Source organism: Amblyomma americanum, chromosome 5, assembly GCF_052857255.1.
Source record: "Amblyomma americanum isolate KBUSLIRL-KWMA chromosome 5, ASM5285725v1, whole genome shotgun sequence".
Lineage (NCBI taxonomy): Eukaryota > Metazoa > Arthropoda > Arachnida > Ixodida > Ixodidae > Amblyomma > Amblyomma americanum.
Genome location: NC_135501.1, coordinates 3,937,878 through 4,188,204, shown reverse-complemented (window position 1 = coordinate 4,188,204; position 250,327 = coordinate 3,937,878). Strand labels below are relative to the sequence as shown.

Genomic DNA, 250,327 nt, shown 5'->3' with positions numbered 1-250,327 from the left:
GTGTGTATTTATTCGTGGTTAAAACAGCGCGGGAAAAATACACAAAAATGAAGGAACACGCAGAACACGTATTCACACACAAAACAATTAAGCGCCGACTCGCACTTTTTTTCCCGGCGCTGCTGTAACCATAAACCAGCGTGTCTCCGTCGTCTATCGCTTTATGAGCCGTCGGCACTGTCAATTTCTCCTTGGAACAAGGCTAGCAGCGTTGAGGGACGCAACCGCACAAAGCCGAAAGAGAATAGCGCCAAGCCAAGCCTTTTCAGAGAAAGCTGTCGCGGGCTTCCAAAACAACCGCTTTCGTCAAGACGGCATCCTGAATGAACTAAGCGCACAGCAATGAAGACCAGCGCCGACTACAGGCCTCTGGAACTTTGTGCCTCCCGCGGACCACAACGATTGAATAAAAATGCGAATTTCCAACTCTACTCGACCGGTCTGCCGACATGGGTGATGCGTGAAGCAGACGACGCCGCTGCGCCCAACGCTGCTATTGGCTGCGCCATCGGCCAACAAATCCCAGTAGGCCTTGCAAAACCACGTGACTTCCTGCACGTTTTTTGTCATGCGGCTTGGATAGCGAGGGCCTCTCCTATGGTTTCCTTCCTCCGTGTGGAGCAGGAACCGATAGGGACACCAGCCCTCTAGCGCAGGAACCTAGCGCCTTATGGCCCTTAGGCATTTTAGGCGTTTCAGAAATCCTTAGGTTGCGATATTTACGTGTCAAGAAGTACCTGGTCATCTCGCTTTCCTTTCACGCGAGTTAGGGCCCATTCACACTTGCGAGTCGCAGAGGTCGCGCGACCAGCAGTCGCCTGCGACTACAGCGCAGTTCAACAACACCGGTGTTCACACTTGAAAAGCGACTACGGGAGTCGCCTTCCCGTTCCGTTCTCGTTCCAAACGAGAACCATCGGGAATGACGTCGTTCGCGCTCTTTCTCTGTCTTCTGCTTGTTGGCGCCAGACCCTCGATCGCTCGTGCTTGTCTGTTGTGCTGTTCCTGTACTTTTATAATATGTATTGCGATGACATGAGCGAAGAGGAAGACGTCGTCGCCGTTCTGATGTGCTGTGCGGCCGCGCGAGCTCTTGCAGCGCGCGCGCGTACTGCACAGAAAAAGCGGCAACGGCGTCGCTGGTGGGTCCGGCCCTGTCTCCGATCGCGGGAAGTGGCCGGACACGCAAGCCACCTGCTACCGCAGCTGCGGGCGCACGATGAGGAGTATTACAGAGAGTAAGTTTTCATTTCTCTCTTCGTGGCACAAGGCAGAACTTTGCAACCTTTTTTTTCTTCAATCCTTCTTTTTTCTCCTTTGCACTTTGCAGCTTTCTCCGGATGCCGCCTCGGACATTCGACACACTCCTGGATCTGGTGCGAAGTTCTATAACTGTGCAGGACACCAGGTTCAGGAGTGCGATTCCGGTGGCTGACCGTTTGGCCATGACAATCAGGTAACTCGCGTTGCTAGAAAAATGGTAAACTCTATTTGCATGTACTGCATGTATACAGTATTTTAGTTCTGACCATGTCATAACAGAATGCTTGCTGAATTGATCTGTTTCATGAGCTCATGCTGCATAGTAGTGAGCATTGTTTTCATTATAAATAATCAAGGATGAATAGTTCATCTGTGGTGTGTAAATCAATTTCATAGTTAAGCGAATATCTATGCTGTTCAACCTTTTTATGTCATTGCTTCGGCAGGTTCCTGGCCACGGGTCAAACCCTAAGGGAGCTATCCTTTAACTTCTTATTAGGAAGGTCTACTGCATGCTCCCTTGTGGCAACGGTCTGCCAGGCACTGTGGGATGTGCTGAAGCCACTCTATCTGAGGCATCCACAGGCAGCAGATGAGTGGATAAAGGTAAGCTTCGTTATCATAATTATGCTATTGCTGCTGTGCTCTGCAGGCACAGGAACAATGAGTAAGTGACCAATGCAATTCAGTTTGATATATGGATGTATAGCCGTTAAAATTTATTCTGCAGGTTGCGGCAGACTTTGAGGAGAGGTGGCAGATGCCACACTGTGTTGGTGCTATCGACGGAAAGCACGTCCTTATAGAATGCCCAGCAAATTCTGGAAGCGCCAATCACAATTATAAAGGCTCATTCAGCAAGTCACTGCTTGCTGTCTGTGATGCGCATTACAGGTAAGGCCCTCTATTATACAACAATCTTGGCACGTTCAATTCATCTTAGACACATACAGAGCAAAAAGGCGAGATGAAGAAGGAACAGACACACAAGCACCAACTACCAAATGATTGTGTTTAATGCGTGAGCGTATAAATACACAGACCGACAGATGCATGGAAATTGGGAGGAAGCGGAAGCAGCAGTGTCAGCAGCAAAAACACTAGGCTCATCATCATGAATTAAGAAATGCCAACTCGTGGCGAGACAATCATATTGAAAGTTCAGTTCAGCGACACCTTCTTAATAATAACACCCACCACAGGCTTGCATGATTGCTGACTATCAGACAGCGGTGAACAAAACACATGATCAATCTCGATGCCATGCATAGGGCACCATTTCGTTTAAGCACTTTGGGTTTCAATCCATGCATAAAATTATTGAGTACTACACATTCTCAGCAACTGCATCATGGTGTGACCTTTAAAACATAACTTACAGGTCCAATTCAAAACAGCAGTTGTCAGAAACACACATATTCATTGCTAGTCTATATATCTGCACTGAATTTCAAACTATTTTTCATGCAGGTTCTTCTACATTGAAATGGGGCATTTTGGCAGTGACTCTGATGGGGGAATTTTTGCCTCCTCAACGCTTCAGAAAAAGATCGCTGGAGGCGAGTGGGGCTTTCCCACTGCAAGGCCTGTAGGCAGCGAGGGGCCACTGCCATACTTCTTCGTCGGGGACGAGGCCTTCCCACTGAAAGAATATATGATGAGGCCTTATCCAAGACGAGGTAGAGGTCTACATATGAAGTTTCACTTCACTTAAGACAAAAAGAGCTAAATCACTGGCATGATCAGGCAGTGAAGTGTGCATCTGTCATAATCCAAATTCTCCATATTTTTGCTCTCCAAATGTTGCATGCCTGATTTCATCAATGTTTGTCATATGTTACCATTTCAAGAAGGCTGTAATGTAGGCCAGTTTAAAGCATGCTGACAGTTTTGTGTTGGATGTCACGAATTCATCAGCTCAGGCTTTGCAATATCACCTTTCCATCTAACTAGGAGGTTTGTGGTTCATTTCTGTAAACCAGTGACTGCGCTGTTAACAAGAACACCAAAATCACATTCCAAAAATGTGGCTCCAGGTGTGCCATAGAGGGGTACCGGAAAATAACAAAACATGTGCAGTGTAACTTTTCTATAAACAGTAGCACGAACCTCAGTATTCTTCACACTTGAAACTTTTCAGCTTCACTGAAGGCCTCAAGGTCATGCTTTCCGTGCAACAAAGTAGACCGTTTGGTCTTGCAGTGCAGTGCTTATGACCTAGAAGTGTATGAAAATGTTCTCTGTACTTTATCTCTCCTGTTCTTGTCTTCAGCCCTGCATGAAGCTGCGCTGCAGGAAAAATATGAGCGCCGAATTTTCAACTATCGGCTTAGCCGGGCACGACGCATTATAGAGAATGCGTTTGGCATCCTGGCGCAGAGGTGGAGGATTCTGCGGCGACCCTTTAAGGCGAAAGTTATTAACATCAATAGATATGTTGGTGCGTGCATAGTGCTGCACAACTATCTACTTAAAGAGTCCGCAGAATCCTCTTCAATGTACTGCCCGCCAGGCTCTGCCGACACTGAAGACTGGGAGGGGCGCCTCTCTCCTGGAAGCTGGAGGGACGATGACTCCAGCTTGGCCTTCAAGGCACAAAGACTCACAGGCTGCAACGCAACACGGTACGAGGTTTGTTATACTATAGCGAGTTGTACCGAGCCTTGCACTATACGCGTTATACGCATCACCAAAACAGGAGCACACTTGTCAGTGTGCTACTGTAGGCGTCTGGCATTGGCGATCATACTTGTTCAACTTACTAAACCTCATGTAATTTGTTTCGATTTTTTATATGCAGAAAATCTGAGAGGAAAAAAAATAGCCCAGCAAACTAGAGGGTTCTATATAACCCACTTTTAGAAACCCAAGTTTAATGGTACACATCAGAGGCTCGCAATATTTTGGCACTGTGTGACATGCAGCACTGGACTTGGTTTATGGAGATTATGAAATATAACTTCAGTGAAATTTCTTCCTAGCCATGCCAAGCAAGTGCGTGACAAGCTGACGCACCACTTCGTCACGGCTGGTGCAGTGCCATGGCAGCATGCAATGGTCACTGGTGATCACAACTGAAGGTGGGTTGAATAATGGTGACTTTTATTTTATACAATGAATACTTGCAAGATGATCTTTTGCTTAATAAAAAAATATGTACTGTCTGTAACAAAGGTTTACAGTCCTCTGCACCGTTGCTTTGAATGGCACAGCAGACTGAAAGCTTTTGCAACAGACTGTACATTTACATGAACAGGGAAGATATGAGCTTCTTTCACAAGAATGCATGCAGTGAGATTACCTATAAGTGAAGCACAAGTAACATGAGAAGTGACTGGTTGAAGCTGAAGATTGCACATGTATTTATGCAAGTAAAAAGCCATTTGTAATTTTTATCAATTGCATATTTTTAAAATATCACATAAAAATATCACAATAAAAAATGAACAGGAGCATGAACAGGAACAGTGAAATGTGTTATTCTTCCCCGTTCACTGTAATGCCTTGACAAAGGCACTGTGAGTAATAAATAAATACTAGGCACTTCAGTATTGCTATGTGGGCCATTTAATCGCAGCAATCATTTGTACTTTTCAGGGTAGTCACATAGCCACAATCGCTCAGTGGTTATGGTGCCAGACTGTTGACTCAAAAGATGCATGTTTGATCCCTGTATCCACTATGACATCTCTCATAATCTGAGTTTCTTTGGGACGTCAAACCCCTGACACCTCGACTGTGATACCTCAACAATTCTACAGCCAACCTTACGCAAAGCATGACTGCTTTGAGCGTTTATGAGGTTTCATTCCCGAAAGCAACTCGGGCTTTGATGGAACGGGAACCAGAAATATCAGACTTCAGTCATATCATGTAAGACATCGCTAAAAACATGAACTTCTGCAGTTGAATACAATAAAATCTGAATTAGGATTTGCTGATTTCAGTATTATAAATTAGAGTACAATGAAACACATAAAAAAGGAACCTAGAAAATGACTTTGTAGATATTGCACGTTCATTTGTAGAAAACTATTTGTACTATCTCGATGGAAAGAAACGCAAACAACCTGGTGCCAACACGCTCCCCTCTTTCAATTTCTTTTCACCGCGCTTTTTCTTCGGTGATAGCAAAAAGACCCTAGACTCGTCCATGATACATTCTAGGACGACTCTAACATCTTTTTCGTACCGCCCAGGTAAAAGCACAATGAAAATAAATTCCAACAGCAGGGCTTGTTGGCGCCGGGTTGTTCGCGTTTCTTTCCATCAAGGTAGTACCATGAAAAATAAAAGCACACCACCAACTATTTACACTTCAGTTCTAGCCTGCCGCATCACGTCGTATGTCATCATCTCGATGTTGTGCATGAAGTCTTCGGCTACCTGACGTGGCAGGCGTCGCAGGCGGGAGTCTAACAACATGCAGAATAGTGCAATGTCGTCTTTTTGTTGCCTTTCTCGCTGCTCCCGTATTGTTGACAAATGGCTCACACATGCCTGCAAGATGTTTTCGTCACCTGCGTTCCTGTAGACCAAGCATTTTAGAGTAGTGGAAACTTAACTAGTGAGTCAGTTCACGAAACATCACTGAAGGAAATCTTGAGCAAAAGAGACTGGACAAGAGAGAGCAACAGACTAAGCACAGTCTCACAATGAACCTTGCTGCAAATTCCTTAAACTTGAGGAACAAAAACATGTACACTCTCAGTAATAAACAGGTTATAAACTCACCCAGGGTTTTCTGCTGTTTGTTTCTGTGACATCCGTGGCCTACAATGCAACACACAGTTTTCTGCATTATACGAAAGAACTTGTCTTGCTACGCCTGTTTAACTAACTATCTGTTCCGCCAGAAACTGCACACATACCGTTTTGCAGGCGGCAGCTGGGCAGCCTCTGGCTCATACACATCAGGACTGCATCTGCAATACGAGTATCATTAGGGCACTTTTTCTACACATGTAATTTATACCAACACACAACCGACTGCGAAGTAGGTGGCTTACAAGAATGTGAAAATCTATCAGAGCATTTCAATTTTTCCTTACTCTTGTGCCCAGGTTTCCCCCTCCACATCACAGCCAGACGCCTGAGGCAGTGCTTCCGGAAGCCCTTCGACTGCCTGCGTGAAGCTGCAATACCAAAGATCAAGGATGAATATGTAGCAGCATGACAACAGTTTATGCAAAGGCACCATAGATTTTTTTCCCTAAAACGTAGCTGCATTCCTTATTGTTGAGGTTTATGCTTCATAAGTAACTGCAACAGGATTTGCTTATTTCAAACACTGTTCCCTAAAACCCTCTATTCTTGTTTTCACTAATGGCAGGAGCTTATACAAGACCAATTTCAAAGTTCAGCTCCTACTGAACTTTTGTGTCTAAGCTAGCCAGTGTTTCCTTCAACCGCTCAATCATCGGTCCTTTTATCATGTCTATTTCCATGCTGTCTTGGCAGGCCCACACCATGCGGCATACATCTGGAGTTATGCCTAAAAAGACTCCTGTTGGTCACTAACCTTTCACCAGCCTCGTCAGCAGATAATTTGAAGCTGAAAAGAAAATAACGGAATTATTTCACACCAGGATAACCACAATGGACTTTCTGCATGACCAAGTGCAGTTGCTTGTGAAATTTGTTTGCAGAAAACTATATGTTCTTTTAGTTGCCTATTGTTTCTCACCTTATATCATCCTCTGTACTGCAAAGGAGACTGGAAAAAAAAATTATGTAGTTCAGCTTTTTATGGTCCACTCTCAGGAGAACAAATATAGCTGCTTGATAACATGCACAGATTTGAGGACAACTGGTCATCGCACCGAGGCAGAGATTACAATAGGGTGAATTGACATTAATGATTCCCATAGCAGAAAAAAATTCCTAGAAATTCAACTCACAGTGCAGGCTGTGGTGAGGGCTCCATCAGTGCCATCATTGATTCAAAGTGTGGCCATTTTATGGTGGGAATATCTGCTACCCCAGCTCCACTCTTTTGTTTATTTTTTATTTCTTGTTTTTTTCTCATATAAATATCCTTTAAGTTCTTGAACTTCTGCTCCGCCTGGGTGCCTGGAAGATAAAAACATCATGAATATATCTGCAAATAAAATAACCATCATTCAGGAAAGGCTGTGCGTTCAGCTTGTTTTGTCTGACTGTGCTCAAAGTGTTCCTACTTCGAAGTAGTGACCTTTTTGCTTCTCTCTAGAACACTGCGCTGCATGGCATGTGTATGCTCAGAGTGTGTACATTTTGTGTTGGCGCCGAAGTAACGCAATTGGGTGCGCACAAACGTGTGTAGTAATAACTTGCACTTGAGCAAGCGTTAAAGACAGGGCACGGGGAGAGAGAGAAAAAAAGGGGGGGGCGGGCGAGAGTAAACAGTCCTCGTGGTAGCCAACGCACGTGTCTCGCGAGTCGCGAGCGTGAAAACACACGTGTCTCGCGAACGTGAAAACACACGTCTCGTCTTCCCGCATTTCAAGCGAAAGAGGGACAAATGCCAAGCGATCGAAGGAAAAACAGTTCGCAGTATGTTTTCGTCGTATGTAAACATGAGCACGCGCTCTTGAGGAAAAACAAGCTGCCCTCATCATGCATGCTACAACAACACTAACTCAGCACATCTAAAAAACGTGGCATACTTACGGGTTAGGCCGAATAACTGTCCTATTTCTTCCCATGCGAAGTCCTTTTTGCTTCTGTTTTTGAAGTCTCGGCTGTGTTTATCGTACAGGAATCTGTGCTCTCGCACAGCGTTGATGAGCAGCTCTGCGGAGTACTCCATGTTGTTGTCTGACGCAAATTTCGATCTTGCCGCCAGGAATGAACAACCGGATGTAGGCGGCGCTTTCGTCAACTTCCGAAGCGCCGCTGATTGGTTCAGCCGTTTGCGAGTCGCAGTCGCAAGGCTGAAAAATCGAGCAGGGAGCGACTGGCTTGCGACCGTCGCTTTTCGACCAATGCGACCGTTTGCGACTGTCTCTTTTCGACCAAAACAGTCGCGCGACCTCTGCGACTCGCAAGTGTGAATGGGCCCCTAAGGGCCCATTCACACTTGCGAGTCGCAGAGGTAAGGGCCCATTCACACTTGCGAGTCGCAGAGGTCGCGCGACTGTTTTGGTCGAAAAGAGACAGTCGCAAACGGTCGCATTGGTCGAAAAGCGACGGTCGCAAGCCAGTCGCTCCCTGCTAGATTTTTCAGCCTTGCGACTGCGACTCGCAAACGGCTGAACCAATCAGCGGCGCTTCGGAAGTTGACGAAAGCGCCGCCTACATCCGGTTGTTCATTCCTGGCGGCAAGATCGAAATTTGCGTCAGACAACAACATGGAGTACTCCGCAGAGCTGCTCATCAACGCTGTGCGAGAGCACAGATTCCTGTACGATAAACACAGCCGAGACTTCAAAAACAGAAGCAAAAAGGACTTCGCATGGGAAGAAATAGGACAGTTATTCGGCCTAACCCGTAAGTATGCCACGTTTTTTAGATGTGCTGAGTTAGTGTTGTTGTAGCATGCATGATGAGGGCAGCTTGTTTTTCCTCAAGAGCGCGTGCTCATGTTTACATACGACGAAAACATACTGCGAACTGTTTTTCCTTCGATCGCTTGGCATTTGTCCCTCTTTCGCTTGAAATGCGGGAAGACGAGACGTGTGTTTTCACGTTCGCGAGACACGTGTGTTTTCACGCTCGCGACTCGCGAGACACGTGCGTTGGCTACCACGAGGACTGTTTACTCTCGCCCGCCCCCCCTTTTTTTCTCTCTCTCCCCGTGCCCTGTCTTTAACGCTTGCTCAAGTGCAAGTTATTACTACACACGTTTGTGCGCACCCAATTGCGTTACTTCGGCGCCAACACAAAATGTACACACTCTGAGCATACACATGCCATGCAGCGCAGTGTTCTAGAGAGAAGCAAAAAGGTCACTACTTCGAAGTAGGAACACTTTGAGCACAGTCAGACAAAACAAGCTGAACGCACAGCCTTTCCTGAATGATGGTTATTTTATTTGCAGATATATTCATGATGTTTTTATCTTCCAGGCACCCAGGCGGAGCAGAAGTTCAAGAACTTAAAGGATATTTATATGAGAAAAAAACAAGAAATAAAAAATAAACAAAAGAGTGGAGCTGGGGTAGCAGATATTCCCACCATAAAATGGCCACACTTTGAATCAATGATGGCACTGATGGAGCCCTCACCACAGCCTGCACTGTGAGTTGAATTTCTAGGAATTTTTTTCTGCTATGGGAATCATTAATGTCAATTCACCCTATTGTAATCTCTGCCTCGGTGCGATGACCAGTTGTCCTCAAATCTGTGCATGTTATCAAGCAGCTATATTTGTTCTCCTGAGAGTGGACCATAAAAAGCTGAACTACATAATTTTTTTTTCCAGTCTCCTTTGCAGTACAGAGGATGATATAAGGTGAGAAACAATAGGCAACTAAAAGAACATATAGTTTTCTGCAAACAAATTTCACAAGCAACTGCACTTGGTCATGCAGAAAGTCCATTGTGGTTATCCTGGTGTGAAATAATTCCGTTATTTTCTTTTCAGCTTCAAATTATCTGCTGACGAGGCTGGTGAAAGGTTAGTGACCAACAGGAGTCTTTTTAGGCATAACTCCAGATGTATGCCGCATGGTGTGGGCCTGCCAAGACAGCATGGAAATAGACATGATAAAAGGACCGATGATTGAGCGGTTGAAGGAAACACTGGCTAGCTTAGACACAAAAGTTCAGTAGGAGCTGAACTTTGAAATTGGTCTTGTATAAGCTCCTGCCATTAGTGAAAACAAGAATAGAGGGTTTTAGGGAACAGTGTTTGAAATAAGCAAATCCTGTTGCAGTTACTTATGAAGCATAAACCTCAACAATAAGGAATGCAGCTACGTTTTAGGGAAAAAAATCTATGGTGCCTTTGCATAAACTGTTGTCATGCTGCTACATATTCATCCTTGATCTTTGGTATTGCAGCTTCACGCAGGCAGTCGAAGGGCTTCCGGAAGCACTGCCTCAGGCGTCTGGCTGTGATGTGGAGGGGGAAACCTGGGCACAAGAGTAAGGAAAAATTGAAATGCTCTGATAGATTTTCACATTCTTGTAAGCCACCTACTTCGCAGTCGGTTGTGTGTTGGTATAAATTACATGTGTAGAAAAAGTGCCCTAATGATACTCGTATTGCAGATGCAGTCCTGATGTGTATGAGCCAGAGGCTGCCCAGCTGCCGCCTGCAAAACGGTATGTGTGCAGTTTCTGGCGGAACAGATAGTTAGTTAAACAGGCGTAGCAAGACAAGTTCTTTCGTATAATGCAGAAAACTGTGTGTTGCATTGTAGGCCACGGATGTCACAGAAACAAACAGCAGAAAACCCTGGGTGAGTTTATAACCTGTTTATTACTGAGAGTGTACATGTTTTTGTTCCTCAAGTTTAAGGAATTTGCAGCAAGGTTCATTGTGAGACTGTGCTTAGTCTGTTGCTCTCTCTTGTCCAGTCTCTTTTGCTCAAGATTTCCTTCAGTGATGTTTCGTGAACTGACTCACTAGTTAAGTTTCCACTACTCTAAAATGCTTGGTCTACAGGAACGCAGGTGACGAAAACATCTTGCAGGCATGTGTGAGCCATTTGTCAACAATACGGGAGCAGCGAGAAAGGCAACAAAAAGACGACATTGCACTATTCTGCATGTTGTTAGACTCCCGCCTGCGACGCCTGCCACGTCAGGTAGCCGAAGACTTCATGCACAACATCGAGATGATGACATACGACGTGATGCGGCAGGCTAGAACTGAAGTGTAAATAGTTGGTGGTGTGCTTTTATTTTTCATGGTACTACCTTGATGGAAAGAAACGCGAACAACCCGGCGCCAACAAGCCCTGCTGTTGGAATTTATTTTCATTGTGCTTTTACCTGGGCGGTACGAAAAAGATGTTAGAGTCGTCCTAGAATGTATCATGGACGAGTCTAGGGTCTTTTTGCTATCACCGAAGAAAAAGCGCGGTGAAAAGAAATTGAAAGAGGGGAGCGTGTTGGCACCAGGTTGTTTGCGTTTCTTTCCATCGAGGTAGTACAAATAGTTTTCTACAAATGAACGTGCAATATCTACAAAGTCATTTTCTAGGTTCCTTTTTTATGTGTTTCATTGTACTCTAATTTATAATACTGAAATCAGCAAATCCTAATTCAGATTTTATTGTATTCAACTGCAGAAGTTCATGTTTTTAGCGATGTCTTACATGATATGACTGAAGTCTGATATTTCTGGTTCCCGTTCCATCAAAGCCCGAGTTGCTTTCGGGAATGAAACCTCATAAACGCTCAAAGCAGTCATGCTTTGCGTAAGGTTGGCTGTAGAATTGTTGAGGTATCACAGTCGAGGTGTCAGGGGTTTGACGTCCCAAAGAAACTCAGATTATGAGAGATGTCATAGTGGATACAGGGATCAAACATGCATCTTTTGAGTCAACAGTCTGGCACCATAACCACTGAGCGATTGTGGCTATGTGACTACCCTGAAAAGTACAAATGATTGCTGCGATTAAATGGCCCACATAGCAATACTGAAGTGCCTAGTATTTATTTATTACTCACAGTGCCTTTGTCAAGGCATTACAGTGAACGGGGAAGAATAACACATTTCACTGTTCCTGTTCATGCTCCTGTTCATTTTTTATTGTGATATTTTTATGTGATATTTTAAAAATATGCAATTGATAAAAATTACAAATGGCTTTTTACTTGCATAAATACATGTGCAATCTTCAGCTTCAACCAGTCACTTCTCATGTTACTTGTGCTTCACTTATAGGTAATCTCACTGCATGCATTCTTGTGAAAGAAGCTCATATCTTCCCTGTTCATGTAAATGTACAGTCTGTTGCAAAAGCTTTCAGTCTGCTGTGCCATTCAAAGCAACGGTGCAGAGGACTGTAAACCTTTGTTACAGACAGTACATATTTTTTTATTAAGCAAAAGATCATCTTGCAAGTATTCATTGTATAAAATAAAAGTCACCATTATTCAACCCACCTTCAGTTGTGATCACCAGTGACCATTGCATGCTGCCATGGCACTGCACCAGCCGTGACGAAGTGGTGCGTCAGCTTGTCACGCACTTGCTTGGCATGGCTAGGAAGAAATTTCACTGAAGTTATATTTCATAATCTCCATAAACCAAGTCCAGTGCTGCATGTCACACAGTGCCAAAATATTGCGAGCCTCTGATGTGTACCATTAAACTTGGGTTTCTAAAAGTGGGTTATATAGAACCCTCTAGTTTGCTGGGCTATTTTTTTTCCTCTCAGATTTTCTGCATATAAAAAATCGAAACAAATTACATGAGGTTTAGTAAGTTGAACAAGTATGATCGCCAATGCCAGACGCCTACAGTAGCACACTGACAAGTGTGCTCCTGTTTTGGTGATGCGTATAACGCGTATAGTGCAAGGCTCGGTACAACTCGCTATAGTATAACAAACCTCGTACCGTGTTGCGTTGCAGCCTGTGAGTCTTTGTGCCTTGAAGGCCAAGCTGGAGTCATCGTCCCTCCAGCTTCCAGGAGAGAGGCGCCCCTCCCAGTCTTCAGTGTCGGCAGAGCCTGGCGGGCAGTACATTGAAGAGGATTCTGCGGACTCTTTAAGTAGATAGTTGTGCAGCACTATGCACGCACCAACATATCTATTGATGTTAATAACTTTCGCCTTAAAGGGTCGCCGCAGAATCCTCCACCTCTGCGCCAGGATGCCAAACGCATTCTCTATAATGCGTCGTGCCCGGCTAAGCCGATAGTTGAAAATTCGGCGCTCATATTTTTCCTGCAGCGCAGCTTCATGCAGGGCTGAAGACAAGAACAGGAGAGATAAAGTACAGAGAACATTTTCATACACTTCTAGGTCATAAGCACTGCACTGCAAGACCAAACGGTCTACTTTGTTGCACGGAAAGCATGACCTTGAGGCCTTCAGTGAAGCTGAAAAGTTTCAAGTGTGAAGAATACTGAGGTTCGTGCTACTGTTTATAGAAAAGTTACACTGCACATGTTTTGTTATTTTCCGGTACCCCTCTATGGCACACCTGGAGCCACATTTTTGGAATGTGATTTTGGTGTTCTTGTTAACAGCGCAGTCACTGGTTTACAGAAATGAACCACAAACCTCCTAGTTAGATGGAAAGGTGATATTGCAAAGCCTGAGCTGATGAATTCGTGACATCCAACGCAAAACTGTCAGCATGCTTTAAACTGGCCTACATTACAGCCTTCTTGAAATGGTAACATATGACAAACATTGATGAAATCAGGCATGCAACATTTGGAGAGCAAAAATATGGAGAATTTGGATTATGACAGATGCACACTTCACTGCCTGATCATGCCAGTGATTTAGCTCTTTTTGTCTTAAGTGAAGTGAAACTTCATATGTAGACCTCTACCTCGTCTTGGATAAGGCCTCATCATATATTCTTTCAGTGGGAAGGCCTCGTCCCCGACGAAGAAGTATGGCAGTGGCCCCTCGCTGCCTACAGGCCTTGCAGTGGGAAAGCCCCACTCGCCTCCAGCGATCTTTTTCTGAAGCGTTGAGGAGGCAAAAATTCCCCCATCAGAGTCACTGCCAAAATGCCCCATTTCAATGTAGAAGAACCTGCATGAAAAATAGTTTGAAATTCAGTGCAGATATATAGACTAGCAATGAATATGTGTGTTTCTGACAACTGCTGTTTTGAATTGGACCTGTAAGTTATGTTTTAAAGGTCACACCATGATGCAGTTGCTGAGAATGTGTAGTACTCAATAATTTTATGCATGGATTGAAACCCAAAGTGCTTAAACGAAATGGTGCCCTATGCATGGCATCGAGATTGATCATGTGTTTTGTTCACCGCTGTCTGATAGTCAGCAATCATGCAAGCCTGTGGTGGGTGTTATTATTAAGAAGGTGTCGCTGAACTGAACTTTCAATATGATTGTCTCGCCACGAGTTGGCATTTCTTAATTCATGATGATGAGCCTAGTGTTTTTGCTGCTGACACTGCTGCTTCCGCTTCCTCCCAATTTCCATGCATCTGTCGGTCTGTGTATTTATACGCTCACGCATTAAACACAATCATTTGGTAGTTGGTGCTTGTGTGTCTGTTCCTTCTTCATCTCGCCTTTTTGCTCTGTATGTGTCTAAGATGAATTGAACGTGCCAAGATTGTTGTATAATAGAGGGCCTTACCTGTAATGCGCATCACAGACAGCAAGCAGTGACTTGCTGAATGAGCCTTTATAATTGTGATTGGCGCTTCCAGAATTTGCTGGGCATTCTATAAGGACGTGCTTTCCGTCGATAGCACCAACACAGTGTGGCATCTGCCACCTCTCCTCAAAGTCTGCCGCAACCTGCAGAATAAATTTTAACGGCTATACATCCATATATCAAACTGAATTGCATTGGTCACTTACTCATTGTTCCTGTGCCTGCAGAGCACAGCAGCAATAGCATAATTATGATAACGAAGCTTACCTTTATCCACTCATCTGCTGCCTGTGGATGCCTCAGATAGAGTGGCTTCAGCACATCCCACAGTGCCTGGCAGACCGTTGCCACAAGGGAGCATGCAGTAGACCTTCCTAATAAGAAGTTAAAGGATAGCTCCCTTAGGGTTTGACCCGTGGCCAGGAACCTGCCGAAGCAATGACATAAAAAGGTTGAACAGCATAGATATTCGCTTAACTATGAAATTGATTTACACACCACAGATGAACTATTCATCCTTGATTATTTATAATGAAAACAATGCTCACTACTATGCAGCATGAGCTCATGAAACAGATCAATTCAGCAAGCATTCTGTTATGACATGGTCAGAACTAAAATACTGTATACATGCAGTACATGCAAATAGAGTTTACCATTTTTCTAGCAACGCGAGTTACCTGATTGTCATGGCCAAACGGTCAGCCACCGGAATCGCACTCCTGAACCTGGTGTCCTGCACAGTTATAGAACTTCGCACCAGATCCAGGAGTGTGTCGAATGTCCGAGGCGGCATCCGGAGAAAGCTGCAAAGTGCAAAGGAGAAAAAAGAAGGATTGAAGAAAAAAAAGGTTGCAAAGTTCTGCCTTGTGCCACGAAGAGAGAAATGAAAACTTACTCTCTGTAATACTCCTCATCGTGCGCCCGCAGCTGCGGTAGCAGGTGGCTTGCGTGTCCGGCCGCTTCCCGCGATCGGAGACAGGGCCGGACCCACCAGCGACGCCGTTGCCGCTTTTTCTGTGCAGTACGCGCGCGCGCTGCAAGAGCTCGCGCGGCCGCACAGCACATCAGAACGGCGACGACGTCTTCCTCTTCGCTCATGTCATCGCAATACATATTATAAAAGTACAGGAACAGCACAACAGACAAGCACGAGCGATCGAGGGTCTGGCGCCAACAAGCAGAAGACAGAGAAAGAGCGCGAACGACGTCATTCCCGATGGTTCTCGTTTGGAACGAGAACGGAACGGGAAGGCGACTCCCGTAGTCGCTTTTCAAGTGTGAACACCGGTGTTGTTGAACTGCGCTGTAGTCGCAGGCGACTGCTGGTCGCGCGACCTCTGCGACTCGCAAGTGTGAATGGGCCCTAAGAGCAACTGCGTGTTTCCCTCGATGATGCCTTCTGCGTCTTCGAAATTTCTTGCACAGACGGGGACGATGACGCTGGACCGGGGTGGGATGGTTAGTTCTTCATCGAGAACACTGAGGGCCTTTGACTGCTCTGGGGTCGTTTTCGGAGGTAAAGCTTCGTCCGTCGAAAGCGTGATGGACTTGGACTTGAGGTCGATGACTGCGCGGTGCTGTGTTAAGAAGTCCATCCCCAGAATGACGTCACGGGAACATTTCTGAAGTACGACGAATACTGTCGGATATGTGTGTCCGTTGACAGTCAGTCTCGCAGTGCACCTTCCTGATGGCGTGATGAGGTGTCCGCCTGCTGTGCGTATCTGCGGGCCATCCCAAGTCGTCGTCACTTTCTTGATCCGGTCGGCGAAGGAACCACTCAGCACGGAATAGTCAACTCCCGTGTCGATTAGAGCAGTAACGTTTCGGCCGTCGACAGTCACCTCTAGATCGGAAGTCCTTGCTCTTGCGTTGCACGTAACTTTCGGCGTCGGGTCACGGCTTGGTCGGTGATTGCGACTGCGGCTGCAGGGGCTTGTCGATGTCGGTGGCCTGGGGGTCTCTAAGTTGCGTCGTGTCATCGTCGGTGCGGCGTCGCCGTGAGTTCTCGTCGTTGGAGGGTCTTCGTTTTTTTGCCGGGAAGCAACCTCACCTCCTAAGGTTGCTGTTTTCAGTTTGCCCTACGGGGGCTGGGGGACCTTCCTCGCACAGCCGCTGCGTAGCTGTGGCAGGGCGACGTGAAGCGCGAGGCTCGCGGCGAGGGTGAACGGGAAAATCGGCTCGACACGTATTCGTCGCGGCGCAGGTAGTCGTCGATTTCTTGCGGATGTTGGCCGAAGCGTGGTCGTGGTGCGTCAACGGCGAATCCGCGAAGACCGATGCGTCGGAACGGGCAGTGACGCAGGACGTGACCGGCTTCACCGCAGTGGAAGCACAGCGGACGGTTGTCACGGGTTCTCCAGGCGTCGCATTTTCTTGGGCCCGAACGTTGTTTGTAGGTCGGGTGGGCGGGGCCCGGAGGGCGGCGGTCCAGCACTGCTGGCTCACGTCGAATAGGGCTTGGGGTGGCACGTCGAGGCGCGGGCTTGCGTACTGCAGCGACGTAACTCATGGCTGGAGCTTGAGGTTCAGTCGTGGCAGAAGGGGAGCCAAGCGCATGCCGCACTTCTTCACGGACGACTTCCGTCAGGCTCGCTACTTGAGGTTGTGAAGATGATGGCAGCAGCCGGCGTAGTTCTTCGCGGGCGATTTCACGGATGATCTCCCGCAAGTCGCTGGTTGTAGTCGTCGTGTCCGGAAAGCTGGAGCAGACCTGCGGTGGTCGGTTGTACTGCCTTGTGCGGGCGTCCAGGGTCTTCTCAATCGTTGACGCTTCTTCGGCGACAGTCTTGGGCGGATTTCGTACGAGGCCAGCGAAAAGAGACTCCGAAAAGAGACAGACGACTTGGCGTCGCAAGAGGCATATCGCTCATTTGCGGCATGGAAAAGCCGAAGTACTGGTCACGAACTTCAGCGAAGAATACCGACACCTCAACAGAGGCACTACAATTGCGTTCTTGGACGAAGCAACTGATTTACTGGACGCCTTCATCATCTCCGACGAACCTGCAAATGACAGCCTAAAGCAAGACCATGCTCCCACGTTCGCCATCAACCCAGCATTACCCCGGGACCGACAAGAGAAAATCACCCTTCTTCTTCAAAGTTACAGCGAATGTTTCGCCTCGTCATCAAAGGTGCGACAAACGACGATAGCCAAACATCGAATTATAACCGACGAACACACCAGACGTCTCCGCCAAAGCCCTTACCGTGTGTCGCCGCGAGAACGACAGGCCATCCGGGACCAAGTGGAGGAAATGCTTCGCGACGACGTCATCCAACCTTCGAAGAGCCCATGGGCGGCACCGGTCGTTCTAGTGAGAAAGAAAGACGGTGCTCTTCGATTCTGCGTCGATTATCGGCGACTGAACAAGATTACGAAAAAAGACGTCTACCCCCTCCCGAGGATCGACGACACTCTGGACAGGCTCTGCCACGCCAAGTATTTCTCGTCGATGGATCTCAAGAGTGGATATTGGCAGATTGAAGTCGACGAAAGAGACCGGGAAAAGACTGCCTTCATCACACCGGACGGACTGTACGAGTTCAAAGTCATGCCATTTGGACTTTGCTCCGCACCCGCAACTTTCCAAAGGGTAATGGACACAGTGTTGGCAGGCCTCAAGTGGCAAACCTGTCTCGTCTATCTAGACGACGTTGTAGTCTTCGCAGCGAGCTTCGAGGAACACCTCCGGAGGCTGAAGGCAGTACTTGACGCAATCAAGTTATCCGGACTTACCCTGAAACCTGAAAAGTGCCGGTTTGCCTACCACGAACTATTGTTTCTCGGCCACATCATCAGCAAAGACGGCGTGCGCCCCGACCCGCAGAAGACAGCCGCCATTGCCAATTTCCCGCAGCCTCATGACAAGAAGGCGGTCCGCAGATTTCTGGGATTGTGTGCTTATTACAGACGCTTTGTGAGGAATTTTTCGCGCGTCGCGGAACCTCTGACCAAGCTCTCCAAGGCAGACGTACCATTCACATGGAATTCGGCACAAGCGGAAGCCTTCAACGAACTTCAGCGTCTCCTGCAGTCTCCACCGGTGCTAGGGCACTTTGACGAAAACGCCGAGACAGAAATCCATACCGACGCAAGCAGCTTTGGTCTAGGCGCCGTGCTCGTCCAGAAAAACGAAGGAGTCGAAAAAGTAATAGCATATGCAAGTCGTTCATTGTCGAAAGCAGAAGCGAACTATTCGACCACTGAAAAGGAGTGCCTTGCGATCGTCTGGGCTACATCGAAGTTCCGTCCCTACTTGTATGGACGCCCGTTCAAGGTTGTGAGCGACCACCATGCATTGTGCTGGCTGGCTAACTTGAAGGACCCCTCTGGCCGTCTCGCTCGATGGAGCTTGCGCCTCCAAGAATTCGACGTCACGGTGGTCTACAAGTCTGGGCGAAAGCACTCCGACGCTGACTGCCTGTCACGAGCCCCTGTCGACACGCCGCCAAAAGACGATGACGACGACGCTTTCCTTGGACTGCTAAGTTCCAGCGACTTCGCACGACAGCAGCAATCTGATCCTGACCTACAGCGCCTGCACGAGTATCTTGAGGGGAAGTCTCCTTCACCTCCTGCCCTCTTCAGGCGTGGACTATCGTCCTACTGTCTGCAACAGGGAATCGTCGTGAAGAAGAATTTCTCACCGAACAAGGCCGCCTACCTTCTCGTCGTCCCGAAGAGCCTTCGGGAGGAAATTTTGCAGGCTTCGCATGACGAACCAATGGCTGGCCACCTCGGGTTTACTCGCACCCTCCGCCGAATCCACGAGAGATATTACTGGCCTCGTATATCCTCCGACGTCGCGCACTACGTTAAGAGTTGTGAATGCCAACGCCGGAAAACGCCACCGAAAAGACCAGCAGGGTTCCTGCAGCCGATTCGACCGCCATCAAGACCTTTCCAGGAGGTCGGTATGGACCTACTTGGCCGCTTCCCAACATCAACGACGGGCAACAAGTGGATTATTGTGGCGACCGATTATCTCACCAGGTACGCCGAAGCAAAGGCCCTCCCGAACGGCACAGCAGCAGAAGTCGCCAAATTCTTCGTCGAATCCATTCTTTTACGACACGGCGCCCCCGAAATACTGATAACAGACAGGGGGACAGCGTTCACGGCGGAGCTAACCCAGGCCATTCTGCAGCACAGCCATACAAGTCACCGGAGAACAACTGCGTACCATCCGCAGACAAACGGGCTTACAGAACGCCTCAACAAGACCATCGCCGATATGCTTTCTATGTACGTAGACGCAGAACACAAGACATGGGACGTCATTCTTCCCTATGTGGTGTTCGCCTACAACACCGCTGTGCAAGAGACCACCCAAATGACACCATTTAGTCTCGTCCACGGGAGGGAGGCCACGACCACACTCGACGCCATGCTGCCCGACGTTACCGACGAAAGTAACCTCGACGTCGCCGCCTACCTGCAGCGCGCAGAACAAGCTCGACGACTTGCCCGTGAGAGAATACAAGACCAGCAGTGCACCGACGCTACAATCTTCGAAGACGCGCAATGCAATACCAGCCAGGCGATAGAGTTTGTGTTTGGACGCCGATTCGCCGCCGCGGACTGAGTGAAAAACTTCTGCGCCGCTATTTCGGCCCGAACAGGATTCTTCGCAGACTGGGTAATCTGGACTATGAAGTCCTCCCTGACGGAGTTACAGCATCCCAGAGACGCCGCACACGCTCAGAAGTTGTCCACGTCGCCCGTCTGAAGCCTTACTATTCGCGCTAATGACTCTTTGTGTTTACATTATGAGTATTTATTTTGTATGCTCTGCATCTTTATGTCCGTTATCCCTGTTTTTAAGCATCGGGTCGATGCTTCTTTAAGGGGGGAATAATGCCGCGAAGCTTGCTTTTCGTCTCATCTTATCGCAGCAGGCACGCCGCATTATCAATTTTCTGGGATGCGAGACGCGACCAGAGTTATCTCGATTTTTCCTAGCCTCGCGCAAGTGTGCCTACTATGTAATGCAGGCTTTATATTCAGGCTTTTGTAATGCAGTCATTTAAGGAGCACACGAAGGCACTCTCTCCCCAACAGTATAGGTCGACACATAAAACTGCAATAAAAGTGACAAAAGAAACGTACTAGGGAACAGCAATTTATTCTGTGGGCCAGTGCCCTCCAGTACCATGAACTCTCATAATGAAGCAGTTCACCCACAGGAATTTTTAGGCTGTTTTCATCCACAGTTGGACAGCAGCTTTCACGTATTGCACTTGCAACACATTGAATGCTGAATATTAAAGTTGCTTCTTTGCAGCAGACGAACCACTACTGATGCCATGCTGCAGGTCTTTGGTGCGCTCATGTAAGAGAGAGCCAAACAAACACGCACAATTAGTTTAGCTGTAAGAGAGGTTCCTTTCCTTGCAAAACCACAGTGCAAAGATGAATGCACTGGTTATGTATGTGCCCTTTCTATCTCTATCCTTCAAAGCTGGCCTGTATTGCTAACTGCATTTTAATGACAGAGTCACTATTTTCACCTGACTCAGCTTAAAGGGACACCGAGAACAACTCTATTGTTAGCAAAATCCAATATGTGGGCATTTCAAAGAGTTGTTTGTCCAGCAGCAAAAGACTAATTTATTGCAGAGAGATTTGGATTCTGAGTTCATAACGATTTTTCCACCTCTCTGACTCAAACTCTGGACTCTCTGGTGATGTCACCTCCAAAAAGTGGCGTGAACCATGACGTAAATGCGGACTCTGTGGTTGTTGACTGCAAGCGGGGCTAGCAGCAGCCGAAGTAAAAGCAACCGCCGGCCAGACGTTGAAGGCATCTTTTGTCTCTTCGTTGACACCAGCAGCTGGTATGGATCCCGTTCCCAATAACGTTTTCGCAATAAACTCTGTTAGCTTCGTCCTGCATTTCCCCAAACTTAGCCCCAGAGAGTGCACAGGACTTAGAAAACTGGACTGCCTGGATACCAAGAGTATTGGGCACTGACGAGTTGGCAGCAAACGAGCTATTGCCTCGACCTGCAGAGTGCGGTCGTATGTTACTGCCGAGTCTCTTTCTCGACAGTGTCGCTCGAACCTTGGAACCCTCGTGTTCAGTAGATAGATGGATGTCGTTGCATGTGCCGTCCCTAGTGCCGCTAACCATGCGCTCCGTGGAAAGAATCTGAAGGGAGACTTCTTGTGAGCACTGCGCAGGTGCGTTAAGTGGCGGCTGTGATGTGTCTGCACTGTTGATTGACAGGAATACAGTAAAACCTCACTTGCAGGAAGAAACATTATTCAAACCACCTCATTTTGAGAAATGTAACTGCTGAATTGAGGGAAAAAAACATTTATTGACAATTTCACTTTATAAAAATGCCAATTGGCATTTCTTGGCACAAGTGCTGAACAGATCCTATTCCATAGCTCGCTGAATTCAGTCTGCGTTCGCGCTTTCTTTAGCGCGGAAGGAAATTCGTAATGCGTACAGTCCGTCGATGGCAGTGACGAAAGTAACCAAAATCTCTGCCTTGCAATTTTCGGATGCTTCACCCCTTCGCTCCCCAGTACTGTGGGAAAGCCACTGCGGCAGCTAATTGTCGCAGTGCTGCTTTTTAAGCTGCATGTCCCAGACCCGGCGAATTCATATACAAGTTCATCGCTGTAGTTGATAGAAGCATCGCCTCGTTTCCCTTATGCACCGCAAAGAAACCTCAGCGTTTCTCCTCTTCATATTGGGACCCTGCAGAAATACCCATTGCGAACGCTAGCACGCAGTTTTTATTTTTTGTGCTTGATGGCGGCGGTGGTGCTCCGCCTCGTCGCATTGAGACACCGCAAAGAAGCCACCACAGTGTGTGACTGCCGCAAAAACGTCATGTGCCCTCTCATTCGGCCCACTTGTATGTTTGCACATGTGCGCTTGGTCAATAAACGTATTATACGAGCACAATTTGTCAAAATATTTAAGGGCACAGGGTAAGCCCTATACTTCCCATGCATTTTAGGCCATGTTGAGGTACATGTTTCTAACTAATAACAGTAGCCTAATAATACATATATCATTGTTTGCCAAATTTTGTGCTCTTTTTACTGAACTAGAATATTTGAAATGTGTTGAAAGTTCGATTTTTAATAAAATTTTTTCCGGTAGTACTCAAATCGGGCCTTTCTTTGCGCATTTCAAAATTCATAACAGAATAACTGCTCAGTGAAATTGCTTAATTCTAGTTCAGTAGTTGGCAACACTTATGTAGATGATTGCAAAAAAAAATCGGCCGTCTTGAAAGGCATTGGAAATAATGGTACCTTTGTAAGAAAAAACACTGTTTTGAGATAATAGAGCGTAAAGAGAAAAAAGATGTGAAAAACCATTTTTTATTCGCAGAAACGCCTCCATAGTAATTGGTTTAATAGCCCCCTGCTTCGTAGTCACTGTCGCCGTCATTTTTTAACTTTTCGGCTTGTCGTTTTGACTGTCGGGCCTTTTTTGTAAGCTGTCGTGTTGCTCGGTCCGCAAAGTACATGCGCTTATGGTCAGCTTCCCTCAGCCACTTGATGGTGTTGCTCCCTGGGTTCAATCCACACGCCTTCAAAACGTTGGCCCGTGCGATGCTACCATCATTAAATGAAAGAACAGCATCCAGTGTTGCCATCCGTAGGGTCCGAAGCCTAACAAACACATTCTTTGGCGCGCGTTCCCAAACAACATGGTTGAACGACTCATTTGCATTTTGAGTTCGCCCATGCAGGCACTTCTCTAGGAGCTCAGCCTTCGATAGCTCCCTATAAATGGGTTTGATAGCCTCCAAGACAGATGCAGGCAAACTCTCCTTGTGGAAAAATGGCTTGCCCTCTGACTGACTTCTGTTGAAGGCACACCACGTATCAGGTCCCTTTGGGCAAAGTCCATGGCATGGGTCATCGTCTGTGGCCGATAAGTGGAAGAAGGTTGCCCAAACGGCCTTTCGCATTTCATCCAGGTTTCCTACATTTCTTCTGATGTGTACGTCTGGAGCTTGTCTATTACTGCATCAGTCAGTCGGCCTCGGCCCGAGAGGCTCTTTCCATCAGAGAGTTTTCCTGCTTTGTTTCCTTTTTTTAGCCTTCGTAACCTTGTGCCCATCCTTTTTTGCACGTGCCCTATGCACTCAACCTTGGATATTTCAACGGAATCACCATATGGCATTTGTGCCTTCACAGCCATAAAAGCCTTGCTGTCACCATCCCCAAGGTATTTGACGTATCGAACGCCGTGAAGCTCCTCACTCCTGCCGAAAATTTTCAGTGCTCCTGCGACTTCCATCACCGCTGGTGCCTTGGTAGTTGCTTTGGCACACCTCTCTATGAAGGGGGTCACTGTTTGTACCCTTGATGCTGCACTTTGGACAACGTTTAGACAGAACCTCCACATCCAGCACTTTCCCAGAGTCTACACTGGTCGCAGAGACTATGCCGTTATTGGAAGTATGGCCTCGCTTCTGCCAGCTTCCATCAAGAGCAACTGCGATGTCTTTATCCCCCTCATTCAGCTGCACAGCTTCGTCAGCTGCCCTTTTCATCGACTCCTGAGCAGCAGCTTCGATGTGACCTAGAAGCTCTTGATTGTATTTCGCAAACTTTGTCGGCGGCTTAGGAAGGTTTAGCATAGCACAGAGTATATTTCCTGCAGCCATTCCCTTACCAATGGACCTCAAGGCATACACTAACCTGAGGTTGGCTTCATAGAGGCCAGAAGTAGTTTTCTTCGACGTCTCAAATCGTTGTGCGGCACTACACACTTCACAGTTCAAACTGTAAACGCTTGCTACACCTACCCGTTTTGTCACAATTTCGATGAGCTCAACACTTCCACCGCACTCTCTGCACACACAAATCTGTGTAATTGCGGCACAAATGCCGTCCATGTCCATTAAGGCATATTGGCTGCTGCTCTGTAGCACATCCTCTTCCTGGAAGCAGAGAAAATCTTGAAAGCTTCGATGTCGAGGAGCTGGCGCGTTCGGCGTTCGGGATCTCTTTCGGTCGTGGACATCCTTTTGCTTTTTCACGATGAGCGTAGCGGTTGCCGTGAAATTCACGCCTGACGAAGGCCTTCTTTGCCCTGGGCATCTCAACTTATCAGCAGCAACCAACACCGGCACAATTTACAATACTGATCGAAAGGGATAGCACTTGGACGCAACCTGAAGGTAAGTTCGAACAGTACATTTTCAAAGCGAGAGGCCTAGACAAGGTAGTGTCCAGCGTCATTGTATGACCACTACCAATGCTAATGACATGTTGAGCCAAAAGCTGGAACAAAGAAGGAGCCAAAGGAAGAGGAAAGGCCAGCAGGGTCTCCATGGCTGCTGCATTTCCTGCGGCATTAAATAAAGGTTTAACAAAACAAAAGCAAGCAGTGTCCTGTGCATCCTGTCGTTTGTTGCTAGGAAAGAAAAACATGCACTAGATAGAGGTAATTTATCATTGTTGGTAACAACACAACATTCCTAGCTATAAAACTTGAATAGCCTGCTCTGTACCTAAGTTTGAACATTAAGTTTGAACATTCCATGTTCATACGAAAACAAAGGGCCACAATTTTGCTGGATGTCCAAGGGACAGGGCGGACATGGGTGGATGAACTGCGACGTGTCGCTGGCATTGCGTCGAAGGAATCGGTGTAAGGGAGGCAAGTGGTAGTAGGAACAGAGAGGACCACAGGAAGACACCGGTGCACTCCTGTCAACAGCCCCAGGAACTTGGCAGCAGCAGGAAAAGCCATAGCCAGGACCCGTCGACGACATCCTGAAACGCCGTAGGCTTAAAGGGGCTCCGAATAAAGTTTTGGCATGCCTACGATGTTAAAGGGCGCTGGTCACAAATATCCTCCGGCTAGAATTTTTTTAATGCGTTTTGTGGAAGCTGAGTTATCTGTAGACAAAATTTGAATTTACGCATCTTTGCACCTTTCTCTCGTCACTTTTTTGCGTGCTGAAATGTTGGCACGCCTCTGTCGGTCCCACCCACTCGGTGGGAGAGGGGGCGGAGACTCTGGCCGCGGCCATGGGAGGTGCGTGACGTCATGGCAAACCAATAAAAGACCTTTGCTGCTGACGTAACGAGCTTGGGTTTCGGGCGAACACGCGGCACCGCAAATTTTAAATATATTGTAAATGACTGGTCCGCTTTAGAAGTACTGTACGCGGCATGAACACTCTGTGGCCTGTACTCTACATAATGCAAGGCGCTATTATAAGCAAGCTCAAATACGCTTTTCAGGAACCTTTTAATGCAGCCAATCCAAGGGAGCCTCTCGGCAGCACGATCCCTCTGCCCATCGGTCCACAGGCATAGGCTGCAGAGAGTCTTTCATTTTTATTCTTTTTCATTCCTCACCATAATTTATGTCCATCGGCTGCCACCTCCACGATTGAATGGGGCGCAGTAGGCTTGCATCGGTGGTTCAAGGGAGGTCCACGACAGCACGGACCTAGTGTCCGATGGCTGCCACCTCCATGATTGGATCACCCGACCTCCGCTGCGCTGTCTCCCTTCACAGCTCGGCGACACCACGGGTTCCCGAGAATCCGCAGGGACATTCCCGCAGGGGGATGATGGTGAACAGTGCTTCACCACGGACCCGAGCACCCGCGCTTCGCCATGCGTGGCATCGCCGTGTCCGGGGAAAAGGGGTTCCTGGTGGTTGAGCCAATGCCGAGTGTTTGGACCTGTAAGGCCCCTCGGCGAAGGCAATACACCACTTTGGCCCCAGCTTCCTGTAGACGGCACCTCCGGCCTGACCCGACTAATGGGAAATCTGTACGCCTTTTCCTATCCTCTCCTCTATCTTTTACTTTCCTACCCCTTTCGCACAACTATCCTTCCTCCTACTCACTTCGTATTTCCTGGCAGCGAGGGTTAAACCTTGTGTGACCAACCACCGTGAGTTGCGCCATATTTGATTATAGTTAAGGTGTACAGGTGGCGTGGGCAGGCCTTCCTTGCAAATTCCTGTCTCGTCGCTTAGTTAGGCTCCATGGTGCGTGACTGGCACCATGACCGAAAGACTTAATTTTTTATGGCTCCCCCACTTTAAAAACAAGATCGCTTTCTCAAAAGAGGGCAGAACAAGGAAGACGACTTCTTTCAAAAAAGAAGAGTAACTTTTCCAAAATATCACGTGATCAACAGTGAAGAAGAACATAAGCAGGCAAGAATAATATTCCCCTTCCTTGTGTCAATCTGCTTGACAGAAACATTAGGCATTGGCTATAAGCTCTAAAAAATGGCCAGCGGCGATTTATTGCTTGAACTGTCCGACAATGTCCAACACTTTAAGTTCTCCAACCTAACGTCCATAGCGGAAATCCCTGTCTCCGTGACTTCTCATCACTCACTTAACACTGCCCGAGGCGTAATATCCGAAAATGATTATGTTCACATCACCGAAAAAGAAATGCTCGAAGGGCCCACCGACCAAGACGTCATAGATGTCCACCGAATCAAAATCCAGGACAATAAGGAAATAGACACCAAACACTTGATCCTTACGTTCAACACCAGCACATTGCCCAACACAATTGACGTGGGATATTTGAAAGTTAATGTAAGACCATACATACCCAACCCTCGCAGATGTTTCAATTGTCAAACGTTCGGCCATGGCTCACAGAGTTGCCACGGTCGCAAAACTTGCGCAAAATGTGCTTCGAATGATCACCAGTCTGATGGATGTGACGCAGCCCCGCACTGTGCAAACTGTGAAGGAGACCATGCTGCATACTCCAGGGCGTGTCCGTCCTGGAAGAAAGAAAAAGAGATAATCACCATAAAAACAAAGGAAAACATTTCATTTAAAGAAGTGAGAAGGCATTTTGCGCTTACAAACACATTCTTTTTCACAGCAAAACAAAACTTCGCTAATGTGGTGCGCAGGGGCGTAGCACCACACAGCAATCCGGCACCTGCCAAGGCCGCTTTCACAGAGCCTATGGCAGGGCCATCGAGCCCCAGGCAGGGTCAGCGAAAGCTGCCCTGTCATTGCCAAAGCAGGGAGAGCCGGTCCATTGGTCGGCATACCGCAGGACTTCCCCTGTCAGGAGAGGCCTGAAACTAACACAACCGCAGCTACGTGGTCCTCCAGCAGTTCTGGCAAGGTGATGGATATAACTCCCAGTCTGCCTGCTTTGCAGCGGCGGAACAGCTCTCTTGAGCGAAAAAAAGACAGGCCCCTCATAACGGGCCCATATCTATGTAAATCCCCTTTCATTTCCTCTCAAAAACACAAACATTAATTCAGTGGAATTGTAGGGGAATGCAGAATTACAGTGACATAACACATATTTTAGGGTGAAAGTTACCCATAGTTTTATGTTTTCAGGAGACCAATCTTGGTCCACAACATGTGCATGTCCTGAAACATTATCAAACTTTTAGACGCGATCGAGAGCAGGCAAATCGACTCTTGGGAGGCGTCGCGATTGTCGTTCAAAGCGGCGTCCCTGCTCAAGAGATCAAGCTCATTACAAAACTTGAAGCGGTTGCAGTCAGCATCATCACCTATAAAACACTAACAATCTGTTCAGTATACATTCCTCCACAATTTGCATTAATAGCCCATGATCTACAAGAACTGATAGATGAACTTCCAGAGCCATATCTGGTAGTTGGGGATTTTAACGGCTACTCCCCTTTTTGGGGAAGCGAGCGCTGAGACTCTAGGGGGCAAACCATGCAAGATTTTATTCTCAGAAACAATATGTCTTTTAAACACGGAAAAGGCCACATACTGCTCTCCAACTTCAGGCACTGTGAGCTGGTTAGTTTGTCTTTTAGTTCTCTATCTGTTTTTAACGATTTTAAATGGGACGTTACTGACAACCCATATGGCAGCTATCACCTTCCTGTATTAATAGTTTGACATCAGCACTAGAAATCATCCCAACTAAACCGCGACATTGGAAGCTGCATTTAGCAGACTGAGAAATTCGAGCACAGGCCAATTTAGAAAATATAGCTTTAGAAAACCTCAGCATCAACGAAATGTTCCCGAATTGCATAATTACTCCCGTACACTTAGCTGTTCCTCAGTCTTCAGGAGTGGTGCGGCAAAAACACAATGTGGTGGACAAAGGAATGCAAGGAAGCAAAAAACAACAAAATAGAGCTTGGGGCAAATTTCGCAGATACCCTACACATAGAACCTCAAGCTCAGTACGTCAGTCACAGTGCTGAGAAAGCCTCATGGCAGAGTTACATTTCATCTGTAAGCTGTCGAATAACAAAAAAAAAATAAGATTAACATTTGTCCTTGAACCCCGCGAACTTGATGCCCATCAATGCGGTTATAAAAGGGATGCTACACAACAGACCATTTAGTTCGCCTCGAAAACAATAAGAGAAGCTTTTATACACAAACAGCACTGTCTTGCCGTTTTCTTTGATATGGAGGAAGCGTATGATACAACCTGGAAGTTTGGTATCGTCCGCGACCTTGGCGACCTAGGTATCCGCGGTAGGATGTTAAACTGACTTCCTTTCCGACCGCTCATTTCAAGTACGCCTGGGATCAACTCTGTCCAGGAGCTTCGTTCAAGAGAATGGGGTTCCTCAGGGATGTATTTTAAGCACGACATTGTTTAGCATAAAAATGAATGCCATAAGTAAAATAATCCCAAAGTCCATCCTGTATTCAGTGTACGTTGATGATCTTCAAATAGCTTGCACATCCTCAAACGTAGCAACATGCGAGAGACAAATACAGTTGACAATGAATAAACTAGTGACATGGGCAGATCACTACGGTTTCCAGTTTTCCACACAGAAAACAGTAGCCATCCTTTTCTCGCTTAAACGAAGCATACAAGCTGACCCTTTTATACACCTGAACGGAACACGGATACCTGTCAAAAAAGAGCACAAATTTCTGGGTACAACTTTTGACAAAAAACTCAATTTCCTGCCTCATATAAACGCACTTAAAAAGAAAGCCTCCGGATCCCTAAATATACTCAAAGTACTGTCACGTAAACGTTGGGGTGCTGACAGGACGTCTTTTACAAATTTATCGCTGCATGGTACGCTCCACCTTAGACTACGGATATATAGCTTATGGGTCAGCGAGGCCTTCATACCTGAAACGACTAGATCCAATACATAATTTAGGTTTGCGTCTTTACTCTGGTGCTTACAGAACGTCAAACATAACTAGTCTTCATGTAGAAATCAACAAACCATCGCTTACAGATAGACGCACCATGCTCACATGCTCATACATTTTAAACATCCGTTCACTGCCCAAACACCTAAGTTGCCCAATAGCCGCAAAGTGCCCATCTAGAACACTGTTTCACAACAAACCACTCGCTATCAGGCCACTCATTCTGCGTATTGAAGAGATGTGCCAAAACCTCGGCGTACTAGATACATTACCTAACATTGCTCGGAGACGAGATCCACTGCCTGCATGGTACAATTTTCCTGCAATCTGCGATCTCACTCTTACACAGTTTCATAAGAAACAAACTCCGCAACAACATATAGTACAAGAATTCCTTGCACTGGAAGAAAAGTACAGTAGTTTTATACAGATGGTTCAAAAATGGACGTTTACTTAGGAAGCGCAGTGGTCTGAGGGAAGTCGGAGAAAACAGTACGACTTCCACAGTGCTCATCCATCTTAACTGCGGAATGTTACACAGTCTGTGTGGCCATAGAAAAAATAGAAAACGAAAACCTTACCAACAGTATTATTTACACAGACTTCCTCAGTATACTTACAGCTTTTCACTCCAGAAATGCAGTCACTCCAATTCTTGGTGACATCATGCACAAGATAGCAACAGCCGCAGCTCGAGGACAAAACAAAGTTCTGCTGGGTTCCCAGTCATGTCGGAATAAGTGGCAACGAGAGGGCAATTACTGCACTGCTAAAGCTCGTGGGAAGGAAATAAAAGAAGTAAATATACCTTTTAAGCATTGCATAAACTTGGCACAGCGTGAATTAAGAGAAAAATGGCAGTCGGAATGGAACGGCGAAGTGAATAATAAACTACACTTGGTGAAGCCAGTTTTAGGTGAATTTAAATCATGTGCACCAGGAACGTTTTAAGGAAGTTATTTTATGCCATCTCTGGATAGGTCACACGCACCTTACTCATAACTTCCTGCTAACAAAGCAAGGGAAACCTATTTGCGAATGCGGAGATGATCTTACGGTCAATCGCATTTTATTTTCATGTGTGCAACTGGAAACACTGAAAAAAAAAGTATTGAACTCAATTTTATAATGAATGCATTCCTGTTCATCCAGCACTGCTCTTAGATGATAATGCCATTGTTAACATACATTCTGTTTTTAGCGTTTTAAAAGAAGCAGCGGTGCTTGAAAAACAATCTTGAACCACTGGTTTGCTCTAATACATGATGCACCTCAGCCGCTTTCTCATTCCTGAGAAGGCTGAGGCTTTTTATTTCAGATTCAGACCATTTTATTTCCTTTCATTTGAAAGTGGAAGACGAGGCAAAAGGCATGGAGCCTGACAAGGCCTCGACTCCCCCATCTTTAGTTCGGAGCAGTCAAAACTTCAATACATTTGCAGGGATTTCTCCTGATGAAACGGTGTACACATAGGCATAAAATAAAAAGTACATATGAACACAAAATGCTGGAAACTGTGTGCTCGCAGAGGTGCGCTGCCTTTTGGGCCAATAATCTGGCTGCTTTTCCAGATTTTTGTTTGTAGCAGTGCGCTTTGCTGCAGATGGCTGCTTATCCGGAAATTGCTTTAGCGCCTGTCTTATCTCATGGACTTTCTTTATCACGAACTCTTCTTAAGCTGCATCGCCTGATTCCTTGTTCGCTAAGTCTGGTAAAGCAGCTCCAAGCAAAGTACGGATGTTTTCAATAGCACGACTTTGCGGCTCAGGGATTGCATCAGCCTGGATGCTGTCGAGAAGTGCCTGGGGCTCATCTAGAGCGAATGAATCATTTTCTGTTGAAGTCGAAGGAAGAGCTGCGCCTTTTTCAGTCGATCCCTGAGCGCTTGAATTGTTTTTTTCACGCTCCCATTGAGCAACTGCATGCATATGCTTACACAAACTCAAGTGCTGCTTGTAATCCAAGAATACACATTGCAAGGTGTGGATACATATGTTGCATTGTTTGCAACTGTAGCTGCACCCTTATCATGGTATGCTGCCCTTTACTACAGTGTGCTTAAACTCTTGCAAAGATTGCGACTGCACCAGCCACCATCCATCAGGTGATTCACTCGCGCCAGATTGAGCGAGCTTGACACCTGCGCAGTGCTTCTTATAGCAGTCTGCTGTCCGGTGGCTTGCCATGGGCCTCACATGTGAAATGAGCTGCTTGATGAGCCGATCGTTTGTAAATTCCAGTAAAGTATGCAGCAATTTGTCCAGGCGCTGGCATTGCTTTCTTCACAAATAAACAGCCTTTAGCTCATTGTGCATAAACTCTATGTGATTGTTTGTCGTGAGGCCAGTACCTTGCCTATAGCAATGCGCCCACTGCTCATGACGCTTCGCATAAGACTTTTTGAAATACTCCACAAAGTCTTTGCACTCCCCCACAGACTTAGCCGCCAGAAATTTTTGAAGAAGAGCCTGAAATTCTGGTACGCTTGGGCAAGCCATCAAAGTGCACAGAGTGTCTGACCAGTTTATTTTCATCGCCACTAACTTTGCTAAGTTTGGAGGTCCAACTTCATCTTATGTGCCAGGTGCAGAGCAAGCGTCTCCGAGGGATCCCCATTACCTTTTGCCAAGCATTGCAATATGCTGCTGCATCGTCAGACATGAAGGCCTCACAGCAAAGTGCCTGACCAATACTATCTTTTATTGCCTGAAAAAACCGAACCATAGTTTCCTCCGATGTGCTTTGAGAGAGGAGATAAGCACAAGGTATGCCTGACCAGTCAGCCGCAATTACGAGCACTGTCATGAGCAGAAGCCCATAAGAATTCGTACCATGCGTCGTGTCAACACATACAGCCTTGGTGCCATAGTGCAGAAGCATTTCCCTTTGAGTGCTATCATAAGGGCTATGTTAAACTCCTTGATGTCTTTTCGTGAGAGCAACTCGTTATCAGCATACAACAGAGCTGAATCTGTGCTTTCCTTTAGATCATGGATCCACATCTGCATACTGACAGTCATCGGGATCTCTTTGCTCCTCATTTCCAATTTGGTACTTGTACTTTATGTTATATATATCTTTCGTAGTCAAAGTATGGAGCCTGTCCAATGCAACTTCAGCAAATGAGTGTGCATCTGCAAGAATCCTTCTAATGGGGACTCCTATACCGAGCTTTTGTGCTATGGCAGCCACTTCAGCGGCGGACAAGCGCAGGTGTGTCACACTCTTCTCATGGCCATAGTGCTCGGCCTGGTACTCAACGGTTACCTTTTCACCATCCTGAGTGACAACCATACCAGCAAAACAATGTTTGTTGCATTTCACACTGCCCACTGCCTTTGGCTGCCGTTTACCTTGTCCATGCACAGCTACTCCGGTACGGTGGCACTCTAGGTACCTCTTTGTCGCTCCAGAGGACAAACGCGTCACCCCTCTCTTTGCGATGAAGTGCGCTTGCTCCTTCCTTTCAGTGTTTTCCTTGAAATTCTGCAAAAAGAAAATATATATATATATTTATGCAGAGACCACACAATGAGTGCATTTGATCTGCTATGTTCACAACCATTTACATGACATTCTTCAAGCCTTAAGGCAGCCAGCTGTAGGCTTTGACCAAAAAGCGGAAGTTAATCACTCTCTACACGACACAGCTACTAAACGACTGCTCAGACTACTTTGAAGACAGCACATCGCCACGATGGCTCGATAGTTACGGCGCTTGGCTGCTGACCCGAAGGACGCGGGTTCAATCCCAGCCGCGGCTGTCGCATTTTCTAGAGGCCAGTCTACTGTGTCTGACGTCAGTGCACGTCAAAGGACCCCAGAGTGTCCCTGATAGTCCGAGTCACTTTGAGATGGTAAACCTCCATGAACGTAAAACCCAAAACACTACCAACACTTACACTTCACTACTGTCGCCAGCCTAAGCTTTAAAAACGGTTCAGTGCACTTTTTAAAGCAGGCGTCATGCATTTTACGAATCCAGCAACCTGTAAATAGCCTACGAAAGATCAACACTAATCCTGAAAGGGCACATTATTACGGTATACCACCTACCGCTGTGTAAAAATCTTGAAGATTACCATGCCCAGTCTTCAATGTGTTTAGACTGCATGCATTTATTTCAATTTCACTTGTCTTTCATTTCATGCACCAGAAAGACCACTTCCGATATAAGGTGAACAGTGGTGCTAGTTGATGCATGATATACTGGTGACAACAGCATCTAGAGGATGGAGGATAAGGGACACAGCACGCGCTCTGCACAACACAGCACAAGGGCTTCAGACAAACCTTCCCTGTACACAAGCTAACATATTCCTTCATGCGTGCATACACAAACAAAACCTAAGAACATGTGATTCTTTCTCACCTGCAATGGAAGAGAACTGAACCGTGCTGCGTCTCGCCATAAAGCCATGCTCCTGCTCGTGGTGCTGCAACAGTTCACGACGGTGGAGAAAAGCATTACAACAGAGGTCACATGCGAAAGTTTTCTCACGAGCTGATGAGCTCGCAGCTTCGGGGTGCTTATTTCGCACATGGCTACTTTGGGATTTCAGAAAAGCAAATTCAGCTTTGCGCACAGAGCACAGATACTTATCTCGCGCTGGTGACTCAGCAGGTGGTGAATTTGGTCCTTCCATTCCAATGAGGCCACGAGGCGGCAGGCACAATGCTCACAGCACTGAAAAGAAAACTTTAAACAAAGGACGCGCAACTGCACTGACAACAAAACGTAAAACAAAGGGGCGCAACTGCACTGAAAACAAAGCGTAAAACAAAAGACGCGCTACAGCGCGCGCGCTACTGCGCGAACTCGCGAGTGGACAAGAGCACTGAAAACAAGACAACAAAGTACGCGCAACTGCGCAAACTGGCGAGTATAGAACGAGAGAATGTGACCCAAACGCAATTGGCGTAACAACTATCAAAGAATCCCGGTGCACCTCAAGCGCAATTAACGGCGATGCCCTAGCCCATTGTCCTAACCTAGGCGAGGTAAGTAACCTGACCGCGTAACGGCAGTCGGCGTGTCTCTGCGGTCCGACAGATTCAAATCTGTGGCTTCTGTGCCTGCGAAATGAAAATAGTCACGTGATTTGACACAACTAATAACAATGTACCAACAAATTCAATTCACATAGAAACAGAACATAAAAAATGTGTTTATAAAATTCATCAGCTTTGTACTGCAATCATATCCAAAATTTTTATTTAAATGAGAAACAAAAACAAACAAATGTTGCTAGGGACAGAGAATTCTAGGGAGGAACCAGAGCTAGAGACTGGGCCTCTTCGATTTTCTACGCTCGGGCGTTGGCTCGGGCCAACGTACATCAGAGCTTTGATATCAGCCGTGATGATTTCTTGATTGCTTTATAATTATTGAGTGAATAGTCGGACAATGCGAAGAGCCTGTGCTTGTACATATTTAACCAACTGTGTGTAGCAGCCATAAATTTTGCTACCTAGACGTTTCAGTGTCATGCAAATCATCACGGCTGATATTAAAGCTCTGATGTACACCTTCCACATGTGCGTAGTGTTCAGCATGCACATGACTTCTTGGTGTGTGTGTTTAATTACTGACTCGATCTGTTATGTTCAGAGCAAAGATGCGTGTTTTGCAGAGTTTAACAAGTCTTTGATAGGCGACTGACAGCGATATTTCTTCTTGTAAGGTTTATTAGTAGTCCGAGCTACTGCGCCGTTTCTGGGCACATTTCATGCAGTCCTTGTTCCTTACTTTTGTCTCTTGATATATGACTTGTATCCTTGTCTAAAGCGAAGCAATTGTTGGCACTCTTTGACATGAGTGTTGCAGTCATGAGCCTTTCTAGTCCTACGTGCCACATCAAGACACAATTAAAAACTGAAAAATGACTACCGCTACTCCCCTAGCTTCAACATTCCCCTGATTTTATACTTGGGGAAACCCCTGGTAGTGTTTGATTTCAAATATGTTTTGCACGACATGCACTGTCGTTTTCAAAAGCAACCAAGCAACTGGATTGGTTCTTTCGGCATGTAATGGAGCACATTGCACCCCTTAAACTTTAAATCTTTAAGGAAAACATTCCTCACTATCTGAGGCCATTTGCTGTGTAGTGGTGCCATAAGGATTCCGCTATATGGCTAGGAGGCAAACCCAATTTACTAGTTCTTATTTCGGCAATGCCTGTGCTACAGCGCATGTAAATTCCCTGTCGCACTTGTCGTGTGCAGAAAAAAAAATGACTCACTCTTGGACGCTCCGGACGAGTCCTGGCCCCAGCAGGTAGGGTGGGTTGATGCTGTGAGTTTTTTCAAAAATTTCAGCGAGCTCCCTGAGGACAAAAAAAATTATGATCCATTTGACACATATATATGACATCACTTAATATGTGTACAAACACATTATTTCATGCATAAAGCTTGACATATCTACTCAGCGACGCAAGACACATGTATAGCTAGCTTATAACCATGGCCGGCATGCATAATGCCCGATAGTTGCCCAGCAGCAAAGCTGTTGACATGAGCACAAAGTCCGGGTTCATGCCTCTCAGCAGCTGTATGCAATTGACAAAAAGACAGTCAATTTATCTGCCCAAATGTTGCTGTGTAATCTATAACACCCTAAAATTACAACAGGAATTACATTATTTAGACCAAAGATGTCCAAAATTGGTACAGTTAATTATTCTGTCACAAAATCTACCTGCACCAAAAAAGTAAAAAATGCTGCAACATTCTTAATTCACAGGTTTGTGGAATGACTAAACTGCTTCAGGGGCAAAAGTCACGTATGTAGAATCAGGAAAACAAAGTTTTCCATTCAGTAGAAGTTAATTATCTCTACTGAGATCATGTTCTACGTATACTTACTCTTCAAACTCGCATGTTCTCCGGTCCGCCCCTGACTGGCTATTATGCTGTCGCACCGTTTTATATTTTCTCTCTAGATTTCTCCACTTGTTCTCAATTTGCGAATGGGTCAAATGGCAACCGAATTTGGAATTCACTAAATCTGCCAAATTTTCCCAGAGTTGTCTTTTAGTTTTTAGGCGTTTAGAAGGGTCTGATTTGAAATTTTTATATTCTTGAATCAGGAAAAGAACTTTGGCCCGAGGCCACAACTCCTCGGGCTCGATGGTATGTGGGACGGGGGCTGCCGGCGCATTCAGCCAAACCTGCACGTTGTCTGCAACCAAAGGAGAGCATATATATGTTGCGCATTAAGTACTGATCAAATATTGCATATACATACAAGCGAGAAAGGTACACGTACGTACGTACCTGCTGTCGCATAAAGGCGCTGGTTTCCGTGGACAATGGGTGCACCGGTGTCGTCGACTGCCTCAAAAATTTCTCTCTCCACACCTTCCAAGATGATTCTCAGCGGCGCGGCCATCTCCTCCGAAATGAACGTATGAAGTGAAAGCGTTGGAAGGGAGGTGACGTATAAATAAGGGCCGAAGAAGATGCAAAAGATAGCATGCAGAACGAATGACTCCTGCTAGACATACGTAAACCGCCAAAGAAACAGAATAAGATACTACCCGTAAGCTTACACGCGCACGCATGCATGTCGGCACCAAAGTGATGCCGCACGGGTGCCGAGCAGAGCTGGATGCCGAAGTGCTGTCCGAAACAGAACGATATCGCTCAACCTCTGCAAGAGACGAACCAAATTTAAGATATGTTGATACCAGAAGAGAGATATCGATATCGTAGACGCCAGAAACTAAGAATTAGATACCACTTAAGCCAGCAGCAAAAAGCGCTACAACGCATGCACGCCGGCACATATGCTTGCATGCACATCAGAGGAGCGCGCCGACACGCGCGTACATGTGCTGCAATAAAACAAGACCGGAAACCAACCGCGTGGAGTTCACGAGATAACAGGTGCATATCGTATATGAGACGCCCGTGTCTCATATATACGATGCATCCGTTATGAGACGCCCGTGTCTCATATATACGATGCATCCGTTAATTATCTCGTGAACCGCGTCTCACGCGTGTGTACGGGACGCTCGGAGCGCGCATGCCGATACGATCGAGCCGAAACCCAGAGGTGCGAACGAAACAGGCGTCGTTAGCGGTCGCTGAGCCTGCAAGAGAAAAAAAAGCAAATATATACAATACAGCTGTACCCGCCGCGCAAACGAAAAGATATAAGCGCGCTAACGAGTTTGAGAGAGATAACGGCGCGCCCGTTTGAGACGCCACGCAGAACTGCCGAAATTTGCGATATGATATCCGAAGCGCGGCCATCGTCGTTCGAAAAACAAATCTGGAGCGTCCGCTGAACCTGCAAGACACGCAACAAAGATAAATACGGCTGATTAAAGAATAGATATATCGTAGACGCCGCAAGAAGAGAAGGTTACCAGCTGCAAGCCAGCGCACAAGAGCACTCATGCATGCATGCAGTTTAGAGAGATGCCGACGTGAACATAGTAAAATAAAATACGACCGGAAACCAACCTATCTTCTCAAGTAATCAAGAGAGGAAACAACGCTTCGCGCGAGACGCCGCGCGGAGATGCCGAAATAGGAAGCGTCAGTTGAAACGAGTAAACAGGATACGGCTCGGAGATTCCACTCGAAATAAGATACGGTTAGGAAAACAGCGCAGATACGAACGCGAACGCCGTTTCTGCGCCCTAGCTATTAACCACCCAAGCTGTCGCGAATGTCCCCCCTCCATTTTGTCGTCTGCTAGCCGCCAGAGCGGAGAGATGTGGAACTAGCAGACGACGCTGCCTGGCGAGTGTGGCGAGTCTGGCTGCCAGCTGGCAGCCCGAAACCGCCAAGCCAGAGAAAATCGAACGCGTTCTGGGTAGCCACCGGAAGTGGGCGGAGCAGCCCGAGAAAATCGAGCGCCTGGCGGCGCGCTCTGGTAGCCCGCGGGCTGCCTGCGGGCTGCCAGAGGCAACGTTGGCCAGAGGTGGGTCGAGCGGAGCGCTCTCCCAATGGGAGAGGGTGGCATGGCGCGCGATGCCTGCCAACTTTGGCCGCGAGGGGCACTGCTCGTCGTAAAGGTGCCGTCGCTACCGGACATGCCGCAGTGCCGCAGACTGCTACATCTAGAGACGGTGAACGGTGTCGTCAACGAGCCAGCCAGATAGACTACGTCTCACGCCCGATGTCATGCCAGCAGTATTCGACAGCTATCCGAAATACCTTCTGCCTAAGAAGACATCGAAAAGAAAAGTGAGGAACCTGTGTGACCAACCTGTCACTAAACGGCAAATGCGCAGTGCCGGTGGAGGACCGCCAAGCACGCTCGACGATGTTTCCGACGGGTCGGCAGCAACAGAGCAGCCCAGTGATGCCCGCAGCAGCAGATGGGTTGTATTGCTATTGAAGATCAGCATCCGTTGGACTCAATTTGTATTCCTGCAACCTGGACCAAAATATCTGAAGCACCTGCTGGCTCTGTAGCCTACGCACGTTATGGAGCGGAAAAAAACAACTTTGCCGCTTTGTATATAGAAAGAATGGTAACATTTGGAAGCTTGATGCCAGAACACAGCCTTGTGGTCGCTACAGTGTATTTTCTCGGAAAAGAACAAAGCAAGCGCGTGCTTACAACAAGGTCTGTTTTTTTATGTTTTACTGTATTCCAGATTTGTAAGTAAGAATCAATGGTACAATTACCATTTTCTTTTGTTCCATTACAAAGGGAAGCTCAAGCTCATACACACCTGCATAAGTTGTATGAAGCAAGCTGTGATTTGCAAATAAAACACATCAGTAGTGAGACGCTATTCCAACTGCTTGTGTTGATCGTCGCATGCGATTTTTGAAGACGGACCCCGTGGTGGGAAAGAGCGAGAGTGCCCTGTTTTTCTTTTACCTATATGCGACGCCATTCCGGGTTTGATGTTCTGCTCGCCATTGAGAATTAATGGGGGCCACGACTCGGTCTTTCCACCTGGACAGAGCTAGCCGAGCGCTCACTCCGCATGAAGGTGTATACGATATCCTTCGCCCGCGATCGCGATGCGTGGATCGCAACTACTTGTGTTCCCCCCTTTGCCTAGGCCCGCACGTCATTCCAGTCAGCGAATCATCATTGTTTTTAGCAGAAGAATTAGATCGCCATTTAAAATTTCGTTCCCATATTTCTGGCATTAAATGGAAGACAGCATATGGCTTAAGAATTCTCATCGGAACTCGCCCTTACTTTAATCAGTGTACTTTTAACCTTGTATAACTCATTCATACATTCCCATCTCCCTTATTGTATAACATGCTGGGGTGACACCTACAATACTCATTTGACATCGTTACAAGTAGTTCAAAATCAAGCAGTCCGAATACTAACACACAGTCCCTTCGATTTTAATGCTCAATCTTTACTCAATTCACTGCGAATTCTCTCCGTACTTCAACCTATCCAACTTAACCTTGGTATCTTCATATACAAAGTAATTAATGAACATATTTCATTTCAATCCATCCCAAGGCCAGAGCTCACCAGCACCACGAGATTTGCGATTAACAGGAACCTAATTCTGCCTCAAGTACGCACCAATTATGGGAAGCAAAAAGTTTATTTTTCATCATTCTCCTTATGGAAGACCTACCGGTGGAATTAAAAAACATTAAACCTGTTTGTAAATTTAAAAATGAACTAAAAGCCCCGCCGCGGTGGCTCAGTGGTTAGGGCGCTCGACTACTGATCCGGAGTTCTCCGGTTCGAACCCGACCGCGGCGGCTGCGTTTTTATGGAGGAAAAACGCTAAGGCGCTCGTGTGCTGTGCGATGTCAGTGCACGTTAAAGATCCCCAGGAGGTCGAAATTATTCCGGAGCCCTCCACTACGGCACCTCTTCTTCCTTTCATCTTTCACTCCCTCCTTTATCCCTTCCCTTACGGCGCGGTTCAGGTGTCCAACGAATATATGAGACAGATATTGCGCCATTTCCTTTCCCCCAAAAAACAATTATTATTATTATTAACTAAAAGCGTTAATAGTTCACAATAGCTGTTAGACAAGCTACCCCATTTTAGAATTATAAGGTGTTACATCAGATGTATGTACACCACATGCTTTTAATATGTGCACTATTTTTCCTATCGCCAATTTGTTGTTCAGTTTTTCGCTTTTTTAGTAATATTGTAATTTATAAGTAGTACTGAATAACTCTATAACTATAAGCACTGTATAACTTCTATTTTCATTATTCTGCTTGGTTGTTCTATATGCCTACTCACCCCTGTATATAATATGTATGTCGCCGCGGAAATATATAACGGCAAGATTGTTTCATCAGCTTCTTATTACTGCTGCTATGTTTGCATTTATTTTAGTATTTTGATAAACAATATAGGAGGTCCCAGTACTGTCGCTGACTACGGGACCTCCTTCTGTATACATTCATCCAGGCTGTATTTCCTTCTTGTATAAATAAACATGATTCTGATTCTGACTGGCCCCTAGTCGAATAAAATATTGATCGGAAGTTTCCATGTAGCAATAATGAGTCCGGACCATACTCGATCGTTCAATCACAACAACGTAATGCGGCCAAAGCATCACCTTTCGTTGCTTATTTCAAGTTGGGTACCTCGCTGAACATTATAGGCAGTCAATATGACTTCTGCTTAAGTCCTTCCGCGGCTCACAACAAAGAATAAACGAATAAAAACTAGCAAACTGGACCTGGTGGTACGTGTCAAATTTTCATTTCATTTATTTACCTTAAAGGCCCCTTTCGGGGTATTACATAAGGGGTATTACATAAACGCTTCGGCGAGCGCTGTTTCAGTCCAGGACTTTCTCCTGGTAATGCCGGGCCGGTAAGATTATCTGCAGCCATTAGTGTTTTTATGCCAAAAGTGCTCTCAAAGCGTTCAGAGACAGGGTTTCGTAGTGAAAAGCGCAGCGCACCAACGCCAGACTTGCCGCACCTACGCTGCCTCGGCAGCGAACGCGGCGTGGTGGCACCTTAGCGACTGGCAGCGCCACCACGCGGTGGCTGCATGAAGGCATTACCGCAGCGACCACGCGAGCGCGCACCCTCGGCACACTAGCAAGCATATTCTAGGCACTATAGTCTAGGGAACTCAGATATTCCAAGAAGAGGGGGGAACCAAAACCCGAAGTAGACAGAAAATGGGATACCTTCATAAAGTGTAGAAGGGACGCATCCTATTTGATTAATGAGAAAATTAGAAGAAAGGGCGCCCAATGGATGTCAAAAGTAAATAAAAAGGATAAGAAAGCAGCCCAAAAATTCTGGAAACATCTAAATGCGATGAGTAATAAGACTAGGCTAGAACAAAGGTTTATTGTAACAGATGAGGGTATTCGACTAGAAGGGGACGAAGCAATAAAACACATAGGAACAAGGATGACGGAAAAATTTACAGCAAAGCACGTGGTACATAATTTATCGAAGGAGGATAGACCGGTTACAGCAATAGCTTCACTTGAGCATGGAGAGTGGGAAAGGGCAGAGAAGAAGGTTCCTAGTGGCACATCAACATGACCAGATGGTATCCCGATTATGTTGATAAAGAAGTTAGAACCAAAATCCAAGCAAACATTAATACAGGTAGTGAACAAAATGATAGTGGATGAGAAAGTCCCCGATGAATGACGATTAAGTAGAATGAACATGATATTTAAGGGAAAGGGGGACAAAGCAGACGTAACTATCTTCCCATAACAGTGACATCTGTGGTTTACAGGGTGGTGATACAGATTATAAAGGATAGACTGCAGGCTTGGGTGGAGAACGAGGGGGTGTTAGGGGAAATACAGAATGGGTTCCGGAAACAAAGGAGGTTGGAGGACAATCTATTTTCATTGACACAGTGTATAGAAATTGCGGAAAAGGAACACAGGCCCTTATGGCTAGCATTTCTGGATATTAGGGGAGCCTATGACAACGTTACTCAGGAGCATTTGTGGGACATACTGGGCACATTGGATGTGGAAAATGGAGTAATTAATCTTTTAAAAGATATATATTGCCGCGAATATTTGCAGTGTTTGTTCGTTTTTCAAATCTGCCGCGACACCACTTTATCGCTTTGTTTGCGACGCAAGACGCGACTAGATTTATCTCGATTGATCGCAGCCAGGCAAAGCTGATTCTACGTTGTTCCGGAATGTTCTAGTAACTTTGCGCCCTTTATCTCGAATGTTCGCGATCAGCTTTAAATTGAGCACGGCCGACAGCGGCGGGCATTCTGTTCGACGACCGCCGAGCACGCTTGTCGCTTCGCCGCCGCCGAGTGATTCAGTCCATTTTGGGTGCAAGTCAGCCCAATAAACAGTTCTTTTAGAAGACCCTTTCGTCCGTCTTCATCGCTGCTTCGACTGGATGGATGGATACGGCTGAACCCTTTACATCGGGCGGTGGCTCAAGCCACCTAGCCATGTCTTGTGAAATTTTACTCCTGTCTTGCTTTTAGCCACCAATCAGATAACCTTCGCTTGGTTACTTCTAACCTCTTAAAATCCACTTTCCCTTCACTATCCCTAAACCCCAATGCCTTGGGTAAGTCAGCCCCGCTGCCTTCCACTGTAGGGTGAAGCCCTTTACAGAAAAGTATCAAGTGTTCAGCCGTTTCCTCCTCCTCTCCGCACGCAATGCACAAAGTGTCTATCTCCTGGTACCTGACTCTATACGTCTTAGTCCGCAAAACTCCAGTCCTGGCCTCAAACAACAAAGAACTTCCCCTACAATTATCATAGATATTTTCTTTGACAATTTTCTGTTTAAAGGTCCGGTATGTTTCTAGTGCCGATTTCGTCAGCATCCCTGTTTTCCACAAAGCTCTCTCTGTTCCTTTAACCTTTTTCTTAACCGATAATTGCTGATTTGCCCCCTTACTGCTGTCCAGATATTTGCTTGTCAATTTTCTAGTTCGCTTTCTCCATTTCGTGTCAACATTCTTTATATACAGGTATCTGAAAACTTTCCTAGCCCACTGCCGTCACCACTACGTGACATCTGGTGGAGGTGCGGGGTAGCCTTCCATGTTCCGGACGCCCCCTTCAAGTCGTGAAGCCAGCCCTGAGCGCTTCGCACCCGAGGACGAGCCAGCAGCTCAGCGAGCCAGCCGACGGCTCCAGGGAGAGGAGCCTGAGTTCGGGAAACTGCCGGACCGCACCAGACAGCGAAAAGACGCGGCTACGAGCATCGCAACCTCACCGAAGATGTCGACACCGATCATACTGCAGCAGCCGCGGGTGCCGCCAACTTTCAATGGATCCCTAGGCGAAGACCCTGAAGAATGGTTGGACCAATTTGAGCGCGTGGCGTCATTCAACAAGTGGGATGATGCGGCAAAGATTGGACACGTTTTTTTCTCATTGGATGGCTCCGCACGCACGTGGTACGAAAACTACGAGTCGTCCCTTACGACATGGGAGCTATTCAAGAGAGAACTATTGAAGGTATTCACCAGTGTCGTGAGGAAAGAAAGAGCCGAACGACTCCTCGAGTCCAGGATCCAGCTTCCGAATGAGCCCGTCCGCAGTTACGTCGAGGAGATGAAGCGCCTATTTCGCCACGCCGATCCCGGGATGACCGAGGAAAAGAAAGTTCAGTTTTTAATGCGCGGCGTAAAAGAACAACTCTTTGCAAGCCTCGTCCGCCAGCCGCCAAAAACAGTCGAGGAGTTTATGCAAGAAGCCTGCACGATTGAGAATACCCTCGACGTTCGAGCTCGGCAGTACAATCGCCCTTCCTCTGCCTGTGCAATCCGTTCGGACACGCCGGCCACCACCAGCGACAGCTTGCGGGAAGTTATCCGCGAAATCGTCCGAGAGGAGCTACGCCGATTACTGCCATCTTCCCCACAGCCACAAGCAGCGACTCTGATGGATGTGGTACGGGAAGAAGTGCAACAGGCACTTGGCACCCCGACGGCCACAGAACCCCAGGCCATGACCTACGCCGCTGCAGTAAGTACTGCTCAGCCTCAGCGACAACCCCCACGTCCTCCCCGAGATGAGCCAATCGTTCCACAACGCCGCCTCCCAGCCCCCGCCCGCCCAGCCTATGACCGACGCTCAAGCCCCAGGAAATGCGACGCCTGGAGGACTTCCGACAACCGGCCGTTGTGCTTCCATTGCGGTGAGGCCGGCCATATTCTTCGTCACTGCCCGTACCGACGTATCGGTCTTCGAGGATTTGCCGTTAACGCCCCACGACCACGCTTCGGACAACGTCCGCACGAAATCGACGAGTACCTGTGTCGAGAAGAGTACACGCCGAACCGCTTTTCGCGCTCACCATCGCCGTCAACCTCGCGCTTTGCGTCGCCACGCCGCAGCTACGCAGCCGCGGTACGAGGAAGGTCGCCCAGCCCCCGTAGGGGAAACTAAAGGCAGCAACCTGTGGAGGTGAGGTTGCTCACGAGCTAAACGCCGAAGATCCTCCACCGACCACGCCCCATGAAGACGCTGCACCCGCGACGCCGCATGAAGAACCGACACTCGCTGCACCGACGCCGCACACAATGAGAACCTCGACCACGACGCAAGCTACCTTGAAATCGACGCCGCCACCCAGAGGAGCTTCGACCACACGCCCAACCCGTGACTCGCATACGCGACGAAGCCGTGACCCGACGCCGAGAGCGACATGCAATGCAAGAGCCAGGACCTCCGACCTAGAAGTGACTATCGACGGCCGGAAAGTTACCGCTCTAGTCGACACAGGAGCCGATTACTCGGTGATGAATGGAACATTCGCTGCGCAGCTCAGAAAAGTCACAACGGCTTGGGACGGCCCACAAATTCGCACCGCTGGGGGCCACCTCATTACGCCATCAGGACGATGCACAGCGCGAGTGACTGTCAAAGGACATACCTATCCTGCGACCTTTGTTGTGCTACCGCAATGCTCCCGCGAAGTGATCTTGGGTATGGATTTCCTTAATGAGCATCAGGCGATCATTGACCTGCGATCCAAGCTGATCACGCTTTCGACGGACGAAGCCATCGCTTCGATGAAAACTCGGGAAAATCACGTTGCCCTAAGTGTCCTGGAGGAAGAAGTGAGCGTCCCACCCCGTTCAAGCGTTATCGTGACCGTAGGCGCCACGAAAGCCATAAACACTGAAGCCATCATCGAGGGGAACATGCAGTTGCTACTAGACCGAGGAATCAGCATCGCAAGAGGCATCGCACATTTCCGCAATGGCCAGGCCGAAGTACTGCTGACTAACTTCAGCGAAGAATACCGGCATATTAACAGAGGAACGACGATTGCTTTCTACGACGAAATATCTGACGTACGAGATTCCTTCGCCCTCTCCGACCCCTCCGCAGAAGATCCGCCTGACCAAGAGAACTCGCCCACTTTCGACATCAACCCAGCCCTGCACCGGAACAGACAAGACCAGATCCGCAATCTGCTTCAAAACTACAGTGAGTGCTTTTCGACATCGCCGAAGGTGCGACAGACGCCAATTGCCAAGCATCGCATTATAACGGATCAACACGTCCGACCTCTCCGTCAAAGCCCCTACCGTGTGTCTCCGCGAGAACGACAAGCCATCCGGGACCAAGTCGAAGAAATGCTTCGCGACGACGTCATCCAGCCTTCAAAGAGCCCATGGGCGGCACCGGTTGTTCTAGTGAGAAAGAAAGACGGCGCACTTCGATTCTGCGTGGATTACCGCCGCTTGAACAACATAACAAAGAAGGACGTCTACCCCCTCCCCCGCATCGACGACACACTGGAGCGCCTCTGCAACACCAAATATTTCTCATCGATGGACCTCAAGAGCGGCTACTGGCAAATTGAGGTCGACGAAAGAGATCGCGAGAAGACAGCATTCATAACTCCGGATGGGCTGTTTGAGTTCAAGGTGATGCCATTTGGTCTCTGTTCCGCACCAGCGACGTTTCAGCGAGTAATGGATACAGTGCTAGCAGGCCTGAAGTGGCAGATTTGTCTGGTATATTTAGATGACGTCGTTGTCTTCGCCTCGAACTTTGAAGAGCACCTCAAAAGACTTCGAACAGTACTAGACGCAATCAAGTCGTCTGGCCTAACCTTGAAAGCAGAGAAATGCCACTTTGCCTACGAAGAGCTGCTGTTTCTAGGCCACATCGTTAGCAAGGAAGGAGCACGCCCAGACCCGCAGAAAACAGCTGCTATTGAACAGTTTCAACCGCCAGCCGATAAGAAAGCAGTGCGCAGATTTCTCGGACTATGCGCATATTACCGACGATTTGTGAAAAACTTTTCGCGCATCGCCGAGCCCCTGTCCCAACTGACGAAGGCAGACGTGCCGTTTAAATGGGAAGCGCCGCAAGCAGAAGCCTTCAAGGAACTTCAGCGTCGTTTACAGTCCCCACCGATCCTTGCGCATTTTGATGAAAACGCCGATACTGAAGTTCATACCGACGCAAGCAGCGTGGGACTAGGCGCCGTTCTCGTTCAAAAAAGTGACGGGCTGGAGAAGGTCATCGCATACGCTAGCCGTTCCCTTTCCAAGGCCGAGGCTAACTATTCGACCACTGAGAAGGAGTGCCTTGCCATCATCTGGGCTACGTCGAAATTCCGCCCCTACCTCTACGGACGGCCGTTCAAGGTGGTCAGCGACCACCACGCGCTTTGCTGGCTTGCCAATTTGAAGGATCCCTCTGGCCGACTCGCTCGATGGAGTCTGCGTCTCCAGGAGTTTGACGTCACCGTCGTTTACAAGTCCGGACGCAAGCACACTGACGCCGATTGCCTCTCACGAGCCCCTGTAGATGCACCGCCGCTGGACGACGATGAGGACACCTTCCTGGGACCCATCAGCGCAAGCTCTTTTGCTCAGCAGCAACGCTCGGACCCCAACCTAAAAGGCCTCATCGAGTACCTGGAAGGCAAGGTTTCTTCACCCCCCGCTTCATTCAAGCGAGGACTGTCTTCTTTCTGTGTGCAGAATGAGGTCCTTGTGAAGAAGAACTTTACAGCGAACAAAACAGCCTACCTCCTTGTTGTACCCACTTGTCTCCGCGAAGAAGTTCTACAGGCTTCACACGACGAGCCGACAGCTGGACATCTCGGGTTTACTCGCACCCTCCGCCGCATTCAAGACAAGTATTACTGGCCCCGACTGTCTGCCGATGTCGCACACTATGTGAAAACATGCCGAGATTGTCAGCGACGAAAGACTCCTCCCACACGACCAGCAGGATTTCTGAACCCCATTGAACCTCCCGCAAGACCCTTTCAGCAGATTGGCATGGACTTACTTGGCCCTTTTCCAACGTCAACATCTGGAAATAAGTGGATCATCATAGCGACCGACTACCTGACCCGCTACGCCGAGGCGAAAGCCCTACCGAACGGAACAGCAGCAGAAGTGGCCAAATATTTCGTGGAGTGCATTCTTCTTCGACACGGTGCCGCCGATGTGCTCATCACGGACAGAGGAACAGCATTTACGGCGGAACTGACGCAAGCCATCCTGCGCTACAGCCAAACCAGCCACCGGAGGACAACTGCATACCATCCGCAGACCAACGGACTGACCGAGCGCCTGAACAAAACCATCGCCGATATGCTCGCTATGTATGTCGATGCCGAACACAAAACCTGGGATGTCATCCTGCCTTACGTCGTCTTCGCCTACAACACCGCAGTGCAGGAGACCACCCAGATGACGCCTTTTAGGCTCGTCCATGGCAGGGATGCCACGACCACGCTAGACGCCATGCTGCCCAACGTTACAGAAGAAGAGAACGTCGACGTTGCCACCTACCTTCAACGCGCAGAAGAAGCTCGAAGGCTTGCCCGATTACGGATCAAAGATCAGCAGCGGTCCGACGCCAGACGCTACAACCTACGAAGACGCAACGCGGAATACAAGCCAGGAGACCAAGTCTGGGTGTGGACGCCCATTCGCCGCCGTGGATTGAGTGAAAAGCTTTTGCGCCGCTATTTCGGCCCGTACAAGGTTCTTCGTCGGCTGGGTGAACTGGATTATGAAGTCATCCCAGACGCAATGACTGCATCCCAGCGACGCCGCGTACGACCAGAAGTTGTCCATGTAGTCCGTCTGAAGCCGTATTATGCGCGCTAAAGGCCGCTGCATTTCCATGCTCTATTTTCGCAAGATCCGTTTTTTTTCCTTACTAGTCGCATTATTTGTTTTAATGCATCGGGTCGATGCTTCTTTGAGAGGGGAGTAATGCCGCGAATATTTGCAGTGTTTGTTCGTTTTTCAAATCTGCCGCGACACAACTTTATCGCTTTGTTTGCGACGCAAGACGCGACTAGATTTATCTCGATTGATCGCAGCCAGGCAAAGCTGATTCTACGTTGTTCCGGAATGTTCTAGTAACTTTGCGCCCTTTATCTCGAATGTTCGCGATAAGCTTTAAATTGAGCACGGCCGACAGCGGCGGGCATTCTGTTCGACGACCGCCGAGCACGCTTGTCGCTTCGCCGCCGCCGAGTGATTCAGTCCATTTTGGGTGCAAGTCAGCCCAATAAACAGTTCTTTTAGAAGACCCTTTCGTCCGTCTTCATCGCTGCTTCGACTGCCGTCACCACTACGTGACAATATATATATAAATATATATATATATATATATATATATATATATATATATATATATATATATATATATATATATATATATATATATATATAGAGAGAGGTAACAGAGTGCTCATAAAATGGGAAAAAAATGTATCAGGGCTTGTAGAGATACAGCGGGGGCTTAGGCAAGGATGTCCTCTGTCCCCTTTGTTGTTCATGTTGTATCTGCAAGGGTTGGAGACCAAGCTAGAGGGGAGCGGACTATGCTTCAATCTATGTTTTTTCAAGCAAGAGGAATGGATTAAACAGACATTACCGGGACTAATATACGCGGACGATATAGTGATAGTGGCTGACAACAAGGAAGACCTGCAGAAGTTGTTAGACATATGCAGTACAGAGGGAGATAGATTAGGCTTCAATTACAGTAAGGAAAAATCTGCAGTCATGATATTTAATGAAGAGCGCGGCGAGCATAGAATACAGGAGTTCGTGCTAAAAGTAGTGAATGAGTACAAGTATCTTGGGGCGTGGATAAATAACAGTGCTGAGTATCTGACAGAGCATGAAAAATATGTAATGAATAGCTAGTAGGAATGCAGCTGTCATGAAAAATAGGGCACTATGGAATTACAATAGGTATGAGGTGGTAAGAGGGATCTGGAAAGGGGTGATGGTCCCTAGCCTGACCTTCGGTAATGTGGTCCTGTGTATGAGGCCAGATGTTCAAGCAAGGCTAGAAATTAAACAACGGGGAGTAGGGAGGTTAGCTTTGGGAGCACATGGCAATACACCAAATCAGGGGGTACAGGGTGATATGGGATGGGCGTCTTTCGAGAGCAGAGAGGCTAGCAGCAAGATAGCATTTGAGGAACGATTGAGAAAGATGGAGGAAAAACAGTGGGCTAGGAAAGTTTTCAGATGCCTGTATATAAAGAATGTTGACACGAAATGGAGAAAGCGAACTAGAAAATTGACAAGCAAATATCTGGACAGCAGTAAGGGGGCAAATCAGCAATTATCGGTTAAGAAAAAGGTTAAAGAAACAGAGAGAGCTCTGTGGAAAACAGGGATGCTGACGAAATCGGCACTGGAAACATACCGGACCTTTAAACAGGAAATTGTCAAAGAAAATATCTATGATAATTGTAGGGGAAGCTCTTTGTTACTTGAGGCCAGGACGAGAGTTTTGCGGACTAAGACGTATAGAGTCAGGCACCATGAGATAGACACTTTGTGCATTGCGTGCGGAGAGGAGGAGGAAACGGCTGAACACTTGATACTTTTCTGTAAAGGGCTTCACCCTACAGTGGAAAGCAGCGGGGCTGACTTACCCAAGGCATTGGGGTTTAGGGATAGTGAAGGGAAAGTGGATTTTATGAGGTTAGAAGTAACCAAGCGAAGGTTATACGATTGGTGGCTAAAAGCAAGACAGGAGTTAAATTTGACAAGACATGGCTAGGTGGCTTGAGCCACCGCCCGATTTAAAGGGTTCAGCCGTATCCATCCATCCAGTTAGGCGAGCAGAGCAGCCGATGCCGCCGCCGCAGCTCCTCGTGTCTCGAGTGAAAGCGCGTCTTTCTGGTGTGCTTCCGCTTCGCTAATCTGTGTCTGCATCGTGCCCACGATATTGTTTATTGTGTTAATCGAAGTGCATTTCCATCTTTCCAGGAAATCAAGTGCAAGGTTCAACATCCTGTGGACAAAACAAGGAACCTTCATTTCATTTCTGATTTTCCTCACATCGTAAAATGTATAAGGAATGCATTTACTTCTGAGGGAGTCGACGTTATCGAAGAAGCGCGGAAGTTTGACAAAGACGCGCTTACATTGAAATTTAAGTCATGCCACATTTAATTTTATCCTATTTGCAGCCGAATGCATTTGACAAAATGCGTGTCTACCTTGCCTTCCAGCTGCTCAATGATGAAGTTTTGAAAGGACTTTTTTTTTTTTACAAGGATAAGCTAGACAAAGCTTTCCGTACAACTGAGCCAACAGAATGATTTGTGAAGCTCATGGAACGCTTGATATTTGTCATGACATCAAGGGTGACCTTCAAACGGCTTTGCCCAGAGGCAGCAAGTGCGAAATTTCTAGAAGAATTTCTAACCTTCTTGAATGAATGGGAACGGTATGCCGCTCAGCACGGCGGTGGATTTCTCAGTGCAGCTCGGGACTGCCCTCGTACTTCGTGTGACGCTGAAAAGCACAGTCACTTCTGAATTATGTGACGTCATCACTAAAATACAAATATCTCCTGACAGCCTATTTGAGCGAAGACAAATTGGAGAATTTATTTGGAATTGTAAGACAATCATTCGGCTGCAATGACCACCCCTCCACAGAGCAGTTTTTGCTTATAGTAAATAACCCTGCCTTCTACAATTTGCAAAGCCACCAAGGAACGGAAATTCACCAGCTGAGGTTGTGAGTTCTCTTCTGCACCCCTGTGATGCAAGGAAAGAAAATGCGGCACAGATAGCAAGCCTAATTGATGACCTATTTCGACGAGGGGAACCTCGCACATATGCTTCAGCAGTGCTGCAAGAGCAGGACAACATGTTTGACCATAAAGGCTGCGTAGAAAAGAAATGCGACAGCCGACTCATTTTTTATGTCGCTGGCTACGTTGTCAGGAAATCACTGAAAAGATTCCCATGCCCCGCATGTGCATCTGCCTTATTTTGCCCCTACAGGCTGATAAAAATGAGAATGCCTCACTGACGAGGCAGGCTGACCATGGAGGTTTGGCGTACGCTTCAAAGCGCATTGAAGTGCTAATAACTAGAAAATGCATTCACTGCCTTTTTCAGCCGAAACGAGCTGCATGCTGGGAGAATGATGTCGTTTTTACATTTTCTACAAGGGCATATATATGAACTCCAAGAAGTCGGCTGCGACGAGCACTCCCTCGCTCTTACAAGGGATGTTATTAAGTTTTATGTATTGACGAGGTCGCATTTTTTTACTACGGCAATGAGCAAAGGCGTCCAATCGCGAGAAGCAAAAACTGCTCAAACTGAGGCGATGCAGTGAAACTGCATCAGTGAAATGTTCCTGTAAATAAACATTTATTTTTTATTTATTTATTCAAATACCTCACGGGCTCCGACTGGAGTATTATGTGAGGGGGGTTACATAACTGGGGTGGGAAAAAGAAGCAAGTAGAACATGGTTATTTTAACATCGTTATACAAAGAACAAGCAACCAACAGAAAATAGAACTAAATTGAAAAACTAAATTGAAAAACGCACTACAGAACACACTTCAGAAGAAAATGCTACTTATTTTTTCTTTGAAAATAACATGATCTGAGATGTGAACAATGTTATCAGGAAGACTATTCCAATAAATGATTGCACGGGGCAGGGCTGATGAGTTGAATGCAGTGGTCCTTCCCGAAAGGCGCTTAAAACTGAGGTGATTATGCAATCGGTGAGATATGCGGGCCGGTTTTGTAAGGGGTAGTGTGAAGGAATGATGGCTGTAAACAATTTTATGGAAGAGGCAGATAAGTGCTATTGTTCTGCGAGATTCTAAGGATGGAAGGGATAACGAAGCCTTAATGTTAGTTATACTGGAATGTCGGCAATAGTTGCGAGAAATGAAGCGAGCGGCACGATTTTGTACGCGCTCTAGGGAATTAATTAGGTACTGTTGGTGAGGTGACCAAATGGAAGATGCGTATTCAATTTGAGGGCGGACGAATGTCTGATATGCGAGCTGGCGTGTGGAAGAAGGCGCACCTCTGAGGTTACGCTTTAAATAACCTAATGTACGGCTAGCTTTGGCAGCAATTTTTTCTATGTGGGTTTTCCATGAGAGATTAGATAAAAAGTGAACGCCAAGGTACTTGTACGATGACGCAAGAGTGACTGGACTTGTTAAGCGAGTAAGTGAAAAGGTAATTAGACCGTTTACGGCTAAATGTCATTAACTGGCATTTATCAGTGTTAAGGAACATTAGCCATGATGAGCACCAGTTATTAATGCGATGTAGATCTTCTTGAAGGGCGATGTGGTCATTAAAGGAGCGGATTTTGCGATAAATAACGCAATCGTCTGCAAACATTCTGAGTGTTGAGGTAATGCCTAATGGGAGGTCATTGATGTAAATCAGAAAAAGTAACGGGCCTATTACACTACCTTGCGGTACGCCTGATGTTACATCAATTAAATGGGATGAATGGTTATCAATAGAAGTGAATTGTTTTCGAAATGATAAAAAGTTTCTTATCCAAGAAATTGTTAATGAATCGAGGCGCAATGATGAGAGTTTCGCTATTAAACGACAGTGTGGAACGCGGTCAAAGGCTTTAGCATAGTCTAGGAATATACAGTCGATTTGAAGATTTTCGTCCATACCGTGAAAAAGCTCATTAGTAAATTCGAGTAGTTGTGTCTCACATGATAACCCTTTTCTGAACCCATGTTGTTTTGAAAAGAAGAAACCGTTGCCTTCTAAATGTAATGCCGTGTTAGATGCAATGATGTGTTCGAGAAGTTTGCAAGATATACATGTCAGAGATATTGGGCGATAGTTAGCAACGTCAGTTTCCGTTAATGTGTTCTGTTCCCTTATTTATGTGATTACATTAATGTATTCGGGACTGTAACGACCATCCGCGAATGGTGCCTTCCACACGTGAGGCCGTAATTTCGCTCAATCTCTTGGATGACGAGCCTTTCTTGTTTCTGCGCATGTCGTGTTGTGCTCGATCATTCCCCTTCGTCACTCTCTTGTTGCACAGTTTTTCCTCGTTCCTTTTCCCGCGAAAATGGGTCAACCAAAGCATAAACAAGCAAAAATATAACCGCTCGCGGCTTCAACAGTATGTGCCCACCTGAAGCAGTAGCTTCGAAAGTGGTTTGCTCAGAATATCGCTGCTGACCGACGCCGCATGCACCTCAGAACATATGGACACTCGTATTATAGTGCTTTGGCCAGACAAATATCGCAGCCGTTACAGCGAAATGCGTTACCCGGCATTGCTGCCGAGCGCGCGCACAACACGATGGATGGATGGATGGATGGATGGATACGGCTGAACCCTTTACATCGGGCGGTGGCTCAAGCCACCTAGCCATGTCTTGTGAAATTTTACTCCTGTCTTGCTTTTAGCCACCAATCAGATAACCTTCGCTTGGTTACTTCTAACCTCTTAAAATCCACTTTCCCTTCATTATCCCTAAACCCCAATGCCTTGGGTAAGTCAGCCCCGCTGCCTTCCACTGTAGGGTGAAGCCCTTTACAGAAAAGTATCAAGTGTTCAGCTGTTTCCTCCTCCTCTCCACACGCAATGCACAAAGTGTCTATCTCCTGGTACCTGACTCTATACGTCTTAGTCCGCAAAACTCCAGTCCTGGCCTCAAACAACAAAGAACTTCCCCTACAATTATCATAGATATTTTCTTTGACAATTTCTTGTTTAAAGGTCCGGTATGTTTCTAGTGCCGATTTCGTCAGCATCCCTGTTTTCCACAAAGCTCTCTCTGTTCCTTTAACCTTTTTCTTAACCGATAATTGCTGAATTGCCCCCTTACTGCTGTCCAGATATTTGCTTGTCAATTTTCTAGTTCGCTTTCTCCATTTCGTGTCAACATTCTCTATATACAGGTATCTGAAAACTTTCCTAGCCCACCGCTTTTCCTCCATCCTTCTCAATCGTTCCTCAAATGCTATCTTACTGCTAGCCTCTCTGCTCTCGAAAGACGCCCATCCCATATCACCCTGTACCCCCTGAATTGGTGTATTGCCATGTGCTCCCAAAGCTAACCTCCCTACTCCCCGTTGCCTAATTTCCAGCCTTGCTTGAACATCTGGCCTCATACACAGGACCGCATTCCCGAAGGTCAGGCTAGGGACCATCACCCCTTTCCAGATCCCTCTTACCACCTCATACCTATTGTAATTCCACAGTGCCCTATTTTTCATGACAGCTGCATTCCTACTAGCTTTATTCATTACATATTTTTCATGCTCTGTCAGATACTCAACACTGTTATTTATCCACACCCCAAGATACTTGTACTCATTCACTACTTTTAGCACGAACTCCTGTATTCTATGCTCGCCGCCCTCTTCATTAAATGTCATGACTGCAGATTTTTCCTTACTATACTTGAAGCCTAATCTATCTCCCTCTGTACTGCATATGTCTAACAACTTCTGCAGGTCTTCCTTCTTGTCAGCCATTATCACTATATCGTCCGCATATATTAGTCCCGGTAATGTCTGTTTAATCAATTCCCCTTGCTTGAAAAAAGATAGGTTGAAACCTAGTCCGCTCCCCTCTAGCTTGGCCTCCAAACCTTGCAGGTACAACATGAACAACAAAGGGGACAGAAGACATCCTTGTCTAAGCCCCCGCTGTATCTCTACAGGCCCTGATACATTTTTTTCCCATTTTATGAGCACTCTGTTCTCTCTATATATATCTTTTAAAAGAATAATTACTCCATTTTCCACGTCCAATGTGCCCAATATGTCCCACAAATGCTCCTGAGTAACGTTGTCATAGGCTCCCCTAATATTCAGAAATGCTAGCAATAAGGGCCTATGTTCCTTTTCCGCAATTTCTATACACTGTGTCAATGAAAATAGATTGTCCTCCAACCTCCTTTGTTTCCGGAACCCATTCTGTAGTTCCCCTACCCCCCCCCCCCACCCCCCCTCGTTCTCCACCCAAGCCTGCAGTCTATCCTTTATAATTTCCATCACCACCCTGCAAACCACAGATGTCACTGTTATGGGGCGATAGTTACTTACGTCTGCTTTGTCCCCCTTTCCCTTATATATCATGTTCATTCTACTTAATCGCCATTCATCGGGAACTTTCTCATCCACTATCATTTTGTTCACTACCTGTATTAATGTTTGCTTGGATTTTGGTCCTAACTTCTTTATCAACATAATCGGGATACCATCTGGTCCTGTTGATGTGCCACTAGGAACCTTTTTCTCTGCCCTTTCCCACTCTCCTTGCTCAAGTGAAGCTATTGCTGTAACCGGTCTAACCTCCTTCGATAAATTATGTACCACGTGCTTTGGATGGATGGATGGATGGATGGATACGGCTGAACCCTTTACATCGGGCGGTGGCTCAAGCCACCTAGCCATGTCTTGTGAAATTTTACTCCTGTCTTGCTTTTAGCCACCAATCAGATAACCTTCGCTTGGTTACTTCTAACCTCTTAAAATCCACTTTCCCTTCACTATCACTAAACCCCAATGCCTTGGGTAAGTCAGCCCCGCTGCCTTCCACTGTAGGGTGAAGCCCTTTACAGAAAAGTATCAAGTGTTCAGCCGTTTCCTCCTCCTCTCCGCACGCAATGCACAAAGTGTCTATCTCCTGGTACCTGACTCTATACGTCTTAGTCCGCAAAACTCCAGTCCTGGCCTCAAACAACAAGGAACTTCCCCTACAATTATCATACATATTTTATTTGGCAATTTCCTGTTTAAAGGTCCGGTATGTTTCCAGTGCCGATTTAGTCAGCATCCCTGTTTTCCACAAAGCTCTCTCTGTTCCTTTAACCTTTTTCTTAACCGATAAATGCTGATTTGCCCCCTTACTGCTGTCTAGATATTTGCTTGTCAATTTTCTAGTTCCCTTTCTAAATTTCGTGTCAACATTCTTTATATACAGGTATCTGAGAACTTTCCTAGCCCACCGCTTTTCCTCCATCCTTCTCAATCGTTCCTCAAATGCTATCTTACTGCTAGCCTCTCTGCTCTCGAAAGACGCCCATCCCATATCCCCCTGTACCCCCTGATTTGGTGTATTGCCATGTGCTCCCAAAGCTAACCTCCCTACTCCCCGTTGTCTAATTTCCAGCCTTGCTTGAACATCTGGCCTCATACACAGGACCGCCTTCCCGAAGGTCAGGCTAGGGACCATCACTCCCTTCCAGATCCCTCTTACCACCTCATACCTATTGTAATTCCACAGTGCCCTATTTTTCATGACAGCTGCATTCCTACTAGCTTTATTCATTACATATTTTTCATGCTCTGTCAGATACTCAACACTGTTATTTATCCACACCCCAAGATATTTGTACTCATTCACTACTTTTAGCACGAACTCCTGTATTCTATGCTCGCCGCCCTCTTCATTAAATATCATGACTGCAGATTTTTCCTTACTATACTTGAAGCCTAATCTATCTCCCTCTGTACTGCATATGTCTAACAACTTCTACATCGTCCGCGTATATTAGTCCCGGTAATGTCTGTTTAATCAATTCCCCTTGCTTGAAAAAAGATAGGTTGAAGCCTAGTCCGCTCCCCTCTAGCTTGGCTTCCAAACCTTGCAGGTACAACATGAACAACAAAGGGGCCAGAGGTCATCCTTGTCTAAGCCCCCGCTGTATCTCTACAGGCCCTGATACATTTTTTTCCCATTTTATGAGCACTCTGTTACCTCTATATATATCTTTTAAAAGATTAATTACTCCATTTTCCACATCCAATGTGTCCAATATGTCCCACAAATGCTCCTGAGTAACGTTGTCATAGGCTCCCCTAATATCCAGAAATGCTAGCTGCAGCACCATATGTGAGCCGTCATTTGCAAATCATTTCCTCTCCGCTGGCGCGTCCACGACACTAGTCAAATCACTCCATGAGTCAAACTTTCTAGCCTCTATCGCTTAGCACCGGTGCATTTGATCGAGGATGGAATTTGTATCCAATGCACTCCGGTGCACACCGGTGCAGGTAATCGAGGGTATTTTCAACGGGTAGCGCGGCATGGGCATGGCATAGCTGCAGTGTCCAACACCGTGAAAGTAGCCGAAACGGTCTAAAATCGAAACTGTAGTTTCTACCCCGAGGAGGCTGGCCGCGCTTCTGTGCTCGCTGGAAGGAATCGTTTTCCTAGCTATCTTATGATACGCGCTGCGGAGTTGGGCAGCGCGCGAGTTTCCCGCCGTGTCCCGCACGCTTTGGGGCCTCGGCGCGGGTGGACGCCGAGCGACGGTGCCACTTTCTGCCTGGCCGACTACGACGCAGTCGGCTTCGACCTGGACAACACGCTGGCCCGGTACCGGCTGCCGGCGCTGTTCGAGCTCGTCCACGGCAGCGTCCGCGAGCACTTGGACAAGGGCGCGAGCCGACGCGCCGACGGCAGCTCTTGGCCCAGCGCGCGGGGCTTCTCGCACAAGGGCCTGCTGCTCGACAAGAAGCGGGGCCTGCTGGTCAAGTTTGACGCCCGCGGAAGAGTGGGCCGCGCCTACAGGGGCTTCGCGCGGCTCTCCGCTGCGGAGGTGAGCGTGACTGGACTGTGGCTGACAACTGTCATTTCTCGAACGCCCCTAGCGCCAGCTCTCTTTTGTTTCAGCAGACGTCTGTTGCTGTGGCTAGAAAGGGAGGGTTTGTTTTGAAGGACACAAGAAAGCTCTTGTAAACTTATGCATCTCTCCAGGGCTCTTTGTGATTAAGTCGATCACAGGCAGCGCACACATTCAAAACATTGCTGTTACAATAGATATGTGCCAAAGGGAATGAAAAAGACGCGGTAATGCCTGTTTTGTTTTCTGCAATGCCCGGCCTTGTTGTGTCGTCACCATATTAGCTGCAAGAATGAATACACATAACCTGACGAGGTTTCCATTATTTTAAAAATAGTGCATGCTGTCTGTGGCTGCAGCGCACAGTCTCGGTCCGTGGCATCATTGGTGGCATCAGAAACATGGTGAGTGCACTGTGTTGACAACAAAAGACAATTTGGTGGCGCTTGCCAACGGTGGTGGCGCTGGAGAGCTGGAGCTTATCAGTACTACAATGGGAATCTTGTCGAAGAAAGAAACAGCTAGTGCAGGTCCTCTTCCAGGCTAAAATGAAGCAGTCCTCTGATCGCTGGCTGGCTGAAGTTCGCGATGCAACTAAGGGGAGGCCAAGAAAATTCTGGAACCATATAAGCTGGCTGGGGAAAGCGAATCACAGAAAGCAGCAACAGATTCACGATGCCGAGGGAACATATTTAGAGAGAGATGACGCTGTGAACTACATTGTGCCAGTTATAGCTGAGTGATTTAGAAAAGATGATAGGGTAATTGCCCCAAATGAGGGAGCAACACAGGATAGCACAATAGAAAACACCTTAGAACTGACCATTTTTAACTACAAAAGGGCGGAAGTAAATGTTCCAAAATGCACGCCTGCAGGGATAGACGAAATTCTAATATCAAGTTAATTAATGAACTTGGCTCAAGAGGCAAGGAAACGCTGATAAAAACATTGGAGGCAGTCATAACAAATAAGCAAATTCCGCACAGCTGGAAACAGAATAAAATGAATTCGATTTATGAAGGGAAAGGCGATAAGATAAGACGAACATAAAATCCTTCCGACCGATCACGATAACATCAGTTATATACACACTGGTGATGCAGGCGGTGAAATTAAAAATGTAGTCATGGGTAGAAAGTAATAGAAAACTCGAACTTCAGAACGGGTTCAGAAGTGGTAGCTGCTTAGATGATAGCCTGTTCGTGCTTACCCAGTGCATAGAAATAGCTAAGGCAGAAAACAGACCTCTGTATTTAGCCTTCCTGGACATAAGCGGTGCAACTGACAACTTGAACAGGGAACTCCTGTGGAACTTATTAAAAGATGAAGGTATCGGTCATGAGGTAATTGATTTTCTACAGGAAAGATGTTGAGAAAATAAAGTTGAAATAACATGGGAAGGAATTAAGAGTACGACAACTGTCGAGGTACACAAAGGATTAAGGCAAGGTTGTCCTCTATCATCACTGCTGTTCATACTTTATACGATAAGTATGGAAAGAAGGCTACAAGGCAGCAATCTTGGTTGTAATCTATCGTACAGATTAGGCGGAAAGGTTGTTGAGCAACGACTACCGGGTTTAATTTAAGCGGACGATATTGTACTGTTAGCAGATAGCCAGGAAGATTTGGAAACTCTGGTTAATCGCAGTGGAGATGAAGGAGACAGTCAAGGTGTCAGTTTTAGCGCAGCTAAGTTCGGTGTAATGATTTTCAACGATCAACTGATCAGGAGCTTACAATACAAGGCCATGAAATACCCCAAGTGGCCGAATACAAATATCTTGGTGTATGGGTAAACAAAGGGCAGATGTACACGAAAAGCACGGGCAGTCTCTCATAGCCAAAGAGCGAAGAGATGCCGGGATAACAAAACATAGGGCATTGTGGGGGTACAACAGGTATGAAGATGTTGACGAAGAAGAAGGAGCGCCGACCAAAGAAAACAAAAACAGACGTTTCGGCTCCTGTACGGGAGCCTTGTTCACATTGAAATGAAGCAAGCAGCTCAGTGGCATTACATATGCTTGAAAAGAGGGCGCAGGGAGCGTGCCTAGATTGGGTTAAGATTTCCATCGTTGCGGTTGAGGGTGTGACTAGTAGTTTGGATGATTAATGATTCCAAGTGTAGGCGAGGGTATAGCTTCTTTTCCGTTGAAAGCACGTGTGCCCGACCCCAGTCGATATCATGGCCTGTAGATACTTCATGCTCGGCGATAGCATTTGAATCCACTTTTTTGTTATGTACATCGTTACTATGTTCTTTTAGCCGCCTCTCGAAATTTCCGGTTTCGCCAATGTATGCGTAGTCACAGTCGGAACAAGGAACCTTGTACACTACGCCTGGATATTTTTCTTTGGGAAGGGGGTCTTTGACATTTACCAACGCATGGCGCAGTTTTCTTGTCGGAACGTGGACGATATGAACACCAAAGGTGCGCATGATGCGTGCTAAAGCCTCGCTTAGTCCGGGAGCATAGGGCACGGCAGCACGTTTCAAGGGTGACAGAGGAGTATCGCTTGCTGGGCGACATAACTGTTTTTCCACAGATTGCACAAATGAGGTCGGGTAGTGGTTGCTTGAAAGTTCTTGTCGTACAGTTTGAAAATCAATGGTCTGGTCTTCAAGGGAGCTGCAGATGCGTTGCGATCGTTTGAACAAGGACATAGCGACTGATTTCTTCTGTGTAGCAGGGTGAACCGAATTAAAGTTAAGGTATCTTCCGGTGTGGGTCGTTTTTCTATAAACGCTGAAACTGAGCTTATTGCTGTCCCGCCTTATCAATACATTCAGAAAGGGCAACGCACCATTCGCTTCTTCTTCGGTAGTGAAGTCTATTGCTCGTTCTATAGAATTCAAATGGTGCGAGAAGGCGGCTAAGTCAGAATTACGAATCAGGCAAAAACAGTCGTCAACATATCTCAGGAAAATTCTAGTAGGTGATGCAAACGTTTCAAGGGCACGGCGCTCGACGTATTCCATACAGAGGTTAGCGACGGTCACTGATATAGAGGCACCCATTGGTGTGCCCTGAAGTTGACGGTAAAAGCGTCCTTGGAAGACGAAATAAGTATTATCCAGGCAGAACTGCAGGAGTCTACGGAGATCCAGAACTTCAGTGGGGTTTCGTTTAGGTAGAGACTTGTCAGCTTCGAGAGCAGCAGAGCAGACTTGTACGGCCAGGTCGACAGGAACGCATGTGAAAAGCGACTTGACGTCAAACGAGACCACGAGCTCGTTATCGTCCGGTGCTATGTCGCTTACCTTCTTGATGAAATCAGTTGAGTTGCGAACGTGCGTTGAGCCAAGGCCGACAAGAGGGGAGAGGATACGATGGAGGTAGCTGGATAGACTGTGAAGAGGGGACCGACTGTAGTCTACGATGGGGCGCATGGGCATACTAGGTTTGTGCACCTTCGGTAGACCGTAGAGAGCAGGGGCTGAGCCGTTGGTGCACAGCAGAGTCGCGCTGAACTTTCGAGGTTGGGTCCTTGTCAAGACGGGAGTAGGTGCTTTCATCTTCCAGGAGGATTTCCATTCTGCTTATGTAGTCAGTTCGGTTCAAGAGAACTGTGCTGTTTCCTTTATCAGTGGGGAGTATAACGAGATCTTTGTTGTCTCGCAGGCTCTTCACGGCTTTTTGCGGTTCTGTGGTAAGCGGGGACAGGTGTTGTCCTGAGCGATACTTGGAGAGGACGCTGACTGCGCGAGTCCTTGCTTCATCGCGGCGCGACGCTTCCACCTGATTCACCGCGTTTTCCACAGCACACACAAGTTTTTTGGGGTCAAGAGTAGGTCCAGTGTTGAAATTGAGGCCAAGGTTTAAAACAGAAATTTCAGCGCTGCTAGGTTTGTACGAGAAGTTTTTGACAACGGTTGTGGGCGTAGCTTTTTCAGTTTTTGGGCGTTGCGGAAGAAGGCGATGCAATTTGTTTTTGTGTGCAAGTTCAGCACACCGGGACTGTACAGCTGCCTTGTGATTGGCGTGCAGTTGAATGCTGGCAAATTCTTCAGGGTAGAGTGATTCCAAGCGACTTCGAGTGAAGAATGCCTCGTTGTCTAGAACTCTTAGCTTATCTTTGCATTCCAGTATCCTGGCCTGAAGGAGTGATCGTTCGGCTTTGGCGACAACGCTCAGACCAAAGCGTGTGCAGACTGGACGGATCAAACGGAGGGACCGTGGAATAACAGAAAAGGACTTGCATGTCAGGTTGAACTTAATATGGCCTTTGAACAAAGAGATGCGGGTGATCAGGGACACGTACTGGCGGATGCTTGTGACGATGGGTTGGCTGTACGCCCGGCGAAGATTGATGAAGTCGAGAGTTCGACGAAAACTCGTCTGGTCGGGGACAAGCATGTATGTACCAACTCGCTCAACTCTCCGTTTTATTGAAGTTTATTTCTTGTACATTGAGCCCTGTTACATGTGTTAATTCCGTTCCACTTGACAACCCGGCCGCTTTGGCTTCACTAATCGCTCTGTGTGCTTTCAAGGCACGGCTAGCCTCATGGCATGCAAGACGTGCGCTGTGCCCAGTTGAGATTCAGGTGTTGTGCGGCGGGATGCTTCCTTCAAAAGGCCACAGCCGCAGGATGTGCCGGATAATATCTTCGGAGTGGTGGCGACAGCATCGCTTTTACAAGGACTGCCTTTGGGTAGCATGCGGCCAGGATGTGCTTCACGCCCGACGTTGCCGTGAGTGGTGTGAAGTGGCAAACAGGCACACGGATTTCCTTTGGTACTCGTCCCGCCCTTGGTTGCCTAGGAAGAAGAAGCCCACAAATCCTGAAGGGAAGCTACTGGTGTTGGGTGAGCAGCGAGTGCCAGAGAGGTTCCAGGGAGTGCTGAAGTTCGGGCCGAAGTTTTGCATCCAGCCGACGCTTGACAAACAGGAAAAATTGGCTCTTGCAAGGTCCATCTCGCGTCATGTTCGTCAAGAGGAGCGGCCTAGGTGCGTCATTGAATGTGTTGATGCCTTGAAAAGAACTCAGGATGGGCGGGAAAAAAGTTGTAACTTCGCGCCCTTGGTTAATTTCCTGCTATCTGAAAAGTTGAGGCTGACCGTCTCTGATAAAGAGGGGCATTTTGTCATTCTCCCGGAGAAACTGTTTACTGAAAAAGCCCGAGTAGCCATCGCAAAGAACTTTAAACCATTGCCTGCCAATGTTAAACAGCAAAAGCGAGAAGCCTTGAGGTTACTGGGCGAAATGAATCTACAATGGCTCCACTCGTCTGTTAAGAATGCTCAAGAAGACTGTCTGGACATATTTTTTTCAGCAAAAACGCATAAGCCCGATGTTCCTTTCCGCTGTATTGTTACAGAGCGTGCAACATGGCAATATGAGGTTTCAAGTTTCTTACAGAAAAACCTTGGTTCACTAACAATTGATGATCCGTTTCTTGTGTCTAATTGCCTGGCTGTTGTCGACTATTTGAAGTGTCATAATCCGGGTTCGTGCAGTATGTTCAGCATAGATGTTCAGGACTTATTTTATTCACTTCCGCACAATAGTCTGCTACGATATGTTCGCAAGTGTATAGAAGATGAGAATGATGAAAGCGATTTCATTTCAAAATGCGGGATCTCTCTGGGGGCCTTTTTGGAGCTTTTATCGTTTTATCTTAAGTCCACCTTTGTTGAATGGGAGGGGAGGTTGTACACTCAAAAACAGGGGGTGTGCATTGGTTCAAAAGTGGCTCCTGTACTAAGTAACATCTTTCTCAGTTATGTAGATAAAGCTGTTTAGAGTAATTTGGGTGCCAATACAAAACGCATCTTCAGATATGTGGATGATTATCTTGTTTTTGTGGAACACGACGACTTCAATAGGCAGGTCGATAAGGTGTTGAAGATTTTTGACGAAAGCAGACACGGCCTAACTTTCACCTGTGAAAAACCTCAAGGGAATGAGTTACAATTTTTAGATATAAGATTGGCAACGAAGCCAGATCACGTGTGCTGGTCCTTCCTACAGAGATCTGAAAAGCCTTTGCTCAGTTTTCGTTCGGCGCATTCGAAGGTGGTTAAATGTGGCATTGCAGTTTCTTGCCTAGGTGCTGCCATTGCCAAGTCATGCGTGCATGGTATCAGCACAAGTTTTAATCAGCAGGTTCAGAGGCTAAGAATTGCGGGCTTTCCAGATGATGTCTTAGTACTTGCTTGTAGTAAGATAATTAAAAAGGTCAAAAGGGGAGAATCTCAGGATCATTCACAAAAAGATAAAAAGAAAATTGCTGTTCTTCCGTACATTCATCAAACTTCACACCGTTTGAAGCAAGTGGGCAGCAGGTATGGAGTTGATGTTTTATTTTCTGCACCTAACAAGCTCGGCAAATTGTGTGCCATTGTAGATAGAAAGGCCAGGGAAGAGGAAAAGAAACGAAGAAAAACAAAAAGAAGGTGCTAGATAAAGCATGGCCTGAGGTTTGTCCCTTGTGCTGAAGGGGTTGTGTATGAAGTGCCGTTCACGTGCGGGAAGACCTACATAGGTCAAACAGGAAGGTGCTTAAATACCCGCCTACGAGAACACAACACTTCTCTGAAAGGGGCTCCGTCCTCAAATCTGGCTTTACATTATAGGAACTGTCCCCGGAATAACCAGCCTGATTCTTCTGAAAAATCATGTACACCCATCTTTAATAAAACTAGAATCCTGTACAAACACAAAGATAAACTAACAAGAGAAATCAGTGAAGCGTTTCATATTCATAAAAACATTGACTCATGCGTGAGCACCCCCTCTGTAACAGTTCATGACTGTGAACTAATGTATCTGGATTTAAGTGATTGATTTATCACTGTGGCTTTTGGTGTTGCGCACGCGCCCGTGGTTGTCAAATGAGTATATTTTGCGTGTTTTTTCTAATAAACTTTCAGTTGTTAGTCAGCGCCGGTCCTGTCTTCTTCTTTCTTTGTCCCTCGTCTACGCACTGTTATTCCCAGCAGTATGTACCAACTCGCTCAACTCTCCGTTTTATTGAAGAAGAAGGAGCGCCGACCAAAGAAAACAAAAAACAAAAACAGACATTTCGGCTCCCGTACGGGAGCCTTGTTCACATTGAAATGAAGCAAGCAGCTCAGTGGCATTACATATGCTTGAAAAGAGGGCGCAGGGAGCGTGCGTAGATTGGGTTAAGATTTCCATCGTTGCGGTTGAAGGTGTGACTAGTAGTTTGGATGATTAATGATTCCAAGTGCAGGCGAGGGTATAGCTTCTTTTCCGTTGAAAGCACGTGTGCCCAACCCCAGTCGATGTCATGGCCTGTAGATACTGCGTGCTCGGCGATAGCATTTGAATCCACTTTTTTTGTTACGTACATCGTTACTATGTTCTTTTAGTCGCCTCTCGAAATTTCCGGTTTCGCCAATGTATGCGTAGTCACAGTCGGAACAAGGAACCTTGTACACTACGCCTGGATATTTTTCTTTGGGAAGGGGGTCTTTGACATATACCAACGCATGGCGCAGTTTTCTTGTCGGAACGTGGACGATATGAACACCAAAGGTGCGCATGATGCGTGCTAAAGCCTCGCTTAGTCCGGGAGCATAGGGCACGGCAGCACGTTTCAAGGGTGACAGAGGAGTATCGCTTGCTGGGCGACATAACTGTTTTTCCACAGATTGCACAAATGAGGTCGGGTAGTGGTTGCTTGAAAGTTCTTGTCGTACAGTTTGAAAATCAATGGTCTGGTCTTCAAGGGAGCTGCAGATGCGTTGCGATCGTTTGAACAAGGACATAGCGACTGATTTCTTCTGTGTAGCAGGGTGAACCGAATTAAAGTTAAGGTATCTTCCGGTGTGGGTCGGTTTTCTATAAACGCTGAAACTGAGCTTATTGCTGTCCCGCCTTATCAATACATCCAGAAAGGGCAACGCACCATTAGCTTCTTCTTCGGTAGTGAAGTCTATTGCTCGTTCTATAGAATTCAAATGGTGCGAGAAGGCGGCTAAGTCAGAATTACGAATCAGGCAAAAGCAGTCGTCAACATATCTCAGGAAAATTCTAGGAGGTGATGCAAACGTTTCAAGGGCACGGTGCTCGACGGATTCCATACAGAGGTTAGCGACGGTCACTGATATAGAGGCACCCATTGGTGTGCCCTGAAGTTGACGGTAAAAGCGTCCTTGGAAGACGAAATAAGTATTATCCAGGCAGAACTGCAGGAGTCTACGGAGATCCAGAACTTCAATGGGGGTTCGTTTAGGTAGAGACTTGTCAGCTTCGAGAGCAGCAGAGCAGACTTGTACGGCCAGGTCGACAGGAACGCATGTGAAAAGCGACTTGACGTCAAACGAGACCATGAGCTCGTCATCGTCCGGTGCTATGTCGCTTACCTTCTTGATGAAATCAGTCGAGTTGCGAACATGCGTTGAGCCAAGGCCGACAAGAGGGGAGAGGATACGATGGAGGTAGCTGTATAGACTGTGAAGAGGGGACCGACTGTAGTCTACGATGGGGCGCATGGGCATAATAGGTTCACATTTCAATGTGAACAAAGCTCCCGTACTCAAGTGGAATCCCGTTCGGCGAGAGAAGCTACCTCCTTTGCCAAAAAACGACTTCAAAGTCATCCTTAGACCGAAGAATGGACTCAACATCAGCGAACTGAGCACGCATCAGATGGCCCGGGCTATAACCAAAGCATGCGGAAAAACGAAGAAAAAACATTTTGAGGAACGGATAGGGCGCAGTTACTCTCTCACTTCTCGGTCGTTTGGCACTTCAACCGCATCATGAGGGAAGGAAGGAGGAAATGAGAGGCGGAATATAGAAAGAGGTGCCGTAGCGGAGGGCGCCGGAATACTTTCGACCACCTGGGGATCCCTGTTGAATCTGAACATGCCGCACGTGGGTTCTCCCAAACGCACTTCCATGCGGTGAAAAGGGAGAATGTGCTGCAGTCACTGAAGTCTCCCGTCTGTTTTTGTTTTTTGTTCTCTTTGGTCGGTGCTCCTTCTTCTTCGTCAACATGTTTGTCCCCGACCAGACGAGTTTTCGTCGAACTCTCGACTTCAACAGGTATGAAGTACTGAGAGATATTTGGAAAGGAATAATGGTGCCGGGGCTTACACTTGGGAATACGGTTCTGTGCTTAAGGGCAGAAGTTCAGTCGAGATTAAAAGTAAATCAGAGAGCTGTTGGAACATTAGCACTAGGAGCCCACGGGAAAACCACAAACGAGGCAGTAGAGGGGGATATGGGCTGAGCATCGTTCAAAGCACGGGAAGCTCAGAGTAAAATACTATACGAAGAACGCCTGGGGAAATTGGACGATTACAGGTGGGCAGCTATGGTGTTTAAATACTTGTATAGAAAGAGCGTTGACTCACAGTGGCGGAAAAGAGTTGGAAACTAGTCAGTAAGTATGCCAGGCACGAGGACGGAGAAAAACAGAGCATTAAACGGCAGGTTAAAAACGCGGAAGGTAAAAATTGGATAAATTCAATGGAAAAGATGCATAGTGTAGAACTATATCGATACTGGAAACAGCAGATCAGGAAGGAAGCGTTTTATTGTAACTCAAAAGGCAGTGCCCTACTTTTTGAAGCTAGGTCAGGATGGCTTAGAACGTGCAGCTATAAAATTTAACGAAGAAGAAGACACATGTGCTGTGTGTGGTAAATCTGTAAAAACGATAGAGCACCTCATACTAAAATGTGATGGTATCCATCCCGATGTCAATGCACTCACAGTCACTCTTTCTGAGGCCTTAGGGTTTAGAGATAACAATAGTCATGTTAATAAATCTGCGATGGGAATTTACAAAAAGTGATTGGAGGATTGGTGGCTCAAAGGCGGAGAGGTGACATAAGGTTGAAAGTGTAGGAAGACGTATTTGGGGAAAATGACGAATTTTAATAACTTGCAACATGGTTAAGCAGAAATAGAGGAAAAAGAACAGCTGAGCATGGTGGCTCCTACCTTCCAGCCATCCATCCATCCATTCCTTTTTCTGGAGTACTGTGCTCCCCTCCCCTTCCCACCTTGGACATTGTGTGATGATGTCATGTATGATATTGGAAAAATTGATTCAAGAACTACAGTTGCCTACTAGTTGGACGAAGACCTCAGCCTTAAACTGCCGCCAGCAAAGGAAAGGGATGACAACACAGAGTTTTAGGTGCTGTTCACCATCAAGGGATCCAGCTGGCAATGGAAGTTTTCCCAAATGTCTTCTGTCCCAAATCTTTGTGGAATCAAATGAATGGGCGCTTTATATGTGCAGGTTTTTCATTGGTGCCCAGTCTTTGGTGACGCTTCAGACCGTCCGTAAATCATATGTCTTGACCGTTCAAAATAAGCCTCAGCAGAAGCAGAAGCATGTCTCACTAGAACTTCAGGTTATGCATGCATCCTAATCATGAAAGGAAGAGATGCTTTATGCAATCCTGGCTGCCTAAAAGTCAACTTGTGCTTCATCAAAATATGCGAAACAGTTACTGCATCATTTCCTTTCCTCAAAAAGCAAAACCAGAAAAAGAAGACACCGTTACCCAGAAATACACAGAAAGAAACGTGCAGTTTTCCGATTGAGTACTCACAACCTTTTGCTGTCAGTTTTTATGGTAGTAGTTTTGAAGAAGAGAGAAATATGATCGCTTCTTCAGCCAACTGATATTGCAACTTTGATGCGGACATTATTCACATGAGAAAAACTCCTATCATAGGTAACGCCTAAAAACAAATGATTTCCAACCTTTTCAATCTCTGAAGTTTGATGTGACAACATGGGATACAGATGTATCAGCAGCGCAAACACAAAACAGAAAGAAGATAGGACAGCAATGAAGCTATATCCGCTCTTCGCTCTGTCCTATCTTCTTCAGGAGAATGTTGAGTTGGGCAAGTTGGATGTAGTTCATTTTGGCGGAAAATTCAGCACGGAGGGAGGAAAGACACTTGTTCCCCTTCCAGTGTCTTTCGTCCCTCCGCACTGAATTTTCCGCCTATCTTCTTCTTCCTGTTTTGTGTTCACGCTGCTGATACATATTGCCACACTGTTAGCCATTTACTGCTGCCGCCATGCGGTGCGAGAGCACCCTTCTTTGTTGTCTTCGTTGTTTTCACCGGCTCGTGCGTTGGTTCGCTGAGTGTGTCTGCTTTGCTGGTCCTGGTGTGGCTTTCTGCCCTTTCTGCCGGCTTTCGGTGACATTTTGGTGCAGGTTCTGGGTAATTTCCCAATGCACGAAGATTTCCCCGGAGCCTCCGACGACGCCCAGCTACACCCCGTGCACACGACACCTGTCCACAAGGCAAGCCTCCGCTTGCAAGTCTTAGATCCTGAGTTCCGACCCTGACAGCACCAACCCGCGTAATGACGTCCACTGCAGCAAGCCAGACCACCCAGAACGCCGTCAGTTCACCACCGCTGCTTCTCCATGCGCGTCGCACTCCCGCATCGTTTCATGGCGACAAGTTCGAAGACGTTGAAGACTGGTTGGCCAGCTACAACCGGGCTGCTGAGTTTAATCTGTGGTACAAGGACCACAAGCTACAGGATGTTTATTTTGCCCTTGACGACTCCGCCAAGACGTGGTTTGAAAACCTTGAGTCCACTGTCCCCACCTGGCGAGACGTCTGGTGACAGTTGCTCGACACCTTCGGCAGCAACGAACGGAAGGAGAGAGCTGAAGTTTCCCTGCAGTCCCGAGTGCAGCGGCCAAATGAGAGCATTGCCATGTTCGTAGAAGACATGATACGGCTCTTCAACCGCGCAGATCCTACCATCTCTGAAACGAAGAAGGTATGTCATCTTATGCGTGGAGTCAGAGCAGCTTTCGTAGGACTTGTGCGTGACCCTCCTAGCATAGTGGTTGACTTTGCTCGGGAGGCGACGAGCAATGAGCGCGCCTTGCAGCAGAGGTTCGCGCATTACATCCGTCCGGCGGATATAACTCCTATGGACGCCAACATGCCGCTGCCCGGCACAGAGAGTGAGGCCCTCCGTGAGCTTGTCAGGAGCATTGTGCGCAAAGAGCTACAGAAGCTTCGCCCTGTCGAACAACACCCAGGTGTTGGAGCCATCTCGGATGTCATTCGTGACGAAGTCCGTCAAGCTGTGCAGCCAATGGCCTGTCCCTAGCCGCCGCCTGAATCGTATGTCATGATGTACAGTGAAATGTTACGCAGCTCTGCGCCAGCACCACCGGCGTTTTACTTACTGCCCTGCTCCTCCTGCACCGCAACAACGGTTTTCGACTTCGCCTGCCCTCTCCCACGCACGACCACCCCTCAGCAAGGCACACGCGTTGCGCACATTGAACAACCGGCCTTTGTGCTTCCTCTGCGGTGAAGCCGGCCACATACTGCGCCACTGCCCGTATCGTTGCATGGGCCTGCGAGAGTTTTCACTGGATGTTCCCCGGCCACACTATGGTGAACGAAAATTAGCGAGGCCGCCACCCACTGCGTGTTGTCAACGTCCCGGTATACCCCTCCAGGAGGACCTAGCCGAACAGTTAAGGCTGACGTGAACCCTCTTTAAACCCTGATCAGCATCGGCACTTGCAAACTATCCCTGACTCTTTTCATGAGTGCTTTGCGACCACCTCTAAGGTCAAGCAGATGTCCATGATGAAACATCGCATCATAGTTGATGATAGCGAGCGGCCTATCCGTCAACACCCCTATCGAGTGTCGGCGAAAGAATGTGAGGCGATACGACTGCGGGTGGACGAAATGCTCCGGGATGATGTCATACAACCGCCTACAATCCCCTGGGCTTCGCCTTGTGCTGGTCGCTAAGAAGGACGGGACACTCAGATTTTGTGTCGACTATCGAAGACTTAACAAAATTACCAAAAGGACGTTTACCTGTTAACACGAATTGATGACTCTATTGACCGGCTGCGTCATGCCCGTTACTTTTCTTCCCTTGACCTCCACAGTGGGTACTGGCAGATTGAGGTGGATGAACGAGACCGCAAGAAGACAGCGTTCGTTACTCCTGACGGGTTGTATGAGTTCAAGGTGCTCCCCTTCGGCTTGTGTTCCCTCTCCTGCCACCTTTCACAGATTGATGGAGGTCCTCGTTGGCCTCAAATGACAGTCCTTCCTCGTCTACCTTGATGATGTCATTTTTTCTGCCACCTACGACGAGCATCTCAAGCGCTTGAGTGCAGTACTCGGAGCCATACGATCGGCCGGCCTCTCGCTCAAACCAGGAAAATGCCACTTTGCGTTCCAACGGCTGAAGTTTCTGGGCCATTGCGTGAGCACTGAAGGTGTTATCCGTGACCCCGACAAGACGGCTGCCGTCTCTGCGTTTCCGACCTCCAATGACAAGCGTGCTGTGCGCCGTTTTTTGGGTCTCTGCGCCTATTGCTGACGTTTTGTGCGAGACTTCTCCTGACTAGCCGAGCCTCTAACTCGATTGACAAAGGATGAGCAACCTTTCATCTGGGCCCAAGAATAGCAGAAGGCCTTCGACGACCTCAGGAACCGCCTCCAAGCTATGACCATTCTTGGCCACTTCGACGTAGAGGCGGACACGGAACTACACACCGATGCCAGCAACGTTGGTCTGGGTGCCGTCCTCGTTCAATGGCAAGATGGTGTTGAGCGCGTGATTGCATATGCAAGCCGCACTCTGCCGCGACCTGAAGCGAATTATTCAACCACGGAAAAGGAGTGCCTTGCTGTCGTTTGGGCGGTAACGAAATTTCGCCCATACTTGTATGGTCGCCCATTTCGAGTCGTCAGCGATCTTCAATCGCTTTGTTGGCTCGCGAATCTTAAGGACCCATCAGGAGGCTAGCGCGTTGGAGCCTCCAGTTGCAAGAATTCGATGTTACCATCGTGTACAAGTCGGGCAACAAACACAGCGACGCAGACTGCCTGTCCCGTGCTCCTCTGCCGTACGCCATTGCTGACACAGAAGACGATCCCGCTTTTCTTGGCGCTTTAACCACGCCTCCGTTCTTGCTCAACAACAACGAGATGACGCCGAGCTACGACCCCTTATAGAGCACCTTGAAGGCCGCACTTCGTCACCGCCCCGCTTCCTCACACGCGGGCTATCGTCGTTCTGCTTGTGGGGTGACATCCTCTACAAGAGAAACTACGGTCCCATGGACACTCCGTACCTGCTCGGGGTTCCAACGGTGCTTCGAGACGAAGTTCTGCACGCATCAATAACACTTCTGTTGGGTCTAGTTGGTGCATGGTGATACAGATGAACGATGTGCGCAAAACATTCGACGAACCACATACCCGGGAGATAAAATAGTTAGTGTTGCGCCAGTCCTTGTGTATCTCCAGTGTATGTGGTTCGTCGAATGTTTTGCGTACATTGTTCTTCTGTGCGCATGTCACAACGAGCTTTCTTCCAGTCACCTCGGCTTTTCTCACACGTTGGCGTGGATACGGCAGAAGTATTACTGGCCCCAGCTTGCTACAGTTGTCCAGCACTATGTTAAATCTTGCCGCGAGTGCCAACATCGGAAGACACCACCTGTGAAGCCGGCCGGCCTATCTTGTCTTCTGTGTGCGTTTTATTCATGCTGCGAAACTTGTCTCCATTATGAACTGCAACCAACTAGCCCAAACCACCGTGTTACCTATTGAAGCACATTGACCCGGCTCGAATTCCTTTCCACCAGGTCAGCATGGACTTGCTGGGACCATTTCTGACATCATCTTCAGGCAACAGGTACATTATAGCTGCCACCGACTACCTCACCCGGTATTGTGCGGCACTGCTGCCGAAATTGCAAACTTTTTCATCCTTAACATTGTCCTCCGTCACTGTGCCCCTGTGGTAGTTTTAACGGATAGAGGCACGGCTTTTACATCAGCCCTTACTCAGGAAGTTATGCTTCTCAGTGGCACCAGTCACCGTCGAACCACTGCCTACCATCCTCAAACAAATGGACTGACTGAGCCGCTCAATAAGACTATTGCCGACATTCTTTCCATGTACGTCGACATCGTCCATAAGAACTGGGACCAGATCTTGCCTTACATCAAGTTTGCCTATAACATTTCTTTTCAAGAGACAACATGCTTCACACCGTTCCGTTTGGTGCACTGTCGCAAAGCCAGTACTATGCTGGATGCAATGTTACTGCCAGATTTATTTATTTATTTTATTTATTTACACAGTACTGCTAGCCTCTAGGTGAGGCTGTAAGCAGGAGCGGGAGAAGAAAAAAAAAAGAAACATAAGTGACATGCGCAAAACGAATCAAGGCACAACACGCTGCCTTCAACAAATGAGATGCACTCACAAGCAAAAATAGATGAAGGAAAGTTGCGTGCAGAAACCCCCCAAAAAAATCTCAAGAACATTCCGTAATCATCAATTACTATCTGACCGCATTCTGACAGCATTCATAAATGCTTCAGTAGTAGGGCATTCTACAATGCTGGCCGGAAGCCGGTTCCACTCACGGACAGTTTTCGGAAAAAAAGAGTTAGCGAAGGTTTGAGTGTGGCAGGAGTAATCTTTAAGTTTTTTGTTATGATGCGATCAGGTGGTTCGTCGGTGTACAGGCTCTATGTAATCGTGTTTTCTCATACCTAGTTTATCATGAAACAGCAAGTGCATGTATTTTAATCGATGATACTGATGTTGTACGTCCCTCCGTTGCTGGCGCTGAAGAGTTCATTCGGCACGCAGAAGCTGCCCGCCAGCTAGCTAGACAGCGAACCCGTACCCAGCAGGAAAGCGATGTTCAACGTTACAACCTTCATTACCGGACGGTGCTTTACCACCCTGGCGATCAAGTTTTTGTTTGGACTCCAATCCGTCGGCGGGGTCGCTCCGAGAAACTTCTAAGCCGCTACTTCGACCCCTACGAGGTACTGTGAAAACTTAGTGACATTAACTACGAAGTGCTCCCGCAAGAGTCTGTTAGCTCCTCCAGGCGGCATCCGAAATCGTCCACGTTGCCAGGATGAAGCTCTACCACGCCCGCTAGGACTTATTCTGCCAAGTCCGGTGCCACGGACTTTACTCTGGCTTCCCGTGATTCCGCGGCATCGGGGTGATGCCGTTTCCAAAAGGAGGGGTAATGCCACACTGTTAGCCATTTACTGGCAACGCCATGCGGTGCGAGAGCACCCGCTGGTCTTCGTTGTCTTCACCGGCTCGTGCGTTGGTTCGTTGAGTGTGTCTGCTTTGCTGGTCCTGGTGGTGTGCCTTTCTGCCGGCTTTCGGTGACATGGATTGAACCAACTAGCCCTGCAGATGGTGTTATGGGATGCAGGCTTGTTTTTGTACAAAATAACATAAAGTTCATCTGTTTTTTTTGTATTTACCTAATTCTTGTTCATTCAGGCACACTCATGCGCTAAGTTCCTGTAGCCAGGAATTGGAAATAATTACGAGTTGCGATTTTCAGCATGAAAGAACACACTTGCATCATAGGCATGTAATAAATCATTAGTTTAAGGAATGTTAACCATCATCGTCATTGTCATCAGCCTGACTAAGCCCACTGCAGGGAAAAGGCCCATGTCTCTTCAATTAACCCTGTCCTTTGCCAGCTGCGGCCACGCTATCCCCGCCAACTTCTTAATATCATTCTCCCACCTAACTTTCTGCTGCCCCCTGCTACGCCTCCCTTCTCTTGGAATCCGATCTGTTGCCCTTGAAGGGGCTCTGAAACGCTTTCCGAGGAGAGCACAACTCGCTAAATCGCTGCATTGTGTTTTTATGAACACCTGTGCCAAATAATACACTTCTACACATAGCAGAGAACCCACAATTACATGCAAAATTGGGCGAGCCCTTTCTGGCTACTTTTTCATGATCACACCCTCCTCGTCACTCACACCTGTGTGTACCAGCTCAGAGGTGGCTATTAGTTAGATTCTTTCAGGCGTCAAGTGGCTGCCATAGCCGCGACCAGTAAGCTGCGTAGCTCTGCCACCGGGGGTGGAGCCGGCCGAGGAGCACCAACCTTCCAGCATGCAAAAAGAGAGGAGAGGGAAAGGCACGAAGACGCTGAAATTTGAATTTTGACTGCAGATAACAGCTTCTACGAAGCGCATTAAAAAAGCTCTTGCTGGACATAATTCGTAAAGCGTTGTAGTTAAGGTTCGTTCTTCGGGCTCCACCGTCCGAGACAGTACAACAGGCGAGATCAGGCAACACTTGACTGAGGGAAAGTAATCTGAAGCTTTATACAAGAATTTACATATTTACAACAGAATAAACAGCGAGCATAATCACATGGAACTGGCTAAGGGAAAATCCTCCCCCTTTGGCATCGTTGAAGATGCAAGGGATCTAAATCTAGCTCGGAACAATTTTCTAGGCTCTGGGGCCCGGTTTTAAAGAACTAGAAGCCTGGCACAGATTTTGCATCATACAATCACTACAAAGCTAACACATGGTTGGTTTGAAAGCTGCATGGGACGCCTTCTAGTTTCGGCAATGTTCAAAACCCTCTCCCTAAAATACTCAGTACAAAAAGAACATCAAAATTGCTAACAGGAAATGGCATTCAGGGAATAGACCTTTAAAGTTATTGGCCCGCTATGTTGCATGCCACGCACCCCATACTTCCACAGTATTACTCACTCTCTCCCTTACAAAGTAAAAAGAGAGACATGAAAATACAAATTTTTAACAAGTGTCTACAGTATGCGCAACTGCCACAGGACTGGAAATAAACTGAAATCATTCCCGATCGAAGACAGGTAGTAACTCACTTCTTGCGTCATACATGCCCATTTCACTACTTTGTACATGCGCTAAATTCTTGAGCACATCATATTCAAACACGTTTCAGTTTTTGTCGAAGAAAATCAGATTATTATTGGTGCGTAACGCGGTTTCTGCAAAGGACTATCAACTGTAACAGAACTGCTAGGAACAGTTCATGCCCCATGACCTTGCATCGGCCTTAGATAGTCAAGGTCAAAGGGACATCATTTTCCTTGACTTTGAAAAAGCCTTTGATCGCGTATCCCACAAAAACCTACTTCTTAACTCTTTCCTTACCACGGGGAAATCGGCTGTTTTTTGTATGGTTAATTTAGGACTTTTTTGTGCAACAGCTACTAAGTTTACAGTGTCATGCAATACATAAAAGTGAAGGTAAATGAACGCGCTTTCAAATAGCATTTATTTTTAAAAAATGCAAAAAAAATTACTTCCATGAAAAAAACTTATTGAACAAAAAAAAAATTCCCGAAAAAGTTTTGAGTACAGAGTAATATCTCTGGCAAAAATTTCTTTAGAGAAATTCTAAAATATACAAATTGTGGGTATTTTAATAGGCTACATTTCTTTAAAAAATTATACCCATAAACTAAGTACTCTTTGAGTTAGAAAAATTTGCATGACGCATAGTGAAATATTCAAGTTCTTGATTGGTCCAACTTATAATTTTTTTTTCAAGAAAAAGATTAACTTATAGCACAATATTATATACCAAAACGCGTGTGCTAAATGCACATTACAAAAGCACATTTCGAAAGAAAAACAGTGATATCAAAATGCGCAATAAAAATTAGCAATCACAAATAATTAATGAAATTCACCACAGACATTTCTAATGAGTAACATAAATTTTCAGTGCAAAAAATTCTACAAAGCTTATGACAGACAGAAAATAGTTAACACTCCATAGGAGAATATCACAGCAAAATTGAAAGTCATAGCTCGATAACTTTTGGAGCCATAAATGTTTCATTCAACCAGATTGGTGTGCCAGTCGCCGAAACAGTTTCTCGTGGTGAAGTACAAATGCACATTGCATGTGCGACAGAACACATTCGTCTTGTGTTCATCTTTCTTTTCCTCGTAACACTTCCTACAGTTCTGGCGGACGTCCTTTCTTTCAGGCTTGTGCTGTACACCTGTGCGTGGTGCAGCTGGCGAGGGAGGGACAGGAACTGGTGCAGTGTCCTCTAGTTCTAGGAGCTGTCCAATCAGCTCTGTCCTGAAGGCCAGCTGGTCAAATCGAGAAGGCCTAGAAAGCTCGGATGCTTGGGGATGCTGCGTGCGATATGCTTGAAAAATAATATAGCTGTTCACAGCTGCGATGTCGATGCAATGGAAGAATAACGTTTTCCACCATCGGACGCATTTCCTCAAAACATTGTACGTGGAAATCAGCTGGTCCGATTTGTCGACTCCAAGCATTCCGGCGTTATATTCGTCAATGAGCTGTGGCTTTTTTATGGCGATTTGATGCCACTTCCCGTCCTTCTTTTCTCTTCGTTTGGCAAGCACGTGTGAGTTAGCTGTGTGTGCAGTGCTAACCATATGCACAACACGCCGATCTTTTCATTGAAGATACAAGACTCCCTTGTCTCTCAGCCAGCAGATGTCTCCTCTTTTAGCTTTCTTCTCCCAAGTGACGCCTTTCAATTCTGTGGGGAATCCCTTGCTATCTTTTCGTGTTGTGCAGCAGGCTAGTGTCTTGCGTTCCAAGAGGTGCACAAGAAGAGAGGTCGAAGTATAGAAATTGTCCATATAGATAATGTACCCACGATCAAGGTACTTGTCGCAAAGCTTCATTACCACATCAAAGGCTAGCCCATTGGCACTAGGTTTCTCATGCTTCCCTGTATACACTATAAACTGGATGGTGTAGCCGGTTTGCGGTTCCGCAAGAACCCATAATTTGTAGCCCCATTTCACAACCTTATCTCTAATGTACTGCCGAATTCCAGAGCGTGCTTTGGATTTCACCATCTTTTCGTCCACTGAAATTTCGCGATACGGCTGGAACAATGACGCAGAGCAGTCGTTGATGTGCTGAAGAAGCCAGGACACCTTGTCGAGTTTTTGTGCGCCAGCGCCGTTAGTTTCCGGGTCAGAAATATGCAGCATGGCCAGGAGCGTGGTGAAACGTCGCCTTGACATAATGTTTGGAGGGAGAAGCCCGGAAAACACTTTTGATGTACTCCAATACAAATGTAGCCGCGGCAGTTCCAGTATTCCCATATACAATAGTAAGGCGATGAACTTCATCATTTCTGCTGGGGTTACTTCTTTCCACGAACCGTCCTTCTCGCTGTAGGTAGGTTTCTCGAGGATGTGCATCCATGCATAATTGTTGGCATTTCTACAAATAGCAAGAATGACATCCGCCATAAAGAAAAGGCGAAAAAAATCGAGCGCTCGCGATAGCCGCTTCGGACCGCTACGGAGCGCCATCCCGAGGTCAATGCCCGGATCTCTCTGGGGTCGAAACTCTATGCTTCTTTGACCTGGTGGAAGCACGTCTTGCCCAAATGAAGTGGACACTCTATAAACAAAGAAAATAATAGTTTGGACTCTAGATATCCATAAACAAAGGGGACGGCAAATCCGAAACCATTACCTGCGGGTAGCAGCTGATGTTCCCGGCTGATCAGCTGCGTTTTCCTCATCTGAGCTGAACTCTGACGACGCAACATCGATGTCTGAGTCATCTGTGCTCAATGAGTCCAAAAGATCACTTGCCGGATCGTCGGGATCGAGCAAAATTGCGATCTTTCGAGCGCGCGCGAGTCCGGATGTCGACGCCATCGCTCCGCTCAAGTGCGCGTCAACCTCGGAGCCCGCGCGTCCTTTAAAAATCGCCGCCATGTGATAAAAATGTGAACCGTGCAGAAACGGAAACTCTACTTTGTATACAACCACCTAGATGGCGCCACAAATCCAGGGGAGCAGTGGTTTTTTCAAATTGCGCGCTCAAAAATTTCGATCACTGGTGATCGACGCCTAGTGCCGTGGAAAGGAAAGAGTTAAGTTAAAGCCCATCCTTAAGAATGACAAGTTACTTACATGCATTGAAGCATATCTTTCTTATAGATACCAGGCCGTCAGCATCGACGATGTGCTATTCAATTTTTCACCAGTTGAGTCGGGCGTCTCACAGGGCTCAGTTTTGGGGTAGCTCCTGTTTTTTGGTCTTCATTAATGATATCACTGCTGACATACCAGTAAAAATAAAGCTTTTATGCAGATGACTGCATAATCTACCACACAATGCCCGCTTCTTATGACCAAGTAACCTTAAACTCATCACTTGGTAAATTACATACTTGGTGTTCCACATGGCAAATGACTATTAACAACAAAAAAACTGTTGCAATGGCTGTAACTCAAAAAAAGAACCCCTAACCTTTGAATACCAAATCGAAAACCATTATCTAGCAACAGAATCTGAACAGATAAGTAGTCTGGGAGAGGGCTATGTCAGCACTGCCTCTGTCGCCCTTTTCTAAAAAGAGCTGACTTATCTACGCATGCGTGAACGTTAGCCACGGCTATACACAATGTTTATAAGAGTGAATTCTTTCACAATAAAATCTGTTGTAAGTTCAGCGCCTGTTCTTCTCGTCTCATCTGTGTCCACGTCTTTCTAGCGCTGCTTTTTCTGGAAAAGGATTATCTAGCAGCAGTGTCAAGTTTTAATTACCTGGGAATGATAATCACATCTGACCTTAGTTGGAACCAGCACATAGACTATATTAAAAATAAAGCAATGCAACGACTGGGGCATCTAAGAAGAACCCTCAGAAAGTCCCCGCCTGAAATAAAACTTCTAGCACACAAAACATACATTACATCGATTTTGGAATGCGCAGCCACCGTATGGGACCCCTTAACAACAACAAACATAGCGAAACTATAAAACGTTCAGCGCAAATTCGCGAGGCTTATTTACAACTGCTGTAGTCGGCGAATGTCCCCCACCTGTCTATTGCAGACTGCTAACTTAGGAACACTGGAATCACTCCGGTACCATGAAAGATTAAATTTTTATTACTTACTGTACAACTACAAAACACGAATAGACAAAAACCAATACATTCAACCTGCAAATACAGGTATGACCCAATCATTCCACACAGCAAAAAGGTTAAGGATTTCACGTGTAAAACCAACATGCTCAAGAACTCCTTTTTTCCCAGGACGACAGGTAACTGGAATGCACTGGATGCCCAAACTGTTGAATGCTCCACTCTTGATGCATTCATAGACGCACTCCTGAGTAAAAGACAAATGTATTGTAATCTGCTCTGAGGCTGTTCTTGTACTGCGTATTCACCTTTTACACCCTTGACACATTTTTCCCGGTCACAATCGAACTCTGCATAAAGAACCGTGCGAATTTTGAAGCTGACGACCATCTGTTACCTTGAAGTGTGCTCTCTTGTCGTATGTATATATTCTGTATGGTCCTGGCCACCCACTCCGGCCCAAGAGCTTGCATAAGGTCGGCAGTACCTGTAAAATAAATAAAAACACTCGCGTGTCACAGGCTTCCTGAAAACTCGTGACCCTGGCGGCTCCCAGCATTAGGGCAGTTATCGATCTCAACCAAGCCACTACCTCTGCAAGTAACAAACGGGAGTGTTGAACCCTGTTCCTAACTATACTCATCATCGTGACGACTGTTGGCACGAGTCCCCCGAAATCCGGAATGTGGCGCCACTTTCAAATCAAAGGTTTATTTGCACTTCATACAAAGAAATGCAGGGCACAGGGACAAAAAAGCTTGTCAGAAGACAGCTTGACAGGGCCCCTGCGCCCTTACAAATTGCTGGCGTACAGTGCAACAAAAAGCATCACTAAGGACTGAAATAACATGACATAATTACCACAATCAAAACGAAATTAGGTACACAAAAGAAATACTACAAAGATTTAGTTGTTTTGACCTTGAGGAGTGATCAGTTGCAGACACATTTATTCAAAATTCAACAGATACGTCTTAAGTTCGGCCGGTTTCATGCTGTATACATTTACATTTTTTGAGATTAACTCATTTAGAAGCCTGCTTATACGATTTTCAATGCTGTTCCACCCCTGACTCGTCTTAGAAAACGGAACCAACCATGATTCCTGGTTCCGAAGGGAATATTGCACGTCAGGAGGCCGTTTCAGATTAAGCAGTGATAGATATGCCTTATTATTGAATTTCAGGCATGTCTTATATCGCGTTATCAGTCGGTAGCTGTACAAGTTAGTGAACGGTAAAACGTTGTACACTTGAAAAAGAGGCATTGATGGTGCGTCCCAAGAAACTCCCGCAACTTGCCGGAGAGCTTTTTTCTGTAATATGTGGATTCTATTAATATTTACCTTTGATGTTGTACTCCAAACTAAAGAGCAGTAGTCTATTTGGGATGAAAAAAGGCAATTATATACCTGAAGTTTAAGCCTTGCAGGTAAGACATGACGGCAGTTACACAGTACTCCAACTACTTTCGCCAAATTAGCAAGGACATAGTTCACATGCGAGTTCCATACCAAATGTTCATTAAATATGACACCGAGCACCTTAGTCTCTGGTACAAGTGCAATCTTGTCTGACCCAATATAGAGGTCAAATCTGCAACTTATGCGTTTTTGGGCCACAGTAAAAAGGATTGCCTTAGTCTTTTTAGTGTTAATATGCAGTGAGTTTGCTTGGCTCCAATGGTGTAATGCCTCAAGGGTGGCATTGGCTGCATCATGAAGATTGTCAAGGCTGTCAGACTTTATAAATATGCTCGTGTCGTCTGCATAGATAATGAAGGAAGCATGGTCTGTGATGTTTACAATATCATTTATATATAAATTGAATAACAAAGGTCCTAAGACACTACCTTGTGGAACACCGGCTTTCAGGAATTTCGGAGTAGAATAGTCCTCATTTATTACGACGGATTGTTGCCTGTTTGTGAGATAAGATTTCAGGAGATTTATTGATACTCCCCGAAAACCATAGTGTTCTAGTTCTGCTAAAAGTGTTTCGTGATCCAAAGAGTCAAAGGCTTTTGAGAAGTCTACAAAAATACCAATAATTAGCTCCTTTGCTTCTAAAGATTTTATTATGATTTCCTTTTGTGTTAATAAAGCAAGTTCGGTCGACATTCCTTTTCGAAAACCAAACTGGCATGGGGATATTAAACTGTGTTTTTCGCAAAAGGAATTCATTCTAGTACAAATAATTTTTCTAGTCCTTTGGAAAAGGCAGGGAGGACCGAAATTGGCCTATAATTTGAAAAGTTGTTCTTATCACCTGATTTGTATATCACTATGACCTTTGCACGCTTCATGTCTTCTGGAAATATGCCGGATGTCATGGACAGGTTAAAAATGTGGGCAAGAACCAACAAAATGTGTTCTAAAGCGAACTTCACTGGTTTTATTTTGAGACCGTCAATGTCTCTATGTGCGGTGCCATTCCTTTTATCCAGCTGCGTATCGGGAAGCCAGGCCGCTTCCCAAGCGCTGTCGGCATACAACGTCCTCGGACGTCAGAGCCACCCCAGCGCCTGCTAGTCGCGTCCGCGTCGACTGTATGGTACACCTAATTGCTCCCAGTGAAGCGCGAGCATCTGAACCTGTCCCTTCTGGCGGTGGTGGCCCTTAAAAAAAGAACTTTGCCAACCTTCCAACCTAGACGGTCTTTGCTAGGACAAGGGGGTGATCTGCGCCAGCAAGCCACGCTACCCTGCCGTGTCTCCGCACGCAGCCGCCTCGTTGCCACAAAACGGGGACCTTGGGGAGTTCCGGGAAAACGTTCCCCCTTCCTTCCCCCTTACTCTGTCGTGGCCTTGGCTGGTCAACGTCCGCCTGCCACACTTTATGCACTCCTTGCCACCACACCGACAAAGGGTTAACAAGGAAATCTCCACTTAAATCGCCGGGACAGCAACAAAAGGACGGATGGTCCTAACAAAGCCACCATTTCCTTACAGGTGTCCTTTAACATCCCAGGCATACCATAACTTTTATTAGAGCCCCTTCCAGCAGAGCCCCTTTAAGAACTATCGGTTATCTTGCCTTCGCATTACATGCCCTGCCCAAGCCAATTTCTGACTCTTGAATTCAACTAGAACGTCATTAACCCGATTGTTCCCTCACCCACACTGCCCGCTTCCTGAACTTAATAAGCTGAACCCTTTTCATTAGCTTCTACGTTTCTATCCCATAGGTGAGTACCGTTAAGGTACGGCTGTTGTACACTTTTCTCTTAGGGGGTATTGGTAAACTGGCATTCATGATCTGAGAGAACCTGCCATATGCGCTCCATCCCACTCTTACCCTTCTAGTTATTTCCCTCTCATGTTCCGGGTCACCTGTCACTACATGCCCTAAATAGACGTATTCCTTTACTACTTCGAGCACCTCGCTGCCAATTGTGAACTGCTGTTCCCTTGCTAGACTGTTGAACATTACTTTGGTTTTTACATGTTAATTTTTAGACCCACCGTTCTGCTCTGCCTATCTAACTCATTGATCATGATTTGCAGTTCACCTTCTTAGTGACTCAGCAAGGCAATGTCATAAGCGAATCGCAGATTATTTAGGTGTTCTCCATTAACTCTTATCCCCAACTGTTCCCAGTTCAGGCCTCAGAATACCTCCTGTAAACAGGCGGTGAATAGCATTGGCGAGGTCGTATCTCCTTGCCTGACGCCCCATCTTTATTGGAATTTTATTGCCAATTTTATGAAGGACTATGATAGCTGTGAAAGTTGCTATATATATCTTCCAGTATTTTGACATAAGGCTCTTCTACACCTTGGTTCCGCAGTGCCTTTCTGACTGCTGAGGTTTCCACTGAGTCAAATGCTTTCTTGTAATCAATGAAGTCTCTATATGGGGTTGGGTATATTCTGCGCATTTCTCTATCACCCGACTGATACGTCTTCTCTATCACCATAGTTTGATGTGCTTCAGCCACTCGTTTGTAAATCCGCTTCTCTACTCGATTGATTTTTTTTGTAACTGTTTTAATTGTGTTCTCATTTGATGTTACTGATTGTATTCGTTGTCCTAATTGCCATTATTGTATGTTTATATATATGTTTTACTATATTTGTTCTTTTTTTTCGACCTCTTTGACTTCTTGTTTTGTCCTACGTATGTCGCCCCCCCCCCCCCCCCCCCTTATGTAATACCCTGTGTCCTTAAGGGATCAATAAATGATGATGATGATGATGATGATAGTGTGAATATGATCTATTGTGGAATATCCTTTACGAAAGCCTGCTTGATCATTTTGTTGATTAAAGTCGAAGGTTGCCCTGACTCTATTAGTGATTGCCTTAGCAAATACCTTGTAGGCAACGGAGAGTAAGCTGATTGGTCTGCAATTTTTCAAGTCCTTAGCATCTCCTTTCTTATGAATTAAGATAATGTTTTCGTTCTTCTAATCTTCTGGTACGGTCGAGGTCATAAGGCATTGCGTATACAGGGTGGCTAGTTTTTCTAGCACAATCTCTCCTTTGTCTTTCGACAGATATGCTGTTACCTGATCCTAACCAGCTGCTTTTTCCCCTTTGCATTACTCCTAAGGTTTCCTTTATATTCTCTTTCGTTACTGGCGGGATGACACATGGCTGTGCGCTACTGTCTCTGTCATTAATGTTCTTATTACATTGGCTACTGTAGAGGTTTGTGCAGAACTCTTCGGCTACGTTGACTATCTTATCAATATTAATAATGCCAGTGCCCTCCTTGTCTCTTAACGCATACATCTGGCTTTTACCTGTGCCTAGTTTCCTCTTCACTGCTTTTAGGCTACCTCTGTTCTTTAGAGCACGCTCGATTTTCTCCATATTAAACTTCCTTATGTCGGCTATTTTGCGCTTATTTATTAACTTCGATAGCTCTGCTAGTTCTATTCTGTCGGTAGGGTTAGACATCCTCATGCTTTGGCATTTCTTAACCAGATTTGATCAAAAACAGTGCAGGAACAAGAAAGAAGACGGGACAAGCGCTGTCCCATCCTTTTCTTTCTTGTCTTTGTTCCTGCGCTGTTTTTGTTCAAGTATGTACCAACCCGCTCAACTCGCCGTTTTATTGTTTTTCTTAATCAGATCTTTTGTCTCCTGAGATAGCTTGCCGGTATCCTGTCGAACTGTCGTGCCATGTACTTCTACTGCACACTCCGTAATGATAGTTGTCAGATTATCGTTGCACACTCCGTAATGATCGTTGTCAGATTGTCGTTCATTGTATGAACGTTAAAATCGTTTTCTTCAGTTAAAGCTGAATATGTGTTCTGGAGCGATATCCTGAATTCCTCTATTTTCCCTCTACTGCTAACTTGTTAATGAACTTCTTCACTAGCTTCTTCCGTTTCTTCTTCAAGTCTAGACCTTACCATTCTGTGGTTGCTACAACGCACCTTTCCAAGGACGTCCACATCCTGAATGATGCCGGGTTGAGCGAATAGTATGAAGTCGATTTCATTTTTAGTCTCACCATTGGGCTCTTCCAGATCCACTTCCTGTTCTCTCATTTGTGGAAGAAGGTATTCATGATCGATAAATTATTTCTCTCTTCGAACTCTATTAATAACTCTGCCCTGCTATTCCTAGAACCTATCCCATAGTCGCCTACCGCCTGGTCGCCAGCTTGCTTCTTGCCGACCTTCGTATTGAAGTCGCCTATCAGTTCAGTGTACTGTGATTTTACTTTGTTCATTGCCAATTCCACGTCTTTGTAGAAACTTTCAACGGTCTGGTCATCATGGCTGGAGGTAGGCGCATAGGCTTGCACCACCTTCAGCTTGTACCTCCTACTGAGCCTAATTGCGATAGCTGCCACTTTCTCGTTAATACTATAGAACTCCTCTACGCTAACTTCAGCAAAACTTGTTGTTGGGCTAGTTGGTAGGCCATGATATCTCAGAAGAACCAGTGCGAAAAGACAACAGACAAGAAACAAGGAGGCCGACACGGACAGAAGCGCTAATCAGCGCTTAGCGCTTCTGTCTGTGCCGATCTCCTTGTTTTTTGTCCGTTGTCATTTTGCGCTGGTTCTTTTGAGATCCTCTACGTTGCCAGCTATAGCCTGGTTAATGAGGAATCGCACGCCTGGTTCTCGTCTATAGCACAGTATGTGCCTGTCCTTTAGTACTGTATACGCCTCACCTGTCCTCCTAACTTTACTAAGCAGAATTGACATCTGAGCTAGTTGGTTTTTCATTTTCAAAAATTATATAAAGCGCACTTGGTACAACAGACAAGGGAGACCAAACAACAGAAGCGCTTACTTGCAACTGGGCGTTTATTCGAGAAACACACAAAAGGAAGAACAATTACAAACAAAACAAAAGCCATCGCGCAGGCGTAACAGGAAAAGTTCTCATGCAGGTGCGTCAAGATAAGAAAACTCTCTCATGCAAAACCACCATAGGGTCGGCAACACATGTGTGCTGATTCTTACGGATGTGATAGGCCTCTGAAATCTCTCTGGTTAGCTGATTACGGTGTCGGAACAAGATTTTAGTTTGATCAAGCAAAGGCTTGCAGCCGCTGCATTTTGAACAGTGCTTAGCGAGATTAGATGAAGGTGACTTATTCAATGACAAAAAATGCTCTTGCAAGCGCACATTAAGGCAGCGGCCCGTTTGACCGATATAGGTCCGGCCACAAGAAAAGGGAATGTGATACACCACTCCTTTTGAACATCTGACATAGCGGTTCTTGTGATTCACAGTGCAGCACCGCTTTCGTTTATCACATACACCGCTGCTAGAGCGCGCAGCAACCTTCGCACAAACACTACTAACTTTCTGAGGGGCAGAGAAGAGAACATTAACACCATATCTGTTACCCACGTTTTTTAGTTGATGAGAAAACCGATGAACATAAGGTATGACTGCAATATTTTTCTTTTTCTCCTCAGAACCCTTCAAAAGTGACCTATTGAACTCTTTTACTTATTTGAGCACCTTGCTAGAAGCTAGAAACAGCACGTCCTCTGGAAATCCAGCCAATCTTAGTCTGTTCACTTGCTCGCAGAAACTTTCCTTCATTTCGTGAGGGCACGACTTGAGCAAAGACGATCCTAGGCAGGAGACAGCAATGCCGCACTTCACAATTTTTGAGTGATTTGATTGATAATTTAAGAGTGGTTTATCAGACCTCGGAGAATACCTCCAGCACACATGATCCTGCACGAAATGAAGTTTTGTGTCAAGGAACTGCAGGCAATCGTTTGTAGGAGTTTCAAAGGTGAACTGTAATCCACGCCCATATTCTTTAAAAATCTTAATAATGTCCACCGCCCTCCTTGTAAATTCATGTCGGTCAACAAACACCAGATAATCATCGACATACCTGAAAATCTTTTTTGCAAGGCCACTCTGATTCTTTTCAATATAAGAGTCAACTCGAGACAGGAAGATATCACTGAGCACGGGCGCTACTTTGGATCCGATACAAACACCTGTCTTTTGAATAAACAAATGCCCATTTTAGTCAACAAAAGTAGAAGCCAGATAAAATGACAGAACGTCTAAAAACGAAGGAACGGAAATACCACAGGCATTGACAAAGCATTGTTCATCATTATCCTCGGTAATGCAATCACTAACAAATTTCATCACTGAAGTTTTGCCTACATCCAAACCTTCATAAGGTGGAAAAGATTTCAACTGCAAGAGGCATTTCGAGGCAAGTTCCTGAGGAGGACCGTTCCAGGTGCATAGTGGAATGTGTAGATGCGATGAAAAGATGTGGGGGTGGGAAAAAGAGCAACCGTTGCCTGAAGCCTATGGTAGATTTTTTGACATCCAGTGAGCAGCGGGTAGCTGTGTCCGACAAAGAGGGGTACTTCGTTGTGTTACCTGAACACTTGTTTAAGAAAAAGGCTTATTCGGCAATGGAAGCACATTTTAGACCTGTTAAAGTCAGAGCTACAAAGGTCAAGGAAAATGCTCTGAAACTCTTGTCGCGTTTAAACCTAGAGAACTTGCGCTCTAGCGTTAAAAAGGCTGAAGGCCTAAGGCTCGAAGTCTTCTTTTCAGCCAAAACGCATAAGGACGACATACCCTTCCGTGCTATTGTCACTGAGCGGTCGACTTGGCAACATGTCGTTTCATGCTTCCTGCAAAAGCACCTAAAAGGTCTTACCTTAGCGGACCCATATCAGACGCCAAATTCTTTGGCTGTTGTCGACTACCTTAAGGATCAAAATCCTAAAGGAGCGTCTGCATTTAGTATTGATGTTAAGGACCTCTTCTACTCGCTGCCACATGACACACTGATGAAATTTGTTAGTGATTGCATTACCGAGGATAATGATGAACAATGCTTTGTCAATGCCTGTGGTATTTCCGTTCCTTCGTTTTTAGAAGTGCTGTCATTTTATCTGGCTTCTACTTTTGTTGACTGGAATGGGCATTTGTTTATTCAAAAGACAGGTGTTTGTATCGGATCCAAAGTAGCGCCCGTCCTCAGTGATATCTTCCTGTCTCGAGTTGACTCTTATATTGAAAAGAATCAGAGTGGCCTTGCAAAAAAGATTTTCAGGTATGTCGATGATTATCTGGTGTTTGTTGACCGACATGAATTTACAAGGAGGGCGGTGGACATTATTAAGATTTTTAAAGAATATGGGCGTGGATTACAGTTCACCTTTGAAACTCCTACAAACGATTGCCTGCAGTTCCTTGACACAAAACTTCATTTCGTGCAGGATCATGTGTGCTGGAGGTATTCTCCGAGGTCTGATAAACCACTCTTAAATTATCAATCAAATCACTCAAAAATTGTGAAGTGTGGCATTGCTATCTCCTGCCTAGGATCGTCTTTGCTCAAGTCGTGCCCTCATGAATTGAAGGAAAGTTTCTGCGAGCAAGTGAACAGACTAAGATTGGCTGGATTTCCAGAGGACGTGCTGTTTCTAGCTTCTAGCAAGGTGCTGAAAAAAGTAAAAGAGTTCAATAGGTCACTTCTGAAGGGTTCTGAGGAGAAAAATAAAAATATTGCAGTCATACCTTATGTTTATCGGTTTTCTCATCAACTACAAAACGTGGTTAACAGATATGGTGTTAGTGTTCTCTTCTCTGACCCTCAGAAAGTTAGTAGTGTTTGTGCGAAGGTTGCTGCGCGCTCTAGCAGCGGTGTATGTGATAAACGAAAGCGGTGCTGCACTGTGAATCACAAGAACCGCTATGTCAGATGTTCAAAAGGAGTGGTGTATCGCATTCCCTTTTCTTGTGGCCGGACCTATATCGGTCAAACGGGCCGCTGCCTTAATGTGCGCTTGCAAGAGCATTTTTTGTCATTGAATAAGTCGCCTTCATCTAATCTCGCTAAGCACTGTTCAAAATGCAGCGGCTGCAAGCCTTTGCTTGACCAAACTAAAATCTTGTTCCAACACCCTAATCAGCTAACCAGAGAGATTTCAGAGGCCTATCACATCCGTAAGAATCAGCACATGTGTGTTGCCGACCCTATGGTGGTTTTGCATGAAAGAGAGTTTTGTTATCTTGACGCACCTGTATGCGCACTTTTCCTGTCACGCCTGCGCGATGGGTTTTGTTTTGTTTGTGATTGTTCTTCCTTTTGTGTGTTTCTCGAATAAACGCTCAGTTGCGAGTAAGCGCTTGTGTTGTTTGGTCTCCCTTGTCTGTTGTCCTAAGTGCGCTTTATATAATTTTTGAAAATAACTTTACTAAGTCCTATGACATTCCACTGGATGCTACTCTGTTCTAAAAAATCTGAGAGAGTGCGTAGTTGAGCGAGTCGGTCAACCATGACCAACAAAGGGTACTGCGCACATGCGAGAAAGGTACACAACATGGACATCTGCACTTGTTGTGCACCCTTCTCGTATATGCGCAGTACCCTTGGTTGGCCACCAGAAAGTTCAATGACTATCTTGTTTTCTTTTTTGTTTATTTATTTATGCATATACCTAGGTCACCCATGTTGCTTATTGCAGAGGGATAGAGTGTCATCTGTAAAAAAGAAAAGTCAAGGGTGAACAAGAACTAACACAAAAACAGTGACGCTCACAGAAGACAGACAAGGCTGAGGAGAACATGGTAGGTGGAACATTCCATTCATTTATAATGAAGCAAGTTCTTTCGAGTAATCATCTCTAAGGGAAGCCAGTGTGAGCATTAAATACACTATGGAAAACGTCAAGAATTTTCTTCTCTGCTTTTAGTGTTTGTTGTGCTGGAGCCAAAGTTAAAACTGTCAGTGACGAAATGTATCTGAATGTGCTCTAGTTTGTTTATCAGGTTGTGCGTATGTGGATCCCAGATTGCACTTGCATATTCTAATATGGGGCATATATAATGCTTCTTTGAGCATCGGGGGAGCACTTTGATGGATTCGCTTAAAGGGAATCAGTACAGCACTAACTTTTGTTAGTCAATTAGTCTACATACTTGTTCCATGTACAGTTGAATGAGAAATATACGCCTAAATACTTAAAATGCTAACACGATCAAGGAATTTTACATTATTATGGGATGGAAAAGGCTATCATTATGCCACATAATTCAAATCACTTTGCAAAATGCTAATGTTACTAGAATTATGCATTCATCTGTAAATAGTGCACAATCAACAGCATAGAGGCACATATGTGACGAGATCTGTTCGGTAAGGTCATTGAAAACATTTTTTAATTAGCTACCCTAAGAGCGACCCTTGTGACACACCTGACGTTACATCAACAGATGAGGAGGATGTGCTGTTGACTGTAACTCATCGCGTTCTATTTTACAAGTAATCTTGTATCCAGTGGAGAACAGAGGCAGGTAAACCAGGAACGGGCAATTTCTGCAATAAGAAAACATGTGAAACGATGTTGGATATCTTCTCAAAGTCTAAAAATACAGAATCAACTTAAGTCTTCTATCATAAGGATGTTTTTTGGAAAGTCACATAATTGGATGATCTGTAACAGTTTGGTATTGAAAAAAAAATTGACTGTTTTCCAGGGGCTTCATTATCGTGCTGTCCCAAGGATTTGCGTCATGCACTTGTTAGAGATAGTTGATAAATTATTGTTCGCTGGATCACTTTGCATGAATACTACGCTCACGGCCTTGCATTCTGACAGCAGTTCATTATCTTGTAATTATTTGGCAAATAGAACGACAAGGAAGGAGGGTGTCTTCAGAATGTGATGAGATACTGCGTCTGGCCCTGTAGCAAAAAGATGGATCGAGATGCTCCAATACTTGGCAGTGGCGACGCTGGGCTAGCATCATCACTGAACATTCTTCTGTATCTCTGCAGAATCGTCCAGTGCATTGTAGCCCCACGCTCCTGGGAAGAAGCAAGCCAACCAAGCGGCAACAGTGCATCGTAGCCCCAAGCTCCTGGAAAGAAGCAAGCCGTCCAAGCGGCAAGTGCGTGTGCGTCCGTGCCCTGTGCCTGGGATCTGCGCATCAACACGTCGTATGCCGATAGCGGCTATAAAAGAACCGCCACCAACGGGGAGCTGTCACTTGGCAGTGGCGACGCTGGGCTAGCATCATTACTGAACATTCTTCTGTATCTCTGCAGAATCGTCCGGTGCATCGTAGCCCCACGCTCCTGGGAAGAAGCAAGCCAACCAAGCGGCAACAGTGCATCGTAGCCCCAAGCTCCTGGAAAGAAGCAAGCCGACCAAGCGGCAAGTGCGTGTGCGTCCGTCCCCTGCGCCTGGGATCTGCGCATCAACACGTCGTGGGCCGATAGCGGCTATAGAAGAACCGCCACCAATGGGGAGCTGTCACTTGGCAGTGGCGACGCTGGGCTAGCATCATCACTGAACATTCTTCTGTATCTCTGCAGGTTAGTGCCAACGGCACAAAAGCCGTGTTTCTAATTTTGTGTACGCCATTGTCGCAACTGCCAAATTGCGCTATATTGACTGTTGCTTTGTAAGATGTCAAAGGAGCTGGCGAAGATGAAAGATGAAATGCGCGTTGAACTTCAGAAACTAAAAGATGAACTTAAACAGGAATTAAAGACAACAAAGGAGTCGGTCGAGAGAAGTTTGCACAATGAAATCCGTGAGCTAAAGAGCGAACAAACACAGATGACTAAAGACCTGAGCTTTGCCAGTGAGACAATTGAGGAACTGCAGGCGAAACTGGAGAATGAAGCTGCGAAAAGTAATAAGTTAACAGAAGAGAATGACATGCTTTGGCTGAAACTTGCAACCCTCGAACAAAAAGTCCAAGAAAATGAGACACGCCTCGTTAGTCAAGAGCAATACTCACGTAATGCGAACATCGAGATACAGGGTGTCGTGCAAGAAAAAGATGAAGATGTAGCGAAGCTCGTTACGAAAATTGGAGAAGCTATCAGCGAACCCATTTCACTTGCTGATATCGAGAGCTGCCACCGAGTACCGACCCGCGATTCCAATAAGACAAACATCATTTTTCAGTTCAAATCTCGCACAAAACGTAATGCAGTACTGAGACAAGGAAAAAAAAACAAGGTTCACAAACAAGGACGTAGGGCTCGAAAAAAGCGCGCCAATATATGTTAACGAGCATCTTTGCCCAACTCTGAAACAGCTACTTGCCATGACTATCAAGCGCAAACGTGAAAATGAGTGGAAGTCGGCGTGGTGCTGGAATGGAAAGATCTTTGCTAAAAAGGCGGACGACACAGATCCAATTCAGATAAAGAATGAACATGACTTCGCCAAGATCTGCTGAATCAATTTTCAGCACTACCTCGGCTTAACCAAATGGAATATCAGTAGTTCGCTTTTCCACAGTCCATTCACTTCAGAAAACCTTTGCAGAATTCTCTCCTTCACATAAATGCCCGATCAGCTGTTAACAAGAATGAGGATATCATGAATTTTTTGAGAGAGTGAAAGTTCAGCACTATATTATGTTGACGGAAACCTGGTACAAAGAAACTTCTGCGATGCTCCACCTTGATGAATACACCACTCACTTTCTTAATCGTCCTAATCGGATAGGAGGTGGTGTTGCCATTTACACTAGGTCAGTTTTTGATTACGAAATTGTACCAGAGTTTACAAAGAGTGCTGAAGACATTGAAATCTTAACGCTCAAACAAAAACATGAAATGCTGTCAGTCATGTACAGGCCTCCAAGTGGAAATGTTCCAAATTTCTTATCTTTTTTTGAGTCACTACTTGAGTACATTTGTACTAATAACCTCAGGTGTGTTTGTGGAGAGGATTTCAATATTAATATTAGTGAGAATAATGCTACTACAAATAATTTTGTCACTATGATTAACTCATCTGGTTTTATAAATTTAATTAAAACACCTACTCACGTTACGCCTTCTACCTCGTCGATTCTTGACTTATTACAAATATGGATTCAGTAATTAATAATACCGGAACAATTACTTCTGATATAAGCGATCATTGTCCGGTCTTTATGCTTTACCATTTAGACACGCAACAAAAATCTGTTCCTCCAAAGTTGATCTCTTTGCAGAGCATAAACACTCAAGCATTGGAATCATTTAAACATGCTATTAGTTTATATGATTGGTCACCAATATTCAGAATAACAAATGCACACAATGCGTGTTCACAGTTCATGGCAATATTTGTACAACTATATGAGGAGCACTTTCCTCTTAAAACCATTAAACCTTCGAGAAAAGCCAGGAAACCATGGATAACACGTGCCCATCTGGCTACGATAAAAAAGAAAAACTATCTTTACCATGTTTTTCTTTGCACACGCCTGTCTACTGCACTACAAGAATTTAAGGTGAAAAGAAACAGGTTAAATGCCGAACTAAGGCGAGCAAAGAAAACTTACTATCAAGATGTTTAGCAGGATGCGTTGTTGGGCAAGTTGGTTCATTGCAATAGGAAACATTGGTTGCGCTTTCTAGACAATCACATGTAAGAAGACAGGACAGGCGCAAACTAACAACACAGGACAGGCGCAAACTAACAACTGAGGTTTATTCCAGAAAAAACACTTATATATCATACAATACCAGCGCAGGCGCATCAGGGTATCAGCAGCGTAACAAAAGAACAACCCAAAATCAGAAAAAAACCAAAGGCGTGGCTCACCTAAACATACTATCAAGAAAACGTGCCTCCCTATTGTAAAGTATGACTGATGTGTCACTGATGTTTTTTTGTCCCTTCTTTTTTATATAATATGATACCACTTGGAAAATTATCAATACCGTCCTCAGCTGCGGAAACACCTGCCGTTCGCCCGAAAAAATAAGCCACCAAAATAAGGAAATAACCGGCAAAGCCTTAGCAGAGCACTTTAACGAATACTTTGTTAACATAGTATCACAGGACAGCACCACTCTGATTCTGCGCTCACAAATAAGTAGCACTAGGGAAAGCCTATTTTTGGAGCCAAGATGCGAACAGAAACTTATATGACCATTATGAACTTAATAGCACTGCGTTAGACGTTAACAATATCCAAGTGGAGCCAGTAAAGTATGTTTTAGAATTTATTGTCTCGGTACTTGTCCACATCTATAATCTTGTGCTCGAAACCGGTGTGTATCCAGAAGACATGAAGCAGTCTAGAGTGACAGTAATATATAAAAGTGGTGACAGGAACTTAGCATCAAACTATAGGCCGGTATCGATTATACCCATATTCTCCAAAGGACTAGAAAAGCTTATCTCCTGTCGCATCACGCGGTTTTTAGACAAACACAACATTTTGGCTGAAGCCCAGTTTGGATTCAGGAAAAACAAATCATCCGAAACAGCATTATTGACAATAAAAGAGACAATTGTGAAAAACATTGAAAATAATATTTGATTATTGATTGTTATTTGATTATTGACTCTTTATTGATTTCATGAAGGCTTTTGATTCCATAGATCACAAGATATTATTATCCAAACTATCGTCGTATGGTATACGCGGGAAGCCGTTAGAACTGATAACATCATATTTAACTGGAAGAAGCCAATGTGTATGCATAGGCGCTACATGGTCATCTTTTCTGCCTATTACATGCGGTGTCCCACAAGGCAGTGTTTTGGGGCCTCTTCTTTTTAATGCTTACATACCGTATTTACACGATTGTAAGTCGACTCGAATGTAAGTTGACACCCCCAAATCGCATGTCCGAAAAAAAAAAAAGTTGACGCGAATGTAAGTCGACACCCCCAATCTCATGTCCGAAAAAAAACACCGGTGGAGCACTTCAAAAACGAAAATTCATTGCATAGATGGGCTATTCATCCTCACTTGAGTCATCTTCAGTGGTACTGCTGTCGTCGTCGTCGTCGTTGCTGCGATCCCACAGCACATCGTCCTCCATGGAAAGCCCGCACTTCCTAAATGATCGCACCATGACATCGCGTGGAACGGCTGCCCAAGCGGAAATCACCCACCCGCACACAGCCGCCAGGGAGGCTCTCTTCACGCGCCCCGTTGGCGTAAGTTCCCGCCCTTCTGCCGCCAGCTAATCGTTGTACTCACGCCGGAGCAAGTCATTGAATGGCTTGTTAATGCCAACGTCTAGCGGCTGCAGCTGCCCCGTCAGACCGCCGGGAATCACCAGCATATCTGTATCTTCTTTTCGGAGCTCTGCCTTCGCTTTCGCGGTAAGGTGGCCGCGAAATGAGTCCAGCACGAGGAGGTTTTGATTGCGATTTTTGAGGGATGCCCCTGGTCTCAAAAGCCACACCCGACGGTACCAATCAATAACTAAGTCGTCCGTCATAAAGCCTTTATCGTTCACTCGCACAATCACATCTTCGGGAACATTTCCTTTGGCATAGTTTTTCTTTTGAAGACGATGTACGGTCGGAGCTTTGTGCCATCTGCCAAGCATGATAGCATAACAGTGAAGCGAAGTTTCTCGTTTCCTGTCGTGAGAAGCTTAACCTCGCGAGCTCCCCTCATGCTCACTGTTGTGTTGCTCGTCATGTCAAAGTAGACGGGAGTCTGGTCCGTATTGCCGATTTGGCCGAGCAGGTATCGCCGCAAGTCGCGGAGTTTGAGGTAGTGCCTATAGAAGGCGAGAACTTTCTCCTTGTAAGCAGCAGGCAGCTTCTGGCATACACTAGTACGCCGACGAAAAGAGAAGCCAGCCCTCTTCATAAATTTCGAAGCCCAAGCCCTGCTGGCTTTGAAGTCTGTTCGGAGTATTCCAGCTTCCGCAGCAAAGACCCGGCCTTGTTGCGTGATCATTTTGCATGTCACTGGAAGGGACCGATCACGTATTTCGGTGACATACGCTGCAAGCTTGACCTCCAGCTCCAGAAACCGTCCCGACTTCGGCCCGCGGAAACCTCTTCGCTTGGAGTCGCAGTCGAAAATTTTGTCTCGCTGCTTCCGCCACTCCCACACCAACCGTTCATAAACGTCGAACTTGTGGCCCACCGCGCAGTTGTCGGTTTCTTCGGCGTAAATGATGGCCTCCCTCTTGAACGCTGCAGTGAATGAGCGCCGAATGCTTTTCGAACCTGGAGAGCTCATGGCGAAGCACGCGGCCGGCAGTCGAGTCAAAAGCACCAACTCCAAGCACTACCAAACAAAGAGTGATCGGTGTTGGGGCGTCAGCTCTTCCAGCAAACATCGGCATTCCCCAGAAGCGCCGCTGTTACGTATTGCGCAACCAACTGAAATAGCGGCTCTTCCATCAACTAGCGACACTCCTGGGCGCTGGCGCAGACTCCGTGATTGGAACAGCGGGACAGCGGCCCTTCCCGCGAGTGAAATGAAATGAAATTGGTTTTGGGGGAAAGGAAGTGGCGCAGTATTTGTCTAAATATCGAGGGAAACCCAGTTGTAAGGGAAGAGATAAAGGAGGGAGTGAAAGAAGAAAGGAAGAACGAGGTGCCATAGTGAAGGGCTTCCGAATAAATTCGACCACCTGGGGATCTTTAACCTGCTGTACTGACATCGCACAGCACACGGGCAAAGCTTCCATCGAAACACTGCCGCCGTGGCCGGGTTCTAACCCGGGTATCCTGTTCAGTAGCACTGAACCATCGCTGTGGGTAACGGTGTGCGCAGTAAAAATAAAGAATGAAAAATCCTGGCCAAAAAGCCCGCGGAATACCTGAATGCTACGCTTGGAGCCACTGCCGGCGACCTAGTCTTCTCTGAGGCATCGCCACTTAAAAGGAAAGCTGCCCTGTTCGCTCTCGTCTCCTTCATCAATGAGGCGGGCCTTCGCAGGCTAGTGTCACCTTAAGTGCTATGTGCTGCGTGCTGTGAACACAAACCTTCCGTGCACTGTGCCCCAGTGTGCTGAATTTCACCAACACGCGCTACATTGTGTGTGCCCGCAAAACCCTTTCCAGAGACACTTTGGCATCTCCACTCCCCCTCCTCCTGCACTCAGAAACATACTGTGATCAATGAGTGCATGGGCGTCTTCTGACTCACTCCAGTGCGCGCTTCGCAATGTGTGCCCGCCCACTGTTTCTCGTGCCTGTGTGTCGCGCTTTTCGTGCCGCATTCTGCCGTGCACTTGCCGCCCTTTCTGCCTCCGGACCCGTCCTCTATTCTATCTCTTCAACTCCCCTCCCCCAACCCTGTGCAGCGCAGCGAACGTGTTCACCAAGAAACAGTTGCACGCCCTGCACGCAAATTTTTCACCAACAACCAGAACCACTTATGCAAACAAAAACTTCTAACATCGCAGTAGCGTCCCTGATAGATTGTTTTTCTTGCTTTTATTGGCAGTTCAAGGTTTCGTTGCGATTGTAAGTCGACCCCCCACTTCGGAATTTTAAATTTCAAAAAAAGGGTCAACTTACAATAGTGTAAATACGGTAAATAATATTGTTACAATTGCTCAAACAGCGAAATTTGTCATTTATGCGGATGACTGCAGCATTCTAATCTCTAGTCACGTTGAAGATGAATTGATTAACAATACCAATGAAATACTCGAACAACTCCATATTTGGTCACAGTCGAATAAACTAAAAGTTAATGCAAAAAAAAACTAAAGCACTTATTTTCAGGGCAAGCAACAAGCCACTTAAATTTAATCATATTGTTAAATATGCTGGACAACAAATTGATATTTTACATGAACATAAGATCCTAGGAGTTATTTTTTCATCTCATCTTAGCTGGGATTCGCAAGTCCATAGCCTCTGTAGAAAACTCTGCAACAACTGGAGCACTCTCTCGTTGCCGAACACTTCTCTCTACGAAAATAAAGCTGCAAATATATTACGATCTATATTCATCTCATTTAAATTACTGTAGCCTTATTTGGCTTACCACAACAAAAACAAACATACTTGCACTACAAAAAAAAGCCATTCGCTATATTGCCAATGTTTCGTTCCTACACTCGACCCAAATGCTTTTTCTCTCATAGAAAGTTGTCAGAGCTAATAACATATATGATTTCCATATTTTGCGTTCTTTCTTCTTCTCAAATACTGAGCAGAAGAATTTTTTGGTACAAACTGCAAGCCTTACACCCAAAAAGAACAGTTATACCTACTCGTAGTACTGAATTATGGCATATTCCACATTTCCGCACAATCTACAAATTTCAGTCATTGCAGCACAACCTCCCACAAATACTAAATCAGCATCAATATACCAAGATAATTTCATTTAAACAGCTTCAAGAATCCTTTTCCAAACTATAAGTAGTCGCGTTTCTGATATATGTTTGCTTCAATGACCTATTATTTCTTGTACCTGTATGCTATCTTGATTTCAGTTATGATTGTACAAATCTACAGTTTTATTCAAATATGTATGTATGATGTATTCTTGGGTTATTTCTGATAATATTTAGAAACTAAGCTTTTTTGTGTTTTGAATACTACTCAAAGTTAATATTGTATAGTATCTGCTATTCTAGATCTTTCCATTGTTGCTCTTAACTATTGTTAACTATGTCAGCACTGTCTTGTAGAGGTTGTCTGGGCCATGTCAAGCTGTTGTTTCACAGCTTTTAGCCCAGATATCCTTCCAAACTTCTGGTAAAATAAAATGAAATGAATTGAATTGAACATCAGGCATGAGACACTGCAGGAAGGTTTCCTTTGTAGCATTCTACAAATACGGATTTGAAGTATGTGTTAAAAAGCATCGCATTACCAGCATCATCATGTACTATTAGAAATAGCGGAACTACAAAATGAATTTTTGCTATTGGACTTGGTCCATACTTGTTTTTGTTTCGTACATGGTTTTTCTTTCAGCTGAACAAAAAATTATTCTTGGCTTTCTTTTCAGTTTTTCTAAGCAGGAGCAGAGTTGCTTGAGCTGTCACTCAAACGATCAGACCTCCCATCCCTGTCGCGCTGATGAAGTCGACACTTGTTATTGATAAGAGCCTGTATGTGTTCAATAAGCGGTGGCTTGTTTTCCTGTGTTTTGTGGCGACCATATTGAACGGGACATGTTAGTGGATGAGAGAAGTGAGTTCAGACCTCAAAAGGTTCCATAGGCTATTAATTTCCATGAATTGAAATCAAACTCGGGTAGAAGCGCAAACTGAGCCTGTGCTGTTCTGTCAATCCGTCAAAGTTGCCTTGATCATACAAGAAAACTTCACGTGGAAGTACTGATAACAACCTCATGGTCACAGAGACCGGGAATTGTTGGGACTGACTTAATTATTATCTCGGGGTTCCTTCCTGCAGAGAACAAGAGTAAGAGGTGATGAATACCACAGTTGTTCAGCAGCACTTCAAATGTACCGGCAGTTAGATACAGATGTTGTATACTTTTTTCTTGAGGGATAACGCTAAACTTCCATTCATGATGGAAGAGAACCTTCCAAATGTGCTCCTCGCCATTCTCATTCTGCTCACTGATCTAGATGTGCAGTCACTACCTGCCCTAAGCAAACGTATTCCCTAACCACTTCCAGCACCTCGCTACCAACTGTAGACTGCTGTTCCCTTGCAAGGCTGTTGAACATTACTTTGGGTTTCTGCACAATAATGTTTAGACCCATCGTTCTGCTTCGCCTGCCTAAGTCATTGATCATGCTTTGCAGTTCGTCTGAGTGACATTGCAAGGCAATGTCATCAGCAAATCGCAAATTATTAAGGTATTCTCGATTAACTCTTATTCCCAACTGTTCCCAATCTAGGCCTCTGAATCCTCCTGTAAACAGGCGGTGAATAGCATTGGTGGGATCGCGTCTCCCTGCCTGACGCCCTTCCTTATTGAAATTTTATCGGTGGCTTTACTGAGGACTGTGGTGGCTGTGCACCCGCTATAGATATCTGCCAGTATTTTTACACTAGGTTCATTTCACCCTTATTGTGTAATGCCTGTACGACTGCTGAAGTTTCGACTGACTCTAATGCTTTCTAGTAATCTATGAAGCCGATATATAAAAAAGAGAGGTTGGTTATATTCTCGCATTATCTCAGAAAGGCGTTATCTCAGAAAGTGACCTTATCCATTTAACAGAAGCCGAAATACTTCGATGGCTTACCGACCAAAATGTAATTGACGTTCACAGAATCAAAATCTACAAGGACAACATAGAAATTGACACCAAACACATGGTACTCACATTCAACACCAGCACCTTGGCTGAAACTATCGAAGTTGGATGCCTCAACGTCAACGTTAGACACTACATACCCAATCCCCGCCGATGTTTCAATTTTGAGAAGTTTGGTCACGGCTCACAGAGTTGCCGCGGCCGCAAAACTTGTGCAAAATGCGCTTTGAAGGACCACCATTCTGAGAAATGTGAGGCAGCCCTATGTTGCGCAAACTGTAAAGGAGACCACGCTGCGTACTTCAGGGCGTGTCCATCCTGGAAAAAGGAAATAATCACCATAAAGACCAAAGAAAACATTTCATTTAAAGAAGCGAGGAGGCAATTTGCACTCACCAAGACATTCTCCTTCGCAGCAAAACAAAACTTCGCTAATGTGGTGCGCATGGGCGCAGTACCACCCAGCACTCTGGCACCTGCCAAGGCCGCTTTCACAGAGCCTATGGAAGGGCCATCCACGCTCCAGGCAGGGTCATCGGAAGCTGCCCTGCCATTGCGAAAGCAGGGAGTGCCGGTCCATGGGTCGGCATCCTACAGGACATCCCCCCATCGGGGAAGGCCTGAAACTAACACAACTGCGGCTTCTCCACGGTCATCCAGCACTGGCGAGGTGATGGACGGAACTCCCAGTCAGCCCACTTTGCTGTGGCGGAACAGCTCTGTTGAGCGAAAAAAAGACAGAGCCCTCATAACGGGCCCAGAACATAAGTCTCCTTTCTTTCCATTCCCATCCAAAAATGCAAACATGACTTTTTGGTTCAATGGAACTGTAGAGGACTGCTAAGTAATTACAGTTACATAACATATGTTCTAGGGTCAATGTTGCCTCTAGCTTAGTGTCTACAGGAGACCAATCTTGGTCCACAGCATGTGAATATCTTAAAACATTATAAAAATTTTCGACGTGATCGTGAGTATGCAAGTAGACTCTTGGGAGACGTCACAATTGTCATTCAAAGTGGCATCCCTGTTCAAGAAATCAAGCAACAGAAAAATTGAGGCAGTTAGCTACAAAACAATAACAGTATTCAATTGATTTCAATTATTTTGTTTTTCTTTATCAAAGGAGGGAGCAGCCAGAAAAAGCTACCGTTCTCGGTTGCTTGACGGGGTGGCTGCCTCTACAGGTGATGGCAGCAGCTGTACATACATCGAGATGCAGTTCAAAGAAACATATACATACAATTCATGTTCAAACATATATATAAGTTGCCTTATACACATTGGTTAATAAAAATTAAATGGAGATTTGGTATACATGTATAAGCAGACAAATTGATATTTGTGAAAGCAACAGTTGATTATATTTAGCAAAAGGAAAAGAAGTGGAAAGTGGCAGTCATAAACCCCAGAGGAAAAAAAATTACCATGAAGCCAGAAGAGCAGTTGAACATAACCACATTCAAACAAAAATATTTCTAAAACCTTTCTTCGACATACTGGTAATGTCAATTTTGTCCAGTTCAAAATTATTTAGCACTGATGGAATGGTATGTGTCAAGGACTGCAGAGAGTAGTTGTTACGAGGTATAGGAACATGCCAGTACTCGGGATGGCAGGTATTGTAAAGGACGTGCTTAGCATAAGTTTGGATAGATCAGCAAAGAAAGGGTTGTTTGCTTTCATGGCAGCATGGTATGAGTCAGCTAAGGGATATTTGTAAAAATGATCTATTTTGATTACATTAAGACGGTGAAACAACTCAGCAGAGGGAAAGTCAAAAGGTACATTTGCAATTATTCTCAAGGCCCTTTTCTGCAGAATGAGCAGTCTGTTTGTATTCGTTTTGGTTGTAGTCCACCAAAGCAACTGTCCATAGCTTAACTTGGACAAAATTAGGGAATTATAAATCAGCAGCTTTACTTGTTCTGGCACTGTAAATCTGTTTTTGTTAAGTAGGCCAATGATCTTACATAATTTTTTATACATTTCATCTACATGTAAGTCCCAACTTAAGTTACTGGAGAAATGAACCCAAGTGTTTTTATGCGCTCAACAATATCAATGGAGATGGAACCAAGATCTATTTTGGACAAATCGACCGTTTTATTCTTTGGGCAGAATAGTACCGCTTTTGTTTTTGCAGTGTTTAAAAGTAAACTATTTTTATCCATCCAGTCCAAAATGCCAGTAAGGATTTTGCTAGCGGTTTTTTCAACGTCTTCAGTGTTTTTGTCTGTGATAAGAAGTGGGGTACCATCTGCATAACATATGAGGGAGACCAGGGGATCGCAGATAATATTTTGGAGATCATTTATATATATATAGACAAAACAACAGGGGTCCCAAAATGCTTCCCTGCAGTACTCCTGTACTGATATGTTTAAACTCCGAGGAATATTCACCGAACGCAACATACTGCTTGCGATGTCTTAAATGAGATTTGAATAGATAGTGTGCAATGCCCCGTACACCATTACAAAAAAGTTTAACATAGTGTGACATAGGGTTTCAAATGCTTTTGATAGATCTATGTAAATTCCTAATGTTAACAGATTCTATGAAAAATTTTTTAGAATTAATTAGTTTTGTATTAATAGCACTGATTCAGTTGAACAATTTTTTCAGGAACTGTGGTGGAAACTATTTAATAATGAATATTTCGACAAAAAACTGGTCATTCTACTGTGTAAGTTTTTCAAACGGCTTAGAAAAGGCTGGGAGGTTTGAGATGGGCTTGTAGTTTTTAACACATTTTTATCGCCACCTTTGTATATTAGTTTCACTTTAGCAACTTTCAGCCTTTCGGGAAATATTCTCATTGATGAAGCCAAGTTAGATATATATATATCAAAGGTGATGCTATCAGGTCAGCTACATACTTTATTGGTTTAACCTGTAGGTTTTCGGCGTCGCAAGCGCTATTGTTGTTCAAGTTCAAAAGGGTGGACTGTATTTCGCGTTCGCCACCTGGGGGTAAAAAAAAGAGAATTTTCTTTCGTCAATACTTGCGGCTCATTCGAATTATCGGCTCATTCGAATGATCGGTTTCCCGAACAGCTGGGAATTGATTTATGTAAAAGACATTGAAGAGGTTTGCCAGCCGAGCTCCGGAAAACATTTCGCCTGCGTGAGAAATTCTTTTTATTTCGCTTTTTTCACGGCCGCGACTGAGTACGGAGTTAAAGGGGCCCCGAAACACAATTTTAGTGCATTGTTTTGCCTGTTGGTTGCATAGAATGAGTTATAGTGATGCTATTAGCATCGGTCGTACCGCGTATACTGTAGTTTTTAATATTTTAATTAGCTCGCAAAAACAAATTCGTGGCACTGACGGTGTCACCATACAGTGGCGGTTTTTAGCAGCCGATATGACATCACTTTGCGCTAGCTTGATGATTGGGCAAAGAGTAAATATACTGCGAATTGGGTTAATAACTAGAGATACATTTTGTAAAGTTTTTTTTTATATATTACATTAACAAAACCAACTTGTTTGCCCTAGATAAAAAGTACTGTAAAGCAAGTAAAACAAAAATACACCACCAGAGGCTCTGGCTAATTTTTGCATCAAAGGACTTTTTCGCCTCTCTGTAAACATCCTACGACCTAGCACTCAACACTTATGGCTACTCTCTATGTATCTGAGAGCGGCTTTGCGGAATAGATCCGATTGAGCCATTGCACTCTATAAGCGTTCGTTTCAGTCCCAAGGAGGATGCATTCGTTTCACATTTAACAGGCAGTGCGCATCGTCAGCTTGTGGAGGATCCCTGAGCGGCGGCGCCACCGGATGGCGCCACGTTCCCATCAACAGTGCGCGCTCCTTGCTCGCCATGACCAACCAGCGCGCTAGGAGCGACGGGAGATGGTTGGCGGTAAGCAGTAGCGGTACGCGCTATGCTAAATGTGTCTGATATCTTGCGCAGGCTGTCACACCTTCACAGTATCTCGCGCTCGAGTTTGGATCCATAAGTAAGGGAACGTCACTGATCAGTGTGCCTTTCTGCGCCGTCGATGTGACGATGAAGCATTACCAGATTGGCTGGGCGTTCACATGGTTGTAACCATGCAAACGGCGCTGCCAGCCTTGGCATAAACTATTTACAGAGAACAGGCAACCATGGAGTGCAAACTTCCGCCACGTGCTAAGATAGGCTGTTTTGATTGGTCGCCCTGGGTGTCGTCATTGGGAGAGTGAAATGAGAACGGGAAAGTGCGCGAAAATCGAATTGAGGGCAGCATTTTGTTTGCTTGTATTTTTAAATTTCTTCATTGGATAACTCCTGTTCCTATGCATCGATTCTCGTAATTATTTTTGAGTCAGCATCTGTGTGACATAAAGAATCCATCTGTAGCGTAACCGTCATCCGTTCAAGCGGTGTTTCGCAGCCCCTTTAAGGTTTTACCATATTATATCTGATCGGTTTATATTACTACAAAATAGATCATGGTCTAATGCTGCTCTCGTCTTCCTTAGTATGGTAAGAAGTTTGTTCCGCTAACATATAAATTGTGCAAAACATCCTGGTCCTTAGTTGCTATGAATGTTTGATACAGGCGATTTTTTAGGGCAATCTTTTCTAACATTTCCTTGCTCACCCAGGGTTTACGACTCCTTCATGTCTTCTGCGCAGTTTTGGTAGGAAAATGTGTTATAATTTGCTGAAATTATGTCTAGGAATTTTTCGTATGCCTCGTTGGGGTTATGTGTATCTGGACTGAACTGAACTGATCTTTATTTACCAGAAAGGCTGGTGGGTCACCCGGGCTAAAAGCCGTAATCAAACAGCTTGACGAGGCTCAGGCAACCCTTACAAGGCAGCATAGACGAGACCACTAAATAATAATAACACTAATAAAAATGATGAAAAAAGGTTTACATGAAATATTCAGCTTTACAAAAATTAAGAAACACTTTCAGGTAATTCGATAGAAATATGTGTACACAAAGAGTGCATTTTTTGTTACATATTGACACAAGTCGCATGAATAATGAAACGGCATCTTCGTGAGCAATTGGAGGGAAGCTGTAAAAGAATAACTAAGAATCACTGTAGCGAAAAAAAAAACAAAAAAAAAACCGCATTACAAATTGGAAAAAAGCTGTAGCAGTTGAACAGGGGTCAAACATTTTGATGTGTTGATATTTGTTTAATACGGACGGAAGATTGTGACGTAAAGACTGGAGCCTGTAATCAGTGCGGAAAATGGGTACGAGCCGTGTGTCTTTACTGCGTGTGTTTAGGATTTTAGTGTGATGCTGCAATGGACCAGAAATTGCTAAAAGTGACCGAAAGCTGACAGGTGAAAAGTAATGTGAGCGTAATAGTCTGTATTCATACATGCAGGTTACATGAAGAATTTTGTACTGCTGGAAAAAATGTAGGGTGGAAGATAGATAATCTAGACAAAATATATGACGAATAGCCTTTTTTTGTAGCACGATAATTTTGCTTAGGTTCTGTTTAGTTGTTAGCCACACCAAGCTGCAGTAATTAATTTGTGAGGCAAAGCGTAACATATTTGAAGTTTTATTTTTACCGGAAGAATGGCGCGTGTACGTGATATTGCCCCAGTTGCAGAGGAAAGCTTCTTACATAATTTCTCAATGTGTAAATCCCATGTTAAATATGAGGAGAATGTAGCGCCAAGAATCCTGTGCTGCTCAACCACTTCAATATCCTGTCCATCAAATTTAATTGGTTGATCTAAAACGAATACTTTATTACGAGCCTGGAAAAGCATGACCTTGGTTTTTTTAGGATTGATTTTAAGCTGATTTGATTGTGACCAGTGACCAATTTTTTCAAGCAGATGATTATATCTGATCACTAAATCATTTGCATCTGTACCTAAAAGGATAATATTGCAATCATCAGCGTATATAACGAAATTAACTGCCGTGTCGACACAAACTATGTTGTTAATGAATAGATTAAATAAAAGAGGACCTAACACGCTCCCTTGCGGGACGCCATTTAAGATCTGTGATGGGGATGACATTCGATTGTTAATACAAGCGCATTGTGATCTGTTTTCCAAATATGACTTGAATAGCTGAAGAGGTTTACCATGAATGCCATTTATTAAGAGTTTTTCAGTTAAAATATCATGATGAAGAGAGTCAAAAGCCTTGCTAAAGTCTATAAACAACCCAAGGGTAATTTGTCGATTTTCAACATTTTGGATAATGTGTTCTTTTAGCGTAAGGAGTGCTGACTCTGTTGACCTTCCCTTTCTGAAACCATACTGCGCATCCGAAATAACGCCTATTCTATTGAAAAAGTTATTTAATCTCGTGTATAAAATTTTCTCAAAGCCCTTTGAGAACACGGGAAGAACAGATATAGGTCGATAGTTTGTGGGTTTTTTCGTATCACCGCCTTTATACAACACCGACACTTTAGCTCGTTTCATGGCACTGGGAAATTCTCCAACGTCAATGATATACATTAAAGATATAACTAAGTAGTGGAGCAATGATCTGAATGACTTCTTTTATTGGCTTGATTTGCAAATTGTCTATGTCCAATGATCTACTGTTTTTTAGTGACATGAATGTTGTATATACTTCTATCTCATCTGTGGGAGTAATAAATAGGCTATCAACAGAATTCGAAGCCGACTTATTATGCCGTGAAAGCGAGGGATTGCTTGGCTTAGCTATATTAACAAAATGTTTGTTAAAAAAATCCGCCAGTTCTACACCGGAAAGTACTCGTTCATTATGTTTAATGCAATCAGGTAAAGCGTCTTTCCTTTTATCCCGGCCTAGTCGATTATTTACAACTTTCCAGGCAGCTTCTATGTGTTTTTTAGTCACATTGGAAAATAATTTTCCCAGATAATTTTTCTTAGAGCTCCATAGTTCGGAATTTAGCTTATTTCGGAAAGCCTTAAATTCTTAATGCTGCTTTGGTTGTAGTGCTAAGAAAAATATGAAAAAGTGTTTTTCGTTTTAATCATCTTAGTGTGAGCAAGGGTTGTCCAGGGTTTCCGGACTTTTTTTGATGGTTGCATTGTTTTCATGGGAAAATGTTTTTTATAAAGTTGCAAAAATACTTGCATAAATTTCTGATATGCGTCATTAACATTGCATGCATCCTGAACAAACAACCAGTCACATGCCTCGATGTCATGCCTGAAGGCAGATATTGCCACATCTGAAATACACTGCACTGTAACAATTTTATCTGCACAAGTATTAGCGTGGTCAAGAGGATAATAAAACATGAATACAGGGCAGTGGTCACTGATATCACATGCGATTGAACCGGCATCAGAGATTACAGTTTCAGCGTTAGTTATCAGGAGATCTAAAGCAGATGATGTTGACAGTGTGACACGGGTGGGTGTTGTGATTATATTAATGAAACCTGATGAAGAGAGCCTTGAGATGAAGTCGCGTGTGATCGATGTATGTTGAAATCGCCTTCGCATAATAAACGAAAGTTATTTGTGCGAACATAATCTAAAAACATTTAAAAAAAGTCAAGGAAAGACGGCAAGTTTCTGCTTGGAGGTCGGTATACAACCGAAGCTATTTAGTTTCTATATTTCAGTGTCAAAATTTCAGAATCGTCACTTGATATAGAAAAATTAGAAAGTAACTCGCAATCATGACCAGTTTCGACATACTGAGCGACGCCACCTCCTCGGCGGCCCGCACGATTTACAAAAAATTTCCTATATCCTTGTGGGAGTTATCACAATATCAAGTCTCGGTTAGCATTATTAGGCCTGGTTTAAAAGAAAGTTGGCCATAAAAACACTCCAGATCTTCTATTTTGCCTACCGCAGAACGAACATTAAGATGCAAAACAGAATGCACTGCGGGTGACTGAAGGAAAATATTCTGGGCTACACTACATCGAAATTATGATAGTTCATGACTATTGGCGGAAAACAAGTGCGGATAACAGTACCGTTCATTGTATTTTCTGAAGGTCTTGCTCACGAGTTATCTCTACCGAGCATGAATCGTCACTTTGCTTAGCGAAGACTCTGCCGTTGTAGACCCAGACCGACTTCCACTTATACAGATATTTTCGTTTTACAGCCATGCCGAGCAATTTCTTCAAAGCAGGGCAGAGGTGCTCGTTTACGTAGGATGGTACTGAGCTGTCAATTCCAATGTTTTGGTTTGTGAGTCGCAACTTTTTTGCCTTTCTCAGCACTGTGTCACGCTTTGCTCTGGACCTGAACCGAACAGGAATGTTAAATTTCTCAGAGTCCCGAGTGGGAACACGATGACAAGACTCAATCTCGCCTTCGGCAATTGGCTCATGTATGGCTTTCCCGATTTCTGACACAATTTTCTCAACATCTTCACCTTTTTCCTTAACAACGCCCTGTATCTCGATGTTTGTATTCCTTGAGTATAGCTCCAGTTGGACTACTCGCTTTTCAAGCTCTGCATTTTCAGTAGCCAAGGTCACACATTTAGCCTCCATCGTTGCCTTTTCATCTGTCAATTTTGCATTTTTTGCAATCTCTGCATTCAGTTTTTTTTGCAGTTCTTCAATAGTTTCATGTGCGGGATCAAGGCTCTTAGTGAGTTCCATTTGTTCGCCTTTAAGGTCTCGGACCTCAAGGGATTCACGCGTAACCTTGATTTCTTGCCTAAGTTCCTCTTTAAGTTTCGATAAATCATTTCTAATCTCTTCTCCAACCTTGGCCACATCTTTAGCCATGAAGAACAAAAAAATTCACTAGGCTGTTTTATCAAAAATGCAAACAAGTGCACAGAAACAAGAACACCTCAGCAGAAAGAAAAATTGGCGGATCAATTTGCAGAACAATTGGCAGCGAACAATCGGCAAACAATTGGCAGTGGCGACGACCAAAAGTGATCAAAATGTAGAAAACAATTTTCTAACTAACCTGTAGCGAAAAGCAGAAGCGGTTTTCAGATGATGTGCACAGTAGGTCGTCGCCGGTGCCAAATGAAATGCGCTGGCACTCGTTGGGTTCTTTTATAGCCGTTGTCCTTCGATGCTGACGCCCCCACAGCAGAAACGGGCTTGCAGATGACCATGTTTTCCGACGATGTCTGCTCGTATCGCAGGGCAGGGCACTTGTCTTGCTTGCCTTGATGCGGCAGAGCAGAGCAGGAATCTGTAGCGAAAAGCAGAAGCGGTTTTCAGATGATGTGCACAGTAGGTCGTCGCCGCTGCCAAGTGAAATGCGCTGGCACTCGTTGGTGCCATGAACCATAAACTTGGTCCATAAGCTTGGTCCCATGAAACGTTCTCAATAGTCTCCCTAAACTGATATAAGCTTCTCTAGGATGTCTCGGAAAACGTGTTTTTCTTTTGTTTTTTTTATTCTGCTTACAAGCATCTAGGCCGGCAAGTGGTCACTTATATTCGGTGGCTATAGTGTCTGCCTTAATAAGCAATAGTGGTGGCTTGTTATAAAGAGGTCTAGAAGTGTCGCAGATGTTTCAGTTATCCTTGTGGCATGTACACTTACATGTTATATTGAACCCGTTAACCCGCTTAGATTAACAAATGAATACAGCTGAGATTCTTTTGCCCCGGTTCTGAGCAGGTTGACATTGAAATCACCCCGTACAACAAGTTTTATATCGTTTTCAATCGCAAAAAGCAACATGTGTTCACGAAATACACATAAGGCATTTAAACAGGTGGTCTATGCAATCCTACAAACATGTGCATGCCATGGCGGATTGCTTTAGTTTCATAATCATCCATTACAGCAGTAAGTTCACGCTCAGCATAGCACTCGTATGTCCGACACACAACAACTGACATGCCACCACTACGTTTGTTCTCACGTGTAAGAACAAAAAAATTAGAATAAGATGGCTTCATGAACGTTTCAGAATTTTGGTCATACCAAGTCTCTATAAGTATAAGCACAGAAAAATTGAAATTGAGGGTGTGGAAAAAGAGATGCAACTCATCCACTTTTGACCTAGCAGACTGAAAGTTCAAGTTTAGAAAGGAAAGGCACGTTTTTTGCGCACCTGCGATCTGGGCAAAAGCTTCGGGTATCACAACCATTTCGCATTCTTACACAGTTTCTTTCATGGGATCAACTCAGGCTTCAAGTTCAATTAGCTGGCCGAACGATTTTACTACGATGGCAGTATCTCCAGTATTTTCAAGGTGAAAAACGTAGCGCAAAGAAACGAGGACACAGAAAGACAGACAACACACGGCGTTGTCTGTCTTTCTGTGTCCTCGTTTCTTTGTGCTACGTTTTTCACCTTGAAGTTATGAACCAACAAGCCCAAGCATATACCCATCTCCAGTATCTTTCCAAAGAAGGATTTTGCCATTTGAATGCCACACAAAGCGGTAGCAGTTTGCTATCACCCAGTCTTTTACACATTGATACAGGTCACGGTTGTGCTTGGTCATGTTCTCGAGAATGGACGTGTGGGTGTTCTCTTCCTTTAGTTGCTTTCGCTTAGCCAGCCACATGTCTCTATCTGCCTGGCGGTGATAGTGAACAATTATTCCCGCTATCTGTTCTTGTCTTGCTGGAAGTTGGTGTATAGCTGATATGTCATTCTGCATGAGGGCCGGCACATCTAAAACTGGGGCAAGTTCGTTTACCTTCTGTAGAAGGTTTTCTCCAGATGTCACTGGAATTCCGTGAAATTCCAGTTTAAGGCGTCTGCTGCGCCATTCAAGGTTATGCAGATCTTCCTGCAATTGCTTCTGTGTTTCAATAACTTGCGCCTTGTCAATCTTATCCACCCTCTTCTTGAGGGATTTCTTGTTCATCTAGCCATTTCATGACATCGTGTGTGTGCTAGCTAGCTCCATGTGTGCTAGCATGTGTGCTAGCTAGCTCCAGGTGAAAATCTTCAACTGGAAATTCAATTGGCAGTAACTGGTTTCAACTGGGAGTAACTGGTCCCAGTTGGATACCAACTGGTACCAGTTGGAAGCCAACTGGTTCCACTTGGAAACCCAGATGGAGCTCAACTGGTCCCAGTTGGGGACCAAGTGGGAGGCAATTGGTCAAGTTTTCCACCAACTGGGAAACATCAATTCCCAGTTGAGAGCCAAACAGTAGGAACTGGGGACCATCTGGGAAGTAAGTGGTTCCATTTGTGGGTCAAGTGGAAGGCAAAAATTCCCAATTGAGGGCCAACTGGGCAGAACTGGTCGTGGGTAAAAACCAAATGGGAAGTTTTATTACTGCTTGGAGGTACGTCGAAAACGAAATAAATGCTGCTGCGGCTCAGCACATTGCACAGTCATTAGGCGCAGAGGTGAACATAATGCGAAATTAGATGGAAGCTGGCTTATCGGCGAACATCATTCTGATTGCATTGTGTGCACTGCATGTGAAAACGCCCTTAGGCGCTCGCTCCAGACTACGCCCAACACAATAAATAAGAATGAATAAGGATGAATAAATCAGGATGAAATAAGGATGAATATGAAGAAATAATGAAGAAATAAGAATGAAGAAATAATAATGAAGAAATAATAATGAAGAAATAATAATGAAGAAATAAGGATGAATAAATCATCCAGACTACGCCCAACACAATAAATAAGAATGACGGCACGTTGCACCCTATCTACGCGAAATGCCTCAGAACGATAGTAACCACTACAAAAAGCCCGGGACGTCCAGCTGGTTGCTCATTGTGAACAAGGGAGCCGTAGTGCTCCCGAAACGTCATTTTTTTGTTTTGTTGACCTTGGTCAGTGACCAGTGAACCTCATCAAGCTCTCCTAGCGAATAACACCACTTCCCTCAAAACTGTTATAGCATGTGTCGACATGCATATGCTGCGAACATATCGTGTGCACGCATTACTGCTTAATTTTTTTGCTTTTATGAAGCCCATTCTCTTTCTGTCTCAACCCGTTGTGACACAGGCATTTTGGGCATGGTAACATTGTATTTATTTATTTCTTTATAATTTCCAAACCATCCCAAAACGAACTTCCAAGACCGTGACTACCGCGATATGCCGTGACTTCAGGCATCAGCGGACCAGGTGTGAGTGTCATTCTCTACGCCGCCATCGCGTTGACGTTCGTAACGTATTTTGTCAATAATAACACAAACTATGCATGGCGATTACAGCTATGAGAAAAGTAATTTGTTACAATTTAAAAATGATGAACTTATTTTTTATGCTAGTGAAAACAGAGTAGTAAGTAAAAAAAGTTGCCGATGCAAAACAAGCATCAGTTTTGCACACGTCGTTCGTGCTAGGGCAGCCATTGCGCAATGATCGCGCGGATGGTGTGTGCAATTTCTCATCGTGTTCCGCGGGAACGTTGTGTTTGAAGAACCTCGACATAGAATTAATTTTTCGCATACTATTGTTGGCGAGATTGTTCAACAGTTCTTTCCTTGATAGGGCTGAAGGAAGACAGTTTGCTGCTTTAACTATTCGGCAAAGTGGACCCGTCAATACCAATTAGGACTACAAGTCGTTTTCACCGGCTGGAATCCTGCCCTTTCCAGGTGCGTACTCAGTTCGCTCATTTAAGTGTATTTTATGCAATTTTTGCATTCGTAATGAAAAAATTCTAACGCATTTAGCGGCACATTATATGCTTATGCTCTCTCGTTTGGCTGTTGTGCCAAACTCGCTGTTCATTGAAACAAGGGCTGGTGATGTATGCAACTGATCTCTACTATACGAGAAGTGGGCATGCATTCGGATCATGTGCCGAAGTGCGTGTGGAAGCAAACTCCGCTCAGCACGATTGCGTCTTAATGCTGCAAAGAGCACCCCCGGACGCCTCATAGACTTGCGTGGGTAAAGAGCGTAAATTTTATTTGTACTTGCTGTGTGCGATTCTCTTGTTTGTCCCCTATAAAAATATAAAAATGAACTATTATGTTTTGTTTTGCAGCAACCCTGACCTATTGGGCTTGGCAGAAGAGTATTAATGCCACCGCAACTGTCTTAAAGCATGACGAACGGGCTCAGCGAGAAGATTCATGATTCAGTGAAGGTGCAAAAGGCAATAAACATTGACACACTCAAAACTCATCTTCAGTGTTTTCGGCTAGTGGTCTGGGCGTCCGCTTTGGCTACAGGAGGTGGTTGGTTCGAAACCCACCGCCGGACACCCACCAGTAAAAATGCGTACAAGCCACCCCCGGCCCGGCGCCCGGCTTCGTCAGGGGTGTGTGCTTGGAGGAGGCTCCGCACACCCCGCTGTGCCCCTTTGGGGGCAAACCAAGTTTCGAACAACTCAGCCTGCAAAGGTGGTTCATGTTTCACTCCCAAAAAAAGAGTTCGGCTCAAGGCTCGTACGCTCTAACCAGCGTCAAGTTCAACACTAAGGTCCTTCGTCAGAAGCGATTCAGAGTATCACTGTGGTCATGAGCTAGTCCGGCTTTTCGACTGTCTGACTTCATGAGAAAAAAAAAAAGATGACCATGTACACTCGCTTACTCAAATGTATTTGAGCTAACTAGAGTGCTTGGACGTCCCGACGCTCCCGTCAAGATGTCTGTGACTGGGCCGCATTAGGCCCCCACCGCATCTGGGATGTCAATGGGTCCCAGACCCATCTGGGATTGCAACTGGTTCCAGATGCAACTGGTCCCAGATGCAACTGGTCCCAGTTGCAACTGGAAATCTGTTCCTTAAATCAGATGGACAGGGACTAGTTGGAAACCAGTTAGAAATCTTCAATGACGTGTCCTCGCGATAGCTAGCGCTTTTACAATTTTTCACACCGCCATCTTTTTTAGTTTACACAGCCCTTTCACTAGCATCGCAACACGTCCCTTCATGGTAACTATTTGCACATAAGCTGCAACTAATGGCAATATCTCCCTGCATGGAAGGCTTTTTGCGTGCAAAACACACAGAAGGCATCACAAGTCAAACACCGCAAATGCTGGGCAGCAGCGGCAGCAAGTGAAAGTCTTAGGAACGATATGAACCAACCTGTGAAAAGTAATCTGTGGTGATCTTTCGTGCTCTGTATGCTGCCGCTGCTGCCAGTGCCAGGATCGACGAATGTGGCAGCTTATATAGGGGGCAAACGATCCAGCTAGATGTTGTTGCACGTGTTCGTTCCGAGTGCTGGTGGCTCCGCTGCTTCCCAAGTTGATGGTTCCGAGGGGCGAGCGACAATCGGCGGTGCTGCTACGGCAGATCAGGTCGCGCTTATCAAACAACCTGCGAAAAGTAATCCTCATGGAATCGCACCACTAGCGGACAATGACACAGAGAGGAGACACACACACACTTGCGCTGAACTATCAACTTTATTTTGAACATGCCTAATCCGTGCCTTATATTTAACAGAAGGGCATGTACACGCAAGCGCATCTACTGCACAGATATGAAGGGGATGATCTCTAGTAGCCATGTTTTGATAATGCATTCATGGAGTGCTCGATCCCGATAAGAAGAAAACCAGCACGAAAAAATGCAAAGTGGTCAAGGCTGGGTCACGAAATGCCAACACAGCAAACACGGTAACAAGGAAAAAACAAGGCATAAACATAAGTGAGAAAAAACTAGGCATTAAAAAGCAGACGAAAAATCAGTATAAAATCAAGTAAAAAAAGGCATATATGAGGCAGCAATTAACAAGCAAAAGTTCACAAAAAGGTAAAAACGTATAAAAAGAATGCAGGCTAAATAAAATGAACACAGCCAAAAATTAAGTGGGGCTATAAATAAAAGCACGTAAAAACAAGGGGCTTAAATGCGGCAATGATAACAATCAAGAAATTCAGTGAGGCGCTAAATGCAGGTACAAGGATGACGTAAGTGAGGCAATAATCAACAGGTCAAAAAAGAGGTGATGAGAGCTGTGATGGGTGACGAAATGGTTAAGGTGGCTTCGAAAACAATACAATCATATTGACCCAGACATGTATATGATCTCTTTTTCTAGGAGGGCTACTGAAGGCACGCTAACGCAGCCTGCTTTCAGGTTGTCAATGATGGCTGCTTCAATTATTTCCCGAGTTAATTGGTTTTTGTTTTTTGCCAAGAGTCTGGTGTTCGCAAAGATTGGAGGGCGGCTTTTGCAGGGTGAGCAGTCACGACAGCGGATGGCCAAGTTGCTTGATTTTTTATCTCTCATGTTCCAGTTGTGCTCCTGCAGTCTTTTGTTCAAGCAGCGACCTGTCTGTCCAACGTATTCTTTGCCACAGGACACAGGAATAGAGTAGACAACTCCCGTGGCGCATGAGATATACGGGCCTTTATGCCTTATTGTGCATTCTTTCCTTTGTTCGGCTGGTTTGTTTATGCGTCTACACAGGCTGGAAAGGCGGTGAGGAGCAGAAAAAAATAACCTCCACTCCTGCTTTTTTCCCAATTCTTTTTAAATTGTGGGAAACCTGGTGAATGTACGGATTGACTGCCAGTTTTTTGTTCCGATCTCTTTCGTTGGACGTAGTGGGCTTGTTGCTTTGCATTGCACTGAGCAGTTTTTCTGCTATTGAGGAGAGATGCATTGTCGGGTGCCCGGAATGAAGCATTCTCTGGGCTTGATTCTGAAAACATATAAAACTTATCTCTAGAGAGTGCTCACAAGACTTGGTTAAGGTGTTATTGAAGGCGGCTTGAACAATGTTTCTCTTTATTAGCTTCAAATGTGCGGAGTCGTGTAAGGTAAGACAGGCTTGTTGGCCCTTGGCTCAAAAGACCAGCAAACGTGTTTTGGTGAAAACTGCAACCTGAGCACGAGAAAGCGAATGGAGCCATTCTTCGGGATCTCATGGGTTAAAATCAGGGGTGATAAACATTGAATGAAATACGCCAACACACAGTCAACCTGCTGCAGGAAGTCATCTTCGTGGCTGTCTAATAAAACAAGATAATCATCCACGCACCTAAACATTTTAAGAACCGGAAAATTTTTCAGCTTTGCGCTGAGTGCTCTGTCCTGCTTGGCAAGGTACAAGTCGCTCAAGATGGGGGTGATACATGAACTGATACAGATGCCCTGTTTTTGGATGAAAAGCGAGCTGTTGCACTCAGTGTGAGTGGATTTTAGATAAGTGGATAATAGCTCCAAAAAGCCGCTAACTGAGATGCTGCTGGCATGATGTTCGACAACTACCAACTAGCCCAGCAACATACCGTGAAAAGTAATCCGCGGTGATTTTTTGTGCTCTGTATGCTGCCGCTGCTGCCAGTGCCAGGATCGACGATTGTGCCGGCTTATATAGGGGGCAAATGGTTCAGCTAGATGTCGTTGCAGGTGTTCGTTTCAAGCGCTGGTGGCTCTGCTGCTTCCCAAGTGGATTACGAGTATCGATGCATATGAACGGGAGTTATTCAATGAAGAAATTTCAAAATACAGGCAAAAAAAATGCATCCCTCAACTCAATTTTCGCGCAACTTCCCATTCCCATTTCCCTCGCCCAATGACGACACTTAGTGCGATCAATCAAAACAGCCTATCTGAGCACGTGGCGGAAGTTTGCACTTCATGGTTGCCTGTTCTCTGTAACTTGTTCATGCCAAGGCTGGCAGCGCCGTTTGCATGGTTACAACCATGTGAACGCCCAGCCAATCTGGTAATGCTTCATCGTCACATCGACGGTGCAGAAAGGTACACTGATCAGTGACATTCCCTTATGGACCCGAACTCGAGCACGAGATATTGCGAAGGTGTGACAGCGTGCGCAAGATATCAGACACATTTAGTATAGCGCGTACCGCTACTGCTTACCGCCAACCATCTCCCGTCGCTCCTAGCGCGCTGGTTGGTCATGGCGAGCAAGGAGCGCGCACTGTTGACGGGAACGTGGCGCCATCCGGCGGCGCCGCCGCTCAGGGATCCTCCACAAGCTGACGATTTGCACTGCCTGCTAAATGTGAAACGATTGCATCCTCCTTGGGACCGAAACAAACGCTTATAGAGTGCAATGGCTCAATTGGATCGATTCCGCAAAGCCGCTCTCAGATACATAGAGAGTAGCCATAAGTGTTGAGTGCTAGGTCGTAGGATGTTTACAGAGAGGCGCAGTCATTTGATGCAAAAAGTAGCCAGAGCCTCTGCTGGTGTATTTTTGTTTTACTTGCTTTACAGTACTTTTTATCTAGGGCAAACAAGTTGTTTTTTTTAATGTAATATAAAACAAAAACTTGACAAAACATATCTCTAGTTATTAAAACAATTTGCAGTATATTTACTCTTTGTCCAATCATCAAGCTCCCACTAAGTGATGTCATATCTGCTGCTAAAAACGGGCACTGTATGATGACACCGTCAGCGCCACGAATTTGTTTTTGCGAGCTAATTAAAATATTAAAAACTACAGTATACGTGATACGACCGATGCTAATAGCATCACTACAACTCATTCTATGCAACCAACAGGCAAAACAATGCACTGAAAATGTGTTTTGGGGCCCTTTAAGGCCCCTCGGCGGAGGCAACACACCTCCTTGGCTCCAGCTTCCCGTAGACGGCACCTCCGGCCTGATCCCACCAAGGGGAAATCGGCAGTCACCTTTTCCTATCCTCCCCTTCATCTTTGACTTTCCTATCTTCTTTCTCACAATTCTCCTGTCTCCTATTCATTTCTTAGATTTCCCTTTTTTTCCAAGTGTCAATGGTTAACCTTGTGTGACCAACTATCCTTAGTTGCGCCATATTTGGTTTTAGCTGAGGTGTACAGCTGCCGTGGGCAGTAATTGCGAGTTCCTATCCCGCCCCTTGTTTGGATCAGGGGTGGGTGGCTGGCACCGTGGCCGAACATTACACATATTTTATGGCTTCCCCTCTCCAACAAAACGATCGCCTTCAAAAACGAGTGCGGACCAACATTAAGTGCAGAATTCCTTCAAAAACCGAAAAAAGTTTTCCCTAGGTACCATGTCGTACATAGTGAAGATCGAGATCAACCAGCTAGAAAAATATTTCTGTTCATTGTTTCAAAATGTCTGACTGATTCCCTGGGCCTTTGCTACAAGGTGACGAAGTAAGCCAGTGGCGACCTGCTCCTCCAAATCCGAGACAAAGTACAATAATCCAAACTCCCAACCATAGTGTCCTTTGAAGACATTCCTGTACCTAGAACTGCGCATCGATAACTAAACACAGTAAAAGGAGTAACATCCGAACACGATTTCCTGAATATTTCTGAAGAAGAAATGTTGGAGAGTCTGAAAGACCAGTATGTCACCGATGTCCTTCGGATCAAAATTTGAAAAGACGGCAAGGAAATTCCGACCAAACACATAGTCCTGACCTTTGCCTCCAGTCAACTCCCCGAATCCTTAGAAGTAGGGTACCTTAAAATAACTGTGAGACCATATATCCCAAATCCCAGACAGTGCTTCAAGGGTCAAAGATCCGGCCGTGGCTCTCAGAGCTGTACGACCACCAAACATGTGCCAAATGTTCATGAAATAATCATGAATCCGTGGACGGTAGCGCTGCACCACTGTGAGCGAACTGTGAAGGGGACCACCCCGCATACTCGAGGTCATGTGCGACCTGGAAGAGAAAGAGATAATAACGATAAAGACAAAGGAAAGCATAACATATCAAGAGACATGAAAACGACTCTCCTCAACTTTCCAGTTCGTTCACAGCAAAAACCAATTTCACTGATGTGGTGCGCAGGGGCGGCACACCACACTAGGCTTCGGCCACCGCCCAGGCAAAGCCTGAGGCATCCCATCCCCACTCCCGGCAGACGCATCAAAGGCTGCCCTGCCACCTCTGAAAAAGGGCCCGCCGGCACCTCAGTCGGCCGCCTGCAAGGCTTTTTCCATTCGGGAGAGGCCTCTAAATCATACACCCGCGGGTTCACCGCGGACGTCCAGAGCCTCTGTGAGGCAATGGACACAGCACAGAACTCGCCCCCCACTGCCCACTGCAGCGGCGGCACAGCTCCCTTGAGCTAAAAAGAAAAGAGGTGACCCCAATAACAGCACCCTCAAAGCCGGTAGCTTAAGTCTTATACTTCACTCCCTGAAATCATCCAATATGGCATTTCTTATACAGTGGAACTGCCAAGGACTAATAAATTACTACAGTGACATAAAATAAAAGAACTTTTAAACACACTGTCCCTGGTGACTTTATGCTTACAGGAGACCTACTTAGGTCCCAAACAAAAATACATTCTAAACAAGTATAATGTTTTTCGGTGTGAACGTGAGTAAGCGAGTAAACTGTCTGGAGGTGTTGCTATTGTCATTCAGATTGGTGTTTCAACCCAGGAAATCAAACTTAATACCAAATATGAAGCTGTTGCAGTCACTGTCATTCATTTTTAGACAATCACAATATGCAACATATATCTTGAGCCACACCTAAGAATAACACTTAATGATTTAGAAACGCTTTTAGAACAGCTACCAGAGCCATACCTGCTAGTCAGTGATTTTAATGCCCACTCCGGTTTTTGGGGAAGTGCACACACTGATGCAAGAAATCGTATTCTAGAAGACTTTATTTTAAGCAATAATGTTTGCCTCCTAAACACCGGCAAAGATACATACTGCTCTCCGAGCACGACAAAAATGAGTTCCATAGATTTGTCTTTTAGTTCACCCTCTATTTCTAGCGATTTTAAATGGGATGTCATCGACAACCCATACGGCAGCGATCACCTCCCTGTATTAATCAGCCTAACATCCCCACCGCAAGTCAGCCCAACGAAACCACGACGTTGGAAGTTACATTTAGCCGACGGCACTTTTTAGAGAAAGGGTCTGCCTAGATAAAAAAGTTTCAGATAATCTTAGCAAAAACAAACTAAATGAATCTATCACAAACTGTATTTTAACCGCTGCACACCTAGCAATTTCGTAGCTGTCTGTTGAAGTAAAAAGAAATCACAAAATTTGGTACACACAATGTCAAGAATGCCGAGACGCAAAAAGGAGGCAAAACAAAGCCTGGGGAATTTTCCATAGATACCCAACGCAGAAGAATTTCATCAACTTCAAAAAGTCCAGGACAAAAGCTTGATATTTTCGCCGTAATGCTGATAAAACTTCATGGCAAAGTTACGTGTCGTCAATAAACAGCTCAGCCACATCAAAACAAATGTGGCAGATGGTTAAAGCGATAAATGGCAGCTACTCTTTTTCTGCCAGCACCTATTAGTATGCAGACATTTTGGGTGAATATTTTTCTGCAGTCTGCAGTTCATCTCACTACACAGATTAATTTATAAAATACAAAAACATGGCTGAAAAACAAAGACTGCCGACAAATGGCAGTACAAATGAATCCTATAATAATTGCAGTTCATGAAACTAATAAAGTACAGTCTGCCAGTAAGCGAACTGTACCTGGCCCTGACAGAATTATCAAATGTCAGCCCATTCATTTATTTATTTCAAAATACTGCAGGCCAGTACTCTGGCCCTAGCAGGAGTGGCAAGCATGAATAGATTGTACAAGCAAGATGAAAATGAAGTCACCCGCAAAACTGACAAACAGAGGCAATGGAATGGCATAAAATTCAGTATCACAAGTGGAGGTAAAGGAAAAAAAAAAAGCTGACAGTGATCTATCCATCAAGGTAGTAAAAACGTCACCAATACAGCATCAAAGAAAACTAAACACGAAAATCAGTGGATCGTACCATCAGCCAAATAGGTATTGCTGCAGTGCCTGGTCAAAGAAGCATACTCAAGTTTAGTCCTAATATACGTGTTGTAAGCCAGAAGTTTAAGATTGGACCGAGCATCTTTGTTTACGCCTGAGAAAACAAAATTTTGCAAAACCTGATGAAATGTTTGAAATATATATTATTTGAAAATATATATAGATTATTTGTAACAGTTACACCAAGATATTTGTGGTTAGAAACTTCGGAAATAGGACAGTTGTTCAAGCGATACTGAAATGAACTAACATGCTTTTTACGAGTGAGTCTAAGAATTGTTTTCTGCGTGGTCAGCTCCATACCCCAATCCGGACACCATTGTTCTATGGAAAGAATAGATTGCTCCAATAGCTCGTGGTCACTAATTGAGGTTATACTTTTATATACAATACAGTCATCTGCAAACAGTCGAATAGAAAGAGTCAGGAAGAACTTAGGTTAAATCATTAATGTACAATAAAAAAAAAGCAGAGGGTCTAATACACTGCCCTACGGCACCCCAGAGGTTACAGTGAGGACATCAGAAATATTTCCATTAATTTCCATGAAATGATCTGTTCTTTACGTAAGACGTTATCTATTTAATTATATAACTAGGCAGACCAATGCATTCTAACTTATAGAGTAATTTTCCATGCACAACTTCATCGAATGCTTTGCAGAAATCAAGTAATAGTACATCTACGTGGCTGGAGCCATCGAGAGTCATTGCAAATTCCAGTACAGTTGTCACTAATTGTGTAACAGTAGACATCCCTTTCCTGAACCCGTGCTGATGTGGTGATAAGATGTTGTTTTCAGTTAGGTACGACCAAATGCAGACCACTAGAATATGCTCTAATGCTTGCGGCAAGTGCACGCAATCGAAACTGGTCTGTAGTTAGACATTGGGAATTTTTCTCCTTTTTTGTGTAATGGTATAACACGAGCTCTCTTCCAGTCAGCTGGGACTTTGCCGGTATCTGCAGAAGCTTGAAACTTTTGCTAGAAAAGGTGCAACATTTGCTGCGGAATGTTTTAAATATGCATTCTGAAAACCATCTGGACCTGGACTCTTCTTTTCATCTTTTTTTTTTAGTCTACTTATAGTATTGTTGTTACCCTGCTGACATGTTTCCCAATATCTTCTTTGCATGTGTTATTGTATGTAGCTATATCCTCCCTACAATCATGCCTCATGGGCGCTGTAGGTACTTGCAATAAATAAATAAAATTTTGTTTAACGAGGTTAAGACCCCTTCAACCGATATGACAGGCACATCCTTTAAAGTGTCATGTGGATTTAAGAGATTATGTTCACTGTGCGATGAGAAAACATGAAAGTACTCATTGAAAACCTGCGCAATTTCCTTACCCTCCGTAACTGATCTACCATTTATTCGAAGTTCACATCGTCTTTGCCTTGAGCGAGATAGCACCAAAATTTTGACGGATCACTCTTTAAAAACTGGGGAAGTATTGAGTAATGCTTTCTTGCAATCTTTATTTTCTCACCTAAGTTGCGCTTTAAATCATTAATGGTCTGTGTTTGCCTTTTGAACTTTTTTCGCATCCTTTTTAGTTTACGGCTGACGTGTATCATTTCTCTGTTAATTCAAGGGTTTTGTCGTTCTTTTGTCACTTGTCGTGTGGGTACGAAATGGCCGACTTTGCCAAGGAGGCAACAAGCATGGAGCGTTCTCTGCAAGAACGGGGCGCGCACTACGGCCGTCAGGCTAGTGTAGCAGCCGCTCACCACTGCATGCCCACGTCGTTACCCACTGAGGAGCTTCGAGAGCTTGTGAGGAGCCTGGTGCGCGAAGAACTCGAGAAACTTCGCTTCGAAGCTCCACAGGCAAGCGTCGCTGCCATACTGGACGTGGTCGGAGATGAAGTCCAGCGAGCTGTTCAGTCGCCACCAGTTCCGCAGCCAGCGCCCTATGTGATGACATACAGTCAAGCACTACAAAGTCGTCCTGGGCCAGTGAGACAAGCCTTTTCTCCCGGCACTTCTGTGCCATCACTGCCGTACCCAACTGCAGCTGTACCCGTCGTACCGCAGGAGCCCCTGTCCACCATGAGCAAAGCGCGCGTTTGCCATACGCCATACAATAGGCCGCTCTGCTACCACTGTGGGGAGCCTGGCCACATCCTCCGCCACTGCCTCTACCGCAGAATGGGCTTAAGGGGGTTTCCACCTGACGCACCTCGACCACGCTACGGAGAACGGCCGCGGGACATCGAGCAGTATCTGTCCGATAACGTGCAGCCAACGACCTCGCGGTGACGCCAGTCCCGGTCGTCATCCCCAAGGCGGTTTTCTTCGCCAAGCTGCCCGTCTTTTCCTAGCCAGTTCAGAGGTGCGTCCCCACATCGGGAAAACTGAAGACGGCGTCCCCTAGGGGTAGGGCCGCCGCTATTGGATCAAGTCAAGAGCCTCCACCCGACGATTCGCAGCTGCGATCCGACCGACGACGACCTCAACACAATGACAAGCTGTGACCGACTGGTGTCTGCCGAAATGCCAGTAATCGCTGATAATTGCGATGTGACCGCACTTGTGGATACCGGCGCTGACTTTTCTGTGATGAGCAGTCGGCTAGCTACGACCCTCAGAAAGGTTCTGACCCTTTGGTCTGGACCCCAGATCCGCACCGCCGGCGGCCATGTGGTTACGCCAATTGGCGTCTGCACGTCACGAATCCAGATCCGCAGTGCTACTTTCCCTGGTTGCTTTGCTGTGCTACCAGAGTGCTCCAAAGACCTGATACTTGGTTTGGATTTCCTTCGGGAGTACGGTGCTGTCATCAACCTTCAGGAGCTGGTCGTGTCATTTTCCACTCAACCCCTTGTTGACGGCAATCCCGAGCCACGCAAGACAAAGTTACGCGTCTTTGATGACCACGTATTAATCCTTTCAAGAGCTAGCATGTCTGTTACCGTAGATTGCGACAACATCACTGGTACTCGTGGCATCGCTGAAACCAACATATATCGCTGCTCCTTGGTCGGCAAGTCTGTGTTGCTCGCGGAATTGTCGAGCTGCACAATTGCCGAACAGAGCTCTTGGTAATCAATTTTGGCAGTGAACCTCAGTGTTTGCCTGGCAGAACAGTCATTGCGTATTTCGAAGAACTCGGCGAATTCGCGGGACAGCACGCTTTGTCCGAAGCCTCGGCATCAGTGGAGGCACCGACCACTTTCATAAAAGCTGACGTGAACCCGAACCTCCCGTCTAATCAGAAACGCTGCCTCGAAAGCGTTATCCAGTCTTTCTGTGACTGCTTCGCCTCGACCTCTAAGGTTAGGCAGACGCCGCTCACAAAGCACCGAATTATAGTCGACGCCAACCAGCAGCCGTTATGTCAGCCGCCTTACCGGATCTCTTCAAAGGAGCGTGATGCCATTCGCCGCCAAGTTCAAGAAATGCTCCAGGACGACGTGATACAGCCATCGACGAGCCCGTGGGCGTCGCCTGTTGTTCTAGTAGCAAAGAAAGATGGAATCCTACGGTTCTGCGTTGATTACCTACGTTTAAACAAAGTCACAAAAAAAGATGTTTATCCTCTGCCGCGCATTGATGGCTCCCTGGATCGGATGCGCCACGCCAAGTACTTCTCATCGCTAGATTTACGCAGCGGCTATTGGCAAATCGAGGTGGACGAATGCGACCGGGAAAAGACCGCCTTTATTACACCAGACGGTTTGTACGAATTCCGGGTGCTCCCTTTCGGCCTGTGCTCGGCTACTGCAACCTTCCAGCGGATGATGGATACCGTTCTTGCCGATCTGAAATGGCAGCCCTGTCTCGTGTACTTTGATGACGTTGTCATCTTCTCTGATACGTTTGAAGAGCACCTGAGACGCCTGCGCGCTGTGTTCGAAGCAATTCGGTCGGCCGGTCTTTCCCTGAAGCCCGAAAAGTGTCACTTCGCTTTCGAAGAGTTGAAGTTTTTGGCCCATATCGTGAGTGCTAAAAGGGGTTAGCCCCGACCCCGATAAGACGGCCGCCGTGGCTGCTTTTCCTGTGCCCACCGATAAGCGAAGCGTGCGCCGCTTTCTGGGTCTCTGCGCCTATTATCGGCGTTTTGTGCAGAAATTCTCCCAGATCGCTGAGCCCCTCACCCGCCTCACGAAAGATTCCGAACCGTTCTCCTGGGGCCTGGAACAACAGAGGGCCTTTGAAGACCTCCGAACTCGTCTCCAAAGTACGCCCATCCTTGGACACTTCGATGAGTCAGCCGCCACTGAACTGCACACAGACGCCAGCAACATCGGCCTCGGTGCAGTCCTTGTGCAGTGGCAGAAGGGTCTCGAACGTCTAATCGCATACGCGAGCTGCACCTTGTCACGATCTGAGGCAAACTATTCCACCACCGAAAAAGAATGCCTGGCCATTGTGTGGGCAGTGACCAAATTTCGCCCATACTTATATGGCCGCCCTTTCAAGGTCGTCAGTGACCACCACTCGCTGTGTTGGCTGGCGAACCTCAAAGATCCCTCGGGACTGCTTGCACGCTGGAGCCTTCGCCTTCAAGAGTTCGATGTTACCATCGTTTATAAGTCCGGTAGGAAGCACAGTGATGCCGACTGCCTGTCCCGTGCTCCTATCGAGGACAACCGAGCTGATCCCGACGACGATTCTATTTTTCTCGGCGCCATCTCCACAGCCATCTTTGCAGATATTGTTTTCACAGTGTCTTCAAGTTTGGTCGCTCGTAAACCAAAGCTACTCAACGTTTTTTTGGTTTCGTCTAGCACCTTTTTCACCTCATCTAGATCATTTCGTATAGGTTGTTGGCCTTGTAGCAAAGACTTAACATTTTTGCCACTGCGGGACCACAATTCGCTTCAACATCACCACATAATGCAAGCATGCATGCATCAAGAAACTCGTACATAAATGTCCTAAGCATGTGTGGGCACGGCACAAGGATAAGAAACCTGTCATCGCTCCTGAACTAAAAATGAACTAACCTGCAACAGAACAGCAGGACACATCTTGAGTGCTCGGCTCCCCACGCTTTCGCCATGCCCACTGGGGAATCTGGTGTGAAGCGTCGGTTTTATAGCTGTCAAGGTTGATGATGTCACTGTTCCAGCGTAGAATGGCGAATCAGGGATGTAGGCGTAGTCATCAGGATAGATGCACTCTGTTGTTTCCACATCATCGATACGGTTGTCGACACTTCTGGGTGAAGTTTATGCAGTGGCAGAAAACAGCAGCAGGGTGTGCAACAGAAAGCAGGACACATCTTGAGTGCTTGGCTCCCCACGCTTTCGCTGTGCCCACGGCGTGCCAATCTCTGAACCGGTTTAGAGGCACTTTTAAGATTATTCACAACAGTGCAGGAAACACGGACAAAAGGACTCGCTTGGGGTTCCTATCTCAAGGTCATTCATTGGTCTAATCACAATCAGTTCCCATCTCTGCTCTTTGTTCGTGCCGGACTTGAGTGTTGTTTAAGCTACTTGGCATCCGTACCCATCAACAATCTTGGGTCTTGACTGTCAGTGTCACATGCTCAGCTAAGCCGAGCCGATCATGCAGTGCCCACAACCGCCAGACCAGGGGTCATCAAACAGGGTTCCTTCAATGCATTCATTACAGCAGAGTTGAAGTGCTTACTGCTGAGGGTTTTTGTTGAAGGTGGCCTCAACAGCTGCTGCCGTAAAAGTGCACCTCTGTCAAATGTGCTGTAACGAATGCTAGTAGTGGGCAGGCCTTACATTAAACACACAGTCTACGTGGCAAGAAGGCACTCAAAGAGCCTCACTCAAGCTGGTGCTCCTTGTGCAGGTCCCACTCGCGAGTGAAGTGTCCCTCAGCGTCCATGTGGTGCTGCATCCGCTCCTGGTCAATGTTGGCTCGGTCACTCTTCCACTGCTCGTACTCGCGCCGCTGCCAGTCGGTCATAGCCAGCTTGTGTGGCAGTGCATGGCCGCCACTCTCCTGGAAGACACACGCACTGCATGACACGCACTGCACAAGCATGGCAACCATGACTAAACACCTCTGGACAGACCAGGTCATACATTGACCAGGTCATCCATCCATCCAGTCATCCATTGACCTCACACTGCAGCGTCGTTAATGCGGTTGCACCCGGTACTTTCCGATACAACCATTCTTTTTAGACATAAGGACCAATTGGCCAGAGCAATAATGAAAGCCTATCACATGCATAATTTTGGAGATGCTTCAGTCGGCCTTCAATACCGAATCGTATCAGTAAGAATGTACTGGGTTCATTCGGTATTGTGATGAATCCTCTTGACCTCACCCACGAACTTCCAGTAAATGGCCAAATTAGATTTCTAGACATCCGGTTCCACTTTAAAGATGATGGTGTCTGCTGGTGCTATGAACCGCGCGCCAACAAACCACTTCTGACGTTCAACTCCGGCCACTCCAAGCTCGTTAAACGAGCTATTGCCATGTCTTGCCTCAAGAACGCTCTCGGCAAATCCTGCCTGCATCTGATGTCACAAGCATTCAATCGTCAAGCAGATAGACTGCTTAGCGCTGGGTACCCGCACCACCTCCTGGTTTCAGTTGCTGAAAGCTGCCTAAAACACATGCGCAGCAAGGTGCATACGTGCGATAGCCGCGCACAGCGCAGGCAGAAGGTAGCTGTGATACCTTACATACACTCACTTTCGCACAATCTGAAAAAGGTGGCCCAGCGTTACGACGTGAAAGTGGTCTTCTCTGCCCCTCACAAGCTGTCCAAGATTTGCAGGATCACTAATCCGGAGGCGACCCAGCAGCGTGGCTGTGGCAAAAAACATAGGCGGCCTTATGTTGATTGCACAGAAGGTGTAATTTACAAAATTCCGTTAAGTTGTGGAAAGACGTATGTTGGCCAAACTGGGAGATGCGTGAACGAGAGGTTATGAGAGCATGCCTTGAACGTGAAAAATGCACGCGAGGGAAAAGATTTTGAAGGCTTCCTTGCAAGTCACTGTATCACTTGCCTAGATTGTACTCCTGCACTCGATGACACCTCCATAATCAGAAAGAGCAGTGTACGTATGACTAGAGAAATAGCAGAATCAAATCAGATATATAGCCTGGGAGAGGGCTGCGTCAGCACAGCCTCTATCGCCCTTTCACCAAACGAGCTGACTTTTCTGAGCATGCGCGAACGGTAGCTACACTACATTTATAAGTGTGAATCCCTTCAATAAAATTTGTTGTCAGTTCAGCGCCCGTCCTTGTCGCCTCGTCTCTGTCCTCGTCTGTTCAGCGCTGCTTTTCCAGAAAACCATGTACCAACACGCCCAACTCGCCGCATTAACCTTACTTTTAATCCTTGTGGCACTTGGTTTGACGCGGATGAAGTTCTTACACCGTACCAAGAAAGCTATGCACCAGCTCGCCCACCAAGCAGTTCTTCTACATCTACTATGTCATTGATGTAAACTAGAAACAGCAGTGGCCCCAGCGCAGATCAATGTGGCCAGAATATACATCCAAAAAGCCAGACTCGCAATTGTCAACACGTGCCGCCTGTTTGCAACTAGCCAAGTACTCTTTAATCCATTTCAGAATAGCTCCCTTAATGCCAACCAGTTGCAGTTTCAGGAGTAAATTACCATGAGGAACCTTATCAAACATTTTTGTCAAAATCTACACAAACAACATCAATCTGCCCCCCTCCCCGATCATCTATAGCTATAGAGAGGTCATGTATTGACTCAATTAACTGTGTCACTGTTGAAAACCCTCTACGGAATCCATGCTGACATTCAGAAAGTAGCTGTCTGTTTCTGAAAAAATATGTTTTTCAATAACATCATCTTGATAAGAAACTGCCACCGACAGTAAGCCCATGCTCTCAACCTAAAATGAAAGGCATGCAAGTGTTTACAAAGTGACACTACCGTTAGAAGCACGGCAAGCGACTTCAGCTTGGATATTGCAACAGATATTCTTGGTGAAGACGATGTGTACGAAGTGTCTCGGAGGTGCGCGTGCTCTGCGCTTGGGTGCTCTGTGCGGGCCCTGTGATCTTGTCCTGTGTGCTGTGCCCGGGGCATTCTTGCGTTGTTCCCGCCTTGGACCACGTAACATCTTTGGTGGAGGTGCGGATTTTACGCTGAGCACACCATGCAGCTTCGTAGTGGTCGTCAGGCTGGGTCTACCACCATGGCTCCACCCGGCGAGTCAAGGAGCCCCACTAACCCCACTACCGCTCCTTTCGTGATCATGGCTCCTCCTCGCGACCCTGGCACCTTTTGCGGCACTGATGCCACGGATGTGGAAGACTGGCTTAACCTCTACGAACGCGTCAGCACCTATAACAGGTGGGACCCTACGTTAATGTTTGCCAATGTCATCTTTTACCTCAGTGGCACGGCACGAGTGTGGTACGAGACCCACAAGGAATACCTAACAAGCTGCGACACCTTTGAGGAGAAGTTGAGGATGCTATTCGGTAGGCCTGATGACCTCCAGCTCATCGCCAAGAAACAGCTTGCGTCTCGAGCACAATCTTCGACAGAAAGCTACGTGGCCTACATTCAGGATATCTTGGCTCTTTGCCACAAGGTCGACGCTGCCATGAGTGAGATTGATAAGGTGGGCCACGTGCTCAAAGGCATTGCAGACGATGCTTTCAACTTGCTTGTTTGTAAAACTGTGCCACAATTGACTCCATCATTAAAGAGTGCCGTAGATTTGAGCAAGTGAAAGGCCGCCACATTCTGCAGTCGTTTTCTTGCCTTCCTAACACGGCCGCGACATCTTCCTGTGAGGACCAGCGATCTCCATCCCGCGCACCCTCGGACGCCCCTGTCGTCACCGATTCAGTCACCCGGATCGTCCGACGTGAACTGGAGGCCCTCGCACCTGTCATGTTGCCGCCATCCGTCCCTGATACTACCCTGCCCGTCGTATCGCTTATTCAGGCTGTCGTCAAGCAAGAACTGGCAAACCTGGATCTTTCCCTCCAGGTGTGTTCCATTGGCCGCTCACCCGTCCGCCAGCCTCCTTCTCCTGCTTTCCGCCCCACCTACTACTCCGCGTCCCGTTACCGCAATCCGGCGGAATGGCGCACGGCTGACGACCGACCCATCTGCTTTCTCTGCTCCCTCATTGGACACATCTCTCGACATTGCCATAGCCCTTGGTCGTCACCTCCCCGCGGTAGCTTCTCCAACTACCGACCTGACCCCCAGCGCCGCTTCTCGCCCCGCTCCCAGCCCGATCAGTCTGCCCCCTCCTTCCGGAATTCCTGCTCTCAGTCACCCCAAGGCTCTCACTCACGCTCTCCGCAGTCTTTCGGCCACTGTCCCATACGCCCGCTCCGCTCTGGAAAACTAGCTGATGCAGCTCCTGGAGGTGACGCTGCATCAATGACCCCGACTAGAAATCCTCTACTGACCACCCGACCGAACTTACTGGATGTCACAGTCGACGGTTTCCCAGTGCGCGCCCTCATGGACACCGGTGCACATGTATATGTGATGAGTTCTGCCCTTCGCCGTTGTCTCCGTAAAGTGCTCACGCCTGCAACGTCCCTCATGCACATGGTGGTTGGAGGCACCCCTGCGGTGGACAGACTATGTACTGCTCGCATCACTGTTGCCAGCCACAGTACCCCGGTTCAGTTCACCGTTTTGTCCACCTGCGCCCACGACCTCATTCTCGGCATGGATTTCCTCTCCGACCATTCAGCTCCGATTGACTGCTTGCAGGGCGTCCTGCAACTCGGGCTTCCACAACTTCATTCCGAGCACGTCAATCCTTCTCTCCGCCTGTTCAATGCAGACTATGCTCGCCTGCAGTCTCAAACCGCCTCCTTCGTTGCACTGACACCCTCTCCCCCCATTCCCGATGGCGACTACCTCGTTGCGCCTAGTACCGATCTCCTGCTGACCCGCAACGTTGCTCTGCCCATACCATCGCCGCGGTCAAGGCACACACACTGTCTCTGCCGTTCCTCAACTTCGGCTTCTCTCCTCAAGCTCTTTTATCCGGCATTTGCATTGCTGCAATCTCCCCTCTTGCACTGTGCCAAATCGCTACATTCTACACCGCCCCTTCTCATGCAGGCCATCCCCAGCCTACCTCTCTTTCTACAGATGCCTTCGCGACTATGATGCCCTCCGACCTGCGAACCGCCCAAACTGCACAGCTTCGAGCCCTTCTCAAATCTTTTTCGGACATTTTCCATCTGAATAACATCCCGCTGGGCCAAGCTCTCTCTGTGAAACACCGCATCGACACGGGGGATGCCTCTCCTATCCGTCGTCGACCATACCGAGTGTCCCACGCTGAGCGCCAGGTTATTAACGCCGAGGTTACGAAGATGCTTGATAAGAACATTATCGAATGCTCCTACAGCCCCTGGGCCTCGCAAGTCGTCCTTGTGAAGAAAAAAGATGGCTCATGGCGTTTTTGTGTTGATTATCGCCACCTAAACAAGATAACCAAAAAGGACGTGTACCGTCTCCTGCACATCGACGACTCCCTTAATTGCCTTTACGGTGCCAAATTCTTCTCCTCCATAGACCTTCGCTCCGGTTATTGGCAGATAGCAGTGGATGACTAGGACCGTGAGAAGACCGCGTTTATGACACCTGATGGGCTGTATCAATTCACAGTTATGCCTTTTGGCTTATGCAACGCGCCTGCCACCTTTGAGCGTATGATGGATGCCGTTCTGCACGGATTGAAATGGTCCACATGCCTCTGCTATCTCGACGACGTCATTGTCTTCTCCCCCAGCTTTTCCTCTCATCTCGGTGACCTTTCCAAGATTCTTTCACTTTTCCGTCATGCCGGCCTGCAGCTCAACTCCTCCAAATGCCGTTTCGCGCGTCGTCAAATCACAATCTTGGGCCATGTCGTCGATGCCACGGGCGTTCACCCTGATCCGTCTAAGATCCGCGCCGTGAAAGACTTCCCAGTGCCGCATTCCTGCAACGACGTACGGAGCTTCTTGGGGCTGTGCTCCTACTTCCGTCGATTAGTGCCCGGCTTTGCTGACATCGCCCACCCCCTCAGTGATCTCATAAAGAAGGACGTGACTTTCACCTGGGGACCCCTGCAAGAAAACGCCTTTGCCGTTCTAACCTCGAAGCTCACCACATCTCCCGTTTTGGCACACTTCGATGTGGCTGCTCCTACTGAAGTCCGCACTGATGCCAGCAGTCACAGAATCGGTGCTGTCCTTTCTCAGCGGCAATCTGGGTCTGACTGTGTCATTGCCTATGCCAGCCGCCTCCTCTCTACATCAGAGCGCAATTACTCCATCACGGAACGCGAGTGCTTGGCCCTTGTGTGGGCCGTTGGAAAATTTCGCCCCTATTTGTACGGCCGCCCTTTTACGGTTGTCACCGACCACCATGCACTCTGCTGGCTCTCCCCACTGAAAGATCGTACTGGCCGGCTAGGTTGCTGGGCTTTACGCCTACAAGACTACGACTACACCGTGGTCTATAAGTCTGGTCGGCTACTCGCCGATGCTGATTGCCTCTCCCGATATCCCGTTGACTCTTCTGACCATTCTGACAGTGACTGCCCTGCTGACCTGTTCTCGCTCTCTGCTATTGCTCACGTTGGCAATGAGCAGTGACGGGATATCGAGCTCCGCTCTATTATTGACCGCCTCAACTCCTCCCCATCTGATCCTGCTCTGCGCCGGTTTGTGCTGCATCATGACACTGTATACCGCAGAAGCCTGAACCCCGACTGCCCCGACCTCCTGCTCGTTGTGCTGAAGACTAGCTTTAACTGTGTGTCGTCTAATGTTGTCCACATGCTTCAATGCTTCTCTTGTCAGAAACGATATATCGGAGAAACCGGGAAATCAATGAGCGTCATACCAAATGGTTAACGAGCTGGCACAGCAGGGAACCTACAGAAGGCAATGGTGGAACATTTTAATGCGGTCACAACCTCGACGAACTTAAACTGTTCATTCTTCAGTCAGGCTTCAAATCTGCAAGGGACAGAAAATACAGAGAGGCATTCCTAATCCACAAATTAAAAACCTTATAACCAGCAGGGATCAATACATCTAGGGGAAACTTTGAATCTCTCCGGTACAGTCCGGCACTGGTATAATTCTTTAAACAGGTCTTGCACATGGTCAGAGCATTTCCCAGTACTTCATGCTCTATTTCTTTCACCCTACTCTTCCACCCTGACCCGTCCTTTCCCCCCTCAATGACAATTTCTTTTTTTTTCTCTGCCTTTGTTCAGTTGATCTTCAGCTTATGCCCTGCATCTCAGTATCTCAGGCTGGACGTCGCTGTTTTCTGATTCTTGAACGCGATTCACTGAAGAGCTGATGGCGCAATTTTCTAATCGCTTTTGTGCTTGCTCAATTTGTTTTCTGATGTCACCTGCCGCGGTGGCTCAGTGGTTAGGGCACTCGGCTACTGATCCAGAGTACCCGGGTTTGAACCTGACCACGGCGACCGGGTTTCGATGGAGGCAAAACAACTAGGCGCCCCATGTGCTGGAGATGTCAGTGCACAATAAAGATCCCCAGGTAGTTAATATATTCAGGAGCCCTCCATTATGGCACCACTTTGTTCTGTTAGTCCCTCCTTTATCCCTTTCCTTATGGTGTGGTTCAGGTGTGGGCAGATATGTGAGACAGATACTGTGCCATTTCCTTTCCCCAAAAACCATTTTTCATTTTTTTTCATTTGTCTACTGCATGAGGAGGGAGAGGTGATCTTTCACAGACTAGGCGCTCCCATATTTTTGTCAAGTTGTTTTCTCAATAGCTGGCCATGTTCCTAAATTGCCTGTATTGAAAAGAAGTCTTATTGGGTAGCTTTCTACGCTGATGGAACTAGTCATGTTCCACCAGGTAATTTTCCGCTATTGCGAAGTGAGCATTCAGCTTGGTGACAGCAGCATTGAAGGGGTCTTCATGATGCTTGCCCAAGGATCAGTGGTGCTCCTTGATGCACCGAGGGGGTGGTACACATGTTGGCCTTTAACACCAAGTGTGTTGGCAAGTATTGCCTTGTGATGCTTGGGCTGTAGTTCATTGCCTCCAAACTGTTCAGGAACACGTTTCCATTGCTGCCAAGGTAATGCAGGTTTTGCTGGCATAGGCAGGAATGATGGAAGTGATGGGAATGCCCCAAAAGACATGCTTCTGAAAGCACGGTTCTCGGACTCTGCTTGGGTCCTCATCACCAGTCTGTCGTGTTCGGTATCCGAACAGAGGGAACGAACAGGCACGGAGGGCAGGTCAGGGTAGTCTGCATGGAGGAAGGGAAGAACCGGCTCCCTTTTGCTCACCCCCTTCTTGGCCGCCGTCTTAGCCACTTGCATATGCATAGCAGACAATATAGCAGATGACGAAAGTGCATGACTTTTGCGAAGTCTGTTTATTTCCAGCTAGGGTGTGGGTTCCAGAGAAGACGGGAAGTGCTGCTGTGATGATAGTACAGTGAAAATGAAACTGAAACTTGGACGGGATACAACAATCTGGCAACCAAAAACGCACGCAATCTTTGAAGCGTCTGTAATCCAGCAGCATGTGTCAATGTGCTGTCACTTTTGCTGCTGGTAACTACACAAGACAGTATATCTTGATGATACAGTCACGGCTGACGTGGATTCACAAAATTCTCTGGCTGGAGTGCTTTGTGTATAATTCGCAGAATTTCGTGTGTTTAGAACACTTGTGCCGCACTGGACAATTTGAACGTGTGAGCTGCAACCGCACCATCGAGCGCTAAGGGCAGCAATGAGTGAGGTTGCCACAAGCAGGTCTGTGTAAATGCATTTTTTATACCTCTGCATATTGATTTGGTTCATTTTGCATGATTCGATTATTTTTTGCTGGCTCTTGAGATTCAAGTCATTCAGATTGTTCTGTGCATAGTTTCTCCACCATTATGTTTATACGCATTCTTGCGTCCTTTCCTTGCACTTGTGTATGCAGTGTTTTCATATCCAGTCAGTGTTTTCTGCACCCCAACCTCCCTGTGCTGTTTTTTTTTTTAAATTGCAATATAGTTCTGCACTTTGCACTCCCACACCTGTTTTGCGCATTCTTTTTTTATTAACATGCACATTTGGTATGCCCCTGAATAACAACATTTGTCTTGAATGCTAAGTTGCACTCATCGTCAGCCTGACTGCCCACAGCTGCACAAAGGCCTTTCCTATGTCTCTTCAATTACCCCTGTCCCGTGCTAGCTACAGCCACATTATCCCTGCCTTATTCATAACTTGCTGCCACCTAATCCTGTCTTCCAGAAGAGGGCAAATATGGGCTGGTTGGTACATGTTTTACGAATGGGAAAAACAGCGCAATCAAAGACGAGACACATTTCATTTGTATGCTGCCTCACCTGTAGCAATAAACCATTTGGTTGTTAGTCAGCGCTGGTGTTTTGTGCTTCTCTTTGATTGCGCTGTTTGTCCAATTCGTAATCCTGTCTGTTTGCATTACAGGCCCACTTCCTCCTAATTAGGATGTCATTAGCCAGTATTTGTTCCCCTGACCCTTATTGTTAGACCTATGGTTTTCCTTTGCATAGCCTTGTCCTCAGATTAATTTGAACCCTTACTGGCAACTGAATGTGCTTGCTCAGCTAACAAGGTCATGCTGCAAGCTCTTGTCTGCTGCTGTTTTTTTTTCACTGCACCACAAGGCTTCTCTTTAAAGAGCTCACCAGTCTTGATTCTTTCACTGAAAACCAACCAGAGGACGAAATGGTGTGGTTGCCAGTCGCTTCCCTCTTAGTGGGTAAAGGCTTTTAGAAAAGGCCATAAAATTGATTTCCAGGCGGAGCAGCTGGACAGGGAGTACGCTGGGCTCCAGTTCCAGAGTGACCTGCGACCCTCCGAAGAGTGGTTCCACTTTGCCGATTACTTCACCACACCCGTCCAGGTCTTGTTTGCTGACATGGTTGCACGAGCAAAGCCAGAGGTATGTCCACTCGTGAGGGTTGAAGCCATACAGTATAGGCAGAATATGTGTAAATATATGTTGTGAAAGCTTTCTGCTACTGTGTCAAAGTAGGGACACTGAGGACAAGTTTCACTCAATTATAAGCTATCAAAATCTGAAATGCAGATTGACCGTTTTTGCAAGCAAACTGCAGTCTTTAACTCTTTCTTTACCAAGGGGGAAATGAAAGCTTTTGTAGGTTTCAGTGGCCTTTTTTTTTCTACAAGGACTATTGCATTTAATATTTATTGCAGTACACGAAAAGAAAGCTAAATAAATGTGCTTTTCAGCCATAAAAGATTGAAAAGTGAATTGCAGATTGTGACAAAAACTTTAAATTGCCAAAAATAAGTTTCTAGGTAAAAATTTAACGAAATTTGTGAATGACTTCCTGGCTAACCACACATTCTGAGTCCACCGAGGAGCAACTCTCTCCATGACTTTCACCCAAGGGTGTATCCTAAGCACGACTGTCTTCATTGTAAGAATGAATTCCTTAGCCAAAGTAATACCCAAGTTCATAATGTATTCGGCTTATTTAGATGACCTACAAATAACATGCACTGCCTCCAGCATATCTACCTGTGACATTAAATAAACTGGCTGCTTGGGCAGACGATAAATGGATTCAAGATTTCCCCTCAAAAAACAGTACCTGTTACGTTCTCATTGCAACGGGGGGCCTACAGGTCAATCCTAATCTATACTCGAACCAAACCGCACAACCAGTTAAACAAGGACACAAATTTTTTGGCTTCACTTTCGACAAGAAAATTACATTTGTACCACACATTAACAACCTTAAAAGGAAAGCTTAAGCCCTTAAGTGTCCTAAAAGTGCTCTCACGAAAACAGCGGCAGTCTGATTGCTTTTTGCAGATCTGTCTGGTGCGCTCTAAGTATTTGGTTCAGCAAGAGCATCACATACAGAACATCCTCTGTAGCCAGACTTTACTTTAAAGCTAATGAGTCCACTGTAGGGGATCAAAGACTTGCACTTACATGCACTTAAGTCCTAAATATCCATTCTTTCCCAAAACATGTCTGCCATCCCATTGTCACCGTGTGCCCATCCAAATGATTGTTTTGAGCAACCACATGCCTTTAGTACTGCACTTTGAAGGCAAATGTGAAGAGTTATCTGTACTGCAGTATTTCCCGCTCAATTTAATTCAAACGTCAGAGTATTTAATCTGAGTGCCATTCAATTTAATCCAGGTGCCACAGAAATTAATCCAAGCGCCAAAGCATTTAATCCGAACGCCAGCCAATTTAATCCTCATGCATTCTCACACTGGACCCCTGAAACTTAAAACGCGGTCTACAAATCCCAGACGCATTATCGATGAGTATCTTATCAGGATAACAAAGGTGTGACATGATGATGCGAGTTGCAGGACATCGCCAATGCATATCTGCAATATGCTTCGCGCTCACCCTGTACTTCGGCTGATGTGGTGGGTGGTATAAATACCCGGTCCCTATTTGTTATGATTAAAAAAAGTTGATATTATTACTTGCTCATTGGGTGTCTAATGCTTCGTCGGTAACAACTAATCGATAACGCGTCTGGGATTTGTAGACCGCGTTTTAAGTTTGAGGGGTCCAGTGTGAGAATGCATGAGGATTAAATTCGCTGGTGTTTGGATTAAATGCTTTGGCGCTTGGATTAATTTCTGTGGCACCTGGATTAAATTGAATGGCACTCAGATTAAATATTCTGGCATTAGGATCAAATTGAGTGGGAAATACTGTAGATGCTCTACCGAACACTGCACAGACACGAATATTTGCCACCATGGTACATCCTCCCTGCAGTATGTGACTTCACACTGGCATAGTTACACAAAATGCAAATGCTACAAAAACACATAGTTAAAACTCGATTTAACGAAGTTGAAGGGAGCCGCAAATTGTTTCGTTAAATTGGGAACATTGTTAAATTGAGTGATGCATTTCTCGGTCACTTAATTTGATATAATCGATTATATGGTACAGCATCCAGAAAACTACTGCGGCATCATCGTATTTGCGAAGCGTAAATACGCCTAAAATGAAACTGCAGTCCATGGAGACGACTGACACTGCTAATGCGTATTAAAAGAAGCAAAAATTATTACCGCAACAGGAAAGGCCCCAGGGACTACAAATTTGTTTACCAGCGAAAAAGTCGGCAATCTTTGCTTGCGTGCGCTTTGTAAGCAATGTCCACACGGATTTCTCATAAGTCCAGCGTGTATTTGGTCCCCTCGTGTGTTCCGGCAAACTGCTGCAGCAAGTCAAGGGCATTCATCACTTGACCCGGTGTCGGCACGGAAGCTTCGTGATCACCATGTTTGTGATCGTCGGCGTGAGCATCTTCGGCCGCCTCTCCTTCCACGCTTCATACCTGCCACAAGATACCAGCATCATCCAAAACTTCCGTCGTGATTGCGTTTGCTTCGGCGCTCGAGTAGTCGTTGAAACTTATTTCTATGGGCACTTTATCCACTGAGCGTAGATACTCCCAGGTATCTTCATGCTGGTGCGTGGCGCTCGCGCAGCCTGGTGCAGCTTCGGCAGTTTCAGAGCCTAGCATATTGAAGCCAGCAGCCCTGAAGCAGTTGACGATTACCCATTGCTTCATTGCTCTCCAAGCCGCCGCCACCCTCTCGACTGCCGTGAAAATATCGATCTTCGACTCGCGCTTCAGCCCTGCTAGACTGTCTGTAGCTGCTGTAGGCCTAACAAGCTGAGCTTGGTAAATACAGTACAACATTCGCAAAGACAAACGGAAAGAGAAAGGACGGGCGGGCGGGCCGCCTGCTGAACTTTTTAAATCGGGCAGTGGTTCTACCTAGCCATGACTTATAAAATTTTACTCTTGTCTTGATTTTAGCCACCAATCCGATATCCTTTGCTTGGTTAGTTCTGCCCGCTTAAAATCTACTTTTCCTTCACTGTCCTTAAACCCCAATGCTTTGGATAAATCAGCTCCGCTGCATTCCACTGTAGGATGAAGCCCTTTACGGAAAAGTATCAAGTGTTCAGCCATTTCCTCCTCCTCTCCGCACGCAACGCACAACATGTCTATCTCGTGGTACCTGACTCTATACGTCTTAGTCCGCAAAGCTCCCGTCCTGGCCTCAAACAACAAAGAGCTTCCCCTACAATTATCATAGATATTTTCTTTGGCAATTTCCTGCTTAAAGATCCTGTATGTTCCCAGTGCCGATTTCGTCAGCATCCCTGTTTTCCACAGAGCTCTCTGTTTTTTAACCTTTTTGTTAACCGATAATTGCTGATTTGCCCATCTACTGATGTCCAGATATTTGGTTGTCAATTTTCTAGTTCACTTTCACCATTTCGTGTCAACATTCCTGATGCACACGTACCTGAAAACTTTCCTAGCCCTTTGCTTTTCCCTCATTTTCTCAATAGCTCCTCAAATGCTATCTTACTGCTAACTTCTCTGCTCTCAAACGACGCAGATCCCATATCACCCTGTACCCCCTGATTTGGTGTATTGCCATGTGCTCCCAAAGCTAGCCTCCCTACGCCGCGTTCTTTGATTTCTAATCTTGCTTGAACATCTGGTCTCATGCACAGGACTGCATTGCCGAAAGTCAGGCTAGGAACCATCACCTCTTTCCAGATAACTCTTACCACCTCATACCTATTGTAATTTCACAGTGCCCTATTTTTTATCACAGCTGCATTCGTACTAGCTCTATTCATTACATATTTTTCGTGCTCTGTCAGATACTCAGCACCGTTACCGTAAAAACCGGACTATAGGTCGGACCGGAATATAGGTCGACCCCCTAACTAACCAATTCTAAAAATGAAAAAGATCTTTTTCAATGGGAAAAGTACCGAAAGACATCCTTACTTTGAAACAAATGCGACTCGAGAGGTTGCACAATGGTGACAGTATTTAATTTCATTTAAATGCTGCTTGTATGTACACCCGGCAAATTTTTTAACAATATCGCGCACCAATCGGCCCGCGTTTGTTTCTGGCACAGGCAAGTACGGCGCCGTAGAGCAAAGCCCACTTCATGAATAGCCGCAACCAGGATGGCGAGCCTTTGAATTGCGCCCTCGTGAGTCTAGAGGCACGCGCGATCTCTGCCGCTTTCACGCGGATGCATTTGGCAGTCACAGGCAGCGATCTTGCTCGCAGCGCAACGTTTCCTTCCTATTCTCGATACACTACAATCTGCCCACGAAATGATGTTTTCTTCTGGTTGCTGCAAGTTGTAATACGCAGCTTCTGCCTCCGCTAGTACTGAATGCACTTTTCGGATACTCCAAATTCGCGCTGTGCTGCCAGGTTCCCGTGAGCTTCCTCGTACTCAATCGTGTTTTTCTTGAAGGCGACGGTAAATTGCCGCTAGCTTCCGCTTTGCATCTACTGAAACGCAAAATGGCGGCACTGCTGCTGATGGCGATGGTGATGGAGGCTGTTGACTTCAGCCACCCATTGTTGCAAGACTTCCGTATTTTTTCCGCCAATGGCTGATATATAAGACGGGGGTCGACTTTTCACCATGGTTTTTTGAAAAAAAGTTCGACCTATATTCCGGTTTTTATGGTATTTATCTACACCCCAAGATACTTGTGCTGATCCACTACTTATAGCGTGAACTTGTATTCTATGCTCGCCGCCCTCATCATTAAATATCATGACTGCAGATTTTTCCTTACTAAACTTGAAACCTATCTCTTACTGTGCCACAAATGTCTATCAACTTCTGCAAATCTTCCTTGTTGTCAGCCATTACCACTATATCATCAGCGCATATTAGTCCCGGTAATGACTGTTTAATCCATTCTCCTTGCTTGAAAAAATAAACGTTGAAGCCTAGTCCACTCCTCTCCAGTTTGGCCTCTAACCCTTGCAGGTAGAACATGAACAACAAAGGAGACAGAGGACATCCATGCCTAAGCCCCCGCTGTATGTATATAGGCCCTGATACACTTTTTTCCAATTTTATAAGCACTCTGTTCCTTTATATATATCTTTTAAATGATTAATTACTCCCTCTTCCACATCCAATGTGCCCAGCATGTCCCACAAATACTCTTGAACAACGTTGTCATAGGCTCCCTTAATGTCCACAAATGCTAGCCATAGGGGCCCGTGTTCCTTTTCAGCAATCTCTATACACTGCATCAATGAAAACAGATTGTCCTCCAACCTCCTTTGTGTCCGGAACCCATTTTGTAGCTCCCCTAGCAGCCTCTTGTTCTCTACCGAAGCCTGCAGTCTGTCCTTTATAGTCTGCATTACCACCCTGTAAACCACATATGTCACTGTTACGGGACAGTAGTTACGTCAGCTTTGTCCCCCTTTCCCTTATATATCATGTTCATTCTACTTAATCGCCATTCATCAATGCCTTTCCCATCCACTATCATTTTATTCACTACCTGTATTAATGTTTGCTTGGATTTTGGTCCTAACTTCTTTATTAACATAATCGGGATACCATCTGGTCCTGTTGATGTGCCACTAGGAACCTTCTTCTCTACCCTTTCCCACTCTCTTTGCTCTATCACCTTCTTGACCACCTCATCCCACCAACTCTGGGTTTTGGTCTTTTTCCTTTTGGCTTGACTTGTACCTTATATAGCTCGTAAGTAATCGAGTTAATTTTGTTATATAAGTCCATTCTGTTTCATTATCCTCAAAAATTACTTTCTCAATTTGTTTGGCTGCTGCTTCCAATTGCTTTTCTGAGCAAAAATTCTCCTCTGATTGTTCATCTCGCTTCAGTCCTAATTGGTTTCTCTTCTGAAACTTAACTTGATACGTTTGTGGTCACTACCTTGACTTCTGGAACCATGTTCATCTATGCTCATTGTCCCTAATCTATAATACATCCTATGTGACATAAGTGCATTACCTATCGTCGAGTGTAGACTCCCTGCCTTCCATGTTATGAGCCCTTCACACTTCTCGGTACTGTTGCATAGAACTAAATCATGCCTATCACACATATCCTGTAGCATGCTTCCTGTCGAATCTGTGTACCCATCCAGGTCTTCTGTGTGTGCATTCATGTCGCCTAATATAATTATCTCGCCCTGTCCTCCTAGCTCATCAATGTCGCTTGCAATACATTCTCTGGAAATGTAGGAGGAGCAGCCTTCTGCCTCCTCCGCACTCCCACTCCACGGGTGCAGCGTTCCTGCTCGCTAACCGTGGAGGGGTTCGTGCTCGAGGGAAACAAAGGGAGGGGACGACAAGGCATTAACACTCATATGCTCATTATTACAGTTGCAATTAATACACAGAACAGGCCAGCTAGCGATTTAGGAAGTATTGGCGGCGAACATTTGTATGCATTAACAATGGCGGCCGGGTTTCCCCGTGCGCACCGCATTCTTGGGGCAAAGCAATCCCCGAGCATTTGCTGGGGAAGGTGACGAGAGCGTGCGTTTGCTGCGCTCGCTTCGCTGCCTGGAACCGGAAGTCCAGTAGCAAGGCACGACGGGTCTCCGTGCGCCCGCCACGGAAGGCGACGAGAACGTGCGGCTCCAACCGCTTGTGCCGCTGGCCGGATCCCGAAGAGACCCTATCCGGTTCCGCAGAATTCCGCGTAACCTATGAGGTGGCGCTCCCGTCACCGTTCTCTTTCCCACATGAGGGAGACTTCTCTCGTCGCCCAGCCGGTGCTGTCCTGATGCACGGTGCTGAAGATGAGCCGCGTCAAAATGCTGGGGGAAACAGGTTCTCCACATCCCTCTCTCCTTAAATGTTGGCCTACGGTTGAACTCATCCATGGATGCCAAGGATGAAGTGTCCACGAGTGTTGTGGTGACGATTGCAAGAAGGCTTGTTCAGGTGATATGCCATGGTCATCCGACGAGCAGCAAGGTCACCGGGCGCCCGTCCTTGTCCGCTGGCAGGCATCCAAAATTATCGTGCCAAGAGGGTGTTGTTCACACTGACGCGCCTTTGTTGGAAGGTATGGGTGATGCCCCCCCTCTCATAGCCGCTCCAAACTGCTCCCCGGAGACTCCGCAGCTCAATGACTCACGGCCGCAAGGCAGTAGACAGGGACCCATACAATGGACAGCAAGCCGGGGCAGCTCCTCTTGAACTCTGCATATTGCTACTATGATCTTCAATATTTTGAATCAAAGGCAATGGAGTCTGCGCAAACTGACCATTTGGTAAAATGCAGAGCAATGCCAGTGCCAAACAATTGTATCTGGCACCGCCCAAACGCTCGATTCATTTCAACGTAGCTGGCTCACTTCTGTCGAAGCACATTCGGTCGAAGCACATGGGACTTTCCTATCCATCATCATCATCATCATCAGACTTAATACACCCACTGCAGGACAAAGGTCTCTCCCATGTCTCTCCAATTAACCCTCTCTTTTTCCAGCATCATCAACCCTTTGCCTGCAAACTTCTTAATCTCATCCGCCCACCTAACCTTCTGCCGCCCTCTGCTACGCATACTTTCTCTTCGAATCTACTCCGTTACCCTTAAGGACCTGCGGTTATCTTGCCTTCGCATTACATGCCCTGCCCAAGCCCATTTCTTCCTCTAGATTTCGACTAGAATGTTCTTAACCCGCGTTTGTTCCCTCACCCACTCTGCCGCTTCCGGTCTCTTAATGATACACCTATCATTTTGCTTTCCATGGCTCGCTGCGTTGTCCTTAACTTAAGCTGAACTCTTTTCGTTAGCCTCCACGTTTCTGCCCCATAGGTGAGTACCGGTAAGATACAGCTGTTGTACACTTTTCTCTTGAGGCAAATTGGTAAACTGCCATATATGATCTGAGAGAACCTGCCATATGCGTCCACCTCATTCTTATCCCTCTAGTTATTTCCCGCTCATGATCCGGATGAGCTGTCACTACCTGCCCTTTACCACTTCCAGGCGCTCACTGCCAATTGTGAACTGCTGTTCCTTTGCTAAACTATTGAGCATTACTTTGGTTTTCTGCATGTTAATTTTTAGACCCAGCGTTCTTCTCTGCCTGTCTAACTCATTGATCATGATTTGCAGTTCACCTCCTGAGTGACTCGGCAAGGCAAGGTCATCAGCGAATCGCGGATTATTTAGGTATTCTCCATTTACTCTTATTCCCAACTGTTCCCAATTTAGGCCTCGGAATACCTCCTGTGGACAGGCAGTGAATAGCATTGGCAATATCGTGCCTCCTTGCCTGACGCCCTTTTTTATTGGAATTTTATTGCTGACTTTATGGAGGGCTATGGTAGCTGTGCAGTTGCTTTATATATCTTCCAGTATTTCGACATAAGGCTCTTCTACACCCTGACTACGCAATGCCTGTATGTCTGCTGAGTTTTCCACTGAGTCGAATGCTTTCTCATAATCATTGAAGTGCATATATAGAGGTTGGTTATATTCTGCTCATTTCTCTATCACCTGATTGATAGTGTGAATATGATCAATTTTGGAATATCCTTTACGAAAGCCTGCCTGATCATTTGGTTGATTAATGTCTGAGGTAGCCCTGACTGTAATAGCGATTACCTTAGTAAATACTTTGTAGGCAACAGATTGTAAGCTGATCGGTCTGTAATTTTTCTAGTCCGTGGCGTGTCCCTTCTTATGAATTAAGATAATGCTTGCATTCTTTCAAGCTTCTGGTACAGTCGAAGTCATAAGGCATTGCGTATACAGGGTGGCTAGTTTTTCTAGCACGATGTCCCCTCCATCCTTCAACAGATCTGCTGTTACCTGATCCTCCCCAGCTGCTTTTACCCTTTTCATTGCTTCTAAGGCTTTCTTTACTTCCTCTTTCATTACTGGCGGGATGACGCATTGCTGTCTACTGTCTCTCTCATTAATACTCTGATTACATTGGCTACTGTACAGATTTCTGTAGAACTCTTCAGCTACGTTAACTATCTTATCCATATTGCTAATGACATTGCCCTCCTTGTCTCTTAACGCATACATCTGGTTTTTACCTATGCCTAGTTTCCTCTTCCCCACTTTTCGTCTTCTTCTGTTCTTGAGAGCATGCTCGATTCTCTCCATATTAAACTTCTTTATGTCGGCTACCTTGCGTTTATTTATTAACTTCGATAGCTTTGTCAGTTCTATTCTGTCGGTAGGGTTAAACGCCCTGATGCTTTGCCGTTTCTTAATCAAATATTTCGTCACCTGAGATAGCTTTCCGGTATCCTGCCGAACTGTCCTACCGCCTACTTCTACTGCGCACTCCGTAATGATGGCTGTCAGTATTGTATGAACGTCAAGGTCGTCTTCCACAGTTAAAGCCGAATATCTGTTTTGCAGTGATATCCTGAATTCCTGTTCTTTCCCTCTTACGCTGACTCGTTAATGGACTTCTTTTTCACTAGCATCTTCCGTTCCCTCTTCAAGTCTAAGCTAAATCGAAACCTTACCATTTTGTGGTCGCTACAGCGCACCTTTCCGAAGACCTCCACATCCTGAACGATGCCAGGTTGAGCGCATAATATGAAGTCGATTTCATTTTTACTCTCAGCATTGGGGCTGTTCTAGGTCCACTTCCTGTTCTCTCGTTTGAGGAAGAAGGTATTCATGACCCGTAAATTATTTCTATCGGCGAATTCTACTAATAGCTCTCCCCTGCTATTTCTAGAACCTATCTCATAGTCGCCTACCGCGTGGTCGTCAGCCACCTTCGCATTGAAGTCAACCATCAGTACAGTGTACTGTGATTTTACTTTATTCATTGCCGATTCCACGTCTTCATAGAAACTTTCAACGGTCTCGTCATCATGGCTAGATGTAGGCGCATAGGCCTGCACCACTTTCAGCTTGTAACTCGTATTGAGCCTAATCACAATAGCTGCTACGTTCTTGTTAATACTATAGAGCTCCTCTACGTTGCCAGCTATATCCTGAATAATGAGGAATCCCACACCTAGTTCTCGTTTATCCGCTAATCCACGATTGCGCAGTATGTGTTCGCGTCCCTCATAGCCCGAGTTGCTTTGGGACGTTAAACCCCTATAAACCTTAAACACTATGTGTCCGTCCTTTAGTACTGTATACGGCTCACCTCCCCCCTAACTTCACTAAGCCCTATGACATCCCATTTAATTCCATTTTATTCACTACCTGTATTAATGTTTGCTTGCATTTTGGTCCTAGCTCCTTTATTAACATAATCGGAATACCATTTGGTCCTGTTGACGTGCCACTAGGAACCTTCTTCTCTGCCCTTTCCCACTCGCTTTGCTCAAGTGAAGCTATTGCAGTAACTGGTCTATCATCCTTGGATAAATTATGTGCCACTTTTTTTCTTTAAATTTTTCTGTCATCCTTGTTCCTATGTGTTTCATTGCTTCATCCCCATCTAGTTGAATACCCTGATCTGTAACAATAAACCTTTGCTCTAGCCTAGTCTTATTACTCATTGCATTTAGATGTTTCCAGAATGTTTGAGCTGCTTTTCTATCCTTTTTATTTACTTTTGACATCCATTGGGCACCCTTTCTTCTAATTTTCTCATTAATCAAATAGGATGCTTTCCTTCTACACTTTATGAAGGTATCCCATTTTCTGTCTACTTCAACTTCTGGTTCCCCCCTCTTCTTGGAATATCTGTGTTCCCTGGACGCTTCCTGATGTTTCTCTATCACCGTCTTGGCCTCCTCATCCCACCAACTATTGGGTTTGCGTCTTTTCCCTTTTGGCTTTACTCGCACCTTAGCTAGCTCTAGCTTAAGTAATCGAGATAATTTGGTATAAGTCCATTTTGTTTCATTATCCTCAAAAATTGCTTTCTTAATTTGTTTGGCTGCTGCTTCCAGTTGCTTTTCTGAGTAAAAATTCCCCTCTGATTGTTCATCTCGCTTCAGTCCAACTTTGGTTTCTCTTCTGAAACTCAACTTGATACGCTTGTGGTCACTTCCTAGACTTCTGGAGCCATGTTCATCTATGCTCATTACCCCTAATCTATTATACATCCTCTGTGACATTAGTGCATAATCTATCGCTGAGTGCAGACTCCCTGCCTTCCATGTTTTGTGCCCTTCACACTTCTCGATACCGTTGCATACAACTAAATCATGTCTGTCACACATATCCTGCAGCATGTTTCCTATCGAATGTGTGTACCCATCCAGGTCTTCTATATGTGCGTTCATGTTGCCTAATATAATTATCCCGCCCTGTCCTAGCTCATCAATGTCGCTTGCAATACATTCTAATATTTTCCTGTTTTCATCTTTGGCATTAGCTCCTGTCCACAGGTATGCAAAGCCAAGGAGTGTTTGCTCCCCTGCCACTTTTTCTTTTAGCCATAAATGTTCCTTGCATCCCAGTTTAACCCTTTGAAAATCCTTACTTTTATGAATCAATGCCCCAATTTCGTCCTCCTTTCTGCTGCCCTCTGTTCTGTTGCAATATTCCCATGCGTAGTCTGGGTTACAGGGTGGTTGCTCCATGTCTCTAAGATGTGTTTCCACTATACTATATGCCATTGATTCCTCCTGCCTTTACTGTTCTTGTATTTCCTCCCATTTCAGTCTATTCCTGTCACTTTGCATGTTATTGAAACCTATATCTGAATTAACTTAGCCCTGGCGCTTGTGTTTATTTCTTCTCCTATGGTTCCATCGTCCTTTTGATCTTGGTTCTTCCTTCTCTACACTGGTTCCCTCAGAGCTCTGGGTCCCCCAAAAAAGCTGTTGCCTGGCTACCTATCCTACTACCCACGCTCTTGCCAGTGGCACCACCGTAGTGAATGCCATCCTGTGCAAAAGGGTTAGGCATGACCTCGTACACTTCCCTGTTAACTTCCATTACCCCGTATCTTAGTCGTCGACTCATTAACCTAATTACGCAGTTAGCCTCAATGACCCTCCTTTCCGTTTCGCTAGCCTGCCTCTGGACCTCTGGGATTGTGCATATGGTCACATGCACGCTCTCAGAGGCCTCTCTAAGCCTACGCATCCCCACTTGTAACTGCTTCTCGAGGTTCTGGCTCCTCCCCTTCAGCACATCGTTGAGACCAGCATGGATAACGACATGGTGCTCGCCATCCATGTTGCCCCTTACCACCTCCTGGGCTTTGGCCATTGCATCTACCATGCACTTCCCTGACTGGGCCTCCACCTGCACCCGCCTGTCCGCCTTCACTGCCGTCAAAACGCATCCCTCAATTCCCGCTACGTTCGAGTCACCGACTACCAGAACCCTTCTGCGCTCTAACCGTTCGCTTCCTAACTGCGACTGTTGCTCCGGATCGCACTAGCTGTGTCTCCCGCTGCCGTACGCTACTGTCGCGAGTCTCCGTGCCCGTTTTTACCTCTCTCTCTTCCCCACTCAAAGCCTGCTGCGCTACAGCACTGTAGATCGACGAGCCTCATCCCCCTCCTGACACTGCTCCAAACCGGGGTGCCCTGCCGGCCACGACCTGAGCGCTTCTACCTGTTCTTCTAGGTGGGCCTGCTTTTCCCACTCCTCTTTCAGCTCGCCGCAATTCTCTCCAACAGGTCGACATTAGCCTCCTCCCTCTTAAGCGACTCGGCGACCTGAGTTTCTAGCTTAATCCGTTCCTCTCGTTCCACCTTCAGGTCCCCTTTGAGTTTCTTAATCCTAGCTGCCCATTCCCCTTTCAACGTCTGAACGGCCTCCTCAAAACGCTTAGATATCTTGCAGGCAAAGCTAGCCCCATCTGCCTCGGCTAAGCTCTTGAACTTTGTCTCGTCTAAATAGCACCAACGGTCGCACTCCTGGCACTGCACTAACTCCCTGTCCCCGTCCACCTTGACTTTCCTAGCTTGCCGACCCATCGTCCGTCCGACTACGCAACGTAAAAGCCCACCAAAATTCCTACACAAAAACCTTCGGCAAGGTGCAGCAAGGTGCTGGATGTGGTAAGGGAATGCTACTACAGTAGAAACGCTCTATATAAAGTGACTCAGACCAGTAAAAATCTTTGCTATGTCAGTTTATGGTGATGGTGTGGCTCTGAGGATGCTCTCTGGTAATTAATTTGCTACTTACTGAACACAGTGTTGGTTTATGAAAGAAACGTGCACCTTCTGTCCTGCTTTTATTGCCCCATTATGTGATAATTATTTGTTTTCAGTTCTCATGTTTTCGATTTTATGCCTTGTGGAAGTACCGCATTCACACAAATGCGATGGGGCTGCGAATATATTGCCACTTTGATTTCATGTGGAAACCAGAGTTTGCGTGAACATAGCGTCACGGCTGTAGCCTCAGAGTCATTTAAGAGGCAGTAGTTGAGAAACGCACGGGCCAGAGTCAAGGCATCACACACACAGTGCCGCCACTTCCCTGTGCTTCGTTCTGCCATGCTGCAGATGTTGGCACTTCTCTACACTTCACCGTACTTCACTGTCTTTCTTTTCTCCACGTGACCTTCTTTCTGCATTCATATACTTTCTTTTTTTGTGCGCACCGCACTCTTTGCCTCACTGCACCAAGGGCTTCCAGAAGTTGGGTTCTCCTCACAGCTTCCGACCTTGTTCAAGAACCCATCTGAAAGAGCACTGTTTTATTTGACTTCTAGTGTTGGCTTGGCATGAGAACTGTGCCGAAAAAAAGAAATGTACAGTTATCTATGGAAGGCGAAGTGGGTCTGCAGTTTCAATTCACTATATAGCCGAGCTTTACTATATCAGAGTTTATTATTATCATCATCATCAGCCTGACTGCGCCCACTGAAGGGCAAAGGCCTCTCCCATGTCTCTCCAATTAACGCTGTCCTTTGCCAACTGCGCCCACCGTATGTGAACTTGAGCAAAAACAGCGCAGGAACAGGGACAAGAAAGAAGAAGACAGGACAGGCTTGTCCCTGTTCCTGCACTGTTTTTGTTCAAGTATGTACCAAATCGCTCAACTCGCCGTTTTACTGCAGCCCACCCTATGCCCGCAAACTTCTTAATCTCTTCCACCCACCTAACCATCTGCCGCACCCTGCTACACTTGCCTTCTCTTGGAATCGACTCCGTTACCCTTGAGGACCAGCGGCTATCTTGCCTTCGCATTACATGCCCTGCCCAAGCCCATTTCTTCCCCTTGATTTCGACTAGTATGTCATTAACCCGCGTTTGTTCCCTCATCCACTCTGCCGCTTCCGGTCTCTTAACGATACACCTATCATTTTTCTTTCCATAGCTTGCTGCGTTGTCCTTAACTTAAGCTGAACTCTTTTCGTTAGCCTCCACGTTTCTGCCCCATAAGGGAGTACCGGTAAGATACAGCTGTTGTACACTTTTCTCTTGAGGGATATTGGTAAACTGCCATTTATGATCTGAGAGAACCTGCCATATGCACTCCACCCCATTCTTATCCTTCTATTTATTTCCCTCTCATGATCCGGATCAGCTGTCACTACCTACTTTAAGTAGACGTATTCCCTTACCTTTTCCAGCACCTCACTACCAATTGTGAACAGCTGTTCTCTTGCTGGACTGTTGAATATTACTTTGGTTTTGTGCATGTTAATACACTAAGTAGGACATGTAGGATGTATCACTTGCTGGAAAACCCTGATATGACTACAACCCCTTTTATGTTTGTTTGTATGTTTGTTCTTTTTATTGTTATGCATGTTCCCATCATCGCCGTTGGAAACCAATATGCCCCCCCTTATGTAATGCCTTCGGGCCTTTAAGGGATCAATAAATGAAATGAAATGAAATGAAATGTTGTCGGGCTAGTTGGTTCATTACTTCAGACGTGGTTGTTAAGCAAAACACACACACACACACACAAGACAGGGTATGAGACGAGCGCAAACTTACAACTTGCATTGTAAGTTTGCGCTCGTCTCTTACTCTGTCTTGTGTTGTGTGTGTGTGTGTGTTTTGTACAACTACCTTGTCTGAAGCATGTTAATTTTTAGGCCCATCTTTCTGCTCTGCCTATCTAACTCATTGATGATGCTTTGCAATTCGTCTCCTGAATGAGAGAGAGCGTTTACTATACCGAGCCTCTACTGTACTTAGGGCAGGTAGTGACCGCTGATCCGGACGACGAGGGGGACCACACCTTCAGTATCCCTAACCTCCAAGGAAATGAGCCTGTTGCACAGGGGATAGCATATCGGGTATAACTGCGTGAGCCTTTGATGCAGGGTGTTTTTATTTGCATTTTTAAATGAGTACATCTGTGTTTGGCCATGCGCATGTGCGTAGTTCTTGTGCATGTATAAATTGATCGGCTTACTTCAAATAAAATTTAGTTGTAAGATCAGCGCCTGTGTGTGTGTTCCCTTTTTTCTTCGTCCTTTTTGCTAAGCGCTGCTTTAATATTATGGAGCATTTCCAACTCGCCCAATCTGCCGTTCTTCTACAGTTTATTTCTTGTACGTGGGCCTCTTTTATGTGCCAGAACGTAGACCTGTCAAACCCAGCTTTACTCTCACCGATCATCGCCATGTGTATCTGTCGAGCTCGGACTGCTCCTTGGCACTGCCGTCATGACACCTGTCCCCAGAATCTTCAAGCACTTTGCGGTTGGATACTTCCATCCATGGGCCACACCAAGAGAATGTGCAAAATCCTAAAAAGCGAATGGTAGCGTCAGGCGAGATTCTTCAAGGACATGCTGCGGACAAGATGTGGCGGCGGAAACCATCGCCTTAACCAACGAGTTTTTCGCGAATGGTGTAAGACTACAGACCAGCTCACCGAATTCCTGTGGAACAAGGTACGCCCATCTCTTCCAAAGTCGAAGAGACATCCTGTCGCAGATGGAAATCTTCTAGTCTTAGGTGACATCGATGTCAATCAGAAGCAACTGAGGACTTTACGTCTAGGACCCAGATTTGCCTAGAACCATGTATGAAAACTGTGGAAAAGTTGGCATTGGCCCGTGATGTTTCCTTCAAAGCCCCAACTGAAGTTCGACCAAGATGTGAGTCTGAATGCGTTGACGCGGTTGCTAACAGCGGTATTTCGAAAGGGCAGCAAAATCAGTTTCGTTCCCTAATCAACTGTTTGTCTGAAAATCACCTGCGGGTTGTACAGTCGGATAAAGAAGTATTTTTTGTTCTGCTGTCTGAGGAGCAGTTCGCCAAACAAAAAAGCCAGTGATGCACTTCAAAAGAATTTCAGAAGTGTTAAAAGAATTCCTGCACGATCTAAGGTGAAGGCAGTTGCTTTACTGGAGAGTCTCAGTCTAGAACATTTAGCGAAAAAGGTTAAAGAAGCTGAGCTTTCAGTGCTTGAAGTGTTTTTTGCAGAAAAAACCCACAAACCCGATATTCCGTTTAGAGCAATAGTTTCTGAGCGCAACTCTTGGCAGTTAGTTGCACCTACTTACCTGTGCAGACATCTCTCTGCACTTAATGTAGTGGATCCTTTCATGGTTCCCAACTCGGAAACTGTTGCAAGGTTCCTCAGGGATGAAAATCCCGGCCCTTGCTCTGGCTTCAGCGTGGATGTGGTTGATTTGTACTATTCACTTCCACATATCCAACTCATGAAGTACGTCCAGCTATATATTACTGAAGACAACGATGAATGCCTCTTCCAGAATTCCTGTGGTATTCCAACCGCGTCCTTTCTAGAACTGTTGTCATTCTACCTCAATAACATGTATATTATATGGGAAGGCAAAGTACTTATGCAAAAGTCGGGTGTCTGCATAGGTGCGAGGGTAGCCCCTATCATGAGCAATGTGTTTCTGAGCCGCGTTGATAGACAAGTGTTGAATGAATTAGCAGGAACAGTCATTCACATTTTCCGTTACGTGGATGATTTCTTGGTGTTCGGAAGGCCCCTAGATTTTGAATATGTGTCACGAGTTCTTGATGTTTTTACACAAAATGGCTCGGGACTGACGTTTACACATGAAGTCCCCCAGCAAAATGGCTTGCAATTTCTTGATTTAAAACTGACTTTTGAACCAGACCATGTGTGTTGGCAATATTCCCCCCGAAGCAAGAAGCCCCTACTGAACTATAAGTCGTTCCATTCAAAACTGGTAAAAGCTGGAATTGTTACTAGTTGTTTAAGCATGGCAGTAAACAAATCTTGTCCTCATCAAATGAGCAGCAGTCTCCTAGCCCAAGTGCGCATGTGCAGGGAAGCAGGATACCCGGACTCGGTTACTGTGTCAAGTGCTGATAAAGTTTAAAAGTGGTGAAGTCCTCAGAGTGCGCCTCAGATGTGCAGTCTTGTCAATATGAAAGGAAGAGGGTGACCGTCATGCCATATGTTCACAAACTATTGCACCGGTTTAAAAAAGTGGGGGCTAAGTACGGAGTTAATGTTATTTTTTCAGCCCCTAATAAACTAAGTAAAGTAGGGGCCACAGTACAAAGAAAAATCGAAGGACATAGAAAGAGGAAAGTGTGTAACATCAATCATGTTAATCAATATGTCCAGTGCAGGACTGGCATTGTCTACCAGATCCCATTGTCATGTAGTTCTACTTACATAGGTCAGTCCGGCCGATGTATTAATGTACGCCTCATGGAACACGCCAATTCCTTGGGAAAAAAAGAGACTAACCTAGCCAAGCATTGCTTCACGTGTAAATGCACACCGTATTTTGTCGACATGGAAGTGTTGTTTGTGCACAATGATCGGCGCTCAAGAGAGATAGCAGAGGCCTTCCATATCATAAGAAAGACAAGCTGTTGCGTCAGCACACCTTCAGTATCCCATGAGCCTGTTGCACAGGGGATAGCATATCGGCAATAACTGCACGAGCCTTTGATGCAGTGTGTTTTTATTTGCATTTTTAAATGAGTACATCTGTGTTTGACCATGCGCATGTGTGTAGTTCTTGTGTATGTATAAATTGACCTGCTTACTTCAAATAAAATTTAGTTGTAAGATCAGCGCCTATGTGTGTGTTCCCTTCTTTCTTCGTCCTTGTTGCTTAGCGCTGCTATAGTATTATGAATATAAATGCAGCTTTTGCAGGTCAGGTGCAAGCTCTGTGTCCTACCCAGTGTCTTGAGACAGCACCCGTTTCTCTGGTGGGTTTTAGATAGCACTACCGGTACCACCTCTGCAAAATGTTGCTTTTTGGGTTTGCCGTCACTGCAGATGGTGGGGATTTCCTATAAGCTTGATCTAATCAAGCAAGTACTGTAGTTATCCAAAGTATATGACCACGAGATGCAGGCAAAGAATCTTGAAGCATGGATGCGAGGAAGTCGAATTGTCTCTAGCGAAGCAAAAGCACATCAAGTGCATCTATTTTCGTGCCGTCTGTAGGTTTGATGTTACATCCCATATTATTCGAGCTTTCGCAGGCGGCCACTAGGTGCAGCAGTTTCAGAAAAATTAATTAAAATAATTCTGTTTGAAAAAAGTTGTTTTGGTCACTCTCAATGCCACGGCTATTATTTTGTCCAGAAATCTCAGTGGCAGGTTTTGTGTTCACTTTACTCCAGTGTAACCAAAGACTTCCTGTGCAGATTCTGTGCATGAGAAAATTGTAAAAATAATTTCAGGGCCCCTGTAAGAAATCAAAATAAGCTCGTCTTCTATATGCACTGGTAAGGAATGTTGACAGTGCGGTCCACTTCCATCCGCACAGGCATCAGCGGAGCCTCTGTGGCATGATCTCTTCGAGGGCATCGTCCACTTCTACCGTCCGGATGGCCCTAGAGCACGAACCTTGCTTCAGACCCCAGACAAACTTGTGCGGCCCTGCCCCAAGTCTGTCACGGCATGGATCCATAGCTTGAGGGAGGCTGGCACTCGCACATTCCTGCTGACTGGCTCAGAGCCAGCTCTGGCCATTGCCATTGCATCGCACACCCTGGGTCCCCAGTGGCGGGACCTGTTCGACCTGGTTGTCATGGGTGCCAACAAGCCAGCTTTCTTCAGTGACACGTCCATGTCTTTCAAGGTGCGTCATTCTGTGCAGGAATGGAGTGGGCGCCTAACTGGCCTGATGGTATCCAAGCTAGTTGCTGCATCTTAGATTTCAAGCTTCAGTAGCAGAATGTAGCAGGTGGGAAAAACTGCTCCGGATAATGCTGACTACGGCGGTAGAACTTCATTTGATACATTCCTGGTTCATACACTGAAAATTGTAAGCGATAAAGATGTACCGTAGAGTTACACTCTTTATCTTCTGGTCAATGCATTCCTGGATAGTACGGCTTTCTGGTAAGTGCGCTTATAATTTTGTCAAATTCTGATCGTATGTTACATCAAGCGAAGGGGTGCGAACCTGTGAGGAAGCTGAGCATGCAGGCATGTGGCACAATCTAAAGCACTGCAAGTCAGCTCCCAGAGTGGCCTCTCCGCACATAATAAGTGCATCTGAAACAGCGACGGTGACGATGAAGCGGTTAGAGCTATGTTTGTCTTTGCCCACAGTGGAAGAAGAGGAGTGGTGACTGAATAATGTGGCTTGGACATGTACTGCACATGTCACACCAGGTGTGCACTGGCTGACCAATGACAAAGTAGCGGAGAAGAGCATTGCTCACAGTTGTCCAAAGAGCTTTTTTTTTGCTTAAGTATATATATGACTTTTAAATGGGAAGGAAATACCCTGCTGCACAATGAGATGCAGCTTTTCTGTTGCAGAGTTTTTTGTCTATTCCACTGAAACTTCACTATGTAAAGGAACGTCTGCAAATAATATATTTCTAAAAGATATTCGAGAAAGCAACTATTGGGTTGAGATAGAGATTAATTTTTTGCTTCGTGCTCATTGAGGTAATCCAAAGAAAACCGAATAGGATCGAGGCAGAGAGTAAAGAATCTTGCTTCTTCGTTTAATTTTGTGCGTGGAAAAAACAACTGAATACATAGTGTGTGAAAAAATATCACAGGTATATTTCCTGATGGAGGAGCTGGCTCAAGTCCTTCTGTTGCGAATTTTATCTGTCATAACTATTAAGATACCTTATGAAAGGTTACAAATTCGAATATTTTTCAATGTACAACAGCTTTCATCAAGTTCACTTTTTTTTTTTCATTTAGCAGGCTCAATCTCAAAATCCCCACTCATCTGTGCGTGATACCGACTGTTCCACATAGTCCTACTTGTTTACTGTTTAATCAAGGCTGCCAAATATTGAAATTATTGAGTTGAATCTGGGAGATATACCATATGAACGTTTGTAAGGATCGCACCCGTGTATGGGCCGCACCGTTTTCCCGAAGGAAATATTTAAAAAAAATAGTATGCCTGTAGCGGCCGCCCCCAAACTTTCCACGACCCTCGTGAGAATAGCCTTCGAAATGCACGCGCCGTGGCCTCCACGATTAGCTCCGGCTGCAAGCAACAGTGCGTTTGATCGCAGAGGCGACGCATGTGCACAGGAGCTTCCAGTTGCTGCCCATGGATGGCACCCGAGGCCATGGCTCATCATCATCAACTTTTTCCTCTGTCGTGAGCCCTCACTATCCATATGGGCATCAGTATAACCAGCTCCAGCCTTTCGTGGCTATCAAGGCATGGGATTTTATGGTAGCATGTTAGTTCATAGTAGTTGTGGTTTTCGTGTGCTGCCGCCGAGCGTTGCAGTTTTAGCACGATGGGCAAGCACTTTAATAGCTGCACACCAGGAGGTTGCTCTCGAACACGTCAAGTGTGCGGCGGGCAGGAAATTCAACGTGGCTGAGAAGTGCGCCTGACGATGGTGCAACCAAAAGGATGCATTAAGGAACACAAGCTACAAGTGTGTTTTCCGAGGCAAGCCGTGCAAGTTTCTTGAACTGGAAAAAAGCTGCTCTGCCAAGTGATGGAAGCGCAGAACAATGGCTAAGCGTTGACAGCGCGGACATGTTGCGCGACTACTTGTGGGATGAGTGTGCACCACAGCACAGCACCAACTCAGAGTCGGAATCCTCTGCGAGTGACAATTGAACCTAGAATAAATGCCATTTATTCCCTGATTGATATGTTTCTACTTTAAAAATAAATTTTTTCGCACATCATGTGCATAAGGTGCACCCCAAAAATTGGGCCTCAAATCTGTAAAAAAGAAATGCAGCCGTTACACGCATTTATACGGTACTTGTTCTGATTCATATTGCTCACAGCACAACAAAGACAGCACGAAAGACGAAGGTAAAGACGAACGAGCACTGACCATCAGCTAAGTTTATTGGAGAAAGAACACAAATATATAGACACTGAAAGCAATAATCACGAAGAGAAAGTTGGCCTGTAGGTAACTTTCTGTTTGTGATTATTGCTTACCTACAGGCCACATGGGAAGACAGATATCCCATTTCACTCTCAGACAAGGTGACTGAAGGATTACTGATGCACATTGTGCCTTTGTGATGAATGTGGAAAGTCTCCTTTACCTCGCGCGTTAACATATCGCTGTGGCAGAACAAGATGCGTGTATTTTTGAGATCTGGGATGCATTTGCACTGCTTGCATCGAAATGTTGATTGAGCAAGAGGGTCACCTTTTTCTTTCTTCACCTTTTCTTTCTTTCATTTGCACATCCTGCAGTGGACAGCTGTGGGTGAAAGGGGGTCATTCTTTTTTGCGTTTTCATGCTCCATAAGGCACTTTTTGACACACCTTCCATTCTGTCCTCTTTACATGGCGCCACATGAAAAGGGGACCAGCCCTATCTCGCAAGGTATATGCGGGGAAACGTGATGCACCTGACAAGCATCTTTCTTCCCATCTTGCCTCTGCATGACCTGTTTGCACATTGTGCTCATTGTCCTCGGGGCGGAAAACACGACATCAATGTCATATCTACCCATGAATTTCTTCAGCCCATGTGTCATGCAATGTGCATACAGCTGGCCTTTTGTTCTTATTTTTTACTTTCGGCCGAACCCTCTCTAAGCAATTTCTCCCTTGAAATGAGAGGAGGGTAGCTGTGACGTGTGTACCAGTGCTGGCACGAACGTGGTCAGAGACTTTCCTGGAATTGGCTGACCGTGCTGTCCTGCCGTCGTGTCACAACGGAGAGACATGGCCATATAAGGTAGCCGTCGAAGATCATATCCAAGACCAAAGAGCCCTCATAAAACAGGCCCATCTGACAGCTCAAGCCAGTGGAGCCCTGGAATGAGGACCCCACCCACAAGCCTCCAGAAACATTCCTCTGATTTTAATTATTAAAGTTTACCTCTGGTTTCGGTGCCACCATGAGGACGGATACTTTACAGTCTCTTGTTGTTCAGCTTCTGCAGACTTATCTCGTCTCAAGCGCCGCCCAGTTTACGCCTGCCTGGATTGAACAGTCATGGGACACGGAAACGTGCCCAGCGATTCCAACCTGCCAGCTAAGCCATTCACCGCTGGGTATGCTGGATCTTCCTTTGGCTTCTGCGCCCTTCAGCCAGCTAACTTGCCAACACCGGTCGTCATCATGTGATCCTGCGCTACTTTAAAAATGCCTGCTTTGCCATCCACCTTTGGGTTTCGGTGCCACCATGAGAACGGGATACTTACAATCTCTTGTTGTTCAGATTAGTACTCCCTACTACCTCGAAACTGTTGTGCAATTTACACTGCCTGACAAAGCGGCACTGAGACCCGGCTGTGCTTTGAATGTTGTGAACTTGGTATGCTATTGTTTTCAGTACATTTGTTATGTATTCCCTCTGCTTAAGCAAGATGTTTCTTCCCTGGATAAAAAACAATTGCTCCTGTCCGGAAGACGTTGAAGAGAATCCCGGTCCGTTTTCTGAAACAGAGCAACAAGAGCTGCTGATAACCATTCGTGCTTTGCCAGAGTTACGGAAGGGTCCTAGACGAATTGCAAAAAATAAAAGCAAACCAGAAATCGGTCGGCGAAAAACTTGCTACACTTACGGACCGAATTGTTGGGATAGAAAACGATGACCCAGTGTTGAAGAATGTAGGCACCGAGATAGATGTAGCCTTAACCACTGAAGTGGAGGAAGTCATGGCTCAGCAAGTTAATTTCGAAAATAGATCTAGGAGAAACAACTTAGTCTTTTTTGGACAGCAAGACAGCGACAGCAAAACGTGGGAAGAGTCTGAAGATAAAGTTATTAGTATTTGTAGTAAACACTTGGGGAAAACAATTGCGCCGTAGGCAGTTGAGTGCCCTCATAGGATTGTTAGTTTGGCTCCGGACATGAATAGGCCTATTATTGTAAAGTTCTCTTTCTTTAAGGAAAAAGACAAGTTGCTCACTAACGCATATAAATTTAAACACATCCAGATATCGGTTAGCGAGGACATTTGCAGTCACATCCCTTTGCAAAGAAAGAAATTGCTTGCGTTTGCTAAAGAACAGCGCATCAAAAAATATAAGCTTCGTTTCAAGAAATTTACTAGAGGAACAAAAACTTTCGTTTATAACACTACTTCTGGCATGGTTGCCAGCATTCAACAATTACAATCAAAATTCGCTGTTATCCCTGGTGCAGGGAAGGGCAGTACATCCATTGTTGTCAGAAGTGAGAAACGTGTCGAAAGGCCCGTCTGTCGTCACTGTTGTACGAATATGACGCGATGTTCACGGACCGTCCTGGCTGCACTACATTAGTGCGGCACAGAACTGACGCGGGTGATGCTCTGCCTTGGAAACGCAATCCTAGACCAATCAGTTTGGCTAAGAGAAAAGCACTGGAGAGGAACTTATCGACACGGGCATTGTGGAGAGGTTTAACAGCCCATGGGGCTTCCCGGTGGTTTTAGTTCTGGAGACGATACATATCGCCTTTGCATTGACTACCGCCATCTCAATGAGGTTACAAGGAAAGATACGTACCCTCTACCAATAATTTCTTCCCTAGTGTCCGACCTTGGCGGAGTGAAGTACTTTACGACGCTCGATGCCAGTCACAGATACTTTCGGGTTGAAATGGACGAATGCGACAAGGAGAAAACTGCTTTCACTTGTCATCACAGGCTTTTCTAGTTCAAGAGAATGTCTTTTGGCTTGGTAGGAGCACCGGCTTGGTAGGAGCACTCTACACGTCGGATCTCCGCCTAGGCTCCTTGCCGACCACTTCCCTGGATGACCTCACTCACGACCGCATGCACCGAAATCTCCAGACCAACTGCCAGTGCGCGGCGTTCCCGTCGCCCCCTTCGCATGGCAAAGAATGAAAAAAAACACAAAACAAAAGACTCTTCAGGAGCCACGCACAGAGGAATGCAGCTCCCAAAAAGAAAAAAAAGAACACATGAAGGAATGTCGAAAGAATTCGGCACAATGCCTTAATCCCACGAGGAGTCATTGGGGGCCGCGAACAGTGCCGGGGCATTCAATCTGCTTCTGCTGTTCCCAACACGTGCAAGCACTTGCCACCTGTATGGCAACAATGCTAGGAGGGGGGGGGGGAGTAGTTTTGAGTGACCCCTCCAGCGCTATGGTGAGAATGCCGTTCCCCCGCGGGGGAGGGGGGAAAAGTTGTCGACGCTGCTCCGCGACATGTTTCTGGGAAACAAAGGTCAAAGCTTGACAGGGCAGGCATGAACTTTGTGACACAACCCCCACGAAAAGAATGATATTCTCAATAACATTCACAAACAAAACACAAATTTCGTGCATGCGCACACGCTCCTGGCGGACAAGCCACCTCAGATGAAAGACGCATACATCACTGTCACCAGCGCGCACCACCTCGTCGTATCACCAATTTTCCACGAAGGCTCGCAGGATAGCGCACCGACACACGCCTCACGCACTGCCACACCTTACGCAGTCACGTCCCAGTTATTCAAAACAGTTCGACACTGCACATTCGGTCGTAACAGTCCAACACTGAAACACGACCACACGCAAACATCTTGCGCTGCATAACATTTCAAAACACTACCAACAATGCACAAAATAACAATAAAAAGAAATTTTCTAGCTAAGGGTGAAACTGGGCCGTCGCAACGCGTTTAGTCCACCCCATGGCTGTTCACACCCGGCTGAGGTAGTCTGCGCCGACGTTATCTTTTCCCTTAATGCTCTCGACCCCGAAGTCGTACTCCTGTAGGAGCAGCGCCCAGCGAAGCAGCCGTGAATTCATAAACTGAGCCTCGTTCATATATTTCAGTGGCTGATGATCTGTCTGGACGGTGAATCGTTTGCCGTAGAGGTAGAAATTGAAGCGCTTGATAGCCCATACAATGACCAAGCACTCCTTCTCAACTGCTGCGTACGCGACGGGATGCAGAAGTGCGTCCTTTTCCTGCAACAGCACTGCCCCAACCCCTTGATCTGAGGCATTGGTACGGAGTACAAATGGCTTGCTGAAATCCGCAACCTGTAGGATGGGGGCCTCTGAGAGCAGTTGTTTCAGGCTGTTAAAGGCTTGTTCTTCGTTATCCTCCCACCTAACGCTGTTTGGTGCGAGTTTTTTTGGTCAGGTCTGTCAGAGGTGCGGCAATAGTTGGGTAACTCGGAATGAATTCACGATAGTATCCCGCTAGGCCCAAAAAGGCTCGTACTTGGCGTTTGGTTATCGGTCGTGGGGCTTGGCGGATCCTGTCCAGTGTTGATTCCATCGGGCCAGGGGTCCCCTTTCCAATCGTGTGACCGAGAAAACACAGTTGATCGACGCCGAGTTCGCATTTCTTCGGGTGTATGGTCATCCCGGCTTCCCGGATTCGCGTGAGAACCTGCTCCAGTGCCTTGACATGGTCCTCCCACGACTCGGTCGCTACGAGCAGGTCATCGTAGTAATGATAGACGTTGTCTATCCCATCTAGGAGCTTCCTCATCAGTTTAGCAAAGACGGCTGGGGCGGTCTTGATGCCGAAAGGCATGTTCCTGAATTGGTAAAGGCCACTGGGAGCCGAAAACGCCGTCTTTTCCCTTGAGTGATCGTCCAGGGGGACCTGCCAATAGCCCTTCGCGAGGTCCATCTTGAACTTTTTGCCTCCCACCTCCCCGATGAGGCAGTCGGCGCGGGGGATCGGTTTGGCGTCGGCGACCAGTACCTCATTTAATCTCCTGAAATCTACGCAAAAGCGGTTCGAACCGTCGGGCTTCCTTGTCAGGACTGTTGGGGCATTATATGGTGGGCGTGACTTCTCGATCACGCCCATCCGAATTGTGGGCTTGAGGGGCCCCAGTAATATCGATAGCTACCCGGCGAAACGGCGTGTCAACCAGAGGCATTTTCTCAAGGGGCACCTTTTTGACTGATCCCCGTGGGGCTGTATTCTGGCAGCTGTCGCACGACGCCACAAACAGACTAGCGTCACCATGCACGCCGGGCCAGAAGAAATCAGCCAGAATGCGGTCACAAGTCTTTTTGGTCCTTGTTTCGGTGCTGAAAGGGGACAACCAGCTGTAAAGTACCTGAGCCTGACTCTGGTAGGAACTGGTGATAGAGCATGTCATCTCTTAGCAAAAAGGTGTACGAGCCCCTTCCCTTGCACCGGACCTTTCCCTCTTCCCTCTGCATCTGAAAACAACGCCGGAGGGTCTCGTCCGCTTGTTGGTCTCGGCTAATCTGCGTCGGGGTGACTTCTGCCATCACAGTTGGTACTCGTAACTTGCGGAACGTCTCCGACGATTGCTGCCTGGACTGTTGACGGGTGGTCATGGCCGCCGCGGGTGCGGGCTCGTCCGAGGTACTTGGCTGTCCCTGTACGGGTTCCGATGCACCCACTTCGGCCCCTTCGATACTCAGGGCTATTCCCCTCCAAGCCACGTCGGGCTCGGACGGATGCCTGGCGCTGTCGATATTCCCGAGAATTAGGTCGAACAGTGGCGATTCCATACATCCGGCCAGCACCTCTCCCCTATAGTAAGGTGTGTCAACTTGAATTCGCGCCTCGGGTAGCGTTTTGACCGAGCGGTCCACCAGGTAAACGGCTCGGTGTCGGCCAGTAAGTTCGGACTTTGTTACAAGGTCTCGGTTGACAATAACAATGTTACACCCCGTGTCTCTCAACACCTTTATCCTCTGCCCAGCAATGAGGCCTTCAACGACGGGAAGGACCCCGGACTCTTGGGCCCTGCCGAGGTTCACCACTGGCAGAAACTGGACATCTTTCAGCTCTAGATAGCCGTTTTGAATGCAGGCTGACTCGCCTTTGCTCCAGGGCGTGCCCGGTTGCCCTGCTCAGGATTTCTCCGGCTCTCCTTGCAATGCGCCGCGACGTGCCCCGGTCGCGCGCAAATGTAGCAGCGTGGTGTGGATGATACTGCTGCGGGTAGCGGTTTTCCCTGGTGACCCTTGCGGCCAGCGTCGGAGGACTTGCCTACGGGCCAGTCCTCACGTTTCAGTTCATGTCGGCCAAAATATGTGGACCCCCTAGCAGTGACATAGTTGTCTGCCCTTTGTAGCAGCTCATTCTGATCGCCCGCCGTTTTCTCCTTCAGGAAGGTAGCCATCGACGGAGTGCAGTTCTCTTGAAACTGCTCCCTCAAAAGGAGGCTCTTGATACCCTCGTAGGTCTGCTCGCACGAAGAGAGCTGTACCCACCGCTCCCAGTAATTCTCTAATCGGAAGAACTGGGACGGGGTTTCGTGCTCGTGGGGGGCTTCTGTCCGCAACTTCTGTCGAAATCCCTCCTCTGTCAAACGGAAACGAAGCAGAAGAGCTCGCTTGACCTTGTCATAGTCTACTGCATCCGCTTCCAGCATGCGGCCAAAAACGCTCAACGCCTCTCCCGCAAGGCACTTGCTAAGGGCAGTAGCCCACTGGTCTCGCGGCCACTTCTGCGCCTCTGTGACTCGTTCGAAGCGTGTCAGGTAGGCGTCCTAGTCGTCTGTTTTATCGTTGAATGGTGCCATTAGCTTATGTGGACTGACGACTGTGAAACGCGATGTAGGTTCGCTTTGAACCGAAGTGGAATCTGAACCAGCGCTCCCGCCACCCTCGCCTCTCGCGTGGAGAATTTGTAGTTCAGCGTGCAGTTCGAGCATTCGACGAGCGGAGCGCGCCTTATCCCTTTCTTCCTCCTCGAGCAGCCGCTGCTCTTCTTCTTTCATGTGCTCGCGCTGTTTCGCGCGCTCATCTCTGAAGAATTCCTGGAGGGCGACCCCCTCGAAGCCTAGCTGCTTCCCGAGAGCAATTATTTTTTCTAACTCTGCCATTGCACCAACGGTTCTTTGTTCTCAGCTCTGACAGTACGTGAGATATTTCTTGAACGCTATGCCTCGCTGTCACGGCCAATCGTGGTCAGCAGGTCGTGTCGCGGACGCCAGTTTGTCAAGATATCGTGGGCGGCTGTTGTGCTGGTTGGCGCCGAAGTTTCAATTAATCGGGCCAACCTGCCCACCACTGCATTCTCTGTAAGTTCGGAGGGGGAGGAGCGACAAACTTCTCCACCCCGCGTGCGAAAGATTGTGATTCGACTGCTGACTGGCGATAGGGGCCACGCCTGATTAGTCGTTGACCGGAGGCATGAGGCGTAGGCAAGTTCCGTAGCGAATTAATTTAATTACGCAAACAACAACCAAGTATTACAATATACCCGACAAGGTAGCGCCGTACACTGACGTGACGCAAATAACACAAGCACCATTTGAACACGTTAACACAACAATTAACACAAAGAAAGAGACATCAGGGCGATTGCTATACAAAAATGTTACGAGACGGAAATACAATACAAAGGATTACAACGAGAAACACAGAAAGCAAAAATACAAAGATAAAAGAGGTGAAGTGAGTGTTGAGAAACGATGGCTTAGCTGCGGAGCGGCAAGGTCCGGTCGCAGGGAGCGTCGGGCTGCGGTTGCTCGTCGCGGGGCTGATGGGGGCTTGCGGATACGGGCGAACTTGGGCCTCGTGTCTTCGGGACCACCGTCGCCGCGCTCTACGCGTCGGATCTCCGCCTAGGCTCCTTGCTGACCACTTTTCTGGCTGACCTCACTCACGACCGCACGCACCGAAATCTCCAGACCAACTGCCAGCACGCGGCATTCCCGTCGCTCCCTTCGCATGGCAAAGAATGAAAAAAAAAACAACACAGGGAAAAAAAAAGACTCTTCAGGAGCCACGCACAGAGGAATAAGGCTCCCAAAAAGAAAAAAAAAGAACACATGAACGAATGTCGAAAGAATTCGGCACAATGCCTTAATCCCACGAGGAGTCATTTGGGGCCGCGAACAGTGCCTGGGCATTCAATCCGCTTCTGCTGTTCCCAACACGTGCAAGCGCTTGCCACCTGTGTGGCAACAATGCTAGGAAGGGGGGGGGGAGTAGTTTTGAGTGACCCCTCCAGCGCTATGGTGAGAATGCCGTTCCACCGCGGGGGAGGGGGAAAAAGTCGTCGACGCCGCTCCGCTACTTGTTTCTGGGAAACAAAGGTCAAAGCTGGACAGGGCGGGCATGAAGTTTGTGACACAGCTTCAACAGATTTAAATTGCCTATGCAATCAGCTTCTACTCGATTTAATTGCTTTACAGGACACAAGGCTAACTACAGATTCCAAATACCGTTTCAAAAATTACTGTACGTTCTGGCTTGACCGCTCATCACGAGGGGGAGGGTTGTTAGTGCTAATCTCTACAAAGTTTTGTTACAGGGCATGCATTTCTTTCCAATATGCAGACAATGAATGTGAAATCCTTGCGGTGGACCTCAGTATCCCAGGTCAACAGCCCTTTACGGAAGCTATTGCATATTTCCCGTCGGGTGTGCATGCCACTCTGCCCCTTGACCCACTCATGTCTAGTAGCCGTTCTCACGTTTTATTAGTTGGAGACTTCAATTCGCACCATGCGACGTGGGGGTTTAACACAGACAGCTTTGGCTCTTGACTATTTGATTGGGTTTATGACTACAATTTTGTCCGCAACAATTCTGGATTTAGAAATGTTCTTTTGCGCAAATAAAACGACACACGAGAAAGGCGACACACACACACATTGCGCTTGTGTGTGTGTGTCGCCTTTCTCGTGTGTCGTTTTATTTGCGCAAAAGAACATTCCTAGATCAAGATGAACAACCAACTCGCCCAACAGGAAGTTTTAATGAAATTCGGGATTGCCTACATTTGTACGGAGTCAATGCCGCTCTGCCTTAGATTTAACTTTTTCCTCCTCAGGAGTCTCTGTTAGGTCTTGGGTGCCCGTTGACTGTGCAACCAACAGTGATCATCTACCAATTAGTTTCAAGTTTTGTGTGTAAATTAACTCTTTCCAAGCGACATCAGCGCTTGTTTATAAATCATAGCTGCTTTAAAGACGCATTAAAATCAGCTCTCACAATCACTTCAGACCCATGCGCTGAGACAGGTGCCAAATGCAGGGCTACACATCTATGTTCAGTGTTAAAAAGTGTAAGGCAAGAGTCTGAATACTTGGTCATGGGAACCAAGGGTGCAGTCACCAATAGTTGGTGGAACGCTGAGTGCACGCGTGCATATAGACGACGGAAAGCAGCTTGGAAGAAACTTCTCATAAATCAATGCCCAAAGAACAGACCCCTGCGGTACACCTCATAAAATATTTACATAATTTGAGTGGGAACCATTAATCGAACACGCTGCATGCAGCCCTGAAGATACAAATGAAGCCAGTTGATGACAGGGGGGTGCAGACCAAGACAACTTATGTAATAATAGTAAATGAGGTGCAGAGTCAAAGGCTTTCTTAAAATCTAGAAATACGCAGTCTATCTGAAAGTCATGGTCTGTGGAAATATGGGAGGAACAGCCTTCCGCCCCCCAACCTACCCCCCCCCCCCCCCCCCCCCCCCCCCCCCCCCTCGCACTCCCACTCCACGGATGCAGTTCCCGCTCGCTAACCGCGGACGGGTTCATGCTCGAGGAAACAAAGGGAGGGGACGACAAAGCGTGAACACTCATATGCTATTTATTACACTTGCAATTAATGCACAGAGCGGGCCAGCTAGCTACAACACATCAACGAGGCATTCCTCGGAACTAGAAGGCTACATAAGAAGGGCTTCTGAAGAAGGGCTGGGGCAGGGGCACGACTGTGGAGGTATCGGCAGCGAACGTTTGTATGTGCCGACAAATTCAGGAAGGAAAGACGCAAGTTCGTTCTTCATTGATATATAGTTGCCCTTATTAAAAAAGAAAAACCTTTCGAGGTGGACCTCTTGGAATTAAATATAAAAAATGCCGAACATTAGCAGCAACACAACTGTGGTCGCTTATTCCTGGTATGATCACAGTGTCATGCACAACTGAAGGCCGGTTGCAGAACAGTAAATCGAACACTGAAGATGAGTGCTCAGTTTTCCGTGTAGCCTCAGTGATGTACTGATATAGGTCATTAGTAGTAATTAATTCATCAAAGGATGAAGATAATGAAGCCTGGCTCGTACGAAGAGGTTTGTAGTCTACCCATTTGAAATCAGGCATGTCGAAGTCCCCACCAAAAAGAAAGTAATTTTTTAAGCTGAGTAGACATTCAGACAGCGATCTGAAAGCGTAAGGGTTGGTAGCGGAAGCAGGACAGTAGATTGAGCCAATAGCCAAATTCTTTACATAATTTAGGCGAAGGTTGCACCTTACTGACTTACAACAAACTAGGGGCGCTGTTATTAATGAAGAGCTAAAACACTGGTCAACAAGTAAAAAGACCCCTCCGCCATGCAAGTGTCGACCGCTACAGTACGCGTCATAACCGGTGGGAAATACTGCAGAGATGAGAATGCAATTATCCAGCCACGATTCAGTGCCAATTATAACATGAGGTTCACAGAGGAAACAAGAAGAGGAAATTCATCAGTTTTATTTTTGATACTCCTGCAATTCATGACAAGAGTTACCAATTCAAAATTTGATGACGCCAAGGGCATAGAATGAAAGGTGAGGATGAGCAGCGGAGCCGGCAGTTGCCTCCTTTTTTGTCGTTCTCGAAGGTGGACTCGGTCATGTTCATAAAGCATAGACAAAACACTTTTTGTTGCCAAGGAGCTTATCCAAACTTAGTGTCCCTTAGCTTAGGGCTGCACAACGAGATATTGTCTTTGACTTTATAATTACAAAATTTAATGACAATTGCTCGGTGCTTGCCTTCAACAAAGCGACCTATTCGATGAGCCCTTTCGATGCTTTCAGGTGGAACATTTTGGTTAAGTTGAGAAGCCCGCACTGTTGATCTAGCAACAAGGACGCACTAGCAGCAGAAACTCCAAGGGGAGGATTTTTTTTTTTTTTGCCAGTTTCAAGCCAGCCAGCTGGGGCGGGACATCGCATCGGCCATGCACTTAGCACTGTTTTTCGCCCAGGTTCTGTCCCACGCCCTTTTTTCTTGGTTGATCGTGGATGTATCAACGTTGGATAGAGCATCCAAACATGCACCTGTCAAGTCCTGGGAGTCATTTAGACCTAGAATAAGCAAATTATTCCTGTGGGCCCTATTGGAAACATCTTCAAAACAGGCCTTAAGATGGGCAATGTCCCTGGTCAGGGTTTCAACACACGACGATGCATTTGAATCACTAGCCTTTGTGGCCAGCCGTGAGGAGTGCATGTCTTTCTCTAGTATAGCGATCCTCCCCAGTAAACATTTTAACGACATACTTGTAGCGCCCTGCTGCTGTTTAAGTATATGCAGTTTCTGAAGGAACTGCGACTGGTGAAGTTCTAGTCATTTTAATACAGCGTAAATGCCATCAATGGCTTCATTATCCGAATTCATCTCGTGTGTATCAGAACCGGCTCCGGGGTTGCTCTCAACATCAGCGCATATGTATTAACAATAAAATTTCTCATAACAGACCATGACCATACTTCAACTTAGCAACGCACTTTTTCATAACACAAAGCAAGTCGTCGGGGCACGACAGCACAATAATACATTGACTGGAACCACAATTGCACACAGCGGGAAACCGGTAACTAACCTGGATGAAAACAGTGGTAAGGGCATGGCCGATGTGATGTCACGCCCCAGCTGGCCGACTTGAAACTGGCGAATAAATATCCGCCCCTTGGAGATAGTGCTGCTAGTGCGTCCTTGTTGCCAGATCAACAGTGTGGTCGAAGCCAAACTGGGAGGCAGATGTGCAAGTGGTACGCAGCAGCTTGTCATCGTGGCATTGTCAGCAGCAGTCGAGCTGAGGTTGAACTTGACAGGCGCATGCTTGGATGCTTTATCCAACGATGATACATCCACGGACGACCAAGAAAAAGGGCTTGGGATAGGAACTGGGCAAAAACACTGGTAAGCGCATGGCCATTGCGCTGTCACTCCCCAGCTGCCGGCTTGAAACTGGTGGATAAATATCCACCCCTAGGAGATAGTGCTGCTAGTGTGTCCTTGTTGCCAGATCAATAGTGTGGTCGAAGCCAAACTGGGAGGCAGATGCGCAAGTGGTACGCAGCAGCTTGTCATCGAGGCATCGTCAGCAGCAGTCGAGCTGAGGTTGAACTTGACAGGCTAATTCTTGGATACTCTCTCCAACGACCAAGAAAAAAGGACGTGGGACAGGACCTGGGCCAAAAAAAATTGGAAGTGTATGGCCTATGCGATGTGACGCCCCCTAGTTCAGTCCCCTCGTTAAGTGCCCTGCTGACATCGCCAAGGCCTTAGAGGACATTGCGTGTGGCCTAGAGCTTCGCTTTACATCTGCTCTATCTTCTCCAGCTATATTTACATGCACCTCAAGTGATTTCATTGAGGTCTCTATGCCTGAGCTATCGAAAATTGTTCTGTGCTTAACCCCAGTGGCTCGTGGCCCCGATAAGGTCACTTCATCTATGATCAATATTTTGTTCAATGAATCTTCTGAAGACCTATTGGCTCTGGTTAACCATTCCATTAAAGGTCCTTGGATATATTCCTGAGTGGCGTTTTGCTGAAATAGTTCCATTGCTTAAAAAGCAAGGGGAGGGCTTAACTTTAGACAACATACGCCCTATTTCATTAACATCGAACCTATTGAAATTGGTGGAAAGGGTCCTTCTCAGCCGTGTCATGTCATTAATTTCTGAGAATGCTCTCTTGAATCCATGTCAAATTGGTTTCAGGTAGGGTTGTTGAATTTGGTGTGCTCCTACTGACCTAGAGAGTCGTATTAATTGGCTCGCAATAGAAAACAGTTTGCTGCGCTTGTCACCTTGGATGTCAGTAAAGCATACGAAAGCATTGAGCGCTCGACTCTGTTACTCAGATTACAGGAACTCCACTTCCCAAATATTTTGTAGCCTGGATTTCTGCTTTCTTGGAAAATAGAGAATTTTATTGCTGCCAAAATAGTGTTTCCAAAATGGAGATTTCAACAGACAAGAGGTGTACCGCAAGGATCAGTTCTCTCGCCTGTTCTTTTTAACATTTTTCTAAGCTCAATTCCATGCATTGAAAATGTGAAAACTTATATGTACGCCGACGATATTGCATTTTTTGCATCAGCAGGTGACATTCACACTCTTTATCGAACCCTGCAAAATTACGTCAATGTTCTTGACAACTGGTTAGGATGAATTCATCTGTCCCTCAATGTGAAGAAATGCACATTGTTAGTATTTCCGGTTTCTGTTCCTATAAATATCTGCCTGGTTTATAGAAATAACATAGTTCCTAAAGTACAGACGGTGAGGAATCTCGGAGTAATACCGTTTGGTCAGAGTTTCATTCCTCATATTATAAAATGAAAATACGAAACTGAAACTAAAGAAGGGTATTATACAAGCAAACTAGGTGGCGCAGCTTGTCCAGGAGCTCTGTCTTGAATTTTTGCCAGCAGGTTCAAAATGTCTGTCATATATGACCGATGGCCTGTGGTTCCGTAAGGCTTTAAAGAGTTAAAGGGGCCCTGCGACGTAGATCAAGCGCGAGATCTTTATCCTTTGTATGCAAAATAATGAACGTTGTGACACCTGAACATTTAAAGAGATTGCCAAAACCATAATACTTACTATTTTAATGTTCACCAGAAATGCTCATGTTGAGCCGATTTTGTCGCACTGCAGTGGCTATTTCGGCAGGCAGCGGAAATGAGGTGGCATCCAGATTAGGCGCGCTTTTCTGATTAATTGAACCTTGTTCCTTTGTATTCGCGAAATGGATAAAAGAAATTGTCTCTGAGTACTGTAAGCTTTTCATGTGCCACAAAAACATAAAAGCAGTGAAAGTGAACAAAAACTAATAAGAATAACACTAGGGCGATTATGAAAATATAAACCTATGCAGGGGACAGGACATAGAGAAGTGGACAGGAAGAGCACAGAACTAACCGCTTTATTGAAGTGATGCCCCTTTTCTTCAGCAGCGAAACGCATGCGCAACAAATACTCGTTTCAACTTCTCTTCTGTGTCCTGTCCCTTGCGTAGTTTTATGTTTTATAATCACGTCATGCCAACTAGTCCCACATCGCTCACTCCTGTAACACTAGGGGCGACACTTTCCATTCCATTTCAAACTTTCATGAGGGCGAGCGCTGTTGTTGAAACCACACCAAGAAGGCAATGAAAAAATGATAAGCCAGTACACATATTTTGCCCAAAAATATGATGAGAAAGGCCAGACAGCAGGCAAGGTTGGAGCGGACCGGTGTTAGCTTTCCTTGTAAAAAATCAGAGCTTCCTTTGTTGAGTTACTCACCCCTGCCCTGTCTATAGTGCGTACACGGGGGGATGACACTGTCAAAATGTGCTGCTGGCAGCCCGCAGCAGCAACAGTTGCTTACATGCTTCCGCTGCATGTTTGCTAGGCGCGGTTCAGATTGGTAGCTCCACTGGGGGAGTGAAATGGGCGAGTGGAACGCATATTCGCCTCATCTTTTTATTTTGAGCTTTCCAAGTGGAATACCTCTCACTTGCATGCTCAGATTTCAATTATTTCTTTTTGCAGCAGTCTCTGGAACGCATGACGAGTCCATTTAATCAGGTTATTCGGCACTGAAGAAAACATCGCGGTGCCCGGTTAAGGACCATCAAGATGCCTTCACATTACATTTCATTTCATTTCATTTTTATTTCCTTAAAGACCCTCTGTAGGGGTTTTACATAAGGGGTGGGGTTAACATGAGGAAGCAAACATTTTTCATGATGACAAGTAGGATGTAATTTTTTCTACGAAGGTTGATGGACAGGTGATGGCTGCAATTTCATGGGGAAGGACGTTCCAGTCACTTGCTGTTCGGAGGAAAAATGACTTGGAAAATGTAGTCTTACGGGCACGTTGGCGTGAAACTTTCAGCGGATGACCAATGCGGTGAGACGTGCGTGATGGCGGTGCGCAGATGTATGGCTGCCGTTTGAGGTGGGAATAATAAAATTTGTGAAATAGGCACAGGCTAAAAATACGGCGATGGAGGGAAAGACTGTATAATTGGGACTGTAGCTTGAGAGTTGAAACACTAATATAGGATGAGTACGAGCGGTGAATGAAACGGACGGCTCTGTTTTGCACGGCTTCTAATGAATCAATGCGGTAAGCTTGCTGTGGATTCCAGATGGCGGATGGCTACTCAAGTTTTGGCCCGATTAATGATCTGTAAGCAAGTAGCTTTACATTTTGAGGGGCGCCGTTAAGATTGTATTGTCTTCATGTCAACTGGGTTGACCGACGAGACCAGCATCAGCCCAGTGCCACGGCACGAATCCCCCAAGCTTTATTGCGCGCTCGCTTTTATACACAGAAAAGGGGCAACGCCCCTTCGGCTAATCAGCTTGTCGCTCAAAGCCAGTTGCGATACGATACATCCTCTTTTGTTGCAATGAAAGAAAGGAAGTAAAATATGCAGTTATTTACAAATGGACCATGACAAACTTTTGCGACGTTACAACTTGTAACAGAAAGTAACTTGCGAAAAGATGAGCACAGCGGACTCAAGAAATCTGTTCAAAGTTCTGGCCGTATTCTAGTCTTCGTGGTGCTCTTGTCTGTCTCTGCGACCTCCGCGGGGCTGGCGCTGGAGGCACACCGTGCGGCAGGTCAGGTGCTGCTGCGGTGCGGTTAGCTGCGTCATTGACGGTCGCACTTGAACTCACGCACTCCGGTTCACCCACATCGTTGACGTGGCTCAAGTCGAGTCGGAAGTCTTCTCCCGTCGGCAACAGATGTTTGCGATTGCGCCGAAGGGTCCACCCCTCCTCCGTCACCACGTGGTAGGACCTGGGGTATGTTGACGACTTCAGTACCTGTGCTTTAGTGGCCCATGTCCCTTTTGGACTCTCACGACGTCTCCTTCGTTGAGCGCCGACAGCGGCCACGCTCGGGACTGAAGCTGTGCATGCTTGACGACTTCGTGGGCTTGTCCACATCGGTAGTCGGTGTCATGGATCTCCCCGGAGAACACTTGCACCGAAAGAATGGACTAGGCGACGGGTGTACCCACACAAATGCACATTTAATACACCCTACGTGGCACACACTAGAACACAAAACTAACAAAACTAACACAAAGCACAAAGACTATAAATACACACGACCTGGGCACACTGCTACTAGCGTCTACTACTAGTGTTCTACTATTAGCGGTCGGCATTCATGCTCACGGTTGGTTCGGTGTGGCTGCGGCGTTGTATGGATCCAGTAGGCGGCGGCGTCGAGGCGGCGTTCGCCGTGCTTGGGCTGGCGTCGCTGGCTGCGTCGTACAAACTCCAGGTCCAAGCGCCCGTGGAGGTTAAGCCGGTGTCGTTGGTGTGGGGGCACCACCCAGATGGGTGGCAACAGCGCTGGAGACACCCCTGGCTGTAGCAGGTGGTAGCGTCCTCTGTTGACTCCCCGGAACGGGCTCAGGCATGGCAGGAAGTCCACGATGCGATGTCGTAGAACGCGAGCTCACCGGAGCAGCAGCTGGCATCACTCTCTTCCAGCCAAAGTGTCCCTGACCCGGCGGAGCCTCCGCTTCTCTCCTGTTCGCCCCCCGGGCCTCGCTCTCGCTCGCCCTTTTATAGCCTCGGTGTTAGTCCATGTAAGCCTTGTCATCGTCTTCTTCTCTTCTCCACCAATCATCTCTCTTCACGTCACCATATGCTTCTCCACCAATCACCTCTCTCCACCTCAACGAATGCTTCTTCTTCCTCTTCTTTATTCTTCGGTCATCGTCTTCTTCACACCTTTTTCCTTTAAAATTTATTTTAGGGTCCTTAATATATGTGACAAGGGCCCCCTCTCGAGAGAGTTTTTCCATGAAAAACTGCTCACGTCATCCTCATCTTCAAGCCATCCAGCCAACCGACTATCTTCTGTGGCGATTCTGGCCCCAGCACACAACACACCGCAGAGGTCCAGCACACACCAAACTGGGTGTTCAGAACACTAACACACCACTGCCGCTGTCCGTACAGATACCTTAATAAACATGTTTGTGTCCACAACACACTCTCTTGTATAATCACATAACACCAACAATACCGACAACAACAACAACAACAACGTAAACCCAAGAGATACATTAACACAGCAACAACAAGATATATCCTAGAGACACCCAGAGCTGACCAGTTAGCTCTATCTCTATACAAGTCTAATTTGTAACATATGACCTCTATTTGGCTTGGCCCATCCCAAAACGTCTCCCCCTTGATTTGGAGTAGAGCAGTAATCCTCTGTCTGCATTCAAATTGGGCTTCTTCAGTACCTCATCCCCTCCTGCGTTTTTATTCCCACAGAACGTTGTACACCTCGGCAGCATCACCTGCCTCCTCGGCCACTACCGAACAAGTTGCTCTGGGGGCGTACCGCCGCACAGGACCTCTTTCTTCATATTTCTTCAACATATTTACATGTAAAACCCTCTTAATGCCATCTATCAATACCTCAAAATTGATATCCTTTTTCTTCCGTGTCACAAGGTATGGGCCCTTCCATTGCATCATTAACTTATCATGATCCATGGGTAGCAACACAAGAACCCTGTCGCCCGGATTCAGATTTCTGTGAATGGCTTCCTTTTCATAACATCCCTTGTGGCGTTCACGCGCCTTTTCCAGGCTTTGATGTGCAAGCCTGCATGTTTCCTTCAACCTATCCCGCAACTCAAACACGTATGTGTATGTGCTCTTGAGATCTGATGCAATCTCTTTATTAGCCCACAGCTCCCTGAGTATTGCAAGTGGACTTCTAACGGTTCTCCCATATAGCATCTCGAAAGGCGAGAAACCAAGACTCGTTTGTGGTACTTCGCGGTAAGCGAACAAAAGAGCTGGGAGATATCTATCCCCATCAGTAGGTCTCTCCAGGCACATTTTCTTGATCATATTTTTGAGGGTGCCGTTGAACGGCTCTACAAGCCCATTACACATGGGACGGTAAGGCGTCGTCAGTAACTGCCTCACTGACAAAAGGCGGTTAACCTCCTTCATTAGTTCCGATGTGAAGTTCGAGCCCCGGTCACTCAAAACTTCCCTCGGGAACCCATAACGCGAAAACATTTCCACAAGACCCTCCCCCACTTGGATACTGTCAATAGTTCTCAGTGGAATAGCGTCAGGATAACGAGTGGCCACGTCAACCAGAGTAAGCACATATCTATTGCCTTTGGCGGATACTGGAGAGATCGGCCCCATAATGTCAATTGCCACTCGCTGAAACGGTAGGTCGATGGCTGGCATCTTTCCCAGAGGTACGGGACCAACTCTTCCCTTCGGAACTGTGCGCTGGCACACGTGACATGAGCGAACAAAGCGCTTGACGTCACTCTGAACACCCGGCCAAAAGAACTCCTCGGTGATCCTAGACACCTTTTTTTGAACACCCTGGTGTCTGGCCATAATGGCGTCATGTCCTAAGCGTAGCACGGTCTCTCGCATATCTCTCGGTAACACCAGCTGTTGGACCCGCCTTCCTGAACTAAATGTGCATTCCCTGTGCAAAAGACCATTTACCAATTGATACTCGAATGACATCTGTCTCTTCTTTCTTTTCACCTTTTCCCCGACTCTTTCGAAGCAGGTCTTCAGGCTCGGGTCTTCTTTTTGCCTAATTGCAATTTCGCTCGGTGTTACACTCAAGCACATCGCAACAGGAGTAGAGAGCGGACGCTGAGTTGCTCGGGCTGTCGCTTGAGCTCTTGTCTCCACTGCCGACGAGAAACTGACTGCACCCATCTGACCTGTCGCAGGCGTTTCCTCCTTTGAATGTTCTTCAACGTCGAGCATCCTCCACTCGGGATCGGGGTCTTTGACACCTCTTGCACCCGTAATGTTCCCCAAGTTGAGATCGTAGATGGGTTGGTCTACGCATTTTGCCACTACCTGTCCAGTATAATATGGCGTGGACACTAGAATCCTTGCTTCAGGAAGGTACCTCACTGTGCTATCTACAAGAGTGACGGCCGACGCTTCCCCTGTAAGATCCTCGTCCTTCATCAGACTTCTACGAACCAAGACTGTGTTGGCTCCGCTGTCTCTAAGCACCAATATAGGACGGTCTCCTATTTGCCCAACCACCACTGGCATTGCTGCTTTCAACTTGGGTGTTCCACTCACTGCCTGATTTTCCAGCGGCGTTTGCTCTCCTTTCAGCTGTGGAACTTCGGATGGCGTGACAAGTTCTACCCTAGAGTTGACAACGCATGCAGCTCGGTCCTGCGTTCTGTATCGGCACTCATCCAGAGTATGACCCCTCCTCTTACAACCTTGACACACAATCTGTTTTTTGGGCAGCACTACTAGTTCGACAGTCAGCTGCACGGTGTCCCACCTTGCCACAGAGAAAACACCTTACTGGCGCCTTAGATGCACTGCCATATGCTCTCGGTTTTGCCGCATCTGTCTCTAGGGTCTTTTGGGTTTCCTCTTTTGCCTTACTCAAATTCCTTAACCCTTGAGCCTCGAGGAATTGGTCAGCAGTGTCGGCGAACTCTTCCAACGAACACAACTTTCTTTCCTTCAGGAATAGCGCCAGCTTTGAGCTGCACCACGCTAAAAATTGCTCTGTGACCAACTTGTCACGCACCCCTTCAAAACTCTTTTCTGTGTTTGACATATCAAGCCACCTGTCAAAATAGTTGGTCAGCCTGCAGGAAAACTGCTTCGCGGTTTCCGAATCCACAGGTTTCGCGGTGCGAAATCTCTCACGAAAACCCTCTGCTGTAAGCCTGAATCTTTGGAGGAGTGCCTTTTTGACTTTCTCATAGTCCATGGAGTCAGCAGCAGGCATCCTTCCAAACACATTCAGCGCCTCTCCGACTAAACACATGCTCAATGCCGTGGCCCATTCACTGCGCTCCCAGCCTTGCCCCAAAGCTATCCGCTCGAATCGTTGCAGATATGCATCCAAATCATCTCTCTTGTCATCAAAAGGAGCCATCAGCTTCCTTGGGCAAACTCTGGCTGGTCTAGGAGATTCTGTACCCGCTAAGGAACGCTGATCATTGTCCGTGATCTCCTCATATCCTCCCGCGACATGCGCCTGTTTCCACAAAATAAACTCCTTCTCCCGTTCTATCCTTCTTTTCTCCTGTTCTTCTGCCTCGCGAGCTCTTTTCTCTTCTCGCTCTTCTGCTTCACGAGCGTCTCCGCGTGCTTGCGTCCTTTCCTCTCTCTGCCTATCTGCCTGCTCTTTCTGCCTCTTTCCCTCCTCGTCATATAGACGCAACACCTCTTCTTTGCTTAACCCCAGCTTGAGCACCAGCTGTAATGTTTTTGCCAAATCCATACTTTCTGCAGTCGAGAGATCGGAAAAATCCGAGACAAAGCAAAAAAGAAAAAGGAAATGTATCCTGGCACAGGCTCACCACTTATCTTTGTCACGGATCTCTCCGGAGAACACTCGGACCGAAAGAATGGACTAGGTGACGGGTGTACCCACACAAACGCACATTTAATACACCCTACGTGGCACACACTAGAACACAAAACTAACAAAACTAACACAAAGCACAAAGACTATAAATTCACATGACCCGGGCACACTGCTACTAGCGTTTACTATTAGTGTTCTACTATTAGCGGTCGGCGTTCATGCTCACGGTTGGTTCGGTGTGGCTGCGGCATTGTATGGATCCAGTAGGCGGCAACGAGGCGTCGTTCGCCGTGCTTGGGCTGGCGTCGCTGGCGCCGTTCGCCGTGCTTGGGCTGGCGTCGCTGGCTGCGTCGTACAAACTCCAGGTCCAAGCGCCCGTGGAGGTTAAGCCGGTGTCGGTGTGGGGGCACCACCCAGATGGGTGGCAACAGCGCTGGATACACCCCTGGCCGTAGCAGGTGGTAGCGTCCTCTGATGACTCCCCGGAACGGGCTCAGGCACGGCAGGAAGTCCACGATGCGATGTCGTAGAACGCGAGCTCACCGGAGCAGCAGCCGGCGTCACTCTCTTCCAGCCAAAGTGTCCCTGACCCGCTGGAACCTCCGCTTCTCTCCTGTTCGCCCCCCCGGGCCTCGCTCTCGCTCGCCCTTTTATAGCCTCGGTGTTAGTTCAAAGCCTTGTCGTCTTCTTCTCTTCTCCACCAATTATCTCTCTCCACGTCACCGTATGCTTCTCCAGCAATCACCTCTCTCCACCTCAACGAAGGCTTCTTCTTCCTCTTCTTTATTCTTGGTTAATTTTTCCTTTAAAATTTATTTTAGGGTCCTTAATATATGTGACAGTCGGGCAGGGTTGTCTGTAGTCTGCGGCCCTGGAGGATCTCTGCTGGCGTCTGTCCATCCTCCAAAGGAGAAGTCCTGTAAGCCAAAAGTGCCAGCCAGAAATCCTACTTCGCTTCGGTAGTTTTCATGAGCAGCCTCTTTACCACCTGAACACCCTTTTCGGCAGCCCCTTTGAGTGGGGGAATCCTGGACTGCAGGTGATATGCTTGAAATCTTATGCGCATGAAAACGCGGCAAATTCCCTGCTTGAAAACTGGGGACCGTTGTCTGAAATAACTTCCAAGGGTATGCCGTAACGAGTGAAAATGGCACTAGTTGCATCAACGACGCTCCTGGCTGAAGTGTCGCGGAGGCATTCCACCTCTGGGAAGTTTGATAAACAGTCGTAAACACACAGGTAGGACTTTCCACCGCGGTGAAAAAGGTCGATTCCCTCACGGTACCAAGGCTGGTCAGGTACAGGGCGCATCATGAGAGGTTCCTTTGGCTGACTGTAGGCGTATTTTTTTGCATATTGCGCAATTCTGAGCTAGCGCCTCAATTTCAGAGTTCATGCCAGGCCCGAAGACGAGATGACGTGCCCTTGCCTTACATTTCTTGATACCCTGTTGACCTTGGTGAATCCTTTGTAAAATCTCTCGCCTCATACTACTTGGAATGATGACTTTGCATCCCTTGAGCAGAACACCTTTAACATGGGAAATTTCGGAAAAGAAGGGTTTCAATGGACCCTCTATTGGTTCATTCATTCTCAAGTTTCTCAGCACGTTTTTAAGGTAACTATCGCTGGCCGTTGCAGTAGCAACACGTTTCCATGTTGAGTCACTAATTAGTGAAGGTACCGTACTCACGGCGTGCACCTCTACGTCATTGGTGCTGACGGCATCGCTTCCTGGACTGCTGGAAGCTCGAGACAGCATGTCCGCAAGCACGAGCTGCTTTCCTGGAACGAAGTGCTGGTCAAAATTATATCTCAGCAATCTCAAGAAGAAGTGCTGCAGCTGCGGTGGCATATCACTGATAGCTTTTTTTATAGATAGCGATCAAAGGGCGATGGTCGGTCTGGATGATCACTTTTCGGCCGTAGACAAAGTGGTTGAATTTTTCACAGCCGTATGTTATGGCCAGGGTTTCTTTTTCTATTTGCGAGTAGCGTTTTTCTGCATCCGAGAGTGTTCTTGACGCGTACGCGACTGGTTTCCACGTGCCGTTGTGGTTCTGCAAAAGTGCGGCACCTACTTCGTCGCATGACGCGTCACATGAAACTTTTGTTTCCCTCGTTGGATCGAACACTGATAGCAGCGGTTGTTCGCTCAAGACCTGGCACAGTTGACGCCACTCGTCCGCGTGATTTTGCGTCCAGTCAAACACCGAGTTTTTCTTGATAATGCTTCTCAAAAGCTTTGTTCTGTCTGCCAGCGCTGGAATAAACTTGCCAAAATAATTTACTACGCCGAGCATTCTTTGCACGGCTAGTTTATTGCTTGGCTCTGGCATCTGCAGCATGCATTGAATGAGAGAAGGACTGGGCCAGATGCCTTCTGCTGAAATTACGTCTTCTAGAAACTCTATTTTTCTCACGCATTTGGCCGGGTTGAAAGTTAGGTCTGCTCGTTCTGCAGCCTTCAGCACAGACCTCAACCGTTCGTCATGTTCTTGTCGTGAGGCACCCCACACTAGTATGTCATCGACATAAACTTTCGTTCCTGGCAATGCCTCGAAGACGTCGTTTAAGGTCTTTTGAAATACTGCTAATCCCGACGAGATGCCGAAGGGCAGTCGCAGGAAACGATAGCGGCCAAAAGGTGTTGCGAACGTGCAGATTCTGGCAGTTTCTTTGTGAAGCGGAATTTGATAGAATCCCGAGTTTGCGTCTAAGCGCGTGAACACCTTTGCTCCCGCAAGTTCAGCCTCTATGTCGTCGCGTCTAGGCATTTCGTAGTGCTCTTTTTTAATGGACTCGTTTATTCTCTTGGGGTCCATGCAGACACGAATTTTACCGTCCTTCTTGCGTACTATGACGAGAGGGCTTGCCCAGTCTGTGGGCTCGGTTACTCTAGCGATGATGCCTCCACGCTCCATGTGCTCCAGCTCCTCTCGTAGCTGCTCTCTCAGGGCCAGTTGCACACAGCGCGCCGGCCGGACGACTGGGCGTGCATCGTCATGAAGAACCATGCGGTAGCGGCGCTGCACGCAGCCTATGCCAGAAAAGAGGTGGCGAAGTTCATGTACAACTTTTTCCGAACTGCTTTGCAATACGCTGTGGACTTGTCGGGATAACAGACCAAGGGCCTCTCGCATGCCTGCAAACCGAGGATTGCTTGGCCTTCCTTGCGAACAATGAAGAAATCCTGTGTGGAAATGCGCTCATCTAGCGTCACTTCTTTTTGTACGATTCCGAGGTGCTTGATCTGATTTACACCGTAGGATTGTAGCACTGCAGTGCTGGGCTTCAACGGCGCCTGGGGTGCATCTTGGCGTACACGGCAAACGGCAGCAGATTAGCCTGAGACCTCGTGTCAACTTTGAGCCCGACAAGCATACTCCCGACCTTTGCCATCACAGTCCAGTCTGCCTGGTTAGTGATGTTATTCACAGAGAGTATTTCAAAATCTTTTTCAGTGCCTTGCAACTCGCCAACTTGCGTTTTCGTTTTGCAGCATTCGGCAAAGTGATTCTTCTTTCGACACGACCGACAAATTTTCCCGAACGCGGGGCATTTTTGTGGGCCATGCATCCTTCCGCGCTTTTGGCATTTAGAATGCGCTTGCAGCCTCTCACTGGAACCGGCTCTTATCTTGCGTACAGGATCAATTTGCTTTTGTTCTCTAAGCCACACTTCCTGATGTGCTGACGCTGCTTCTGCTGCCTGACACAGCTCTTCTGCTTTTCGTAGCGTTAACTGGCTGTCGGTGAGAAGCTTCTCTCGAGTCTGCATCATGCGTGCCAAAAACAATCTGGTCTCTGATCATGGACTCTGCTGGCGCTCCGAAGTTACGCGATCGTGCTTTAGTCTTCAAATCACGTATAAAACGTTCGAAAGGCTCACCGGGCTCTTGCATTCGGCTCCGGAACACGTAACGTTCATGTACATCATTGACTTGCGAAGCGAAGTAGGCGTCGAATTTCTTGACTACCGTTGAGTAGTCGTTCTTGGCCTTGCTTTCCTGGTAGGAGAAAGTATTGTACACCTCGATGGCTTCTTCTCCAGCGATGCCCAGCAGCAAAGGGGTCTTCGTTGATTCTGTCCGCGGTTTACCAGAAAACTATTGCAGCCAGGAATAGTTCAAACCGCTGTTTGAACAGTGTCCAATGCTTGCCTATGTCTCCTTCCAACCGCAATGGCTCCGGTAGCTTCACAAGTTCTATCTTGTGTGTCTTTCAGCGGCACGTTTCGTTCAGACGAGCCGGGGGCGGTACGATCTAGGCACCTCTGGCACCATGTATCGTCTTCACATTAACTGGGTTGACCGACGAGACCAGCATGAGCCCAGTGCCACGGCACGAATTCCCCAAGCTTTATTGCACGCTCGCTTTTATACACAGAGAAGGGGCAACGCCCCTTCGTCTTATCAGCTTGTCGCTCGAAGCCAGACGCGATACGATACAAAGATGATGTTTAAGAAAGCCTAGTTTTTTATTCGCAGATGATATAAGCTTTGTTACGTGCTCGCGCCATGATAAGTCATTACTGATAGTGATGCCGAGGTAAGTATAGGACGGGACAAGTTCGACAGGAGAATAAGAAATCTTATAAGTAAATAAATGCGGGTTGCGACGACGATGGAAAGACGAGCTTGCACTTATTGGGGTTAAGAATCATCAACCAGTGATTGCACCATGATTGAATGCGGTTAAGATGGTCCTGGAGGAATTCTTGATCAGCGGTATTAGTAATCGGCGCATAAATAACACAATCGTCGGCGAACAGACGGACATGACATGATAAATTTTCTGGCAGATCGTTAATATAAATTAAGAATAGGAGGGGGCCAAGGACAGTTCCCTCAGGAACGTCCAATGTCACCGGTAGACGGTTAGAGGAGTAATTGTTAATAGTAACGGACTGTGAACGATGTGTGAGGAATTGCTTTAACCATGCAATAATTTCTCGATGCAAGTTTAGTCTGGAAAGTTTTAAGAGTAGACGTTGATGAGGTACCTTAGCGAATGCTTTGGCAAAGTCTAAAAAGATGGCGTCAGTTTGTAAGTTAGTATCAAGGTTGGAATGAAGATCGTGAAGAAAGATGGCAAGCTGTGTCTCGCACGATAAGCCTTTTCCAAATCCATGTTGGGATGGAGTGAAAAAATTTATAGAGTCTAGATGCTGCGTTATCTGGGAGTAGATGACGTGCTCCATGAGTTTACAAGGGATGCTAGTCAGGGTAATGGAGCGATAGTTGAGTGGAGAATCTCTGTTACCTGATTTGAAAACAGGAACGACCTTCCCCATCTTCCAGTCTTCCGGGATGATATCTGTGGCGAGTGACTGAGAGAACAAGCGCAAAAACTTGGATGAGATGTCCTTGGTGTTTTTGAGAAACTTTGTGTTAATTTCGTCGATTCCGGCTGACGGTGAAATTTTTAATTTGTCGATTGTGCACGAAATTCTATTTGGATTAAAAATGATGGCTGGCATTGCTAATTCAGTAATGGAAGGTAGTGAAGGGAATGGATCTTCAGGTTCTTTCATGAATACTGATGAAAAGGCAGTATTAAATGTATCGCACATTGAGCATCACTAAGAGTGCCTCCGTTATCATTAGTAAGGGTGATGTCGTGCGATTGCTGATGATTTATCACGTTCCAAAATTTACTTGTTATCATTTTGGGTAAGTCGTTGTGAAGAAAGAAACATTTCGCACTTTTCACTGCTGCCAAGTACGAATCTTCAGCGCTGTAGTATTTTTCCCGTGCAGAAGAGCTGGGTCTAAGTTTCGCTGCACGGTACAGCCGCTGCTTTTTATTTTTGTCTTTTGAGTGTTTTGTTGAACCAAGGATTTTGGGAATCAGTGTTGACAGTGCACTTTGGAATATATCTGCTCGTTAGATCACTAATTTTGGGTTTGAAGATTGACCAGTTTTCGTCGACTGTACGCTGATGGAATTGAAGTTCAAAAGTGGATAAGAGGGAGTTTAATTAATTATTTACTGCTACGTAGTCAGCCTTATCGTAAAGCTTTATTGTTTTTTTAAACATTTTCCTTTGGACGGGAGTAACGTTAATGAGACGTGAATAACTTTGTGGTCACTCAATTCTCTCAGGTAAGTAATAGAAGCTAACGTCTCAGGATGACTAGTTAGAATAAGATCAAGAATGTTTTGTGAGGTCTCTGTGATGCGTGTTGGCTCAGTTATTAGCTGTGAAAGATTAAAATTGAGACATACGTCGACAATTCTTGAGGCCCTTGCGAAACGGTAACGTGAGGTTGTTGCCAGTTTATAAAATCACCGAAAAGAATAGTTCGTGCGCTTGGATACCTAGTTGTTCATTGTAGCAAAACACTGTTAAACTCACGGGGGAAGTCATGGCTATTATGTGGTGGTCGATAGCAGACGCCAATAAGGGTTGTTATTGGTGCAGTGCGGAAAAGGAGCCACATAATTTCAAGGTGGGATGGGATGTTGACAAGCAAGAATGGTAGTTCTCGGTTAACGGCTGGCCATGGTTCACAGAGCTGCCGTGGTCAAGAAAAATGTGCAAAATGCTCCTCAACTGATCACATCTCTGATAAATGTACTGCTCCTCCACACTGTACAAACTGTGGCGAGGATCACCCAGCCTACTCACGATCATGCTCGAAATGTAAAGTAGAAAAGGAAATAATAACTCTCAAAACAAACGAAAACATGACATTCAAGGAAGCAAGGCGACGCGTCACAGCCAGCAAATTTTTCTTAGCTCCTAATACAAACTTCGCCGATGCCTTGCGATGGGGTGGTGCACCACACCGGTTTTCAATGCCTGCCCAGGCCTCACCGAGTGAGACCGCGGCAGAGCAATCCACCCCCCTGGCAGAGGCAGCGAAAGCTGCCGAAAGCTGCCCCGCCAACTCTGAGAGAGGGCCTGCCGACATCCGAGTCGGGAGCCAACAAGACTTCTTCCTACCGGGAGAGGCCTACCACTCGTACACCCGTAACTTCACAGGAGTCCATGGCCTCAAGGAAGAGGATGAATACCACCCCCTGCACTTCTGTGTTGCAGGGGCGGCGTAACTCTCTCGAAAGAAAAGGAAAGCCGAGAGTAAAGTCTCCTCAAAGCTAATCTTCTCCAACACACTAAAATATGACATTTTTGGTTCAATGGAACTGTAGAGGAATGATGAACTACACAGACATTACAGAGATACTAAAATCAACGTTACCTATAGCTCTATGTCGTCAGGAGACCAACCTAGGGCCAAAACACAAAAACATATTGAAAAAATTCAAAATTTTTCGACGAGACAGAGAACAGGTGGACAGGCTATCAGGTGGCGTCGCAATTATAACGCAAAGCGGCGTCCCTGCACGAGAAATACCATTGAAAACAAACTTTGAGGCTGTAGCAGTCAGTGTAGTTACACACAAAAGAATCACAATATGCTCTGTATATATACCACCACACCTCACAGTTACTATCCACGATTTGGAAAGCCTTTTCCATCAACTACATTAACCATATGTGGTAGTTGGGGATATTAATGCACACTCCTCCTTTTGGGGTAGTGAGCGCACAGACACCAGAGGCCAAATAATTGAACACCTGATACTCACAAACAACATATGCCTAATGAACACAGGAAAAGCCACATATTGCTGTCCCACCTCAGGAAAAATGAGCTGCCTTGATTTAACTTTCGTATCACCATCAGTTTTTAATGATTTTATTTGGGATGTTTTAAATGATCCAAGAGGAAGTGACCATTTACCCAGTTTTAAAGTTGTCATCCTCAATCCAAATCATTCCAGCACGACCCCAGCGCTGGAAACTGCAGCTAGCTGACTGGTCGGTGTTTACTGCTAATGCCACCTTACATAAAGAATTCGATGACAGACTTTGCATAGATGAAATAAATGAAAAATTTACCACCTGTATAGTTTCGGCTGCAAAAATAGCGATCCTGCAAACATCGGGACAAATCAGAAAAAATCACAAGGTTTGGTGGACACATGAATGCAGACTGGCAAAAAAAGAACGAAACAAAGCATGGGGAATATTTCGAAGGTACCCCACAGCAGAGAACCTGTTATTATTTAAAAAGACCCGGGCCAGTGCACGTCGTATTCGCAGAAATGCCGAAAAGACGTCCTGGAGGAAATATGTATCTAAAATAAATAGTTCACTACTGACCAAGAAGTTGTGGGATGAGGTCCGCAAATTCAGTGGTGACTATTCTCCTTACACTTTTCCACTTCTGTCCACCCCTGGTACACAAACAACATTGCAAGAACAGGCAAACATATTAGTTGAGCACTTCCCTGCTGTTTCCAGTTGTTCCAACTACACAGCAACTTTTCAAAAATACAAAACCATAGCAGAAAAACAAAAACTTCCTATAGGACCAGGCATGGATGAACATTATAACATGAAAATTACAAGAGAGGAACTAAATAGAGTACTGTCTGCAGGCAAACAGACAGCAGCAGGCCCAGATAATATACACTACACTATGCTTGCTCATCTCTCTGAGGCCACCGTTGAGGCACTTCTAAAATTCTTCAACAAAATCTGGATTTCAGGGAAAATACCTGACGCACGGAAGAAAGCCATCATAGTCTTGGTAGTTACAGGCCAATTGCACTCACCAGCTGCCTAGCAAAATCATTTGAAAGTGTGGTGAACGTCCGACTAACATTTGTTCTTGAATCTTGTCACCTTTTTGACATACATCAGTGCGGTTTCAAAAAAGTATGCTCCACTATAGATCATACTGTGCGTCTGGAAAACACAGTGCGGGAGGCATTCATACACAAACTGCATTGTCTTGCGGTCTTCTTTGACATGGAGAAAGCATACGACACGACTTGGAGGTTCGGTATACTCCTTGACCTAGCAGGCCTAGGCATCCGGGGTAGGATGCTGAACTGTTTGAGTGATTTTCTTGCAGACCGTTCATTCCAAGTACGTCTAGGTACTACCCTATCAGCAAATTTCATCCAGGACAACGGTGTACCTCAGGGGTTTGTTCTGAGTACTACACTTTTTGTAGTGAAAATGAACTCAATAGCAAAAATAATCCCCAAGTCGATTATGTATTCAGTATACGTAGACGACCTGCAAATTGCATGTACATCCTCCAGCGTACCAACATGTGAGAGGCAGTTACAAATGACTATAAACTGGCTGATTGGGCAGATAGAAATTGATTCAAATTTTCCCCACAAAAATCAGTGACTGTGCTTTTCTCGCTCAAACGAGGATTATAGAGCGACCCTACCCTATACCTGAATGCTGTTGTGTTACCCGTAAAACAGGAAAACAAGTTCTTGGGCATAACTTTGGTAAAAAGCTCACATTTATACCTCACATAAAAAACTTAAAGAAGAGAGCATCTCGAACCCTGAACATACTCAAGGTACTTTCACGAAAACGCTGGGGCTCTGATAGAACTTGTCTTTTGCAGATTTACCGCTTTCTAGTGCACTCCTGTTGAGATTATGGATCTGTGGTTTATGGTTCAGCCAGGCCATCATACTTGAAACGACTGGACCCAATTCACAACTTAGGTCTCCGTCTTTCAACCGGAGCATTCAGGACATCTCCCATAAATAGTCTTTATGTAGAAACAAATGAACCATCCATAGCAGACAGAAGGACAATGCTCACAGGCGCATATGCACTGAAAATAAGATCTCTACCGAAACATATTTGTTATCCAATAGTTACAAAGTGCACCTCCAGAACCCTGTTCAACAATAAACCGCAATCAATACGACCTCTGCTTCTCTTTTTCGATGAAAGTTGCCAAAACCTAGAAATACTGAACAGCCTTCCTGATGTCGCCTCAAGACATGACCCACTGCCCCCCTGGCACAGCATTCTCAATGTGTGTGACCTCACGTTAACACACTTCCGAAAAAAACAAACAGCACACGAACACATATTACAGGAATACCGGGCACTACAAGAAAAATATGCGAACTGGACAGAATTTTACACTGATGGCTCAAAAACAGCAGAATATGTCGGAAGCGCGGTTATACAAGGAAACTGGCAAAAGATAGCAAGGCTCCCTTACTACGCATCCATTTTTACTGCCGAATGTTATGCAGTCTCTATTGCTGTAGGCAGAGTAATAAATAATAGCATTCAAAACAGCATAATATACACAAATTCACTCAGCGTGCTCATGGCATTACATTGCAGAAATGCAGGCGAACCCTTACTGGGAAACATATTACACAACAGAAAAAACCAGAGCACAAAGAAATATAATAAAATTCTGCTGGGTGCCGAGCCATGTTGGAATATATGGTAATGAAAGAGCCGACCAGTGTGCTGCACAAGCTCGCATTCGAGAAATCAACAAAGTCAGCATACCTCATAGAGATTGCATGCAACTAATACACAGAAATCTCAAGGCTAAATGGCAGGAAACCTGGGACCATGAAGTAAATAATAAACTGCACTTGGTAAAGCCCTTACTGGGAGAATGGAAAACCTGTAGTCACCAGGAACATTTTATAGAGGTTGTAACGCCCTCTCTTGGGCGGCGCCGACAACCCGGCTAGCGCGCGCCACCCTGCAAAGAGAATAAAGACGGCACCTGGTCGTGGCTCGTTCAGCGACGGCTATGCAGTTCTGTTCTGGTGTCGGTCCGTAGCTGTGGTCTCGTTTCCTTTGCTCCTGAGGCGTTAAGCCTACATTGTGGTGACCCGTTGAGCCGCGCCTTCTCCATCAGCTGAGTTCCTGGATGGCTTACTGGCAGAACCCAGCCTTCGACCCGCCGCTTCCGGCGTTCCGGCCTCAAAGCGTCGGCGGGTGGCTCACTCAATTCGAGGCGGCGCTGTACCTGAACGGCATCACCACCCAGCCATTCAAACACGCCGTCCTCTGCGATATCCTCCCGCCCGACCTGCTGCGCCTACCTGCCTGCCTTGCCTTGTGCAGCCGGCCGTACGACGAGCTGCGCGCTGCCATTCTGGAGGACTTCGGCGTCTCCTACTGCCCGCTGCCACTCTACGACGCTGCAGACCCCCTGTCGCCGCCGCCAGCAGCTGGCGCAGGACCAGCCTCGGTCTCACCCACGCCGCCTTCGCCCCAGCCCTGCCCGCCTCGGCAGCCCCTGGCCGCTAGCTCCTCGCCACTCCAACTCTGCGTCTCCGGCGCCGCCGTCCATCGTCACTACTCACGAGCCCTCCCGGCAGGCTCGGAGCTCCCGGCGCCCCCGGCCCGACCTTCGGCCTCGGCTCTCCCTTCGGCCTCGGCTCTCCCGGCGCCGCCAGCCCTGCCGGCGTCTCCTGCCCACCAGGTGTCATCGGCCCTCCCGACAGCCTCGGCACACCCAGCGTCCCCAGCCATCCTGGCGGTCTCAGCCCTCCCGGTGGCCTCGGCTCTCCCTTAGCTCACGGCCCTCTCGGCGGCCGTGGCACTCCCGGCAGCTTCGCCACTCCAGGCACCTCCTATTGCCGCTACCTCGCCAGCATACTCCTACGTGCACGGCTCGGCGCCAAGGGCGCCACTCGTGCGGACGCCCGTCACGTTCAAGTCAATCGCTCCAAAGCTGTCTGTGAGCGTGTCCCAGCACCCTATGCAGTCCACCACAGCTACTCCCTACCTGGAATCTCGATGCGCCTCCCGTATCCGCCCCTCTTGGTACCAGGCAGCTCAGCCCGGCGTCAGCTGCGCTACACACCTAGCTCCATCTGCTGCACCACCTCTCATGCGTCGGCCAACAGCTGCTGCACCTGAACCACCGGCACTTGGTGCATTTCGCAGGTCGACCCGGATGACCCATCTTCTTCACATTCCTCTCCGCGTTCCTCGACGCCCTCCGAAAGCTCGGCCTCAACGCCACAGCCAGAGTCGCCCTCCTGAGCCTCACCTTCAGACCCCGGCCCGGCCTGCACGATTCTTGACTGATACCGACTAATCGTATAGGAAGGAGGGGGGAGCCCTGTAGCGACCCTCGCCTCCCGGGCCAGCCCTGGAATGACTCCCAGTGCCGCCTGACCTAGCGCTCGAGTGCCATCGCCGGCCCTCCGTCCGTTTCGACTTCCAGTCTAGGTGGGGGGCCCTGTAGTGCCCTCTCTTTGGTGGCGCCGACAACCCGGCTAGCGCGCGCCACCCTGCGAAGAGAATAAAGACGGCACCTGGTCGTGGCTCGTGCAGCCACGGCTTGGCAGTTCTGTTCTGGTGTCGGTTCGTAGCTGTGGTCTCGTTTCCTTTGCTCCTGAGGCGTTAAGCCTACAAGGTAATATTATGCCGTCTCCGTATTGGACATACACATCTTACACACAATTTGCTACAAACTAAAGAAGACAAACCTATTTGTGAAAAATGCAGAGATGAAATTACAGTACACCACATCTTATTCTTATGCACTGAAATTGAATCACTCAGGAAAAAGTATTTTACCTCATGCTACAAAGAAAACATTCCTCTTCACCCAACACTGATTTTAGGTCAAGACGCACTTATTGATATCTCAAGTGTTTTTAGCTTTTTAAGGGACGCAGGCCTCCTTGAAAAACTGAATTCCAACCTTGCGCCTAGCTTCGTATGGTGACGCACCTCATGCCACCTTCTCATTCTGAGAACAAGGCTGAGGTTTTTTATTTTTGATGGGTTGGCTGCCTCGAGATCCTTGCCGCAGCAAGGATATTGCCGAGGTTTCCCGACTCTCTTTAAAGCTTTCATTAATAGCCATTTTTAAAGTTTCTTTTTTCTCTCATTAACAACAAGTACGAACAATAGTTTTTAGGCCTGTACACCACTGAGCTTTTCACGTTTGTAGAATTCCGCAGAAAACAACTTTCATACACCTTGAGCTTGGTGCATGATAGCCTTAGATGCTTATGCGCCATTAAACCCAACACCAACACCGACAAATCGATTAACGGCGACTAAAACAACCCCCCCCCCCCCCCCCCTCGAGAACCCTTGCAGTCGTTACGAAAGAGTCGAAAATTTGGCAAATCATGCAGAACTTCAGAATCGCTGATGTTTTTGTTGAGCCATGTTTCTGTAAGTACAAGTATGTTGCTTGCGGACGACGATACAAGGTTAGATACAAGGTCGCGTTTGGGAAGGAAGCTGCGTATATTTGTGAAAATGACGGAAGGGGAAAGGTTGGTTCGGGAGTTGGTTCTAGGATGACAAGTTGGTAGAGGACACCGTGGAGATCGGAGCCGAAAGGTATCTGCTATGCGATATCCTTCACTTTGTTTGTCGTTTCGTCGAAGAAGTAGCGCTTGGGGCCGATATGAAGCGTCTTATAGCGAAGCGAGAATTTATCAGTTATTTGTTTTTCAAATGCAACCAAGTGCTTTCGAATATCTTAGACGCGGCAGGAATAATCTTCGCCGACACTGAAGTTTGTTCCTTTAAATTTGGGCCCTTTGGATAGAACACTTTCTTTGGTCTTGGATGATATGAATTTAACAATGATAGGGCATTGATGGTTTGGGGTGTAACGGCCAATCTGGTGGGTGTGCTCTATTTCTTTGAAATCCAAGGCTATTTCCAGGTGTTCTAAGCAATGATCAATGATTATCTTTTTCAGACTCGGCATATGTTTCATGGGGGGATGAATCAGGCAGACCGTAGAAAATTAGATTGTTCCTGCGGGAGCGGTTTTCAGAATCATCAAGACGAAGCTGTAAATCTTGAACCAAAAGAGCTGTCTGGCTAGCAGTTGACTGAATGAATTCAACGTCGGATTTAACTGTAGACAGAGTCTGGAAATGGGGGGGGAGGGGGGGGGGGTACTTCGAGTTCAGTGAGGCGGGTATTGAAATCGGATATCGTTCTGGCGATTGGTTTGAGAGCATACGTCCTTTTACATCATGCACGTCAGAAATTAGTGCTGCATGACCATCAGACAGCTTTTTCAATTCTGCTAGGACGACATCCAATTTGTCAGGTCCAGGGTTAGTTTCAATGTCACCAGCAAGAAGTAATAAGGACCGTACACTATGACAACATTCGGCACAAATAGCGGTCAAACATGCCCTGCATCCCGAGCCCATTTTTTCCTGTTGATTTCGACTAGGTTGTCATTAACCCGCATTTGTTTCTTACACTCTGCCCGCTTCTGGTCTCTTTAGGTTACACTTTCATTTATTTATTTATTTATTCAATCATACTGTCAGCTTCTACCAAAACAGGAGTCGCGATTGTTGCAAAATATAAAACACAATACTAAGCTACATTGTACAATCAAACGTCAGAATTCAGTACATAGCTTTCAGGATAAAAAGCACAACATAACATCAACTGTTCAAAATTGATTTCTTTCAAACCTTTTACAAACGAAAGCCACAAATGTAGCGGAAATAAATGATAAAAAGCAAGATGCAATACATCAGCAGATCACCGCCTCAGGAGGAATACGAATAATACTTCAAGCATTTTGGAACAGTACAGTGTCCCAAGCAGGCACGAACAGCAGACAGTAAAATGTAGGAAGGACCAAGACAAAATTACATGTGATATGGGTCAAAAACATACCAGCTCAAACCAGTCAGAAATACTTCGCGAGGGCGTTTTCTAAAGCCTTTTAATCCGAACATTGAACAACCTCTTCTGGTAATTTGTTCCATTCGCGAATTGTGTGAACCAGAAAACAGGGTTTGAAAGATTCTGCTCTAAAATCCAGCGGTGTGATATGTTTGGAATGTTTTGTTCTGCTGCCAGAAGTATTGAGTGGTGTGATGTATCAGTCCAGATTGACCTTATGGTCACCTCTCAGCACATGAAAAAAAGAATATGAGTCTGTTAAACTGTATTTTCTGCGTCACAGTTGTCTGCCCGGCCCTATTTCTAAGTTCAGACACCGGTTGGGTTTTAGAGTATGAGTTGAAGATAAAGCTTCGAGCTTTGTTTTGTACCCGTTCACATTTTGAAATGTTTTCTTCAGTGTACAGCTCCCAAACATAACTAACGTAAGTCAGCACTGGAAGCACAGCCATCTTGTAAGCTATTAGTATTACCTCTGCAGTGGCATATTGAAGTTCTCGTCGCAATATTCAGAGTTTTGAAGATAAATATTCGAGCTTTGTTTTGTACCCGTTCACATTTGAAATGTTTTCTTCAGTGTACGGCTCCCAAACATAACTAGCTTAAGTCGGCGCTGGAAGCACAGTCATCTTGTAAACTATTAGTGTTACCTCTGCTGTGGCATAATGAAGTTCTCGTCGCAATATTCAGTTTCCGCATGGCCTTATTGCAAACGTTGCCAATGTGCGTTGTTCAGTTTAGGTCTAGTTTAAGAGGAATTCCTAAGTATTTGACATTGGTTACTTGAGTTAATGCTGCACCATTGATACTGTAAGGGAAGATTAACAAAATACACTTAACAAAATACAAACTTAACACAACAATATAGCAGGGGGCACTATATGTGACGGCTGTCTCTTGTCTAGATTTCATGTTGAAAACTGTATATCCAGGCATCGAAATGAATGCGTGAAAGCTGCGTTAAACATTTCTTTATTGGCAGCATGTATTTCAGCCACTGTCGAATCCGCTGGCAGGCAAAAGTACATCATAGTTTGTACGTATCTAATTTAATGTTTTTTATTGAATTTGTATATTGTGCTTTCTGCAGGCCGTGAAAGATGATGGTTCGCTGCGAGCACTTGGCCATAGTGAAGAGCTGAAACCCGGTGTCTTGTATTGCGGCGGAAACTGGACAGCACTGTGTGAACACGGGCTTGGCTTCTGCCGTACCCTGTACATTGGTGATTCCCTCATTGATGACACGGTCGCTGCCCACGGCTGCTGCGACAGTGTCACTGTTGTTGAAGAACTGGCTGCTGAAGCCACTCTGGAGGATGGTGGGCCATCGGTGCTTGAGGGAGCTGAGTACCTGCTGTCCAAAGCATGGGGTTCCGTGTTTGTGTCGCCAAAAGGTCCCAGCTATTTCACCAAGGCCCTGTGTGGAGGTGCTAAGCTGGCCATCTCTGATGTGTCGCAGCTGACTAAGTTGTCACGGAGTGCGAGGGTTCCAGCCTTTGATGGCCAAGTGAGCATTTGCGGCTTCTACCCAAGCCCTCCAGAGTCACTGGTTGCAGTCCTGGCTCTGCCTTCCTCAGAAAATGCTGGGGCACTCTGATATGATTTCGCCCCCAAATCTGCAATGGGAAACGAGTCTAACAAGACTGAGCATCTCACTGTTTTTGCACTGCCTTGCAGTTAAAATGTGTCATGCAGGCATAGTCAGGTGGTGATATTGAAATCAGTTATCAATGCGAACTTCAGCGTGTACTGACCAAACCGACCTTTCCGATTCTAATTTTCTGCGGACCAATGTATTGGTTTGCTTTAGTGAAAAAGGAAGCCACTGTGCACGACCTTTCCTGTATGCAGCTTCTCGATTAAAAGTTATTGTTACTATGATGGCTTGTTCTAGTTTTTGTCAACCCGTCTGATTCACTAGTCATGCTAAACTGCGCTGCTCGGTTTTTCCAGGTGTTTTTTGCCTAAGTGGCCATGCTTCAATCATCTGGAGTAACCTTTGTGTCTCATTTCCTTACCTGTGATGTGGCAGATATTTCTTGGTGCCCTCATTTACTAGTTGATTTAATGTAGTATGGAATTTGGATCCTTCACCTAGCCCGAGTTTAGTTTATTGCAGTACAGAAATTCAGTCGAATCTGAAGTGAATTGAATTTCTACTGTAGAATTTAGAGCCATGGCATGAAAACTGATGTGTCAAAAGTATTGAAAAAAGGCTTTCTTTTTTTTTCTCGTCAATAGTGCTCAAGTATTGTGGGAAGATCAGGGCTTTTCGTGAATGTACCTTGCGCACATGCGTTAGTTTTTTCTATATTTATGGGCTCGGCTCTGAATAAATCAGTTGATAGTTTGTGCACGTCCTTTGCTATGTGTTCTTTTTTGTGTCGTGGTTTTAGCGCAATACAACACGACTTGTATAGACGATCACCAACTAGCCCGACAACTGCTCTTGTTAAAGCATATTTCTAATACAGGGGGCCCTTCTGTTTGTGCTTCCATGTTGTGTGTGCCACCATCATACCCTCAAGCGGAAACCATTGTTAGATACATTGTCACCACTACGCTGCGTGCAAGAACCATCGCCCACTGTTTGAGGAAAGGAACTGACCTGGTAGAAGTGGGTGCCTTCTTCGGGTTGAGAATACTCAGATCCAAGTTGTGGAGGCAGGTTCGCCTGTGGCAAGTTTAGTTACGAGTAGTGTGTTTCTCGCAGTACCCAAAAGGGCTTGCTGAGAATATGCTACACATTAATTGGATAAATGCCGCTCAGAACACGGAAGTGTTGTTGGAGAATTGCTGAAGTGGACAGAGAAGAGGAACAGGAGGCGAGGAAAGATGAGCGTGACCATGCTGGTAGACGTTCAAGTACCAGCGAATGTAGTGCGCTTACTCGACAAAGGCCCAAGTACGGCGAAGAACCCACCTCGCGAGGGCACGAGCTGCTGGCTATCAATAAGAGCATTGCCAAGAAAGTGACAGCGAGAATCAAGAAAAGCGCATTTTGGACGGGGTGGACAGCTTGTCGAAGACTTTTCCCAAGCCAACAACAGCTAGAACGGCTCAAGATACGGGAAAGGTGCTGCACTTTTATAGAAATATTGACGTGCGACTAATGCTGGCAGATAAAGCCGGAGGGTTTGTGATTGTGTTGGAGTGGAATGCCTCCTGCAAGAAATCAGAGCAGGTGGCCGCCCTGGCGTGGCACCCGAAAAAAGCTGCAAAAGGCTGAGGCATGCAGCGATACTGTACGTGCGCCAGTTATCGCACAGGCTGAGAAAAGTTGGAGAGACGTGTGGCGTGGACGTGGTGTTCACTGGCCCCAAAAAGCTAGTGCGCATGTGCAAAGCCGTAAATGAAAAGAAAAAAACCGGTCTGCACCATAAAACACGAATGGAAGTTTGTACCTTGCACTGCTGGCGTCGTATACTGCTTACCTCTCTCCTGCGATAGATGCTACAATCGGACGCTGCCTAAATGAACGGCTACGAGAGCACCGCACGCTGGTAGATTCATTGGCAGGGGGCGGCCATTTGGCCAAGCATTGCAAGCAGTGTGGGTGCGTGTCGGCATTTGACACCACATGTCTGCTTGGTAGGGGAGGCACAAGGTTAGGCCGTGAGATTTGTAAGGCCTATCACATCAACAGGGAAAGTCATAACTGTGTTAGCACGACATCACTTGCCTTGTTCAAAAAAGAAAAAAATGTACCTAAGGAACAGTTTGCCACATTTTGATTATATTGTGCATGTATTGTTATCCCAGTGTGCGCATGCACCACCGAAGTGTATTTATGTACCTTTCTGTCGCAGTTTAACTACAGTTGATGTTTAACACTCGTCCTGCCTCCTTCTATGTCTGTGTCCTAGTTATATGCGCTAGTTTTTTAATTAAGGACTTTACAGTATATGGACATGCAACTGATCCTCTCCAATTCTCACCTATGTTGGATTTATTGCCATTTAACTCAGCTCACTCGAAAACTCTCAAGAGAGGAATTGCTGCCCTTTGTCTGGAGTCGCGCTCATGAGGTCGTGCAAGCATAGAATGGGCGAAAGCTTTGAAAACCAAATTCCAAGATTGGACACTGTGCGATCGGGACGGCAGTAAGTGAAACCCTGCTCCAGAAGTTAAAAGGAAGAGTGCGCAAAAGGGCTACAAACAATGCTACGAAACCTGCTGTGATGCCTTGGGTACACAAGATCGCACGCAACCTGACATGGCCAGCAGGTACATAGTACAGATGGTGTTCTCGGCACCAAAGAGGCTAGGCCAGCTGTGCTCGCACATGGCAAAGCATAAAGAGAGGAAAAGTAGTTGTGGAAAAAGGCACCTGAAGCCCTTTCTAAAATGTGCGACAGGAGTGGTCTACAAAATACCACTGACGTGTGGAAAGGCCAGGGCGCTGCGTAAATGATCACACAGGCGAACATGAGCATTCATTAGGCGATAAAGATAGCAGGAGAAACTTGCTTGAATATTTCAGAGACTGCAAATGTCTTCCATGTATTCATGAGAAGATTCTTGGCAGCGGCAGTAGTGTCATTGCATGCGAAATTTTGGAAGCGTTTTTTATAAAGAATGATAGCAAGTGTGTAAGTGATGCGTCAGTGGGTTTGTACAATAGCGAGATGGCGTTTTTGAGCTCTGTCTTTTAGGGTATGATGAGTGCACTCATGTATCAGGGCTTGTCGTTAATGTACCTTGTGCACATGCGCAGTTTTTCTATATTTAGTGGTTTGGCCCTGAATAAATCGGTTGATAGTGTTACGAGCATGATGGCCCTTGCCGAAAGGCGTACCGACTCGGCGGTCGCCGTCAATTGCTACACTCCAAAGAACACACACCGCGTTCTACTGTGCAAACAACACATGCACTGCCCGTGCCGTGCCTCTTTATTCTCACACGTTTGTGACACTGCCTCTTGGTGGCACCACTTGAACGACTGAGGCGTGCTGCGCACTGACTTAGGAAAGTTCATAGCAGTCTTTTCTGTGCCACTAGTCACATTCACAGTTGTCTCTTGTGTGTCACATTCACAGTTGTCTCGCTGAAGGCTGGCTCAGAGTCAGCAGAAACAGCAAGGTTGGTGTCACACACAGTTGCTGGATGGCTGCAAGCGTTTTTGTACCACTGTAGGCCCAGCAGTTGGCTCGGACACTTGGGAATGAGGGGGAAGGTGGTCGCCGTGCCTGTGCCAGACTGTACAGTCACTGAGAGAAACTGTAGCTGCTGACTAGCCTGTGGTGCTTGTGACACGTGTAGGTGCCCACGGTGGCCCCTGCTGAAAGTCTGTACGATGCGCTTTGCCGCACCATTCGAAGCTGGATGGTACGGAGGTACAAGCATGCGACGTATTCCATTACGTGTCAAAAATTCCAAATATTGGTCACTTGCCAAGGCAGGTCCATTATCAAACACGATGAGGTCTGGCAGTCTATGCTGTGCAAATGCTGTTCGGAATGAACTGATAACAACATCCGCTGACGACATCACTGGGAAAACTCCGACCCATTTTGAGTAGGCGTCAACAATAACCAGGAAAGTATGACCCATGAACGGGCCCCCAAAGTCTACGTGAAGCCTTGACCAGGGCCTCTGTGGAAATGGTCATGGTGTATGCTGAATGCGCTGTGGTGCACAGCTCTTCACGCTTTTAGCGATATCGCCATCAATTCCTGGCCACCACACATGGCTTCTGGCAATTTTCTTTTCTCAATGCCAGGATGCCCAGCGTGAAGCAGCATTAGGATTTTGGCTTGTAAGATTTTGGGGATAACTCGGGAACCACACAGCAAACAAACCTTCATGGAGGCTGAGTTCGCTGCTCCCTGCTGTGAATGGATTTCCTTCTGGTCCTGCTGGAATTCCTTCCCCTCGCAGGACAGCGAGAACTACATGGCTCAACAATGGATCATTTTTTGTAGCTTGTGCCACAGCGGCATGTGACAGCAGTTCTGGGTAAGCTTGTTCAAGCATCATCATTTCAGCAGGAGTAGACAGATGCAGGTTGTTTGCTGGCAACGGCAACCTACTGACGGCATCTGCATGACCCATGTCGAGACCAGGCTTGTACACAAGCCCGTACTTGTATGCAGAGTTTCAGTGCCCACCTGACTAGTTGTGGGGATGCTTGCACTGGAACGGGTTTGTCATCACTCAGTAATGGCTTATGATTCGCATAAGCAGTGAAATAAATACCCCACAAGTACTGATGGAATTTTTTCAACACCAAGAACGAAGGCTAGTGCCTCTTTGTCAAGTTTGCTGTAGTTTTGCTCTGCACAAGACAAGCATCTGGAGGCAAAAGCAATGGGCAGTTCTCGACCATCAGATTCTTGGTGCGCCAATCTCATACGGAGACTCATCACAGCCGAGACACAGTGGCTTCTCTGGGTCGAAATCCACTAGGACTGGGGCGGACGCTATTTACTGTTTCACTGCACTAACACTTCTTTTTGGGCGAGTTGGTGCATACTTGATTTGAAGAAAATAGCGCCAGAGCATGCAAACCACGAAAAGACAAGGACGAGACACAAAGCGCTAACTCACAACTAATTTTATTGAAACCAGGCAGCGCCTTTATATGGCGACGTTTCACTGAAAAAAGAAGGAGGAGGACAGGAAAGGTAAAGAAATCTAAGCGACCATCACAGCGAACACACATGAGCAAGCGGTAACCAAAACTAAAACAAAAAAGTTAACAAAGATAATTTAAGGGCGGCATCTAAAAATTCGAACTCAGATGAAAAAAGTGAAACAGATGGGGTGCTGACACACCTATTGCCAAGTTTCCTTATGTAAAAAGCCTCCAGACATTCACGTGCCTTCTTATCTGTGCTTTTGCCAAGAATCTTAGTCTGAGTCAATCGTGCCTCGCATCCGTCGCAACCCATAATATGCGCTACCAAATGTGCATATTTATCCTTTAAATCTGATAAATTTCCGGCATGTTCCCCCAAGCGCTCGTTGATGCAGCACCCAGACTGGCCAACATAGGTCTTCCCACACGTTAAAGGGATAGCATATTCCACTCCTGTGGAACACATGATGAATGGAGAGTCGTGCCTTATCTGGCAACCCCGCTTTTTTGGGCTGCAAATATGGGGGCACAGCTTTTTCAGCTTGTTGGGGGCGGAAAAAACGACACTCACCCCATGCCTGTTGGCCACTTTCTTCAAGTTGTGAGCAGTTTTGTGCAAGTAAGGCACCACCAACGGCTTCTGTGACCTGCAACGAACCTCTCCAGAGTTTCTTCGTGTTCCTTGCTTAAGTTTTTTTAGAAGGGTCTCGCAGACAGCAGTCAACACTGAGCAGGGGAACCCAGCCGCCGAAAGCAGGCTCACCTGATTCTGGAAGCTAGCCTGCAACTGATGTGGGCACGACTTTTTCAAGGAAGACTCCAAGCAATGCGACGCTATTGCTCTTTTCACTGTCTTTGAGTGCATGGAATCATAAGGCAAAAGATCTTTTTTCGCGCGCGGGTAATAGCCCCAGCAAACATGTCTCTCAAGAAAGGTTAGTTTTAGATCTAAAAATTGTAAGACGTTAGTGTCAGGAAGTTCATGGGTGAATGTGAGCCCAAGTCCATGTTTATTAAAAGCATTTAAAGCTTCACCTACTGTATAGGGGTAGGTGAAGGAAGTCCGCTTTTTTAAAAGCACTAAAAAATCGTCCACGTACCTAAAAACCTTTAAAACCGCCCCCCCCCCCCCCCCCCCCCCATTAAAAACTGTCTAAAGACTGGTCAACTTTCGCTAAGAAAATATCGCAAAGGATGGGGGCCACACACGAACCTATGCACACACCCTTGCGCTGCAAAAAAGTCAGGTTGTCAAAACTTATAAAAGTAGAACTAAGATAAAACTGCAATAATGCAATAAAGTTGTCAACGGACAAACCTGAAGAATTTTGGAAAGAAACGTCACCGTTTGCTTCTATGCATATTCGCGCCGAAGTTACAGGCTTAAAAACACGTCTGGTATCTACAGGAACTGCGATAAGTAGTTTTCACGAAAGGCTAAGTGAATTAGAAATAAACGTCAAGCAGTTGCAAGCACATGTTGCAGATAATGAACCAGTCAGTTCTGTAGTCAGTAACTTTCAGGACTGTATACATGCATTTCATGCCAAACTCGTACAATTAGAAGACCATAACCACAGATCTAAATTAATTGTTTTTGGTGTTCCTGAAGTCTCAACTGAATTGGAGCTCGACCTACGCAATGAAGTTTTAAAAGAAGTGATCCAGGATAAGCTCGGTGCTAAGCGCAGGTCGGTATCTAGGATTCACAGAGTTGGAAATTAGAGTAGAACACGCCCCATTATTTGTACTTTCAAGACTACTTAGATAAACACGAGGTGTTGCGCAATGCATCTAAGCTCAAAGGAACACGAATATATTTGCAAAATGACTGCTGCGCTGACACATTACAAACGAAGGATTCTATAGGCGAGTGCAAATCAGTTTAAAGATGAGGGCAAAAAGGTTTTGCTTGTGCATGATATGCTTGAGATGGACAACCGCATATGCATCTGGGCCCGGATGACGTGTCAGAATCTTAAGGAACTACGAAGTGACAGTAGTACTTCGCCACTCAGCTAGGTGGTCACAGAAACAGCTGCGTCTGCTATGTATCAATGCACGAAGGATCGTAAATAAAACCGACAAACTGGAAAACACTTTGTTCTTGCATGACCCCTACGTGTATGTCGTAACGGAATGTTGGTTGCATGAAGCAATTCGTGATGATGAAATTGTTGGAGATTGCTATTGACGTGTCTATTGCAGAAGATTTCAAGTCATGTGAAGCATTGCTATTGAAACTAGAACTGTGTAAGGAAACTATATCTCTGTGCAGTTTATCGTGCTCCTGATGAAAGTGTTGATTTTTGAACAATTTGTACGATCAGCTTTTTCAGTTACGTGGTAAAAATGTGATTGTAACAGGAGACTTCAACTTGCCAGCAATTGATTGGAACAGCCCCAATTACGGATGTTCGGCTTCTTGCGACCTGCTACTGGACATATTGTTCTCCCTCTCTCTTGATCAAATCGGCAAACAGCATACTCGTGAAAAATCAATATTAGACTTATCTTTTGTTACCGATAAACTTATCGGGGGTAAGGTTTCCGTAGAAGCCGGTATCTCTTACCATAGACTGATATCATTCATCTGCGCAGTTGAAGCTTAGAAGCACAAAAACGAAACACCGCAGATTACGATTAGGGAATAGAACAGAGCTGATTATGTCGCAATAACTGATTATGTAGACGAACAGTTTTCTGGCACTTTGCATGAAGTCGACGACTCGTGGCAGCTTTTTTCTCCTACAGTTCAGTTTTGTATTACAAACTTTGTTCCTCTGAAGAAGATAAATAAGCGTCCTCATAACCCCCGCGTTAACCGGGATATTATACACACAAAGCGCAAATTAAAGCGGCTAAGAAAGCACGAAAAATGTGGCATCCATCAATATTCGGAGCTAAAACAAAAGCTCGGCACAAGTTTTTTAATGAAAACTTTACTTATTTCATAAAATCGTATCAAGGCAAGTTTTGGTGTTATCTCGGTCAGAGTAACGAAGTTCTGAAAATAAAAGTCGAAAATGAAGAAACAACGAAGCAACTGAGATAGCTAACCGCTTTAGTAGATATCTTCAAAGCGTTTTTTTCTAAGCCTGATGAGTCACATTCCGGTATCAGCTCTTGGTGCCCCGTGCGAGCTATAGTCATATCACTTGAAGGATAATAAGGTGGATTGTTGAAGGAGTTTTGGCGATGTTATTAAAATTGAATCCTGAAAAGGCTTCCGGACCTGATGACATACCGAACCTGTTCTTGAGACGCTATGCGGAACATGTTTCAGGCTTTTTAACGCGTATTTTTAATTTGTCTATTCAAAAGGGTGAGATACCGCAATGTTGGAGGAAGGCACGCATAGTTCCGATCTTCAAGAAAGGTGATCGACCTTCAGTAACTAATTACCGCCCAGTGTCAATAACCAGTACCTGTTGCAAGCTGTTAGAGCATGCTGTAGCCAATTATGTGTATGAATTTCTAGATCGAAAAAAATATCTTAACGAAACATCAACATGGATTTAGGAGGAACATGTCGACTGTCAGCCAGCTCGTGTCTACGGTTTTTGAAATACCACGAGTGCTTGATGTATTCGGTCAAACTGATGTGTTGTTTTTGGGCTTTCGAAAGGCTTTTGACAAGGTGCCACATAGAAAATTGCTGTTTAAGTCAGGACAAATCGGACTACCCTATGAAATAATTCAATGGATACAGGCATATCTTTGCGGTAGGACACAGTTTGTCGACATTAGGGGCTATTCATCTGATGTATTATGTGTTACCTCTGGTGTCCCACAGATCAGCGTCTTAGGCCAGCTTTTGTCTTTAATTCATATTAATTATTTTCTTCATGTAGTGCACTGTTACGTGTCTGTCAGGTTATTCGCGGATGATTGTTTTGTTTTTAACGAAATTTTATCCACTGACGATCATGCTCTATTACAAAATACACTTCTAGCAATTGACAATTGTTACAAGGTATGGGGCATGGAACTTAAAGCGTAGAAAACTGTGCTATTACGGATAACTAGAAAAAAGACACCCAGAATTTTCTCATATTGGCTTCAGGATAGTTTAGTTAACGAGGCTAAGTCTTATAAGTATCTGGGTGTTACTAACGAACACACTTTCGAGGTCTAGTCGTATATGAGATGTTTGCAGTTCTTCATTAAGGAAATTGTGGTTTATAAAGCGGAAACTTCAAACGGCTCCGATTGACACAAATTTGCTAGCCTAAAATACATTTCAATTACCGTAAAATACTGAGAAACCGCCCCCACCCCCGCAAGTCCAAATTACTGGCGAAGTAGGGGGGGGGGTGGCACTATCCCGGGATGGTGCCGAATTTCATGATGGCGGCGATTTTTTCCCACCAGAAAAAAAACTCTAACCTAACCTAACCTAACCTAACCAACCAGTCATGCAGACAACCTTTTCTTCTTGTACAGGCTATCTTATCCTGAACCATCGCAAATGAACAGCTCGACTTTTCTCGTGCCCTTTCGCGGTGCACGGCACCGACCATTCCGCCGGGCTATCAGCCGACACTGCAAACAGCCCGACGACCAGCTTCACCTGCAGCCGCGATTCCTGGCGATGAAAGGGACCGTCACCTGGCAACCCTAACCACACCACTGCCCAAACCAACGTTTATAGATATACTTGAGTTTCGAAACTCCCCAGCTGGTGCCGGGCGCGACTTGCCCCTAACCTAACCTAACCTAACCTAACATACATTATTTCAGGGAATGGAAAACTACTACAAAGATCACTTGTCGATGTGCAGATGCGCTCGCTTATAGACGTGGAAGCGATAGTGCAAATTGTGCACAACATGAAATTTTGCCTTGGATGTAGCCACAGTGCTGTGAGTGGTTCCGAAAACTCTTCAAACAAAACTGGAACTGTGTACCACAAGGATTGTACAGTTCTAACAGATGCTGACAGAGGTGTGCGTGCCATGTGTGTTAGCATGGCAAAAATGCTGAAGAGAAAGGCTGCATCAAAACAGCCTAGGAAGAAAGTGCCTGTAGCAGCCAGTGCGCTTAGGAAGCGTCTGATCCGAGCCACTGCTGCACGAGAGTGCAAAAAAGCAGAAGTAAGTCGGGTGAGTGCTAAGCTAAAAAACGCTTTCACGACAGCCGTAGACGACATTGTAAAAGATTTGCCAGGGCCACAGAAGATGGCCATTCGTGCCGATGTAATGCAGCAAGCAGCTAAGTTGCCTCGTGGACGCAGGTACACAACAGAGTGACTTGAAAAAACCAGTCACAAAATACAATGGACAAGAGAAGGAGTGTACACGCCACAACGACTGGATTGTCAACTGAGATTTATTAGACAAAAACATAGTCTTGAGGACCTTTTCTACAGCATTCCCCACGATGAACTCTTTGTTGCTGTGCGTGAACTTATTGATCCTTGCAGTACGGTGAACTTTCAGAACGCATGTGGCATGTCGGTTGATACCTTTTTGGAGTTATCTTTTTATCTGTCATCAACCGTTGTTGAATTCAAAGGGACCTTGTTCCTTCAGAAAAGTGGAATATGTATTGGCTCTAGCGTCGCTCCAGTGCTTTCTCAGATATTTTTAGCAAAATTTGACAGAACACTTCAGGAACATCTTCAGGACAAGCGTGTGTGCAAAGTTCTTCGGTACGTGGACGATTTTTTAGTACTTTTGGAGCTTTTACCTATAATGACACTCTGCCTGCAGCAGTAGACAATGTTTTGAGTGCTTTTAAAGCTTCTTCACGCGCTTTTAATTTCACCCATGAACTCCCTAACAATCATTCCATCAGGTTCCTAGAAATGCAAATGACCTTCTTCGACGATGGCCATTTATGCTGGATGTTTTTACCTAGAAGCAAGAACGCTCTGTTACCGTTCGGTTCTGCGCACTCAAAGATTTTAGAGAGGCGTTGTGATGAATTGTTTCCGCAATGCACTGGAAAAGAGCGGTCACCACGCTATCAAAAAGAACCTTGATAATCAGTTCCAACGTTTGGAAGCCATAGGGTTCCCTAAAAATCTTTTGAAAGCAGTGGCTGAATCGCTGCTTCAGATGCTCAAGAAAGAACGGACGAAGCCGGCTGATGGTGCAGCAACTGAACGCGAAAAGTTAGAGGTCATGCCGTACGTGCATAAAGTGAGCCACGGCATCAAAAAAGAGGCGGCCAGGCAGGGAGTGAGTGTGGTGTTTTCTGCCCCGTGCAAGCTTTCGGGTCTGTGCTCGCGCATTTCTCGAGGCAGGGAAAGGAACTAGGTTTGTACAACGCAGCACGAGAACCGCTTCACGGCGTGTGTCGCTCAGGTCGTGTACAAGTTCCCCGTCACATGCCAAAAGTATACATAGGCCAAACAGGTCGAAGTATTAATGACCGGCTGCGTGAGCACCACTTCTCACTGGGGTCCGATGACGGTGCCAACTTGCCTCGCCATTGCAATGAATGTGGGTGTTATCCACTGTTCGGCAACGTAATGATTCTTGGTACAGGCAGGGGTAAGCAAGAGCGATAAATCTTGGAGGCTTACCATATCAGTTTGTCAGGCCTAGATTGCATTAGCACAACGTCGGTGCGCTTACTCGAAAAGGAATTTGCTTTTTTAGGTCGGTCACGGTAGAGGTGTATCTTGTGTGCCCTATGCGCTGTGAGTTTTGATACGGTTGTTGCGCATGCTCTGCTGGCCTTGCTGGGACTATGTTTTTCTCTAATAAATCTCAGTTGACAGTCCAGTCGTTGTGGCGTGCACACTTCTTCTCTTGTCCATTGTCTTTTGTGACTGGTTTTTTTCGAGTTACTATGAACCAACTGGCCCGCATTTCAACCCTTCTACAACAGAGTGGCTCGTGGTGTGCTTGCTCCTGAGGCTAACAAGCCCAAAATGTTATAGGACTCTCTCTGATATGAAGATTCTACCCTTTCCCAGCGCCAATCGCCTCGTACAGCTGCTCTGGGGTCTGCCATGCGAGTATGGTACGAATAAATTTGCATTGGAAAGCATTAAGCTGCTAATGAATGGAAAGTCGGAGCATCATACGTATGGCTCAATTATCGACGATATCAAGTTAAGGGAAACGACAGATTTCAACAGAGCTTCTTGCAAATTTGATGGCTTCGTCAACTATGGGGACATTTGCAATGAATACTCCTACGTGCTAGCAGACCGTGCATTGGTGGTGATGTTTAACCCTATGTTTGAGCCCTGGATTCAACCAATAGCAACATATGCAACGAAAGGGGCCGCACCAGGATGGATTTTGGCGAAGATAGTGGTGAGCTCAGTTTTACGGCTATTTCAGTATGGTGCAAATGTGTTGGCAGTTATCAGTGATTTTGCGGGAAGCAACAAATCCATGTGGACACATCTTGGAGTAAGTGGCAAACTGACGGGTGCCAACTGCAAAATGGAGCATCCTTGCCTTCCATATGCATCACTTCACTTCATATGTGATGTTCCTCACATAATGAAATGCATTAGGGATCATCTGATGAAACACAAATATGGTCAGGTACGTCACAACAGAGCTTTTTGCTCAGCATCTCGATGTTTTTTTAAAACTGCACTGTGTTGCTGTACCTTGTTTTCTAAGGCAGCATGCAATTATTTCATTGCAGATAGGAGACTACAAAGTAAATTATGAGCACTATGTGCGGCTGTTCGAGGCTGAAAAGAAAGTGTCCATAAAAGTAGTTCCAAAACTGACTGCATGCCACGTGAACCCACAGGCAGTTCAGAAAATGAACTTTCGCCTGGCCACTCGGGTACTCAGTTTTGAGCAGCGTTTTTTTTTTCTTGCATGCAGACTAATCTCCTGCAAAGCAAAACTTTTTTCACTTATAAGTGGTCCTCCTGCATGTAGATCGTTTACAAATTTCCTATCACTTGCCTATCTCCTCCATTCGCCAACGTGGCAAAAATAACGTTAATTCCATGTCTCTGACTTTCCGCTGAAAGCTCTGCCCAAAGCATTTTTCTGCAGTTTCTTACTTTTGCGAAGTTATCAGGCTCGACAACTCTGACAGTGAAAGATGCCCCATTGTTTTTCAGCTTGATTCATCAATTTTAAATTGAGTTGTTTCATGGAGTTATTCATTTCTTGGTTTTGCCTTCTTTCCAGCTTTTTAGCCGAAGTGTTGCTGTTGGCCTTAAGGTATACAGGCAATTGAAATTTCCGGGCTTCAGTGACAGTGCTGGAACAGAGACATGTACAAACCTTCTGAATGACATTTTTGACATTTTGAACGCTAAAGTTTCTGCAGCTGGAATCAGACGTGACTCTCCCAAGATTAAGGTAAGCTTTCTGAACCTTTGTGTGTGGAGTAAGGTGTGAAAAAAATGCTTCTATTTTCTTTTTATGCACTGCAAGTGTTATATTTCAAGTTGTCTCATGAACCGTTTCGCCATGATGTTTTGTATGCTTGCAGGTCTTGAAAGACTTCCTGAAAATGATGAATTACTCGGAATCAATCCCAAATTTGAAGCTTTTATGCGAAGCATAATAGGGACACTACTTAGCTCAACCATAGCCCAGCCTGGCGCGGCCGCGACCACCAAGGCTAACTCCCGCTCCTCCCGCTAGGGGCGCTGCAGCCGAGCACGTGGAGCTTTGCGGACTAAGACGTATAGAGTCAGGTACCAGGAGATAGACACTTTGTGCATTGCGTGCGGAGAGGAGGAGGAAACAGCTGAACACTTGATACTTTTCTGTATAGGGCTTCACCCTACAGTGGAAGGCAGCGGGGCTGACTTACCCAAGGCATTGGGGTTTAGGGATAGTGATTGGAAAGTGGATTTTAAGAGGTTAGAAGTAACCAAGCGAAGGTTATCTGATTGGTGGCTAAAAGCAAGACAGGAGTAAAATTTCACAAGACATGGCTAGGTGGCTTGAGCCACCACCCGATGTAAAGGGTTCAGCCGTTTCCATCCATCCATCCATGGTCTGACGTCACGACAGCTGAGGAGAGACGGGGCTCAACTCGCGCGGTCGCGACCACCAACGCTAACTCCCGCTCCTCCCGCTAGGGGCGCTGAGGCCGAGCGCGTGGTCTGACGTCACGCCAGCTGAGGAGAGACGGGGCTCAACTCGCGCGGTCGCCGTGCGGCCGCGACCACCAAGGCTAACTCCCGCTCCTCCAGGAGATTGCTAAACAACGAAGAGACTAGCCTGACTTACGGGCAGGCGATACCGAATCCCTTTCACAAATGCTTCGCATCCTAGGCTTAACCTTAGCTAAGCCAGGCCATTTTTTTGCATCCAACCAGACCATGGAGTCTTTGCGTGTCACATTAATGTCAGTTCTGTCCTTGATCGAGTTCTTGCACAGCCGTGGTGTCAGCTATGTCCTTAATGCAAGCTTAAACCAAGATTCACTTGAGGTAATTGAACTATTTCCCGTGTTCGTTCTGGGCAGTGTTGACACCTGTTTATTTTTTTCTCAGAGGTTCTTTGGGCTCGTGAGGTCATTTGGTGGTGACAAGGATCACCCGACAGTAACGAACTTCGGTCAACTGTTCCGCCTGCTTTCTCTGTACACTCCGCTGAAGTTGACTGTCAAGGCTAACAGTGAAGGAGGCGATGATCGTGTTTTGCTAAGTGCATCTGCAAGCCTTGGCGCAAAGCGTCGTGAGGCGCTTACTAAAAAAAAACATGGTTAAAGAAGAGGTGTGGGAGCGACTCACATCTATACCGTTCAAGGACTTGTGCAATCTGCCCAACGATCATGTCTACAGTGTGCCAGCACCAGAAACGACAGCACTGTACTATTTATCTGGTTATGTTGCTTTCAAGGTAAACAATACTGCACGTTGTATGGAATGCGAAAAAGATGCTGTGGGCTCACTGGATTCCCTTCCTCCTGAAGCACTCCTAGTAATTGAGCGTGCACACGTGTCAGGTTGTCTGGTGTACCCATCAAAAAAGTTATTTGCGTGTGTAAGCACGGTAGAGAACGCTATAAACAAAGCCAGCAAACTAGCTGCATTTGGCGACCTTTTTTGGAAGGTTTTAAACAGCCTCAATGAAAATGGCACCAACACGGTTGGCTGCTCGCAGCACTGTGAGGAATTTACTGCTGAAGTGATCCATTTTTATTTAGCACAAAGAGAGAGGAAAAAGGCAAAGCTTGTCTAAGAATGCTCAAAGCCTGTTCTTTTCAGCAAATGTGTTAATAAAGTGTTTTCCTTTTTGAATGTCATTCACCCAGTTCTTGTTGTCGTGTTTGTTGGCACATTGCGTACATTATGTACATTGGTGTTGTAACGTGTGGATAAGGCTGCACAGTATAGACTACAGAACGAAGGCGGGCTGCGGAGGTCGTCAGCTGCAAAACATTCCATTTCGACGACTTACACCTCGCCTTGAGCGCCTTGAAGCTGCGCGCGCTTGCGGTCAGTGCAAAGGGAAGGCGAATGGTGCTCGGTATCAGTATGAAATTTTCATTGCGCATTTCTTCAGGTAAGCGGGAATGGATGCAACAAAAGCTGCATTTGGAAGGAAAATAGTTTGAGGCGCACTACTAGCCACAAGAGCGTAACTTTAAAGATTGTAGGAAAGAAAACGGACGCAGCCAAGTCCGCCATCCTACGCAGGCGCGACGCGCTTAATGAGCGGCACGGCTTTTAGCGACGATGAAACGCTAACGTACCGCGGCTTTGAAGTCGCAGGACAGTTGTTCTGCAATAGGCGACTATTCGTATTGTCGCATGTTCGTACATAACCGCTCCTTCAATAGCCACCGCGTTGGCAAACGCACCGAGCGCACTCCACTATGACGAAGGCTGGAACGCGTGAATGTGGAAGAGAGAAAAGTTCGAAATTTTCGCCGCATGATAAAATTTCCACAAATCGAAATAGTTAGCGACCAAATCTCAGCTGTACAAGCGATCTAGGAGCGCCATGCACAGGAAAAACATTGGGCGCTATCAGACGACGCTTGCTTCGATAGCGCAACCTTCGACCGCAGCGCCGCGGTGGCAGGAACAGCGGCGGGCCGGCTCCTGCCAATGGGCGCGGCGGAGAGTTTCGAAACTCAAGTATACTTATCTATAAACATTGACTACCACCGCCTGAACTGCCCGACTACATAAGCCGCTGCCCTGCTGGAGTCACTTGGGGCACATCGCCGCAAACCAAACGGTCATGCAGACACCTTTTCTTCTTGTACAGGCTATCTTATCCTGGACCATCGCAAATGAACAGCTCGACTTTGACTGCTCGTGCCCTTTCGCGGTGCACGGCACCGACCATTTCGCCTGGCTACCAGCCGACGCTGCAAACAGCCCCGACGACAAGCTTCACCTGCAGCCGCGATTCCTGGCGATGAAAGAGACCGTCACCTGGCAACCCTATACCACTACCACCGCCTGAACTGCCCGACTACATAAGCCGCTGCCCTGCTTGAGTCACTTGGGGCACACCGCCGCAAACCAACCGGTCATGCAGACACCTTTTCTTCTTGTACTGGCTATCTTATCCTGGACCATCGCAAATGAACAGCTCGACTTTGACTGCTCGTGCCCTTTCGCGGTGCACGGCACCGACCATTCCGCCTGGCTATCAGCCGACACTGAAAACAGCCCGAGGACAAGCTTCACCTGCATCCGCGACTCCTGGCGATGAACGGGACCGTCACCTGGCAACCCTAACCACACCACTGCCCAAACCAACGTTTATGGGCTCCGTGCGCTGCAGTTTGGCGCGCGCGAGTGGCGCCACCTGGTTAACAGCGGTGGCGAAAGGCGGACGCAGCCAACGTAGCTCTCTGGTTCAGTTTGCAGTGAGCGAGGCGAGCGGTGAGGTGTTTCGTCCGAAGCCGAAAACAAACTTGGATAATAACGGGTGCTCTACCTACCGCTGTGTTTACCCAATGTCATAACAGCTATAAAAACACTGCAGTCAAGGTACCGAATATATTTAAACGCTTTTCTTGGACATCGTGCATGCTAGCTCATGCACAGAGGGTATGCTGGAAATGAGTGCACTGTGGAATTAAATTCTTGAGAGTGAACTGGGAAAGGGTTTACATTGACTGGGGTGTTTCGAACGTGACATCATTGGCAGGAGATGCTTTATGTCTTTATGTAGAGCGAAGGAATGCGTTCAGTCAGTTACAGGAAATGGTCTACGGTGAAGTTCTTGGAGCTAGCATCTGAAGTTTAAGTCTTCATTTGTTATGCTCATCTGTGGTTCAGCGTGTCAATTTTGTTTCTAGTTTTTTTTGTGTCTTCATGAAATTCCTGAAATTAAAGTCCTGTGGAAGATACTTAGCAAGAAACACATCGTCTTTTTGTATGCTTAAAGCTATGCTTCTCTGAGAGGAATACACAAAGTAAAGAAGTGTCGATCCTGCAGGATGTAGAGCACTATCATCTGATATATATGTGTAGTAAGTTTGCGTTTTTCGCATTTCTAGCCGACCATCCACATAGTCGATGTCACAGTGGATGTAAATTACATAGCTGATTTCATTATTTGGGTCAGAGCCTTGTTTCTCAAACTGTAATAATAATTGGTTTTGGGGGAACGGAAATGGCGCAGTATCTGTCTCATATATCGTTGGACACCTGAACCGCGCCGTAAGGGAAGGGTAAAGGAGGGAGTCAAAGAAGAAAGGAAGAGAGAGGTGCCGTAGTGGAGGGCTCCGGAATAATTTCGACCACCTGGGGATCTTTAACGTGCACTGACATCGCACAGCACACGGGTGCCTTAGCGTTTTTCCTCCATAAAAACGCAGCCGCCGCGGTCGGGTTCGAGCCCGGGAACTCCGGATCAGTAGTCGAGCGCCCTAACCACTGAGCCACCGCGGCGGGGCCCTCTCTCAAACTGTAAAGGTACTTCATTAATCTCAATAAGCTCAACTGCGCTGCCAGATATTGCAGTGCCGTCGGGACTGCAACACAATCATGGTTGCTCGGAATCGGTGATCAGCCCAACCTGAAAGCAATTGAAACGAAATGCAGCAGTGGTGGCGTCAAGGCTTTCAATGCGTTGAAATCCGCAGAGAAGAAGGCGTTGACTTAGAATGGCATCGCGGCCAGTGCGCGTCTGCTATGCGGCCGGGCTGGCGCGAACGCATCGGGCATGGAGGAAGGCGCAGGGCCACCACGGCCAGTCTCGAGGGCGCGCGCGCTCTCCCTTTCGAGAGACCCGCCGAGACTGAGCTTCCGGTTAACGCGGCGAGTGCCACGAGGCGGCGCTGGCGATGTGGTCGCTGCTGGCGCCACCATACCAGCGCACGGAGCCCATAGATATACTAGAGTTTCGAAACTCCCCAGCTGGTGCCGGGCGCGACTTGCCCCTAACCTAACCTAACCTAACCTAACCTAACCTAACATACATTATTTCAGGGAATGGAAAACTACTACAAAGATCACTTGTCGATGTGCAGATGCGCTCGCTTATAGACGTGGAAGCGATAGTGCAAATTGTGCACAACATGAAATTTTGCCTTGGATGTAGCCACAGTGCTGTGAGTGGTTCCGAAAACTCTTCAAACAAAACTGGAACTGTGTACCACAAGGATTGTACAGTTCTAACAGATGCTGACAGAGGTGTGCGTGCCATGTGTGTTAGCATGGCAAAAATGCTGAAGAGAAAGGCTGCATCAAAACAGCCTAGGAAGAAAGTGCCTGTAGCAGCCAGTGCGCTTAGGAAGCGTCTGATCCGAGCCACTGCTGCAAGAGAGTGCAAAAAAGCAGAAGTAAGTCGGGTGAGTGCTAAGCTAAAAAACGCTTTCACGACAGCCGTAGACGACATTGTAAAAGATTTGCCAGGGCCACAGAAGATGGCCATTCGTGCCGATGTAATGCAGCAAGCAGCTAAGTTGCCTCGTGGACGCAGGTACACAACAGAGTGACTTGAAAAACCAGTCACAAAATACAATGGACAAGAGAAGGAGTGTACACGCCACAACGACTGGACTGTCAACTGAGATTTATTAGACAAAAACATAGTCCCAGCAAGGCCAGCAGAGCATGCGCAACAACCGTATCACAACTCACAGCTCATAGCTAGGGCACACGTACAAGATACACCTCTACCGTGACCAACCTAAAAAAGCAAATTCCTTTTCGAGTAAGCGCACCGAAGTTGTGCTAATGCAATCTTGGCCTGACAAACTGATATGGTAAGCCTCCAAGATTTATCGCTCTTTCTTACTCCTGCCTCTACCAAGAATCATTACGTTGCCGAACAGTGGATAACACCCACATTCATTGCAATGGCGAGGCAAGTTGGCACCGTCATCGGACCCCAGTGAGAAGTGGTGCTCACGCAGCCGGTCATTAATACATCGACCTGTTTGGCCTATGTATACTCTCGCATGTGAGGGGGAACTTGCACACGACCTGAGCGACACACGCCGTGAAGCGGTTCTCGTGCTGCGTTGTACAAACGTAGTTCCTTTCCCTGCCTCGAGAAATGCGCGAGCACAGACCCGAAAGCTTGCACGGGGCAGAAAACACCACACTCACTCCCTGCCTGGCCGCCTCTTTTTTGATGCCGTGGCTCACTTTATGCACGTACGGCATGACCTCTAACTTTTCGAGTTCAGTTGCTGCACCATCAGCCGGCTTCGTCCGTTCTTTCTTGAGCATCTGAAGCAGCGATTCAGCCACTGCTTTCAAAAGATTTTTAGGGAACCCTATGGCTTCCAAACGTTGGAACTGATTATCAAGGTTCTTTTTGATAGCGTGGTGACAGCTCTTTTCCAGTGCATTGCGGAAACAATTCATCACAATGCCTCTCTTTACAATCTTTGAGTGCGCAGAACCGAACGGTAACAGAGCGTTCTTGCTTCTATGTAAAAACATCCAGCATAAATGGCCATCGTCAAAGAAGGTTATTTGCAGTTCTAGGAACCTGATGGAATGATTATTAGGGAGTTCATGGGTGAAATTAAAAGCGCGTGAAGAAGCTTTAAAAGCACTCAAAACATCGTCTACTGCTTCAGGGAGAGTGTCATTAGGTAAAAGCTCCAAAAGTACTAAAAAATCGTCCACGTAGCGAAAAACATTGCACACACGCTTGTCCTGAAGATGTTCCTGAAGTGTTCTGTCCAATTTTGCTAAAAATATCTGAGAAAGTACTGGAGCGACGCTAGAGCCAATACATATTCCACTTTTCTGAAGGAACAAGGAGCCTTTGAATTCGACAACGGTTGATGACAGCTAAAAAGATAACTCCAAAAAGGTATCAACCGACATGCCACATATGCGTTCTGAAAGTTCGCCGTACTGCAAAGATCAATAAGTTCACGCACAGCAACAAAGAGTTCATCGTGGGGAATGCTGTAGAAACGGTCCTCAATGTCAACTGAAAAAGTTTTTTTCAGCAAAAACACATAAGGTGGGTTGCCCTCTGAGAGCCATCATCACGGAGACTGGCTCATGGCAGAAGGTAGTAAGCCAATTCCTTCAGCAACAGTTGACGGCCCTCAATGTGCAGGACCCTTTCAGCGTAGGCAGCTCGGCAGCGGTTGTTGACGATCTTAATAGCGGTATTCCTGGTGCCAACATCGCTTTTTCAGTTGACATTGAGGACTTTTTCTACAGCATTCCCCACGATGAACTCTTTGTTGCTGTGCGTGAACTTAGTGATCCTTGCAGTACGGTGAACTTTCAGAACGCATGTGGCATGTCGGTTGATACCTTTTTGGAGTGATCTTTTTACCTGTCATCAACCGTTGTTGAATTCAAAGGGTCCTTGTTCCTTCAGAAAAGTGGAATATGTATTGGCTCTAGCGTCGCTCCAGTGCTTTCTCAGATATTTTTAGCAAAATTTGACAGAACACTTCAAGAACATCTTCAGGACAAGCGTGTGTGCAAAGTTTTTCGGTACGTGGACAATTTTTTAGTACTTTTGGAGCTTTTACCTATAATGACACTCTGCCTGCAGCAGTAGACGATGTTTTGAGTGCTTTTAAAGCTTCTTCACGCGCTTTTAATTTCACCCATGAACTCCCTAACAATCATTCCATCAGGTTCCTAGAACTGCAAATGACCTTCTTCGACGATGGCCATTTATGCTGGATGTTTTTACCTAGAAGCAAGAACGCTCTGTTACCGTTCGGTTCTGCGCACTCAAAGATTTTAGAGAGGCGTTGTGATGAATTGTTTCCGCAATGCACTGGAAAAGAGCTGTCACCACGCTATCAAAAAGAGCCTTGATAATCAGTTCCAATGTTTGGAAGCCACAGGGTTCCTTAAAAATCTTGAAAGCAGTGTGTGGAGTTCGCTGACCTTTCCGCGAACTCGTTGATATTGTGTCCGCAGGCCACTCCAGCGGGGTCGGAAGTCCCCAACAAAGGGGCCCGTCCCGGCCCTGCCGCCCCTTTGTGCAGCGGACGTCCTCGTTTACGCCGCGCCGTCACGGGGATGACCCGCCGGGAAAAACGCGAACCAAGTACAGCTGACGACATGTGGTTGTTAAGGGGTGGACGAGGTTTCGGGGGCGCACGAGATATTAGCCGAGTGACCGGAACCCACTATTCCTGTAACGACTGTCTACTTCCCTTAACGACTGTGTTCTCTTTGTTGCTGTCAACAACCTGAGTCATCGCCTCGTCGGCACATGTTTCTAGCGTCTGTGGTGCCGTGGGTGGCGTGGGAACGGAAGTCGCATTTGTGTTGTTTGTGTAGTTATTTGAAACCTCCTTCCCAAATGTTTTAATCAGACCTTTTTCCCCAATCTCTGATCAGTGGGCGGACCCTATTTTCCTTTCCCTAACCACTGATTGGCGAGATGGGTCGTTGGTTATCTTATTGGTTGCTGTCCCCGCTAAGGGCGGAGACAGAGGGTTTAAAACCAAGCGCTCTGGGTTGAGCGGGGGCTGAATTCGTCTGATCCACGGTTTAGTCATGTAAATAGTTTTCTCCTTGCTTTGTGTCTTCTCGTTTTTTTACCTATGTTGTAAATAAATAGTTAACCCTTCTCCTTTCCTTGAGTAATGTGAATGTTTGCGAGTAGAACCACCGGGTCATCAAGAAACCCCGATTTCATCATCAAGTAGTTTCCTCTCATCACCACCGGAAGGGGAAACTCAACTGGCGCAGTCGAGACAGGATCGCAACTGGCGCAGTCGGCACAGGAAACTCAACTGGCGCAGTCGACACAGGATCACAACTTCTTTCTACTCAAGGCATTGGACGGAAGGTGAGAAGAACAAGTCGGTGGACAAGATTTTTGTCCTAAAGGAGAAAACGTGAAGCTGCGTCTCAAGACTGACGTCGAAAGCTTCAGGATCACGGGTCGAGTTCGAGAGGACGTCGGAGGCTCAAGTCAGCTAGGAGCTGAAGGAGCCGGGCAACAACAAGCCATCGAGGGTTCGAGTCAGCGAGCTGCTGAAAAGAACCAGGCGTCCACATCGAACGGGTTCGAGTCAGCGAGCTGCTGAAAAGTAACCAGGCGACCAAGTCAAGCCAGTCACACGATTCAGAAGTCAGCGAGCTGCTGAGAGATCCAGAGCTCAAGTCGTCCGCATCGAGGAGCCTGTCGTCATCACGGAGGACGACGAGATCACCGGGGCAGAGAGCAACCAGTAAGGTAGACCTTTCTGCTTTCTCCGAATTCACCATGTCGGTGTAGTGTTTACGTGCTAGAAACGATAGCACGGAAAACGGAGATGGCTGCCGTACGGTATGATCAGGAGGGCAGGATGCGATGCATTGAGCAGGAGGAGGCTGAACAGCTAAGTGAAATTGAAAATTTGAAACTGCAAATTGAGCTGGAAACGAGAAAATTGGCACAAATGCAGATGAAATTAAGGCAGGGGGCGAAAGTCGATAGCGAGGTGTTATTCGCAGCAGTTAAATGTTTTAACTGCATGAAATTTGGGCATTCGATGATTGAGTGTCCGGAAAAACAGGAACAAGATATTCCCGCGGTGAGAAGAGAGGTGTGCGAGCTAGTATCTCATGTGGAGATACCGGCGCCTGATAAACCAAGCTCCCAGTCGGAGATGGCTGTTGATAAGGTCAGTCAACCAGATAGGGTTGACGACCTGGCATGCCGCAACTTGGAATCCGAAGGTCAAAATTCTGAATCCTGTGTGGATTCAGGGAACGAAATAACAAAACGGGAATGTGTGGTTCTCCAAAGAGCACAAGCTGATCTAACGCTGTGTGCCGTGCCAGAACAGATCGCTGAAGGCAGAGAGGCGTTAGAAACTTCTGTGAAGCACGCGCTGTCAGAGCGAGCATATATAGAGCTGACCCAGGAGGCGCAGGAGTGGACTTCTCGTGAACAAGAGTTGAACATTGTGCAAGAGCAGGTCGGAGCTAACTCTGAAGCGGCGGGAACGCGCGAGGAAGAGGTAAATCAGGATATGATAGCGGGCACACTCCTTGCAGGGGATGGTAAGCTAGCTGCCAAAGATGAGTTGGTTAGCCAGCTGGAGCTGACACTGTGCGCAGTGACAGCAGATGTAGCTGCAGGTGTAGGGAAGTTGATAACACTTGAGACGCCCGCGCTGCTGGAGCAGCCAGAAAAGGTGAAGCTGCAGGAAGAAAATGAGAAAGCTGATTTGAAAGGGCGTCAACCTAACAAACAGCCTAAACTGGAACACTCACATAACTAACGTATGTGACACAGCTTTTCGGAAACTTTGCCTTCTCCGTCATAAATTGAAGCATGTCCCCGCCGAAACTAAACTTTTAGCTTATACATCATTAATAAGACCAAAACTTGAATATGCATGCGTAGTGTGGGACCCTTATACCAAAACTAACATTGACGCTCTCGAAAGAATACAGCGTAAGGCAGTCAGGTTTATTTTTTCGAAGTACCGTACAACTGATTCCCCGACAGCACTAATGAAACAACATGGAATACCGACACTGGAACTGAGAAGAAAAATTCAGCGCTTAAAATTTATGCTCCTTCTTAAAAATAACCTTCTTGCTCTGACTCCTGATCCGTACATAACACTACTTACGGCACACCGAACACGACATCGACACGATGACTCTCTAACGCCATACAGCACCAGAACTAATGTTTTTAAATATTCTTTTTTTCCTCGCACGATAACAGATTGGAACAACTTACCTCTGCCTCTTCTAACCAGCGTTGATTCAATTGAAACCTTGAATTGCTCTTGAATATTTTTCTTGTCTGCTTTTTGGTTGCCCAAACTGATCGTGTTTTTGCCTTGCTGCAAGTTTGACATTTCATTTTTGCATATTTCATTCATTGGCTTACTTCTGTTTGTTTCTGTTTGACTTTCCCAAATGAAGAGCTCGGTTTGCATTTCGTTTAGTCCTTGTTTTGCTCATGTTCTATTGCCCATAGAACAAGTGTTTTGAAATTATTATTTGCTATCTTCGTTCTATACGCTGATGCCAAGTGTATGCCCCTCCTGCTTGGGCCGTAAAGGCCTGCAGTATTGAATAAATAAATAAATACCACGCGAATCTGTTAGCGACAAACCTGAGGCTTCACTAGAGCTTCAAGCAGATCCGGAAGCTGCAAATGTGTCTGCAGCAGATTGGGAGTTACCAACGACAACTGCAAAGAGTTTCACAGCAGGTAGAGAACTCGGAGATTCGGATACTGCATTCATCCCTGTAAGTCTAAACATGAAGCTTAAGACCTCATTACCAGAAGAGCGGGAGCAAGCTGGTCAAGGTAAATGGGAGAAAAGATTGCTTAAGGGCATGGTTTTCTTTGAAGAGAATGCCGGCTGCCAGCCGTACAGGGAGCTAGCGCTAACTGAAGAGCGATGTAAAACTGCATGTGAAGTAGCCGGCGACAGGCCTATCCCAACTGTGAAATTCAAAGAGGCAGAGAACGCAGACACGATGGCAGCAGCAATCTTGGTAGAATGCAGGGAGCTGGTGAGCTTTGTTGCTTCTGATGAAAACGACGATGTAGACCCGATAACGGCGGTAGCCTTCACAACCGGCGCCGTGCCGGATAAATTGGAATTTTGGTCCAATCTTGTGGACAAAGCTAGAAGGAAACATCTTCTTTTTCGAGATGTAGGTGGCTAGAAATCATTCTGCCAATTTGGTGCACCGATCTGACATGGTGGATTATGGAATGTGCAGATTGGTGTCCTAACCTTGTGTGCACGGAATGAATTGAGGCTGTGTATGTGTGTGCGCAGTGCTGCTTGGAACCTTGTGGCCGGACTTTTATGTCACACTGACAGCAAGTGTCCGCGTGACATTCTTGGTTGGGAGGTGTGGAGCTCGCTGACCTTTCCGCGAACTCGTTGATATTGTGTCCGCAGGCCACTCCAGCGGGGTCGGAAGTCCCCAACAAAGGGGCCCGTCCCGGCTCTGCCGCCCCTTTGTGCAGCGGACGTCCTCGTTTACGCCGCGCCGTCACGGGGATGACCCGCCGGGAAAAACGCGAACCAAGTACAGCTGACGACATGTGGTTGTTAAGGGGTGGACGAGGTTTCGGGGGCGCACGAGATATTAGCCGAGTGACCGGAACCCACTATTCCTGTAACGACTGTCTACTTCCCTTAACGACTGTGTTCTCTTTGTTGCTGTCAACAACCTGAGTCATCGCCTCGTCGGCACATGTTTCTAGCGTCTGTGGTGCCGTGGGTGGCTTGGGAACGGAAGTCGCATTTGTGTTGTTTGTGTAGTTATTTGAAACCTCCTTCCCAAATGTTTTAATCAGACCTTTTTCCCCAATCTCTGATCAGTGGGCGGACCTTATTTTCCTTTCCCTAACCACTGATTGGCGAGATGGGTCGTTGGTTATCTTATTGGTTGCTGTCCCTGCTAAGGGCGGAGACAGAGGATTTAAAACCAAGCGCTCTGGGTTGAGCGGGGGCTGAATTCGTCTGATCCACGATTTAGTCATGTAAATAGTTTTGTCCTTGTTTTGTTTCTTCTCGTTTTTTTACCTATGTTGTAAATAAATAGTTAACCTTCTCCTTTCCTTGAGTAATGTGAATGTTTGCGAGTAGAACCACCGGGTCATCAAGAAACCCCGATTTCATCATCAAGTAGTTTCCTCTCATCGCCACCGGAAGGGGAGACTCAACTCAGTGGCTGAATCGCTGCTTCAGAAGCTCAAGAAAGAACGGACGAAGCCGGCTGATGGTGGAGCAACTGAACGCCAAAAGTTCGAGGTCATGCCGTACGTGCATAAAGTGAGCCACGGCATCAAAAAAGTGGCGGCCAGGCAGGGAGTGAGTGTGGTGTTTTCTGCCCCGTGCAAGCTTTCGGGTCTGTGCTCGCGCATTTCTCGAGGCAGGGAAAGGAACTAGGTTTGTACAACGCAGCACGAGAACCGCTTCACGGCGTGTGTCGCTCAGGTCGTGTACAAGTTCCCCTCACATGCGAAAGAGTATACATAGGCCAAACAGGCCGAAGTATTAATGACCGGCTGCGTGAGCACCACTTCTCACTGGGGTCCGATGACGGTGCCAACTTGCCTCGCCTTTGCAATGAATGTGGGTGTTATCCACTGTTCGGCAACGTAATGATTCTTGGTAGAGGCAGGGGTAAGCAAGAGCGATAAATCTTGGAGACTTACCATATCAGTTTGTCAGGCCAAGATTGCATTAGCACAACTTCGGTGCGCTTACTCGAAAAGGAATTTGCTTTTTTAGGTCGGTCACGGTAGAGGTGTATCTTGTGTGCCCTATGCGCTGTGAGTTGTGATACGGTCGTTGCGCATGCTCTGCTGGCCTTGCTGGGACTATGTTTTTGTCTAATAAATCTCAGTTGACAGTCCAGTCCTTGTGGCGTGTACACTTCTTCTCTTGTCCATTGTCTTTTGTGACTGGTTTTTTTCGAGTTACTATGAACCAACTGGCCCGCATTTCAAGCCTTCTACAACAGAGTGGCTCATGGTGTGCTTGCTCCTGGGGCTAACAAGCCCAAAATGTTATAGGACTCTCTCTGATATGAAGATTCTACCCTTTCCCAGCGCCAATCGCCTCGTGCAGCTGCTCTGGGGTCTGCCATGCGAGTATGGTACGAATAAATTTGCATTGGAAAGCATTAAGCTGCTAATGAATGGAAAGTCGGAGCATCATACGTATGGCTCAATTATCGACGATATCAAGTTAAGCTAAACGACAGATTTCAACAGAGCTTCTTGCAAATTTGATGGCTTCGTCAACTATGGGGACATTTGCAATGAAGACTCCAACGTGCTAGCAGACCGTGCATTGGTGGTGATGTTTAACCCTATGTTTGAGCCCTGGATTCAACCAATAGCAACATATGCAACGAAAGGGGCCGCACCAGGATGGATTTTGGCGAAGATAGTGGTGAGCTCAGTTTTACAGCTATTTCAGTATGGTGCCAATGTGTTGGCAGTTATCAGTGATGGTGCGGGAAGCAACAAATCCATGTGGACACATCTTGGAGTAAGTGGCAAACTAACGGGTGCCAACTGCAAAATGGAGCATCCTTGCCTTCCAGATGCATCACTTCACTTCATATGTGATGTTCCTCACATAATGAAATGCATTAGGGATCATCTGATGAAACACAAATATGGTCAGGTACGTCACAACAGAGCTTTTTGCTCAGCATCTCGATGTTTTCTTAAAACTGCACTGTGTTGCTGTACCTTGTTTTCTAAGGCAGCATGCAATTATTTCATTGCAGATAGGAGACTACAAAGTAAATTATGAGCACTATGTGCGGCTGTTCGAGGCTGAAAAGAAAGTGTCCATAAAAGTAGTTCCAAAACTGACTGCATGCCACGTGAACCCACAGGCAGTTCAGAAAATGAACTTTCGCCTGGCCACTCGGGTACTCAGTTTTGAGCAGCGTTTTTTTTCTTGCATGCAGACTAATCTCCTGCAAAGCAAAACTTTTTTCACTTATAAGTGGTCCTCCTGCATGTAGATCGTTTACAAATTTCCTATCACTTGCCTATCTCCTCCATTCGCCAACGTGGCAAAAATAACGTTAATTCCATGTCTCTGACTTTCCGCTGAAAGCTCTGCCCAAAGCATTTTTCTGCAGTTTCTTACTTTTGCGAAGTTATCAGGCTCGACAACTCTGACAGTGAAAGATGCCCCATTGTTTTTCAGCTTGATTCCTCAATTTTAAATTGAGTTGTTTCATGGAGTTATTCATTTCTTGGTTTTGCCTTCTTTCCAGCTTTTTAGCCGAAGTGTTGCTGTTGGCCTTAAGGTATACAGGCAATTGAAATTTCCGGACTTCAGTGACAGTGCTGGAACAGAGACATGTACAAAACTTCTGAATGACATTTTTGACATTTTGAACGCTAAAATTCCTGCAGCTGGAATCAGACGTGACTCACCCAAGATTAAGGTAAGCTTTCTGAATCTTTGTGTGTGGAGTAAGGTGTGAAAAAAGTGCTTCTATTTTCTTTTTATGCACTGCAAGTGTTATATTTCAAGTTGTCTCATGAACCGTTTCGCCATGATGTTTGTATGCTTGCAGGTCTTGAAAGACTTCCTGAAAATGATGAATTACTCGGAATCAATCCCAAAATTTGAAGCTTTTATGCGAAGCATAATAGGGACACTACTTAGCTCAACCATAGCCCAGCCTGGCGCGGCCGCGACCACCAAGGCTAACTCCCACTCCTCCCGCTAGGGGCGCTGCAGAAGAGCACGTGGAGTTTTGCGGACTAAGACGTATAGAGTCATGTACCTGGAGATAGACAGTTTGTGCATTGCGTGCGGAGAGGAGGAGGAAACAGCTGAACACTTGATACTTTTCTGTAAAGGGCTTCACCCTACAGTGGAAGGCAGCGGGGCTGACTTACCCAAGGCATTGGGGTTTAGGGATAGTGAAGGGAAAGTGGATTTTAAGAAGTTAGAAGTAACCAAGCGAAGGTTATCTGATTGGTGGCTAAAAGCAAGACAGGAGTAAAATTTCACAAGACATGGCTAGGTGGCTTGAGCCACCACCCGATGTAAAGGGTTCAGCCGTATCCATCCATCCATCCATGGTCTGACGTCACGACAGCTGAGGAGAGACGGGGCTCAACTCGCGCGGCCGCGACCACCAAGGCTAACTGCCGCTCCTCCAGGAGATTGCTAAACAACGAAGAGGCTAGCCTGACTTACGGGCAGGCGATACCGAATCCCTTTCACAAATGCTTCGCATCCTAGGCTTAACCCTAGCTAAGCCAGGCCATTTTTTTGCATCCAACCAGACCATGGAGTCTTTGCTTGTCACATTAATGTCAGTTCTGTCCTTGATCGAGTTCTTGCACAGCCGTGGTGTCAGCTATGTCTTAATGCAAGCTTAAACCAAGATTCACTTGAGGTAATTGAACTATTTCCCGTGTTCGTTCTGGGCAGTGTTGACACCTGTTTATTTTTTTCTCAGAGGTTCTTTGGGCTCGTGAGGTCATTTGGTGGTGACGAGGATCACTCGACAGTAACGAACTTCGGTCAACTGTTCCGCCTGCTTTCTCTGTACACTCCGCTGAAGTTGACTGTCAAGGCTAACAGTGAAGGAGGCGATGATCGTGTTTTGCTAAGTGCATTTGCAAGCCTTGGCGCAAAGCGTCGTGAGGCGCTTACTAAAAAAAAAAACATGGCTAAAGAAGAGGTGTGGGAGCGACTCACATCTATACCGTTCAAGGACTTGTGCATTCTGCCCAACGATCATGTGTACAGTGTGCCAGCACCAGAAACGACAGCACTGTACTATTTATCTGGTTATGTTGCTTTCAAGGTAAACAATACTGCACGTTGTATGGAATGCGAAAAAGATGCTGTGGGCTCACAGGATTCCCTTCCTCCTGAAGCACTCCTAGTAATTGAGCATGCACACGTGTCAGGTTGTCTGGTGTACCCATCAAAAAGTTATTTGCGTGTGTAAGCACGGTAGAGAACGCTATAAACAAAGCCAGCAAACTAGCTGCATTTGGCGACCTTTTTTGGAAGGTTTTAAACAGCCTCAATGAAAATGGCACCAAAACGGTTGGCTGCTCGCAGCACTGTGAGGAATTTACTGCTGAAGTGATCCATTTTTATTTAGCACAAAGAGAGAGGAAAAAGGCAAAGCTTGTCTAATAATGCTCAAAGCCTGTTCTTTTCAGCAAATGTGTTAATAAAGTGTTTTTCTTTTTGAATGTCATTCACCCAGTTCTTGTTGTCGTGTTTGTTGGCACATTGCGTACATTATGTACATTGGTGTTGTAACGTGTGGATAAGGCTGCACAGTATAGACTACAGAACGAAGGCGGGCTGCGGAGGTCGTCAGCTGCAAAACATTCCATTTCGACGACTTACACCTCGCCTTGAGCGCCTTGAAGCTGCGCGCGCTTGCGGTCAGTGCAAAGGGAAGGCGAATGGTGCTCGGTATCAGTATGAAATTTTCATTGCGCATTTCTTCAGGTAAGCGGGAATGGATGCAACAAAAGCTGCATTTGGAAGGAAAATAGTTTGAGGCGCACTACTAGCCACAAGAGCGTAACTTTAAAGATTGTAGGAAAGAAAACAGACGCAGCCAAGTCCGCCATCCTACGCAGGCGCGACGCGCTTAATGAGCGGCACGGCTTTTAGCGACGATGAAACGCTAACGTACCGCGGCTTTGAAGTCGCAGGACAGTTGTTCTGCAATAGGCGACTATTCGTATTGTCGCATGTTCGTACATAACCGCTCCTTCAATAGCCACCGCGCTGGCAAACGCACCGAGCGCACTCCACTATGACGAAGGCTGGAACGCATGAATGTGGAAGAGAGAAAAGTTCGAAATTTTCGCCGCATGATAAAATTTCCACAAATCGAAATAGTTAGCGACCAAATCTCAGCTGTACAAGCGATCTAGGAGCGCCATGCACAGGCAAAACATTGGGCGCTATCAGACGACATAGTCCAAGGTTCGACGGAACACCGTCTGGTCAGGGCGAAGCATGATTTATTCACAAATGAAAATTGGGTCGCTGACCAAGTCGAAAGATGAAAAATGACGTTTCGGGTCCCATACGGGGCCCTTGTTCACAATGAGGCTGTCACAGGAGAAGGAATGGTTATATACGCTTCAGAATCTTCTGCAATCTTTTCACGTAGATAGGATGTAGCGTGCCCTGATTCTTGTTTAGCGTGTTGGCCGTTGTCTGGATGATTAGGGATTCTAGATGAAGTCTTGCAGATAGGTTTCTTTCCGTCGCCAAGATTTCCACCTCATCCCAGCCAATCTCGTGGCCAGTGGACAGCACGTGCTCTGCAACTGCATTTTTTGCTGCGCGCTTGTTTCTGACGTCGCCCTGGTGCTCCTTCATGCGCCGCTGGAAGTTCCCGGTTTCCCCAATGTAGACGGAGGGGCAGTCGCTGCAAGGGATCCTATAAACAACGCCAGGGAACTTGGCACGTGGTAGCGGGTCCTTCACGTTGACCACATCGGCTCGCAGTTTGCTAGTTGGCACGTGTGCAATGTGCACTTCGTGTTTACGGAAAATCCTAGAAAGGGCCTCGCTGATCTGACGCACGTAGGGAATCGCAGCACGTTTTATCTTTTTTGTCAGCTGTTGTGCTCCTCGTGTGTAGGTGGCTTTCTTGGTGACTTTGCTGGTAAAATTTCTAGGGTTGCCGTTTCGCTCAAGATCGTGCTGTATAAGCTTCATCTCGTTGCCAAGGCTGACCGGGTCGGAACAGATGTTTTTAGCACGGTTGACAAGTGACGCAACCACTGAACGCTTGTGAGCCGTAGGATGAGCGGAATCAAAATCCAGGTATCTCCCCGTGTGCGTTGCTTTTCGGAAGACGCTGAAGGCTAACCGATGCGCATCACGTTTGACGAGCACATCCAAGAACGGGATCATGCCGTTCGCTTCCTCTTCCAAAGTGAAATTTATGGATGGCTCTACGGCATTCAGGTGTTCAAGGAAGCTGTGAATGTGCGGCTTGTTTAAAATGCAAAAGCAGTCATCAACATACCTCAGAAACACCTTTGGACGATGTGTGAACGAGTTCAGGGCTTTCTGTTCAATAGACTCCATTGTCAGGTTGGCAGCCGTGACTGAAATGGACGCTCCCATTGCGGTTCCGAAGATCTGCTTGTACACTGTGCCGTTGTAAGAAAAATACGTATTGGCTAAGCAGAAATGAAGCAATTCGCTGATCTCGCTGACGTTCAACGGCGTGCGATCGGGAAATGAGGGGTCGCTTTTTATGAGCTCCTTGCAGGTTTCCACAGCAAGATCGACCGGGACACTTGTGAACAGGGAACATACATCAAAGGACACGAGCACATCGCTTTCTTCGAGGACGACATCCTTGACTTTTTCAATAAAGTCGCGAATTCTTGATGTGCGTCGCTGTTTGTCCCACCAACGGAGCCAACACTTTGTGCAGATAACCGGATAGACGGAAAAGAGGCGACCTGGTGAAATCCACGATTGGCCTTAGCGGAGTACCACTTTTGTGAATTTTCGGCAAGCCATATATTGCCGGAGCGGATCCGTGAGTGCAAAGAAGCCTGTAGTACAGTTTTCTATGAGAAGGCGGAAGACCACTGAATATGTCAGACAGGATCACTTGCAAGCGGGACTGTATTTTGGACGTAGGGTCCTTACTGAGCTTGCAGTAGGTTGTCGCGTCCTCGAGCATCTCTGACATTTTTGAGTGGTACGCAGACCGGTCAAGCACAACAGTCACATTTCCTTTGTCTGCGGGCAGAATTGCAATATCTTCCTTCTTTCTCAGCGACTCGTGGGCCTTCCGTTCACCTTCGGAAAGAATGTGCTCATGGTGCTGTTTCCGCATTCTATTAAGAACACCGATCGCATTCATTCTGACATCTTCTTGTACGTCTTTATCAAGAAGACTAATGGCTCTTTCCACAGCGCAAATCATCTTCCGCGTATCCGGCGGCTTCCCCTGATTGAAATTCAAGCCTCGGCTTAGCACCATTTCTTCGGTGGCACTCATGGTGTACGACGACAAGTTTTTAACCTTGAAGACTGGTCCTCTAGACTCGTTCCTTTTTTCCCCCAGCAAAGTGCATAGTTTGCTTCTTTGCGAAACTTCGTGCTTTTCTGTTGTGCGTCTCGCTTCTTGGTTGGCAGCTAGTTGTACCTCCGCGTAGATTTCTGGCATGCGGAACTCTAGTTGCCGCTTCGCAAAGAAAGCCTCCTGTTGTAGGCGCTTCAAGGTGCACTTACATTCATCGATGCGGGCTTGTACAAGCTGTCGGTCTGCCTTCGTCACGACGTGGCGTCCAAAGGCGGTGTTCACAGGTCGACGTAGCTTCAGTGATCTTGGGGTCAAGTTGTTCGATTTGCACTCCAGGCTGAAGCGCAAGTGGGTGCTGAAGGCTGCTAGGCGCTTGCTTCGATAGCGCAACCTTCGACCGCAGCGCCGCGGTGGCAGGAACAGCGGCGGGCCGGCTCCTGCCAATGGGCGCGGCGGAGAGTTTCGAAACTCAAGTATACTTATCTATAAACGTTGACTACCACCGCCTGAACTGCCCGACTACATAAGCCGCTGCCCTGCTGGAGTCACTTGGGGCACATCGCCGCAAACCAAACGGTCATGCAGACACCTTTTCTTCTTGTACAGGTTATCTTATCCTGGACCATCGCAAATGAACAGCTCGACTTTGACTGCTCGTGCCCTTTCGCGGTGCACGGCACCGACCATTTCGCCTGGCTACCAGCCGACGCTGCAAACAGCCCCGACGACAAGCTTCACCTGCAGCCGCGATTCCAGGCGATGAAAGAGACCGTCACCTGGCAACCCTATACCACTACCACCGCCTGAACTGCCCGACTACATAAGCCGCTGCCCTGCTTGAGTCACTTGGGGCACACCGCCGCAAACCAACCGGTCATGCAGACACCTTTTCTTCTTGTACCGGCTATCTTATCCTGGACCATCGCAAATGAACAGCTCGACTTTGACTGCTCGTGCCCTTTCGCGGTGCACGGCACCGACCATTTCGCCTGGCTACCAGCCGACGCTGCAAACAGCCCCGACGACAAGCTTCACCTGCAGCCGCGATTCCTGGCGATGAAAGAGACCGTCACCTGGCAACCCTATACCACTACCACCGCCTGAACTGCCCGACTACATAAGCCGCTGCCCTGCTTGAGTCACTTGGGGCACACCGCCGCAAACCAACCGGTCATGCAGACACCTTTTCTTCTTGTACCGGCTATCTTATCCTGGACCATCGCAAATGAACAGCTCGACTTTGACTGCTCGTGCCCTTTCGCGGTGCACGGCACCGATCAGTTCGCCTGGCTACCAGCCGACACTGCAAACAGCCCGAGGACAAGCTTCACCTGCAGCCGCGATTCCTGGCGATGAAAGGAACCGTCACCTGGCAACCCTTACCACACCACTGCCCAAACCAACGTTTATGGGCTCCGTGCGCTGCAGTTTGGCGCGCGCGAGTGGCGCCACCTGGTTAACAGCGGTGGCGAAAGGCGGACGCAGCCAACGTAGCTCTCTGGTTCAGTTTGCAGTGAGCGAGGCGAGCGGTGAGGTGTTTCGTCCGAAGCCGAAAACAAACTTGGATAATAACGGGTGCTCTACCTACTGCTGTGTTTACCCAATGTCATAACAACTATAAAAACACTGCAGTCAAGGTACCGAATATATTTAAACGCTTTTCTTGGACATCGTGCATGCTAGCTCATGCACAGAGGGTATGCTGGAAATGAGTGCACTGTGGAATTAAATTCATGAGAGTGAACTGGGAAAGGGTTTACATTGACTGGGGTGTTTCGAACGTGACATCATTGGCAGGAGCTGCTTTATGTCTTTATGTAGAGCGAAGGAATGCGTTCAGTCAGTTACAGGAAATGGTCTACGGTGAAGTTCTTGGAGCTAGCATCTGAAGTTTGAGTCTTCGTTTGTTATGCTCATCTGTGGTTCAGCGTGTCAATTTTGTTTCTAGTTTTTTTTTTGGTGTCTTCATGAAATTCCTGAAATTAAAGTTCTGTGGAAGATACTTAGCAAGAAACACATCGTCTTTTTGTATGCTTAGAGCTATGCTTCTCTGAGAGGAATACACAAAGTAAAGAAGTGTCGATCCTGCAGGATGTAGAGCACTATCATCTGATATATATGTGTAGTAAGTTTGCGTTTGTCGCATTTCTAGCCGACCATTCACATAGTCGATGTCACAGTGGATGTAAATTACATAGCTGATTTCATTATTTGGGTCAGAGCCTTGTTTCTCAAACTGTAATAATAATTGGTTTTGGGGGAAAGGAAATGGCGCAGTATCTGTCTCATATATCGTTGTACACCTGAACCGCGCCGTAAGGGAAGGGTAAAGGAGGAGTCAAAGAAGAAAGGAAGAGATAGGTGTCGTAGTGGAGGGCCCCGGAGTAATTTCGACCACCTGGGGATCTTTAACGTGCACTGACATCGCACAGCACACGGGCGCCTTAGCGTTTTTCCTCCATAAAGACGCAGCCGCCGCGGTCGGGTTCGAACCCGGGAACTCCGGATCAGTAGTCGAGCGCCCTAACCACTGAGCCACCGCGGCGGGGCCCTCTCTCAAACTGTAAAGGTACTTCATTAATCTCAATAAGCTCAACTGCGCTGCCAGATATTGCAGTGCCGTCGGGACTGCAACACAATCATGGTTGCTCGGAATCGGTGATCAGCCCAACCTGAAAGCAATTGAAACGAAATGCAGCAGTGGTGGCGTCAAGGCTTTCAATGCGTTGAAATCCGCAGAGAAGAAGGCGTTGACTTAGAATGGCATCGCGGCCAGTGCGCGTCTGATATGCGGCCGGGCTGGCGCGAACGCATCGGGCATGGAGGAAGGCGCAGGGCCACCACGGCCAGTCTCGAGGGCGCGCGCGCTCTCCCTTTCGAGAGACCCGCCGTGACTGAGCGTCCGGTTAACGCGGCGAGTGCCACGAGGCGGCGCTGGCGATGTGGTCGCCACTTGATACTTGATACTTTTCTGTAAAGGGCTTCACCCTACAGTGGAAGGCAGCGGGGCTGACTTACCCAAGGCATTGGGGTTTAGGGATAGTGAAGGGAAAGTGGATTTTAAGAGGTTAGAAGTAACCAAGCGAAGGTTATCTGATTGGTGGCTAAAAGCAAGACAGGAGTAAAATTTCGCAAGACATGACTAGGTGGCTTGAGCCACCGCCCGATGTAAAGGGTTCAGCCGTATCCATCCATCCATCCATCTCCCCCGAGCAGCGCACGAGAAGCTCACCACGCGGCGCTGCTGTCGCTCGGCGCCGTTTGCCGGTCTCGGCTTGTGACACCGTCGGAGGCGGACGCTTTTTTTCGGAGCTCCAGCGACTACGTCTGAAGCTAAGTGCCTTTAGGTTTTTGCGCTTGTACATGCTTTCGGGCAGTAGTTTTAAACCGAGTTAAGGGTAGAAAGGCTAGCGGAAGTGTGTGTGCCGAAGGTTTTTGCGTAGAAATTTTGGAAGGCTTTTACCTTGCGTATTGCTGAAAGTTTTTGGTGTAGGATTTTTGGCGGGCGTTTACGTTGCGTAGTGCCGAAGGTTTTTGTGTAGGAATTTTGGTGGGCTTTTACGTTGTGTTGTGTAGTGCCGAAGGTTTTTTTTAGGAATTTTGGCGGGCTTTTACGTTGCGCAGTGCCGAAGGTTTTTGTGCAGGAGTTTTAGCGGGCTCTTACGTTGACTAGTGCCGAAGGTTTCTTCTCTAGGAATTTTGGCGGGCTTTTACGTTGCGTAGTGCCGAAGTTTTGTGTAATATTCTTGGCGGGTTTTTACGCATAGGAATTTTGGCGGGCTTTCACAAGGCGTAGTCGGCCGGACGATGGGTCGGCAAGCTAGGAAAGTTAAGGAGGACAAGGACGGGGAGTTAGTACAGTGCCAGGATGCGACCGTTGGTGTTACTTAGATGAGACAGGGTTCGGGAGCTTAGCCGAGGCGGGTGAGGCTAGCTTCGTGTGTAAGATGTGCAAGCGGTTTGTGGACACCGTTCATGCGTTAAAAGGGGAATGGGAAGCTGGGTTTAATGCACTTAATGCGGACCGGCAGGTCGAACGAGAGGATCGGATTAAGCTGGAAGCTCAGGTCGCCGATTTGATTAAAAAGGAGGAGAATAATGCCGCCCTGTTGAAGCGAATGGTGGGCGAGATTAAAGAAGAGCGGGAAAAGCGGACCCAGCTAGAAAAACAGGTTGAAGCGCTCAGGCCGCGGCCGGCTGGGCACCCCAGTTCGGAGAAGTGTCAGGTGGGGGACGAGGCTCGTCGATCGTACAGTGCTGTAGTGCAGCGAGCATTGAGTGAGAAAAATGCGAACGAAATGAAAAAGGTTAAAGCGGGCATGGAAACTCGCGACAATAGCGTACAGCGGCAGGAGAGTCAGCTAGAGCGATCCGGAGGCCAACAGATGGAATTAGGAAGCGAACGTTTGGGGCACAGGAGAGTTCTGGTGGTCGGGGACTCGAATGTAGCGAGGGTTGAGGGAGGCGTTCTGACGGCAGTGAAGGCAGACAGGCGGGTGCAGGTGGAGGCTCAGTCGGGAAAGTGCATGGTGGATGCAATGGCCAGAGCCCGGGAGGTGGTGGTGGGCAGCATGGATGGCGAACACCTTGTGGTCATCCATGCTGGTCTCAATGATGTAGTGCAGGGGAGGAGCCAGAATCTTGAGACGCAGTTGGAGGTGGGGATGCGTAGGCTTAGAGAGGCCTCTGAGAGTGTGCATGTGACCATATGCACAATCCCAGAGGTCCAGAGGCAGGCTCGCGAAACGGAAAGGAGGGTCGTGGAGACTAATCGGGTAATTAGGCTATTGAGTCGACGACTAAGATACGAGGTGATGGAGGTCAACAGGGAAGTGTACGAGGTTAGGCCCCACCCTTTTGCACAGGATGGCATCCACTACGGTGGTGCCACTGGCAAGAAGGTGGGTAGTAGGATAGGTCGCCAGGCAACAGCTTTTTTAGGGGGACCCAGAGCTCTGAAGGAACCAGTGTAGAGAAGGAAAAATTAAGATCAAACGGACAATGGAACCATAGGGGAAGAAAGAGACGCAAGCGCCAGGGCCAAGTTAATTCAGATATAGGTTTCATTAACATGCAAGGTGGCAGGAATAGACTGAAATGGGAGGAAATAGAAGAACAGTTAAGACAGGAGGAATTAATGGTATATGGTTTAGCGGAAACACATCTTAGAGACATGGAGCAACCACCCTGTAACCCAGACTACGCATGGGAATATTGCAATAGAACAGAGGGCAGCAGAAAGGGAGGTGGAATTGGGGCATTCATTCATAAAAGTATGAATTTTCAAAGGGTTAGACTGGGATGCAGGGAACATTTATGGCTAAAAGGAACAGTGGCAGGCAAGCAAACACTCCTTGGCTTTGTATACCTGTGGACAGGGGTTAATGCCAAAGAGGAAAACAGGAAAATGTTAGAATGTATTGCAAGCGACATTGATGAGCTAGGAGGACAGGGCGAGATAATTATATTAGGCGACATGAATGCACACATAGAAGACCTGGATGGGTACACGGATTCGACAGGAAGCATGCTGCAGGACATGTGTGACAGGCATGATTTAGTTGTATGCAACAGCACCGAGAAGTGTGAAGGGCTCATAACATGGGAGGCGGGGAGTCTGCACTCGACGATAGATTATGCACTAATGTCACAGAGGATGTATAACAGATTAGGGGTAATGAGCATAGATGAAGATGGTTCCAGAAGTCTAGGTAGTGACCACAAGCGTATCAAGTTGAGCTTCAGAAGAAAAAGCAATGTAGGACTGAATCAAGATAAACAATCAGGGGGAAATTTTTACTCAGAAAAGCAATTGGAAGTAGCAGCCAAACAAATCGAGAAAGTAATTTTTGAGGATAGTGAAACAGAATGGACTTATACCAAATTAACTCGATTACTGGAGCTAGAGCTAGCTAAGGTGGGAGTAAAGCTAAAAGGGAAAAGATGCAAACCCAAGAGTTGGTGGGATGAGGAGGTCAAGAGGGCAATAGAAAAGCGCAAGGAAGCATCCAGGGAACACAGATATTCCAAGAAGAGGGGGGAACCAAAACCCGAAGTAGACAGAAAATGGGATACCTTCATAAAGTGTAGAAGGGACGCATCCTATTTGATTAATGAGAAAATTAAAAGAAAGGGTGCCCAATGGATGTCAAAAGTAAATAAAAAGGATAGAAAAGCAGCCCAAAAATTCTGGAAACATCTAAATGCAATGAGTAATAAAACTAGGCTAGAACAAAGGTTTATTGTTACAGATGAGGGTATTCGACTAGAAGGGGATGAAGCAATAAAACACATAGGAACAAGGATGACGGAAAAATTTTCAGCAAAGCATGTGGTACATAATTTATCGAAGGAGGATAGACCGGTTACAGCAATAGCTTCACTTGAGCAAGGAGAGTGGGAAAGGGCAGAGAAGAAGGTTCCTAGTGGCACATCAACAGGACCAGATGGTATCCCGATTATGTTGATAAAGAAGTTAGGACCAAAATCCAAGCAAACATTAATACAGGTAGTGAACAAAATGATAGTGGATGAGAAAGTCCCCGATGAATGGCGATTAAGTAGAATGAACATGATATATAAGGGAAAGGGGGACAAAGCAGACGTAAGTAACTATCGCCCCATAACAGTGACGTCTGTGGTTTACAGGGTGGTGATGCAAATTATAAAGGATAGACTGCAGGCTTGGGTGGAGAACGAGGGGGTGCTAGGGGAACTACAGAATGGGTTCTGGAAACAAAGGAGGTTGGAGGACAATCTATTTTCATTGACACAGTGTATAGAAATTGCGGAAAAGGAACATAGGCCCTTATTGCTAGCATTTCTGGATATTAGGGGAGCCTATGACAACGTTACTCAGGAGCATTTGTGGGACATATTGGGCACATTGGATGTGGAAAATGGAGTAATTAATCTTTTAAAAGATATATATAGAGGTAACAGAGTGCTCATAAAATGGGAAAAAAATGTATCAGGGCCTGTAGAGATACAGCGGGGGCTTAGACAAGGATGTCCTCTGTCCCCTTTGTTGTTCATGTTGTACCTGCAAGGTTTGGAGGCCAAGCTAGAGGGGAGCGGACTAGGTTTCAACCTATCTTTTTTCAAGCAAGGGGAATTGATTAAACAGACATTACCGGGACTAATATATGCGGACGATATAGTGATAATGGCTGACAACAAGGAAGACCTGCAGAAGTTGTTAGACATATGCAGTACAGAGGGAGATAGATTAGGCTTCAAGTATAGCAAGGAAAAATCTGCAGTCATGACATTTAATGAAGAGGGCGGCGAGCGTAGAATACAGGAGTTCGTGCTAAAGGTAGTGAATGAGTACAAGTATCTTGGGGTGTGGATAAATAACAGTGTTGAGTATCTGACAGAGCATGAAAAATATGTAATGAATAAAGCTAGTAGGAATGCAGCTGTCATGAAAAATAGGGCACTGTGGAATTACAATAGGTATGAGGTGGTAAGAGGGATCTGGAAAGGGGTGATGGTCCCTAGCCTGACCTTCGGGAATGCGGTCCTGTGTATGAGGCCAGATGTTCAAGCAAGGCTGGAAATTAGGCAACGGGGAGTAGGGAGGTTAGCTTTGGGAGCACATGGCAATACACCAAATCAGGGGGTACAGGGTGATATGGGATGGGCGTCTTTCGAGAGCAGAGAGGCTAGCAGTAAGATAGCATTTGAGGAACGATTGAGAAGGATGGAGGAAAAGCGGTGGGCTAGGAAAGTTTTCAGATACCTGTATATAAAGAATGTTGACACGAAATGGAGAAAGCGAACTAGAAAATTGACAAGCAAATATCTGGACAGCAGTAAGGGGGCAAATCAGCAATTATCGGTTAAGAAAAAGGTTAAAGGAACAGCGAGAGCTTTGTGGAAAACAGGGATGCTGACGAAATCGGCACTAGAAACATACCGGACCTTTAAACAGGAAATTGTCAAAGAAAATATCTATGATAATTGTAGGGGAAGGTCTTTGTTGTTTGAGGCCAGGACTGGAGTTTTGCGGACTAAGAAGTATAGAGTCAGGTACCAGGAGATAGACACTTTGTGCATTGCGTGCGGAGAGGAGGAGGAAACGGCTGAACACTTGATACATTTCTGTAAAGGGCTTCAGCCTACAGTGGAAGGCAGCGGGGCTGACTTACCCAAGGCATTGGGGTTTAGGGATAGTGAAGGGAAAGTGGATTTTAAGATGTTAGAATTAACCAAGCGAAGGTTATCTGATTGGTGGCTAAAAGCAAGACAGGAGTAAAATTTCACAAGACATGGCTAGGTGGCTTGAGCCACCGCCCGATGTAAAGGGTTCAGCCGTATCCATCCATCCTGCTGGCGCCACCATACCAGCGCACGGAGCCCATAGATATACTTGAGTTTCGAAACTCCCCAGCTGGTGCCGGGCGCGACTTGCCCCTAACCTAACCTAACCTAACCTAACCTAACATACATTATTTCAGGGAATGGAAAACTACTACAAAGATCACTTGTCGATGTGCAGATGCGCTCGCTTATAGACGTGGAAGCGATAGTGCAAATTGTGCACAACATGAAATTTTGCCTTGGATGTAGCCACAGTGCTGTGAGTGGTTCCGAAAACTCTTCAAACAAAACTGGAACTGTGTACCAGAAGGATTGTACAGTTCTAACAGATGCTGACAGAGGTGTGCGTGCCATGTGTGTTAGCATGGCAAAAATGCTGAAGAGAAAGGCTGCATCAAAACAGCCTAGGAAGAAAGTGCCTGTAGCAGCCAGTGCGCTTAGGAAGCGTCTGATCCGAGCCACTGCTGCAAGAGAGTGCAAAAAAGCAGAAGTAAGTCGGGTGAGTGCTAAGCTAAAAAACGCTTTCACGACAGCCGTAGACGACATTGTAAAAGATTTGCCAGGGCCACAGAAGATGGCCATTCGTGCCGATGTAATGCAGCAAGCAGCTAAGTTGCCTCGTGGACGCAGGTACACAACAGAGTGACTTGAAAAAACCAGTCACAAAATACAATGGACAAGAGAAGGAGTGTACACGCCACAACGACTGGACTGTCAACTGAGATTTATTAGACAAAAACATATTCCCAGCAAGGCCAGCAGAGCATGCGCAACAACCGTATCACAACTCACAGCTCATAGCGTGGGCACACGTACAAGATACACCTCTACCGTGACCAACCTAAAAAAGCAAATTCCTTTTCGAGTAAGCGCACCGAAGTTGTGCTAATGCAATCTTGGCCTGACAAACTGATATGGTAAGCCTCCAAGATTTATCGCTCTTTCTTACCCCTGCCTCTACCAAGAATCATTACTTTGCCGAACAGTGGATATCACCCACATTCATTGCAAAGGCGAGGCAAGTTGGCACCGTCATCGGACCCCAGTGAGAAGTGGTGCTCATGCAGCCGGTCATTAATTCTTCGACATGTTTGGCCTATGTATACTCTTTCGCATGTGAGGGGGAACTTGTTCACGACCTGAGCGACACACGCCGTGAAGCGGTTCTCGTGCTGCGTTGTACAAACCTAGTTCCTTTCCCTGCCTCGAGAAATGCGCGAGCACAGACCCGAAAGCTTGCACGGGTCAGAAAACACCACACTCACTCCCTGCCTGGCCGCCACTTTTTTGATGCCGTGGCTCACTTTATGCACGTACGGCATGACCTCGAACTTTTGGCGTTCAATTGCTCCACCATCAGCCGGCTTCGTCCGTTGTTTCTTGAGCTTCTGAAGCAGCGATTCAGCCACTGCTTTCAAGATTTTTAGGGAACCCTGTGGCTTCCAAACATTGGAACTGATTTTCAAGGCTCTTTTTGATAGCGTGGTGACAGCTCTTTTCCAGTGCATTGCGGAAACAATTGATCACAACGCCTCTCTTTACAATCTTTGAGTGCGCAGAACCGAACGGTAACAGAGCGTTCTTGCTTCTAGGTAAAAACATCCAGCATAAATGGCCATCGTCGAAGAAAGTCATTTGCAGTTCTAGGAACCTGATTGAATGATTGTTAGGGAGTTCATGGGTGTAATTAAAAGCGCGTGAAGAAGCTTTAAAAGCACTCAAAACATCGTCTACTGCGGCAGGCAGAGTGCCATTATAGGTAAAAGCTCCAAATGTACTAAAAATTCGCCCACGTACCGAAAAACTTTGCACACACGCTTGTCCTGAAGATGTTCCTGAAGTGTTCTGTCAAATTTTGCTAAAAATATCTGAGAAAGCACTGGAGCGACGCTAGAGCCAATACATATTCCACTTTTCTGAAGGAACAAGGACCCTTTGAATTCAACAACGGTTGATGACAGGTAAAAAGATAACTCCAAAAAGGTATCAACCGACATGCCACATGCGTTCTGAAAGTTCACCGTACTGCAAGGATCAATAAGTTCACGCACAGCAACAAAGAGTTCATCGTGGGGAATGCTGTAGAAAAGGTCCTCAATGTCAACTGAAAAAGCCATGTTGGCACCAGGAATACCGCTATTAAGAGCGTCAACAACCGCTGCCGAGCTGCTTACGTTGAAAGGGTCCTGCACATTGAGGGCCGTGAACTGTTGCTGAAGGAATTGTCTTACTACCTTCTGCAATGATCCAGTCTCCGTGATGATGGCTCTCAGAGGGCAACCCACCTTATGTGTTTTTGCTGAAAAAAACAATGTTGTCTACGGCTGTTGTGAAAGCGTTTTTTAGCTTAGCACTCACCCGACTTACTTCTGCTTTTTTGCACTCTCTTGCAGCAGTGGCACGGATCAGACGCTTCCTAAGCGCACTGGCTTCTACCGGCACATTCTTCCTAGGCTGTTTGGATGCAGCCTTTCTCTTCAGCATTTTTGCCATGCTAACACACATGACACGCACACCTCTGTCAGCATCTGTTAGAACTGTACAATCCTTGTGGTACACAGTTCCAGTTTTATTTGAAGAGCTTTTGGAACCACTCACAGCACTGTGGCTACATCCAAGGCAAAATTTCATGCTGTGCACAATTTGCACTATCGCTTCCACGTCTATAAGCGAGCGCATCTGCACATCGACAAGTGATCTTTGTAGTAGTTTTCCATTCCCTGAAATAATGTATGTTAGGTTAGGTTAGGTTAGGTTAGAGTTTTTTTTCTGGTGGGAAAAAATCGCCGCCATCATGACATTCGGCACCATACCGGGATAGTGCCACCCCCCCCCCCCTACTTCGCCAGTAATTTGGACTTGCGGGGGTGGGGGCGGTTTCTCAGTATTTTACGGTAATTGAAATGTATTTTAGGCTAGCAAATTTGTGTCAATCGGAGCCGTTTGAAGTTTCCGCTTTATAAACCACAATTTCCTTAATGAAGAACTGCAGACATCTCATACACGGCTAGACCACGAAAGTGTGTTCGTTAGTAACACCCAGATACTTATTAGACTCAGCCTCGTTAACTAAACTATCCTGAAGCCAATATGAGAAATTCTGGGTGTCTTTTTTCTAGTTATCCGTAATAGCACAGTTTTCTACGCTTTAAGTTCCATGCCCCATACCTTGTAACAATTGTCAATTGCTAGAAGGGCATTTTGTAATAGGGCATGATCGTCAGTGGATAAAATATCGTTAAAAACAACACAATAATCCGCGAATAACCTGACAGACACGTAACAGTGCACGACATGAAGAAAATAATTAATATGAATTAAAGACAAAAGCGGGCCTAAGACGCTGATCTGTGGGACACCACAAGTAACACATAATACATCAGATGAATAGCCCCTAATGTCGACAAACTGTGTCCTACCGCAAAGATATGCCTGTATCCATTGAATTAATTCATAGGGTAGTCCGATTTGTTCTAACTTAAACAGCAATTTTCTATGTGGCACCTTGTAAAAAGCCTTTCGAAAGCCCAAAAACAACGCATCAGTTTGACCGAATACATCAAGTACTCGCGGTATTTCGAAAAGCGTAGACACTAGCTGGCTGACAGTCGACATGTTCCTCATAAATCCATGTTGATGTTTCGTTAAGATATTTTTTCGATCTAGAAATTCATACACATAATTGGCTACAGCATACTCTCACAACTTGCAACAGGTACTGGTTATTGACACTGGGCGGTAATTAGTTACTGAAAGTCGATCACCTTTCTTGAAGATCGGCACTATGCGTGCCTTCCTGCAACGTTGCGGTATCTGACCTTTTGAATAGAGAAACTAAAAATACGCGTTAAAAAGCCTGAAACATGTTCCGCATAGCGTCTCAAGAAGAGGTTCGGTATGTCATCAGGTCCGGAAGCCTTTTTAGGATTCAATTTTAATAACATCACCAAAACTCCTTCAAGTGATATGACTATAGCTCGCACGGGGCACCAAGAGCTGATACCGGAATGTGACTCATCAGGCTTAGAAAAAAAACGCTTTGAAGATATCTACTAAAGCGGTTAGCTATCTCAGTTGCATTCGTTATTTCTTCATCTTCGACTTTTATTTTCAGATCTTCGTTACTCTGACCGAGATAACGCCAAAACTTGCCTTGATACGATTTTATGAAATAAGTAAAGTTTTCATTAAAAAACTTGTGCCGAGCTTGATTAATGTTTACGAGCTTTTGTTTTAGCTCCGAATATTGATGGATGCCACATTTTTCGTGCTTTCTTAGCCGCTTTAATTTGCGCTTTGTGTGTAGCGTTGGGGTTATGAGGGCGCTTATTTATCTTCTTCAGAGGAACAAAGTTTGTAATACAAAACTGAACTGTAGGAGAAAAAAGCTGCCACGAGTCGTCGACTTCATGCAAAGTACCAGAAAACAGTTCGTCTAAATAATCAGTTATTGCGACATAATCAGCTCTGTTCTATTCCCTAATCGTAATCTGCGGTGTTTCGTTTTTGTGCTTCTAAGCTTCAACTGCGCAGATGAATGATATCAGTCTGTGGTAAGAGATACCGGCTTCTACGGAAACCTTACCCCCGATAAGTTTATCGGCAACAAAAGATAAGTCTAATATTGATTTTTCACGAGTATGCTGTTTGCCGATTTGATCAAGAGAGAGGGAGAACAATATGTACAGTAGCAGGTCGCAAGAAGCCGAACATCCGTAATTGGGGCTGTTCCAATCAATTGCTGGCAAGTTGAAGTCTCCTGTTACAATCACATTTTTACCACGGAACTGCAAAAGCTGATCGTACAAATTGTTCAAAAATCATCACTTTCATCAGGAGCACGATAAACTGCACAGAGATATAGTTTCCTTACACAGTTCTAGTTTCAATAGCAATGCTTCACTTGACTTGAAATCTTCTGCAATAGACACGTCACTAACAATCTCCAACAATTTCATCATCACGAATTGCTTCATGCAACCAACTTTCCGTTACGACATACACGTAAGGGTCATGCAAGAACAAAGTGTTTTCCAGTTTGTCGGTTTTATTTACGATCCTTCGTGCATTGATACATAGCAGAAGCAGCTGTTTCTGCGACCATCTAGCTGAGTGGCGAAGTACTACTGTCACTTCGTAGTTCCTTAAGATTCTGACACGTCGTCCCAGATGCATATGCGGTTGTCCATCTCAAGCTTATGCACAAGTAAAACCTTTTTGCCCTCATCTTTAAACTGATTTGCTCTCGCCCATAGAAGCCTTCGTTTCTGTAATGTGTCAGCGCAGCAGTCATTTTGCAAATATATTCGTGTTCCTTTGAGCTTAGATGCATTGCGCAACACCTCGTGTTTATTTAAGTAGTCTTGAAAGTATAAATAATGGGGCGTGTCCTACTCTAATTTCCAACTCTGTGAATCCTAGATACCGACCTGCACTTAGCACCGAGCTCATCCTGGATCACTTCTTTTAAAACTTCATTGCGCAGGTCGAGCTCCAATTCAGTTGAGACTTCAGGAACACCAAAAACAATTAATTTAGATCTGTGGTTATGGCCTTCTAATTGTACGGGTTTGGCATGAAATGCATGTATACAGTCCTGAAAGTTACTGACTACAGAACTGACTGGTTCATTATCTGCAGCATGTGCTTGCAACTGCTTGACGTTTATTTCTAATTCACTTAGCCTTTCGTGAAAACTACTTATCGCAGTTCCTGTAGATTCCGGACGCGTTTTTAAGCCTGTAACTTCGGCGCGAATATCACTATGTCCTTGCAAGAGCGTTAACAACATTTCCTCCACATTAGGGCCGGGACTAAGTTCCACATCACTACAGAGTAATGCTTTACACACAAGATAGCAGTCATATGCAATAAGCAAACACATTTGTTGGCACGGCACAACGATAAGCATAATTTCATCTCATTTCCTAACTTTTGAGGCAAAACAAGTAACTTGCACAGCAAAAAAGAATTGCTTGTTGAGCGGCATCCTTCCAGCCGTTTCGCCGGGCCCACTGCTGATGAAGCAATGGAGCAGCCCTTTAAAGGGGTCGGTTGTTAACGACATCACACACATGCGCAGGTTGCAAGGGGGCGTATCCCGTCTCCAGTCGAAGCATAATGATGAAAAAAGGTAGACGTAGGTGTAATCAGAAGCGTCGGCAAGCAGTACACTGCATCCGTTGTTGTCCGACGGTCTGGCGCCCAAAAAGAGTGATATCTGTAGAGCAAAAAAGAATTGCTTGTTGAGTGGCATCCTTCCAGCCGTTTTGCCGGGCCCACTGAACTTCTACAGGCGTTTTCTACCAAACCTTTCCGGACACCTCAGCCTTCTGCATTTGCTTCTCATGAACGAGAAGAAATGGGTGTGGGGAAAAGAGCAAGAAAAGACATTCAGTGCAGTGAAACAGTAAATAGCGTCCGCCCCAGTCCTAGTGGATCTCGACCCAGAGAAGCCACTGTGTCTCGGCTGTGATGCGTCTCCGTATGGGATTGGCGCACCAAGAATCTGATGGTCGAGAACTGCCCATTGCTTTTGCCTCCAGATGTTTGTCTTGTGCTGGAGCGTAAATTGCTGGGCTAGTTGGTTCATAATGTTGTCAGGGTGGAACCAGCGGAACACAGACGCAGGACAAGAAAAGGAGGTGCAAGAAAGGGCTGGTGTGGTGTGTGTACCTCCTTTTCTTGTCCTGCGTCTGTGTTCCGCTGGTTCCACCCTGACAACATTTTGTCTTGTGCAGAGCAGAACTACAGCCAACTTGACAAAGAGGCACTAGCCTTCGTACTTGGTGTTGAAAAAATTCCATCAGTACTTGTGGGGTATTTATTTCACTGCTCATGCGAATCATAAGCCATTACTGAGTGATGACAAACCCGTTCCAGTGCAAGCATCACCACGACTAGTCAGGTGGGCACTGAAACTCTGCATACAAGTACGGGCTTGTGTACAAGCCTGGTCTCGACATGGGTCATGCAGATGCCGCCAGTAGGTTGCCGTTGCCAGCAAACAACCTGCATCTGTCTACTCCTGCTGAAATGATGATGCTTGAACAAGCTTACCCAGAACTGCTGTCACATGCCGCTGTGACACAAGGTACAAAAAATGATCCATTGTTGAGTCATGTAGTTCTCGCTGTCCTGCGAGGGGAAGGAATTCCAGCAGGACCAGAAGGAAATCCATTCACAGCAGGGAGCAGGGAACTCAGCCTCCAAGAAGGTTTGTTTGCTGTGGAGTTCCCGAGTTATCCCCAAAAACTTACAAGCCAAAATCCTAATGCTGCTTCACGCTGGGCATCCTGGCATTGAGAAAAGAAAATTGCCAGAAGCCATGTGTGGTGGCCAGGAATTGATGGCGATATCGCTAAAAGCGTGAAGAGCTGTGCACCACAGCGCATTCAGCATACACCATGACCATTTCCACAGAGGCCCTGGTCAAGGCTTCACGTAGACTTTGGGGGCCCGTTCATGGGTCATACTTTCCTGGTCATTGTTGACGCCTACTCAAAATGGGTCGGAGTTTTCCCAGTGATGTTGTCAGCGGATGTTGTTATCAGTTCATTCCGAACAGCATTTGCACAGCATTGACTGCCAGACCTCATCGTGTCCGATAATGGACCTGCCTTGGCAAGTGACCAATATTTGGAATTTTTGACACGTAATGGAATACGTCGCATGCTTGTACCTCCCTACCATCCAGCTTCGAATGGTGCGGCAAAGCGCATCGTACAGACTTTCAGCAGGGGCTACCGTGGGTACCTACACGTGTCACAAGCACCACAGGCTAGTCAGCAGCTACAGTTTCCCTCAGTGACGGTACAGTCTGGCACAGGCACGCGACCACCTTCCCCCTCATTCCCAAGTCGCCGAGCCAACTGCTGGGCCTACTGGGGCACAAAAACGCTTGCAGCCATCCAGCAACTGTGTGTGACACCAACCTTGCTGTTTCTGCTGACTCTGAGCCAGCCTTCAGCGAGACAACTGTGAATGTGACACACAAGAGACAACTGTGAATGTGACTAGTGGCACAGAAAAGACTGCTATGAACTTTCCTAAGTCAGTGCGCAGCACGCCTCAGTCGTTCACGGGGTGCCACCAAGAGGCAGTGTCACGAACGTGTGAGAATAAAGAGGCACGGCACGGGCAGTGCATGTGTTGTTTGCACAGTAGAACGCGGTGTGTGTTCTTTGGAGTGTAGCAATTAACGGCGACCGCCGAGACGGTACGCCTTTCGGCAAGGGCCATCATGCTCGTAACACTATCAACTGATTTATTCAGGGCCAAACCACTAAATATAGAAAAACTGCGCATGTGCACAAGGTACATTAACGACAAGCCCTGATACATGAGTGCACTCATCATACCCTAAAAGACAGAGCTCAAAAACGCCATCTCGCTATTGTACAAACCCACTGACGCATCACTTACACACTTGCTATCATTCTTTATAAAAAACGCTTCCAAAATTTTGCATGCAATGACACTACTGCCGCTGCCAAGAATCTTCTCATGAATACATGGAAGACATTTGCAGTCTCTGAAATATTCAAGCAAGTTTCTCCTGCTATCTTTATCGCCTAATGAATGCTCATGCTCGCCTGTGTGATCATTTACGCAGCGCCCTGGCCTTTCCACACGTCAGTGGTATTTTGTAGACCACTCCTGTTGCACATTTTAGAAAGGGCTTCAGGTGAATTTTTCCACAACTACTTTTCCTCTCTTTATGCTTTGCCATGTGCGAGCACAGCTGGCCTAGCCTCTTTGGTGCCGAGAACACCATCTGTACTACGTACCTGCTGGCCATGTCAGGTTGAGTGCGATCTTGTGTACCCAAGGCATCACAACAGGTTTCGTAGCATTGTTTGTAGCCCTTTTGCGCACTCTTCCTTTTAAGTTCTGGAGCAGGGTTTCACTTACTGCCGTCCCGATCACACAGTGTCCAATCTTGGAATTTGGTTTTCAAAGCTTTCGCCCATTCTATGCTTGCACGACCTCATGAGCGCGACTCCAGACAAAGGGCAGCAATTCCTCTCTTGACAGTTTTCGAGTGAGCTGAGTTAAATGGCAATAAATCCAACATAGGTGAGAATTGGAGAGGATCAGTTGCATGTCCATATACTGTAAAGTCCTTAATTAAAAGACTACCGCATATAACTAGGACACAGACATAGAAGGAGGCAGGACGAGTGTTAAACATCAACTGTGGTTTTACTGCGACAGAAAGGTACATAAATACACTTCGGTGGTGCATGCGCACAATGGGATAACAATACATGCACAATATAATCAAAATGTGGCAAACTGTTTCTTAGGTACATTTTTTTCTCTTTTGAACAAGGCAAGTGATGTCGTGCTAACACAGTTATGACCTTCCCTGTTGATGTGATAGGCCTTACAAATCTCACGGCCTAACCTTGTGCCTCCCCTACCAAGCAGACAAGTGGTGTCAAATGCCGACACGCACCCACACTGCTTGCAATGCTTGGCCAAATGGCCGCCCCCTGCCAATGAATCTACCAGCGTGCGGTGCTCTCGTAGCCGTTCGTTTAGGCAGCGTCCGGACGTAGCATCTATCGCAGGAGAGAGGTATGCAGTATACGACGCCAGCAGTGCAAGGTACAAACTTCCATTCGTGTTTTATGGTGCAGACCGGTTTTTTCTTTTCATTTACGGCTTTGCACATGCGCACTAGCTTTTCGGGGGCAGTGAACACCACGTCCACGCCGCACTTCTCTCCAACTTTTCTCAGCCGGCGCGATAACTGGTGCACGAACAGTATCGCTGCACACCTCAGCCTTTTGCAGCTTTTTTCGGCTGCCGCGCCAGGGCGGCCACCTGCTCTGATTTCTTTCAGGAGGCATTCCACTCCAACACAATCACAAACCCTCCGGTTTTATCTCCCTGCATTAGTCGCACGTCAATATTTCTATAAAATTGCAGCACCTTTCCCGTATCTTGAGCCGTTCTAGCTGTTGTTGGCTTGGGAAAAGTCTTCGACAAGCTGTCCACCTCGTCCAAAATGCGCCTTTCTTTATTCTCGCTGTCACTTTCTTGGCGATGCTCTTATTGATAGTCAGCAGCTCGTGCCCTCGCGAGGTGGGATCTTCGCCGTACTTGGGCCTTTGTCGAGTAAGCGCACTACACTCGCTGGTACTTGAACGTCTACCAGCATGGTCACGCTCGTCTTTCCTCGCCTCCTGTTCCTCTTCTCTGTCCACTTCAGCAATTCTCCAACAACACTTCCGTGTTCTGAGCGGCATTTATGCGATTAATGTGTAGCATATTCTCAGCAAGCCCTTTTGGGTACTGCGAGAAACACACTACTCGTAACTAAACTTGCCACAGGCGAACCTGCCTCCACAACTCGGACCTGAGTATTCTACGCACTCTTTTCCAGTGTCCGCTGGAAGGCTTAATCAACCCGAAGAAGGCACCCACTTCTACCAGGTCAGTTCCTTTCCTCAAACAGTAGGCGATGGTTCTTGCACGCAGCGTAGTGTTGACAATGTATCTAACAATGGTTTCCGCACTAGGGTATGATGGTGGCACACACAACATGGAAGCACAAACAGAAGGGCCCCCTGTATTAGAAATATGCTTTAACAAGAGCAGTTGTCGGGCTAGTTGGTGATCGTCTATACAAGTCGTGTTGTATTGCGCTAAAACCACGACGCAAAAAAGAACACATAGCATAGGACGTGCACAAACTGTCAACTGATTTATTCAGAGCCGAGCCCATAAATATACAAAAAACTCACGCATGTGCGCAAGGTACATTCACGAAAAGCCCTGATCTTCCCACAATACTTGAGCACTATTCACGAGAAAAAAGAAAGCCTTTTTTCAATACTTTTGACACATCAGTTTTCATGCCATGGCTCTAAATTCTACAGTAGAAATTCAATTCACTTCAGATTCGACTGAATTTCTGTACTGCAATAAACTAAACTCAGGCTAGGTGAAGGGTCCAAATTCCATACTACATTAAATCAACTAGTAAATGAGGGCACCAAGAAATATCTGCCACATCACAGGTAAGGAAATGAGACACAAAGGTTACTCCAGATGATCGAAGCATGGCCACTTAGGCAAAAAACACCTGGAAAAACAGAGCAGCGCAGTTTAGCGTGACTAGTGAATCAGACGGGTTGACAAAAACTAGAACAAGCCATCATAGTAACAATAACTTTTAATCGAGAAGCTGCATACAGGAAAGGTCGTGCACAGTGGCTTCCTTTTTCACTAAAGCAAACCAATACAGTGGTCCGCAGAAAATAAGAATCGGAAAGGTCGGTTTGGTCAGTACACTCTGGAGTTCGCATTGATGACTGATTTCAATATCACCACCTGACTGTGCCTGCATGACACATTTTAACTGCAAGGCAGTGCAAAAACAGTGAGATGCTCAGTCTTGTTAGACTCGTTTCCCATTGCAGATTTGGGGGCGAAATCATATCAGAGTGCCCCAGCATATTCTGAGGAAGGCAGAGCCAGGACTGCAACCAGTGACTCTGGAGGGCTTGGGTAGAAGCCGCAAATGCTCACTTGGCCATCAAAGGCTGGAACCCTCGCACTCCGTGACAACTTAGTCAGCTGCGACACATCAGAGATGGCCAGCTTAGCAGCTCCACACAGGACCTTGGTGAAATAGCTGGGACCTATTGGCGACACAAACACGGAACCCCATGCTTTGGACAGCAGGTACTCAGCTCCCTCAAGCACCGATGGCCCACCATCCTCCAGAGTGGCTTCAGCAGCCAGTTCTTCAACAACAGTGACACTGTCGCAGCAGCCGTGGGCAGCGACCGTGTCATCAATGAGGAAATCACCAATGTACAGTGTACGGCAGAAGCCAAGCCCGTGTTCACACAGTGCTGTCCAGTTTCCGCCGCAATACAAGACACCGGGTTTCAGCTCTTCACTATGGCCAAGTGCTCGCAGCGAACCATCATCTTTCACGGCCTGCAGAAAGCACAATATACAAATTCAATAAAAAACATTAACTTAGATATGTACAAACTATGATGTACTTTTGCCTGCCAGCGGATTCGACAGTGGCTGAAATACATGCTGCCAATAAAGAAATGTTTAACGCAGCTTTCACGCATTAATTTCGATGCCTGGATATGCAGTTTTCAACATGAAATCTAGACATGAGACAGCCGTCACATATAGTGCCCTCTGCTATATTGTTGTGTTAAGTTTGTATTTTGTTAAGTGTATTTTGTTAACCTTCCCTTACAGTATCAATGGTGCAGCATTAACTCAAGTAACCAATGTCAAATACTTAGGAATTGCTCTTAAACTAGACCTAAACTGAACAACGCACATTGGCAACGTTTGCAATAAGGCCATGCGGAAACTGAATATTGCGACGAGAACTTCATTATGCCACAGCAGAGGTAACACTAATAGCTTACAAGATGGCTGTGCTTCCAGTGCTGACTTACGTTAGTTATGTTTGGGAGCTGTACACTGAAGAAAACATTTCAAAATGTGAACGGGTACAAAACAAAGCTGGAAGCTTTATCTTCAACTCGTACTCTAAAACCCAATCGGTGTCTGAACTTAGAAATAGGTCCGGGCAGACAACTGTGACGCAGGAAATACAGTTTAACAGATTCATATTCTTTTTTTCGTGTGCTGAGAGGTGACTATAAGGTCAATGTGGACTGATACGTCATACCACTCAATACTGCTGGCACCAGAACAAAACATTCCAAACATATCACACCGCTGGATTTTAGAACAGAATCTTTCAAACCCTGTTTTCTGGTTCACACAATTCGCGAATGGAACAAATTACTAGAAGAGGTTGTTCAATGTTCGGATTAAAAGGCTTTAGAAAACGCCCTCGCGAAGTATTTCTTACTGGTTTGAGCTGGTATGTTTTTGACCCATATCACATGTAATTTTGTCTTAGTCCTTCCTACATTTTACTGTCTGCTGTTCGTGCCTGCTTGGGACACTGTACTGTTCCAAAATGCTTGAAGTATTATTCTTATTCATCCTGAGGCGGTGATCTGCTGATGTAGCACGTTTTCCTAACTGCTTCCTTTTCGCCATGCAGATGGTCGTCTGCCTGATCAGCAAGCTACTGATTCCCGCCCTGGCTTATTCATCTCTGGGTGCCTCGTCAGGACGGGCCTCCCCCTGCCACGAAGATGGGATGGCCATAAGCCAGCCCTTTCCCGATTTCAACTCATCACTGGAACGAGAGATGCCTGTCCTCGAACCACCCTGGAAATCTTCCTCGCCATCAACAGCAGCCTTTCCCACAGCTATAAAAGAAGAGCCACCGTCGACGCATCTTTGTGGGCTCGGAGACTGTGCCATAGCACGTTTTCCTAACCGCTTCCTTTTCGCCATGCAGGTCAGTCGAACATACGCATTCTATGCTAAAAAAACGAGTAATTACTTCTTGGTACAGCTTCCGAGCCCACAGTGTTGTGTCGCTATTGCTTCTGAATGTGCCCATGTTGTCCGCCTGTTACTAACCTTATCCGGTGATGTAGAAACAAATCCTGGCCCCGCTGACCTCGACACTGTCCTGACAGAATTGCAAAAACTAACCGCAGGCCAAACGCTACTTGTGGAAGAGATAAAGGGCCTGAAAGTACAGCTGACCACAACAGATAAAACAATAAATGACCTTAACCAGCGTATGATTGACCTAGAGGCCCACTATCAGACCCTCATGCCCCTACGCCAAGACGTAGAAACCCTGCAAGCGAACTCAACTGAAACAGCTCGCCTTGTTTCAAAGTTAGAGGCCCGCATTGATGATGCCGAGAATCGGTCACGCCGTTGTAATTTGATCTTTTACGGAATCCCTGATGCCACTACTAATGAGACATATTCTCAGTCAGAGGAACTCATCACCCAGATTTGTCGTGAGAACTTAGAAATTGATATTAACCCCACAGATATTGAACGGGCGCATCGTTTGGGGAAACACTCAGACGACCGGAATAGCCCAATAATAGTCAAATTCACGCGCTGGAAAACCAAAGACGCTCTTCTATCAAAGGGCCGGATGCTCAAAGGTACAAAATACAGTGTTGGCGAAGACTTCACTCGCCCTGTTCAGATAGCAAGAAAACATTTACTGACCTTCGCTAAATCCAAAGCAGTACCTTATTCTCTCCGATACAAAACCTTGTGCATGGGCCCAAAACGCTACATTTTCGACGACGTATCCAACTGTGTAGCAGAAATTGAATGGCAATCATCTCGCGCCTTGAAAGTAAAGAACAAACCAAGACCTACTTCTAGATGTGGCCTTTCGTTTTCCGCAATTTACACTAACATTCGCAGTTATCTTGCGAAGCGAGAGCTCGTGTCTAACATCATGTCATCTACAGGCAGCAACTCGCTCATTCTAACAGAAACCTGGCTACACAAGGACGTCACTGATAACGAAGTCTTAGAGGACCTACCTAACTTTCAAGTCTATCGAACTGACCGCGAAGGATCAAGGGGCGGTGGCGTACTCATCGCAGTTCATCAGCAAATTATGTGTACTGTGGTAAACGTAAAATCTAAGCTCGAAATAATGTGGTTACTGTGTCGCGCATCACCAAAAACAGTGCTACTGGGAGTCTGCTACAGGCCTCCCCATTCCACTCCCGACTTTTGCAACGAACTCAACAATAACTTAATTCAACTTATAACAAGCTACCCAAATGCCTCCATACTTCTTTTCGAGGATTTTAACTTCCCAAACATTGACTGGGGTAACCTCCCAGCTTCCGCAATAATAGGTCCCGCAGAGAAAAGGAACTTCATTAACATCTGTTTGAACTTTAATTTAACACAGTTAGTTTCACAGCCAACGCGCGTCACGCCTGAGTGTGAAACCATTCTGGATCTTATTCTGACTAATAACCCTGACGCCCTCGTTTCAATTACATATCTGCAAGGAATTAGTGACCATAATATCATTCATGCCACCTTCGCTTTTACTGTAACACCAAATAAGACTAGAAAGGAAACTATAACACTTTACGAAAAAAGCAATTATGGCGCGATAAATCATGAACTTGATGCCTTCTTCCCCGCATTCGTAGCTGCATATCACGGTCAATCAATGCAGAAAAACTGGACAATGTATAAGAATAAGTTAAATGATTTGGCTAATAAATATATACCAACTGTCAAAATCCGCACCAGCAACCAAAAACCATGGTTCACTAAACCCTTAAAAAGACTAGAAAATAAAAAAAGGCGTCTCTATCGGGCGGCTAAAAACAACGACAGCTCACTTCGATGGCAAGCCTACTACGAAGCCGAAGATGAATATTTGACTGCGATCCGCAGCGCAAAACGTTCATTTTATGCTACTACGCTTCCAAATTTGTTACGTACTAACCCAAGACAGTTTTGGCAAGTAATAAACCCTCACCCAACACGCGCTATTACTCTTACAAATGATTTACAAGAAACGATTACCGATACTGACTGTGCTGACTCTTTCAATTCCGCATTTGCTACAGTTTTCACAAAAGAAATGGCAACACCCTTTTCTCTACCTTCTGTCCATATGAAAAGTACAATGCCAGGCATCACATTTTATGAAGACGGAATTTCATCCA

General features: G+C 46.4%; 4 protein-coding genes and 1 long non-coding RNA gene across 10 annotated transcripts; 2 read left to right on the top strand and 3 right to left on the bottom strand.

Annotated features, from left to right (window-relative positions):
• Nucleotides 1-5,473: 5,473 nt before the first annotated feature.
• On the bottom strand, nucleotides 5,474-8,292 carry LOC144132239 (uncharacterized). Its single transcript, XM_077664493.1, has 8 exons — nucleotides 7,915-8,292; nucleotides 7,164-7,335; nucleotides 6,950-6,979; nucleotides 6,785-6,817; nucleotides 6,315-6,398; nucleotides 6,135-6,188; nucleotides 5,998-6,036; nucleotides 5,474-5,791 (listed from the first exon to the last, which is right to left on the bottom strand). Exons 1-8 carry the CDS (start codon nucleotides 8,051-8,053, stop codon nucleotides 5,575-5,577), a joined length of 768 nt encoding a protein of 255 aa, XP_077520619.1. The 5' UTR covers nucleotides 8,054-8,292; the 3' UTR covers nucleotides 5,474-5,574.
• Nucleotides 8,293-9,355: 1,063 nt separating this feature from the next.
• Nucleotides 9,356-11,173, top strand: LOC144132236 (uncharacterized). Of its 2 annotated transcripts, XM_077664492.1 has the most exons (7): nucleotides 9,356-9,483; nucleotides 9,668-9,697; nucleotides 9,830-9,862; nucleotides 10,249-10,332; nucleotides 10,459-10,512; nucleotides 10,611-10,649; nucleotides 10,856-11,173. In XM_077664492.1, the coding sequence occupies exons 1-7, from the start codon at nucleotides 9,356-9,358 to the stop codon at nucleotides 11,070-11,072; spliced, it is 585 nt and encodes a 194-aa protein (XP_077520618.1). In that variant the 3' UTR covers nucleotides 11,073-11,173. The 2 variants fall into 2 exon arrangements, with proteins under 2 accessions (XP_077520618.1, XP_077520617.1); XM_077664491.1 differs by lacking the exon at nucleotides 9,356-9,483 and having other exon boundaries at nucleotides 9,516-9,697.
• A 9,669-nt stretch (nucleotides 11,174-20,842) lies between these two features.
• Nucleotides 20,843-34,711, bottom strand: LOC144132237 (uncharacterized). 4 transcript variants are annotated; one of them, XR_013314728.1, is made up of 3 exons: nucleotides 34,005-34,711; nucleotides 25,870-33,118; nucleotides 20,843-25,278 (listed from the first exon to the last, which is right to left on the bottom strand). It is a non-coding gene; the product is annotated as an uncharacterized LOC144132237 (long non-coding RNA). The 4 variants fall into 4 exon arrangements; XR_013314727.1 differs by having other exon boundaries at nucleotides 20,843-27,273; nucleotides 27,358-33,118; XR_013314729.1 differs by having other exon boundaries at nucleotides 20,843-27,273; nucleotides 30,086-33,118.
• Nucleotides 34,712-35,858: 1,147 nt separating this feature from the next.
• On the bottom strand, nucleotides 35,859-38,205 carry LOC144132235 (uncharacterized). Its single transcript, XM_077664490.1, has 5 exons — nucleotides 37,812-38,205; nucleotides 37,377-37,734; nucleotides 36,914-37,289; nucleotides 36,503-36,818; nucleotides 35,859-35,961 (listed from the first exon to the last, which is right to left on the bottom strand). Exons 3-5 carry the CDS (start codon nucleotides 37,026-37,028, stop codon nucleotides 35,874-35,876), a joined length of 519 nt encoding a protein of 172 aa, XP_077520616.1. The 5' UTR covers nucleotides 37,029-37,289; nucleotides 37,377-37,734; nucleotides 37,812-38,205; the 3' UTR covers nucleotides 35,859-35,873.
• Nucleotides 38,206-57,669: 19,464 nt separating this feature from the next.
• Nt5a (5' nucleotidase A) lies at nucleotides 57,670-194,326 on the top strand. Of its 2 annotated transcripts, XM_077664488.1 has the most exons (4): nucleotides 57,670-58,414; nucleotides 135,849-135,992; nucleotides 154,520-154,834; nucleotides 193,061-194,326. In XM_077664488.1, exons 1-4 carry the CDS (start codon nucleotides 58,037-58,039, stop codon nucleotides 193,565-193,567), a joined length of 1,344 nt encoding a protein of 447 aa, XP_077520614.1. In that variant the 5' UTR covers nucleotides 57,670-58,036; the 3' UTR covers nucleotides 193,568-194,326. The 2 variants fall into 2 exon arrangements, with proteins under 2 accessions (XP_077520614.1, XP_077520615.1); XM_077664489.1 differs by lacking the exon at nucleotides 135,849-135,992 and having other exon boundaries at nucleotides 57,674-58,414.
• Nucleotides 194,327-250,327: the final 56,001 nt, after the last annotated feature.

Excerpts from the sequence above, each read along its gene's own strand:
- LOC144132236 (XM_077664491.1), top strand. The coding sequence starts at position 9,516 with ATGGGAATCATTAATGTCAATTCACCCTATTGTAATCTCTGCCTCGGT. Across the intron at positions 9,698-9,829 it reads AGTACAGAGGATGATATAAG|CTTCAAATTATCTGCTGACG; the intron begins GTGAGAAACAAT and ends TTTTCTTTTCAG. Across the intron at positions 10,513-10,610 it reads CAGCTGCCGCCTGCAAAACG|GCCACGGATGTCACAGAAAC; the intron begins GTATGTGTGCAG and ends GTTGCATTGTAG.
- Nt5a (XM_077664488.1), top strand. The coding sequence starts at position 58,037 with ATGATACGCGCTGCGGAGTTGGGCAGCGCGCGAGTTTCCCGCCGTGTC. Across the intron at positions 58,415-135,848 it reads CGCGGCTCTCCGCTGCGGAG|GCGGAGCAGCTGGACAGGGA; the intron begins GTGAGCGTGACT and ends ATTGATTTCCAG. Across the intron at positions 135,993-154,519 it reads TTGCACGAGCAAAGCCAGAG|GCATCAGCGGAGCCTCTGTG; the intron begins GTATGTCCACTC and ends CCATCCGCACAG.
- LOC144132235 (XM_077664490.1), bottom strand. The coding sequence starts at position 37,028 with ATGGCCGCGCCGCTGAGAATCATCTTGGAAGGTGTGGAGAGAGAAATT. Across the intron at positions 36,819-36,913 it reads GCGCCTTTATGCGACAGCAG|ACAACGTGCAGGTTTGGCTG; the intron begins GTACGTACGTAC and ends CTTTGGTTGCAG. Across the intron at positions 35,962-36,502 it reads AGAACATGCGAGTTTGAAGA|GGAGCTCGCTGAAATTTTTG; the intron begins GTAAGTATACGT and ends TTTTGTCCTCAG.
- LOC144132239 (XM_077664493.1), bottom strand. The coding sequence starts at position 8,053 with ATGGAGTACTCCGCAGAGCTGCTCATCAACGCTGTGCGAGAGCACAGA. Across the intron at positions 6,037-6,134 it reads CAGCTGCCGCCTGCAAAACG|GCCACGGATGTCACAGAAAC; the intron begins GTATGTGTGCAG and ends GTTGCATTGTAG. Across the intron at positions 5,792-5,997 it reads CAAACAGCAGAAAACCCTGG|GAACGCAGGTGACGAAAACA; the intron begins GTGAGTTTATAA and ends CTTGGTCTACAG.